Raw genomic sequence first — 288358 nt, 5'->3', positions numbered from 1 at the left:
TCATCACTTGCTACTATAATATCCAGTGATGACTCACTCACATTTGGTGAATGAATGGTCCCACATAAGTAGTCACAATTGACACACACAAAAGAGGAAATACATCATAAAAAGGACACCGATTTGCATAAAATTTGCAATGCTGGTTAATAAGTATAGTTGAACATTTAGAAATCATTACTGTGGTTTAAATGGATACATGCCCTGACTCCTGCCCCCAAACATGCAAGCAGAGGCTCTTACTTGTAAATAAGAAAGAGATTTTTTTCAGGCAAATATAGTTAACAGGCTTAGCAGCAGATGCAAACTTTAGGAGTGGTGATTGAGGATTTCAAGAGCAGGGCAAGAGGTTCAGAACCAGGTGGAAGCAATGAAGATGTCCCAACAAGTTTCCCTGCCCCTCCTGCCAACTTCTATGGACAAGGCATGCTGCACTCACTCACAATACTTTCATGCCTTGTGGGAATGTCACGATTGGAAGCATGTGGTCCTTCAGGTGGGTGGGTGGGTCTGTTCCTATCTGCAAAGATAGCACCTGGTTCCAAATGACAAAGCTGCATCCTTCTGTTCAGGCTCTTGTTGAGTCATGTTTAGCTTCCCACCTTGGGTGATCAAAGCCCCCTCCAGCTCCAATGAGGCCCTCTGTCCCACAGGAAGGGGAGAGGGGAGAGCCAGCATCCCTGCTTCCCTTCCCAAAGTGACTGGAAGGGAGAGATCCCCTCCCCATCTTCAATCCAGCCATCCATCACCCACGCCCTCTCCCCTCCTCCTCTTCCTCCTTCCTCTTCCTCCTGCTTTTGGAGCCCCTACTGAGAGCTAGTGTGGTGTAATGGTTAGATTGCTGGACTAGACCAGGATTCAAATCCCCACTCAAGTCACGAAACCCACTCGGGTGACCTTGGGTGACCTTGGGCCAGTCACGCCCTCTCAGCCTAACCACCCTCACAGGGTGGTTGTCAGGATAAAAATGGAGGGGGGGAGTGTGTACCACCTTGGACTCCTTGGAGAAAAGGCAGGGTGTGACTGTAAGAAGTAAAAGGTTTCTTCAAAGCTAGTTTGGGGGGGGGTTGGGTCACAGGTGTGGCACCAAGGGTTAGCCCTGCCCATGTGCTGCAACCCTGAGTCAAAAATGGGAAAAAGTGGAAGAAATACTGCCTATGGGAGAGGCTGACGAAAGAAGAAATGATCACCAAAAATCAGGTAGAAGAACTACTACCAACAGTGGTTAAAGGTAAAGGGACCCCTGACCATTAGGTCCAGTCGTGACCGACTCTGGGGTTGCGGCGCTCATGTTGCATTATTGGCCAAGGGAGCCGGTGGACAGCTTCCAGGTCATGTGGCCAGCATGACAAAGCCGCTTCTGGTGAACCAGAGCAGCACACGGAAACGCCGTTTACCTTCCCGCTGTAGCGGTACCTATTTATCTACTTGCACTTTGATGTGCTTTCGAACTGCTAGGTGGGCAGGAGCAGGGACTGAGCAACGGGAGCTCACCCCATCACCGCAGGGATTCGAACCGCCGACCTTCTGATTGGCAAGCCCTAGGTTCTGTGGTTTAACCCACAACGCCACCCGCCACAGTGTTTGCTTCTGCTGAATTTCCTAGATTCCTCCCAATCAGCTCCCCATGCCACATTCATACAGCCACCTCATACAGCAAGGCCCATCAGTCCTCAGGGGAACCTTTTGGGAGAGGTTGTTGGGGCTCCCAGTAGATGAGGGAATGGGAAATTCAGTTCCAGATTGTCCTGTGACACTCGCATTTCCCTGGATCCATCCCATTTAAAATATACATTAAGTAGTAGCAATTGTAATGTTAGTTTCAGCAGCAGGAATAAATCACGGCCCTTTCCTAACTGAGATCTATTCCACTCATTCATCCTTGTTGATTTCTCCCCTTAGGAAGGGGTGGTGGGAATACTTAGTACTTTCTAAAACAAACTAGCGCAGAGGGTGAGAGGAAGCTGTCGTTTAAACCTCTAATTTATAGGCAGGCAACACCTCCCCTAAATATTAGCTGGATTTTGCATCTGAACATGTGCAATCTATTAAAAGAGAAGACCTTGGCCTGTGTATTCTTCTCACATGGACAGGAAATGGAAAGAAAATTTTTCTACATACTCTATTGGTTATAATACTTTTATTAGATTCCAAGATAAATGTATATATACAAAATCTATGGTGCCTGCTTTATCCCATGAAGAGGTTATTGTAAGCCGTGCAATTCTTATAAAACAGTGAAGGGAGCAGACTTGAGACACAAATGGTTTTATCGGAGGAGCGTTGTTGTTTTTTTAAAAAAAGAATTTGTACTTTTCGTATTTTGTTTCATCTGTGCATTATCTTATTGTGCACTTCTTTGGTGGCTTCAGACTGTAGAGGGGTTTATAAATTAATAAAATAAATAAATAATGCTCAGCTTTCCTGCATCAGAAAAGGCATCGGTTCTTAATGTATCCAAAAGCCTCAGCGTGAAGAACAACAATTTCAATAAAACAACCAATATCAGTATCCACAAAATCAGAAAAATAATATAAAAACAGTTGAACATCACGAGTCTACCAGCTGAATACCACTGGGAACTTCCGAAAACCTGCACGAAAAGCCATTTTGAGCGAGTGACAAAATGGCAACAGTCACAATGCCAACTAAAGCTCAAGGGGCAAGGAGTTCCAAAGCCAAATATAGAGCCTCTTTCTGTGCTTACATGTGTTGGGTCACTGAGAAGTTGAGAAGGCCCCATGGTTGTCATGTCAAAGCATGCTATTAATTATGTGTTTTTGCCCTTTTCTGTAGCGTGAAGTATGTTGGTTGACAGACATGCAAATAGATATGAGGTGAGAAGGGATGTCAGGGAGGAAGAGGACACCGACATGGGTCTTTTATTTTATTATTTATTTATTGAATTTAATATACCGCCCTATATCCGGGGGTCTCAGAATGAAATAAAGACATAAAATCACAAAACACCCAACAAAAATAAAACAACAACCCAATAGCCCCCTCCCCCCAGGTGAAAGGGTTCAGGTTTTCCAAATACGGTCTATCACCTCTCCACCCTTTTCAGCTTTCTGATGATATTTCTCCCACCTGCAATGGATGAGAAGTTAAGGGGGGAAAAGACAGGCCAACTTGCTAAGGCCCATGCTATAGGAAATACCTTATTGCATGGGCAGGCAAACTAAGGCCCAGGGGCCGGATGCGGCCCGATCGCCTTCTAAATCCGGCCCATGGAAAGTCTGGGAATCAGCGTGTTTTTACATGAGTAGAAAGTGTCCTTTTATTTAAAATGCATCTCTGGGTTATTTGTGGGGCATAGGAATTCGTTCACTCCCCCCCTCCCCAATATCTTATTCCCTCATAACAAGGTCTGAGGGACAGTGGACTGGCTCCCTGCTGAAAAAGTTTGCTGACTCCTGCCTTATTCCCTCATATAAACCTGCCCAGTTTTTGAGTCGATCTTCGGAGAAGGCCCTTCTTTCGTTCCCACCCGCCTCACAAACATGTTTGGTGGAGACATAGGAGAAGACCTTCTTGGTAGCTGCTCCCAGACTTTGGGACTCCTTCCCAAGAGAAGCTAGACTGGTTTGCTCCTTGTCCTTCCACTGGTAGGTGAAGACTTTCTTGTTCCAACAGGCTTTGGGGAACTGACTGCTGGTGCCATGCTGTTTTTTATTTGTATGATTTTGATGGATTGGATAGATAGATATCGTTTTAATTCTATCAATATTTAACTGGGTTTTTTTTTAATGATTTCCCCTTTATGTCTTTAGCTGTTCTTATTTTTATCTGTAAGCCACCTTCAGTACCTATAAAGCAAAAGGTCACGTCTAAAACAACAGCAACATTAACAACAACTTGCATAGGTTTGGAATGTTAATATATAAAACAATACTATACTTCCAGACCTAATTGGCCATGAACTGTCAAAATGGAAACCTCTTTGAAATACATTCCATTTACCAGGTTTCCAGACTTTGTTATAGTAAGCATTCTCAAGGCAAAAAAAACAACCATTCTTAAGTTGCATGATATAAGATACGCTTTATTTTTATCCCACTAGAAAAGAATAGAGGAATGTGCTGAAGATTCAGTTCAATTGGCCCTCATTCAATTGGCTCTGAATATTAGAATCTTGACTCGCAACCCTACTATTCCTGTGACACTGGTCGTTCCCAAACTTAGCAACACCTACTTAGCAATTTCCCTTTTCCCTTTCTCTTCTCTAAGCATTTCTGGGCAAGGTTCTTGAGAGGGTAGCTGCCAACTAGATCTAGCTACTTTTGGAAGAGACAGATCTTCTAGATCCTTATCGGTCAGAATTCAGGTCTGGTTTGGGTACAGAAACTGTCTTAGTCACCCTGTATAATGACTTGTGTTGTGAAGAAGAGAGAGGGGGTATGAATCAGTTGGTGCTCACTGTTCTCTTGGTAGTTTTCAGTATACCATTAACTATGGTACCCTTGGGAGAAACTGTTTTAGTTGGGTACGAGAGACACTGCATTGTGGCAGTTCCATTCTTACTTAGATGACCGATTCCATAAGGTGGTTGGAAATCTTGTCCCACTGTTGGATAATATGTTTTAGGAATATCTTTTTTTCCCAATCCTAATGAACCAATAAATTCTAATACACTTATAATTACCAGTTTGGTCCAGAGTCTAGTATTTTGGTCCCATCATGTACCCCAGAGTTTGGCACTGAATACCATTTTTTCCAGACTTAATGTGTAACATTAAACATTTTTTTCAAATCAACATCACATCTGGACATCATTGCTAAGAATTTGGTAACTTCCAGAAATCCTTTTGTTGCATTGTTCCCTTGGAATGGTTGTTAGCATTTTTGTTATATGTCTCCTAACAGCTAAATGTTCTTGGTTATTTTATTACTTATTGAATTTTAAATTCAAATTTGTAATATTTTTACTTTCTTATTGAAAGGAACAGAAGAGTAATGTGATTCACTTTAATGGATTGTGACCATACATTTTGCCCGCAGCTTCCTTGTGTAGAGGGAACACACTGAAGGGAAATACTTCAATGACTACCTCTTTCTACATGAGCCTACCCAGACTCTAAGATCATCCTCCGAGGTCCTTCTTCATGTGCCTCCTCCAAGAGAGGTCCAGAGTGTGGCCACATGAGAATGGGCCTTTTCTGCAGTGGTGCCCTGTTTGTCCCCAGGTAAGTTCAGCTGGCACCTTCATTATACACCTTTAGGCTCCAGGTGAAAACGTTCCTCTTTAACCAGGTCTTTGATGCCCTTTTAAATGTTCTGTGGAATGGGGGTTTGGGTTGGGTTGTCTTTATATTTTTTATTATGTATTCTGTATTTTTCATATTGTAGCTTTATGTTGTGAAGCGCCCTGAGATCTACAAGTATAAGGTCGTATACAAATTGTAATCATCATCATCATCATCATCATCATCATCATCAGGGCTGTCTTAAGCATATGTGGCACCAGGGTGCAAAGATCCGCCCGGTGCCCCCCCCCCCCCCGGTTGCCCAGGCCCAGGCGCACAGGAGGGTGGAGCCGCCCGCCCGCCTCAGGGTCTTGCTGGCTCAGTCACCCCCAAAATTGTGGTGCAGAGCCGCCTGCAGCAGAAGAGCCCGCCATGGCGCTCTGACCGACAGGCGGGCTCTTCCCCGGCATAGGTGTCAACTTCCGGATAGGAAAATAAGGGAAAATAAGGGATCAGTGGCGGCTTGGCAACAGAAGTCGCTTCTACGCATGACTGGACATGCATCAAAGCAACTTCCGATGCCGGCTCTGCCCAATTTCCGGTGCCCAGACATGGGCAGAGCGGCACCGGAAATCGGTTCTGCACACGTCCAGACATGCGCAGAAGCGACTTTTGGTGCCGGGCTGCTCGTGTCCACATGTCTGGGCACCAGAAATGCGCTTGGGCATGCGCAGAGGCAATTTCCGAAGCCAAGTGAGCGAGCAGCGAGCCGGGAGCTGGGAGATGGCTGCCGGCGCCAGCAGGAGCTACAAATCTGGGGGATTTACAGGATATTTTTCAAATTGGGAGACTAGCGGGAAACGGATTTAAATATGGGGGTTTCCTGTGAAAAACGGGAGACTTGACAGCTACGTTCCCCGGACTCAACTCTTGGGCCCTGGACTCTCGGCCTGGTGCCCCTGAGAGCCCGGCACCCAGGTGCCCCGCACCCCTAGCACCTATGGGTAAGACGGCCCTGATCATCATCATCATCATCATCATCATCATCTAGTTTCTACTCACTTACAAGCCCCTCTCTGTTCTCCATACAAGGCAAGGGGCATCATTAGAGTTTGAGGACAGATTCCAGCTGTGATCTCCCGGGATAAAATCTTTAAAAAGCATTTAACACTGTCCCTGAAAGAGGGCATTGCAACTGAGCCATGCTTTCCAGGAAATAAAACATTAAAATGATACTGGTATTTGTTTTGTTAGGTTTCCCTTCGCTTTTGACCTTTAAAGGGACACTGCTGCCACCCTCTGGGTGGGTGGAGAAGAAAACCTCAAAGCCATAATTTCCCCTCAGCTCTTCTTTTTTGTGTCCCCCCCCCCCAATGAATTGCAGGCAAGTTAGAGGGGATGTGAACTGAAACGACCCCGAAACACATTTGATTTTCATTAGGCTAAAAAGCTGTCAGTGGTTGTTAGAAGCGAAACGGTTTTGCTGTGGAAAACCTAAGAGTTGTTTACTTCTCCTTCGTTCGATAGGGTTCCCAGCTTTAAAAAGGCAAAAATTCTGATATCTGGATGTAGGCAAGGTCAGAGGTCACAAAAAACTCTCCCTATTTTATTTATTTATTTTTATGCATTATAAATCCGCTGTTATTAAGCAGTGCTATTTCATTTACTTATAACAGCTTGGAGCCAAAGCAGGTCTACATACTCCAACAGGCAGGAAGGACATTGTGAAGCAGCAGGCTGAGGTCAAACTCTGAATCATGTACACTTGATCAAGAATCGAATGAAAATAGTTTTAAATAAGAAATTTGAATAGAAATACCTCAGTAACGTATAATAGATAAACCTGGAAAAACACTGTAGCTGGATAAATAAACAACTTATAAAAACTGTACAAAACATTGATCTTCAAAGCATTTTGACTTTGAAGTCTTCTTCAGTGTTCCTAATCGCATGTATATTTATTTGTCCATTGTTTAGCACAAATACCAAATATCAAAAGGCTATTAAAAGGGGGGGCAACTAAGAAATAAGATAAGTGAGAAAAATATGTGAAGTAACATTCCCAGTCATGGCTAACAATAATGCTATCTGTCTATAAAGCACCTTGTATACATATATTCTTCAGAATAAATGCTCAGACAATTGAGGCTATAATAGGAGCCTCCGAAGATTATCCAAAATTAGACCAACTGCTTATCTAACTGTTCATTCTTATTTTTGCTGCTATTTATTAAATTTGTACACCACCATCCATAGATCTCAGGGTGGTTCAGAGCATAAAAATACAAGATAAAAGCACAAAATACATATTAAAAACAATAAAGGAAAACACAAACCAATAACCCTTGCCTGGTTTATATTGTCATTTTGCTGTCTATAGACAAGTGATTCGTTGAGCTAATTTTGGATAATCTTTAGATGTCCCTATTGGCAGTGGGGAAATCGAAAAGTAGATTAGAAGAAAAGAAAAATGGGAGATTAACTTATTTTTGAAGTGTCCCCTGAATTCTTGCCTGAGCTTTGTGTTCCGTTATTTATAATTTCTAGCAGTTACTTGGCTTTGGCACGATTTTCGTTTTTTAACAACCACCCATTCATTTCCCTAAAAACCACACATTCAGTCTGAAACTGTTCAACTCAACTCATTTGCTGGTTTTATACCTAGCTCTCAAAATCCATTGAATAAAATCTATCCCGCAGGGTTTTTAAAGGAAGCCCACTGATTGCCTCTACTTTTCACTGACAGTGAGTCATATATTAAATATCCTCAGAGACGAGAGGAACACGTGCAGAACTGTTGCTTCTCGAGGTCCTAGAAGTCTGGTCAGGAATGCGATGAAACCAAACCTTGTAACTTCCTTGAATGAATTCAGAGCGATAGAGCAATAACATTAAGTATTTCGGAGGATTACTGGATTTTGGATCCTCTGCATGTGAGATCTTAAATGGTTTCCTCACACATTTGTGGAATCCCCTCCCCCCCAATGCTACATTCAAAGAGTGTACAGTCTGTATATCTGTGTAGGCAACAGCTGAGCTGTACAACAGAACAAGTGAAACACACTTTTACACAAACACTTGGGGGGGGGGTCCTAGAGACAGACAGCGGCGGAGCTTCATGCTCCGCCACCGGGGGCGGAGAGCAGGTGCGCTGCCCCCAGTGATGTGGCGCATGTTCTGGGGGCAGGGCAGGGCATGCATTTTAGGGGCAGGGTGCACCGTGCGCAGGGGCGGGGTGGGCAGCAGCGATGGCGCTCCTGGGATCGCGCTGCTCGGGGCGGCCCGCCCCCACCGCCCCTATCTTCCTAAGCCCCTGGAGACAGCTTGAACTTAAGCTATGTGTAACATTTGGACACCCTCCGTATCTCCAAAAACGATTCTGTTATTTTCCCTCAGGGTGTTTTGGGAACAGAGTTATCCCCACGAAGAAGTGTGCATGCACACGAAAGCTCATACCAGTGACAAACTTAGTTGGTCTCTAAGGTGCTACCGGAAGGAATTCTTTTATTTTGTTTCGACCAACACAAAGTGTAATAGTTAATGGATATTATTATATTGTTGGGAGAAAGCAGAACCCTCTGAACAGTGATGAGATGAGGGACCACCTGGGACCCACATATCTGCTAAATTTGGATTCCATGATGGAAGAAAGCAGGATATAAATGTAAGAAAATAAATAGCACAATGCAATGCAATACAATTATTGCTTAGCGATCTTTTACCCAATGGAGGATCAAAAGGATGCTTAATTTATTTGAAAGTCATTGCTGGAGGTCTAATCCCAAAGAATGGATCGTTTTTATTTTGTTGTGAGCACGTCCAATTATATCACTTGGGCATTGAATACGGAGATGGATTAACAAACTGTTACAGTAATTTTGCGCTTCCATTAAATCCAGCAGGAATCTTTACAGTTTCTCATTTTCCAAGTTCTCCACATTCCCACACCACTTTGTGATAGGCTGGAGAACTGCATTGCAAAATCTGGAAAAGTACAAAATTTGTTTCACATATTTTCCCCAGAAAGTGTGAATTAGGTAGGTTTGCCTTTAAATGCAAACTGAATCAAATTTAATCCCCCTTCCCTATAAAGGAATGCCTATATTTGCCTTATAACAACTGATAAACCCAGAGTATGATCTAGCGGGCTGATGAAGTGCATAACAAATTAGACGCGGCTCACACTTTAAAGTTGAATAGCGCCATTGACATCAATGAGACTTTTCTGGAAGAGTTTGAGACTTGTAGCCCACAGCCATTTTCAGAAAGCTCTTAGCTACGAGACCACCTTCAGGAAGCTCTTTGTAATACGAAGCTCTTTGTTCCATGCAAAGCTTTGGCTTCCCAAGAGCATCTCTCCAGTGGAAGTTCAGTATTGTCAGGTGGTGTGAAAGGACATTCTACAGTCCAGTGATCTGCATCTGTTCTTACACAGCAATTCATTTGGGTATTAATATTTGCTGAACAGAGGGCAATATATTTTACCTTTTTTAAAAATAACAATAATAATTTTTAAACCTGTCCATGTTTCTCTGAGTCTGGGGTGATGGATTTATTTAATTAACACAGAGGCTGGACACATTTACTAGCGAGTAAGCGCCTCTGAACACAGAGTTGTGTTGGATATTTCATCTCATTTTTATCTAGTATTTAGCAAACCTAAAACCTGAATGTTGTTCTTTCTATTTTTTTATTGTTTTTGAGTTAACTGCTTAGATATATTTACTTTATTGAGTGGTATGTTTTTAATCAATCAATCAATGTGCATAGGATTCTGCAGTCAGAAAACTTGGTCTGGAAATGCGTTATATAAATGATATATAGCGAAATGACAGATGTTTTTAATTCAGCTTTTGAATCTCACGGGTCTTCTAAAAGTTACAGGTAGGTAGCCGTGTTGGTCTGACATAGTTGAAACAAAAAATAAAAAAATTCCTTCCAGTAGCACCTTAGAGACCAACTACGTTTGTCATTGGTATGAGCTCTCGTGTGCATGCACACTTCTTCTAAAAGAAAGAGTATAGAAAATGCCTCTGTATTTTCAGGTTACTGAACATGATCAAGGGACCTAAGGATACACATGACCTATTCATTTTTAAAGGGTAGTATCCAGTTGGTGTCGCCCTAGAGCAGATTTAGTAGGACTTGGGTGGGGTGGGGGGAAGAGGGTACACTGGAGGGGATCCCTGAAAAGTGCCTTCTCCCCAGTTCTGTTGCCAAATGCCTTCTGCTGGCAGTGTACTGTTTTTGTGGAAAACATAGTTTTCGCGAGTTTTGCATCAACAATGTTTGGGTGGGTCAAGGGCCTTTCTGTTGCCTCTGCATGAGGTGGCATTGAGCTACAGCCCGATTCGCCCCCTTCTCTTCTATTTCAGGCTGTTGCTCTCCCCTCTGATGAACACTGGGTTTTGATTCCTAGACTCACAACACAATGAGCCACATTGTTGCTTCAAAGCAAACTCGCAGGTCAGTTCGATGAACTGCTGGGGTGGAGGGTGAGGGGAGCTCTCTCTCTCTCTCTCTCTCTCTCTCTCTCTGTGTGTGTGTGTGTGTGTGTGTGTGTGTGTGTGTTTAGGGGGTAGGAAACTCCTAAACAGAGAAGCCCTTACAGAGCTGAGACGACTGAGTCACCAGCTAACCCACACAAACAACTTGCGTTTGCAAAAGTCCCATTGACTATGGTGGGATTACTCCACGAGTTGAGAGGACATAAGCTATAATGAGTCAGGAACTCAACACAGGGCTGGTGTCTCAGAAGGGTAGGCCTGCTATATTTATCCTCAGTCTCATGATTCGCAAGACTGTATTATTATTTTTATTAGTGCTGCCCACTGTTTTGCACCACGGTACACAACCAGAGGACAAGAAACTTGATTCAGCCATTGTGTGCAGAGCCTATTTTTAACATCTTTAGCACTGGACCCGCATGGGGCAGGCGGAGAGGAGGAGGCCTTAGTCAGCAGAATAAGTTGCTGTTGGCATGCAAAGACTGCTGATGCTTGCCCTGGAATTTATTTAATTTATTAAATCTTCCTCCTACCCTTCCTTCCAAAGGAGTCCAGGCCAGCAAATGACCAAATGATGCCATTTAATATTTCAGCAGTGGTGAAGGAGGAAATAAAGAAAGCAAGTTCTTGAATTAATAGGTGTGCTTTAGGAAGCTCACCTGTGCATGCCCCCCCCCAAAAAACCCTAGCATTTTTGAAAAACACATTTGTGAAGATATATAGGTGTTATTGGAGACTAAACACATTTACTAGGAAGCACAGTTTGGTCAATGGCCCTCATTCTGTTAATGGCAGCTCTGAATATAGGGAGTTAGAAACAAACAAACTAGAAATGGCCCTAACGGAGTAGGAGTAGGTCACTGGGGCAGCACTGAAATGAAACCCCCTTTTAGCTTTTAAACAATCAATAGAAAGTCATTACAGGCTTTGGGCAGCGCTCTGCGGGTTTCCCACTGGTGACTGTAGCCAACAGAGTATTTCAGCTCGCAACGCATTGTTCCATGCCTGGTGTGTGCCCTGGAAAAACTTTTGAGAGAGATTGAGTAGTTGTGAGACTCTTCTTCCTCACAACTACTTCACCCCCACCGGTGTTCTGGATGAGGCAGGGGGGTTCCACTCTTTAGGTGTGGCCACAGAGAGGGCCTCTCCTCCTGTGTCCCAACCAACCATGCATGCCACCACCATGATGCAAATAAGAGCTTTGCCAGCAGATCTTAGAGAATGAGATCCCAAGCTGCTTAGGTTTTTAAAGGTAATCACTAGGCCTCCAACTCCCATCGACCCCAGCTAGCCACATACCTTCCAATTCCCAGTTAGAAAAATCCGGGATCAGAAGCACCGGCACCGGAAGTCGCTTCCAGACATGCGTAGAAGCAACTTCCGGTGCAGGCACTGCCCGATTTCTGGTGCCCAGACATGGGCAGAGCAGCTCCGGAAGTCATTTCTACGCATGTCCAGACATGCTCAGAAGCGACTTCCGGTGCCGCTCTGCCCGATTTCCAGTGCCCAGACATGGGCAGAGCACCCGAAATCGGTTCTGCGCATGTCCGAAATCGGTTCTGCAGACATGCGCAGAACGAGCCCCCCTGGCAGGTACTGAAATCCAGGGGATTTACGGGATTTTTTCCAATCTGGGCTGCCAGCGGGAAACGGTTTAAAATACGGGGCTTTCCCGCGAAAAATGGGAGACTTGGCAGCTATGGCTAGCCAGGACAAAGGCTGAGGATTGTGGGAGTTGTAGTCCATCAACTTCTGGAGCACCAAGGGTTTTCCATTCCCATTGTTGCTGTTATTTAATGTTTTGCTCTGAAAATCTAAGACTGACGTACAGTATTCTATATGTGAACTGCCCTGAGACTTGCGGGTATAGGGCGATATATAAATTCAATAAATAAATCAATAAAATTTTATGTTTTAAAAGCAGTGCCCTAGTTCCAGTGAGGGGGCGTGCTGGCCAGGTTTTTCGCCCTGGGTGAACCCTTCAGAGGGGTGCCATTGAGGCTCCTGGCCTGTGTGGGTGTGTATACACAAATGTGTGTGTGTGTGTGTGTGGGTGGGTGGGTGTGCCAAACTGGGTTTTGACCTAGGTGAAAGAAAGCCTAGTTTCACCCCTGGCCAAAGCTCATCTCTTGATCATTTTGATGTGTCCCCTATAAAATCTCAGCTTCTCAGCTGTGAAATATTGTCAATGTCACTGCATATTTCTGCCCCTCCCCATTTCCCTTAAACACTAAAAACTAACATTTGTATACATCTAATCCTATCATACTGAAATAAAATACCAGATGTCAAACATTTGAAACTCACTGTTGGCTTGAAAACCCACAGAATCCTTGCCCAATATTTGAATATTCAGATATTTTTAAAGAATGTCACAGAGGAAAATATGTGAGAGCAAATCCCACTGGCGTTATATTTTTCACTGTGTGATCCTACCATGGATTTTACTGCTGCAATATTTTAACTCTTGTCCGATATTAAGCAAAACATTAAGTTTTAAGCAAAACAAGGCCCTTCTATCGGATCCCCCCTCCTCTGCCCCCATTCCTGGGGCAAAATATAATGCTCAGCTAGTGCTCACTTTGCCTGGGGATTGTTTTTGTGGAATCAGGATAAAATGTGGTGCTCAGTTGCTAAACTAATGGAGAACTAAGTAGAGAAAACCATTAGTTGCTGTGTGCAATATAGATTCGCTGGGACTTCCGTAGAAGAGTCATTTAGCATGACGCATGCTCACTGGAAGTGGGATTAAAGCTTCTCTTGGCATTCCTTTGCAAATACCAGCCCACGTTCTTGCATCCAGACTCATGCGCTGATGACTGGAGCATCTGTAACGAGACAAAGGATTTCCATGCCCCAAAACACTTTCATTCACTTTCAGAAACTAATGACAGGCATTTCTGGGAACGGATTGACAATTTCTGACTCAGTTATGGAAGAAATTAGATTAGAAGGTAGGCTGTCCTTCAAGGTCAGGATTGAACAATGCCATTGTTGTTAAGTGTTCAGAGACTGACTGTCAACAGCCCCATCCGTGATCAAGGAGACTTCCATGGAGTCGTGTGCTCCGGCTTAGCACTGTTGTGAACCGCAAGCCCAAGGTTTCACATCCAATTAGGTCCTGCGTTTCTCTGACTGACAAAATAAGTCTTAATCTTGGATGGGAAAACCCAGCCATTTCCCATGAAGAAGACTGGATACGTTTACAGAGATTCTGGCAAGTTGCTTCCTGTCATCAGAGGATGGTAGCTCAAGAACCACCTCTGTCCATATGAACCTACCCGGACCATGAGATAATCTTTCTGTGCCTCCTCCGTGAGAGGTCCAGAGGGAGACAACATGAGAACGGGGACATGGGGAATGCTCTTCCTGGGGTTCAGCTGGCACTTTCATCACACACCTTTAGTTCCCAGGCGATATACACATATATTCAGTTTAACCAGGCCTTTGGCTGATATACACCCAATGCCCTTTTAAATGTGCTGTGGAAGGGGGGGGGGTTATTGGTTTGTTTCTGTTCTTATTTTTATTATGAATTTTGTGTTTTTATGTTGTAATTTAGGGAAGTTTTTTATGTTTGATGTTTTATTCTGTTTAATATTCTGTTGGGAGCCTCCCAGAGTGGCTGGGGAAACCCAGCCAGATGGGCGGCGTATAAATAAATTATTATTATTATTATTATTATTATTATTATTATTATTATTATTAGTTGTTGTGAACCACCCTGAGATCTAGGCATATAGGGTAGCATACAAATTTTAAAAATAAAATAAAAAAATAATAAGGGTAGAATATGGCCACCAAACTGCGGGAGGCAGTGGAAGACAGGAGTGCCTGGCGTGCTATGGTCCATGGGGTCACGAAGAGTCAGACACGACTAAACGACTAAACAACAACAAATGGCCACCAGACTTTTTGCCACCATTCACAGCCCTCTCCTCCATGAATTTGTCTAATTATGATTTTATTATTTATTTTCTAAATCTGGACAGAGTTGGTTTTTTGGGGAAGATGTTTGGTTTTCCCGGACATTTTGCCGAATCTGTCCAGACATGTCCAGGAAAACCCGGACGTATGGCAGCCCTAATTTATTGAATATACAAGTATATATATTCTGCTGTATACCCGCAGGTTTCTGGACAGTTCACAGAATAATCCTCTTTTAAAGCCATCCAAGTGGGTGGCTGTCACTGCCTTTTGTGGGAGCGGATTCCATATTGTAACTATGTGCTGCGTCTTTTGTTTGTCCTGAACTTTCCAGCATTCATCTTCATTGGATGCCTGCTTGTTGGATTCCTTGATAGTGCATCTGTTTGGCCACTATGGAAAATTGTTGTTGTTGTTTAGTCATGTCTGACTCTTTGTGACCCCATGGACTAGAGCACACCAGGCACTCCTGTCTTCCACTGCCTCCCACAGTTTGGTCAAACTCATGTTGGTGGCTTCAAGAACACTGTTCCAAATCCATCTCATCCTCTGTCATCCCCTTCTCCTAGTGCCCTCCATCTTTCCCAACATCAGGGTCTTTTTCAGGGAGTCTTCTCTTCTCATGAGGTGGCCAAAGTATTGGAGCCTCAGCTTCAGGATCTGTCCTTCTAGTGAGCACTCAGGGCTGATTTCCTTCAGAATGGATAGGTTTGATCTTCTTGCAGTCCATAGGACTCTCAAGAGTCTCCTCCAGCACCATAATTCAAAAGCATCAATTCTTCGGCCATCAGCCTTCTTTATGGTCCAGCTCTCACTTCCATGCATTACTACTGGGAAAACCATAGCTTTAACTATACGGACCTTTGTCAGCAAGGTGATGTCTCTGCTTTTTAAGATGCTGTCTAGGTTTGTCATTGCTTTTCTCCCAAGAAGCGGGCATCTTTTAATTTCGTAACTGCTGTCCCCATCTGCAGTGATCATGGAACCCAAGAAAATAAAATCTCTCACTGCCTCCATTTCTTCCCCTTCTATTTGCCAGGAGGTGATGGGACCAGTGGCCATGATCTTAGTTTTTTTGATGCTGAGTTTCAGACCATATTTTGCACTCTCCTCTTTCACCCTCATTAAAAGGTTCTTTAATTCCTCCTCACTTTCTGCAATCAAGGTTGTGTCATCTACATATCTGAGGTTGTTGAAAATAGGGTGCTGGTTTAGAGAATATTTTGTCTGATCCAACAGGGCTGTTCTTTTCTTCTATGTTGAGAAAAAGTTCACCAGAACAAGACGGTTTGAGCATATAACACCAATCCTGGCACAATTGCACTGGTTGCCAATTAGTTTCTTTTTTTCTTATCTCTGCGGCTGTGATCTCCAGGGTGACATGAACACTGCTAGGCAGTTGAATGTGCATGCATACTCCGTTTCCCTCCCACCCCCTCCACATGGCCCCGGGAACTGGCAATCCATGCTGTGCCACCGGCTGAAGATCAGATTAGCCCAAGGTTACCAAATTAGTCCATGGCTAAGTTAGGATTTGTAACTCTTCTAACTGGATTCCAGTGCATATCAGTTAATAAACATGTCATAGAGTGTTTTGGCCAGTAACCCTGTGGAAACTTGTCTCCAAACCAAAGCCTTTCTCTAAAGCAGTGGTGGGAAATATATGGTCTTCTAAGATAATCAGCATCCCAGAACATTTGCCATGCTGGCTGGGGCTGGTGGGCAGTTGAGTCCAACAAGATCTAGAAGGCCACAAGGTTCCTCACCCCAGCTTCAAAGAAAGCTCCCACAGGAGCAAGCCAATTCCAGGATTTGGAGATGTGTATTAAGCTACCTTTCACTGTGTCAGACCATTTGTCCCAGGTATCTGATTGACAGAGACTCTTCAGGCTCTCAGCAGAAATTCATTTGCATTGCTGCTATACAGCAACCTTTCAACTGGAGATTGAACATAGCACTTTCTGCATGCAAAATAAATGCTCTAAAATGGAATTATGTCTCTCCATGATATATTTTGCTTTTACTTTCATTGCTTCGTGATGTGTAAGCATATGACACTCTATTAATTATAACACTATCTTGGAATGGCAGAGATACTTCAAAGCAAATTGAGGTATTGCCAGGAACATAACGATTTTGTACTTGAGACCAGTGTCATTTAGCAACTCTTGCTTAATTCAAGACAACAACTGGCTCCAAGCTCAGTAGATAAAGGAATTTCCATACAGTGTGAGTGTGTGTGTGTTTTTTGAGTGGGATCCAGATATCATTCCTCAAGGACACGCTGTCTTGTATGCATTTTCCAAACATTCAAAAACCAACATTTTGCACATGGAAAAATGCAATTAGGAAAACAGGAAGCTGCCTTGTTCTGTGCCAGATCATTGGTTCATCCAGTTTAGCCATGTCTGTGCTAACTGGCGGAAGCTCTCCAGGGTTCCAGACTGGAGAATTTCCCAGATGTAGGGCACTGGACCTCAAGAACTTCTGTATGCAAAGCAGATGCTTAAACTACAGCCCTTTTTTTGCTGAAGATAGTGCACATGCAATGGTATGAGTGTCACTCGTGTATATCAGATATGAAAAGAGTACAGTACACTGAGGGTGGGTGGGTTTACCTGGCTACCGGCGGGGGGGCGGCAAGGGTCAGTAAAGAGCTGATTCACTTTGGCCAGGGTCACTTTTTTCCTTGCCAGGCCAGGTTCTTCTCTGGACTTCCTCAGGTTAGTTCCTCAGCAGGGTTTGAGGCTGCAGTGCGCCCTGCTATGCCTCTTGCAGGCGGCACCTCTTCCACAACTTCAGGGGTGGAATGGGAGCCCTCTTCCCGACAGCAGAGGCCTCAGCGCTACTCTGCAGCAGGCGGGGTGAGCTCCGGCAAACCAGAGTCCTCTCCCCGGTGGCGGAGGCTCCAGCGCTGCTCCACAGCCAGCCTGCCGAGCTCCGGGCTGCTGCCAAGGCCTCTGTTCTAGAGGAAAGTTCATAATATCTAGAGGAAAGTTCATAAGTCGAAGCACCTACTGAAGGTCGAGGCTGGAATCGTACGTAAGTCGAGGTTCCACTGTAATGCAAAATGGATCAATCCGTTCCAGACTTTTAAAAACAACCCCTAAAACAGCAATTTAACATGAATTTTACTATCCAACGAAACCATTGATCCATAAAATGAAAGCAATAAACATTGTACTGCAGTTACACAATCAGTCTATCAGTAGCAGAACTGGGTTCCACACAGTCACAACAACAGAAAAAAGAAGCCACAAAAACACAAAATAAATAGCAAAAACAGACAGACCTCAGCGTAACACTCAAAATGGAAGTGTGGCACTCAAATCAGAAGCGTAACACTCAGAATGGAGGAGGTTCAGCTTCCGAAAAAAGTTTGCAAACCGGAACACTTACTTCCGGGTTTGCAGTGTTTGGGTTCCAAGTTGTTTGAGTGCCGAGGCGTTTGAGAACCAAGGTACCACTGTACACATCTACTTTAAGGGCAGCCAGCAGTAAGTTGGGAACACCCTATGGAATTTTTGATGTCCCCTTGCCCTGAATGCTACCATCCCCTTGTACCGGTACCATATTTTAAATAACGTATGAAATACCTTCGTTTCTTTCTCTTTTTTTATTAAAGGTTTTCTTGAGTTACAGAAATATATGCAATGTCTCTCATTACATGTTTACAAATCAGTTTCATTTGTTGAGACATTGGGAAGAAAGAGGGGGATGGAAGTAGATGGGGGGAGATGCGGGGGTCAGGTGACAGTGTTTCTATTTTACTTAGTATACGTGGGGGAAGTTGTCAGCGTCACTTGTGCAGGTTCTCTGTTGTTCCCTTGTGTTCCTTTGGTGGTGAGAAAGGTTGGGGTTGGCTAGGGTATGGTTATTCATTTGTGGTTGGCTGTAGTGGTTTTTGTTTCGTGTGTTGAGTGGGGTGGGTGGGTGTTTTGGATAAGGTTAGCCATCTTGATTTGTATGCTGTTGGTGGATTTTTTTGTCATTGTCCTGCTGGGCTGTGTATGTGATAAAGGGGAACCATGAAGTTGTCTTCTTCTATTTGTCCCCATGTCAGTTTCAGCTTATTGGTTAATTTTTCTAGTAGGGCTGTTTCCCATACTAAATACCTTCGTTTCAAAAGAGATTTTGCCACCGAGGGCTGCTGCTTTTTGACATGGTGGGGGAGCCCCCCCCCTTTTGTTAACTTTTGGAGAGGGAGAGGGAGGTGTTTGGCTGATATGCAGTCAGTCTTAAATATGTTTTATTGAGATGCTGCTGCTTTAAATTGTAAGGGTTATTTTTACTGTCTTCTTTGCATTTGCACTGACCTTTGTGAGCTGCTGGGGGAGGGAGTCTCTTTTTCTAAAAGTCCACAGAGAAATAAACTCTAATTAAAACTATAACATGATAGGCACTCCCCTGCCCGAAACTCTCCTGAGCCCATGAAACTAGTTGGGCAGTTCTTTGGCTCTGGGCCAGATCCTTACGCCACCATATTAGGATGATGTGATATGTCCCTTTATTACTGATTAAAAATAAGTGTTCCGTAAGCGAAAACAAAGCTGAAAACTGTGGAGCTTCCTAGCAAGTGCCTAATTAGCTCCTCTGTGAACTATAATAGGTTTACACGAGTTAAGGAGGAAATATTCAGGATTAGCGAGGTTTTCTTCTGTGTTCTGCGAGGATCATCGTTTGTGTTCTGTAAGGGGGTCACCCATATCAAAACGTGGTTATATGTACCCATCTGCCCTTGTGTCACCATTTTGACCCACCGCCCCCCCCTCCTCTCCTCTCTCTCTTTCCCCTGCCATCTCTAGAGAGGCTGGGAGAGTGCTTCGGATCGCTGGCCTGCAATGTGATTCATCCTGGGATAAGCTAAAGTCAGATGCAAGGGGATACCGTCCCGCCGCCGAGAGCTATGTTATCATGGTCTATATGCCTATAATGCTATCCCTTACAACCATCTCAATTTGATCTGGACATCCGGATTTTGTAACCTCATTTTATAACTGTTCCTCTGTCCCTAATTCCATCCTGTAGAGTTCTGAGGACATGTAACAAGAAGCCACTCCGCTACTTTCCCCCTCGCTGCTCTGGGCCAGTGTCACCTGCTGTTTTGGCATCACCACGCAGGCATGCGCTGCCGCACTCCCCGCTGGAATGTCAGCTCGACGTTTGAGATTCACACCCGCACTCGGAGTGCAGGGAGGGTTGGCTTCTGGAGCCAGGGCTGGTGTTTGGGAGCACATAAAAGCCCCGGAGTCCCCTCGCTCTTTGGCAGGACTTCAAGGGCTCTCTCAACGAAGAGGATCTTGACAGCATACTTGTAAACTCCACAGGCCCCAGGGGGGCTCAAACACCACGATATTTATGCTAGGCGGTTGGGATCGTCCAAATGCTTGGCCTGTTATGCAGACATAGGTCTCCTGGTAAGAACCAGCATTTCTGACACCTGTTAATTGGCATATAAAAGCATAAAGACTGTCAGAAGTCAATAAGGGGAAACGGAGCAGAGCGAAACAAAGGGGGAGGGGGAAATATTGTTTTAAAACTCTTTGCATAAGTGAGGGATCTGTCATAACAAACTGGAGGAAATAGGTTTCCCAATATCTTTTCTGCCAGGGTCAGAAAAAAAATGTATAGGCTGCAATCATCCTATACCCATTTAACTGGAAGCTAGCCCCTTTGAGAACAACTGGACTTTTTTGTGGATATATATGTATAAGGTTTCTTTCTCATTGGGCAATGTAATTGTTCACTTTGATAGTAAACAGATGGCGTGAAAGTACTTCCATATGAACAAAATGGTTAATCTATTAAAGGTGGGTTTTGTATGTTTGTCTTTAAAAAAATAATAATTTTCTTCACAAGCATTCTGTGAACTTACCTAGTGTTTAGTTGCCTCATTTGACAGAAGTGGACTGAGTCTGGGAGACAGTGGACTGATCACAGACACACACAGGTGAGCTGGACTTTGAATTTACATGTTTACATGTTTGAGGTCGTTCCAAGGCCAAATGAACAAGAGGCTGTGCCCATTTAGAGGGACTCTCACTCAAGCACAAAAGCTGTCCTTCTGCTAATGATGCCATTACAACAAGGCCATAGCTGGTGAGCGACAGGGGTGCAAAACTCAATAAGCCAATCATCAATAGGGTGATCAGATGGGGAAAGGACTGAGGTACAGCCCCTCTTCAGCACCCTGGGTGCCAACAGGGTGGCCAGGTGGGAAAAGGACAGGGCACAAGTTCAACATCTGGCACCTCCAGTGAAAAGGATCAGGTGGTGAGAAAGGCCTGGAGAGCTAATGCCAGCCAGCTAGAAAGGTTCTCGCTGAATATAAAGGAGCTTCATTTGAGGGTCCCAGGATGTATTCTGAACCTTGTGTGTTTTGTGCAAGACATGGCCACCACCTTCTTTTTAAAAATATGATTCTGTTATCATCCTCTATGTCCTCCACTTCCTTTTTTGTATTTTGCTTCAGCATTTTAGGTTTTCTTATTTGCAATGCATTGTTTAATTTATTGTGGTGGCAGGGGGTGGGTGGAGGCATAAAAACAGCCTGTCCACAAATCATTTTCAAGGGCTGTTCACCACCAATATATAAAATTCACATCTCTTAATACCAAAGCACATTTTCACCACCTCTAAGAAACCAGTCAGAAGGAAGAACTTTTCACATGGCACATAGTCAAACTATGGTATTCACTGCCACAATATGTGGTGATAAAGGGCAGCGGCGTAGCTAGCCGTCTGGCTGGCCAGGGTGGCAAACGCTGTTGGGGCTTGTCCTCCATGGCGGCAGCCATATCGCGTGGCAGCGGCCGTCAGAGGTGGTCAGCCCCGTGCAGCCTGCTGCCCCCTGCCCAGGCTGCTGCCCGGGGTGGCACACCCCCCTGCCCCCCTATTGCTACGCCACTGATAAAGGGAAGGCATGAATAAGATAGTGAGGTTGTATATGTAAACCCTGCCAACGTTCCTACTACTATTCTTCTTCTTCTTCATCCTTTATCCTATGGTCCCAGGACAGGTTACAACAATTATAACACAATGCTCATATCAATGTTAACGGACTTACAACCACAGAAATAAGGTAGGTTTAGTGCTTCCCCCCCCTGGCAGTACTCAGTGGTACACAGTACCGGCACCTTCCCCCTGTCCCCCCATATCTTGCGGCAGTGGAAAAGGCCTGGAGCTTTTGGTGTGTGTGTGGAAAGAGGGGGAAAGAAGAAAACTGGGATGCAGGAGTGGCTGTAGCCTGGCTGCTGTGAGGGGACGGGACAGGGCGTCTGGCTCGTCGGGCAGCGGACATTTTTTTGGAGGGGGGTGTCCTTCTATGTGCACCCTGTAAATAGGGCAACAGAAGGCAAATCACAATGGACCTGTTGAGTACGGGCATACTTTTTTCTAGAAAAACGTTACGTCCTAAAAAATCACATCACGGCTAAGGGTGGGCGGGTGGGGGACATTCAATGTTAGGTTTAATGTGGGGTCAAGGTGGCACAAACCAGACATGGGACACTGGGAGCAAGGGTAGCACACATGTCCCCATATCCCCTACATGTGTCTTTCCCCAGCCCCCACGGCCCCCGTGGTTTGCTTGAGGACCCGGAGGAAGCTATAGATGGTTTTCAAAGGGGATTAAATGGCTATCCATGGCCAGAGTCAAAAGTTAGCATGGGTGGATCTGTTGAGAGGTCAGAAACGGTGACCTCAGGGCACCAATAACGAGTCTCTCATGCCTTTTATTTTAATGTGTGCATTTTAAAGCTCACACTATCCAATTCTAAACAAGTGGTTGGTGTTAAATCGGGTCCTCCCTAACAAGAGGACACGTCTTGCGGTGGGACCTGGCAACCAGACCCTGTTGTGGGTGGGAACATTGGAGCGGCCACAACACCCTATTGGTGGTCCTTCAATCTTGGGTGCAATTGGGCCTGAGGGACGTCAGTCAAAGTGATCGAGGGACCACTATTTAACCCAGGCATCCCCAAACTGCGGCCCTCCAGATGTTTTGGCCTACAACTCCCATGATCCCTAGCTAACAGGACCAGTGGTCAGGGATGATGGGAATTGTAGTCCAAAACATCTGGAGGGCTGAAGTTTGGGGATGCCTGATTTAACCAGATGCACGTGTCCCTGAGCTTCCTCTTTCGGGCTCAGTTCATTGGAACACTCGCACCTCTCCCTATATTTAGGGTTTGTGCTTGACCTTGCTATGCAGTTGTGTGTCGCCTGTCGTTGGGACAGGGACATGGCAGGAATTTTCCCCACTTGGCTGATTGGCTGGTGCCACTTGGGTTTCGCCTGCCGTGTAGCAAATCATCACAACTTGTAAGGTTGCGGATAGGCTCTGCTTCAGGTGAATAGGGATGGCAGGATGCCTAGCCAGCCATCCCTATGCATTGGGTATTCCTATAAGAAGGAATCCACGGACTCATGGTTGGTCTTCCCTGTGTGGAGTTGTGCCCAGAGCCTAAGTCTAGGGCTCATCTGGGTGGAGGCCAAACAGACCCCCCTGCTTGCCACTGTCCGAGGTGTTCACCCAAGGCTGACTTATGGTTGGTGCCCAGAGTCAGCGGTGACTGCAGGGAGCTAGTCGAACCAGAGCCTATGCAACCACTCACTTGATTGTAATCAATAAAGTTGTGGCCTAAATTCTGCCAAAAACCAAACCAAAATTTTGAGTCCTTTCTGAATTTATTTCTGGGGTGGTTAAAAGGTCTCCACACGCAATTTTTGGCCCTGTATTTCAGCAGGGCAATTTGTACTTGGGCTTTGCGCAGCTAGGCCTGACTACTTCTTCTTCTTCTTCTTCTTCTTCTTCTTCTTCTTCTTCTTCTTCTTCTTCTTCTTCTTCTTCTTCTTCGCCCTGCCCATGGGTTTGCTCCACGCTGCACCAGTGGAAGCTATCTGCAGCTGAAGTTTTGTTTCTGCAGAAAGGAGGGAGGTGGGGTTACCCATGTTCTCCTGGCCATAGATTGGGTGAGCTGCTGATGCTGTAAGTGGAGGACAAGCTGTGGGGCTGGCCTTCAAGTAAAGGCATGTTAGTCTCTGGTTCTCCTTGAGTTACAGCTTGCTGAGCAACAGAGGCTGAATAGGTCTGCAGGAAAGTCAGGTAAGCTTATGGGTCTAGCAGGCTGTTAACCTGACCATTTGGATGGAACCATGCGAGAATCCTTAAGGGATTGGTTAGTAAAAAAACAAAATCTGCAGCAATTCTACATAGGTGGGGAAGTGAAGATTGATTTCACAATCTGGAAGTTGAGAGAGAGCAGGTGTGCAGTAGAGCAGAGCAGCTTACCAGGGGGGAGAGAAGATTGGGATGTTGGCTGGTAGGTCTTAGTTGAATAATAATAAAAAATTGCAGATGTGAATAGGAACGGTGGGGATAACAAAGCAGAAACCATTCGGCAAAGCAACCTGTTTTCGGTGGCATCGTGAGGTGGTGGTGGTGGGAAGGAAAAGATGGACACCCAAGCAAGGAGAGGCTCTAGTGCGGAACAGAGAACAAACATTGTATGAAAGGGAATCTTTATCAAGCCTTACTTTAGGGCCATTGACTTTCACATCTCCTATTGCTGTTGCCCCTCCCTGTTTTCTGTCACCTGGGTGTTAAGGTTCCCCATTCACCAGCGTGCTGTGAACTATAAAGCCATTTTAAACCGAGGCAGACAGCAAGCACATCAACTGCACCTGGATACGATTCTCCAGGGTCTCAGGAAGAGGCCTTTCACATCTTCCTGAGATTTGGTGGCCATCAAAGCTGATCAGCGTGCAGGTTTACTTCTCAGTTCTGGCCCCTCCTTAAGCCCTTGTGAATTCCCTCGGCGGCAGTGTGTGTGTTTACCTCTACCTAAAAGCTACTCGGTGGCATCTAAGTTGAAATACAGTTTGTGGTATGATGTAGCATGCAAAGTTAGTGTTTCCCTATCCCTTGGGGAGTTAGAGAGGAAAGGGGGGGGAAAGAAAAAATGGACAGTGAAAGGAGTAGAAAACAAGCAGGGAGGAAAAGACAACCTGAGCATCCCTTTTTGGCTTAAGTGGAATAGGCTAAATAATTCTCCAAACTGCATCCAGGTTGACAAAGAAGTCATTGCAACTTCAGTTGTCAGAATCAACTGTTGGAATGAACAGTGCATTTGGCCTCTCGTAAGAGATCCTGTTTCAGGCTGTGTGCAAACTTTGGAAAGCTTTCCCGCGCTGGTTTCCCATCGGCTCAAATTTTCTGGGTACGCAAAAGACTAAATATATTCTTTTGAAATGAAAGCTAGGAATTTGGAGCATGGATTTGGAACCGTCGTTCTGCAGCTAGGATAAAAAACCCCAACATCTGAATGTATGTACCACCAGCACTACTACTACAATTACACTTAACCCCACTTAGGAAAAACCAACCCAGATTCATTGAACTGATGCGCCTCTCACTACAGTGGAATTGCACTCTCGAAAAACCTGTTTGAGTGACAACGAGATGCAGAGCCTAAGTATAGTTGGGCCTCAAGCCATCTTCTCAGTCATCTAATCTCATAAAATGCATCCAAAGTATGTCTTACTATGAAAACCATCTTGTAACTTTGATCACTGAAAAACAGCTACGTGGAAGTCCCCGAGACTCCTGAAATAAATCTACCCTGTCCCAGATTTTTTTTGGCTCAGCAGGAGCATGAAACCTTTGAACAGGGAGAGTGCTATTTCTTAAAGTTACACCTGCAAACACAGTCCTATCCCAGTTATGTCCGCTCAGCAATATTGAGACTGTATTTGTGTACTGCTTTCTTTTTACTTCTGAAAACAATATGCTTCACTCAAGATGCTTCCAGTATGTCCTCGTTTTAAACTAAAGCTAAGGTTGGTCTAAACCACAGAGCCTAGGGCTTGCTGATCAGAAGGTCAGCGGTTCGAATCCCTGTGACGGGGTGAGCTCCCGTTGCTCGGTCCCTGCTCTTGCCAACCTAGAAGTTCGAAAGCACGTCAAAGTGCAAGTAGATATATAGGCATCGCTCCAGCGGGAAGGTAAACAGCGTTTCCGTGTGTTGCTCTGGTTCGCCAGAAGCGGCTTTGTCATGCTGGCCACGTGACCTGGAAGCTGTATGTCGGCTCCCTCGCCCAGTAAAGCGAGATGAGCGCCGCAACCCCAGAGTCGTCCGTGATTGGACCTAATGGTCAGGGGTTAAAATCCTAAGCATATATAATTGGAAGACATTTGCACTGTACTCTCAACTATTAAGTTATAAATTTGCATTTATACCCCACTTCTCCAAGGAACTCAAGTGGCAAGCATTTGTTTTTCTCTCTACGCCCCTCCAATAATACAGACTTTCCCCTCACAATAATCCTGTGAGGTGCATCAGACTGAGAGAGAAAACGATTGGCCCAGTGTCACTCTGTGAGCTCAATCCAATCCAATCCAAGGAAGAAATTAGAGGGCAAGTGCACTCCCTTCCGCACATAACCAAGAACTGCAAGTAGACACAGTTTTTCTACTAATAATTGCAAACATTAGTAGAATCATTAGTGTACTGCTGGGTTTGAGCCATTAAACCTTGCGGACATAGTAATAACTGATTCTTCTTGTGTGTTGCACTGTTGAGTGACCTTCCTTATCAACCGACAGTAACCTCTGAGCTTTATAAGGCTACAGTCACTCAATTGCACCTTCTGAGAAAAGGTATATAAGATTCCACTGTTGGGCTTTGATCCTGGCACACTTACCTGAGCCGAATAAGGCCTATCAAACACACTGGGATTTACAGCTAAGCGTAAATACGGATAGCATTGCACCCAAAGTTAAGTAATTTTATGAATTTTTATTTATGTAGTTTTATTTGAGCACATTAAAAATAGTTTTCGTTAGCTTCATTAATAAGATTTCTGAAGCATTACAAGATTTGCCTGTTTCTGTTCCTCTGAGGAAAATTTCTCACCTTGATTTGAAATCACCTGTCAAATCTTGAGCAGTGGACTGATAGAGTACCTTCATTGCCTAAATAACTCAATGCAGATGTAGCATGCAAAACTTGTGTCTTTGACTCAGGAACCCTTCAACACTTGCGTGAGAGACTCCGCAAGTTCTGAAGGCATAAAGAGGCATTATTCCTGATAGCTATTTCCAAAGGGAATATATATTTCAGACCCGTTGTTGTTGTTGTTGTTGTTGTTGTTGTTGTTTTATTAAAATTTGCATACTGCCCTCATCCGAAGATCCCAGGGTGGTTCACAACAGAAAAATACAAAATGAGAATCCAAAATACCTTTGTCTTTCCCTGGGGGGGAATTTTTGTAACTTGTAACTTTAAGTGCAATATAGATATAGATATATTTAATCAACTAATTAGACAACTTCCGGCTTCAATGTGATTTATGAGACAGCACACACATGGCTTGTCAGAATACAACATGTTGTTTCCCTTTGTCTTGGTCTAAATTTTTGCTTGAACCTGTAAGCATAATAAAGGTAAAGGTAAAGGCGCCCCTGACTATCAGGTCCAGTCGTGTCCGACTCTGGGGTTGTGGCGCTCATCTCCCTCTATAGGCCGAGGGAGCTGGCGTTTGTGCGCAGACAGCTTCCGGGTCATGTGGCCAGCATGACAAAGCTGCTTCTGGTGAACCAGAGCAGCGCACGGAAACGCCGTTTACCTTCCCGCCGGAGCGGTCCCTATTTATCTACTTGCTAGGTGGGCAAGTAGATAGGTGGGCAGGAGCTGGGACCGAGCAACGGGAGCTCACCCCGTTGCAGGGATTCGAACCGCCAACCTTCTGATGAGCAAGCCCTAGACTCTGTGGTTTAACCCACAGCGCCACCTGGATCCCTTGTAAGCATAATAGACACATTTATTTCCAGCTGTTCAGTCGCTGGTTGAACCAATGCTTATTATCTCATTGGATCAGTGTCCATGAAAAGAACACACTCCACATTCAGGGTTTAAGAATAGACAAGCAGGTGCAGGAAAGAACCACACAAACAACCAGAGCTTTGACTGCTCTTTTTCTTTCCAGCAATTTCTAGCCACCTTTCAAGAACGTCCCTTATCTCTTCAGCACAGGGAACCCAAGCGGCAAGTAGAGTAAGCAAAAGCCCCAGTACATTTCTGTCTGTTTGGGAGAGGAGTTTAACTCATTCTCTCACACTGCTTTCAGTGTGGATTCCTACGAAGTACAGATGACCCATTGGAGAGGCAATTTTTGCTGGAGTCATGACAAGGAGAGAAGGAGAGAGAGGGACTTAACTATTGACTCCTCAGTCCCCACATTTGGAGGACTATATACATTACAAACCAAGCATGTTAATTGTGTCCACACAATTAATGTTGTGCCTAGTTTGAACCCATCTCTCGGCTTTTAATCATGGCCTATCAATATTGATATATTGTGCCAGATGGTGGTTGGAGATGACTTTGGTGATCAGTGACCCAGCTTGCACATAACCCCACAGCTAAGTAGGAATGAGGAGGTGCATAGGGTGAAAAAATCATAGCCGCTTTGCTCCTCCCGTGAACCCGCTACTGTCACACTACCCAGAATTAAGCCATGGTTTGGCTTAGCATCAGGGACCCAGGTGGCGCTGTGGGCTAAACCACTGAGCCTAGGGCTTGCTGATCAGAAGGTCGGCGGTTCGAATCCCTGTGACGGGGTGAGCTCCCGTTGCTTGGTCCCAGCTCCTGCCAACCTAGCAGTTCGAAAGCACATAAAAATGCAAGTAGATAAATAGGAACCGCTATGGCGGGAAGGTAAACGGCGTTTCCATGTGCTGCTCTGGTTTGCCAGAAGCGGCTTTGTCATGCTGGTCACATGACCTGGAAGCTATACGCCGGCTCCCTCGGCCAATAATGCGAGATGAGCGTGCAACCCCAGAGTCGGTCATGACTGGACCTAATGGCCAGGGGTCCTTTACCTTTACCTTTACCTTGGCTTAGCATCAGGTGGTAGCCCAGACTCATTGTCCCTCTTGCAGGGCCGTCTTAAGCATATCTGGTGCCCTGGCGCGAAGATCCCCCCCGCCCCGTTTCGCAGCGCAGCTGTCTGGCAGGTGCAGCGCGGCGCCTCCCTGGTGTCCCAGTGCCCTGCACCACCCAGCCTTGCCGTAGGGCCGGCCCTGCCCTCTTGGTCCCTACAAACCACGAGTGATAATCCAAGAGCAAACCCTGGCTACAGCTTATGGCAGCGGCAGGACAAAAGAAAGGGCAAGGCAGTTCCATGGTGCTCAGTGAATAAGGAGTTGCCCCTAGGCAGTGGCCAATGAAACCCCTGGCACACAATAGCTTAGCTAACTAATATATGGCAGCTGTTGAGTATTTGTTTATCATATGTTAGATCCTTTCACCTGTTTCTGTGCCTTCCCTGTGAATCCCACTGTGGGGGCAAAAGCTGTGGCGCTGCGGAAAAGAATGGGCTTCTGAATCCACCGAGGCTTGAGACCATTCCCATGCACTGCTCATGTTTACTGTGGATAATCACTGCCCTCTAGTGAGCTGGAACAGCAAAGGCAAAGTGGTTTAGTGCCACTCGGGGAAGGTTTGCAGTTCAGTGGTAGAGCACCTGCTTTGAATACAGCAGGACTCTTTTCCCTTTGGGAAATGATTTATAACGAGCTTAAGAAAATGTTCAAATGCTCCTTCCCTAAAAAACCTGAAGCCTTCCTGCTAGGAATTATGGGAAATGAAATCCCCAAAAAGTTCAGGAGTGTCTTTATGTATGTTACAGTCGCTGCCAGAATTCTAATCGCAAAAGGCTGGAAGGGAGAGGGTATCCCATCTAAATTAGACTGGCAAAATAAAATAAGAGATTACGCTGAACTGGCGAGATTATCAGCAAGGCTAAGAGACGTTACGGATGAAAAAATTACCAGAGAGTGGGATATATACAGTCTATGTCAGGGGTCAGCAAACTTTTTCAGCAGGGGGCCGGTCTACTGTCCCTCAGACCTTGGGGGGGGGGCAGACTATATTTTGAAAATAAATATGAACAAATTCCTATGCCCCACAAATAACCCAGAGATGAATTTTAAATAAAAGCCCACATTCTACTCATGTAAAAACACCAGGCAGGCCCCACAAATAACCCAGAGATGCATTTTAAATAAAAGGACACATTCTATTCATGTAACCATGCTGATTCCCGGACCGTCCACGGGACGGATTTAGAAGGCAATTGGGCCCCATCCGGCCCCTGGGCCTTACTTTGGGGACCGCTGGTCTATGTAAAAGAACATTGTCAAAAGATCAATCCGTTGGCAGGTTTCTAATGAGGTTTGGTGTGTAAGAAGGATAATTTTATAAAATAAAATCTATAGTAAGTTAAATAACATGGAGAAAGTAAAGTTTAAGTGCGTATTTAAGGAATTTAATTTGGGAACACAAGGCGTAGATTGGAGGTCTTGTCAAATCTAATCACAAATGGATGTACAAAGCAAGTATTAGTTAAAGAATGATTTTCTTATTTCTCATTTTGCCTATAACATCTATGATACATTTCTGTTATAAAGTTTTCAACCAATAAAGTACTGTATTCAAAACGCAAAAAGGAACTCAGCAGGTCTCAGGTTCAATCCCTAGTATTCCTGTTTCCTAATGCCAATCCTGTCTCCGCCTGTGCCAGGGAAACCTGTGGCAGTTTGCAATTGCCCTTCACCCTCTACTGTTCCCCTCCCGATAATCCCAATAGCTTTATTATCATTATCATCATTTTTGCATATTATAATCATTACATTTTGCAGTAGTCACAGAAATAAATTAAATCCCAGTTCTTAGATGTTGTTGTTAGATCAGTTTTTATTCAAGGGAGGGGCGATAGGGGCCCCTCCAGATGTTGTTGGACTCCAACTTTCATCAGCTTTGACCATTGGTCATGCTGGCTGGGACGGATGGAAGTTGTCAGGTCTGCCCCATTTGGAAAGCAGCTTTACACACTCAATTTTGCACTTACTAATTCTCTGCATCATGCTTCTGCCAAGAAGAGAGGCCAGTGTGCAAATATGATCACACGCTTTGTTCACTATCACATTTCTATTGGTGTTGATAATATACATAATAAGCTGCATGGATGTTGTCACGAATTGCTTTCCTTCCTGGGCCCTCCTGTCTTTCAGTTAACTTCGCTTTGAGATTACTGTAATCTCACTGGCCATTGCTTTCTGCCAAACCATTCTGAAGAAAGCCAGAAGGGCTTTCTCTTAAACCGGGAGAGAGCTTGAGACTCTCCACCCCACCCCACCCCCACTCCTGGTGTCAGATCATGCCCTGAGCCTTTGCTGTGTCCTGAATCCTGCCCGATCTTGCAGTTTGGGTGCTCTCTGCCCTGCGTTTCTCTGTTCCTCATCCGGTCCAAACTTACATCCCTGGCTCTTGGTCCAGCTATTCGGCTTATGTCCCCATGAGCCCCTGGCACGTACATATGTGCTTCCGCAGGATGACGATGGAGGGCGAAATTAATCAGCCTGATTTAGCCTATCGTTAAGTTTCTCTGCTGTTTTTCTCTGCTGGTCTCCCTGTTTGAATCATCTTACATGATGTACTCTGTGTCGTCCTGTGGAGATTTTCAGGTGCTTTCCCTTTAGGGAACCTTCCTCTGCGAAGGAACCCCCAGTACATTGTACTGATTCTGGGACATAGTTTAAGGTGTGTGCTCACTTTACAGGAGGCAGCATTAAACTAAAGAGTCACACACATGCAAGGATTACCACTCTCGCAACAGGACTTTCCTCATCCAGTACGTGCCCTTTCCCATCCCCAAATATGCTCTGGAGGGTTGGCGGAAAACCCCAGAACAGATTTAGAGAGGGGGGGGGGAGAATGTTTTGTTTTGTAAAGATAATTCCTTGCCCTGACAGAACCAGCAATGTAGAGTTTAAATTGATGGATTAGATGACTTGAGGTCTTACGATTCTCTAGGGCTTCCTCCAGATTACCTGTTTATTGAACATTCATCCTGATTTTTTTTTTTTTGCCCAAATTTACGCAGGGGTCATCCAATGTCTGCACTTTACTGAGCATTCGTTTTGATTTGTTGGTGGGGATTCTACAGCAGTAAGCACTCACCCTGATTTGTTTGCACATTGGTTATGCATCTTCCCATCAATCATCCATTGATTCCACACTTTTTAGCGAACTGAATTTTCCCATCACTAACAACAAAAGGCCTGTGTCCGCCCCCCCAAAGTTGATAACTTGCACCCAATCACTTTAATTTATTTTAATTGCACAAATATAAATTTCCAGTATGCAACAGAATCCTTTCCATAAAATACTGACAGACTGGAGGTGATCCGGGACTGAAAAGGGAACAGGATCCAATCAGTTTTGCATACTATATGCTACTAGCAGTCCTGAAGGACATGATTCGTAACTTGAAATGAACATCCTTGAGACCTTTGTACCCACGAACTCATTTGTAGTTAGCAATAGAAATGGTCAGATCGTAAATAAAAACCTTACAGGTTGTGAAGAGAGGAAAAGGCTGTGTACTGTAGTTCAGTTCTTCACTGCAAGATGGGGCCTTTGACCACAGACTGAGCAGTGTGATCCAGAACACAGCCTTTGGAACTAAATGTGTATCAGAGCACATGCCTGAAGGCTGCGCTTCTCCAGATCTCTCATGCAAATGAGCCTACTCTCATCCTACAGAAGAAGGTGGAAAAAAATCATTTTGTCTTGGGCAACGAGAGTCATGTCCAGTCCTAAATATGGCAGTAAGCCTGAACTTGAGCAGAACCCATCCAAGATATGAAGGCATCTCAAGGCAGCCCTATTTAGGGAAGCTTTTAATGTTTGATGGATTTCTGTATTTTAATGTTTGATGGATTTCTGTATTTTAGAATTTCTGTTTTGTTGGAAGCCGCCCAGAGTGGCTGGGGGAACCCGGCCAGATGGGCGGGGTATAAATAATAAATTATTATTATTATTATTATTATTATTATTATTATTATTATTATTATTATTATTATTAGTGTTCAAGTCCAAACCAACTAGCATTATGTAGCTGTGGCTGTTTCTGAAGCCCCAGAGGAAGTAAGCACACATATACTGCAAAAGATAAGTGACATACTGTATACAGCAATGCAAGGCTAAATCTCAGTTTAATATACCAAGATACGAATGAGCATTTTGCCTGTACACTAAGCCCCTTTGCTCCTTCATTCCTGGCACAAAACAAGTGAACCAGGAAGTCTCTAATTAACCATAGGTTCTCATTTTGTTGAAGCAAGAAACAATGGTCCCCAGCTCTAACCATCTTCAAAATGTGGTTTAATATCCTGGCTAGTCTGACGCTAGAATAATAGTTTCTTGGTTTGGATGAAATAAGAAACCATGGTTAATTAGAGGCTTCCTGGTTTGATTGTTTGTGTTGCAAATGGGCTGCCTCTGCAGCCAAAAGCCTTGTTCCTATCTCAGCATCTTAAGCTGAGATGTGATTGTCCGAACTGGGCCAATGACATCGCTTTAACTCAGGAAGTTCAAGATTATCCTCCCATGGCATTTAAGGAACCAAGGCAGGCATTCCTGATTCCAGTTGCCGCATAGATGAGATACTCCCAGCAGCTGGCCCTCATACCTTTTATAGGATCGGATTCAGCCTTCCTTGCATGGCGCATAGAATGAAAGTCCGGTCTAGGATTTAACTGTACCTGGTAGGGATCCAGTCTGCAAACAATAACGTCTGTGTGAAGCTCGGCCAGCCTTCCTGGGAGCTTGCTGAACACGGTCTTGGTTGCCATTTCTGCAAGCTGTTCACTCTGCACATTGCTCTGCAAATCCCTATCCCTGATCTCAGATTGCATCCCCTAAATAACATGGTGGGGGTGGGGGCTGAGATCTAGTGGCATGTCCTGAATGCTGTTTTGCTAGAAGAAAGATGACTATCTTATCGGGTAAAGTTTCTTTTTCTCTCTGCATCCTACACTGGGCTGCTTTAAGTGCCTGGATAAATCACTCAGCCAAGCCATTAGTTCCTGGGTGGCAAGAAGACAGATATCATGTGCTTAGCTGTCAGTCTGGAGGTGAGAACATCGGACAACTGTGCGGGCAGGACATCCTCGGCTAAGGACCTTACACTGTGGAACTCACTTCCTCTGGCAGAAGATCAAAGGCAGATCTTTATCCCTCAGGGCATGGCACCGGGTTTATCTTTTGGGCCAAGTCTTTGAATTATTTTAATGTGTTGTTTATTGGTCGCTTGCAATATGTCGCAAGCCCAAAAAAGGTTTCAGATACATCTAACACATTGGGATTATAGCTGAGCCTGGGGTGGAGTTAGGATTTCGCTGAGATAATTTCTGAAAAGATTCCAAGAATGTTAGAAATTGGCCGGGCCGGGCGGGGTGTTTGGTGCATTAGAATGAGCGGTTATTTCATACCGATTTTGGAGGGGAGGGGGCGGAAGGAAGGCGGAGAGCGGAGGAACGTGCTAAAGTAAATACGGTGGGACCTCAGGCACCGGCTGCGTTGACACAAGTAGTTTTCTTCTTTAAAGTATACAGTCTCCTGTGCTCATTAACTCTTTTTTTCTGTTCTTCCTGGGAAATCACCCAAGAAACACTAATAGCATGCTGAACATTGTGACTTGATGCTATGTAGTTCTGAGCCCTGCCCACATTATAGTTTCACTACACTCCTCGAAGCATATTATGGGTTAGTACCCCACCACAGCTGAGTACTGTGCACGCTTTGCAGTAAAGCAAGAGTGGCTAGCCATTGGACCTCCAGATGTTGACTAGGGCTAATGGGCTGTAGAGTCCAACCATGCCTGGGGAGCCGTAGTCTAGCTACCCCTGCTGTATGGTGTCTGCATTCAATGTAGGGGCACAATTCAAAGTGTTGGTGCTGACCTTTAAAGCCCTAAACAGCCTCGGCCCAGTATACCTGAAGGAGCGTCTCCACCCCCATCGTTCTGCCTGGACACTGAGGTCCAGCTCCAAGGGCCTTCTGGCGGTTCCTTCGCTGAGAGAAGCAAAGCTACAGGGAACCAGGCAGAGGGCCTTCTCGGTAGTGGCGCCCACCCTGTGGAACACCCTCCCATCAGATGTCAAATAGATAAATAACTACCTGACATTTAGAAGACATCTGAAGGCAGCCCTGTTCAGGGAAGTTTTTAATGTGTGACATTTTAATGTATTTCATTTTTTTGTTGGAAGCCGCCCAGAGTGGCTGGGGAACAATCACACAGTCTCCTCATTGCATATCCACACTTCTGCCTTGTTAACATTAAGCCATGTTTGAAGATGCTTCCACTGTTTGTTTAAATCTGTCTTGTTAGTTGCTAAAAAGACGAGGCTATTGGGCTATGAAGGCAAGTGCTTGTGAATGACTGCTGACTGTCATTGAGAAGCTGGGTCCTCTGCTGTTTTATGAATGGGCAACTGCGTTTGAGGCTGTGAACAGTAGCAAGCCAGTGAGGGAAAAGATGAGACTGTAGCTAATCCATGAGACTTGTTTCTGCATTAATCTGCATTTTTTATTTTTTAAAAAATTCCAAATTTTAGTGCTTTTTTCTAAACACTCACCCTCAAAAATACACATCCCTAAATGTATTTTCTACCGATATATTCACAGTCATAAGTTGTTACAACTTATAGTTAAATTTTCTTATTCTTTAAATTATTAAATTGAGTTCATATTTCCTTGCATGAAGTCTATTTAATTAGTCTATTGATTGTTAAATTCCACTCTGATCATTTCTATCATTTTTGTAAATTGCTATGCAGAAATTCCGGTTTAAGTATGCTGGCTGTTTGGCCTTAATAATAAACATTCATTCACTTCTGAATTAATTTCGTCTTGAAATACACAATTTAAAATATGCTTTGATAATTTCCTTTTGAGTCAATAAATGTGATGGTGCATTTGGGAGTTGTAAAATCTGGTGGGTAAGTTCCAGTTTGCACATTAAGTCTGGGAGGTGTGAAATGGGTCAGTTTATGTTGGAATTTTTATCTTTTAAGCAGCTCTAGGAAAATATGAATTTTTGGGGAGCTCTTAAATGAACTTCTTTGGCTCTCAAAGGCATTTCCATATTTTTGGTATATTGAAAGCAAAAGTGCAGACAATTAATTACGTAAATGAATAGCTAAGTATAATATAGTATAATAAATAGTACACACACACACACACACACACACACTTTTCCATGTATAAGACTATAGGTAAAGGTAAAGGTAAAGGGACCCCTGACCATTAGGTCCAGTCATGACCAACTCTGGGGTTGCAGCGCTCATCTTGCGTTATTGGCCGAGGGAGCCGGCGTACAGCTTCTAGGTCATGTGGCCAGCATGACAAAGCTGCTTCTGGTGAACCAGAGCAGCACACGGAAAGGCTGTTTACCTTCCCGCTGCAGCGGTACCTATTTATCTATTTGCACTTTGACATGCTTTTGAACTGCTAGGTGGGCAGGAGCTGGGACCGAGCAATGGGAGCTCACCCCGTCGCGGGGATTCGAACCGCCGACCTTCTGATGGGCAAGCCCTAGGCTCTGTGGTTTAACCCACAGCGCCACCCGCGTCCTTAAATTTGAAATTGGAGTTCAGCTTATACACGGAATGTTTAAAATAATTATTTCTTCATTTTGGGCTCAAAAATAGGGGTTGTCTTATACATGGCGGTGTCTTATACACGGAAAAATACAGTATATATACAGTATATCTATATATATAGTATATAGTATAGTGTACATAATATATACGGTAGTATATTCAGTCTATATATATACTATACTATATATATATACCGGTATAGTATAGTATAGTATAGTATAGTATAGTATAGTATAGTATAGTATAGTATAGTATATTCAATATATAGGATAATTAGGCAATGGGTATAAATATTTTTTATAAAGCTAGACTATTTTTATAATCCAAATAAAGTAAAAGTTCACTGGTGCTGAATAAGCATTTGCTAATCCTTGTACTTTCTTATTCCAGTTAGAACAAAACTCTTTTCTATGCAATTGTTATCTTTGTCTGCCTTCTGCCAAAAGTTTGTCAGAAATTTTTGCCATCCAAGATTCTATGGATGATGTTAAAGAGCTTTTCCATTTCTTTATTTTTACATATCACCACAGCAAGAAAAGTCCATTCGCGTGTTGCCACCCTCCAGACCTCTCACAGGGGAACCACATGAAGAAGGGCCTCTGGTTGGTTCATATGGGGAGAAGTGGTCCTTGAGGTATTTGCGGTCCTGATCTGCCTTTATCACTCAAAACCAGCACTTTGAATTGAGACCAGAAACTGACACCTAGAGATCTCTGATGCCAGTGGTATAAAATGGATTGTGTTGCATATTTCTGCAGCTGTTGCTACCCTTGGTTATGAAGATGCAAGAAAAAAAATAGGATGAGGACGAAATGATATTGATAGCATTGATCACTGCCTCAAGAATGGTTCCCCAAGAATGGGGAAACCCAGCCAGATGGGCGGGGTATAAATAAAATAATAATAATAATAATAATAATAATAATAATAATAATTCCTTCCCAAATATACAGTATGGTTTTTAAAAATTAAAAATAAACATCTGATGTTGGCTAGCTTAGGTTTTTTGTAACTTCATGTATCACTTCCCACAAGAAGTCTCAAAGTGATTTACAACAAGACTACAATAACATAAACATGTTTCTCTCTCTTTCTGTTTATAATGTGCAATGCATATTAATTACGGCTGTTTCAAGTGCAGCAACACTTGATGTATTAATTGTGTATTAATCTTTGATGAGGTATTGAAGATGTTGGCTTGTGGGAGTGTGAAGTTGGTGGGGAGGCAACAAAATTTTGCAGGAGGAATTTGGTGCTGGTGTTTGGCTTGGGCAATGGGCATGTACACAAACACTGCCGAAGGCCTCTGAGGGCTGGACTCAGTCCACACCTTGCAGGTTACCCACAAGCGATTTAGCTATTCCACAGGCATTTAATCTGTTTTCCTTCTTGGGAGACACTATGAATTGCTTGTCCTGGAAGGAGGCTGGTGATTACTCATTAAAAATTCTCATTAGCTTTCCCAAACTACAGTTCCCAGGTCAGATCCTTTCAGAGAAGCTGCGGCTATTAAATTGGTATAAAGCCAAATACAGTGGTACCTCGACTTACGAACGACTCAACAAATGAATTTTTCGATTTATGAATGGGGCAAATGGCCGCACGCTTACGAATTTCTCGATATCCGAATAGAAACCACAGCGGTTTAAGATAGGGTTTTTTCGACTTACGAATTTTTAGATGGGGTTGCTTCGACTTACGAATTTTTTCGTTTCCAATGCATTCCTATGGGAAATCGTGTTTCAATGGCGTTTTCCGACTTACGAATTTTTTGATCTACGAAGGCGCCTTCGGAACGGATTAAATTCGTAAGTCGAGGCACCACTGTATATGTTTGCAGAATGGCTCTGCCCTTATTTCTCTCTCTCTCTCTCTCTCTCCACACACACACACACACACACACACACACACACTCATTTCCAGCTATATTTCTCTTACAGTGGTACCTCAGGTTACAAACTTAATTTTTTCCGGAGGTCCATTCTTAACCCCAAAGCCGTTCTTAACCTGAGCTGCGCTTTCGCTAATGGGGCCTCCCGCTGCCGCCGTGCCACTGGTGCATGATTTCCGTTCTCATCCTGGGACAAAGTTCTCAACCCGAGGTACTACTTCTGGGTTAGCGGAGTCTGCAACCTGAAGTGTTTGTAACCCGAGGTACCACTGTAATGTGGTTCTAAACAGGGGGTCAATATTGCAAATGGCTGTTGGGCTACATTTCCGTTTATTTATTAAATTTATCAGGTTTTCCTTGGAAAGGGAAAACCTGGATTGATGGGGCAAAATGTGGGCTGGCATTTGGATGGCAACATTGTGTGGATGTGGCAAAAAAAACCAAACACACACCTGTGCAAGCGTGAGGCGCATCCATGGCACAACTGACATCCTTCGGGAAGCACCCTTAGTAGCAGATCCTGCAGCTGATATTTTTCATTTCTGTCCACTAGATGTCAGACAAAGGCAGCAGATCTCTGCCATTCCCTTCCTTGCCGTAGGCTCTCCCTTCCTTCATTAGGTCCATTAATAAATCTTGCACAGTGTGTTGAGCAGAATGGCAGAAAGTAGTGTCTATATAATAATCAATTCACATGTACAGTGAACAAGTTACTGATCTTTTTTGTAGGAACTTGCTAGATATAGTTTTGCACCGAATCACTCTTGTCCTTGTGACTGAAATAAAACATTGTGTTGTTTTTTACTAAAACGGTGGAGATTGGGGGGAAGCTCTGTCAATAATAGCAATTAACACCTGTGTTCAAAATCGCTTCTTCCTGGTGTGGATTTCAGTTACTGTTCTAAGCATTTCCTTTGACAGAGCTTTCTTCCATTGGTAGACTAAACCATTTTATTAAAAAGCTATCTTGCCGTACAATCTTGACCAGCTGACTCAGAAGTAAGTCCTATTGAATTTAATGGTGCTTACTCCTAGGTAATCAGGATTAGGATTGCAGTCCCTGTTACCTGCTTCTGAATAGTAGTACAGTAGGGTGAGTGAGTTAAATTAACATCAACATCAAAAAAAACCAAGATCATGGATAATGGTCCCATCACCTCCTGACAAATAGAAGGGGAAGAAATGGAGGCAGTGAGAGATTTTACTTTCTTGGGCTCCTTGATCACTGCAGATGGTGACAGCAGTCACGAAATTAAAAGACGCCTGCTTCTTGGGAGAAAAGCAATGACAAACCTAGACAGCATCTTAAAAAGCGGAGACATCACCTTGCCGACAAAGGTCCGTATAGTTAAAGCTATGGTTTTCCCAGTAGTGATGTATGGAAGTGAGAGCTGGACCATAAAGAAGGCTGATCGCCAAAGAATTGATGCTTTTGAATTATGGTGCTGGAGGAGACTCTTGAGAGTCCCATGGACTGCAAGAAGATCAAACCTATCCATTCTGAAGGAAATCAGCCCTGAGTGCTCACTGGAAGGACAGATCGTGAAGCTGAGGCTCCAATACTTTGGCCACCTCATGAGAAGAGAAGAATCCTTGGAAAAGACCCTGATGTTGGGAAAGATTGAGGGCACTAGGAGAAGGGGACGACAGAGGACGAGATGGTTGGACAGTGTTCTCGAAGCTACGAACATGAGTTTGACCAAACTGCGGGAGGCAGTGGAAGACAGGAGTGCCTGGCGTGCTCTGGTCCATGGGGTCACGAAGAGTCGGACACGACTAAACGACTAAACAACAACAACAACAACAGGGTGAGTGAGTATAGATTCTATGCATTACATGGTTTTATGGTAAATCATGTCCTCCATCATGGAGGGCACGTGTTGTGGTGAGACCCCCTGGTTGTGGGGCGGGACCATTTGGATAGCCACAACACCCCGTTGGTTGCCCCTTGGTAGCAGGGCTGTCAGTTTGGCTTCTTGGGTCAACTATTAATTACCAAGGGGCTATTTATGCTGCCGCACGACACTGAGAGCTTTCTCTTTCTCACATCGTGCGTCGGATCACCCTCCTTCCCTTTATTTAGGGTGGTTCTATGACCTTGCTATGCCTGCCTAGGGATCGTCTGTTTTGGAGCAGGGACCCGGTAAAGCCTCTTTTTTCTTTTTCTTTTTTAGAGATGCAACTGCATCAAGCAACCTTTGACAGATAAACTTCAATATAACCCCATTGGCATTTTCCAGCCAAAGATGAGGATTTCAGTTTTCCATTGCAGCTATAGGTGTTTCATCAGGCATATGGATAATTATATAATTGCATGTTTTTCTCTGTACTCGCTGAGCTGCAAATTGTGACGAAATGTCAACTTACTCTATGCCGCATAGCCGGTCCTTAATTGGAACTATCTTGGCTGTGGTGTGGTACAGCCATTTTATGTGTTGGTATTTTTCAGTATTTTCACCTTTTCAGTTCATAGATTTAGTTTCATAAATGTAGTTGCCTCTCTCTGGTCTCTTCTCCCACACACACAGAGGATGGACTGTAGGTAGTTTAGTGCTTTGCAAAACATTCCGGATTCAAATTGAACATCTCTATGGAGGGTTGCAGAATGTTCTGGTCTGAAATGTTGAAGAATTGCTGGCCAACGACACAGGCCTGGGTTTTCCCATTGAGTGTTTACAGGGATTATTGCCCCTGAGGTAGGGATTTCTGGTTCATAAAATCTGTCGGACAACTGTATAATATTATAGGCACTTTGAAAATTTATCTCTCTCTCGTTTTATTCTTGCATTCTGTGCCTCTCTCCATTTTTATTTCCTTTTCCCTTTGAACTACAGCTCGGAATCTGGCTGACGGCAAAAATTTCAGGAGATGTTTTGTCAATCTGAGTTTGTTTGACTTAAAGGTTTATCAAAATTTACTATTGATTTTTCCCCCTTTGTCTGGATAATCTGTTACAAAAGGATGTAAAGGGAAATAATTTTTGTAATTACTTTTGTATTTTAAATTTGTATTATGTTTTTCAGTAAGAAACAATAAAGATTTTGCATATGGGGGGGAAAATGAACTACAGCTCCCATCATCTCTGACCATTGGCCATGCTGGCTGGTGCTGATGGGAGATTGAGTCCAAGAACATCTGGGTGGCACTGGCAGAGGAAGAGGAGTGCAGGGGGAGCGCACCGCCCTCGGCAGCGCAATCCCGGTGGGGTGCCATCACAGCTGCTCCCCGCCCCCACCTGCTCTCCGCCCCCCGGTGCCAGAGCATGAAGCTCCACCACTGTTGGGTGGCCACAGATTCCCCACCCCTGTTGGATCAATTGCCATTTTTCTAGGTTCAAAGTCATTACACCTCTAAATACCAGTTGCTGGAGAACAAGTGAGCAAAAGCTGTTGCCCTTGTGTCCTGCTTGTGGTCTTCTTCCCAAATGCATCAATTCCACCTTTATCAGAAGCAGGAGCTGTGGGCTAGATGTGCAGGAATCTGATCAGGCAGGGATCATTTTATCACTCCCCCCCCCCCCCAAAGAAAAGTATAATCTTTATTGGTTTTCAACAAAATAAAACGTAACAACTTTAATAACAACCCCACAGAGTATTTGAACATTTCCTATATGGCTTTATTAACTTATCTTCCCCCCCCCCCCCCAGAACTGTAGCACCAAAGATTTGCCAGAAGCACCATCCAATGGTGAGATATGAAATCAATAATAATATTTCCAAAAGCCTTTCTGTATGCTCAGAGGCCACCCAGAAATCTGGATCCCCTTTATTATTAAATTCAGAGAATAGAAACCATGTCGTTATAAAGTCATATTTTTGTTGCTTTGTTGCGTATTAACCTCTCAAATAGAACTAATTCCCAAACCAACACAACCCCTTCATTGATTGTAGGGCCCAGCTGAGATGCCCAGTGTTGTGAAATTGTAATTCGTGCTGTCAGCACAAGGAACCTCATTTGCTCCCTAGTTCTTATGGTTTTATTAAGTTGCTCCCTGGTAGCTATTTGCATGAACTTTGGTGTCCTTGAGCTCGGTTTTCTCACTCGATAGTTAACACTGGCCATCTGCCTTTGTCATTTTATCTTTTTTACTTCCATCACTTGCTTATTTGCACTTGACTTGTTTATTTGCAATAAAGCCTGCTGTTTTTGTAATTTTAACATGGCTTGCTTTACATGTTGGTTGGCCGAGCTTCTTCTGTTGTTGATGAGATCTATGCATGATTAATACTGGATGTGATGCAACGTTTGTCCTCAATTCTTGGAGCAGATTTAAATTACTTCAAATGGGAAAGCACCAAGTTTGCGGAACTCCAATATGTATTGGGAAATATATTCATAACTGGCACCCTCAGTCGGATCACTCTGTTTTTTGATCTCGCTGGGCTTTGAAGTTTTTCATTCCTTTTACACTGGCAAATCTCACTCTCTGTCCACAAAAATGAAATGCTATTATCACTGCATGGTTGATCTGCTGTAAGACAAACGAGCCTTATTTTCTTTGCTGCAGATGTCACGTTGATTTGAGAACATTACCTGCTCATGAAAACTACTGGTTTAATTGCAAACTTGATATTGTTCAGAAATTAACAAAATTAATCAACACATGCTTGGAAACCGAGTACTTAAGCATCACTAGTGCATAACCCATGATTAGCATGCAGTTCGAAAATAGAATTGGCTCCATCTTAATAGGTTAGCTGCAGGCAAAATACTATGTTTGAGCAATCATCTCCAGACGGACCGTTTTGGAAAATGGCAGCTGTTGCTAAATGAAGTCCACTGCAATTTGGTCCTATTTTGACCAGCATAACAAACATGACATTTCACCCAAAAGAAGCATTTTCTCATCAGCTGAGCTATATGGCACACCTGTTTTGCAGCCACTAGAGTTGAAAGCATATTTCGACAGTAAGGATTCTTCCATAATGTCACTATTTTTGGTTGGGATTCAATCACATACCAGCAATTTCTGATGGCACAATTTGGAGCTTTTGTGCAGCAAATATGTTTCCCCTACCCCCAGAAAAAACACACATATTTTTGTATTAAGGAAATCCCCTGGAAAGTATGGGAAGACGCTTGCTTGATGCAACAAAGCTTCCCTGCACATGAATCAGAATGAATGCTCAATAAATACCCAGCATTGTCTAACCTCCCGTTAATCTTTGTTCACACAAATCAGGGTGAATACTCAATAAGCAGGTTATAACAACTCAGCCTGCTCAGACTGTAGGCTTTGTGCATAGTCCTGCTAGCAGGTGCAAATATTTAAATATCAAAAAGCTTTCCCTGGCTATCAGCTGTACTTGCTGACCTGCAGTAATGCTGCCTTTAGTTGGCTTTGGGATTCTGTCTCCCTTTTTACTGTGCCAATTCTGTTGTGTTTAGTCAATGAACATATTTTAATATTTTTATTTTCTGCATGTCTATGAGCGTACTGTATGTAGTGTGTATTTTTGCCATCTCCATGTATATCCAAAAATTGATACCTGGATTCTGGTCGCAAAAAATTGGAAGGGAGATAAAGTCCTGACAGTGTAAAGGTAAAGGGACCCCTGAAAATTAGGTCCAGTCGTGACTGACTCTGGGGTTGCGGCGCTCATCTCGCATTATTGGCCGAGGGAGCAGGCGTACAGCTTCCAGGTCATGTGGCCAGCATGACAAAGCCACTTCTGGTGAACCAGAGCAGCACACGGAAACGCCGTTTACCTTCCCGCTGTAGCTGTACCTATTTATCTACTTGCAATTTGATGTGCCTTTGAACTGCTAGGTTGGCAGGAGCTCGGACCGAGCAACGGGCGCTCACCCCATCGCGGGGATTCGAACCGCCGACCTTCTGATCGGCAAGCCCTAGGCTCTGTGGTTTAACCCACAGCACCACCTGTGTCCCGTCCCAACAGTGGCAGAATGGGAAATAATTTTTTTTGCGAATTTATTGAATTGGCTAAAATGATGGCAGCAATTAGATCACAATGCAATCAAAACTTAAAGAAAGAATCGGAATGTGTAGATGAATATATGGTAAAAGGAGGTTCCAAAAGTAATTTATTGATATATTTAGACTGAAATCCACACAAAGTTAAGAGGAAACAGGTACAAGATCTTATGGCTAATATTAATAATATATTGATTTAACACAATTTAACGGATACTGTATTAAGATTAATGATGCCAAACATGGGTGGAGGGAGGTCACTGGGAAATATTTGGACACATCTATATAGATTATGGTTTATTCTTGATTGTATCATTGTAGCAATTAAGAATTAAATAAAATACTAGAATAAAACAAAATAAAATTGCTACCTGTCTGGATCTCATTCAGCCCAGGTACAGAAGTTTATTTTGGAGGACTGGGTTTCAAAACCTTTCCATCTGGCGATCTGCTGCCTGTACACATAATCTTTTCCATTTCATGACTAGAAAGCTGATGAAGGATATCCTTATCTTCTTCTCATGGGTGGTTATAAATTGCTATTTGTCGGGATTTTTTCCTTTCTTTGTTTTGAAAATTTACACACCTTCCAATCAAGTGATTCTCAAGCCTGCTTACAAGCGCTAGGTCATAATACAGACTCTGCAAAACTCATTCCTACTAACACAACACTCAGCAACCTAATTAGTCTCTTGATTGATAGATGCTCTGGGGGGGGGGTCCTTCCCACCTCTCCCTGGTCCTTGAATTCTCTGGTCCTTGAGCCACTGGAGGTTGCAGTGAGCATCTTTCTGGCAAGCCTGAGGGAACCAATTTCCTTGGAGCTGCTCCTTCTCTGGCCAATGAATTCCCCTTGCCTGGGAGAAGCAGAGGCCACGTTCTAGTGGTGGTGGGGCACCAGAGGCAAAATGAGCAGAGCAATCAATGCAAATGTTAACTTTGTACCGTAGGCTAGTTTCTACACATCCTCAAACGTCCGTCTCTTTTCTCCATTCAGACAAGCAGGAGACACCAGAGTTCAAGAATTCATTTGAGCCAGGCACATTTTGAAGCTAGTTTATATGTTCTGCACTTCAGGGGTAGCAAAATAATGTTGGGGGCGTGAAGTACAAATATGTGTGCAGTTGCTCTGCATTGTTACAATGTGAGGTGCTCAATACTACATAGAAAGTTAGCTGAATGTTATTGTCTAGCCAGATGGAACCCTTTGGAATAAAGAAAATAATAAAACGAGGAAAACTGTGGCAGGGGGACAATTAAACCACGATGTCTTGTATCTCTGGTGGAGAGAAGCTTTGCAATGTATAATGTACATCAGTTGCTGCAGGATTCTACCAACCTGTAATCACTACAGATGATTATCTTGGCTACAATATTGCATATTAGAGGGAGGGATGGTTGGCAGTATATATGTTGCTTTCCTCCGACTGCTGCATCCTTTTAATTTCCCTTTCCTTTTATTTATCTATGCTTAAATTGTTGTCCCTCCTTGTGCGCTGAAAAGCCCATTGAGATTTGGTTCACAGAGGAAACGCTAGAAGAAATAAATGTTTTTATCAAATAAAAAAGTGTTGTTTTTAAATGTTAGTCATATTGCCCATTGATTTGATTTTTATTGCTCTCCAAACTCACAAGCCACTTTAATAGCAAATTCTTATATCCTTAACACCAAATAAACAGGAAAGGAATGAATAATATATTTTATTCATGTTGCTTTCCACAAGTTCAGTCTGAGCCCACCGGGCGCTGATTTAATTTTCATTGCACTGTGTTGCTAGCAGTTATACATCTATAATCTCCCACGCAGTGAGATGTTTGTATTGACGCTGGTCCCCTCCCTGTCCCCCAGTTCCCCAACTCCCATCATATTCACAGATGTCGATTTGAGTTCGCCCTGACAATAAACTTCTGAGACAATGCCATATTAGACACCCATTGCCGTGTTTTCACCCGCATCTCTTGAAATACCTACACATAAATGTGGGAATGGGGTGGAGAGGCTGTCCACAGGCCCCTCAGCTCGTGTGTATATGAGAGGGAATAAAGGCTCTGTTGTTTGGCTCCAGCACCTGATCGCCAGAAGCGAGACCTGCATTAAAATAAAAAGCTGCAACGTAGAGTTCCTCAGCAGTTGTTGTTGTTTAGTCGTTTAGTCGTGTCCGACTCGACCCCATGGAACCATAGCACGCCAGGCACTCCTGTCTTGCACTGCCTCCCGCAGTTTGGTCAAACTCATGTTCGTAGCTTCGAGAACACTGTCCAACCATCTCGTCCTCTGTCGTCCCCTTCTCTTAGTGCCCTCATTCTTTCCCAACATCAGGGTCTTTTCCAGGGATTCTTCTCATGAGGTGGCCAAAGTATTGGAGCCTCAGCTTCACGATCTGTCCTTCCAGTGAGCACTCAGGGCTGATTTCCTTCAGAATGGATAGGTTTGATCTTCTTGCAGTCCATTGGACTCTCAAGAGTCTCCTCCAGCACCATAATTCAACAGCATCAATTCTTCGGCCATCAGCCTTCTTTATGGTCCAGCTCTCACTTCCATACATCACTACTGGGAAAACCATAGCTTTAACTATATGGACCTTTGTAGGCAAGGTGATGTCTCTGCTTTTTAAGATGCTGTCTAGGTTTGTCATTGCTTTTCTCCCAAGAAGCAGGCGTCTTTTAATTTCGTGACTGCTGTCACCATCTGCAGTGATCAAGGAGCCCAAGAACGAAAAATCTCTCACTGCCTCCATTTCTTCCCCTTCTATTTGCCAGGAGGTGATGGGACCAGTGGCCATGATCTTGGTTTTTTTGATGTTGAGCTTCAGACCATATTTTGCGCTCTCTTCTTTCACCCTCATTAAAAGGTTCTTTAATTCCTCCTCACTTTCTGCCATCAAGGTTGTGTCATCTGCATTTCTGAGGTTGTTGTTATTTCTTCCGGCAATCTTAATTCTGGCTTGGGATTCATCTAGTCCAGCCTTTCGCATGATGAATTCTGCATATAAGTTAGCTGAACAGTACAGCAGTACAGCCATTCAATTCCACAGCCACTGAGCATTCTCGGTTCTTATTGGGCTGCCTTTGGGAGGTTCTTCTCTTTGGCTAAGGAAGGGCCTTGGCTCATTGGCAGAACATCTGCTTTGCATGAGGAGCATTCCTGGTTCAACTGCTGGCATCTCCAGGTAAGGTGGTGAGAAACCCTGGGCTTAAAATCCCAGGGAGCCACTGTCAGCCAGTGTAGACCGTGCTGAGACTAATGGATCAAGAGATTTGTTATAAGGCAGCTCCCTATGCTCCTGTGTGATTTTTGTTTCTAAAGCCTTGTACTTCTGCAATCCTGGAGAGCTGACAGTGTTGAGGGGAGGACGGAATAGAATTGGCTGTATCTTTGAACCGGAGCTCTCTGTAGCACAATGCATGGTTCAGATCCCACTTCTGACTTCCACTCCACCAACATGACAGCTATCATGGTTTAGCTAACCTTTCCATACGGCATCCCATTCGGATGGGAAGTTGACTGACAATTTTGTACTTAAGGCAATGGCTCAGTTACTCCCCCCCCCCAGCTCCCTGTAGCCTTTTATCATATTTTCGGACAAGTTTCAGAGAAGCTGCTGCTGTAAGGTTTCGTTTCATATGCCTGCCGCTGATCAGCATAGCTGAGGGGGCTACAATTTATGAGGAGAGCTAATTGCCTTTCCCACTGTGCGGGGATGATGTTAATTTGGAAGATGCTGCTGAGACAAAGAGCTGGCTGATCAAGGAGGGAAGCTGATCGAGATACTTTAGATCCATACGGTTGGGATTTTAGTCTATCACTTGGAAGTTTAAAGTTCATCTTTGATAACATTGCCTCTCAGTCACAAGCTGTTGAATAATTATTATTTTTTTAAAAGAAAATTAAACTAAACTCGCCATATGATTGCATTATTTAAGCAGGTTAGAATCATAGAATTATAGAATCATAGGTTAGTTTCTACATAGAAATTCGTTCAGATTTTGCTTGCATATTTTGCCCCCGTGTGAAACTCCCTTTTGGAGAACAAAGTCAACTTTTGAATGACTGTTAGGACCGAAGCTGAATTTTGCAGTTAGTGGTTCTGGAATGCTACTCATCTCGGCGTATTGATGGGGTGTCGTTCTGCTGGTTCCAACATTCCACATTTCCTCCTCCAATAAGACTCTGCCCCTGTTTGAGACAAAGACATCTGTTTCAGCCTCTTCTATTTCAGTGCAGTCCTAGCCCAAATGTACCCAATGAAGCCCATTAATTTTAATGAACCAGAATGGTATCCAGGCTGTACCAGTATCTCCTTCTTCCAGTTTCTGCTGTGTTCTTTTGGGAAATGCCAAGGTGGTGTTCGTGGGTGCCAAAATGCCCGCCAGTGCCTCCTATGACACCTGTGAAAGGGTCTCAGTAAAAAAATCCACTCAAAAGTCTACAATACATAAGAGAATGCTTGCTTTTCCTGCTCAGTTTTTGCTTGCACTGGCTCAGCCTATCCTACATTCAACACACACAGAGACTTAAACAGGCCAAATTTCATTCGATGTCAGGATTGGACACCCACCTTCCCCTCCATTTTGAACTGAGGAGAGATGCAAATAACTTCAGTGAGCAAGTGTGGCATGGAAGGGGGGCGTCATTCATTTGCGCGGCCAGGCGGAGTCCCCCAAAATCCCCAGGCAGCCCCTGAGCGGAATAACGACACCAGGCAACGTTCTATGGGATTAAAATTGGCCACAACTTTCTTAAGATTCAGATGTAGGGAGACCTTGGCTCAGGCATTGGGCGTTTATCTTTCCCAGCCCCCAGTCGGGGGTCTGGGTAATTTTTGGGGTTATCCAGCATATGTGGGGGTTGGGCTAGCTCTGGAGAACATATGTTCAAGCAGATAGCCCGGCCCCCTTTTTCACCGCCGCTGGAGGGGGAGGGCAATGACGACCTCTGGGCATATGGTCAATGCCTCCCCTCTAGACCCCTTTAACGGGAACCCTGGTATCGCCACTGCAATGGGGTCGGGGGGTCACCACCCCCACGCCCCCCCCATTTTGGTAAATGACTAAAGGATTCCGCCCAAGGCCTGCAACCGCCAAAGTTGTGACGAATTGCTACGGGAAAGGTGAAACCTGCTAATGCAGGGAAATTCCTTTCCAGCCCTTCAACAGCGGCCTTGTCGTAGCAGTGCCTGCATGCGTGTTCGCCTGCGGAATAAAAAGGTTAACCTGTAATGTAAGCATTAATTTTGGGAGTGGAGGGTGGGAAAGCTCTGGAGCTGTCCGCTGCTTCCAAGGTATGTCTCTCCTTCTGCTGTGTGCACTCTATGGTTACCTCCTCCTACCTGGCCAATCCCCCCCCCCGGCAACACCTCCCTCAGCTGGATTGGATGACTGGCTGTGTGGGCGGAGACCACAGGTATCCAGCCCGGGAAGGTGGTGCCAGCCTTCAAACTGCTGAGTGCTGTCCTGGGGATCCCAGGGGGCCGCTTGCGACCGCGCAAAAGGCGCACCCCTTTTATATGGGAAACGGTCTTTGGGGATCATTTTGTGTTCTGCATGCCGCCATGGTGGGACATTTTTTTTTGACTGATGCCCTCAAAATTCCAGATGTTCCCAACTTGCTCCAAAAGGTCAGCGACCCTCTATCTTGATGTTATCTCTGTTCTTGATGAGTTGCTATCATTGTTGCCTGCCATTGTGGGGACCTGGATCAGGGCTTTTTCTGTGGTGGCACCCCAGTAGTAGAACACCCTTCATTTGGAGGCACAGTTGACCATGTCACTGATGGGCTTCCAGCACATGACTCACTTATTTCCTCAATCCTTTGGAAGTATTATTATTATTATTATTATTATTATTATTATTATTATTATTATTATTTAATTTCTGTTTGTTAGCATACCTTAACAAATGTGTTATTGCCATCTGTATTTTATTAGATATTAGGAATGCGAAAGCTTAGACAACCAATGAGTGTACCAACCAACAGTTCTACTATACATTATATTCTCCAGCGAAACAGTTTTTTTGCAAAACAATGACTCCTCTCACCACACCAAGCATGTACAGTTGCAGAGAACAATGTGGGATTGTGTTAAAAGGATGCTTAATAGAGCTGTTCTATGTATTTCATCAGCTATATGCGGAAAAGGAGGAGGGGAATGAGCTATGAAATTTATACCAAGAACAAGACATGTTTCTCAAATTCAGAAGCCGTTATTAAATAGGGATCAGGGTGCAAAACCTATTTTATTCAAGGAAATGAGCTCTTGTTGGAGGGGGGGAGGAGTAGAAAATACAGCACTATTGTGCAAAATAAGAGTTACTAAAATTGAACATATGGGAATAGCTAGCCAGCTCCTTAACTCTTTAATGGGCAGGCCTTCCATAAGCCATGCAATGTGATATTGTGGTGTGTTCAGACCTGCCTTTCTGCAATCTGCTAGAATAAAGCATATGAGAAGGGGAGAACATCCATCAGCAATCCAAGACCTCTCATTTGCTACTTCTCCTCATTGCTGCACTTCTCAGCTTTAATTTAATGAAATGTCTTTTTTTAAGTTTAAAAAATTCTTTATTTCAATTATTAAAACGTTGCACTCAAAAAAGAAACGGAAATACAACATAAAATAATCTATAAACATAAAGAATATAAAGAAATATCACAAAAAGAACATAACTTACATAAACATAAACATAACATAATATAATTTAACATAACACATCTCAAATATAACTTCAACTAACAACCAAACTTAGTTAAAACATCAATTAAGATTAAAATACTTCCAATTGACGACTAACCGCTTACTATTTTTAACATATTTACCTTCTATATCTTTTAAACCACCTAACCTAGGTGTGATTTCTTCATTTATCTAAAAAATATTCTCTCTTTATACATTTTTTTTAGTTTAGGCAGATCACCAGATTCATTCTTATCTCTTCTTTTTTAAAATAATCCTCTAATAGTTTCCATTCATTCTGAATTTTTTGTTTGGGAGTATTTCTTATTGCAGCTGTCATTTTAGCCAAATTGATATATTCTATCATTTTGAATTGCCAATCCTCTACCGTTGGTACCCCGTCTCCTTTCCATTTTTGTGCAATGAGGATTCGGGCTGCTGCTCCACCATATAATAATAGATTTTTCCTGTCCTTTGGTATCTCTTCAGGAACCATACTTAATAAAAAAACAATTCAGGTGTTTTATTAAATGTCATTTTTAACATACTTTTTAATTTTTCTTAAATTCTATTCCAAAACTCTTGCACTTTTCTGCATTGCCACAAGCAATGCATGTATGTCCCTGTTTTCTCTTTACATTTCCAACATTTGTTGGTTCCTGATTTATAAATTTTCTTCAATTTTTCGGGAGTTAAATGCCATCTGTAGGCCATTTTCATAATGTTTTCCTTAATTGACGTGCATTGCTGCACTTCTCAGCTTTAATTTAATGAAATGTCTTTTTATTCTCTCAATATTCTCTCAATATCCCCCCTTGCTTTTACATTGAGCCATAGACTTTTACTGTACTCTGTTTTTGAGATATCATTAGATTACCAAACCCAGTCAAGCCCTGTTCAGTAGGATAGGAGTCTGTTCCTATAATGTTCATCAGTCTAGGGTACAGATAGAGATCCTGTGACCTTCCAGCATCCTGACTGGGACTGAGGAACGTTGATATTCCATCTGGAAGGCTGTGGGTTCTTTATCTCTGGTGTAGTGGCATGTTTCCTACTTTGGTGCAAAAGGGCCTGGATTCAAATCCTGAGCATGCTCATGTGCCCTGCGGAAAAGCCAGTCAATCAGAGTATACAAACAACACTGTTCTTGATATGCTTCAGAATCCATGATATGGAGTAAGTGGGGAAGCTGTGGGTCAGGCATCCCCAAACTGCGGCCCTCCAGATGTTTTGGCCTACAACTCCCATAATCCCTAGCTAACAGGACCAGTGGTTGGGGAAGATGGGAATTGTAGTCCAAAACATATGGAGGGCCGAAGTTTGGGGATGCCTGCTGTGGGTGAAGTCAAGTGTTGCCGCACATTCGGTGTAATGCTGCTACTACATGGTTGTTTATTTATTTATTTTAAAAAAAATGTATTTAATTTTCCAAGAACAGGTACATATATGTATTTGTAACAATAAATAAATAAAAGTTTCAAAATAATAGAAAGAAAAAGGGTAATCGGTGGCTACCCTTGTCCAAGAAACAATATGCTGTTGCCATAAACTTTTATTCTATTCGTCATCAATCACATAGCTGCCAAGTTTTCCCTTTTCTCACGAGGAAGCCTATTCAGCATTAGGGAAAATCCCTTAAAAAAAGGGATAACTTGGCAGCTATGCAATCATAGAATCGTAGAGTTGGAAGGGAAACTGGGGGTCATCTAGTCCAACCCCTGCAATGCAGAAGTCTCGGCTGAAGCATCCATGACAGATGGCCATCCAACCTCTGCTTAAAAATCTGCCACCACTTGTCCTGAACTGGCAGGATGACAGGGAGGAGGAAGAGGACCCCAGCGAGGGTAGAAGCCAGGACTGGGACACACTGGGGTAAGCAGAGGATGGGGAAGGAAGTACAGGGTGACAGAGGGTGGTAAGGGGATCAGTGCACGGGAATCAGAGCAGGAGGACCCAGAGCCAGAGGGATCCCTAAGCCCACAAACACGACAGATGTTTTGGCCTGCAACTCCCATGATCCCTAGCTAACAGGACCAGTGGTCGGGGAAGATGGGAATTGTAGTCCAAAACTTCTGGAGGGCCGAAGTTTGGGGATGCCTGCAGGCATAGAGAGCAGCGGGAGGGGTGCTCTAGAACAGTGTTTCCCAACCTTGGGTCTCCAACAGTTTTTGGACTACAACTCCCATCATCCCTAGTTAGCAAGACCAGTGGTCAGGGATGATGGGAATTGTAGTCCGAAAACAGCTGGAGACCCAAGGTTGGGAAACACTGCTCTAGAAGGCTGAGGCAGGTAAGGGCCCACAGCCAAGCTCATTAGCTGGCCAGGTGGGGCTCGTTAGCTCTGGGAGGTGGGTAGTGATTGGCCAGCTAGAGAAGGCTTGGAACAGGTGAGGGTCATTTACCTCATCAAGCCCAGATGCTGCAATCAGGAAAGCAGAGCTGAGGTGAGGTGCCTGCTCAACTCCCCTTGTTGATGGACCTTTCTGGGACTGTGCTTTGGGTTTGACTCTCGACTGTATCCTGACTGCTAGACTTCAGACTTAGGCTTCTTGGATTGACCCTGGAGGGTGCTTCCTGACCCTTGGACTTGGAACTTGGCTTGGGCGGATTGGCCCCTGGTGTTTGAACTTTGGGATTTGGCATACAGACTTGCTGCCGGGTAGGCTGGGGGTTCAGGACATTGCCGCTTGTTGGCAGGTATCGAGTGTTCTAAATACTGGCAGATCTTGCTGGGAGAGTTTCTCCCCGCCCTCCTTGGAGATGCTGCAGGTTGAACCTGGGTCCCTCTACATGCAAAGGAAGTTGCCACCGAGCGGCAGCCCTTTCCTGGCACAACATGCCATGTTCTAGTTTCTCCCATCTATGGTGCGGCAGCAACAGGAGAAGGGGAGCAGTGGGGACTTCTAAGCACATCTCTTGCCACTTCAAGCTGCATCAAACCACGGTTAGTTCTAAACAACGGCTTTCGTTTAGTGGAGTGAGACATCATCTAAAAACTGTAGCTTCTTGTAGTCAGGCAGAGATTGAGCGTAATGAGGCACTGGGTTAAGCTTCATTTGCAAATCGTCTTCCCATGGCAACTGCAAAGCAGTCAAATTGCCGGTGTCCAACACCATTAAAACTGTAGACATCTGTGACCCTTGACCTCTGGTATTGTGGCTGTAAGAAGTAATCATATGTTCAGAAGCGATTCGACTTCAGGCAGCTTGCTTCTTAATAACTTACTTGGCTATAAAGGAGCCCACTTGATGAAGCTGTATAGCCAGCTGCCCTCCGTCCCTCCAGGATTTATTATTTCATCATTTGTGTGTTGCATTGTTGAGTTTCGGCTGGGGAAGAAACATTATAACGGGTAGGCTATTACCATCCATGATACGATGCAAGCAGCTACTACTACAGCACCTTGCTGGTACCATAGCATCGGAATGACAGTGTTTCTAACTGCAGCGTCTTTCAGAGCTTACTTCCACGGGCTCGCCCCAAAATATTTTTTTCAGCCCATTCACCAGGGACACAAGTGGAAGTATGACTTCCTTCATGTTATTAGTGCCAACATAAATGTGTAAACCCTGCTTAAATCAGCTCGTTCGCTGAGAGCAGCAGTATTAGCTTCAAGCAAACGCAATTAACGGATGGTTCTGTGTCAGAATGTATTCATGAAATAGGAGGATCCTGTTCATAATCTGCCCATATTGCTCAAGTTGTGTACTACCTGAAGCAAGGGCAATGCTGATAAAGGGGGTAGGAGTATAGCATCTAGATCAGGCACCCCCAAACTGCGGCCCTCCAGATGTTTTGGCCTACAACTCCCATGATCCCTATCTAACAGGACCAGTGGTTGGGGAAGATGGGAATTGTAGTTCAAAACATCTGGAGGGCCGAAGTTTGGGGATGCCTGATCTAGATCAAGGGAAGTAATAGTACCACTGTATTCTGCTCTGGTCAGACCTCACCTGGAGTACTGTGTCCAGTTCTGGGCACCACAGTTCAAGAAGGATACTGACAAGCTGGAACGTGTCCGGAAGAGGGCAACCAAAATGGTCAAAGGCCTGGAAACGATGCCTTATGAGGAACGGCTTAGGGAGCTGGGTATGTTTAGCCTGGAGAAGAGAAGGTTAAGGGGTGATATGATAGCCATGTTCAAATATATTAAAGGATGCCCTATAGAGGAGGGAGAAAGGTTGTTTTCTGTTGCTCCAGAGAAGCTGACACGGAGCAATGGATCCAAACTACAAGAAAGAAGATTCCACCTAAACATTAGGAAGAACTTCCTGACAGTAAGAGCTGTTCGACAGTGGAATTTCCTGCCAAGGAGTGTGGTGGAGTCTCCTTCTTTGGAGGTCTTTAAGCAGAGGCTTGACAGCCATATGTCAAGAATGCTTTGATGGTGTTTCCTGCTTAGCAGGGGGTTGGACTGGATGGCCCTTGTGGTCTCTTCCAACTCTATGATTCTATGATTCAATCCCCGGTAATGCCCCCTGCTTGAAACCCTGGAGAGCTGCTGCCAGTCAGTGTCGACAAAACACTGACCTAGATGGATCAATGGCCTGTCTCAGTACGAAGCAGCTTTGAGAGAGGGAGAGGAGATGATCTGTTGTAGGTGCGGTTACAGGTAGGTAGCCGTGTTGGTCTGGATCGAAGTAAAATAAAAAAAATTCCTTCAGTAGCACCTTAAAGACCAACTAAGTTTTTATTTTGGTATGAGCTTTCGTGTGCATGCACACTTCTTCAGGTGGACTTCCATTTCATGCGGCTCAATGTGGTGCCTTCCATAGTTCTGGTTACAGGTAGGTAGCCGTGTTGGTCTGGATCGAAGTAAAATAAAAAAAAATTCCTTCAGTAGCACCTTAAAGACCAACTAAGTTTTTATTTTGGTATGAGCACACGAAAGCTCATACCAAAATAAAAACTTAGTTGGTCTTTAAGGTGCTACTGAAGGAATTTTTTTTTTATTTTACTTCGATCCAGACCAACACGGCTACCTACCTGTAACCAGAACTATGGAAGGCACCACATTGAGCCGCATGAAATGGAAGTCCAGCTGAAGAAGTGTGCATGCACACGAAAGCTCATACCAAAATAAAAACTTAGTTGGTCTTTAAGGTGCTACTGAAGGAATTTTTTTTATTTTATTTTTTATTTTGTTGTAGGTGCATCCTTCCTAAAGCAGAAAAAAAGGGTTTCTTACACGAGCAGCAAAGGAGTTGGGGTTGGGAGACAGTAAACAATTACTATTATTTGGCAAGTTATAATTTGGCAGAGGACGAGATGGTTGGACAGTGTTCTCGAAACTACCAACATGAGTTTGACCAAACTGCGGGAGGCAGTGGAAGACAGGAGTGCCTGGCGTGCTATGGTCCATGGGGTCACGAAGAGTCGGACACGACTAAACGACTAAACAACAACAACCACTGCGAAGTTATGACCCTCTGTGACCTCCTTATGGGAAAATGAGAGTGGTTTGTTTGTTTGCTTGCTTGCTTAAGTTCCTTACAAGGGCTCCTGCAGTGGAGCGCAACATGGCTAACATTAAAAGAATAGAAAACAATTTAAAACAATAGATTAAATGCCTATAGCATAATCAACCGAACCAGCATGTTTTAAACACACAAAATCAAACAGCAACAACAAACCGCCAGGAAACTGTGTGCCTCCTTAACAAGGAAGGCCTGACTCTAAATCTACGATCTGGGAGGCGAGAGGGTTCAAATCCCCACTCAGCCAAAAAGCACACTGGCAGACCTTGAGCCAATCATAGCCTTCCCCAAAGGTGTTACAATGTAACAATAAAAAAATTAAAAATAACTGACTGAAATTTGTAAAACATTCAGCCATGCTTTCTTCTCTGGGAGTGAGTTTCAAAGGGAGGGTTCTTGGTCTACCACAGGCTTCCCCAAACTAAGGCCTGGGGGCCGGATGCGGCCCGTGAGGCTCTTTAATGTGGCCCCCGGCGATCCCCGCTGCCGCCACCCGCTCTTAACGGTGCGGCGCGGCTGCCCACTTCTGGGTCGCTGGAGCGTCAGAAATAGCTTGTGCGCATGGGTCGCTGGAGCATCGGAAATAGCTTGTGTGCATGTGCAAGCATCATTTCTGGTGCGCTTCTGGGTCAGAGGAAACCCATGTGCATGTGCACAAGTTATTTCCCGTGTTCCAGTGACTCGGAAGTGCGTCGGAAATTGCGTGTGCGCATGTGTATGGGCGCGCGCTCCCATGCGCTCTGGCCCACAGCGCAATTGGCACTGGCAGCACTGGCCCTCAGCGAGGTAAGTTTGGGGACCCCTGGTCTACCACATAGGTTTCTAGTTTAAAGTTCAAGTCTCTACTATTCCACAACTGTTGTTTGTTTGTTTGTCTATTTTTTAAAAAGTTGTTATGAAAATTCACCTGCATTTTAGTGAACATCTCTCCAGGTATACATTTTTTTAAAAGCAATTTTTCCTAATATAATATTTTTTTCTATTATATTTTCACTAAAATGCCCATTGTGAGGCTGGGACAAGAAAGGGACAAGAGATAAGATCCACTTTTGATAGATGGCTTTGTTTTCTTTTCTTTTCTTTCCACTTTCCTTTTTGTTTTGTTTTTTGTTTCCTATTTTCTTTCTTTTTATTTAGATTAGTTTGGTTTTTATTGTATGTAGAAACATTTCATTGCAAACATTTTTTAATTTTTTAAAGAGATGCTGTCCAAATGCTTGTGCACATGCCTGGAAAATATAAGGCCTCAATCGTAAACAGATTTTTAAAGGAATGATTCCTGTTGAACTCGGTGCGAATGACTTCTCAGTTTTAAGAGGCATCAGAATATTGTGTACTTCTCCAGGTTATAAGCCAATGAAGATTTAGGCTGCTGACACAAAGGGGCAAGGGAAAGAACGCCCCACCCTAACAATGACCCTTCGGAAAAGGTAAGCAAGCAAGACGCTCTTTTATGTTGCAATTTAGGCTGCGCACGGTGTGTTGGCCATTTCCAGTCTCCAGCAGGGAAGTGTGTTAGAACTCCCTCTGGCTTAACCTCCAGATGATCATATATCTGCACTGACTCTGACCTTCCACAAATCCCCTTGGGATGAAAGGGGATTAATTCTCCCTGCTAACTTCAGTCTCCGAGGCAGTTGCTAGAACGCTGTACGAGATGAGGGGCTCCACTCTGACACCAGATATCAGTTCTCATCTGTTCTGACACCAGATCACTCTGTATATTTGAAATAGCTTTGGGGGATATGACCCCAGCTTATGTGGTTTAGCAATCTGTCTCTGTGAATAATGGATTTCTTTGAAATTATAGTCCTTTAAAAGAAATTAATTGAATGTGCTTTAAGGAAGTTTTGGTGCGCTGTGTGTGTGTGTGTTTGAAATCCTGCTGTGAAAGGTTGGGGAAAGTCACTGTGCGAAGACTACGTCACCCAGTTAATTTCCCCCTACCTGCCTGGGAGCACCCTTATTTATCTTTGAATGTAGGAAAACTGGTATACCTGATCCAGTGAGAAATGGGTTACACAAGTGCACATCAGTTCTGTTCCAAAATGTAAACATCAGCTCACAATAGCCTAACAGGAGGCCAGAATGATTGGTGACAGTATTCATCAGAGTTAGAATAAAGAATATGGGGACATTAGCAGAACTGTAATCTGACGCTCATTTCTCTACACACTGCGCTCGGAAATGTGGCTAGATTACTATTCTCCTATTCCTGCCTCTTAAGTGCTGCCTTCAATCCAAGGGCAGAGCACCCCAGGTATCATTCTCTGAGGGGGATGACATTCGGCACGCCAATCCGTCTGGGGAAGGGGGGGGGGAGCTGTGGCATTCCCCCCTTCCCCCTTCATTTTGACAGCCCCGCGCTCCCGGGCTGCTGGAGGAGGCATGCAGGGAGAGGATGCGAAGGAATCAAGCAAACAAGCGGAGGGTGGAGGGAACTCTGGACCCCAACCCTGCAATCGCAAAAAAAGCTCAACAACTTTTGCCAACCCTCCCTCCCTCCCCTAAAAAAAGTTCAACAACTCCTGGCAATGACAAGGGGTAGATCACATGCAGTCTTTTAATACTGTGAATAGAGTGCAGTCTTTTGGGAGTCCAGCTGGATTTCAGTGTGGGGGGGGATGACAAGAAATTTTCTGCACCGGGTATCACCTGACCTTGCTACGCCACTGCTCCAATCCCACCTCACTTGAGTGGCAATGGAAGGGATGTTTCTTATTCCACTTTATGCATCCCAGTTCCCCTACCACAAACACACTTTTTTCCTGTTTTGGCTGCTCTTTTTCTTCCCCCTGTGCCCTCATTTGCCTGCAGTTTGTTTTTGGTAATGATTTTTTTTTTAAAAAAGAGTTTTATCACAGTTTATCATTTGTAGTGATCACTTTTATTAGTTATTATGCTAAAATGTACCATGCGCATATTGAGCTCTCTATAAAACCTCAAGGCCCTAAAATTGCTGTTGTTATTGAAGAAGCAAACCAACACACAGTGTACAAGACCCTGAAAGTGAGAAGGAGTTTATATGCGTTATATGACAACAATACTTACGGCGTAGTCCTGCAGCGCAGCCTGCAAGTCTATTCCTTAGAGGGCACGAGGGAGGTTTATAATATGTGTGCTCATTTCTGTTTTAGTGTTTTCGACAACAGGAAGGCCAAATCGAATTCCAGAATGTTTGTTATTGAGTGGGCCCCTGCAAGAGAACAAGACCATTTTAAACATGCCTTCCTATCCCTCTAAAGTTTATTGCCCAGCCTAACAAGAAGTTGCAGCTCTGTCCATATGTTAGGTCTTTGAAGGGGTAACATCCAAGTAAAGGGGCTTTGGGTCTCTCCATCTTGATGGTGCCTGGCTTGCCATGGCCCAGTCCCAGCAAACCCAACGCTTTAGCATGGACTTCTGGGTTGAGAAACCCTCTGCTGGCCAAGCCTTCCAGGACCTGGAGATGCCTATGTGCACAGGCTTGTTCTACCTCCACTTTCCACCTGTTAAGCATAATTAGCTGACACTGAGATGGAAAATGCCTGTATGTATGTTGCTTTGGTGCGTGCACAGTTCATTAATGCACAAGCAGCGTCGCTGCAATGGTACCTTTAATAGTTTATAGACGAGGGGCAGAAGCATGGGGAGGGGCTACAGCTCAATGGCAGAGCTCCTCCTTTGCATTCAGAAGGTCCCAGGTTCAGTCCTTGACATCTCCTCTTAAAATACAGGTGATGGGAATGACATCTTCCTCAAACCCCGGAGAGCCACTGCTAACCAGAGTAGATAATGCTGGTCTAGATCAGTGGTGGCCAACTCCCAAGAGATTGCGATCTACTCACAGAATTAAAAACTGGCAGTGATCTACCCCCCTTTTTGGGGTTCAGGTGAAAGTTGTTGAGCTTTCTTTTTTTAAGAAGGAAAGCCCCGTTTTTTAAAAGTTGCTTAGCTTTTTTTTAGGGAGGAGGAAACCCCTGTTTTTTTAGGGGGTTCAGGACAAATTTGTTGCCCATTTTTAAGGGAAAGGGGGAACAGCCACACACCAACAGATCACTGGGGAAACAAACAGCCTCACTGATCGTCCAACAATGGAGGGCGGCGCGAGGGGGCGGGGCCAGATTATATTTGACCAATGATAAGGAAAGGGATCCAGCGATCAACCGCGATCTACCAAATCCTCCTGGGGATCTACTAGTAGACCGTGATCGACCTGTTGGACATCCCTGGTCTAGATGGATTAATAGTCTGATTCAGCATTACAGGGCAATTTCCTATGTTCCATCTCCCTGCCGCCCTCCGTATTTTACAATCCACAGAGCTTTTCCTGTGCCCTTCAGAAATCAATAGTTTTACTAGTAAGTTCACTCTGCAAAACAGCACTTCTTGCATCTCAACAGCATCTAAATGTGTTGCCCCGAGTGCTTGATTATTAGAAACATTGCTGCATTTGTCAATGCAAAATTCTGCCAGTGGAAACTTCCACCGTGCAAGAGGCAGTACGGCCCACACTTCAGTTTCTCCCTCTGAGAATGGACAGTCGGTTTCAAAAATACACCAGGACATTTTTAACATATGCCCAGCCCCACCATGAATTGTACAAAGACCAAAAAAAATTGAGATCATGTCATCTCCTTTATGTTTAATTATAGGTGCCTTCAAGTAACCATTGTACATCTGTGACATAGCACTATGGTCCTTTCCATCTTAACGCTGGGAGCTCCTCCTGTCCAAGATTAATTTTCCCTCTCTGAAACATAAAATGAATACTGTAGAGTTAATTCCGCCTGTCTCTGGAACTCGATAAAGCCTCCAAGAAGCTTTTGAAATATCATAAAACTGAAAAGGGACCTTTTTTACTTATATAAAAAAGTAGTTTTTCATGTTTGCCTCAAAAGAGTAATAATGCCTTTTTAAAAAGAAATAGTTGGTTGCAAGATCTAATCAATACACCATTAAGTTACTGACAGAACTGAGATAAGATTACATGGTGAAGAAATTGTGAAACCTTTTACTTTTCCCATTTTCAGAAAGGAGAACCAAGGAAAGCATTTACTTTTTCTTTTTTAAAAAAAACAAAACTTCATATCAGCAACCCAAGGTAATCTCGCTTCTTTACTCGCATCAGAAGAGTCCATCTGGGGTCCAGGTGGTGCAAAAGGACGAGGATAGTAATAGTTTCAGTATATCTGATTTCCCCAACCTGGTGCCCTCCAGATAATTTGGACCACAACTCCCATCAACCCCGCTGGCCACTGTTATTTGGAATAGGTAAAATCATTTGAGCTTCCCAACTGGCTATGAATTGGTACTTTCAATTAAAAAAAAAAAGCCAGTTTCAGCCAGTTTACAATGAATTCAAATACATGTATTTTAGCAGAGTATTTTGTTTGTTTTCGTTTATATCCAACCTTTCCCCCCATCCTGAAACCAGAGGTAGAGTATATATGGTTCCCTGGTGGTCACCCATCTTGACACTGACCAGATGCAGACCTGCTTAGCTTTAACTTAGTGATGTTTGCATGTGCCTTCACACCCAATTATGCGATGTTTTATGCGTTAGTTCCTTGGCATAACAGAATGAGGTGAATATTTCATTTTGTAAACTAATACTCAAATTGCTAGAAAGAAAGCCTTCTGCTTTCACATGCATAGACCTTCAGTTGTGAGCATGTAAAATAGGAAAGGAGAGATTTAATTGGCCACTATGGGTGGGTGGTGGTAGAATGTGGCTCTTTTTTCAGAAGAAGAGAAAGGCAAACCCACTTTGCTCCTCCTCCGCCCCAAAATTCTGCGGTGGCTTTTTGCAATCTCACCCACAAAGAGGAGCAGAAAGATCACTCAGGAGCATCTCAGCTTAGGCTGCTTCCCTACTTAGGAACAGATCTGCTGGGAGAACATGCATATGCAGTGTTCCCATGGTGTAGGGATGGGGAATAAATTTGAATGTGTCCACATTTAAAGTCAAACCTATTGGAAATGTAAGGATAAAGATGGTGAAATTTATCATATGTGGTGGACATGCGAAAAAGTAAAAAGATTTTGGGAAATGATATATAATGAACTGAAAAAAGATTTTTCATAGAATCATAGAGTTGGAAGAGACCACAAGGGCCATCCAGTCCAACCCCCTGCCAAGCAGGAAACACCATCAAAGCATTCCTGACAGATGTCTGTCAAGCCTCTGCTTAAAGACCTCCAAAGAAGGAGACTCCACCACACTCCTTGGCAGAAAATTCCACTGTTGAACAGCTCTTACTGTCAGGAAGTTCTTCCTAATGTTTAGGTGGAATCTTCTTTCTTGTAGTTTGAATCCATTGCTCCGTGTCCGCCTCTCTGGAGCAGCAGAAAACAACCTTTCACCCTCCTCTATATGACATCCTTTTATATATTTGAACATGGCTATCATATCACCCCTTAACCTTCTCTTCTCCAGGCTAAACATACCCAGCTCCCTAAGCCGTTCCTCATAAGGCATTGTTTCCATTTTTAAGTATACCTTTCCCAAAAAACCTGATGCTTTTTTATTGGGACTAATAGGAGAGGAGAATGCAAAAGGAGATCAAAAATTATTTATGTATGCTACAGCCGTGGCTAGGAATCTATTAGCCCAAAAATGGAAATTATAGGAGTTACCGACGATTGAGGAGTGACAGACGAAAATGATTGACTATGCAGAGTTAGCAAAGTTGACCTGTGGGATCCGAAACCAGGGAGAGACAAAGTTCCAAAAGGAATGGAGTAAATTCGTGGACTGTATGGAGAAGAACTGTTGAATTTTAAAGACACTTTAAGACACTTTCAGGACTGAAATAAATCCTACGAATTTGTTTTATTAGATGGACTAAAAGGAACTGCGAGATAAGAGTGGGAAAGAAAACCGAATGATGGGAGGAAGGGAAGTCAAAGCTCGGCAGAGCAAAATGAACTAAAATAGGTGAATAGAAGATAAAATGTAAAAAAAAATATTGTTTTTTGTTTTTTGTTGTTTCTGTTGTTGTTTGATGTTGTTTATTTGGAAATTTAATAAAAAATATCTTAAAAATAAATAAAAACAAAGTCAAGCCTATCCAGTGCTTTGGAGGGGGGGGGTTACATATACCCCTAAACATTTTGTGAATCTTTGTACTTTTGTCCATTTACTGTATTACTTTTCCCCAATTTGGAAGTATAAAATGGTGATTTTTAGTCAAAATGAGAGTACCCCTAAACATTTTTTTTAGAAAAAAGCACCGGACCTATCTAATACAAGAACCAAAATACAATTGTCTTTCAAAATTTGCATTTCTCTGAATTTTGTAATGCATTCTCAGCTCCTGCCAAGTAATATGCTTAAAAAATGCATATGCTAGGGTAAAGTGTGCATAAAAATGCATATGGTATTGAAGATGACATACAAAAATTCATTATATTAGGGAAAATTACTTTGCAAAAAGTTGTATTTTGGCTAAAGTGCATACAAAAAATGTGCATGTTAGAAATCTGCACTAAAATGATGATGAATGTTCAAGAGGACCCTTTTTTTGGGGTGGGGGAAGAGGACATATCTCAGGAAAATACCTGCAGCATTTGCATGGCTATGATTATGAATGTAAGAAGGCAGTGATTTCTCTTCTGGCTGATATTTGTCACTGACGTTTCCATTCTGCTGCAGTTTGGCTTCCTCCCAAAGTCACATTATTTGCCTTGCTGCCTACTGTGATTTCATTAATTACATAATTCCACACCATTCATTTCATTGCAAAGGAGATTTCAGAAAAAGTGGGGGAGGGGAGTCAATACTTATGTATAATTCACAGATTATTATTATTATTAAAAAACAAACAGCTAATACAGATCGTGTTTGCTCAAATGACTTCTGTTATTGACTGCCAATCAACCAGCAAACTACAGCTTGTTTCTGCTCCTAGGTCCATTTAGAATGGAGTTTTCCTTCATCCCGAGCTGTGATATTTGTCTTGCAAATTGCCTGGCCTTTTTCGAGAAATTGGGTTTCGGGACCCTCCAACATTTTTTTTTACAACCTGCAACCATCACATATAAACTCCAGCACTACTGTGTCTACCGAATGTCCTACTGTTATGATAGTTTTAAGAGTTTTAAGCTGCTTTGAGGGTGGAACTGCATTATACCCTAGTAAAAATGTATTTCCAAATTCATAACTGCAAAGATAACATGTGCCTAACCCTTCCCCATCCACTAGCAATGGTTAGTAGCAGTGATGGGTGATTAACAGATGACTGACAGAGGCTATCAGACATGTTAAGTCTTTTTTTTAATAATCTTTATTAAAAATTATATCAACACAAATAAAGAATAAGTCTTGTGGCTGAAATAGAATACAACTGGTATAAAACCTTCAGGTCATGCTGTGATGTAGGCTGTACAATGGTGGGAACAATATTCTGAACTGAATCTGCTGTCAACTCCTAGAGCTACAGAGTCAGGAATTCTTGCTGGTACACTAGCTTCTTCTTCAGTTTGAGGAGGGGCAGTAAGAGAATGGAGAGAGAGGAAAGAGGGTTGCCCCTTGCCGTCTGTTCAGAATGGGGGAACACAGCTCTTTCACCCAGCATTCTGGGCGTAAGGGACTCCTTACACAGACATTTATTTCGGCTTTGCTTAGCTTGACCTCTGGAAAATGGAAATTGGTTTCCAAAGCAAGAAAAGTAAATAACAAAGTTAAGCTCATCGAAAAACAACAACCCCCAAACCCTCAACAACAAACACTTTGTCAGTTCTTTACAGGTTTCCGAATGCAGCTCGAGAAGAAGAAATAACAGACAGAAGCTTGCTTTTTGAGTCACATATCTGAGATACCATGCTGTGCTTTGGATGAAACTAATTTGAAGCTTATTGAACCTTCCTTTTTTCCCATTGCTGTTGGCATATCCAAGTTCAGGTCCTACAGACACAATATTCTGCATCTACCTAGGAATCGTCGTTCTTTGATTTCATTTCTCTCCTCGCCTGGTCCCAGAGGTAAATAGTGGACTTGTACCAGCAGATTTTATTAAATAAATAAAGACAAACCTTTTAATGCATGACATTAGAATTCTACAGCTTCTCAAGAGACTTACTATTATTAGGGAGCTTAAGTTCTGCAAAGACCTCCAATTGCATCTTTTGCTTTCTGCTGAGAGCATTCTTCTACTCCCCCCCCCCAATTACACTGGTGATGTAGGAAATGCTACATTGCTGATCCTTCATCACTTGGGTAACATCAGGTGTCCTGGGACACATGGGAGGACCTATTTTGCTGCATCTCCCTACACCAACATCTTTCCTCCAGGTTAATGTCGGCATGGGATGGATCTGCAGCTTAGGTTCTACCAACAGAGGCTGGGACTTCTGGCAGAGCAAGGATCAGCCCTGCCATTGTAACATGAGCCCAGTTTGTGTTGTCCTGCCTGCATAACAAGCAACAGCAGCAAGGGAATGCAGGAAGGCCTTATCTGTGGTACCTCCCGAGCTTGTCTAAGGAAACCTGGGTGTTCTCCAGAAGCACTAAAAGGTTGTTCAGTTTGGCCAAGCATTTAGTTGCAGGAGATTGGCAAGTGATACCTTTTGATGCAGTGTATTAGAATCTTAGAAATTTATGAAGCCACTATCTGCTGAATCAGACCACAAGCCCATCTAGCTCAGTACTCATAGAATCATAGAGTTGGAAAAGACCACAAGGGCCATCCAGTCTAACCCCCTGCCAAGCAGGAAACACCATCAAAGCATTCTTGACATATGCCTGTCAAGCCTCTGCTTAAAGACCTCCAAAGAAGGAGACTCCACCACACTCCTTGGTAGCACTCCTTGGTACCACTCCTTGGTAACTACTCTGCTCTGGCTGGCAGTAGTTCTCCAGGGTTTCAGGCAACCCTGCCTGGAGATGCCAGGGACTGAACCTCAGATCTTGCACCTGCAAGGCTATGCTCTAACACTAAGCTACAGCCCTTCCACTGAAACATTTTGTAACGTTTTCTCTCTTTACAATGTTCTGGCCTTCTATTATTTTTAAGTTGTTACATGACCTGATGGGACGCAGGTGGCGCTGTGGGTTAAACCACTGAGCCTTGGGCTTGCCGATCAGAAGGTCGGTGGTTCGAATCCCTGCAACGGGGTGAGCTCCCGTTTCTCAGTCCCAGCTCCTGCCCACCTAGCAGTTCGAAAGCACATCAAAGTGCAAGTAGATAAATAGGTACCACTCCAAGCGGGAAGGTACTAAACGGTGTTTCCGTGCGCTGCTCTGGTTCGCCAGAAGCGGCTTGGTCATGCTGGCCACATGACCCAGAAGCTGTACGCCGGCTCCCTCGGCCAATAATGCAAGATGAGCGCCGCAACCCCAGAGTCGTCTGTGACTGGACCTAATGCTCAGGGGTCCCTTTTACATGACCTGAACCTTTGAGTGGATTTTTTAAAAAAACTAAAATGTGTGCAGGGGAAATATTATTGCAGAGAGGTGGAGCAACTTGGTATTACTGCAGAACTCTGGAATCAAGTAATTTGTAGGACTCCCTTGTTTTGTCTGTCTCTTTGCCCGAGCCCTTTGCAGTGGTGATGGAGGCTGGCTCACATTGCAGGTTTCCCTGTATTAGTCACATTGATGTAATCGTCACCATCATGAGTCCAGGGTTTGTGACAACCCAATGAAATATGTTCATGCAATGTGCAAGTACACACATGTATTGTATCAACACAGACCATAATAGAAGATGGGGATATGGAATAGGGAGAAGCAGTTAATGAGCCTTCAACCAAACCTCTCGGTTGTGGGTATCCACCACTCCACTCCACTCCACTGTATGCTAAAGTTGTTGCCTGCTAGGGATGTAGACTGTGTCCTGGAGAATGCTGGACTTCCTCAGTAAGTAACGTTTGAGTGACTTCTCTGAAATGCAGATTGCATTGTTGTGTAGAATGCATGGTGGGGTTTCTTTTTTTGCACTTCAGGCTGAAAGGGGCTCGGTCAGGGCACGACTCAGGCTGATGTCCAGAGCCCCACTCAGGAGGAGAGCTTTCTGGCTCACAACATTATGAGGAAGTGAAGAAATACATGACCATCTGCCCTGCCTCCCCACACAGCTAGTAAGACCATTATGCGCAGACCCTAAAACCACTTGGCTCCACCACGGCACGCGATAGGCAACAGTGGAAGCCAACAAGCCTAGCCAGGGCCAGCCTAAGGCATTTTGGCAACTGAGGTGAACCACAAAATGGCACACCCCCCACACCCCCAGGGAAGAAGGGGTGAGTGAAGATCTACACCAGGAACAAGGGGACTAGGAGCACCTCCCATTTGTCAAGAGGCCACTGTAGAGGCAGCATTGGGGCAGTTATAAAAGAAGAGCAGGTAGTGTATTTGTGGGATGCCAGATCCATGGGCGTACCCAGCGAGGGGCAGGGGGGCAGCTGCCCCCCCCAGAAGCAAAAAACAATTACCATATTTTACAGACCATAACCCACACTTTTTCCTTCCGAAAACTGAAGGGGAAAAGTCGCTGCGGGTTATGGAAATCGTGCTGTTTTTGCCCCCTCCTCGGCTGCAGCCAGCGACAGGAACGTGGGAGGGGGGAGGAGCAGCCTGAGCGGGGGGGCGGTGGACGGGAGCTCCATCCTTCCTTCCTTCCATCCTTCCTTCCCCCTCTTTCTTCCTTCCTTTTTCTCCCTCCCTCCCTCCCTCCCTCCCTCCCTTCTCTCTCACCCCTTCCTTCCTTCCTTCCTTCCTTCCTTCCTTCCTTCCTTCCTTCCTTCCCTCTCTCTTCCCCTCTCCTCCCCCCAGTTTTGATCCTGGGTACGCCCCTGGCCAGATCTGCTGCCCCTGTGGATCTTGCAACCTGAGGCAGATGCCTCACCTTGCCTCATGGGTGGACTGGCCCTGAGGCTAGCCTACAGTCTGTGTAAACTTTGTGTGTGCAGTGGTAAGGAAATTCAGGCTCAGGCCTTTTTATCTGACTCTTGGGACTCTCTCTAGGAGTCTCAACTCAAGCATCCATGACAGGTGGCTATCCAACCTCTGCTTAATAACCTCCAAGGAAGGAGAGCCCACCACCTCCCAATGGAGTTCATTCCACTGTCAAACGGCTCTTACCGTCAGAAAGTTTAGTCTCCCTGATGTTTACGTGAATCAAATGTGTCTTTGAACTCTGATAACGCCTCATATCTACATGGATGGGGGATAAAGTTGTGTCGGTAGAAACTGGTACAGTATAAAAGAGGGGGGAAACTACATTCACTGCTCCACCCCTTTTTTTTCTGTGGGCCCACCCATCACTGGGTGACACACCCTGCTCTGAAGGTTGCCCAGAAGTAAATGCAATTCATGAGCTGAAAAGTGATCTCCACTCCTTCTCTGGAGCATTCCCCAGAATCCTTTGCAAAATATAGGGGATCCATGACATATACGCAGAGGATTCCCTGAAGCTAGGAAGCTCAAAAACCACTTCCCCATTTTTGTGCCTGAGCAAGAGTGACTAATTCTGTTCATCTAATAGTTTTCTTTACTCTCAGTGCTTTTGTGCAATGAATAGTGTAAGATAAACTCCACCTGTGTTTATAGCACTGACTCAGACGGTTCTTTCACCGAGCTCTTTCCCAAGACAGAGATGTGCCTGTTTTTCCATCCATCACAAAATGAAATTTCTCGTAAGCCCGCTGGACACACTGCTATTCCTTTTAAACCACAGGCTGCTCACTTAGCCACCCACAGGATAAGACTTCCTGATTTTGCCGGACTGTTTTCAACTAAATATCCTGTTGTGTGGGATTAAAAGCAAGCCCTTCCAGAGCAAACAGTTTCCAAAACGTTGAAGGATAAAACCAGGTGTACAGCGCCGAAATAAAGCAATTAATATGCAGCTGGATAACAGCTCAAGCATTTTTGTTATTTTAAAAAAATTGCTTTATGAAAAAACGTCATTGAACTCTGCAGAATGAAATGGAAATTAGGGGGTTTGGTAATTGGTATCACTCCTCCCCCAAACATACACCTCTGGCATCTTTTTTCTTTTTAAATATATTTTTGCTGTTTGCTTCTACAAATGCTGGTATTTTAATTGGCACTGTGGAAACATACTGACTTTGGGAATGGCACTAGCATTTCCATCCTGTGCAAAGATTATTGCAGCCCTAATGTAGCCAGGCAGAAGGTCGTGCGTGCATCAACTTCAGAGGCTATGAGTCAGGGCTGTGAGGCAGGGAGCCCATACCAGTAAGGCTTGGAGAAGCTTATTAACATACGTTTTGAGCTGCTGTTTTGCTGTGACTCGGTGGCAGACCACATGCTCTGCATGCAGAAGGTCCCAGGTTCAATCCCTAGCATTCCTAGGGAACACCAGCAAAGATTTCTGCCTGAAACCCTGCCAGTCAGTGTTGACTAGATCAAGGGAAGTAATAGTACCACTGTATTCTGCTCTGGTCAGACCTCGCCTGGAGTACTGTGTCCAGTTCTGGGCACCACAGTTCAAGAAGGATACTGACAAGCTGGAACGTGTCCGGAAGAGGGCAACCAAAATGGTCAAAGGCCTGGAAACGATGCCTTATGAGGAACGGCTTAGGGAGCTGGGTATGTTTAGCCTGGAGAAGAGAAGGTTAAGGGGTGATATGATAGCCATGTTCAAATATATAAAAGGATGTCATATAGAGGAGGGAGAAAGGTTGTTTTCTGCTGCTCCAGAGAAGCGGACACGGAGCAATGGATTCAAACTACAAGAAAGAAGATTCCACCTAAACATTAGGAAGAACTTCCTGACAGTAAGAGCTGTTTGGCAGTGGAATTTGCTACCAAGGAGTGTGGTGGAGTCTCCTTCTTTGGAGGTCTTTTAGCAGAGGCTTGACAGGCATATGTCAAGAATGCTTTGATGGTGTTTCCTGCTCAGCAGGGGGTTGGACTGGATGGCCCTTGTGGTCTCTTCCAACTCTACGATTCTATGATTCTATGACTAATGCTGTGATTTTTTTTCCTCCCTGCATTCCTCGCCGCTCCTTCTCCCATCAATTAATAAGGAAATAAATCACATTCAAAAATGATCAAAAGGGGGGGTCCTCACAGGCGGAGAACAGGGGTTTTGCCATATTTCTGCTGCTTTGGGGGGTGGTTGTGGCTGTCCTTTCTCTCATTCTACGGACATTTCACCATGCCTGTGGCTCAGTGGTAGAGCAACCATTTTGCAGGCCTAAGGTGCCAGGTTCATTATGGTGCTGGAGGAGACTCTCGAGAGTCCCATGGACTGCAAGGAGATCAAACCTGTCCATTCTGGGGGACGTCAGCCCTGGGTGCTCACTGGAAGGACAGATCGTGAGGCTGAGGCTCCAGTACTTTGGCCACCTCATGAGAAGAGAAGACTCCCTGGAAAAGACCCTGATGTTGGGAAAGATGGAGGGCACTAGGAGAAGGGGACGACAGAGGACGAGATGGTTGGACAGTGTTCTCGAAGCTACGAACATGAGTTTGACCAAAGTACGGGAGGCAGTGGAAGACAGGAGTGCCTGGCGTGCTATGATCCATGGGGTCACGAAGAGTCGGACCTGACTAAACAACAAGGTGCCAGGTTCAGTCCCAGGCTGGAAATGTCCCTTGCCTTAAACCTCTTGCCTGAAACTGTCCCTTGCCCACTACAGCCTGCAAGATGGGACTAGCTTTTTAACCGTAAATTGATTTACCTACTTTTGTATTTCATTTTAGCCTGACTCAGTTTTGTGTACCAAAGTGTCTGTCCTACAGTTTAACCTGCTTTTGGAGGTTCCACTCTAAATATGTGTAGCGTAGCTTAATGTTTCCCCCATCAATTGTTTATGCAGTAATTTTCTTTATGATGTCAACAAAAAGGGGGAACTTTTAAAAAGTTGTGATTAAGGAGCTGTGGTAGAGATGGGTTAGTGACATCACAGGTAGTAGCCAACAGGTACCCACTTCAGCAGTTTCCCTCAAGCTGTTGGAAACAGGCCAAATCAGGTTTGTTTCTTTGTTTTTCCATTCAACTTGGAGCAGGAAAATATATATCCATTTGCAGAGCAGTAAAATGATCACCACGTTTACAGCTATACATCTTAAAAGTGAGAGGGGAAGACGGTTAGCTGTTTACTTTGTGGAAAAGGAATAGCAGGAGACTTCCGCTCCGACACAGCTTTCTGTGCAGTGCAATCACTTGTACGTTTGCATCTGGCTGCCAGCTGGATCCCCGCTGGAGCAATGCTGTGAAGATTCCCTAGGAGCCTTGCAAAGTAGCTCTGTGTGCAGCCACCTAGGGAAATCGTGCTTTTCAAACACCGGGAGTGCATTCCCACAGGAACCTCTGCAGCGAAATATTTCACCTCTTGTACCGTTTAAAAATCGCCACTATGGTAGCGATCAGATGGCTGCTGCCCCTTTCAGCATTTTGCCTACATGCTGAGATGAAAGGCAGCTCTGGTCCTATTGTGAGTGGTGACTGGTGCCTACAGGACCTGGTAGAGCCTGCTAGAAGGTAATGGTGTGTTTGTGGCCAATGAGGTCATGGACTGTGTTCAGGTTGTTCAGTCCTGTCCCTGCACCCCCCCCCCCCAACATTCTTCCTTGCAAAGATACTCTGGGCACTCAATTTTAACTGGCTTGCAGGGGTGTTTTTAGGAGATGGTTTGGAGGCCCAGACCCTAGCTCTTTCGTTGTTGTTGTTGTTGTTTAGTCTTTTCTGACTCTTCGTGAGCCCATGGACCATAGAACCATAGCTCCCAAGTTCTCCCTTTTTTAAAGGGAAATTCCCTTATGCTGAATAGGCTTCCTCGTGAGAAAAGGGAAAACTTGGCAGCTATGGATAGAACGCCAGGCACTCCTGTCTTCCACTGCCTCCCGCAGTTTGATGAAACTCATGTTAGTAGCTTCGAGAACACTGTCCAGCCATCTCATCCTCTGTCGTCCCCTTCTCCTTGTGCCCTCCATCTTTCCCAACATCAGGGTCTTTACCAGGGAGTCTCATGAGGTGGCCAAAGTATTGGAGCCTCAGCTTCAGGATCTGTCCTTCAATGAGCACTCAGGGCTGATTTCCTTCAGAATGGATAGGTTTGATCTTCTTGCAGTCCATGGAACTCTGAAGAGTCTCCTCCAGCACCATAATTCAAAAGCATCCATTCTTCGGCGATCAGCCTTCTTTATGGTCCAGCTCTCACTTCCATACAATTCATCATGCGAAAGGCTGGACTAGATGAATCCCAAACCGGAATTAAGATTGCCGGAAGAAATATCAACAACCTCAGATATGCAGATGACACAACCTTGATGGCAGAAAGTGAGGAGGAATTAAAGAACCTTTTAATGAGGGTGAAAAAGAAGAGCGCAAAATATGGTGTGAAGCTCAACATCAAAAAAACCAAGATCATGGCCAATGGTCCCATCACCTCCTGGCAAATAGAAGGGGAAGAAATGGAGGCAGTGGGAGATTTTACTTTCTTGGGCTCCTTGATCACTGCAGATGGTGATAGCAGTCACGAAATTAAAAGACGCCTGCTTCTTGGGAAAAAAGCAATGACAAACCTAGACAGCATTTTAAAAAGCAGAGACATCACCTTGCCGACAAAGGTCCGTATAGTTAAAGCTCTTTCGTACCAGACCCCAGATCTCTTGCTCCTCATTCCCTCTTCAAACTTATTTTTACAACTCTGCTGAGAACAAAGCACTTGACTATTCCCCATCTCCCTTCCTTTCTGCTACATACACCTGAAATTTGAGCAGGATTTGCTAGCGCAACTGATGGCATAATTCCACTGGTAGCTTACATTAATTAGCAGAAGGTTGGGAACTGAAAATCCACAGGTCTTGTCTACTTGATCATCACTTCTGAGGGATGTCAATTTACAAGCATGAGATGTAAAGGTATTATATGAGGATAATGCATCCTCTTAAGGCATTGGATTGAGGTAAGCTTCCTCCTTAAAGGGACACCCCCCTACTCATGTTTTAGTCCGCACAAACAGCAGATGAAGTAGTTCCTGAGCTGACTGACCACTTCAGAAGGCCCTTGGCAGATCATATTATTGAATTCTGCTCTCATTGTGCTGTCTAAGGGGGATTAACAAATGGCACCTGCTACCTCAAGTCAAGGTAAATTTATTTTGGCACCTGAGACACAAAATCCTACAAGCAACTCCCTCTTCCTGGCAATAGAAATATAGTAATAATACATCAAATAACCAACAATTTGTTCCCTTTTCCTGACACCCCAAATCTGCAGCCACTTCACTTTACCTAATAGTAGGGCTGGTCTAGTCTCCTTTTGATACAAACACTCCCTGTATAGAAAATTAAATGTCAGGAATGAGTATGTTAATTTTGTATAAACAAAATAAACCTGCAACTTGAAATCATTCCGCTAATGTACAGTGTTACCACATCTCCAGTTGCACATGTGAGCTTGGTTTGTCTTGCCAACTTTCATTTCTCCCTTGCCTCTTCCCCATCTTGTTCATGCAACATAGGGTCCATTCCTGAATGGCATTCAATTAGGTTCTAATCATAGCAGACCTACTGAAATTAATGGACATAACTTAAGCCGTGAACCCACTCCTGCTTATTCTGCATCCAGTGTGCTCTTACCACTGGATTGAGAAGTGGTGTACGCATATGGCTAGCCACAATCCATATCTATTCTGTATCTATCCTGTTGTTTCCCATACTATTTTGATGTCTCTCCCTGCCTCCCCTGCCCCGAAATCAGCTTCAAACTGAACTGAAGAACAACCCACCTGTCTTTTAAACTGGTAATGTGTACACAGCCATAGTCAATGGGTCTGCTCTGAGTTAAAGCTTAATTGAATACCACTCCTGGTTCCCTATGGATTCATGTAACCATCCCCCATTCCTATTCCCCAGCTTGTCCTCGTCCTCCTCCTCCTTGCTACTAATCTGCATGGAAGTTACTATATTAGTCTGAGTGGCCAAAGTGGATTCAGCTTCCATCTGGAAAGATTAAACCTCGTTTATCTGCTTAACTCAGTATCTGCTAGGACACTTAACAACTCAATTCCCTAACCATATTTACTTGGGCATCAGCCCCATTCATTTCAGTGGGACTTACTTGCAAGTATTTGAGCTTATGGTTGCAACCCTAGCCTTCTGTCACTCATATATCCCTGTGCCAAAAGTTAGTAGAATCTCAAATCCAAGATAAACTCAGTGGTGAAAATTCGCTATTAAAAATCCCAGTGGGTTCAGGTCTAGAGCAGAGGTGAGGAACTTCTGGCACATGGGCTGGATGCAACCCTTGGGGGATTCGCACCTGACCTACACGGCCTCTCCTGCTTTACCCTGTTCCTCATCCTCAGCATCAATTTCTTCTCAGTCAGCCAGAAAACAACAAATTACAGGTTTCTGGAAAGGATCTGAGAAATAGAGGAACCATTGAGACAACTTAAAAATGTAATCCCTCCCTCCCCCTCCCACGTGAAGTGATATAGCCCACTCTGCCATCACAAGACTCCACCACTTTCTTCAGCTGCATGCTCAGAACAGACTTCAAATTAAGCCCAGGAGAGATGGGAGCTGTTTGTGCATTCTCTATTTTGTAGGAAGTATTTTATATCAGGTCTTCTGCAGAGAAGGTGGAGGAGGGCAGTGGAAGCCAGAGTATGTTACGGATTGAGTGGCAGGTTCACAATTCTAATAATGCCCTTTGGGAAGTGATCTGAGCTTTTTCTGAAGGAGTGGCATTGCAGAGCTTCTTGGCAGAAAAAAAAAAGGTACCGGTAATTTCATTTCAAACAGTGACGGGCTGATACTTCCACAATTAGTAAGTGTCCCTTATTGTGTGGGGAAGTTTCTAAAGCGCAATCTGGCTCATTGTCCACAAGATTTAGAGTACAATCCTATTCATGTCTACTTACAAGTAGGTCCCACTGAGTTCAATTTCAATTTCCTATATAAATGGGTAATGGACTGCAACCTTAAAAGTGCTATAATTTCAGCACAATATTTTTCACTTAGGAAGTTTATTTTGTGTTGCCTGCAACATGAATACTTTATTTTTATTTTTTAAGGCTCGTTTCTGCTTTCTGTCCCAGGCTTGCAGTTATGCAGAAATAGTGCAAGAGAAACTAAAAAGCATGTTTTAAAATCATGTGTGATGTGGAAAATGACTATTTCCCCTAGGGGGTAGACTATTATGAAAGCCTCTCTGAGAAGTTTGGTTTGGCTCTGGGAGGCTGTGGTTTTAAAAAACTAGGCGCATAAATCCACTTCTGCCACTAGATTCCACATGCAGCCTTGGGCAAGTCTCATTACCTTTCCGAGTTGCAAGCTGGAAAGAAAGACTTGATTTCCTTTAAAAAATATTCTGAAGGTTAATGTCATTTGGTCCTAAAAATCTTTAGCCACCTTGGATTTCTTTATTTTCCCAAGTGGGGGATACATATTAAAATAAAAATAGTGAATTAAAATAACCCCATGGGTGTAGCCAAGTGGGGAGGCAGGGAGGGGCAGGTCCTCCCAATCAATAAAAACACGTAGCAAACAGATTCTGCCCCCTAACAAAAAGCCTGCCCCCCCAAAAGCCTGGCTACGCCCATGAATAACCCTTTGAAACTGGAACGTTTCAAATGAAGAGTAGGGAGGGCGCATTAATCTTGCAACTGTTCTATGAGGAAACTGACGAGCCGACTCCCCAGTAGGAGGAACAGAGAAGAAATCTAAGGGAACGTTTGAGGAGAGGCAGCGTGTTTTTGGAGAAGAGACCCTGCCACGGAAAAGTGAGGGGCTCGGGGAAAGAGCCGGGTGTGGTGGTGGAAGAGGCAGCCCACGGCTCTGGAGTCTGCTCTTACTTCGAGAGGGAACCGACTGTTTTGTGCGGTGAGCGTTTGGAAATGCGCGCTGCGCTGCGGCGCGCAGGGAGCCACGGATCATCTTCCGCAGGGGGGCGTCGCTGGATCGCTCCTCAGGGGGAGGTGGGCGTCTTGTTGGATCCATCCTCTCAGAGGCGATCCCGGGGGCGGAGTGGGGCGCAAGTGTGTGTGGAGAGGCAGTTAAGAGGCGCCTCATCCATTCGCTATAGTCGCTGTGCGCCCTCGCATTACTGGGGATTCTTCTAATCCCATCAAAAGGCAGGTCCCCGCCCTGTTGCGTGCGTAAAAACCGTGCTGTTTGCTCCGTGCCAGTCCCACTTAAACCGGTCTGGCTTTCACAGACGCCGGACTTGCGACTGGTCTTCCTCGGCCCCCGCTTCCAACCCAGCACAAAGCTCCTCCCCGATTACCATAATCTCTAGGATCTTTTGGAGCGCCGTTACCACGGATTCTGCAAAGCCAGCCCTTCAACGCGCTCTGCTCAACTTGCTCAAACTTTGCTTAAAATAATAATCATCCCCCCCACATCGCAGCCGGTGTGTTTTGTTGGAAACAGGCCAATCCGATTTGAGCCCAAATGGATTTACACTGCCGGTCTCGCTGCAGCTCCCGCCGCCTGCTTTGGGTCTTGCTGGCTTGTTGCATCGGACCCTTAACCGCAAACAGAAGAAACATTCCAAGGAGGCAAGGTAAGAAAGAAAGAAAGAGGGGCGCGCCAAACTCTCGCCGACTCCGGTGCCCTGTCTCGTTGCTGAGTCCCTGGGCATCTTTGGGGGAAGATCAAAAAAGTGCGAAGGAATCGCAGACACGCGCCCGCTTGCCCCCCCCCCCCCTACGTGGTGCACATAGGTGGGTGGACGGGGAAAAGTTAATAATAAAAACAAATAGAAATAAAGGGCTCCCCCCGCCCTCCCAAGTAACGCGCGCGCTCTTAAGAGACGCACTTAAGCTCATTCGATCCCGTATCCTCGCACACCTACTCGCCACCACCAGCTCCTGCTGCGTAAATCTCAGCGGTCTGGGGAAGCCACTGTTTTGGGTTTCGTTTTCATTTTAGCCCCTCGAAGAACGGCTGAGAGTTCAGACAGAGTCCATGTGATCTCAATTACAGTATTAGGCATTGGCGAAGGAGAGAGCAAAGGGTGGGGCGGGGGTTCCATGCCTTTAAAAGAACCATTATTTAATCCATATTGTCAAAACAGCTTCTCCATTTCCTGTTGGGAAAAGAACAATCGGACGAGTCATCTCTTTTCCCCCATCCACCCCACAAATTCCATCCCCCCCCCGGTTTATTACGCGTAAAACAAATGAAAAAGGACCCGAGGCAAATTGCAGGAAAGAACATCCATTTGTTTTAGGTCATCCCCCCCCAACAAAATTCCTGAGTTCATCAGCGACTCCCGGGGGAAGAGTATGTTTATGGTTTTAACTAAAATTCATTAAAAAGAAAAGACATTAGCAGATGTGTCTTATGGTATTAATGGTCTATGCGAACACTGGGAAAATATGCTGCTAGTTCAGAGTTTACATTAAGCTTTGAGACAGACAGACAGACGGACAAGTCAGGCTTACTCCAATGTGATGTTTTACTAGAAAGAAAAGTTGAAGGGATTTGTAATCTTCCTGTCCTCTGTCTCCCAATGGTGCTCCTTTGCCTTTAAAAAACAACAACAGCTGAGTATCTGTAAGGCAGAAATTCAACCAGATAAGTTTCTCCCCATCAACACCCCTCTTGTGGAAAAAGTTGAACCTGTTGAATTTCTGCCTGACATCAGTTGCTAAAGGAGCAGAAACCCCGCTCTGGTCTGGTCTGTTTTACTCCAGGTGATTTCTTTCTAGTTAGCAAGTTCTGCTTTAAAAGTACCTAAGTGGCCTTTTGTCAGTCAAAAGTTATTTGTCATTTTCTCCTTTAATTGGAAGCAAGAATGCTCTGGGTGTTAGAAGCGTGAGTCCCTTATTTCTTATGGCTTATTAATATTTTAGTGGTTCATGATACTCCATTTAAAAATTAACTTTTTCTCCTGCCCTCTCATTAAAGACAGGCTCATTATACCACTTGCTTTTCCTGTTACTTGCTTCCATGTTAAACGGAGTCTGTGTAACACAAGCTCTTGGGAGAGATGCCCCTTATTCTGTTTCATTCATTTCAAAAGTGATAGCTGATGTGAATGCATGCATGCCTAGTATTAGGTTCTCTGTCATCTTATTGTACAAAATGTCAGTGTGTTAATTGGATAGGGCTTCTGTACTCGTCTTCTGTACAATCAGTGTTTCCTTTTGCAGATAGCAATAGAAAGACTGGGCTGCATCAATAGGAGTATAGCATCTAGATCAGGCTTCCCCAAACTAAGGCCCGGGGGCCAGATGCGGCCCGCAAGGCTCTTTAATGTGGCCCCCGGCGATCCCCGCTGCCGCCACCCACTCTTAACGGCTGGCCACTTCTGGGTCGCTGGAGCGTCGGAAATAGCTTGACAGCCATCTGTCAGGAATGCTTTGATGGTGTTTCCTGCTTGGCAGGGGGTTGGACTGGATGGCCCTTGTGGTCTCTTCCAACTCTATGATTCTATGATTCTATGATTCTATGAGCTTGTGCGCATGGGTCGCTGGAGCATCGGAAATAGCTAGTGCGCATGCGCAATCATCACTTCCGGCGCGCTTCTGGGTCAGAGGAAACCCACGTGCATGTGCACAAGCTATTTCCGGTGTTCCAGTGACCCGGAAGTGTGCCAGAAATTGCGTGTGCGCACGTGTATGGGCGCACACTCCCATGCGCTCTGGCCCACAGCGCAATTGGCACTGGCAGCACTGGCCCTCAGTTTGGTAAGTTTGGGGACCCCTGATCTAGATCAAGGGAAGTAATAGTACCACTGTATTCTGCTCTGGTCAGACCTCACCTGGAGTACTGTGTCCAGTTCTGGGCACCACAGTTCAAGAAGGATACTGACAAGCTGGAACGTGTCCAGAAGAGGGCAACCAAAATGGTCAAAGGCCTGCAAACGATGCCTTATGGGGAACGGCTTAGGGAGCTGGGTATGTTTAGCCTGGAGAAGAGAAGGTTAAGGGGTGATATGATAGCCATGTTCAAATATATAAAAGGATGTCATATAGAGGAGGGAGAAAGGTTGTTTTCTGCTGCTCCAGAGAAGCGGACATGGAGCAATGGATTCAAACTACAAGAAAGAAGATTCCACCTAAACATTAGGAAGAACTTCCTGACAGTAAGAGCTGTTCAGCAGTGGAATTTGCTGCCAAGGAGTGTGGTGGAGTCTCCTTCTTTGGAGGTCTTTAAGCAGAGGCTTGACAGCCATATGTCAGGAATGCTTTGATGGTGTTTCCTGCTTGGCAGGGGGTTGGACTGGATGGCCCTTGTGGTCTCTTCCAACTCTATGATTCTATGATTAGGCAAATAGGAAATATCAACAGACATAGTAGGACTTCATAAATGTAGATGTTCCAAGTATCTTTGGAGTTATGCAAATGTTCTACATAGAGGTTTCAGGTTCAACCCCTGAAATCTGCAGGTAGGTCTAGGAACCCAGCATGGAGAACTACTGCCTGTCACTGAAAACCCTTTTCGGGGGACCTTTTGGACCTGGCAGACCAAACCACTGCCATGGCTCAACTTCGACAGGTGGGTGGGGCAACCTTCCTGCCAATCACCTGGTGCCATTCTTGTTCCGTCAGCTGGGTTTTCCCATCCACCTGTCTGTGTGACTTGTGCAATGCATCCCAAGTGCCCTATAGCCAGCTAGTTGCCAGGTGCTTGGGACAAGGGACTTTGCTAGCCCTAAGGAAGCCGTGAATATAGGGTCACGCACAACTAATCCAGCAGGGTTAACTGCCCAGCAGTTGATGGGTGCTGCTTTTTGCAGGGATGGGCTGTGCAGTCAAATTTCCCATGGCAAACTCAGTTGCTCAGCCTGTCAGATGTGATTTCGGATGTAGGGCAGATGGGCATGGTTTGGAGTAAACAGCTTTGTGGGCCAAATTGTGTAGTGGCAAATTTGGCCCATGGGCCAGATATTCCCCACCCTGGGTGTAGACCAGGCATCCCCAAACTGCGGCCCTCCAGATGTTTTGGCCTACAACTCCCATGATCCCTAGCTAACAGGAACAGTGGTCGGGGAAGATGGGAATTGTAGTCCAAAACATCTGGAGGGCCGAAGTTTGGTGGTGCCTTGTTGGCTAGCCAACCTAGTGCCTTCTAGATGTTGTTGGCCAACTCTCCCTTCATCCCTCACCATAGGCATGGGAGCTGTAGTTTTGTTGAACAACATCTGGAGCCTAGCTATATTGTGCTGGATGGACCAGTAGTCTGACTTAAACTATACCTGGGAAATGTTGAGCTCAGATGAGCTCACAAAGCAGTCTTGTGGATGGCACCAGTATATGCTTATTCTGAAGTGCAGTATTGTTGTTGCTTATTCAGACAGTACCTCCACTTTGGACTCAAATGTGGAGAATTAGGACATCTGTGCTTATAGACCTCCCCCTTGAGGGAGGACCCTAACCAGATCAGGGGCTCAATGCATTCGTGTTGGCATACAGATAGACACCCTTCTTACATGTGCAAAATGGATGGGGTGTTTATTTGGCCATTTAGGTACATAGTTGGGTACAAAGTTAAGCTGCATGACCTTCATGTATCCTTTAAACATCTGAGGGATCATCTGAAATCCCTTCATCATGGACAGGAATTCTACCACTTGTTCCATTGTTTACCTGTTCTTATATTTAAGAACTGTTTCCTGTTATGCAACTTAAAAGCATGCTATGTTGCAACTTGAGATTCACACATTCTTGCTTTTCCATCAGCTGCTTTCAGTAAATAGAATGCAACTTCCCCATTTTCTTTATGGAGACATTTTCAACATTTGAAAACTACTGTACTCGTTTGGATACTTGTAAGCAGCTGCGAAGGGAGGGGCACGTAATAACTTCTGCACATTTGTTAAGTGATTCAGTACCCCTCTTTCAAAAAAAATGGTGGTTGATTCCTGTTCATGGAGTTGGACTTATCGATGATCCTTGGGTCCCTTCCAGCACTACAGTTCTGTGATTCTCTGGAGCCAAACTCTTGTTTGGGGAGGGGGGGGTCATACTTAACCCAAGGATAGCTCAGTTGGCAGAGCATGAGGCTCCGGATCTCAGGGTCGTAAGTTCAAGCCCCATGCTGGGCAGAAGATTCCTGTGTTGCAGGCGGTTGGACTATACATAACCCTTGTGGTCCCTTTCAACACTACAATTCTATGATTCATTGGTAGAGCACATGTTTTGCATGCAGAAGGTCCTATGCTCAATCTTGAGTATCCCCTGTTAAAAGGATCAAGTAGCCAATGATGGGAAAGTCCTCTTCCTGAGACCTCAGAAGGCTGTTTAAGTAATGGTCTAACTCAGTACAGTGATACCTCCGGTTGCGCATGGGATCTGTTTCGGAGCTCTGGTCAGATCCCGAGGAATTTGCAACTGGAGGTGCCTGTTCTGCGCATGTGTGCTGTGCAGTAGTGCGCTTCTGTGCATGCGCGTAGAATGCTTCTGTGCATGTACGCGGGGCGAAACTTGGAAAAATACTTCCGGGTTTGCCGCGTGCATAACCTGAAGAATACGCAACCAGAGGTATGTGTATCCAGAGGTACCACTGTATAATGCTTTCCTTACTGTATGGGCTCACATTACAGCCTACGAGGCTTCTAGGCTTCTGCGTCCAGTCCAAACTTTACTATAATTTCTCTAGAGACCCATCAGTTAGTACATCCCATCATGCAGCTGCAATATTGGTATTATTGCTGGTGAAACGCCCACCAGATAACATAAGGAAAGTTTATGTTTTAAAGATGGAGAATGTCTCTTGAATAACAAGTAGACTTTGCTGTTTTTCCAAAACTGTGGCAATTAATAAGCCTACACACTCAACCCCTTCCCAGGGAATCAGTACTGTACTTATCTACCTTGATTGTTGCCCATTTCTGAAGGACTATGTTCTATCAACCCCAGAGTTGGTCACGACTGGACCTAATGGTCAGGGGTCCCTTTACCTTTTATGTTCTATCTTAGCCATTTGATTACAGGCCTGTTCAGCGGGGCAGTCATTTCCCCCCACTTTTTTTTTTTAAAGAGTGAACTGTTTTGGGTGTTAGACATGCAAATAGGTACAGTGGTTACCTTGGTTTACAAGGTCAGATCCCGAGGTTTACAACCATAATCCGTTCCGGAGGTCGGTTTGTAAACCAAAACAGGTTGCAACCCAAGACGCACTTTCACCAATGGGGCCTCCCAAAAAAATTGGTTCGTAATCTCCCCTCCCCAAAAGGGTTGTAATAAAAAAAAAAGTGTGGGACATGCACTTCCGGGTTTGATGTGTTTGTAATCCAAAACGTATGCAAACCAAGACATATGCAAACCAAGACACCACTGTAGTGAGAAGAGGACAAAGATTGGGATAGTGGCTGTTGATGCCCTGATGGCTGCCCTAAATCAGCTACATGCTGTGAATGTAATGCTTTTATGTGAAGTTCCTAAAAAGGGCATAGGGGTTTCAAATGACTCTCATGCGTTGGCAAATAGTTGAGCAGGGAGAGGATTCATGCCTGCTGGCCATGCTCCTGCTGGCTGCTTGTTTGACAGAAGTGTGGAGGCGCCAAATGCGCTTCTCCACCTGAGCAGAACCTTGGATCACTTAAGCCCTTTCCTGTTCTTACTGTTTCACAGCTGGTCTTCAGTAGCATGCTGGATTTGCAATCCATTTAGGAAGACTGAGGGGACCACTTGCATGGGCTTATTCAGAAGTGCTTAATTTCTTTTCTTTTTAAGTGCTTGGCTTGGAAGTCAGGTCATACCTCCTGGTCCCAGACGTGTGCAGTCTAGCAACAGCCACCTATTGGAATGGAAGAAAGTGTACATTTGTATATGCAGTGGCCCCTCGACTTGCAAATTTAATCTGTTCCGAACGGACCTTACGAAAAAATCGTAAGTCGAAGCCAATGGGGGGGGGAATCGTTAGTCAAAAAAATCCTATCTAAAAATTCGAAGTCGAAAAATCCTATCTAAACCGCATCCAAAATGGTGGATGGAACTCTCTTTGTAACTTGAAACATTCATACGTCGGGTCATTCGTAAGTCGAGGTACCACTGTACTCAGAAACATTTTATTTTGCCTTGTTGCTTCCCTCGAATAACGTCTTTTTGAACCCAAGTCCCACAGGACTGAGCTGTGTTGATCCCTGGCACAAATCAAGCCCTCCTTTTAAGCCTCAATTACTTGCACATAACACACACATAATCATATTGATCATTAGAGGCTCCAGACTGGATGACATGATGCGTACACTCTGGTTTTAAGTGGCCTGTGCTTTGGTGACTGCAGGATTGAACCCTCGAGCATCTGGGATGCTAAACAATGAGGATTTTCATGTCCATGTACAGCAGCTCCTTTAAAGCATAAAGATGGGGCTTTCATGGACGGGCAGTTTTTGTAAACTTCGTTGGGGCTCTTGAAAGAGACTCTTAAGGATACATAAAAGGCCTTCAGAATCTAATGCTACTTTTGATCTGTAGCAGAATCCCTACTGACGTCAGTGGGTCTTTTGCATAGGGATCAAGGGCACAGGGTTTGGTCCTTGATGTTGAAATAGAAGAGGGCCAGATTAAACTGATCTTTGCACTCTGAATGAATAGATCTGGAGGCAAAATGCATGCTCTGATAGAAATGCTCATTGCATTAGGTCACTGCCATAGTAGGGGGCCGACTGCACTGGGCACATCTTTGCAAGCTCAAGTTAAATGCATGAGAGCTGCATAAGAGCACGGTGGTTTAAAGAAATATATACATTAGTTAGTTAGGAAGTATAGGGAAGTTTTTAAAAAAATGTTTTATTGTGTTTTTATATATGTTGGAAGCCGCCCAGAGTGTCTGGGGCAACCACCCAGTCAGATGGGTTTTTGGGTTTTTTTTTACAAATAATAAAATGATGATGATGATGATGATGATGAACATTTAAAGCTTTGCTTCATGCAGGGATGTCACAGGCTCAGTACACACAAACTGTGACTTAGTGTGACTGCACCAGCTCTTATATGAAAGATTGAGGCTGCTTCACTCATCCAGTTCTTCTGCTGTGCCGCTGTGAGATAAGCCATGGCTTAGTAGTAGTAGCAGTAATAATAATAATAATAATTTATTATTTATACCCCGCCCATCTGGCTGGGTTTCCCCAGCCACTCTGGGCAGCTTCCAACAGAAAAATAAAATAATCGATTCAACATTAAAAGCCTCCCTAAACAGGGCTGCCTTCAGATCTCTTCTAAAAATCTGGTAGCTGTTTTTTCTCTTTGACATCTGATGGGAGGGCATTCCACAGGGCGGGCGCCACCACCGAGAAGGCCCTCTGCCTGGTTCCCTACAACTTGGCTTCTCGCAATGAGGGAACCGCCAGAAGGCCCTCGGCGCTGGACCTCAGTGTCCAGGCAGAACGATGGGGGTGGAGATGCTCCTTCAGGTATACTGGAGCAAGTCCATTTAGGGCTTTAAAGGTCAGCACCAACACTTTGAATTGTGCTCAGAAACGTACTGGGAGCCAATGTAGATCTTTCAAGACCGGTGTTATGTGGTCTCGGCGGCTGCTCCCAGTCACCAGTCTAGCTGCCGCATTCTGGATTAGTCAGCTTGTTGCCTGAACCCAGCCTCCTGTTTCCTCTAGATAGACCATGAATCCAGGTTTGGATGACATGCTAACCCAAACCATGCATTAGTTTATAGCAGCAGCAGGACTAGAAGGGGAGTAAAGTGGCTTCTACAGTGGTACCTCTACTTACGAATAACTCTACTTACGGATGGAGCTCCGTCCGCCATCTTGGATGCGGTTTAGATAGGATTTTTTCTACTTACGAATTTTTAGATAGGGTTGCTTCTACTTAGGATTTTTCTCTCCCAATGGGATTCGACTTACAAATTTTTCGACTTACGAATGTGCGTTCGGAACACATTAAATTTGTAAGTAGAGGTACCACTGTACCTCCATTTCCGGGAACCCACATACTCACATGTTCATGTTAACCCTTGAGTTTTTTCCCTTTATGCTTCCTTCCAGCTGAAGTTACATTTCATGCAGAGGGCTTTAGTCCACAAAAGGCAGTGCTGCAATAAATTGGTTTGTCTTTAAGGTGCTGCAAGATGATTATTTTTCTGTTATACCATCCCTCTGAAATTTAAAAATTATGGCATTCTGGTGTGCTGTTTGCTTGTGACTTCTGCTAGTTTCAAATCCTAGGCTCCGTGAAGTGAGCCAAAAGTTTTAATGGATCAGTCAGCATAATTAATTGGGTCATTCGTTAATTTGCAGGATAAAATATACCTTTCAGTCGGATTCTATTTGGAGATGCAGCTGTTGTGAAGGGATGCTGAGATAACCTATATTCATCTTCCTGAATCGACTGAAGGGATAAGAGTGGGCCATGTTCAAATCGACGATACTTTGAATTGAAAGATTATATCTTAATGTCTTTAGGATGATTTCCCACATAGAAAGCATTTTGTTTGGGATATTAAGAGAAACTTTGAGGATTTTTTTAAAAAAATAAAATACTTGACTTTCCTTGAAATAGTTTAATTTTTACTTGGAATAACTAAGTGGTTGATTGAAAAGAAGACAGTTAACCAGTCCATCATCAGTAGCTGTGATAGCATTGCAATGGGAAAGGAAAGGCTCACCTGTTGCATGAAAACAGCAATTTTTTAAAAATAGGCTGATGTAACCGAGTGATTATCTAGTTTATTGCTACACAAGAACTCTGCAGAAATCTCCTGCAATATAGTACTATCACACATTATGCTTTTATACATAAGTTTAAAACTTCAGTATGAAAAAGTGTGAATTAAACAAACACATATTTGCAAACAGGCGTATTAAACAGGATTTCTCGGCAGAGAGCCAGGATTGATGGCAGCTCACGGTTGATACACAGCCTTGTATTTTTCCTCTTAATCTTAAATGCACCAGAGGATTAGATCAAAACTTCCACTTCCACTTTTAAATAAGGCACAGTTCCTTGTGATGGGTGAACTCAGACAACTGTGTTTTGCTTAAATTATGTGTTAAGTTGTGGGTAAGCAGCAGATGACACAGCGATTCTCCAAAGCAGCTCTTTATCTGAGTCAGGTCAGGACAGAACTGAACTGAAGTGCTGAGCCAGCAAAACATTCAAAATTCCCTCCTAAAGTTCCCTCCTAAAACAACTGCCTCGGACCTGAGGGAAAACTATATACAGTGACTTCAGTACATAACATTATGAGTGCCCAAAAGCCAAGGGTTTAAGCCACAGCTTGATTATGGCCTGTTTTATTAACCATAGCATAAGCAAACCATAGCTCTCCAAGTTGTGAAACCACAGGGAACGATAGTTAGTTTAAAACCAGACGTGGATGCTTCCAGTGCTCTCGTTTGGTGTATCAAAGAGGTGAGGGAAGGAGGGTTTACTGTGGAAACCATGGAATCTCATAAACATCTAAACTGTGGCAACAGGTAAAATGGCCCTAAGTTAACATGAAATGCTGGTGCAAGGACTTAAGGCAGGCACCCTCCAGATGTTTTGGCCTACAACTCCCATGATCCCTAGCTAACAGGACCAGTGGTCAGGGATGATGGGGATTGTAGTCCAAAACATCTGGAGGGCCGAAGTCTGGGGATGCCTGACTTAAGGGCTCAATGGGACAAGGGTGCAGGGAAGTTTTATTGGTAAAGGTAAAAAGGTAAAGGACCCCTGGACGGTTAAGTCCAGTCAAAGGCAACTAAGGGGTTGTGGTGCTCATCTCGCTTTCAGACTGAGGGAGCCGGTGTTTGTCTGCAGACAGCTTTCCGGGTCATGTGGCCAGCATGACTAAACTGCTTTTGGCACGATGGAACACCGTGACGGAAACCAGAGCACATGCAAACACCGTTTACCTTCCCGCCACAGCGGTACCTATTTATCTACTTGCCCTGGCATGCTTTCGAACTGCTAGCTTGGCAGGAGCTGGGACAGAGCAACGGGAGCTCACCCCGTTGTGGGGATTCAAACTGCCGACCTTCTGATTGTCAAGCCCCAGAGGCTCAGTGGTTTAGACCACAGTGCCACCTACACCACAAGTTGTATTACCAGGCAAGGATCCATGCAAGGAGATTGGAGTTAGGGTGTTAATAATGTGTAGCAAAGAAACAGCAAACTCCTAATTGCTGGAGAGCAAAGTTGCTCCATTATGCATTGTCTGTGAGTTTCTCAAAGCACATAGTTGGTGATTACTGAATGCCCCAGAGGGGTCCTTGGTCTGATGTTGAAATGCATGGTTCTGAATTAGAGTTCTCTTCTTCAACCCAGCCACAATGCTTTGCAAATGTGTACACCTTTTTCAGAGGTCTCAGAATGGTATTAGCTCCACAATGACAGGTCCTTCTCAGTTGTTTTCCCAACAACCTCCTCTCCTCCCAACTGCCACACACCTTGCCCAATGTAAGGTTGGAATGAGCTGCTACTTATTCTTTTTTTTCTGACACCTCCTCGCTGTCTGCACCAAGGAAAATAATGGCAGTTAAAATTGCTTATCCTAAGTTTGAGTAGTCACTCTGAATTCCATTCTGTGAGATTACTCCAGAACAAGAGGTTTACAGATTGACAGTTCTATTTCGGTGGAAATTTGTATTAGTTGAGCTCATCATAATTTGGCTTATCCAGAGTACCAAGCCTTATTCCCAGTCTGGTACATTTGGCCCATTTTGTTCCATAGGGCATAACTTGCTTGCAAAGTTCAGGTCATTTCAAAAAAACGTTTTGGTCAAACAATAGTGTAAAGGGAGAAACAAAATTATAAGCTGAGTCATATCGTTGGTCATTTGCTGTTGTGCAAACAGCACAGTTGGAGGAATAATGCTTTAGAGCAGGCTGGGCTTAAAGCTTTTATTGGACAGATGGCTAATTTTACTGGCCTGACCTCAAGGATCTGGCTCTGTGATCCCTGGTTAGCTCAATAGATGCCAGTAAATACTAGGATAATTGAGATGGACAGTGTTTGTGAATTAAATGGCCATCAGTTGCAGAGACAGGCAGGAAAATAAAAGGACAAATGAGAAACTGCTTTTAACATTTCTTTAGCTTCTGATATATTAAAAATACACTTTGGGGAGGAGGGGAAAGGCCCATATTTGAGCATTTTCCACTAAAAAAAAGATATGTTAGCTGGTTGATGCCAAAGTGTAGCTGTAGTCAGAGAGATGGTTTGGGGTTGTAACGCAGGCTTGCCTACGGCCACCTGTCAGTTTAAGATGCCCCTGTATCTCTTTTTCCCCTCCATTCTATCTTAGCAGAGAAGTCATTTTGCTGTCAATCACAAGAATGGGTCCCATCTGGCAGGGAGGTGGAGGAATCCAAAGGTAGTTAACACTGCGATAACCCACCTCCCAACTTCCAAAAGGTGTCAAACCATCAAAATTGCTGTATTACACATGAGGAGACCACTACCCTGTTTGTAAGTAACTGAAATTCTTAGAATCGTACAATTGGAAGGGACTCCAGGGGACATCTAGTCCAGCCCTTTTGCAATGCAGGAATTCTGCCCATAGCTGTCCCTGTGTGGGCTTGAACCACTAACCTTCTGGTTAACAGCCAGATGCACTGACCCACTGCACCACAGTAGGATTAAACTGAATGTGTGTGTTTTAAAGCACCATTCTGGTTGTACATTTCTCCTGCCTTTTCTATTCTAAATAATCTTCGTAGAATTGGCTGGTGGGGCCTTCAATTCATTTCTGCCAGACTCAAAGGGATACTGCCAGACTCATGGGTCTAGATAGTCATGATTCCTGCTACGTCATGGGCATATGAGTGGGGTTGGGCAGAGAAAATCCAGCTACCTTGGGCTCTGGAGATGCCCTCCCTGCTTCCCCCTTTAAGATTCCTGGAAAGTTCTCCTGTCCAGGGACAGAGGGAACTTAAAAAGGAGTGGCAACCTACTAGAAAGCACACAACTGGCCTATGCAGACTGGCTGTCATGGAAAGAAGTGAGGAGAAAAGGTCTTCCCTGCCCTGCCACTACTAGAAGATGGACATACTGTACAGTGTGACCTGACCTAGGGCGGCATTCATTGTTCTTAGGGGTGGTCTGATATTTAAGAGAAGGGGCTTTCCAGACGTCCTTTTTGTGGCCCATTCATGATTATTCGTGCTCACAGTGCGATCAGAGCTCTCTGACACAATCCCACTGTCCACACTGTAAGTTAAATGGTACCTCGACATCCGAATGACTTGACTTCCAAAGGTTTCGACTTCTGAAGTTGACAAACCCGGAAGTCTTTTCACCGCGCGCGTGTTCTGCGCAGAAGTGGGGCATGCGGTCGGCGCATGCGCAGAACCGCAAAAGCAAAATGGACGCTTCGGCAACCGAAGAATTTGACTTATGAAGAGCGCCGCGGAACGGATCGCCTTCGTAAGTTGAGGTACCACTGTATATTCAACTAAGTCATAAGAACAGAAGAAGAGCCTACTGGATCAGGCCAGTGACCCACTTAGTCCAACGTCCTGTTCTCACAGCGGCCATCCAGGTGTCTGTGGGTACGCTTGCAAGCTGCCATGAGTGCGACAACACTCTGCTCACCTCCAGTTACCAGCAACATTGGCAGAACATAGCTGTCATGGTTAGTAGCCATTGACAGTCTTGCCCACCATGAATTTGTCTAATCCTCTTTGAAAATCATCCAGGTTGGTGGCCATCCTTAGTTTAATTGTGTTTCAGCCTTACTCAGAGTAGACCCATTGAAACGAATGGATCAAAGTTAGGCTCTCCTCTGAGCAGTGTTCACATTGGATGTGACCCTGTTTGTGCCTACAGATGTTTGGGGAGCAGTCTTAACTCATAGCTGTCAACCCTCCCGTTTTTGGCGGGAAACCCCCAAATTTAAATCCGTTTCCCACTGCAACCCCAGATTATAAAATACCCTGTAAATGTCCCAGCTCCCGGCTGGCTCCTCGCTGACTTGCCGAGTGCTGCCGGAAATCGCCTCTGCGCATGCCCGGGCATGTGCAGAAGCGATTTCTGGTGCCCAGACATGTGAACACGGGCAGCCCGGCACTGGAAGTCGCTTCTGCGCATGTCTAGACATGCGCAGAACCGATTTCCAGTGCACCTCTGCCCATGTCTGGGCACCAGAAATCAGGCAGAGCCGGCACCGGAAGTCACTTCTGCACATGTCTGGACATGCGCAGAAACGACTTCTGGTGCCGTGCCGTTGCTGATCCCTTATTTTCCAATCCGGAAGTTGACAGCTATGGTCTAACTGCTTCATTTCCAATTAGTGTGTATCCCATAACAACCTGCTGGAATCCCATAACTTTTCTTACTAGAAATGTTCTGCTTTCATTGCATTGTAGTCCCACTGGACAACCATACCATGACAGCATTGGGAAACATTGCAGCACAAACTAAAGCAGAATAAATCCACCACCAAGGCTCTATTCTTGTGTCAAAAACACATAGCAGAAAAGACCCGCAATAAAACACTAGTCTGGAGGAGCCCATAAAGCAGCTTCTTATAAAGATTCTCGCCTTGGAGGGGGTTGGACTAGCTAACCCTCATGGTCTCTTCCCACTGTACAATTGTATGGTTCTGCTATCCATTTCTCCTCATGCCAGCTTCAATCCAAATTTAGGAAAAGCTGAAACTGAAACTGGTCATGTGTACAGAGCCAAAGTGTGTGTGTGTGTGTGTGTGTGTGTGTGTGTGTGTGTGTGTTCCTTCTTTGCAGAGGTTTGCTTCATTGCATACTCTGTATATAATGCCACAGCACTTACCTGTTGGTGCCATTATCCCTTAAGATACCTGCTTTCTCCTATTTGCCTTTAATTTTGTTTCTGCTTTGTTTACCTTCTCGGCGCCGCTTCCAGTGAAGTCCTTATGAGTGACAGAAAAACATTTAGAAGACTCTTTGCAGATGGGGGCTGCAACCTGCCCTCGTCTCCCCCATTTGCAGCTCAATTTAGGGAAGGCTAAACCCCAGGAGAGAAACTGCAGCCGTATGCAATTTAAATCCCACCTACACTATTCCAAAGGCTATTGGAATTGTGGGGTTTTCTGAGAAGGCTTCGATTGAGTCCATGCTGTGAAATATCGTTTTCAATAAGCTGAGTACAGAGATCGTTCAGGTCTCTGTTTCAGTCCTGCTGTTTATCATATGATGAATGGTTAAAAAAAAAAAGAAAGGCACCTATCATTTACCTGGAGGAGAGGCAGCCCCAGAAAACGAGAACGCATCAACAAGTGAAGAGGTTGTACCTAATTCTGAAAAAGTAATAATTGTTGAATGTAAATTCCCCAATGCATTTTATTTCTTCCTCACAAACAGCAAATAGGAAGGCGAAAGAAATGTTGAAGTGAGTGCAGGTATTTGCTTCAGGGTGGGGTGTTTTTTTTTTGCATTAGTTTTAAAATCTGCATATTATTTGTGAGCCTCGGTTTGAGATTCTGCCTCCCCTTTCTTTTAAACAAAAAGAAAATATCTCACGTACAGAGACATCAAAAAGAAGTGGGCGGACGACAGACAAGACAGTAAGGACGGTTTCTTCCCTGGTTTGCTCTTTTAATACTGATAGACAAAGTGAGTTAATGCAGGAATTGCGTCTGGAAAAGGTCAAATTGAGAGTGGCAATAAAACTAGTCCCTTTTCCAGTAATGAGGTTTGACCTTGAAAGGGCTTGATGGAGTAAAAGGAGTAACCAAGCTCACCTTGTAGTTTTTCTCTCGCTCACTGCTCCCGCCCCCCCCCCCCAAAACCCAAGTTCTTCTGCTCAGAATCTTGCTGGCGTACACAGATCAATTTTGTAACCCCCAAGAAACAAGGGACTGAGTGAGAAATCTATTTCTGAAGCTGGGGGGGGAGGGGGGAAATCAGCTGTAAAAATAAATGCCACAAATGCAGCTTGCTAAAATTAAACTCCAAGATCAAAAACCCTTGTGGGTCCGATTCGAAACCTCTTGATGACTGCCGGACTCATTCTGAACATTTATTTATAGGCATATTTGAAATGCATTATGGATGAGGAAAAAGGAAGTCAAGCACAATTTTAAAAAGGGCAAAATGAAACTGTAGCTGTCAGGAATCTGGCTATATCAATAAGTGAGATAGACTTAAGTTCCCCAAAGACTTGAATATTTCTATCGTTATTTCCACCGTGTTTCCATATAATTGCCAGTGGTGTTCATTGCTTAATATTCATGCTGTTCCTTCACTTCAGCTTTGCGCTCAGCCGCCGTTTTGCACATTCTTTCCAAATCTCATTGGATTGTTTGTTGAAGTAGTTGAAAAACACAGCATTCACCATGTGTAATAATAATCACAATAATCATAATAATGAGGCTTAATAGTGCTGTAATTGTGTGCAGGCAGTGAGAGAACAGTTCCCTTAGGATACCACTTAAACTGTACACTGTTCACATTCTAGCTCATTGCAGCTTCCTCCATAACAAAATATTCTAATGTTAAAACCACAGCAGGGCAGGGTAAAGAAAATGCAAACCATACTAAGGTACCCAAGAGCAACTGCGTATTAGAGATAATGGACACACAGCAAAGCCTCAAAATTAACTTCCAAGCATCTCAGGAATGAATCCCAGTAGCTAAGAAGGAATTGCGATGCACCAAGGGAGGATGCTCGCAGTCCAGATATGCCCTGATTGTACACCCCTTTATTTGGGGTGACCGGTACCCAAATCAACAACTAGGTTTGTCTGTGCAGGTGCTGTGCAATCCCATGTTGCTGTTTTAGCTCCTGTGCAACTTACTGTTGCTCCTACCAACGCACAGTAGTTGCTCCTTTCTAGTGATGCTTGAGGAATTCAAGTTCTGTGAATTTCATCATGAATTGACCTGATCTGCACTTCCCAGACTGGTAGGCAGATTGTAAGATACCAGTCCTTCAGATCTCACACTTTTCTGAATCATTGTGGTGAAAAAGAAAAAAAAGTACCAAAATGTCTTTTAAAAATGTGCAATTCAGGACAACCCATGTTTAGAAACGTTTGCATTGGTATTTAAATGTGCATTTTCTGATATTTAAGTATTATTTTTAATGCAGATTTCTTTGGGGTTTTGTTTTTTTTTATACTCACGGTTAAACGGGACAGAACAGGCTTAGGAATCAACACTTGTGAAATTGACAGGGCCTGGAAATAGATGGATGAGCCTAGCTCCATAGGCTAGTTCTCCCCTCTTGTGGGAGCGCAGGTGGCGCTGTGGTCTAAACCACCGAGCCTCTTGGGCTTGCCAATCGGAAGGTTGGCGGTTTGAATCCCCGCAACAGAGTGAGCTCCTGTTGCTCTGTCCCAGCTCCTGCCAACCTAGCAGTTCGAAGCATCCCAGTGCAAGTAGATAAATTGGTACTGCTGTGGCAGGAAGGTAAACGGTGTTTCTATGTGTTCTGGCTTCCGTCACGGTGTCCCGTTGTGCCAGAAGCAGTTTAGTCCTGCTGGCCACATGACCCGGAAAGCTGTCTGCGGACAAAACGCCGGCTCCCTTGGCCTGAAAGCGAGATGAACGCCGCATCCCCATAGTCGCCTTTGACTGGACTTAACCGTCCAGGGGTCCTTTACCTTTACCTTCCCTCTCCCCTCTTGTGGTTTCCAGCAACTGGTATTCAGAAGCAGCGTTGCCTCTGCCGCAGGTACCCACTTGAATAAAATAGCACGGGCAGGTAAGCCCCGCCCCACAAAATCGATCAGATGTATACCATTTGAATGGCAATGCCCATCATTGTTGGGGTCCCCAGTCTCCTCAATTTGGGGGGGGGGTTGCAGGGACCTCAACCCCTAGGAATTAGCTCCTGTGCCTCTGACTGTGGAAGCAGAGTGTGACCATCATGGTTTTTAGCCACTAATAGTCTCACCTTCTGCTGCTTTGCTGCGTCAGGTGGGTTATTGGGTGTTGTAATCCAAGACTCCCAGAGGAAAACCCAGTTGGGGAAGGCTCCTGTAAGTGGTACAGACCTAGTTCAAACTGTTCCTGTACTGCAGGGATGTCCAACCGGTCGATTGTGATCTACCGGTCGATCGCGGGTCGTCCCTGGTCGATCTCGTGATCCTGATCGATATCCCAAAAACAACAACAAAACAACTGACCAAAAAAGCTCAACAACTTTGGTCAATACAATGGGTAGATCACTGCCAGGTTGTTGTTGTTTTTTAGTGGGAATAGATCGCAGTCTCTTGGAAGTTGGATATCCCTGCTGTACTGTATCACTTCACACTACAGGTGAAGGGAGGATAATATGATTTCACGCGCCTCCACATAAAAACGCCTTGCACACACACAAAGAGCAGCTAGGACAAGGGTTTATAGCCCTTTTGTCCACCTGGCACACTAGTATTCTATGGCCAATGATTTGCTTGAATGGGGAAGTCTTCCAATTTAATGGGAGAATGGCCTCACCACCTGCAATTCAAAGCGGTGCTACCAAGGACACTTGATTCACGCACGGGGAGGAGGCTTTTAGCAAACTATGCCGACACACTCAAGTCACAGCTTCTACTCTTAAAAATTACATTCACTTTCTATTCCTTAGGTTTGTAAGTTTCCACCCGCTGTCCTCCTAGTTGACATCTTGAGAGATCTTGAGTAGCAGAGCTGGGAAAGGCCTCTGTGCCTGATTCCCCAGGGGGAGAATAAGTTTCACGATGTGCTGCCAATTAGAGCTGACCGTCGTGTCTTAGCTGGAGTCTTGGTCTAACTTTGCTTATGTCACAAATGGCCTTCGTTCCAAAGAGAGTGGGTGACGGGTGGAAGCCACAGCGTTTGGACTTTAAAGCACCCAGTAATATTTCATGGTTAGAACCGTTCTCTGATAAGTGGCAGGAAATGCACGCTCATTACGTGGTGAGTGTGAAAAAATGCCACATTGGAGGTGGGCGAGAAAATGGCCTCTGCTGCAGAAATGCTCAAGAACATCTTCTAGAGATTGTGATGTTTGCTTGGGAGCGTCGCTCCTCTGTATACCAGCTCAGACTTTGGTTCTGAGGTGAATGCCTGTCAAAGAACAAACAAGACAGAGAAATGTCATTCCAGCATTGACTTTGGCATTCAGGTCTGATCCTTTTGGAGTTCTACAACTTATTCTAGTGAGGTTGCAGATTGGTTCTTGTTGCTGTGTGAATAGAATAGAATAGAATAGAATATCTTTATTGTCATTGTCCCCTTGCGGGAACAACGAAATTTCTCGGTTGCTATATCAACTCAAATAAGACACTCCACAGAAATTAAAATACTAATAAGCGCAATACAATACAGAACAATATAACAGATAAATAAGATGACTTCAGAGTCCAGAGTTTCCATTTAAGGTCAAAATTGCCCTAGGAAAGAAACTGTTCTTTATTGATTCTGCATGCTGACTTTGCTTCTTATCATGTCACATACATGCTACCTATCTGTATACAGATTCAGGTAGGTAGCCGTAGACGCAGTCGAAATAAATTAAAATTGTCCAGTAGCACCTTAGAGACCAACTAAGTTGTTCTAACCCAGGTGCTACTGGACATTTTTTTTAATTTATCTGTATACAGTTTGTGGGAAATTTTTGTTTTGTTTCTGGCTTGGGCTTCAATTCCAATTTTCACTGTTACAATTTTTTCACATTCACACTCACCTGAGGCATAACAGGAATGTGCTCCCCCCACTGCGCCCCCTCCCACTGCAGCCTGAAATTGGCAAGAGGAGGGTGTTCAGGCAGAAGCGGCAGGACAGGTGGGGCTCTGCCTGAGGCAGCCACTTAACCCCACCTCATGGGAGGGCTGGTGCTCTTCTACACACACACACACACACACACACACACACACACACACACACACACCTCTGCCTCCAGGCAAGCAAGAAGAATGACCAGAGTTCATGGAAATATTGCACCCAGATAAAAACACTCGAGGATGCCAACCAGGCGTGTGACTTTGGGAGAGTCCTGAGGTTTATATAGAGAAGCCTGGGAGAGCTGCGCTTGGTTCCTAGGGTTGCCAGACTCAATAGAGGACAGGACTTCTGTGCCTTTAATTGCCCTGCTCTCTTTTGAGTCTGGAAACCTTAAAGAGAAACCAGCAGACCCTTTGTTTAATTTCCAAGCAAGGGGTCTGCTGGTTTCTCTTTAAGGTTTCCAGACTCAAAAGAGAGCAGGACAATAAAAAGGCACAGAAGTCCTGTCCACTACAGTGGTACCTCGGTTTATGAACACAATTGGTTCCAGAAGTCTGTTCATAAACTGAAGCGTTCATAAACTGAAGCGAACTTTCCCATTGAAAGTAATGGAAAGTGGATTAATCCGTTCCAGACGGGTCCGCGGAGTACTCAACCTGAAGCGTACTTAACCTGAAGCATGGGTGTAATTGGTTCCGGAAGTCTGTTCATAAACTGAAGCGTTCATAAACTGAAGCAAACTTTCCTATTGAAAGTAATGGAAAGTGAATTAATCCATTCCAGATGGGTCCGCAGTGTTCGTAAACCAAAAATTCGTAAACCGAGGTGTTCATAAACCGAGGTTCCACTGTATTGAGTCTGGCAATCCAGATTCAGAGGAAGATGGAGAGAAAAGCCCATAAACTTGATAGCAAATGTCAACGTGCGAGGAACTTAATAAGAACATTTATGAAATGACTTGCAGGTTCATCCATAACCCAAGATAGCCGATTTCTGTATTTACTCATGGGTAGTTCTGAGCTTCAGTCAGTGTTCAGGAAGTCGTAATTATGTTTCGCAGCGCAACCTCCCTCCCTCATAGGAAGGCAGGCTTTGTAATAAAATCAGCACCTCAAGCAGTGAGGGCTTTGGGGCTGTGGAGTTTTGGCACGACAGGAAGCCTTTTCCAAAAAGAGATGTAACATTTTTAAAGCGTGGACTTTCTATATCTCTCATCTTTTTTTATTTTAAAAAAAGTAATTTTCTTTTCATATAGTGAAACCGTGGGCAATATTTTTTATGACAACTTAATTAGAGTTTGGCTGAGCCTCTGAGACTAGATGAAATTGCTTTGTAGGCCTGATTTGGCCTTTGGACTGCAAATTAACCATCCCTAGTGTAAAGATTTATTATTATTATTTCTTATGTATTGTAGCGGATTAATTATTTAGCACTTCAGTATATAATATGACATGCTTTACATCCCTTTTCTCAGTCAGGCTGCAACGCTATGTCCACCTATCCGGGAATAGGCACCATTAAACTCAATAGGGCTTGTTTGTTTAGTCGTTTAGTCGTGTCCGACTCTTTGTGACCCCATGGACCAGAGCAGGCCAGGCACTCCTGTCTTCCACTGCCTCCCGCAGTTTGGGCTTACTTTTGAGTATATACACATATGACTCGAAAGGGCTGTTGCTCAGTGGTAGAAATCTGCAGAAGGTTGCAGGTTCAATCCCTGACACCTCCCAGGTAGGGCTGAGAATGTTCCCTGTCTGATAACCCAGAGAACGACTGCTTGCCAACGTAGGCAGCACTGAACTAGGCAGATCTGTTTAAGACGGCTCTCTAGGTTGCTTGTGACTGCACTACAAGTATCTTTCTTTAAGGTTAGGAGTCTAGTTCACCAACAGTTAAATCATAACAATTGTTTGCTGATTGGCTATTTGGAAATATTTGACCATGGTCAAATATTCCATGGAACTAAGACAGGGCTTGCAAGTGATGCAAGTCTGTTTTGTTACCATTAGAAATGCATGGCTTGCACTTGTTGGCTACTTTTCTACTTTAGAAATGTACAATGCTGAAGGAAATGGCAGCAGGGAAGCCTGGGATTTGTAAGCTACTCTGCCTCCTTATTCAGGTTGGGAAACATTTTTTGTTTTAATAATAATGATAATGATAATGATAATAATAATAATTTATTATTTATACCCCGCCCATCTGGCTGGGTTTCCCCAGCCACTCTGGGCGGCTTACAACAGAAAAATGAAATAAAATAATCTATTAAACATTAAAAGCCTCCCTAAACAATTTATTTTCATTTCGCTTTTAATTTGCATACCGCCTTTCTATATTACTAGACACAAGGCGATTTACAAGCTGAAGAAACAACGAAGATCACACACCTTATAACAAATCTGATGCAATACAAATAAGGTCATAATAAAAACGTTACTTTGAAATAAACAACTCACATCAAATAAAGTATTATTCAATAATTCATTAGAATAAAACAGTACACAATAAAATTAAATATCAGAAAATAATCGAACAAATTCACTCTCAGCAGTTGCAATAAATAATTATGAAACTATAACCAACAAAAATAGCAAGTCACAATGCATAAAATACCACAATACATACAAAACCATGTAGAAGGATCAGATTGAGAAACAAACACACACACACATTTATCAAAACAGGAAATTGCAGGTGGCTCATTAGCAAATGACTCTGGGCAGAGCTTTCCAAACTTTTCCTGCTGGTGGCACACTTTTTAGACATGTATCATTTCACAACACAGTAGGGAGTGGTCGCACAACACACCTACACACTGCAGCCGACACACTAACGTGTCGCGATACAGTTTGGAAAGCTCTGCTCTAGTGAGTAAAGTGAGTAAAGGAGTAAGAAAACACTAATTTCCTTTCTGCCTGGCATTTGTTGCATGCAGTGCTGTTTCCATTTTGCTGCAGTTTGGCTTCTTCTGACAAAAACTGCATTACGCATCCTGCTTTCCCCGATGGTGAAATTTTACGTAATTGATTGCACAGTTAGTTTTGTTTTTCATTACATTATTCCACACTATTCATTTTAATGTGAAGGAAATGCAATGCAAATTGGTAAAAATAATAATCATCAGTCACATATTGTTATGTATTGCTTGCAGACTGAAAACAGCAGCAGCGATTACTGATCCTATTTGCTTGGTTGATTTCCATTCTGAACATGGGAGGAATAAGCAAATGCTGGCAATTTCCACAGCTGTTTTCATCAAAATTCTCCAGCATTGCTATTAGTGAACATCCCCTATTGTTGTTGTTGTTGTTGTTGTTTGTTGTTGTAAAGGGGTTGAGACTAGCAGGAAGGACAATGTAGCACCAGAGGCTTTTAAAGCTGGAACTGATTCCAGGGTGGTCTGGTTCCAGTTTGCAATGGGTATGTTCAAATTTTAATGGCAAAGCATTGCATTTGAGGTGAGAGACTGCATCTTCCGTTAGGACCGCTTTGTATGTGCGATTAACCACTTGATGTTGCAGTAGCCAAGGGAAGAACATTCATGTGCGAACCAGTCCTAAAAAGTCAGCTCACCAAAGCACCTCCTTAGTTGCTTTCTTCCTCTGTTGAGCTCCCTGTAGCTGCATTCATGTGGAAAAGGGTTTACAGAACTGGAGGCACTGAATGAAGAAATGCGTTTTCTGTGATGAAATTCATTTCAGTAAAATACTGCTCCGTGGAGCCCTGTGTTGCTACTTGCCATGCCTGTGAAGAACAGTTTCTGTCAGCTGGTAATCTTATCTGAGCCCTTTCAGAAACTGGGAGCTTAAAAGATGCATGCACAAAACAGACTCCAATGTTATCATTGCCAGAGGCAACTCTTTCTAGATTTGAAAATCCAGTACCAACTAAGTCAGATACCAGTATGTACCTCAGAAACAGAGTCTAGGACTTGCTGATCAGAAGGTCGGCGGTTCGAATCCCTGCAACGGGGTGAGCTCCCGTTGCTCGGTCCCAGCTCCTGCCCACCTAGCAGTTCGAAAGCACATCAAAGTGCAAGTAGATAAATAGGGACTGCTCCAGCGGGAAGGTAAACGGCGTTTGCGTGCGCTGCTCTGGTTCACCAGAAGCAGCTTTGTCATGCTGGCCACATGACCCAGAAGCTGTCTGCGGACAAACGCCGAGATGAGCGCCGCAACCCCAGAGTCGGACACGACTGGACCTGATGGTCAGGGGCCCCTTTACCTTTACCTTTTACCCAACCCTTCCCATAAAACAGTTTAAGAGATTAGCTTTTCTAAAGAGCAATGGGCAATTAAAGGGATAGAAATTGGTGTTGTTCCTTTCCTCCATTGTTTTCGTTTTTTTTAGCAGTGCCCTGTAGTGGCTAGAGGGTTAAATTTGGATTTGGGACTGAATTCAAATCCCTATTCAACCACAAAGCTTGTTTGTTGACCTTGGGCAGAGAGGATTGCCAATGCTACACCTGCGGGTGCCCGGGTGCCCACCACTACTTCCAGTGGCATGTGCAAAAGAGCTTAGCAAATACCCCCTCAGAAATTCACAATGCATGGCAGGCGGTTGGCTCTTCCTGTTCCTTTCCTGTTTGCACTGGTTTGGCGTCTCTTACACTGAAACCAGCACCTGCTTCCATATGCCCACATTAAATCTAGCAGAGGGTGGCCGACTAGTTGGGTCCAGAGCATGGTTATATTATTAAATTGAGCCCATAACAACTTGGGGGGGGGTGTCATCAGTTTACCTGTGAGAGCACCTTACCCCATATATGCCCACTTGACCACTTTGATCCGCAAAACTGGCACTGTTGCAGGTGCCACATAATACCCCATCCATGTTTGTAAGAAATCGCTCCTTTAGTGGGGCAGCAACTACACTTTGGAACTCCCTTGCCTACAGACATCCTGCTAAAAAGGTGTTTCCGTCTACCTAGTCTGAGCCTACCCAGACATGTGGAGAGTGTTTTCTGTTTATTGCTGATCTTAATCTTTTGTATGTTCTACATAGTTGTTTTTAACTGTTTTTACCTGCAATTTTATTGCTTCACTCATTTGTAAACTGCTTGGAGGGTATTTTTTGTTTTTGTTTTTACAGTCAAGCAGTGTATAAATTTCATGAAATGTATACGTAAATAATTTCGTTGGATGCCAAGATTGAACACCAACCCTCCCTTCTATGTTCTGAACAGAGGAGAGGCACAAGGAGCTTCACTCTGCCTTTCCAACCCACCCAAGTGATGGAGTTCCTGCTGGAGAGGTGCACGCCTTCACTGTCTCTCTCTCTCTCTGCCCCTTTAGGTGTGGTGGTAATAATAATAATAATAAATAATAATAAACAAATTTATTTATACCCTGCCTGTCTGGCTGGGTTTCCCCAGCCACTCTGGGTGGCTTCCAACAAAATATTAAAAATACAATAAAACATCAGACATTAAAAACTTCCCTAAACAGGGCTGCCTTCAGATGTCTTCTAAAAGTCAGATAGTTGTTTACATTTCCTTGACATCTGGTGGGAGGGCATTCCACAGTACGGACGCCACTACTGAAAAGGTCCTGTGCCTGGTTCCCTGCAACCTACCTTCTTGCAGGGAGGGAACCGCCAGAAGGCCCACGGAGCTGGACCTCAGTGTCTGGGCTGGACAATGGGGGTGGAGATGCTCATTCAGGTATACTGGTAGGCTTCTTGTGTTACGCCACACACCCAAAGCAGCCATTTTGTATCATGGACCATCGGCCTGACTTGGTATAAGGCACCTTCTCATATTCCTGCTGGTACTACGAAGAGTAGGCATTGTTCCAAGGGGAAAAAAGCTCAGCTTATCATAGAATCATAGAGTTGGAAATGACCGCGAGGGTCATTTAGTCCAGCCCCCTGAAATGCAGGAATCTTTTGCCCAACATGGGGCTCGAACCCACAACCTTGAGATCCAGAGCTCTACCAATTAAACTAGCCAAACAACAACAACAACAAAACACCTAGACAAACTTGTGGAAACTGCAAACTTTACATATCTCATGAAGATACACAACTTCTGAAATGAGTTTCAAGTTTTAATTATACCCTATGCTGTTTGAACAAGAAAAATAGGCACTTAAAATTGCTAGCACCTGTTTGTGAGAAATCTCCTGCTACCTAATGTGCATTAGGAACATTAGGGAATTTTGTAGATTGGTGAATATTTTCTCAAAATAGAAGAGGCAACTGCGAGTGTTGTTTTCAAATTCACGAGATGATGGCATGCCAAAAACATTAGTTTAAGTATCTTCTGGTAAAAAAGCAGAGCTAGCTTCAATCAATCTCCCAAAACTCACTGGAGATTTTCTTAGAACTTATACAGCTATATATGATCATTAACTGGAAAAGGTTTCAAGTATAGCAGAACTCTGAACTTCAGTAGCGCAACAGAGATAATTTCAAGCCACGGAGTTTAGATACTTGAAGAGATTCTCTGTTGCTGGTTGACTGACCAAACCCAAAGAGACCCACCAACCCGAACTCACTCATGGTTCCTCATCATCCTAGGAAATATGGAAAGTGAGGGGCTGCAGGGTTCTGTCCGGGTCTTGTTGCTGTTCAACATCTTTATAAACGACTTGGATAAAGGTATTAAGGAGATGCTCATCCAATTTGCAGAAGACACCAAACTGGGAGGGGTAGCTAATGCCGCAGAAGACAGAGTCAGGATTCAAGATGACCTTAACAGATTGGAGAACTGGACCACAGCTAACGAAATAAATTTCAGTAGGGGAAAATGTCACATTCTGCTCTTAGGCGGGAAGAACCAGCTGCACGAATTGAAGATGGGGAACACCTGACTTGCCAGTAGTACATGTGAAAAGAATCTGGAGGCTTAGTAGACCACAAGCTTTGCATGAGTCAACAGTGTAATGCAGCAGCAAAAAAAAGCTAATGCTATTCTAGGCTGCATCATCAGAAGTATAGTATTCAGATCAAGGAGAGTCATAATACTGCTCTATTCTGTCTTGGTGAGACCACACTTGAAGTACTATGTCCAGGTTCTGGGTGCCACAATCTAAGAAGGACGTCGACAAGCTGGAAAGTGTGTAGAGGAGGGCTACCAAGATGGTGAAGGGTCTGGAAGCCAAGCATGAGGAATGGTTGAGGGAGTTGGGTATGTTTAGCCTGGACAAGAGGACACCAAGAAGTAATATGATAGCCATCTTCAAATACCTAAAGGGCTGCCACATGGAAGATGGAGCAAGCTTGTTAGATCCTGCTCCAGACCAATGGATTCAAGGTACAAGAAAGGAGATTCCAACTGAACATCAGGTAGAACTTTATGATGGTAATTGCTGTTCGGCAGTGGAATGGTCTCCCTTGGGAGGATGTGGACTCTACGTCATTGAAGGTTTTCAAGCAGAGGTTGTATGACCATCTGTCATGGATGCTTTAGTTGATATTCCTGCATTGCAGGGGGTTGGACTAGATGCTCCTTGGGGTCCCTTCCAACTCTGTGATTCTAGGAATTTGAAGGTTTGATGCAGCTTCATTCGTTAAGCACTCAACTCCCTACTGCAACCATTAAAACTAGTCACTTTCTGGATTTAAAATGGAGGTTGCCCAGCCTTACGACATTTCAAGTCTTCCATTAAACAAGCTTTCAAATTATTACAATATGATTAAAGGGGATGGCAGTCATGTAAAAGGTTAAAGCATGTGCTGCCTATTTTCAAATTGCTCATTTCCTAGCTAAGAATGGAATTATGCAATCATGTTTTTTAAGTTGGTCTATTACAGCTGTCTGGCTGCCATCAACTTGCTTTGCAGCAGCAGTAGTGTCTGAGAAATCTTTGGGATTTTCTTCTTACTCATTACGGCTGAGCTGTGGTCATTCGAACACACACAGGAGAAAAGAACATTTCACATCCCCTACTCCATTTTTGATTTCTTGGCCTTAATTTCTGCCCCACCCCTCAATTTTGCCTTGGAATCTCCATCTTTGTTTCTTTAACCCAGCCCGATGTGTTTTTACTTTTACATTTTATTGAAATGCTTTCGTCTCCTTTCCATCTCCCCTCCCTCTTTACTTCTATTTTCTACTGTTGTTGTTGAAAACTCCTGTGCTGCAGCGGAAGGGCGAGGTGGAAGTTTAACAAGCACAACAAAGAAATAAATAAACTGCTGTAGCTGTTCATAGTTTTAGGAAGCCACTTTCCGCACAGATCAAGCAGATTCCACGGAGACACGTTTTACGAAACTTACCCACTGCCAGAAGTGTTGTAATACTGGTATGTGGACCAGTGTGGATATTTTTTTTTATTAGAAAATTCCTTCCACAGAACTCTAAATGAGGGTTGGATAACCTTTTTCAACCCAAATTCTCCATTTCCTTGGGCGCAACCTTTGAGGAGGAGGTGATATGCCAGCGATGGGCAGGTCCAGAGTCAGAAAATGGATGTAACTGTTAACTTTACCTGTGCAATAGGTAGTTTTTTCTATATACAGTCACTCACCTCTCCCTCTCCTTAGGATTGCCAGGTCAGGAGCATCCCAGACCTTGACTTTTCAGAACCCAAACCTGAGATCTAGGGACGGACCCCGGTGATGTCAAAGGAGCGAGTCCCCGTGATGCCATTAAGCATGGCACTTAAAAAATGGACCACAGTCTCTGAGAGCATGTCATTCAAATGTAAAATGCAAAGTCTAACAAATAAACAAATGTATCACGGGTTGGAAATTAAAATAGAAGCCTTACCGAAAGGGGTCAAACAACAACAACAACAACAACAACAACAACAACAACAACAGCAACAACAACTTGTATACCTCCCTATTCCCCCATGTCTCAGGGTGGTTCTCAACATCAAATCACAATATAAAAATCACAAAATAAATAATAAGAACAAGAACAACCCAATAATCCCCCCCTTAAATTGAAGACACACACACCCCCGGCCCCATTGGCCTGTGAACAAATTTGGGAAAGTTTGAGAAAGCTCGTACTGCATTTGAGACAGGCACAGCAATCGTGTTTCTCCTTGATCCCCTGCTGCAGATCACTTCCATCCCTATAAGCTCCCTTCCCACAAATTCTCCCATAGCAGTAAACAATCAGATAAATTATTTAAAAGTCCCAAATGTCATCTCTCTGCTTGCTTTCCCTCCCCATCTCTGAACATCTTGTTGCTGATCAATACCGGTGAGTATTTGTATGGTGTTAAGTTTTGTGTTTAGCTGAAGATCAAATGTTTGTGGAAATGACAAGAGCAAACCTGATGGAAGCCTCATCTCACGTTTTCCAAAGTGACCTTTAAGATAACTTCATTTCACCTGGCATTTTTGTTAGAATTGGTTGAAAAGCCCTCTCTTCGCAGCTTTCCACCTCTGTCACAACAGATAAGGTCGGCAGTATCATTAGCTTGCAGAAAATAAAAGTGGTGTTTGTATACCTATAAAGATCTTTTGCCAAGAAAATTGTTATCTAAGAGGTCTCTATAGAATGTGCTTTTGGTTCCAAGATCATATTCTTTGACCACTTTAAGTCCTTTTAAAGAAATGTAAGCCTTTCATTTTGGTTTCAGGGCCTATTAAATCAAAACCTCCAATTCTAGGGATAAATATTGAAATATTTAAAGAGCAGAGGAGACTAGCCTTGACTCTTTAGTTACAGTACTTGGTATCCATATCAATCTGCTCACTCTCTAAGATCAGCATATGAGGTGGTGGTCAATATGAGGAAGGTGGGGGCTTTTCAGTGGTGGCTCCTTGCATGTGGAATTCTCTCTGAGGGGCATCTGGCTCCATCTCTTTATAGTTTTAGGCAGCTAGTTAAGATTTGTTTGCTCCTGGCAGGCATTTGAAGGCAAAGAAACCCCTGCTGTTCTCAATAATTGTTCTTTACTGATGTGTTTTTAAGCATTGTGGTTTTTCTATAATCTCTATTCCTGCTGTAAACTGCCCTTATGGAAATAAATCCCCACCCTCTACAGCCATCAGTCCCACTGCGTATGAGCGACTTGCGTGATCTGTGTGATACTGTGCTGATTTTCATAAAAGGAATAATAATGTTGTTGTTTTTCACTCATATACAGGAGGAAACACTAACATAACAAAGTGTGCAAGTTCTGTAACAGAAATAATAATGGACTGGGGAGTAGGGAAAATAGTTCAGGTTACACTGAAGTACTGGAGTAGCTGTATGAGTGGCTCGGTCAACCCAGCCAGATGGGCAGGGAATAAATAATAAAAATATTATTATCATTTATAGGAGGTTAGAGCATCCAACCAGAGCCACACATGAAGTCTTGCAATATGTCAACAGGTTGAGAGAGTGTTTGCATATGCTATACAGTGGTACCTCGCAAGACGAATGCCTCGCGTCTAGTGATTCTTTGTTGCCTCGCAAGACAAAGCTTTCTATGGCCGCTTCTCGCAAGACGAATTTTTTTTGCTGCTTTTTTTCTGCCGTCTGCTGTTTGTTTCCGCAAGACGGAAATTTTCGTAAGACGGCACGACCCACGGAACGGATTATTTTCATCTTGCGAGGTACCACTGTATAAGGATACTAGCTTTCGGTGAAATTGTCACTATGCAATTACCAAGTGAAGACTTAGAATTTGCATTTCATAAACAAAGCTAACATCCGCCAGCCTTGCCCAATATTTGCAGTTGACACCCATTCATTGTTCCTAATGAACTAATGCAATAGAAGATTTTCCACCAAAAAAATTGCTGGAAATTTTTCTGCTTTACATCACAGGGGCGCGCTACTGTTGGTTGCTGTGCTATTAAGCTTGATGGGACAATTGTCTTAATTGGTATAAGGCAGCTTCCTTTGTCTTAGACAATGCCCTCCCACTAGAGGTCAAAGAGAACAACAATTACCAGACCTTTAGAAGGCATCTCAAGGCAGCCCTGTTTAGGGAAGCTTTTAATGTTTGATGGATTTCTGTATTTTAGTGTTTTGTTGGAAGCCGCCCAGAGTGGCTGGGGGAACCCAGCCAGATGGGCGGGGTATAAATAATAAATTATTATTATTATTATTATTATTATTATTATTATTATTATTATTATTATATAGCATTAGTTTCCCGTATTTTAACTTGGTATTACAACTATACATGTTCACCCACCAAATGCACAAGGACATGTCTCCTAACCCTGGCATGCTGCTGCTGTGTTGGAAGAAGAGGCAGTTGATAGTGCTGTTGTAAATAGCACCATTTGTACTTTCAGATTGGTCCAAAAGAGATACATTTTAAACTAAAGTAAGTAAAACATGCCTGTACCTGTGACCTGCTGGTCACCTGTGGCGAGTAAGAATTGTGCCCTGGCAATCAGGCAGAGAACAGTTTGTGTATCGGAAAACAGCTATCAAATAATGGGGATTAGTTTGAGGTCTCATCAATTTACTTCATTGCTGAAGTTATTTTGATGAGAACTGTCCATGTGCTGGATAGATTCCCTGCCTTAAACCTTTTTTTAAATTACCGTATTAGCTGCTAAAATCGGACTAATCTGGCATAGCAGTAATTCCAGCAATCAAGGAGGGGGCAAAATGGTCAAATTGATAGATGAGGTTGACCACAGAAGCAGATCTAATCTCTTGCTGAACCAAGAGAAAATTGGACTAATTTATTTTATACCAGAAGCACACATTGGATTGGATACCTGTCCCCTGATCCCGCTTGTTATGTGAAGGGAAATAGGTATACACACACACATCTGTGCAGGGGTGGAAAGTCTGAATAGAGCCTACACAGGTAGACTAAGCTTCTGCAATCAGCCTGAAAGGTGAGGGTGGAACATCCATTAAAAAGCCACCCAGTTTTGCTCCAAGCATTTTGGATGCTATATGTGTAGACTGTATGCTCCATGCATAGGTACAATGGGGGGTATGCAGGTAGCACTGTGGTCTAAACCACTGAGCCTTTTGGACTTGCTGATCAAAAGGTTGGCGGTTCGAATCCCCGCAATGAAGTGAGCTCTCGTTGCTCTGTCCCAGCTCCTGCCAATCTAGCAGTTCGAAAGTGCACCAGTACGAGTAGATAAATAGGTACCACTGCGGTGGGAAGGTAAGCAGCATTTCCGTGTGCTCTGGCTTCTGTCATGGTATCTCGTTGCACCAGAAGCGGTTTAGTCATGCTGGCCACATGACTCGGAAAGCTGTCTGTGGACAAACACCAGCTCCCTCGGCCTGAAAGCGAGATGAGCGCTGCAACCCCATAGTTGCCTTTGACTGGACTTAACTACCCAGGGGTCCTTTATCTTTTTTTACCTATATCAAATGGGTGAGCAGGACAAGCATATTATTATTATTATATTAATGTATAGTGCTCTCTCTCTCTATATATATATATTTATATACACACAATAATCTTAATAATAAATGATATACAGTTTAATACCATGTACAATATGGATAGAGCACACATTATAAAAGCAGTTCAGATGAACCCTAACATCATAAAAAGATTCCAGTGTGGTGGGCAGGATCACCCAACCCAACCCATGATTATATAAAGATCAGAATCTCTCTTGATAATATAAATCTTTATGATTGATTTTTTAAAAAAGAATTAATATCTGTTCTCCTTTTACTTGCCTAATATAGACATGTGTGTTGACTAGCAATGGTTTTAATGGGCTACTAATGTTTGAGTGTTTTATTTCCAAGACAGGAAAATAAATACCGTAAATGTGGGAGTAGATGGAACTTGTGATATGAACAGCTTTAAGCTTTCTTCTAGCCGGAAAATAACTGGACAAGCTCTACTGATTCTTTACTAGCTGAGGACGTGTGTGTGTGTGTGTGTGTGTGTGTGTTGCCTAATCTCTCCCTCACCCCCAATATTCATTATTTCTTTGATGGTCTTGCCAAGGATAACCAGCAATTAACCAGGAAGGTCTGTTAGCTTCAGCAACAAAGGGGTCCTGTGATAAAAATCATAAAGGATCCATAGCAATGATGAAATGAGCATCCACGGCAAACCTGTGAAGAGTAACTTGAAACACTGGGCAAGCTGTTCCTATAATTGCAATTGATGTGGATCAGGGATAGCCAATCTGGTGCCCTCCAGATGTTAAGATTACAGCTCCCATAGCCACTGACCATTGGCTAAGTTGGCAGCGGCTGATGGGATCTGGAGTCCAACAAAATCTGAAGGGCACCATGTTGGTTAAGCCTGATGTAGAGGGTAGAGTGGCTACATTCTGGAAACCTGATGGGATATGTGGATGTCTGAGTTTGAACAATCTATCTCTCTTCCCAGGGATTTGTAGCTCTGTGAAAGAAATAGGAGCCTCCTAACATCTCTCAGTATCCTTGACAAACTGCAGCTTGGAGGAAGCCGTGGCTGTTTAAAGTGGTATCATAGGGCTTTAAATGTATGGTGTGAACGTGGCCTTTGGCTGTGTACAGATTCCCGGCTTGAAACACAGTGAGGTCGCTTTTTCACACGGCATTTCAAGTTGAATTTGCTTGTCACTGTGTGCATCAGAGTGGTATTCAGTGGAGCCTGAATGAGGATATCGTGCTCAAGTTGGGATTGCAGCTGACTTGGGGTGGGGGGTGGGGAACTGCATCAAAACGCAGCATTTTGCCAGAGACTACAGGATAGCTCTGTGTCCCTGGGTAACGCCATGTGTTCGCAGATTCAAAAACAAACAGTGGGAGCGGAGGACTGGAGCCAGAGTAACGGGTAATGTGTACACAGCTTTGGGATTACTAGGAAAGTGGCAATTCTGCGCCATATGGTTCTAAAACAAGAACTGAGCATTTTAGAATTCTAAGTACAGTACAGTTAGCAGAATAATTCAAATATGGCTCGGGGATATTGGATGGATTCGGTTCATATGATCACTTTGCATCCACTGTGAGATGACTATTATTCGATCAAATCTCAAAACCTCATGTAAGCTAAATAGATATCACAGCAAGTCCGTTATGTCTTCATGCTTCTGTGCGTAAGAAAAGGTAATACCCACTGAGTGAGTCCAATATGGTCCTTAGGCAAGGACGATTATTAAATGTAGGGGCCAGATTGAGACTACCAGCCCAGCTGTCCTAGATGCATGTTTCTGCTCTGCTTGTCTTTTTCCATTGACATGTCTCACATGGTGGTTTGGGGTGTGCACGAAAATAAAACCCAATTCAGGTTGTTGTCTATTGCACCCCTTGGTGCAATACTTCCAGTGTAAAGAAGCACTACCACTGTGCAAGTCTAGGAACACAGGAAGCAGGCTTATGCTGAGTCTCAGGCTATTGGTCCATCTAGTTCAGTATTGTCTACCTGGAGTGGCAGTGTCTCTCTGGAGTTTTAAGACAGGACATTCCCAGCCCCTTCCTGGAGATGCTTTGGGTTGAACCTGGGACCTTCTATATGCAGAGCAGATGCTCTACCACCAAGCTTTGACCTAGTTAGTGCTCTATCCCCAGCTACTGCTCTATCCCTGAGCTACAGTCCAGTCTATCCCATTGATTTTAGTGGTCCTCCAAGGTAGGTTTAAGGATGCAGCCTGCCGTATCTGCAGCTCCACCGCTTGAAACATGAAGGATGGAGTGGGGTGGTTCTTGGGTTTTTTTTTGGCTACAGTAGCTCTCAGACTGGTGCAACAACAGGCCTAGATGAGGCTCCTTGCTCACATTTGCCAGAATCCAGCAACTTTAACCTCTCACAACACCCCCCAAATGCCCCATTTGGGTGGTTTACTCTAGATTTCACCCATCCACAGTTTGGGCAGGTGCCTCAAGGAGTTCCAGGGTGGCAAAGACCTTACACTAGCTAGGCTGGATGGAGCAGCGTTGCCACCTTGTCGAAATGCCCCCCAGTACAGCAGTTCTGGGGTCTGGGTTGCTTTGCCCGCATTTTTTTTAAAAAAAAGTTGCAGGAGGGCTTTCCTAAAAATAGAGAATATTCAGCTGTTCTCTCTCTCTGCCCCCCCCCCCGGTGCACTTTTTGTCCTCAGTATACAAATAATATTTTTATATCCTGCAGCTTCTTGTGCTTTGCCATTTCTTTGCCACAGATAGGCTGGGGCCACCTCTGGATATAACCCTGGATTCACTGAACTGCACAGCGTTTAGTATACAGTGGAGGATGCCTCGGCAGCATGCAAGTTCCATCACCGGTTATACTGTGAGTACCTTTCTATTTTGGCCATGCAAGAAGGTATTCCTATGTCCAATGTCTCCAGGGCCGGATTTAGGTTTGATGAGGCCCTAAGCTACTGAAGGGAATGGGGCCCTTTATATGTCCAGCTGTCCTTTGTCAACAACAAATTGTCACTGTTTTTTGTGTTGAATATATGCTATATGGTAATTTATGGACCTAATAGGTATCTAAAGCCATTTGCACATAGCAAAATATGTACATCATAGGAGCCTACACAACACAAAACACTGTTGCTGTATGTAGGTTTTATTTTATTTGTTTTTATCTTATATTTTGGAAATGTACATTCAGTTTTTTTGCCCTTTAAATTTTTTGGGGGCCCCCAAGAGAGTGGGGCGCTAAGCTATAGCTTGTTTAGCTTATATGTAAATGCAGCACTGAGCGTCTCAATAGCTTGTGGTGTCATGTTTATGTGAATACAAAATTCTAAATACTAGTGATACACATTCAGGGAGGAATTCAGAGCCATGCTCTTGTGATCATTCTTTTGGCACAGGTTGCACATACCTTGAACCCTGAGCTTATTGTGGATGTGCATCCAGCTTCTTTTAGATGAATGAGCCCAGGAGCAACCCCTTCTTCCTCTTTCCAGTAAAATCTGGCTGTGCCGAGTTCTGATTGGCTGGACCTTGTAACCAATGAGAAAACCTCTTCTGTGCAGACTACAAATTGGCTGGCACTCAGAGGAATCACAAAGCTCCTTTCCTCACCAGAGCAATGTTTCCAGTTTGGCCAGTGATCAAGGACAGTAGGAACTGTATTCCAACAACATCTGGAAGGCTGCAGGCTCTCCACCCCTGATTTAAACTATAAAAGGAAAAAGAGTCTTGTTCCTTGCAGAATTTGGTGCTCCAATTGAAGAACTGACTCCGTGCATACTTTTAAATAATTACGATATTATGGGCATGATGTTATTCCTAAAGCGCTCTCCAATAAATAAGAAACAAGACAAACCCTGCCCTCCAGGTTTGCAGTAAACATATGGACACACAGGCAAGGTCATGCCACCTCCAGTTCTGCCTAAAGATCCTGTCCCTTTAAAATCTGTACGGCGAAGAAAAAGCCCGGCAGGTCTGAGTTTCTTTGCTGCTGTATATGCAGCCCGAAGACTTTGGTGGTCCAGCTGTCCAAACTCTCCTGTGCATGTTTAAGCTGGGTTGGATTTCAAGCAGATGGGATGTAGCAGACAGCAGGCAGCATTAATCTGAAAATCTAAGGGCAGGGGAATCCAAAACTACCATGCGTTTTGCCTTTCAAAGGATTATGGTGCAGTAGTCTAGGAAAGGGTGTGAGAACCCTGATCTTGTTTTGTTAAGTATGGTTTGGTTTCCTGTTCGCTTTCATATTTTATCTGTCTGATAGTTCTTACAGAGCCAGGCAACCATACACCTCGGTATCTTTAGGCTTAGGCATCCCCCTTTCCCCTCTGACCCTTTCAAAACTAGCATCTCCCCTATATTTTGATGAAATGAGAGAGTTAACCCTTCCCTCTCCCAACTGCAGATTTTCCTCTGGAAAGGGCCCTCCAGGATCACAGTTTGGCTTGAAACAATGTTGCTGTGATATAAACTCAAATCAGTGCTACTTTTCTAGAGAAAAAAGGTGTTGAAGCTAACCATGAACTCCTTGCCTGCTCTAGAATACCCACACGAGACGTAGCCGGCTGTACTCTTGCATAAATAAAGTACATTATTCACTGTATCATATTATAGATTTCAACAGAAATAAGTCATAATTCAACGGAAAAAGCAGAAGAGTCAGTAGATCAGTTCACAGTCTAATCAGTTCATGGATCAGGTCCAAACATGTGCTAGTGTCTATTCTACCTGCATCCGTTCATCAGGTCCACGCAATCCACATGAAGAGTTATTATTGCTCCAAAGAATCCTTTCACAAAGACTAAGATAAAGATTATTAATAATAATAATAATAATAATTTATTATTTATACCCCGCCCATCTGGCCGGGTTCCCCCAGCCACTCTGGGTGGCTTCCAACAAAATATAAAAATACAGAAATCCATCAAACATTTTCGGAATATTAACCTTGTTTCGCCATCCTGGGCTTCATCAGTAGTACAAGTCCATATGTGATGTACCAAGATAGTGGATCTATGGCATGGTAGTAGCAGCTCTCTTAGAAAGGCAGTGGTGCCCACCTGAGAGGTGTCGGAGCTGAGCTCCTGTGAGCTCCGGCTGAAAAAAAGCCCTTGCCCAAATCCTACCAACAACCGTATCTTTCAGGTAGAATGACCATGCACCAAACAGGACTAGACCTCTGTAACTTTAACACTGGAGAAGAAGCAGCAATGTTAGGTAGCACATCTTTTCTCATTTGCATAGGACGAGAGGCGCTTGCTACAATTTCAGCTTCTATGCAACCATCCAAGCTAAAGGAAGTCCTCTTTTTCTTTTTTCTTTTGCACTTGGGGAGAGGGGGGCATTCCTTGGCTTGCGGTCCACATTCCCTCTTGACCAAGCCCCTCCAGTGGAGGGCGTGGTCAAGACAAATGTGCCCATCACCACATACACGCATAGTCACTTACTACAGCACCCACAAATATGCATACATATTCCCAAAGACAAAAAGAACATATTCCTCTACAGGACAGTAGCGGCGAGACTAGTAGTGGGGGAAAAATGGGAAAACAGGAAAAACACCAGAAGTATCAGAATGGAGAACCAAGATTTGTGAATTTATGGCAATGGCAAAATTAACGGCTTCAATTAGAGGCAGCTCCAAGCAAAAAGTTACGGGAGAGTGGGAGTGTGTAGAGACATATATGGAAAAATATGGAAATGGAAATACATTTTGATATAAACATAAGAGGAAATACTCGCAAGGATACAAGATAATAGTACAAAGGATAGAATCATTAAGTACAAACAATTGTTAACACAACAAGAAACAATAATATAAATGCCAATAAGATCGCACATGGGTGAGGGGAAGTTTGGAGGGAGGGAAGTAGAAGGTGGTATCTGAAGAATTATTAAGAACCTTTAAGAATGTGATATAAAAGCAAAATGATATATGTAATTGGAAACATGTTGATTGATTGTGGCTGCAAGCTTTTTATTTTCAAATAAAAATGAAGAAAAAGAAGGAAAAAGCTCAAAAAATATTTAAAAATATGCATACATGCATTTGCTGGAAGTGAGTGATTTTTATGGAGATTGCAGCTGGGGTTAACCCACTCCACTCCTCCACTGCACTCGCACCAATAATAGTAAGGTAAAGGTAAAGGGACCCCTGACCATTAGGTCCAGTCGCAGACCACTCTGGGTTGCGGCGCTCATCTTGCTTTACTGGCCGAGGGAGCCGGCGTTTGTCCACAGACAGCTTCCGGGTCATGTGGCCAACATGACTAAGCTGCTTCTGGCAAACCAGAGCAGCGCCCGGAAATGCCATTTACCTTCCCGCTGTAGCAGTACCTATTAATCTACTTGCACTTTGATGTGCTTTCGAACTGCAAGGTTGGCATCCCACCCCAACTGGACATGTGTGTGTGTGTGGGGGGGTACTCCTATCAGAGCCAATCAAAGACTCCTTTCAAGCCTAATCGCCTTGGGGGTAAAAGCTGAGTAGGGGAGGAATGGCCCCGGAAATGGACCTACAGAACAGAATTAGGCTGGGGGGGGGGGGAGAGACCTCTTGGCTACATTTTCAATTTGAAGTGGGACAGGAGCAGAGAGAGGAGGGGATGCTACTGAGTGCACAGTGAGATAGGGGCCACATCCAGCCATTCTATGCCCCTAAGTGGTTATAGGATTGCAGCCTAAATGTGTTTGGAAGGTTTGTGTCTGCATGTTATGTGCACATGTCGATGCCTGCTGGAGTGTGGATCATTTCGGTTGCTGCCACTGTGAACGTCGATATTGCTTATACTCGCAATGTGTCATTTCACTGTCATTCTTATTAGTTTACCTAACCTAACCAATGTATTTTAAAGGTCTATTACACCGAGTTCAAGGCAGATAAACCAATTAAACAGAAGTCCCATGATGTGCCTCTTAGCCTGGACATGCTCAGTATGGTGAGTATTTGATATTAAGCATATGCGAATGCTTGGGGGTTCTTGTAGGTCAGTTTATCTGATCAATGGAATTTTATCAACACATGGGCTCTACTTAGATCAATAAAGCCTGGAGCAGTGTCTCTCAAACTTGGGTCCCCAGCAGTTGCTGGACTACAACAGCCATCGTCCCTAGCCAGCAGGACCAGTAGTGAGGGATGATGGGAGTTGTAGTCCAAAACATCTGGAACAACACCACTTTGTTCCCGTAGACTTGAGTATCATGGCTAAATGACAGCTTTCCATTTGCTCCGGAAGGTCAGTCCATGGCCTGGCTCACCCATCACATTAAACCATAGTTTAAAATAAACTGTGTGGCATGCTAGTGCACCCCCCCCCCGAAAGGTTCCTGCTCCTCCACTCCTGCTGCTACTGCTCCACAAGGAAACAAGCCAATGTTTGGCCCTGCTGTGATATCAAAAACCTCCGGAGGAAGAGAGGGGAACCTGCCCTGTTGTATATCGGGGCTGGGGCTGGGTGGAGAAAGTCTCCTCCTTTAAATTCCTGGGAGTTTACCTTAGTGAGGACCTCACTTGGAAAATCAACATAACTCAGGTGGTCAGAAAGGCCCAACAGAGACTCCATTTCCTCAGGGTCTTGCGAAAGAATGATGTTAAACAACAACTGATGAACTCCTTTTACTGGTCCACAATAGAAAGTGTCCTTTCATAGTGTATCACGGTGTGGTATGCTGGCCTGATAGGCACGGACAGAAAGTTTCTACAGAGGGTGATGAATACAGTGCTTGATATCATGGGCTGTCCCTTGAGTCTGCTAGATGACATCGCAAGGGATCGTTGCCTTAGGAGAGCGAGAAAAATTCCCAGGTATGACTCACACCCCGGCCATCACCTCTTTAATCTTCTACCCTCGGGCAGGAGATATAGAAGTATAATAAGCCATACCAACAGGCTAAAAAATAGCTTCTAGCCGTGGGCTGTTAGGCTGTTGAACGAAAAATAACATAGCGAAATTGACTTGCGAGGTGGTGTGTTGTTTGATAAGTGTTTGGGGGAGGGGGGGAGGCTCGTTTAATTTCATTGTACACAGGTTGTATAATGACAATAGAGGTATTATTATTATTATTATTATTATTATTATTATTATTATTATTTATTAGGTCCTGGTTTGTTTCTCTCCAAACAAACCAAGAGTGGTGACCAAGGTTTCTTCTTGGCTTAGTCCTCTTGCTTTTTTCAGGGAAACGAAACCACAAGCCCAGGTATTTCACAGCAAGAGAGATGTCTCTGTGAAAACTTTTAAACAGCATACACAAGCACTCCACTTGTTCACTTAAACCATGGTTTAATGTGCCAGGTAAAGTGGGTTTGTTTGCCACTCTAGCCTGTTTCCGTCTCTGTGACAGTACCTGCAAAGTTAGGGTGGCCAGGTGCAAAACAGGGTGCCTGCATCTTTTAATAGATGTGCAAAACAGCATATTCTAGCTCTCATGACAAGCAATACTTGCTGAATTTCCCTTTCGAGGGAACAACTCTCGAAGGTACTGGTGTCTTGTCCTCTTTTGCACCCTATTCAAGGTAGAGTTTCCATCTGCATCTACTCCAGTCTTATGGCATTTGTTGTTGCATAATATGCAGAAATCCAGCAGGTTTCTCTCTCTGCATCCCTCTCTGTTTTGGGAGGAGCTGCATCGATTGCATCTCTCGGTGCCATACAACTGTTAAAAAGTCCCAGCAGCCTCTCTGAAAACAGACTTGGCGTTACTAGGCCTAGTTGTGTGTTCTGTAAGAAAACCAACGTCTGACTTTACTATTATCTTCCATTCCCCCCTATTTTCTAAAAAAATATAGTTTCAGAAATTGTAATCCAGGGAACATGGCTGTCTAAATTAAAAACATGTGGTAGCCTTGTTACAAATTGACTTTAAGTATGGCATTTTAATTAAGGAGACATCTGCATGCGTGTGGAAAAATATACAAGTAAGTGAACAGCTCTGTTGGTCCTTCCCAGTGAACTGTGCCATGTGGGACCGATCAGAGCTCTTCCATGCACAAATGTCTGGCTAGGGTGTGTGCTCAGGCCCATTTTTATGCAGCAGGAATGAAACGGTAAGTGGGTGAACAAAAGCAAGCTATAAACTGCAATCCTGCTTGCTTTGTGTGCTAATAGGACTTGATCCTTGTGGGTGGAAATTTAAAATAGCAGGCACCGATGCTCCTGTTTGCTAGTGTATAATCCCTGGCTTAGAAGTTTATTATTTGAAGAGAAATTCTCACTCCCCCAAGAGGTAGTGATGCCTTTAAAAGAGGATTAGACAAATTCATTCAGGGTAAGTTTGTGTTCTGCATCGGCTGTCCCCGAATACCAGTTGCTGAGAACCACAAGTGAGAAGAGTGTTGTTGCAGTTGGGTATTGCTTTGGGGCTTCCCATAGGCATCTAGCTGGCCGCAATGAGAACAGTATTCTGGGCTAGATCCCTTATTCTTAGAGATGCCAAGCCTTGCATGAGCATGTGTTGCAAAATGGCAAGTGATGGAAATACATTAGGGAAGACCAGGGCCCAAATTTCTGCATTTCCGCCTCTTGGCACCTTCTTTACTTTCCATCGTGTTTGCTTGTGTCTTTTTCAGCATCCTGCTCCCTTCTCAGGGTCCCAGTTCAGAAGGAAAGGGGGTTTGCATCAGTCTTGTCTGCTGCCTCCTCTTGCTCTTGTGCATTCACTATGCAAAAATCAGTGGCTGACACTTCAGTGGCGTGGAGTTAAATATTGCCACTTGCCAGGGAATTTGGTTCAGCTCACATTTAAAAGTGAGCTTATCTAATATTCACTTTCAGGAACCTTCAGTGTTCATTCTTTTCCAACTTTTACGATGCAGTGCTCCAGCCAAGTAACGTGTACAAAAATAATTGCATATGTTTTTTGAAAATAGCATACAGTATATACCGGTAACATGTATTACATTAGGGAATATTGCTTTGGAAAAACGTGCGTATTGCAGCCCATATGTTTAATCCGATATGTTTATTTAATTATGGTGCTTCATTAAGAAGTTCTTTTCCTTTTCCTTCTACCAGGGTCAAATGGATGGGCAAGCCATTTTTGTAAGTATTATATTTCTGGAGTTTTTTTAAAAAAAGACACACAAACTCACTGGTGCATAAACTCAGTGCAGTTCCCTTGTGCAAGACTTTCCAGGGGCTGCAAGCTAGAATTAATAGTGTAAATGACAAGCTATCCCGCTCAAAGCCTGTTTTCTACATAGCAATTAATGCTGCTGGAGCCATTTAGTTACGGGACTAAAATGTCATAGTGCAGGTATTAAAACACCAAAGCTGCTGTCGGTGCTCCTGTGAGTGTTTGGGAAGACCGCTCCCCCCTGCAACCCAATTCCATTGGGCCCAAGAGGTGGGGCCCACACTCTCACATACTCTGAGCAGCTCTCTGCAGCAAGTGGCAAAAATGGTTTTAAATGTTTTAAGTGTTCTTAATCTGCTGCACCTCTAATGGTGGTTTTTTAAAAATAATATAATATTATATTATTTTATTATTTTCTTTCTGTTTGGGGTGGGACAAATGTTTAGTCGGGGAGGGGAGTAGTTTAATTTTAGCATAATTGTTTCATGCTTTGTTTTTACTTTTCATTATTTTGTTATTGCATAGTTTGTATTTTGCTTTTTAAGGGGAAAGGGTCAGGGCTGCCAGGACTCCCAGGACTAATGCATTTCTGGGCAAGGTGGCCAATTTCCACTTACCTTTTCCAAACCCAGGCACAGCATTTATGCCCAGTATTCTCCAGCTCTGGTAAATGACTAGCAGGCAAAATAGAACGCCTCTGTTATTCTTCCTTCTTCCTCCCTCGAGAGAGATGGGTGGTTGTTGCTGGTGAAAAAAACAAGTGATCTTTCAGTAGCCAGAACATGTGTGCCTGAGAGCTTGGACTCTGGAGTCCGAATCCCGACTTTAGTAGAGAAAGCCCTTTTCTTTTCTCTCCACCCCTCATTGACCAGGAAGAAGCCATGGCAAGGTCTTCGTGTGAATCTTTCTGACAAATGCAAAGAGAGGGAGTTAAAAGAAGGGGGTGGGGAGAAGAACACAATGAGATTTGGCAGACAAATCATTAGTTTTCTGCACCTGGAAATACAATTTCAAGCTGTTCTGAAGTTTTCTGTAATTTTCCATGTAGTGTGAGTAAGGTTTTAAGTATCTGCAAATGAGGGGTAGGGAAGGAAGAGCACTGGAAAAGTTTGCAGAAATGATTCTGACGTGTCATAACTGAATTTTCCAAGTGCTTTTACTTCAAGTCATTTGGGCCATCCATATGCATCCATTAGACTAGTCCTAGACTGTGATTTACCACTGACAGATCCTGGGGCACAGGGACTCTCCCTGGCAAGTAGGGGTAGTCGGAGCATATGACATTCGCCTCAGTTTTAGCAGTGCTGAGCTCTGTTATCAAAAGGACAGACTAAAACATACAACTTGGTTCTGTTTGGTAAAAATGTCAGCACATCTGTTTCCATTGTGTCCTTGTGGGCGTCAGCGAGGTTAGAATTTCTCTCTGCACTGCTGTGGGTTTAAAATTAAACTAGATCGTGCACTTAGTTGCCTTTGATGCTGTAGGAGGATGTGGCGTAACTTTGCTTTCGACAGCAAACCTCTGTCAGCGGCAAATTTACTTCCAGCACAGACGTCTGCACTGTGCTGAGAGATGGGTGTAGGTCAAACAGATAGGACTCCCTCAGGAGAGCTTTTCAGGGGAAATGCTTGGCCGTACTTGTAGTTGTTTACATGCTCAAAAAAGAAGAAAAGGCGCACTCTAATTGGAACCCGGAACTGGATGAAGTGCTGATCATGGGCTTGCTACCAACAACACCAGTCCTTTATTGAGTTTCTCTTTCCTTCCCTAACCTGGTACCCTCCTGATGTTTTGGATTACAACTCTCATATTTCCCTAGCTGGGGCTTGTAGAGTGAGAGGGGTGGGCAGGGGAAGCAGAAGCAGTAGGCACAGAGGGGCGCCCCAAGGCTGGAAGGACACCGGAACCAGAGCCGCAACCTAGTAGGCCGGTGGCGCCAGACCAGACAGCCCCGGCACAGCCAGCAGCCTTGGAACATGAGCCAGAACCAGAACCCCTGACCAAGGAACACCCCAGACCACAACGCACACGTGGGCGGCCAGCATACCTTGGGGACTACGAATGCAACCTCCCGGGCAGGACTGGAACTTAGAGGGGAGGGGTGTTATGTACTGAGCTGAATCATAGAACAATAGGATCCAGAATCAGCAGTCTGATTGGTCCGCAGGAGCCACCCAATCCAACTCCAGGTGGAAGTGAATCCGCAACCTGATTGGCCTGCAGGAGCAGCCAATCAGCTGCTGGCAGAAGTCAATCCACAAACTGATTGGCCCACAGGTGTAGCCCTGAAGTAGCCAATCACGCAAAGCCCATTGTGTAAATAATGTATATAAGCAGATGGTTTTGGGAAAAGGGCATTCTTCTCTTCTTCTCCTTGATGACTAAGAGCTGAATAAAGAGCATGAAATTCACTCTCGACTCCGAGTATATTTCAGGCTTATGGGAGTTGTAGTGGAAAACAGCAAGAAGGTGCCAGATTGGGGAAGGTTGCACTAGCCATTGCATAGTTAAGGAAATAATAATAATAACAATTTATTATTTTTACCCCACCCACCTGGCTGGGTTTCCCCAGCTACTCTGGGTGGCTCCCAACAAAATATTAAAAACACGATAAAAGATCAAACATTAAAAGCTTCCCTAAACAGGGCTGGCTTCAGGTTTCTTCTAAAAGTCTGGTAGTTGTTTATTTCCTTGATATCTGATGGGAGGGTGTTTCACAAAGCGGGCGCCACTACCGAGAAGGCCCTCTGCCTGAAATCTAGGATGTGACCTCATCACACACATTTTGGCACTCTGGTCCATATTATTGGCTGCCACTTGCATTGGGAAGGGAACTGCAGAAACTCACAATGTGATGATATCATTTCCTCTACTACCCATTATGGGGAGAAGGTGAGGACCTAAAGGACTTGGGGCCTGGTGATCTAAAGGACTGCCTTCTTCCACATGAGCCTTCTTGAACCTTGCAATGGATATTTAAGTCCTTCTTCCAGGCCCACTGCCATTTTAGAGAGGCCTTCTTGGTTGTGGCCCTTTACTTTTGGAATGCCCTCTCCTGAGAAGCTGAGTTTTTTTAAAAAAAAGCTTTGCTCAGACATTTCCTCAAGTCAGATAGTTACAATTTTTATTGCTGTTTTAGCCTGGGTTGATTCTTGGTTGGTGCTGCTCCTGTACTTTAATGCTGTTTTGTTGTGGAAGACTTCTTATTGGATAGTTTTGTTCTTTTAAGTGTGGAAGTTTTAATTGCATAATGTTATTCTTTTAACTGTGTGCTGCCTTGGTAGCTGAAGGGTGGCTTAAACATTCCCTTAATAAGAAAATGAACAAATTCAGCCTGAAGTTGCCATTTCTAGCAGAAAGAGGATTTGTCTAACCCTGCTGGACCACACAAGATTTTACTTAAAATTAAACAGTTATTTGTATTTTTTTAAAAAATACATACATAGATACATACACACATATATATTTTCCCCAATTTATATTTCAAACAGGAAGTTGTCATTGGAGATTTGAAGCCAGGCACTTTCCACCGTGTAAGTGTAGGAGCTTACGGCTGGGCAGGAAAAGGCAGACCCAGCATGCCCAGAAATGTAACGACTTTATCGCAAGGTAAAAGCTGTGTGAATAGCTTGCTATTGTGGAAGCCGGTTGGGGCAGAGATAATCCCAGGCATTGTGTTTTGCTGGCAGGTGAATGCATGCTGACAGCGAGAGGGTACAGCGTGCAGATTGCAGAGGGGGGTGGAGATTTCAGAAGCACTGCTGGTGAGAGGGCAAGATGTAGATGTATTGGCAAAAGAGCCAGGAGTGCTATTAAAGATTTAAAAGGATAAATGCAGCCTGATGTGGTTTCTTGGCATCTTCGTAAACTTCCTTGAAATGACAAGGGCATCTGAGCATTTGCTTTGCTTCATACAGTTTCTGGTCTGCAAGGCTGCCTCCTTGCCATAGCCAGGCACTTCGTTTACCTGGAGATGTCAGGAGTTGGACCTGGGACATTTGGAATGAAAAAAAAATGCACTCTATAACTGTCCTGTGGTACTAACTACAACCACTAGGTCTAAGGCAGGCCAAACTGCGGCCCTCCAGATGTTTTGGCCTACAACTCCCATGATCCCTAGCTAACAGGACCAATGGTTGGGGAAGATGGGAATTGTAGTCCAAAACATCTGGAGGGCCGAAGTTTGGGGATGCCTGGTCTAGGGGAAAGAAAGTGGGTTGCAGGAGCTGGAGGTAACAGTGAACTAAGGAAGCCAACAAAAGATTCTGATGAGATGCCTAGTTCCTTTAAAAATATAGTTGTGTAGATGTGTTTGCCACAGCAAGAAGTACTTTCTGGGTTTCTCCAAAGTGACCGATGACATCCATATGGTACGATTGGCAGACACATGCTCTTCTTTTGTTTTAGATAAATGCATGGCTCCAGATCCACCATACCAGCCTCAAGTGCTGGTCGTTTCTGACTCAGAAGTTGCTCTGTCGTGGAAACCAGGACCCAGCGAAGGAAGTTCCCCAATTCAGTACTACACCGTGGAATTCATAAGGTGATTTTGCTTATAGGATTCGCATTTGCGTACACTCTTGGTTGACATGGGTTGAAATCCATTTCAGACTGGTATCCTTATTCTAGGTGGAAGTTGGTTCTCATTTATTCATTCATTCAAATGGCTTGGGCCCAAAGAATGGTCCTTCCCTTCTTATGTCCTATTGATGCTTTTCATGTGCTCCTCTTTGGACAGCGAGAGCATACAGAGGACATAATCAGAGTCCTGCTGGATCAGACCAAAGGCTCATCTAGTCCAGCCTTCTGTTCCCTGCATACTGCCTCTGATAATGAAGGTAACCTATAGCCATCAGGACCAGCAGCCATTTCTGTTGCTCTCTACAACTCCTTTTCCTCTGGAGACTCACAAAAAACTCAGCACCTTTCCAAAGCTTTGCAAAACCATGTTATTTCTCCCATCTTTCAGTGGCTGTGAGTTTAGGGATATAGGAGTCCATTTTCTAGTTGTTTGAAATAGGCGTTTCATATTATTGCATTCACCTGTGAGCATCAGCAAGCTCACCTGTTTAGATGTCATGCTGGAAATGAGCAGGAAGTGGAGTCACAGCCCCTTGGCTGCCAAATCTTCTGAGGTCTCAGTTGTCCTTGGCAGCCTTATGCCAGGCAGGTGAGTGGGAACTTAGAAAAGAGTGAATGGGTACATTTTGTTAAGTTCAATATGCAGATGATTGCCTTGACACCTTGTTTATGCAAGTCATTTGAGCAGGTGTGGAGCCTTTTGGTGAACACAGGTGGACAACAGCTGTGGTTATCATGAATGTGATTTATTTTGTGTATTGTTAGCCACCTTCAGGATAGCCATTTTATGTTTGTTTGCAAATCGTTGTCTGGGTCACGGTGATCTTTCATTTCCAGGAAAATGTGAAATGCTCAAAGCCATCATAATAACATTTTGCTTTGAAAGGCGACCTAACACATTTCATTACATGATTTACCTGGATGCATATGGTGCTAAATACTAGTCAAGGCAGCTTGCCTTCTGCAAGACATATATTTGTGGTCACTGCTAGAGATGTTTCTTCTCCCGTTATGATGATTGTTAAAGGTGTAATGGCCATCGGCTACAAAAAGTAAAAAAATCTGTTAGACCGATTCTTGAAGGTGTTTGGTGAAAGGCACTCCTACGCACTTCCATTATATCTTATGTAAGACTATCTTGTTTCCGACCCATGTTCCTGGCTGCCACTGCAGATCACCTCCCAGTCTGAAGCATCAATCAGCTGTGTGAAACAGGGAACTCCCCCACATACGCACCTGTATTCCATTGTATATCTATATTGCCTTGTTCCCTACTAAAGTGCTGGCTGTTATTGTGCATTTGACTATTAGATGCAAAATTATCCGAGGTTCAGACTTACATAGTAATTAGGTTACCTTGGACAAATTTCAGCTTTCTATCCAGTTTGGAAATGTCCTAACCATTTTGCTATATCCATGAGCCATTCATGCTGAAAATATCTATCTATCTCTATCTCTATGTATTTCATTCTTGGTTTATATGTGTACAACATTTGCCATCTTAAAGCAAGTTAAATATTCTCCATTTGAATTAAGATATTTCGTTCTGACTTGTTTTTTATTTTTTAAAAAATTATGTTTATTATCTGTACCACGCAGAACGCTAGTAAATCACTTCTAAATGCTTGTCCCCGTTCTGTTCCTAAGAGGGGTTTTAGGGCTTTTGTGCAGTTTTCTCTGCTATCAATTTAGATATATTCAAGTCAGCTTAATACATTTTAGTTCTGCAAATGACTTTACCTAAGTGGTTTCCAAATTATCCCTGTGTGTATGTAACCCCATTCTGAAACTTGTGTTTTCCCATGACCCAAGACTGCATCCTGATTTGGAAGCCAAGAAACTGTAAATTAAACGTGTTTTACTGCACTGACATAATTCCGTTGTGCAACTCATGGCTTTTGGTGGTCTGTAGGGATTAGACTGGGTTTCATGTGGATCCTGTATCTTTGACCCCCCAAAATTGTTACCCTGCCATCCAGAAATTCATTGTGCACTGTAGCATTAAATCAGTTGTCCTGAAACCCCCCTTTTAAAAACACAAGGCACATAATGGCTGAGACAAAGAGACAGTTAAGTACCCATAGAATGGGATATGAACAGGATGGTGGGAGATGAAGGGTTGCGTGGATGTGTGTGTGTGTGTGTGTGAGAGAGAGAGAGAGAGAGAGGGAGGGAGGTTCTGAAATTTTCTCTATTAGAATAAGGTCTGGAAACATTTGCATCTTCTGCAGTTTCATGTCCATTCTGATGTACATATGAAACTCCTAAGCATGCAAGTGCTTCATGTCCATTGATAGGGAGCATATGCAAACAGATCCTTAAGCAGAGCTGCATGATTTGTAATTTATTTTTATTTCACAAGATTTGTATACAGCTTAGTTGTAATGTAGACACGTTTGAGGATCGGGACATTCGCAGGGAAACCAAAATGCTTGTTTACAAAGCTATTGTACTACCAACCTTACTGTACGCTTGTGAAACATGGACCACTTACAAACGCCATCTGCAGCTCCTCGAAAGATTCCATCAACAGTGTCTCCGAAAAAATTTACACATCACTTGGGAGGACAGGCAAGCTAATGCCAGTGTACTGGAAGAAGCAAAGTTCACCAGTGTTGAAGCAATGATTGTTCAACATCAACTTGGTTGGACTGGTCATGATGTGCAGATGTCTGATTATTGTCTTCCAAAGCAACTACTCTATTCCGAACTTAAAAATGGAAAGTGTAATGCTGGTGGTCAACAAAAGAGGTTTAAGGACTCTCTCAAGGCAAAAAGAAAAAAGAAAAAAAGCAAGCAGCATAAACACTGACAACTGGGAAACACTGGCCTGCGAGTGCTTCAGTTGGAGAACACCTTTACCAAAGGTGCCATGGTCTTTGAAGATACTCGAACTCAGGACGAAAAGGAGAAACATGCTAAGAGGAAGACACACTTGGCAAATCCACACCGTGATCAACTCCTGCCCAGAAACCTATGACCCCCACTGTGGAACGACGTGTGGATCCAGAATTGGCCTCCACAGTCACTTACAGACTCACTTTTAAAACTGTGTTTATGGAAGACAATTTTACCCAGCTACGAGTGATCGCCAAAGAAGAAGAGACGTGGTAGACACATGTGCATTCATGACTGTGATAGCATATGTGCTTTTTTGCTACATATGAATTTTAGATTTCTTTTATGTGTAGTGCAACCTGCTACAACCTTACACATGTCTACTGAAGCAAGTCCTGCTGAACTTAATTGGACTTCTAGGTTTAGAACTGTACCCTAGTAAAGCAGCAGAGACAGGTTATCAGAATTAGGCTTGGGAAGTCTGGGCTCACACCCTGTAAAGCCATGATTCTCCCCCCCCCACTTTGGGTCTTTGTTCAGAAAATACTATACCCTACTGACATTCTGGGAAGACAAATAGGATGAGGGCTGAAATGTACATATGTACTCTTTAAGCTATATGAAGATTGATGGAAATGAAAGGAAACTGTAAGATGAGATGGATGCTGACATTGTTAGCATAATTTCCATCTTCTTTGCCCAACTTTGGAGAAACAGGCCTAATAAAACATGGGAATGTGTAATTTGTAACATTCTGTGAATTGCACCATAGAGTATTTTTCATAATTGTGAATTCACCGTTACTGGCATCTAGCTAATTACCAGGATTCAAAGAGGTGCAAGAACACAGCCCTCCCCAAGCTGGGCTTGTTGGTTCAGCTAAGCGTAAGCCCTGCATTATGGACTTGAGAATTATATATTTCAGATTGCTAGCAGATGTTTTTACAGGAAAGTTATTCTCCCACATTTCCAAAAGGAGGAAGAAAGAAGTCTAAACATTGCACTTTTGCATCGGGGGGGGGGGAGAACCTCTTTCCAAATTCGGTTGGACATTAATCAGAAGGAATGGTTGCAAAGGGGAAAAGCAGATGGTACGTGTAAGATAAAATGGTACAATATACAATTCTCCTCTCAGATACACTTGCAGGTGCTTGGTATGTAGTGGTTCATATATTTGTAGTTGGCGCTTCAACACTGTTACAGAATTTCTATCAAGGCCATTGAGAGCTGAAATTGTTCCTCAAAGCCTTCTGGATGATTTGTTCACTGGGGCTTCTTAAGATGCTGTATTATAGTGTTTTGGCCTTAAAGCTTTATAGGCTGTTTGGTGCATATATATATATATATATATATATATATATATATATATATATATAGAGAGAGAGAGAGAGAGAGAGAGAGAGAGAGAGAGAGAGAGAGAGAAATCAAACAGCAGCTTAAAATGAGACTGCATTCACACATTTTATTCTAGAATCAAAGTAAACCACATACAGTGGTACCTTGGTTTACAAACTTAATCCGTTCCGGAAGTCCGTTCTAACACCAAAGCGTTCTTAAACCAAGGCGTGCTTTCCCATAGCAGTGAGGGACTCGATTTAGAAATGGAACACACTCAACAGGAAGCGGAACATGTTCTCATTCCAAGGCAAAGTTTACAAACCAAAACACCTGCTCCCGGGTTTGCAGCATTTTTAATCCAAGTTGTTCATAAAATAAGCTGTTCTTAAACCAAGGTACCACTGCACTTGTGTTTTCTACGTAGCCCACAGACTATCTAGATCAACTGCATAGCTTTTGCCCCTGAAAAGCACCTTATGAGAAACTGGCTTCATTCCGAAAGCAAAAGCTGATGGGAGATTGATTTGCATTATTTCGCAGTGTGCCCTTTTGAAAACAGATGAAAAATGATTTGGTGCTCCCAGCAATGTGAGTTGTATCCACATCTGCCCAGTGACATGGGGGGGGGCATATACCAAGATCGCCATCACCGCTTCCTCTTTCGTGCAGCTGGGGCATGTGCAAGGAGAAATAGGCATGGATCACCTAATCAAGGGGAGAGTGTTCAAACGTGTATCAAGTAACCAGGCCCACCCTTGTGGACAGCAGGATCTAGAGTCAATCTAGATTGGAATCAGCACATTGAGGACATGCATGAAGGAATCTGGATTGAGAAGAACTGCATTTTTGTGCCCCCCAATCTGTGACCACAGATTGCCTTCAGTTATCTGTTTCCTTCCTGTCCCATGAGCAGTTGGCGTTGTATGTAGAATGCCATTTTAAGAAGAAACTGTATTAAAGAGTGGGGGGGGGAAACATCCACCTATAAAAACGAACACTGCTGTTAAACAAAGAAAAGTGAACAGATGCTCTTAATTAGTAGACATTGTGGAGGCCCTCAGTTTGTATAAAAAGTTGAGTGTTCAGGTAGGTGCACATCATTAGGCCATCTTTTTCTTCTTAGATGGGGGAAGCAACATGTCTGGAGAAAATTTATTTTCTTATAACCGGCACAGAGGTTTAAGACAAGACAATATTTTAGAGTTGAGTCATTCTTCCTTGGGCTGTTGTGTAGAGGGTTTTTTTCTTTTTTGGTCTCCTGTGACCAGAGAATTTGGTTTCTCCAGTTCACAGCGTACTGACCAAGTTCCAAATTGTTCTGTCTTTATCGCTGTGTCCACCCTTCTTGCTCAGCTGAAGTGACCCTCGAGTGATACTGGCCGATAAAAGAATTTTGGCAGCCCCTGCTAGGCTCCAAATAAATAAGGAATACACAGACTGCTTGCCTTGGACTGTTGTTTTCATTAGAATACTGCCAGAGTTGTTTGCAGCTTGTTCTGCATATAAACAATAGTAGATCTTAACCTTGGAGGTTGTTTCCTGCCATAAATATTACAAGGATATGGGATGCACTGCAGCTTTATTTTTCCTTTAGATGTCATTTCAGTCCTTGTTATTTTCAGGCACTTCAACTGGAAAGACTTCAGTGGGATGATGTGGGATGCTCTCCTGCTTGCCTCCCCACCCCATAATGACTGCTCCACACATCAATGGGGGGGGCGACTTTTGTGTGGATGTGCGCAGCCCCCTGATCCTAGAGGGTGACTCCCTGGTAGTTTGGGGCTGGCATCGCCTTCCCAGGTAGGATGCCAGGGGTCTCCGCCTACCCAAGCCCAGCGTCCAATCCTGCCTGGGGAGGTGTTGCCAGGGGATGGCCAGGTAAGGGGAGGGACTGTCCGGCTCACCCAAGAGAATTTGAATCTTGCCTCCAAGCACCAGTCGGTTCCAGAGCTTCTCCCACCCTCCACCCCCTTCATTCATGTTCTTTTGCAGGTTAACCGTTTCTCTACAGGTTCACAGGCGCTGCTACGTCAAGGCCGCTGTTGAAGGGCCGGAAATGAATTTTCCTGCATTGGCAGGTTTTGCCTTTCCCGTAGCAATACGTCACAACTTTGGCGGTGTCAGGCCTTGGGCGGAATTCTTTGGCGATTTTCCTAGAGGGAGGGGCGTGAGGTGGAGACCTCACCCCCTTTGTGGCAACAAGAGCGGGGTATTGGGGGAAGCCTTGACCATGCCAATAGGCGTCATCACTACCCCCTTCCAGCGGCGGCGAATGGGGGCGGGCGGGCTCTCTCTGCTTGAACATATGTTCTCCAGAGCCAGCCCCAACCCCCATACATGTAGATAACCCTGAAGCCTCCCAGAACCCTGGCTGGGGACTGGGAAGGATAACGCCCAATGCCTGAGCCAAGGTCTCCCTACATCTGAATCTTAATAAAGTTGTGGCCAATTTGAATCCCATAGCACGTTGTCCTGCGTCTTTATTCCGCTCAGCGGGTCGCCGGGGGGTTGGGGGACTCCGCCTGTCCACGCAAAACAGCATGCGAGATGCCCCATAGAAGACAGTATAGCCCCTCCTGCTGGGCTGCCCTTGCAATGCCAAGTGTTCAGCATTGCAGCTGGGTTCCTGATATGCCACTCCCCCCTGCATTTCCCCCCATTAACATCTCCCAACTGCTGCTGCTTTTTTAAATAAAATTTTATTAAAGCTTTTTCATGATACAATAAAAGAAAAGAAACTGATCTAAATATAAACAAAAGCAAGGAGAGAAAGAAAATAAGCCGCCAAAGGAAAATAAAAATATTCAAATCCAAAAGAAAAGTGAAGATCAGAAGGAAAACAAAAAGGGACTTCTAATTTTCCGTCTGTTTGTTGCATAAAAGAAATGATTCAAAATATTCACTCTAGAACAGGGGTTGGCAAGGTTTACCTTGCTTGGGCCAGTTCACTTCCGTGGAGATCGCTCCGTGGGCCAGATCACAATTTTCGGCATCTGCGCATGTGCAGACGCGATTTCCGGCACCTTGTAAGTGAGTCCCCGCTCCGTGCTGCGCTGGTTTAGCACAGCACGCAGGGACTTGCCGACTGGGCAGCTTGGGTCGGGGGGCCCTTTAAACAACCCCCATTGGCCACTTGTGGCAGAACCCTGCTCTAGAATGACACCTAGCTGATCTACTTTCTGTTAGGCCAGGGGTTCCCAAACTAAGGCCCGGGGGCCGGATGCGGCCCAATCACCTTCTAAATCCGGCCTGCAGACGGTCTGGGAATCTGCGTGTTTTTACATGAGTAGAATGTGTCCTTTTATTTAAAATGCATCTCTGGGTTATTTGTGGGGCATAGGAATTCGTTCATATTTTTTTCCAAAATATAGTCCGGCCACCCCCCCCCCAAGGTCTGAGGGACAGTGGACCGGCCCCCTGCTGAAAAAGTTTGCTGACCCCTGTGTTAGGCAATATTTTCCCAGTCTTCAACCTAAATTGATTAATTCATTTTCCTTTTTAAACAAAAAGTCCATGAGAGCTTCTCTAATTATTATTAATAAATGTCAGCAATAATTTTGTCTAATCAATCAACTTTCTCTCCAATAACTTCAACAATCATTCCTCCATATTAAACAATAATAAGTCTTTCCGTCTTTGTCTCTCTGCTGTGATCCTATATTAAAATAATGTTCCACCGTTCTTTGTTGTTGTTTAGTCGTTTAGTCGTGTCCGACTCTTCGTGACCCCATGGACCATAGCACGCCAGGCACTCCTGTCTTGCACTGCCTCCCGCAATTTGGTCAAACTCATGTTCGTAGCTTCGAGAACACTGTCCAACCATCTTGTCCTCTGTCGTCCCCTTCTCCTAGTGCCCTCCACCGTTCTTTACTTAGTATGTATTCGTTAGTTCACACCCAGTTCTGTATCTTCCATTCCCATTTCTAATTACACAATTTCTCTGTGTGGTTTCGCTTCTGTCTCTTCCTGGGAATACCCCACATAGCCTGGTTGGTATTGACCCATGGCAGGGCCTTCTTAGTGATGGCTCCCCATTAGTGGCATGGCCTCCTTGGCAAGGTGTGTGTATCCCTCTTTTGCACACTACTGACATTCAGGAGAAAGTTAAAAGCGTTCCTGTTCACCCAGGCATGTGGGGGATGAAAGAGACTCTTCCTGGCAACCTCAGCATTCTTAGTTCTAAGGTTATGTGACTGTGAGCTGCCACAACTTTGCAACATGGCATCCCTTGGAGGTTGTGCTTAATCTTTTTGCCTCCATGGTAGGAATTTGTTCATTTTTAGAGTTCTCTTATTTTGACACTTCTCGTTGGAATGAAGGGTCTGGGAGTTGAGGAGAGAGGTCTCTCCCTCCTCTGCACACAGCAGCTGGAGGCTGTTTCCAAGACCCAAGGACCCTAATCCCCATGCTAGCTATCCTCCTTTCTTTGAGAAGAACAGACGTTCACTGGCAAATACAACATTTCTGTTCTGGTAGGCAGAATGGATCAAAGTACATATTTCTGTAGATACAGAACTGTACACGCCTGTATCATAAGTCACAGCAGATCATTTTTACACTTTGAACCTGGGTACAAAAAATATCCAATGAGGTTTGATTTCAGTATTTCATACTTGGCAATAGGTGGCATGCAATGGTATGCAGTATTTTACCATCATATTTGGTAGCTTATAGGAAATGTTCACTGTCTGGGTTTTTTTCTATTTTGACATGAAATGGCAATGGAATTGCTCGTGGGATTTAATGTGTGATGTTTACTTAAAATCAGAACATCCAGGAGACACCAGTACATCTACAGCAGTCAGATTTCATAACTGTAATTCCACTTAGAATGACAAGTTCGGTAAATTTATTAACATTTGCAAATATTGTATTTGGCGTCAGCTGATTGACTTGGCTGATTTGAATTATACCTTGTGTCTTCTTTGCTCATCTTAATCAGACCTGATCTCGACGCCAATTGGACAGTAATTAGAGAGCAGATCCAAATGGACTCCATGGTTCTGAAGGGCCTCACTCCAAACAACAAGTACCAGTTTGCAGTCCGAGCGGCCAATTCATATGGATCCAGCCTGCCTAGTACTCCCAGTGACACTATCAGAATGTTCAGTGAGTAGAATATCCTTCTTTGATTGTTTGGCACTTAAAATATTCACGGTGGCGGAGAACTCTCTTTAGCCACTGACGGTATTTTTTTAAAGGCAGCCCCTTCTTCCCTGTTCCTTTGCTCCTTCAGTCTGGCCTCACCGACTACCTGGAGGTTGGCAGCTTCCAGAATTCTGTAAAAGTCAAGCCATGGGTGCAATTAAAGGAAGCCCCAGGCTAAAAAACAGCCTCACTCTGCTCCCTTGCAACCACAGAATTCTCATTTTTTTTGTTTTATAGAAGCTACATACAGAATTGATAAGCAAGCATCTTAGGGAGAAGAAACACAAACAGCCCTGTTACTCACTTTCTCCTGCAGTTCTTTAAAATAGAATTGTATATATTGCATGCACAATTTAAAAACGACTACAGAAAAAGACCAAAGTAAATCTGTAATGCTGCGCTAGAAGGTTGGCGGTGCTTGCACAACTTTGAGCACTGACTGAGGGATGAGCCAGTTTGCATCCGTTTTTTGATCAGATGTTGTAGAGTGAACATTGGACTCTTTTATTGTTGTTGTTGTTGTGTGTGTGTGTGCGCGCGAGGGTTGTCGTCTCTTCAGCCTTTAGCTATCCTGCCTCCATGCCTTGAATCTTGAAAAACCCCACACTCTTTGAGGATGCAAGAGCAGAAATAAAAGCTATGTGAAGTATAGCTAGGTAAAGGGACCCCTGACCATTAGGTTCAGTCGCGGACCACTCTGGGGTTGTGGCGTTCATCTCGCTTTACTGGCCGAGGGAGTCGGCGTACAGTGTCCAGGTCATGTGGCCAGCATGACTAAGCCGCTTCTGGCAAACCAGAGCAGCACACAGAAATGCTGTTTACCTTCCCGCCGGACTGGTACCTATTTATCTACTTGCACTTTGACGTGCTTTCGAACTGCTAGGTTGGCAGGAGCAGGGACCGAGCAATGGGAGCTCACCCTGTCATGAGGAATCGAACCGTCGACCTTCTGATCAGCAAGCCCTAGGCTCTGTGGTGTAACCCACAGTGCCACCTGTGTCCCTTGAAGTATAGCTACCTGCTACCAAAACCAGCAGTCCATTCTTATACAGCTTACCCCGGGTCCCTCTGGTGACTCTATTCTGGTTGTTTCCCTACCCCACTTCACGTCACTGGGTGTCTTTGTTTGGTGTGAGGAAAGTCACCTGTAGTGCATGGCCAGCCCTACCATTAGACAGAGGGACACAGGCTCTTCAAAGTGGCAGATTCTTCAGGCAGGGAGAAGGGTTGGAGAACTGAATGGTGTGTGTCATTTGGCTCACCCTCTGCACCGTCAGCTGGTATGCAATGAAAGATGCTGTCCCATCACCTGTGTAGGAAGTGAGGTCAAATCTGTACTATAGAGTTGTACCTCGGTTCTCGAACGAAATCCTTTCTGGAAGCCTGTCTGGAAGCCTTTCTGGAGCTTCTTGTACTCAGCGGAAGCTGCGTTGCATGTTTGGGTTCCGAAAAACATTCGAAAATGGAAGCATTTACTTCCCGGTTTTTGGTGTTCGAGAACTGAAATGTACGAATGAGGCGTTCGCAAACCGAGATTCCACTGTACACTTTAACAGTCATGGAGAAACCTGGGAACTGCAGTTTGTTGAGGGTGCTGAGAAGTACAGAGGTCATCACCCTTAGCTCCCAGGACTCTTTGGGGGGAAAGCCATGGCTGTTAAAGTGGTGTCAGAGTGCTTTAAATGGTATACGGACATGGAACCAAGGGAGCCGTCATCTTGTCCTTCATTGCAGCCAGGAAATAGCTAGGGCCAGCCCTGACGTAATGGCATCAAAACACAGAGAAGTTCATGGAGGAGTGGGGAGTTTTGACGGGGGTGCCATTTCTTGTTTGTCTGTGTGGACAAAAAATGAGAGAACTGGCAGCAGGTTCAGGGTGAAGCTGAGCAGAAGGATTCATTAAAAACCATGGTAGGTTTGGGGAAGAGAGCAGTATTCTGAATTATCAGACTTGCAAGGTTAAACCTGAATTCTGTTGGGGTGGGTTTTGTTAGCAGTGCTATTTTTTAATCCAAACTTCCTTTTCATGCCAGCCTCTTTCATCTCCTGTGGTCTTGGCCTTCATTCCTTGGTCCCAGTGGGACAGCTTCGTTGCAAGTTGTGCAGAATCTTTAGAATTATGGTACTCGTTGAAGTTTCTTGGGTTTAAATTTAACTTCCTAACAGAATGTTTATGGAAACCTCTTCCAGGTACAATCTGCTCCATGGAATTTGTAGTCTGGAGTTCCTCACGGAAGGTCATCTGTCTTTGTTGCTGGACACACGCTCTTCCCACATCCTGTTTATCTTTAGACATAAATTTTCCAAATCCTTCTGTATCCAAAGATAGATGTCTTTTCCTCTGCTGCTTTGGGAATGATTGGCTCCTCTTAACACAGAAGCTCAGTTATAGCTTATCACAATAACAATAATAATTGTGCTTAACAACAATGATATTGATATGTATGATATATAAAAAGTCACTTTCCGTTAGGTGCTTGTATAGTGGCGGCCCATGAACTAGAGCAGGCATCCCCAAACTCGGCCCTCCAGATGTTTTGGGACTACAATTCCCATCATCCCTGACCACTGGTCCTGTTAGCGAGGGATGATGGGAGTTGTAGAGGGATGATCTGGAGGGCCGAGTTTGGGGGTGCCTGAACTAGAGGGAACCTGCCAGATCTCTCCCATCAGTCTGCTGCAATCTGGGCCCAGAGCTATCTTGAACCATGCAATCTGACTATGCTGCCTGAATAACTAGATTGCTTTGTTGTGTGTGTGGCGGGGGAGAGAAATGGAGTGTTGTGGTGTTCTTCACAGGACCACAACCTATGAGTAGTTCTCAGTTCCCTCCCATGTTAAGAAACAGGGCTTGTAGCCACTCTTGGTCTCTGCTCTTGAATCTAAGCCCCCTGATTCATCATGGATTGAGGACAAGCTATCGTTCCTATCCTTTTCTAAAAGCCAACTAACAATTATTACAATCTTCTTTTTCCAGTTTTTCTTTTCTTTTTTTGTTCCTCCTCTTGCACCCAGGCTGTTTCTCTTCGTTTGGACCATCCTCAGCTTCTTCTGTTGCTTATGAAGCAGAATCCGCCCCAGTCATTCCTCTGCTTCTCTAGACTCACATTCTTTCATCACACCTGAGCTTAATTTTAGGCAGCTGCTGTCGGTGGGGAGCCAACATGCATTGGCATCTCTTGGATATGTTTATTCATATATTTATTTCTTCTGTTAGGTATTTATTATTTTCTCCCCAGTTGGGATTCAGGGTGGCTTCCAACATTTAAAAATAGCATTCTAAGCACAAAGTAATGAAAGCAAACTAGCTCAGAACAATAGCTAAAGTACACCAAAGCCTAAAATTAAAATACTTTTTTGCCCTGACAGCAGCCCAGTGATCGACATGGTCTGCTCCTTCGTTTTCAAAGACCTGAACAGGATAGCGAAAGGATAGCAAAGAGGGAGCCAATCTTATTTCTCCTGGGAGAAAATTCTATAATATGAAAGCAGTCCCGCTCTCAACTGAGGATCTTAGCACCCGGGCAGGTTTGAAGAGGGAGAGGCAATCTCTCAGGTAGCCTGGGCCCAAGTGTTTGAGTGTGCCTTGTGTGTGGGGTATGTGTTTTGCTACTTCTGACCATTTCCCCCTTGCTCGTGTAACTTAGAAATAAGCCACTTGGGGCTATGGAGAAACAGGTTTTATTCTCAAAGGCTGGAATCACAAAGTCACTGTGTGCAAGAGGGGCATTTAACTCATTCTGAGTTGTATCTCCATGTTCATCCATACATTTACTTTCTAGAGAGAAGCATAGTTGCCGTTCACTCCTGTAGGGAATAGTAACAAGCAGCTCATGGAAACTTGATTATAAGGAAGGAAGAAGCTGTCTTCCGTCACTGATTCTAGATAGCTGGGTTTCGGGGACTATGTGTGTGTTTGTGCAACATATCTCTGAACGTTGCATTTGCCCAGAGGTCTTTGCAATGTAGAAGCCCCTAGCCTCTGCTTTTGTTTTGGTGGGGTAAGCAGTATTTGGTGATGGTTGTTTGGTTTTTTGACGTTTAAGTTAATCATTACCAGATAGCTCAGTTGGTTAGAGCATGCTGCTGATAATGCCAAGGTTGCAGGTTTGATCCCCGTATGGGACAGCTGCATTGCAGTGCGTTGGACTACTAGGTGGTCCCTTCCAACCCCTTCCAACAAGTCTGTGATTCTATGTCCTCTGAAAGCAAAGCAGAACATCTGGCTTCTTCCCCCTGTCAAGGCCAGTAAATGAACCATCAACGAGTAGAAGAGGCTGGTCTTTCTGCTTAGTTTTAGCCATTAAGCAAAGCTACCTTGTGTAGACTTAAAACGCAATGATTTCCCAGATGTAAGTGGTGTAAGCTTGTGACATTGGCCGCTTCATGAAAAGGCATTGTAAGCTGTTGATCAATACTCAGTTGCCACCTAATTACCGTAGCATTAGCCCGAGGTTTTTTCAGCTTCCTATTTATTTTAACAGGGTTGATTTGCTATAACCTAATCCTTCATTATTTGGAGAGAGGCTTCCTTTCTCGATGTCTCCCCTGCAGGGTTTTCAATTAATTACGGGCGCAGGATTACAAAGATGGTAGGACATCTTAAGTTGGTGTCAGGTCATTGCAAGATCAAGACTTTGTAAATGAAATACTGCATGCCCTTAACAGCTGTCGCCCACTTTTTTTGGATTTCTAGAAACACCATTACTTTAACAGTTAATTGATCAGTTGCCTGTTATGATCTGGAGAGCACTTCATCAGTTGCATAAAACTTCATCTCATTCTCGCTCCGGGAATAATAGTAGAGCCTTTTACAAATATCCCTGCTTGCTTAGAGAGACAGTGCTATTTTATGACACTGTTGCGTTACATGACATGATCCGACGGAGGAAATGAAAGAACACAAAGGGCTGAAAACACTGCAGGGGGTTAGATAGCTTCATCTTCATGTGTGAAGACACCAAAATAGGAGGAGACTGTAAAAACACATGGCCATGACACTTACCAGCTGCATCATTGCTTGCCTTTAATAAAAAAACTCTTCAGCTAACAACATAAAGAGTCGATGTATTCTTTGCAGCTGAAACTTTTCCCAGAGGCTTGGAGAAGTAAGATGAAAACCTTTTCTGACTGTGGGTCCATGTTTTCCAACTTATCATCATTGTAATTAAATTGAATACAGTGGTACCTCCGGTTATGAACTTAATTCGTACCGGAGGTCCATTCTTAAGCCGAAACCATTCTTAACATGGGGCCTCCCGCTGTTGCTGCGCCGCTGGCGCGCGACTTCCACTCGCATCCCAGGGCAAAGTTCGCAAGTAGGGGCATCTACTTGCAGGTTAGCGGAGCTCGTTACCCAAAGCATTCACAAGGAGGACAGTACTTAACCCGAGGTTCCACTGTACCAACCCTTCACCAGCAAGTCTAGACATCATCTCCTCTTAACCCTGATCATATGGGATTATGAGATTTTGGAGTTGATCAAAATTTGGAGAGCTACCTACCTTGCTAGCTACCCCTGGTTGTAACAGGTTCTGCAAGGATCTGAAGCACTGCAAAACCGTTTTTGACCAGTGGAGACCATAGGAGGGTAGGGGAATAATAAGAACAACAATGTTGGTAGTGTGGTGATTATGTCCTGTCTCCTTCATGACATTCTCACAAGTGACCTATTCCGTGTCATGTGACACGGCAATGGATTCAAACTACAAGAAAGAAGATTCCACCTAAACATTAGTAGAAAGAACTTCCTGACAGTAAGAGCTGTTCGGCAATGGAATTTGCTACCAAGGAGTGTGGTGGAGTCTCCTTCTTTGGAGGTCTTTAAGCAGAGGCTTGACAGGCGTATGTCAAGATTGCTTTGATGGTGTTTCCTGCTCGGCAGGGGGTTGGACTGGATGGCCCTTGTGGTCTCTTCCAGCTCTAGGATTCTTTTTTTAAAAAATTAAAACAAACTTTATTTTATGTCACAACAAATACAATCAGTCAAAATCAATAATAAAAAAAACAAATTACAACCATAACAATGTTGCAGTTATCTTGTTTTTCCCCTCATCACCCCCCCGCCCATCCTCCCACCCCCCCTCCCCTGCGACTTCACAACCTGGTCTGAACTAATCCCATTTATCTTCCTTTTCGTTCTTAATATACATACCTTACTTTAATATTTACAATAAATTCATATCATTCTTCTCATCCATCAAGTTTCCTAGCTCAATCTCTCTTATCCTACTACAATTGATACTTTATATTTCTTTAAAAAAAGATAGAACCTTTAGACATTGGAGATAGGGTTTAGGTTCTCTACCTTAGTTTGCATATAATCTATAAATGCTTTCCAATTATTTTTTGAATCGTCCTCTTTTATTCCTTTAATTTCTTCATATTTTATGGCCAGATTATAATAATTATAGAGTTTCTTTTGCCAATCTTCTTTTGTTGGGACGGAAGCGGTTTTCCAATTTTTTGCAATTAACACTCTTGCGGCAGTTACGGCATAGCTTATACAGCATCTATCTCTGGGGTTGACATCTTCAGGCAACATTCCTAAAAGGAGCAATTTGGGGCACTTCTTGATCGGATATCTCAGAATTTTCTTTAATTCCCTATAAATTGTTTCCCAAAACACCTTAATTTGTTTACAATTCCACCACATATGTATGTGGGTTCCGATTTCCTGGTTACACCTCCAACAGATGTTGCTCAATTCTTCCAGCTCTAGGATTCTATGACTCTATGATTCTAGAGTGGAGCTGTGGTCGCGGTCCCATCGTCTCTGCCAGTCTCTCTTCAGCAGAGATGGCTCTGTTGCTGCTGAGCAACTCTTAAGACATCAGCGACTGATAATGCGGCCCTCTGCACTGGTGGCAAGAAAGATCAGGAAGAGGGAATTAGGGAAAAAATTGCCGTAAATTCCAAGGGAGATTCGGAGGTCTAACTAGAAATACATTGTATGTAGTTGTGGAGGCACCCCATTTACAGTCTCTCTTAAAATATATGGTTCTGATGGCGTATGCAGAGGCTTTGTTTTGATATACAGTGGTACCTCGGTTTAAGAACAGCCCTGTTTATGAACTATTCAGTATAAGAACTCCACAAAACCAGAAGTAGTGTCCCCAGCGGCGTAGCTAGCCGCCTGGCTGCCTGGGGCAGCAAACGTGAAGGCACCCCGCCGGGTGCATGCGCCATGCGTCACGATGCATGAGGCATGACACACGGCGCATGACACATGCATCATGACGCGCAGCGCTTGCGCGCACAGGAGGCATGCGCCGCGGTGCCGCGACAAACCCTGCGAGCAAGACGCGGAGTGAGGCAGCCTCGGTTGCGTCGGGGCTTCTCCTCCATGGTGGCATCGCACGCCGTCGGCCGTCGGAGGTCGTCAACCCTGTCCAGCCTGCTGCCCCCCACCCAGCCTGGTGTCTGGTGCCCCCCCGCCCCCATATTACTACGCCACTGAGTGTCCCGGTTAGCGAACTTTACCTCAGTCTACGAACGGAAGCCAAACGGTGGAAGGACACCGGTGGTGGGAGGCCTCATTAGGGAAAGTGTGCCTCGGTTTAAGAATGGCTTTGGTTTAAGAACGGACTTCCGGAATGGATTAATTTTGTAAACCGAGGTACCACTATACAGGCAGCGACCATTTTGTGCACAACCCCATTGCATCAAACCCAGAAGGGACCCAGAAATGTCACAGAAATACCACAAAACAGGGTGGGAGGCTTTTTCAATGGTGTTTCATATATGTATGATTTCACTTAAATGTGCGATGCCTTGGAACGTCACCTCCGTGAAAATTGGGAGTTGCCTTTGGGTAGTACAATAAAATCTTAATTACTTTACTTATCACATCTCTGCCAGCTGCACCCCCATCACTGCCTTCCATGCATCGGAGAGGAAAGGTCTTAAGGTGAGCCTGCTCTTTGCCTGCAGTCTCCCCGTGTGAATTACTACCCTGCCTGATCAGGGATCTAAATTACACTGGGAGCACTGAGGCAACAGGTACGTGACAGAAGGGGTGGAGCAAAAAAGTGTGGCTCTTCTCTCCCCTCTCATGTGAATGGAATTGCATAAGGAGGAATGCCCAGATAGGACTACTGACACGGAATAGTAGTAGGTCTACTGACACGGAATAGGGCTGTGATATGTGTGTGTGTGTGTGCGCAAATGCAAGTGGGGTGTGTGTGCCAAACTGGGTCTTTGACCCGGGTGAAATAAAGCCTAGTTTCGCCCCGCCTTCAGGACCCTTTAACCACATTGTTCTATTTTACGTAGCCTGGCGTGCTCTGGTCCATTGGGTCACGAAGAGTCAGACGCGACCAAAGGGCTAAACGACAAAATGTGACTGAAACAATATGTGTGTGTGGCTATACCAACTTTGTCTTTGCAGGCCCGGAAGAGTTAGGGAGTGGAAGCTATGGTCATCGTTACATTACAGAATCTGGACTTGGAGACGACGAAGGAGCTGACATCGATGATTCAGACTACGATATTTACATTGACGAGGTAAAGCTAAAAGTGCCACTCTGGTGTTTAGGTACCTCAAAATATTTTGCGGGGAGGTTAAAGTGTTTAGGTCTGAAAAATATAGGGTAAAAATGTTTAAGCTCATGGATATTCTGATGATGTAATAGGTCTTTCTCTGTATGTTGGGGGTCAGGAACATTTTTTGTCCCGAGGGCCGCATTTCCCCAAGGGACAACCTTCTGTGGGCCACATGCCACTGGTGGGCATGGCCGGAGGCAAAAGTGGGTGGGCCAAAGATTCTTATCTTTGTTCCATCATTCTTTCCATGCAAAAGCACTCGAGAAGGGTGCTGTTTAGGGCTGTTAAGGGATGGAGCAACAGTTCCAAGAGACAGATAACTCCTAGCCTGAGTTTTCCCACCCCGCTGTATGTCTTCATTTGCTTTGGTCTCACTGACTCCTTTTGCTTCCTCCTGTGATCACATGAAGCCATAACCTTTTTCAGACACAATGTGTGTTCACTGGATGTGTGGAGAAGAGCCTGTTTGAGTGCAGCAGAAGGACTGTGAAGACCCTACTCTGTACATGCAGGCTCTGTGCATGCAGTTGGGGAGCCTGCTTTTTGCAGGACATGTAGAGCTGCCTGGCCATGGGTCTTTGTCACAAAATGTAGAGAAAGGGGGGAAGTCTGAGGAAGATGAATGCAGGATCCAGTGTACGTATAGGATTTGGAGTGGTCCAATTAGTTCTGGTGAAAATAGAGGGGAAAGGTTTTGAAAACTGGAATAGTGACGTCTTAGCCTCGCAGGGGAATGCAGAAAACAAAGGGGAAAGGGTTTTTAAAGATAATCAAAGCCTATGTAACTGTATCTAGCCAAAACTGTTCGTGGGACCAGTCTTCTGGCTCAAAAAAGCAGGCTCAAAATAAAAGAAAGAAAGAGAGAGAGAGGAAAGTCAGGAACAGCTTCAAAAACTGGAGGTGAAGCATGCTCAAAGCAAGACATTGCTTCTTCTCGCAAAGAGAAGGCAAACAGCCAAGCTGAGCTCTAGGAATCCCCAGGACAAAAAGAAACCTGCCAGCAAAATCAGAGTGAAGCAATAATAAGTGGAAGAAGAAGGGGGCTCAAATGCTGAAGGGTAGCCTCATTTTGATCTCTCCAACACATCCAAATGTTATACTGGTTTGCTTCATCTTGCCCCTTCTTTTTCTCACAGAAGTTCAGTTTTTCTCTGTTAGATTCAGGGGGGAGACACCTGCAGAAACAGTTTTCCATTATTTTGGGGTATCATGGTATTTTTGAGGCTAATCAGGGTGCATGGAGACTCACGAAACTGGCTGAGAGCCGCTAGCCATAATTCTTGTACAGTGGTACCTCGGGTTACCATCCTCGGGTTACCATCCTACTTAGGAACGCTTCGGATTACGAACTCCACAAATCTGAAAGTAGGTGCCCCGGGTTGCGAACTTTGCCCCGGGATACAAATGCAATCCGCTTCCAGGGCCGCGGGAGGCTATGTAGAGAATGGGTGCCTCAGGTTAAGAATGCTACGGGTTAAGAACGGACTTCCAGAACGAATTAAGTTCGTAACCCGAGGTACCACTGTATCTTCTTCACACTGGTAAGTAATCTCAGCTCAACTAAGGCTGGGCCAGACTTTTTGCTTTCCACACTCTAGAAAGGCCACCCCAGCGCAGCCAGCCATACAACGTGAATAATCTTCACACTGGCCCATGATCTCAGTTTGACTAAATCCTGGCCAGCTTTTCTGCTTCTCATGCATCAATGGGGCAGCAGATGCAATTCTGCCCTAAAACTTGCTTTAAAAAGGGTTCTTGAGAAAACACTGCTCCCATTCCACTCCATGGCTCTCTGGGGCTCTTGACTTCATCTTGCATGCAAAAAACAGCAGCAGCAGCAGCAGCAGCAGCAGCAACAACAACAACAACAACGTTTTTCAAAAGGATCCTTCCAATCTGGATGACTGGGCATTAAAATGGTCATTGCGGTTCTGTGTCAGTCAGTGGAAAGTGATGAGCTCTGGGGCAAAATATTTTACTTTTACATGTAAACAAATGAGGTCTCAACTTCCCTGATCCCTTTTTGTTTATATCAACTGAAATAATTTTGTGTTTTTTGCCTGCTGTATGGCAGCTGTGAGTGGTCGGGAAACAACAGATTTCATGCCAGGTATAATTAGGCAACAGATCAAAATAAAGATGCCAGTATCACAAGGCCTGTGCACAAGTCTGTGGCATGACCACACTTGGAATCCTGTGTATCGTTTTTGTTTGTTGCATCTCAAAAAGGATGCTGTAGAGCTGAGACAAGTGCAGAAAAGGTAATGTAATCAAGTCTCTGGAGCGACTTCCCCTACAAGGAAAGGTTATGACATTTGGAGTTATTTAGTTTAGAAGAAGGTGAGTAAGAAAGGGCATTATAATGCTGTATAAAATTATGCACAGTTTGTAGGAAGTGGATATAGAGGGGTAGGAGAGCTGGGGGGGGGATCCAGATAGTACATGGGTAGACGAGTCTAAAAAGCCTAGGACACAAATTTTCATGGCCCTCTAGTGGCTATGGTGGCTCATTTACCAGAAGTAATGTATTTAGTATACAGTACCCTGGAAGTGTATACAGTGGTACCTGGGTTTTCAAGCGTCTCAGAAGCCAAACATTTCAGTTTTCAAATGCCGAAAATCCGGAAGTAAATGCTTCCATTTTTTAATGCACCTAGGAAGTCAAACAGCTTTTGCTGTGTGATTTTCAATTTTTCTCAGTTGAACTTGCGCCTTGGTTTTTGAACGTTTCGGAAGTCGAGCGGTCTTCCAGAACGGATTACGTTCGAGAACCGAGGTACCACTGTACTTGATTCTACCCAAACTAAACCAAAATCTGCAGTTAATTATGCTAAACTTACTTTTACCTTTCTGTCTTCCATCAGCTCAAACCACTTCCTGCTATCAAAGGTGGCAACAGGAAGTTTTTGGTTGAAACCAAGCTCACGCAGGAGACTAATGCAAGGCTTCTTTCTAGACTGCTTTCATCGGCTTCCTCTCCTATTAGTTCCCCTACAACAACAACTCTGCCGCCACGTACCACCACAGCAACCAGCATTACTGCCAAGGCCACCAGGTGGAACAATGGAGCTTCGGTGGTGCGGCAATCTGACCTGTCCTGCGATGAAACCATCTGCTCTACTGACAGCTTCTGTGTCAATGATTACGAGCGGAGTGGTTCTCGTTGCCACTGCAACCTTGGCAAAGGAGGAGAGGGTTGCTCAGAAGGTTGGTTTACTTTAGCATTTGCGGTGTATGCTCTGCAAGTTGTTTTTACCAGGGGAGATTTGCAAAGGAGCATCCTGTTTGTTTGGTTTAGCACTAGTGGACATACAGGGAACAGTTGGAAAGGGGTTATGGGCAGGTGGTGAGCTATAGAAAAATCTATGGAGAGAGCACACATTTACTCTTTGGGGCGTTAGCTGGTGTGGGTTCTTCAAAACCTAAGGCTGTGAAAGGCTAAAGGGAAGGCAGAGCCAGACTGTCAGATGTGGCTGAGAAAGAAAATTTCAATAGAAAATGCCTTTTCTAATTCTTAAATGTGTCAATTTTATTTGGAGGTGAACTGCTAAGCAATGTGTTCTTATTGCTGTCTTCCAGATGTTAGTATTCAGTATCCTCAGTTCTTTGGCTACTCATACATGACCTTTGAACCTCTGAAAAATTCCTACCAGATTTTCCAAATTACTCTCGAATTTCGGGTAAGTGTGTATGACCTTGAATCCACAAAGCCCTTTTAAATAATGGGTTACATTTTGACTCCTGCGAAGAATAGTCAACAGGAAAGTTTTGCAAAGCACCCCTTCTCCTGAAGCAGCAAGGTTTTTGATCTTTTTAAAGAATGAAATATAGGAGAGCTGTGAAACAGTGGCTTGGCGCTCCTCGTGCTTCTTGAGAAAGAAAGAAATTTCTGAAGCTGAATGGAGAAATTGTATCAAACTAGAACAGGTAGAATATTGTGCTGGAAGCCATTTTTTTAAAAAATAAAAATAAACTTTATTTCTCGTCTTAAAAGAACAACAAATCAAAAAACAAACAATACAAACCTATAAGCAAAAAAAGACAAACAAACAAACAACAAATACAAATCTACAATTCTACAATAAAACCATCAATACACTCCAATTAAAATTCTCCTATTACTTGCTTTACCCTTTTGTTATTCCTCTGCTAAATCTAACTTTATCCATCCTTATAATTCCCCTACAAAATATCAATATAAATATAAGTATATCCCCGTGTGGCTCTAATCCCAACAAATCGCTAACTCAGTTTTATATTCTTTTTCCTAAAATAAACTTCTACACATTCCCATTCCATTAGAGATTTCTGTTTAGATATGTTTCTGATTATTGCAGTCATTCTTGCCAGATTAATGAATTCTATTAGTTTCACCTGCCATTCTTGAACCGTGGGTACCTCCTCTTTTTTCCATTTTTGACCAATTAAAAGTCTTGCCGCTGCGCATGCATAAAGAAAAACATTTTTCCTATTTTCAGGTATATTCTCGGGTAACAAGCTTAATAAAAAATACTCTGGTTTTTTTCTGAAGGTGATTTTTAACAGTCTTTTCATCTCCTCATATATTTCTCTCCAAAATTTATTAATTTTTTTACATCCCCACCAGCAATGAAAATAATCGCCCACCTCATTATTACATTTCCAACAATTCTTTGATTCATTTTTATAAAATTTTGCTAATTTATTTGTGCTGGAAGCCATTTGAGGCCATGTTAGCATTCTCTCAAGGAGACTCAAAACATGAGTGAAATAGGAAAGCAACCTCCACTGGACTTTCCCAACAGTTTTTGCACAAGAAGCCGCCTTGGTGATGTGATTCCACATAGAGGGAGTCAAGCAAAGAAAAGTTCAGGTTCCACTAAGGGAAAATCAGGTAGCAACCTGAATAGCTTCTCCAGAAGCTCAGGCTGGAGAGTTGTATGACCTAGCACAATTGTTAGTTCAGCAATAGGCAAACCAAGACTGGGTTTTAAAGAAACCTAGTGAACAAAGCCTCTTCAGTTAAAGTTAAACCCAGGTGGCGCTGTGGGTTAAACCACAGAGTCTAGGGCTTGCTGATCAGAAGGTCGGCGGTTCGAATCCCTGCGACGGGGTGAGCTCCCGTTGCTCGGTCCCAGCTCCTGCCCACCTAGCAGTTCGAAAGCACGTCAAAGTGCAAGTAGATACAGTAAATAGGTACCGCTCCGGCGGGAAGGTAAACGCCATTTCTGTGCACTGCTCTGGTTCACCAGAAGCGGCTTTGTCATGCTGGCCACATGACCCGGAAGCTGTCTGCGGACAAACGCCGGCTCCCTTGGCCTATAGAGCGAGATGAGCGCCACAACCCCAGAGTCGGACACGACGGACCCTGATGGTCAGGGGCCACTTTACCTTTAATCTGCTCCACTTGTTGTTGACTTCGATGCCACAGAAGAGACCGTGATTCTGCTGGAGCATCTAGGCTGGGGTGTGATTGTCCAATTGCTATGATACAATGATGATGATGATGATGATGATGATTTAATCAGCTTCTTATTTGCCCTTTACCATGGGGTCTCAGGGCAGGTTATAACAATATTAAAATACTGTACTGAAAACAGTTAAAGCATATTGCCGTAAAAATAACAAGAGTGAGTTCTCAAATATTTATCACAAGCATCAAATGCTAGGGGGAAAGAGGTGAGTGCTCAGAATCTGACAAAAACTACTTAATGAAAGGGCCAGGTGTGTCTCTGCGGAGAGGGAATTCCACTGCTTAGAGACTGGGACATCTTATTTGCATTCGTGGGGAGTTAATGGAAGCAAAACTGAGCTCCCGGTGCAAATATGAGATGTGACTGAGCTGTCACTATGCTGTGGTGGCTAGAAGAACTGGGCTTGTGACCAAGCTCAAATCCTTTCTCGGCTGTGGAATTCCCTTTGGTGTTGCCTAACCTACCTCAAGTGGCAGTTGCTCAGATCAATTTAGATGAGCAATTTAGAAGAGTTTTGGAATAAACAACAAATGAATAGAACAACTTGGGCTGACCTCACTTATATTTTTGCGTGCTTCTATATTCCCAGGCTGAAGCGGAAGATGGTTTGCTTCTGTACTGCGGAGAGAATGAACATGGGCGTGGGGACTTCATGTCCGTGGCAGTCATCAGACGAAGCGTTCAGTTCAGGTAAGAACTACAGAACGATGCCAGTGGGACTTTGGTAGTTTGGCTCCATGTCTGTACAACAAACATTGTTATATATCCTTAGTGAAGCTTTGGAGAGAACTCCTCAGGTGATGCCTTGGCCAAGCTCCTATTTAGCTACTCTCCTGGCTGCCCCTGGTTGGGTACACATTGCCTGGAGGCAACCAAGCAGAGATGTTTTTAATAACTGAGAGGGGGGAAGAGAAAACAGGCTCCCACTCCCTTTTCGGACTTCCAGAGTGCCACAAAGGAGTTGCAATTGGCATGGGCAATGTTGCTGATGTTGCCTGTTTTGAGCATATACAGGCTAGATTCTTTTCAGGAGGACATCTCTGCGAATGAGATATGTTGCAAGGATAAGGGTGCAGGCAGTGATCTCTCAGAAACCTACTTCTTATTTTCTTTTAATCACACCCAAGTGATGGATGCCAAGCAAAGGGGGAAAGAGAACATTTCCTTGTCAGTCAGCTCACCAGCAGCTTGAGTTTCATATAAAGAAAACCAGCATTAATAGTACAGGCCTACCTCTCACCAGGGAGCCAGGAGAATTCCCAAGATAAATTATTGTGATAGCAGTAAGTCAGATTCTAAACCCGTGCATCTCCAAAGCCATTTTTGAAATGTGTTGGTTTCTTGTTTATATATGTGATATATTTTCCTGTCTGTAGCCAGAGGATGTGAAAAGCTCAAGGTCCTCTCTATGGGGAAAGGAAAGAGATTAAAGAAAACTCTTTCTTTCTCCCTCTCTATCCATAATAAAAGAAAGAAGGTTAGATATAAGCGTCCAGTGAACAGCCTTGGGGTACGAGAGAAGATTGCATCATCAAAGCTAAATAGGTGTGAACCTGGTTACTAATTTGGATGGGAGACCACTTAGTGTGTTGTTTTAAAATATATACTTAGTTGTTATGAAGAGATAAATGTGAGCCATGTGTTTGGCTCTCATACACTGCTTTTGAATGTTAAAAAGAAGCGGGGCGCTGTCTTGAGGGAAGATCCTTTAGGGTGAGTTAAGTTCGGTCATTTCCTGAGAGGTTGTCCTGTTGTCCTGTTGTCAGGTTCAACTGTGGTTCTGGAATTGCAGTAATTACAAGCGAGAACAAAGTGAAGCTGGGTAACTGGCACAGTGTGACTGTGTTCAGAGATGGAGTAGATGGATGGCTTAGGCTGGATAACAGCCGTCCAGTTTCTGGTAAATCCCAGGTGAGTCATATACCGCTTATGAAAGGGAATGCTCTTTTTAAAGCATTTCGGCAGTGGGAGGGCACTGGAGTGTCAGGGATTCCCCAGAGCTGGGAATGGCCAACTTCTGTATCCTCACCCCATATTCTGGGAGCCAGAGCATACCAATGTAGTTGTGTCTTGTGACTCTTCTGGGGACATTAGGGAGCCCTTAGTGCTCTCTCCGTCTCCCATCTTCCCACATGTCACTACGTACACCTGTTGCTTCACTTTTACCTCTATGATTAAATCACTCTAAAATATCCCAAAATCAACAGCTGCCGCCACCTACCGAATTGGAGAGTCTGTCAAATATTATAAATGGTGAAATGTATGCAAGGTACCACCTTATAGGTCTGCTGGCTTCCAGTGTCTAAATCAGCCGATGACCCTAGAGGGTTAAAAAGGCTGTTTTTAATCGAGATGTTAATGTAAGGGTGATATAAGCCCAGTTTGAGTTTGTTTAACAAAAAATAATTAATGGTTTATTAACCAATGCAGAGAATTGCAATCAGGGAGCTAAATTGTGAAAACCTGTTTGGTTCAAGCTTTGAATGCCTTTCCTAGCTGATATTATAGTCAGCCTATTTTATTTAATTCTATTTTATTTTAATTTCCATTTCACTTCACTATTTTTACTTCACTTCACTTTACATGGCTATGAAGAATCCATAGCAAAAGGCTCAGGAGTTGGACATGTGGCTCTCCAGCTGCTGTTGGACTTTAACTTCCATCCACGCCAGCCACCATGTGCAACAGTCAAGGCTAGTGGAAGTTGCAGTCCAGCAGCATCTGCAGCCTATAGGTTCCCCAGCTGTGCATTAGCTGAAACCGGGATCAAAGCCCTTCTCTCTGGCTTCCTGGCAGAAGAGGCAGTGTCTCATCCAGAGAGCACACCTTCTCTTTACCCCAACTGAAAACATTTTAACACACTTCATTGTATACGTATAGGGTCTTGCTTCTAGAACTAATGCAATGTTTTGGACCTGCGTGTTTCTTTTCCTTAGAAACTAAACCTTGAGCCATTAAAACGACCAAATATCTGGATAACAATTTGCTGGGGCATCTGAGAACCAGATAAAATTGCTGGGAAGTATTTCTGTAGTTTGCCATCTCTGCCCCGGACTTGTGACTAGTAAATTGCCTCCCTTCCTCAAATCCTGGAGGTGGGCATGTTTTGAAGCTGTTTCTTATCACAAGGTGCCGAATTCTCTAGTTATGATGTTGCCCAAGGCATGGACTGAAGGCCGATGATACAGCATAATTGCTAACGCTAAAGAAATCTGACTCTGGTCAGGCTAAGAACATAAGACAAGCTCTGCTGGATCAGACCAAAGGCCCATCTGGCCAGCATTCTGTATTCAGAGTGGCCAACGAGAGACACAACTGGGGCCAGAGAACTATCCCACTCTCCTGTCCATGATCTCCACCCAGGAAGTGGTATTCACTATTAGTCATTGATGGAAGCCCTATCTGTATCACAGACAGGGCTAGCCCTATCGTTTGAGAGAGTGATGCAGCTGCGGCACATAGTGATGGAGGGAGAGCGGACAGAAGAGTGTGAGCCATGCAGCCTGTCCTGTGCCACCTAAGTTTGGCCTCCTGTTCTCAGGTGTAACTCTTGCCTCCAGTGTTGAAATAAGAGCTATTCTGGTCAATTTCTGCACGTGGAATGGGGAGTCTCCATCTTGGTTTTCACCTTAGGAAGCACAACGTCTTGGGCCAGCCCTGGAAGAAAAGTGAGATCTCCAAAAGCTCTAAATAAATTAATTATCCTCCTTCAGCCAAATTTCCTATCAGTGTTTCCACCCCACTTTCTAGGGTCAATACAGCAAAATTACTTTCCGGACTCCCTTCTATCTTGGAGGTGCTCCTACCGCCTACTGGCTAGTGAGGTCTGCAGGCATCAATCGTGGCTTTCAAGGCTGTGTCCAGGCACTCACCATCAATGGGAAGATCATGGACATGCGGCCCTGGCCTCTGGGGAAAGCTCTTAGTGGGGCAGATGTCGGTAAGTGCGATCTTATTCTCATCCTTGTCCATGAGAGAGAGAGAAATGAGTTGCTTCCTTCCATATAGAAATAACCAGCTCTGTCCAGTCATGGTTTAAATTTAACCTTGCCCTGCCTTAGAGCTACGTTTTTGTTTGCTTTCATAAACTTTAAAATGGGCACAACAGGAACCCAACAAGAGCCTTGACAAAATGGGGTCTTTCTTAGAAAGGGGGCTGGCTGTTGCGGATAACTAATAATATTTGTATTTTATTTTATTTTTCTGAGTGCACAAGCTAAAACCAAAAATCCTATAAACATTTCATGATTGTTATTGCAGCTTAAACTTAACCTAATATTGCATTTATAAAAATGAATTCTAAATACCATTCAATTTGTCTGTGGCGAGTCTACTTTTGTACGCAACTTGTTCGTGTGTTGCAAGGTTGTACATACCTTCTATCCGTTCGTTGAAGGGAGCTGCATTTTTATTTTTCCAGTTCATCAATGCCTGTCTTTTTGCTGTTGTAAGGGCGAAGAGAGTCCCTTTGTTAGGTTCCATGGATTGGATATATACAGTGGTACCTCTACCTACAAATAATTACTTACGAATTTTTCTACTTACAAATGGAGCTCCATCCGCCATCTTGGATGCGGTTTAGATAGGATTTTTTCTACTTACGAATTTTTAGATAGGGTTGCTTCGACTAACGAATTTTTTTTCTCCCAATGCATTCCTATGGGATTCGACTTACAAATTTTTTCGACTTACAAATGTGTGTTCGGCATTACGCATTAAATTCGTAAGTAGAGGTACCACTGTAATTCAGATAACTAATAATCTTGACCGAGATAGGCCAGCTATGCACACAACATCCCAAACTCACTTGCTCTCAGGTTCTTTGTGTCCAGTCTGACTTGTACCCCACTCTGTGGTAAACCTCACTAGCCTAGACTCCTGCTGACATTTGCCAGCACCTTTTGTGGGCTCTAGCCTGGAAAGGAATAGAGAGCCTTTTTCAAGTCCTTGGTGAACCACAAGTTCCTGTATGTGCTATTCAGGCCTGGTCTGCCCATGAGGCAGACTGAAGCATCTGCCTCAGGCTGCAGAATCCCATGGGCTGATACTCCGGCAGGCACCCTGCCCTTTTCACCACTGGGATCACATGATCACATGATCCCATCCTCCCGTTTCTCCTCAGCCTGCAGAACGGGGTGGTGTTCTAGTCAGGCCAAATGTCTTTCATCTTAACCTGCCTCATGAAACCCTGACCGGAGCCATTGGGTCAAGGCAACCAAGAAATATAAGTGAACAAAATCCTCACCTTGCTCACCTGACTGAAAGGTTTGTCCAAGTGACTGCACCTTGTTGGTGGTAGAAGTGGCCGTAAATCCTGGTTTCAAGTCTAATGTTTCTTAGGTAACAACCTCAACCTCCCCCCCCCTTCTGTATTTTTACAGCTGGTATCAAAAAGAGGCCACAGGCCTGCATCAGACATAATTGCGGTTGCTGCACTACCTTCTGGATAAAAACACCAGAGATCTATGAGATATAAAAATAAAGCTAATAGATTGGCCTGGAAAGTGAAGGAAATAAGGCCTTGGAGAAGCACAAAGGGTCAATTTCATGGTAGAGTGAGAATCTGTGGAAGACATGCAGAGATTGAAACATATCAAAAGTTCCCTCTGATCTGTATTAGTTCCTGGATGTCAGCTATTGCAGCCCCCAGTACCACAGTTACCTCAGCAGCTGATTTCACTTCAAACAAACAACTCTCTTGGGGTGTTTTTTATGTGTGGCCATTGGTGACCTGATGCTGAATAACGAAAACGAATAGTGTGAACGCCACTTGCAGCAGCAATGGCACCCCATGTGGTGGGGAAGCCCATTAGGCTGGCCTTGGTACTTCCCAATGGATGATGCTGAATGTCTCTTTAAAAAGATGCTGAGCACCAATGGTGGCCTCGCCTCCTTCACAGCCATGGCTGCCAAAGGCAATGGCACACTCTTCAGTCATGTGGCCTTCACTGAGCTATCAATGGCTACTAGTCATGATGGCTATCCTCTGCCTCCCTGGTTGGAATACCAGTTGCTGGAAGCCACGTGACAAGAGAGTGCTCTTGTGCTCAGGTTCTGCTTGAGGGTTTCCCACGGGCATCTGGTTGGCCACTGTGAGAACAGGATGCTGGACTAGATGGGCCTTTCGCCCAATCCAGAAGATCCCTCTTTTGAGCTACTGGTGCTGGATGCACAGCTGTGTGAAAGACTGGCCCTGCTGGGGTCACCGCCACCAAACTCTCCTTTGCCAGGCTCAGCATGTGCCACAGCAGTATCCGCAGCAACCTCCATCTCTCACTTCAGTGCTGTGGAAGGTGTTCCATTGCTGATAAGGGCAGTTTCCTAATCCGTTCTCCCAACCCCATTTTCCCTGGGAGACACCGTTATACGTAGGGCTGCCTCTGAAGACGGTTCGGAAACTTCAGCTAGTGCAGAATTCAGCGGCCAGGTCACTCACCGGAACAAGGCGGTTTGAGCATATTACACCGATCCTGGTCCGACTGCACTGGCTGCCAATTAGTTTCTGGCCCCAATTCAAAGTGCTGGTTTTGGCCTATAAAGCCTTAAATGGCTCAGGACCGCAATATCTCAAGGACCCTGATATCGTCTTCTGAGGCCCTCCTTCGTGTGCCTCCTCCTCGAGAGGTCCGGAGGGTGACAACACGAGAATGGGCTTTCTCTGCAGTGGCAGAGAGAACTTCTCCCTAGGGAAGTTCGGCTGGCACCTTCATTATACACCTTTGGGAGCCAGGCAAAAACATTCCTCTTTAACCAGGCCTTTGGTTGACCTGATTGACATCCTATACCCTTTTAAAATGTGGCTCTTTTTTTGGGTGGGGGAGTGTTATTGGGTTACTGTTTTGATTTTGATTTTATATATTGTGATCTTTTCTGTGAACCTCCCCAAGACCTCCAGGCATAGGGGCGGTATATAAACTAACTAAATAATCCCATTGACCCCTGGGAGGACCTCCATATTGTTGTTGTTGTTTAGTCGTGTCCGACTCTTCGTGACCCCATGGACCATAGCACGCCAGGCACTCCTGTCTTCCACTGCCTCCCGCAGTTTGGTCAAACTCATGTTCGTAGCTTCGAGAACACTGTCCAACCATCTCATCCTCTGTCGTCCCCTTCTCCTTGTGCCCTCAATCTTTCCCAACATCAGGGTCTTTTCCAGGGAGTCTTCTCTTCTCATGAGGTGGCCAAAGTATTGGAGCCTCAGCTTCACAATCTGTCCTTCCAGGGAGCACTCAGGGCTGATTTCCTTAAGAATGGATAGGTTTGATCTTCTTGCAGTCCATGGGACTCTCAAGAGTCTCCTCCAGCACCATAATTCAAAAGCATCAATTCTTCGGCGATCAGCCTTCTTTATGGACCAGCTCTCACTTCCATACATCACTACTGGGAAAACCAGAGCTTTAACTATACGGACCTTTGTCGGCAAGGTGATGTCTCTGCTTTTTAAGATGCTGTCTAGGTTTGTCATTGCTTTTCTCCCAAGAAGCAGGCGTCTTTTAATTTCGTGACTGCTGTCACTATCTGCAGTGATCATGGAACCCAAGAAAGTAAAATCTCTCACTGCCTCCATTTCTTCCCCTTCTATTTGCCAGGAGGTGATGGGACCAGTGGACATGATCTTGGTTTTTTTGATGCTGAGCTTCAGACCATATTTTGCACTCTCTTTCACCTCCATATTGGAGGACCTCCATATTGGCAGTCAAAGCACTGCACTGGAGTTTCATCAGGTGGGAGCCTAGCTAGGGAGAGGAGGTGTGGCCTACAGAGACCTCCATGGTCCAGAATCTGAGACCTGGCAGTCCAGATTTGGACTGTGGTCCCAAAGTTCCCCAGTCACAGGCTAGCTGAGGGGTGGCAAACATAGCGCGCTCGAGATGTTGTTGACCTCCAACTCCCATCAGCCCCAGCCAGTGTGCTCAGTGCTCAGTAGTCCAGCAGCATCAGTAGTCCAGCAGCATCAAGAAGACACCGCATTGGCTAGCCCTGGACTAGATGGGTCAAAAGTCTTGACTCATTCAGTGCATATCAGACCCTCACAGCCCAAAGATATTCACAAGATCTCTCTTCATCATCATCAGTATTAATTAGAAATAAACTGGTGTGTCTTCTAGGGCCAGATCTGATCCTCCAAGGAGTATCCAGTTGTCAGTCTCAAAAGTTCTTGCAGAAGGAGTCAAGGGCTTTTGCTATGGGTCTTTGGAAGTGGGGCTGAAGCCAGTGATCCATTCACATCCTTCCCATAGGCCCTCCCATGAAACTAGTTTTATTTAGTTAATTATTAAAAGGGGTATATACATTTTTTCCCCCAGTTCTCTTGGAGTTCGGGGAGGGGATATTCTTAGGCTGGGCACTTTAGTTAAAACAGTAAGATCTGAGAAACCCGTCTCTTCAAAGCCACAGTTTTCTTAGATTTGGAAGAATTTCATTCTTTATAGAAAACACGTAAGGCTGCGAAGGTTGTCTTTCAAAATTCAGACAGACGTTCAGTTTAGCTGCTTGCAGCATTCATTAAATTAAGAATGAGATTGTATACAGCTCATGTTTTGCATTGTCCAAGAAGTCCTGAATGCCCAGGTTTGAAGATTAAAGTGATAATGTTGATTTGAGTGAACAGATGGGAAGAGAAGAGGTGATCAATTGATGGCATGTGTCTCGAAAAGGTCTTTGATTGGATTAATGGGCTTTTATTCGTAAACCTTGATAACTCAATTCAGTCCCCTCAACGCTTCCTTTTCAGCAAGTTGTCAAGGCTGTCTTTCAGTCTTTAGAATTTCTTGCTAGTGGCATTCATATCAGCGCATTCATCAATCTTTAGGGAAGAAAGAGATGAGTTGGGATTTTATTAGCATAGAAGTCAAGACAGATTGGTTGACAGCCTCTGCACACTTACCTGGGTGTAAGCCACACTGGAACTCAGTGGAGCTTACTTCTGATGAGATGGGCCTGGGGTTTCACTGTCAAGTCATTTAGTGTTGCCTGAAATGGGTGGGGATCGCCAAAAACAGTTTTTTTAATAGAGCCCCAGACTGTATTTTGGAGATATTCAAATTCTCTGGCAATGGTAATAGCTACAGATAGACCTTGGAACCAAACTCATGGGCTTCTCAGCCCAAGAAGCATCAAAATGATCACTCAGAGAACAGCAGTGGATGGGGCCTGTGACAAACACCCCCACCTGGCTGCAAGACCTCATGCTGGGTGCCTGGGGTCCAAGACCATGCCAGGGGCCACAAAGTGTTACGTTGGTCATTACAAAATTCTTCCTTTCTTCTTCTTTAAAATATAGTATAGTCGGAGTGGCCAGCTAAGCATCTAGAGAGGCTCATTTGTTTTGTTTTATTTTAAATAATATATTCTTAGGCTCTTCTGCAATGGAATAGTGTTTATTCCCAAGTAAATGCATTCAGCACAAGGGAGGAGGAAGCAAACTCTGCAGGATGGTGAAAATCCGGATTGACAAACTTTATTGATTGATTCTCTCTGATATAGGGATGCGGGTGGCGCTGTGGGTTAAACCCCAGAGCCTAGGGCTTGCCAATCAGAAGGTCGGCGATTCAAATCCCTGCGACAGAGTGAGCTCCCGTTGCTCGGTCCCAGCTCCTGCCAACCTAACAGTTTGAAAGCATGTCAAAGTGCAAGTAGATAAATAGGTGGGAAGGTAAAAGGCGTTTCCGTGTGCTGCTCTGGTTCGCCAGAAGTGGCTTTGTCATGCTGGCCACATGACCTGGAAGCTGTACGCCAGCTCCCTCGGCCAATAATGTGAGATGAGCACAGTCGGTCATGACTGGACCTAATGGTCAGGGGTCCCTTTACCTTTACCTGATAAAGCAGGAATGTAGAAGCAATGAAAAAGCACGGGATGTTGGAGCAGGTGGGAGAAGAGAAGTGTTAATTGTGTGCTGTTTTAAGACACAGCTCTCTGACATTATGCAGTGAGGACCTTTCTATGCCACAGCAGAGAGAGAGAGAGAGGGAGAGAGAGAGAGAGAGAGAGAGCCTTCATCTCTTCCGATGCCCACTATCACTGCCGCCCATGCCAACCCTTGGATGCCCAGTGACTGTGTTGGTTCCTGGAAGGGCAGGCTGGGTGACCAGACCAGATGGAGAACCCGCTTCATTTTGTCTATGCCTGTCCTATAAAGCTCAGCAGGGACTGTGGTTCAGCTCATTCTGCTCACTGTCTGCTGGTGTCACACTATGGCATCCACCTTAGCTTAGCAGCTGCCACAAACCCTGATACTGCTCCATCCCATAGAGTTGCGGTGATTTCCAACTCATGCCTGGACTTCAGGTGTGGGATGGGAGTCTCCTGAACCACATGCCAGGATTCATGTTGGCCCCAAAGGGCTCTGTCTCACTAGTAAGGCCCCAAAGTCCAGGGTCTATGTTTACCTAACTGCACTGCTGTCCTATGGGAATCATCTGAGGAGACATTGCCAAGACTGCTTGTCCTTCCCGCTTTTGGGGAGAGAGGCACTGCAAAAATCCTTCTTCCTATCCTGAGAGGAGCTCTTCTTCTTCAAAGGTTAAATTGCAGACTCTGCCTCTTGAGAAATCCAGGCAGTGGCTTAGCTTTAAAGTTACTAGCAACTCCCATAGGTGACAAGCCCCAATCCACTTGTGATATAATTATGGAATATCCTCCGGGTTGGGGGTGGGGAGAGAATTTTCATTGCCAAGAACAGAGTAGCTTCTCTAAGGAATTCAGCCTTGCTTCAGGTTTGTGATTGATCCTGGAAATCAGTTAGGGGAGAGCATCAGTTCTATTGTTGCTGCCACATGTGTGCAAAAGCAATTCAAAAGGGATTCAAGTCTAGTCCTGATAGTTGCCAGAGCTGGGGCTTAACTCCTGCGGTGGAGAAGCAAACCCTCTCTGCATTTTATTTCTCCCATTTTTTAAATGTTCCCATTCAAGTTATGTCCGTGGGTCGTCTATAGCTGGACATAGGCTTCTAATAGATTTTGAGAGCCAGTGTGGCGTAATGGTTAGAGTGTTGCACTAGGAGCTGGGAGAGCAGGGTTCGAATCCCCACTCAGCCATGAAGCTTACTGGGTGAGCTTGGGCCAGTCACCATCTCTGAGCCTAACCTATCTCACAGGGTTGTTGTGAGGATGAAATGGGGAGCAGGAGAACCTAGGAGATTCTAGGAAGATAAAGGTGACATACTACTACTACTACTACTACTACTAATAATAATAATAATAATGATAATGATAATGCCAAGGCGGGGTTGTATAGATACAGGCAGTTCTTCAAATAACCTGGTCCTACCATTGGGATACTGGCAAGTCTTAAGATCCTAGCTGCACATGACAAGGGTGGTCCATAATTAGATTGCCTGATAACTTCTACATTCACTAAAAGCAGCCGTTATTGCTCCACAAACTATTTGGTCTGGGGCCATGGTGCAAGCCAAATTGTTGCAGATTCCCATGACAAAAGTAACTTCCCCTGCACAGAGAGAACTGGGTCAGGGAGAAGGATTCTAGCCTAGACCTGTGCCAAGTTAAGGCTAACTTGAGCTCTTATGGCACCAAGTCTGGTTGTTAAAGATGTAACATACTCCTCCTGGTGTCTCCAGTACTAACTACGGTAATACCCTGTTTCTCATATTTTAAGACATACCCATAAAATAAGCCATAGCAGGATTTATAAGCATTCAAGGAATATAAGCCATACCCCGAAAATAAGACATAGTGATAGGCGCAGCAGCAATGCTGCCCGCGGCAGGAGGAGGAGGAAAAAAATAAGACATCCCTTGAAAATAAGCCATAGTGTGTGTTTTTTGAGGAAAAAATAAATATAAGACGTGTCTTATAATATGAGAAACATGGTAGACATACATACATTACTGCAGCTAAATACTTTGTGATGCTAATTATTCTTTCGGAATTGAAATAATGCAGATTTGCGGCAATGGGCTTGAACTATACCTATGTTTTTTTCAAGTGATACCAGGAGTTTGGGCCTCTTCCTTCAATTGGCTTGATATTCTAGGTTAGATATCATCTGAGCCAATGCATTCAGTCATGTTACACTGACTCTTGGAAGATGCCACTTGCAAGCTATTCAGGTGGCACCTTTCAAGTTTTTCATTTAAGCAGCCTAAATATAGAGACTTAAAAATGAATGGGCTGTAGAAATGCTGCTGTTCTGTTTGTGCAGATTTCCGCTTGCACAACAGATATTCCCCTTCCTGACCTCTCCCCTGCAGCCCCCAGCAAGCCCTCAAAATCTGCTCCAGAGCATTGAGGGACTCTCTGGAGCAGATTTGCAGGGCATACAGGGAGAAGAGAGGAATGAGAAGTCTTGTTGTGCAAGCAGAACTCCACTCACAACCCAGTGGTCAACTGGGCGAGCATAAATTGCATCAGATTATGAGGGGCCACAGGTGGCGCTGTGGTTAAACCACTGAGCCTAGGGCTTGCCGATCAGAAGGTTGGCGGTTCGAATCCCTGTGACGGGGTGAGCTCCCATTGCTTGGTCCCAGCTCCTGCAAACCTAGCAGTTCGAAAGCACGTCAAAATGCAAGTAGATAAATAGGTACCGCTACAGCGGGAAGGTAAACAGCATTTCCATGTGCTGCTCTGGTTTGCCAGAAGCGGCTTTGTCATGCTGGCCACATGACCTGGAAGCTATACGCCGGCTCCCTCGGCCAATAATGCGAGATGAGCACGCAACCCCAGAGTCGGTCATGACTGGACCTAATGGTCAGGGGTCCCTTTACCTTTACCTTATTGTTGGACTTGTGTTCCTCCTTGACTATATATAATGCTCCCTGTGTGGCTTTGTGCCAGTCACTCTCTGCAGCTGGCATTCAACTTTTCACCTTCTCAAGAGTTTTAGGGAAATTATTTGGTTATTATGTTTTAATTCCTACCTTTTAAAACCCCTTTGAGGCATTATTTATCATAAGGAAACAAATTGCTTATTCATATTTCCTTTGCTAGAATGTTTATCTGGATCTGTGTCTTCTTTAACTCTGCTTTTGGTTACTATGCTGTGGGGAAGAGCAGTGTGAATTACTACTGCATATTTATTTTATTTTATTTTTTTAAGAGAAATACCTTAACTGCACATTTCACAAGATGATGCGTGCTGAAATATTTAAATGCTCCTCAGAAGTATCTTTGAGGCAATCTCATCTGTCAGTCTTCTGACAGTTTCTGTGCTGTTACCTCCAGCCATCTTCCTGTTAGATGGCAAGATGATAGAGATGTTGATTATAAAAGCCCGTATGTTGACAATATGGATTACCTGCCACGCAGATGGAACTGTTAACAGAAAACCGTGTAGCAGCAGCTAATAAGCTTAGACCCTGCTGCTTAACACCTCCAGCTCTTACTACAGCTTCCCTCAAATGCAGAAGGAACAAAACAGCACTTAAGATAATTGAGGTTAAACAACAGCGAGAGAGAGAGAGAGAGAGAGAGAGAGAGAGAGAGAGAGAGAGAGAGAGAGAGAGAGAGAGAGAGAGAGAGAGAGAGAGAGAGGGAGATGGAGATGGTACTTGCGATGTAAACAGTCTGGCAGTGTGTGGAGATTTGAGCAACCTGTCCAAGAAAAAAACCACTAAGTAAAATTGGGAGACACCAGCAGTCTGTCTGGCAAGTGATCACTTCTGGAAAGTCAATGCAATTAATTCCCATTGCCTCTGTGGCCTGCAGCTCAGCCACTTAATCTGGTGCTTAGACTTAACGCGTCGCCCAGGAAAAGATGCGTTTACGTGGCAGATCTGGCGCAGATCTCTTTGTGCGTAAGTGATCGAAAACGAAGCTAAATTAAACCATCCCTTCGGGTACCTTGAATGACAAATCAGTGTGTGTGTTGTTTTCTACTTTTAGGTGAATGCAGCAGTGGAATTTGCGATGAGGCTTCCTGCATAAACGGTGGCACTTGCACAGCGAGCAAGGCGGACAGGTACATCTGCCTGTGCCCGCTTGGATTTAAAGGGCGCCACTGCGAAGAAGGTGAGAGGAGGACCTGCTGTTGATCTCTGCAGTTGGATGCCAGCATTTGGTATGGCAGTGGTGTCTTAAGTGATGCATCCAGATGTTGTTGGACTACAAATCCCATCACCCACCACCGTTGACCCTTTACGCTTTGGCTGATCAGAGTTGGAGTTCAACAATGTCTGGAGGTCTTTTCACTGGCTACCCCTGTTACTGCAGGCTGTGTCTGCACCCAGTTTAATGAGGAACTGCTCAACTCACTTGCACCACTAACATCCCATAGCTGGTTGGCTATACACTGGTTTAATGCTGCTGCGTACCTCACCACTGTGATTTGCTTGCAGTTTAGAATCTCTTACATTATTTCTGCTTTCTGAGGTCCTGCTTTCTTTCCTCTTCCTGCCTTCTCCTTTGTTATTCAAGTGTGGAATGCTACGCACACAAACTTCCCTACATTGACGGCATCCCTGTCCGAAACAACGTCATACACGAGTGATCATACTGACCTGGTAGTTTACTGTTTTCAGGTCTAAGCAAGTGATTTCTCGTCTACATTTTCACATCATTTGGTTCTGTATCAATTGGGGGAATGTTCATAAATGCCTGTTTATAACCCATTGCCTCCCAGTTCCGATTGAAATGGAGCTTGCTTCACTTGTGGTTAAGGAAAAACAATCTACGGAAACCATATTGACCATAAATGGGTAAGGTGGAGTATCTGATGTCAGTGTGGACAAACCCCTGTTTCCTACATAATGGGTACCAAAGTGCTATAAGTGACATGACCTTCTCTGGCCTGAGATATTTTGGACTACAACTCCCATCATCCCTGACGTGCTGTCTGAGACTGTTGGAATTGTAAACATCTGGAGGACCCTAGTTTGTGGAAAGCTGGACTCCACAGATGTGTGCTGTTAAAAATTATTATTAGTTATATAACGAACAATCTCATTTGTGGATTTCTGAAACAGCTTTTGGCTGTTTTGTAAGTTATTTATCACTATTTGTGATAGTGTTTCAACTAATAATAATAATAATAATAATAATAATAATAATAATAATTTATTCTTTATACCCTGCCCATCTGGCTGGGTTTCCCCACTCTGGGCGGCTTCCAACAGAAAAATAAAACACAATAATCTATTAAAAATTAAAAGCCTCCCTGAACAGGGCTGCCTTCAGATGTCTTCTAAAAGTCTAGTAGTTGTTTTCCTCTTTGACATCTGTTGGGAGAGCGTTCCACAGGGCAGGCGCCACCACCGAGAAGGCCCTCTGCCTAGTTCCCTGCAACTTGGCTTCTCGCAACGAGGGAACTGCCAGAAGGCCCTCGGTGCTGGACCTCAGTGTCCGGGCAGAATGATGGAGGTGGAGACGCTCCTTCAGGTATACTGGACCGAGGCCATTTTGGGCTTTAAAGGTCAGCACCAACACTTTGAATTGTGCTCGGAAACGTACTGGGAGCCAATGTAGATCTTTCAAGACCAGTGTTATGTGGTCTCGGCGGCCACTCCCAGTCACCAGTCTAGCTGCCGCATTCTGGATTAGTTGTAGTTTCCGAGTCACCTTCAAGGGTAGCCCCACGTAGAGCGCATTGCAGTAGTCCAAGCGGGAGATAACTAGTCTGCAGGCAGGTAGGGTCTGAGCCTGCGTACCAGATGGAGCTGATAGACAGCTGCCCTGGACACAGAATTGACATGTGCTTCCATGGACAGCTGTGAGTCCAAAATGACTCCCAGGCTGCGCACCTGGTCCTTCAGGGGCACAGTTACCCCATTCAGAACTAGGGAATCCTCCATTCTGCCCGCCTCCTGTCCCCCACGAACAGTACTTCTGTCTTGTCAGGATTCAACCTCAATCTGTTAGCCGCTATCCATCCTCCAACTGCCTCCAGGCAGTTATATGTTGTATGGTTTCTAGTACTGCTTTCTACAATGAAGTTGAAGTAGACTTTGTTTTCTTGAGGGCTTTTAAGTAATGGTGTTTGCTTGCCCTGGTCTTTCAGCTTTCATTCTCATCATACCTCAGTTCAACGAGACTTTGAAATCCTTTGCCACCATCCCCTGGCCTTTGGAACCACAGAACTACCTTTCCTTCATGGAGTTTGAGGTCACCTTTCGCCCCGATTCGGCCGACGGTGCCCTTTTGTACAGCTATGACACAGGCAGCAAAGACTTCCTGTCCATTAGCATGGCAGACGGCTATGTGGAGTTCAGGTTTGACTGTGGTTCAGGGACTGCTGTAATCAGGTAAATGCAATTTACTAATTATTTCTAGAATTAATTAACGATATTTTTTTTTTGCTGTAAAAAGTATCTGCAATTCTATACTTAAAATAAAAATACGATGGGTGGGATCCAAAGTACCGCACTGATTTCTCCCTGCACAAGGGAAGACCCTCTCCCTCTCCTCCGCCCGCATGCCCCTGGAATTTTTTATTTGGGTTACCACAACCCTTTGGAGCAAATTTGGGGAGGAGAGGGGCACAGGTCCAAATTGCACAAATGGAAATACTTGTGCTGATGGGGTGGGCTAGACTAATGCCTCCCCTGGAATGCAGGTTGTCCAACAATGTCATAAACTGTCATTATTTTCATGGGAAGAAGCTTCCTCTGGTTTCATGTGCTCCTTCCTCTTCCAGCACAGCAATGATAAGTAGATCAGGAGCTTTCACTTCCCGTGTTAGTTAACTGCAGTGCAGCATTCTGTTCAAACCCTAGACCATGGTTAGTCAAAGGGTTAAGGGCTTCCCCTGCATGCAAAGACAGGCTGAGCTGATGAGCCCAAGAGTGGACCCAGTGGTCAGGAAGGCGGTTTCTGGACAAACTGTAGAGGGACGTGAGGGGCATATGGGGCTCATCAACCTGGGAAGGTGGCCCATCTAGGAGAAGGGAGATTCTGATCCTAAACCTCCGCTGCCTTGCAGGAGGTTCAGGAAAAGAAAAGGCTACGCAGCAAACCCTACACAAATCCGGAGTGGAGTTTTTAAGGCGGTTGGATGTCTTGTACGCCTCCTTCCGTCAACTCCTGCAGCCAAGCTGGTGCCAAACGTATTGCTCTGCTTTCCTTTGGGCCACATCAGCGAGGCCAAGAGAGGGGCCCTGACGCCTGGGCAGCCCAGGACCTCCGTGCACCCTTCCCAGACTTGTGTCCTGGAGAGCTCACTTCATTGCTGCTAACGTGGCCGTTTAACTTCACCCCCCAGAGGCACTCTCCGTTGTCTCTCAAGACAGAGGGACGCCGACAACAGCAGCTGAGTTTAACCGCCATTTGTTAGGCTCTGACTACACGGCAAGCTGTAGTTAATCGGAAGCGGAAGCTTCTGAACTCCTCCTGACTACGCCAGCAGGGGGCAGCCCAGGGTGTAATGCTGCTGTAGGCAAAATGCCCTGCCACCCCCCCCCCCAACACCGCCATCCCCGCAGATCCACGCCCCTTCCCTGCCCCTGACGTTGTGCCTGCATTGCTGCCACACTGGAACTGGAGTGCACTCTCACCCGAGGCTGCACTTCCACTGCCACCACGATGTAGCGATGAGTGTGCAGTGTTAGCAGTGAGGGAAAAGGCACGGCGGTGTCACTGTTGGCAGCATGGACTGGCAGCAGTGCAGTGGAGGGGAAGGAGCAGGGCAGGGGTCCAATCTGCCACCAGGGACCAATTGCTTTACCTTGCCTCATTGAAGGGGAACCTTGTGCACCTGAGTAATCGGGGCGTGGGGATTGGCTTGTTTCCTCCATGAGAAACCAGGTTATCATAAACCACGGATATTCGTGGCACCCGCAAAGCACCCAGTTGATTGTGAAGTGGCCTGCCCCTCTTCCTTTGTGCTAGCAAATATGAAATATGATTAAGAGTTCGTAACCTGAATTTTCAGCACACACACAAACATCCGCTAGTGCACTTGACAGAGGACCAATGGTCCATATGACTCTTCAACTCGTAGAACTTCCTACAGAACATTTCGTCTAGTCATTATGTAACCACTAGGTACCCACGTTTTCTTCTCTTCCCTCCTTGTTTCTTTTTGTTTTGTGTCGTAACTGCTAGTCTTTATTTCGAACTGTAAACTGCCTTGTCAGCAAGGCAGTATATAAATAAAGATGCAGATTGCCATAGTGTCATGGCCTGCACAAGTTTTCAACATATTTCACGACACCTGCACCTTTTAACTTGGGGATGTCAAGGACTGAACACGGGATCTTTTGCATACAAAACATGGTGTGTGGTCCTCACCCCCCCCCCCCCCGTCTTAGCTATGGCCCTGGATAATTGAAACACTAATTGCTGAAAGCAGGACGCCTTCCATGTCAGAGATCTGTGCTGGGAAGAGGACATAATGTGCGTATTGCTCATTATTAAGTAGTCAGCCCCATCTGGCTTTTTAATTGCATATTGATCTGAGGTGATTATTACCCTATTATGTATCGATTTATCCTAGGTAATTAAAGCCTAATTGTTATTAAATGTAGACCGTGAATGGAAAGGCTGGATGACATTGGCAGATGATGTTTATCACTTTTTTTTTCAAGAAAAAGAGATGGCAGGAGGATTATTTAGTAAAATGTTTTTCTACCATTTCCGAGTAGATATTTACTTGAAGAAATGTTAAGAGCTCATCAGTGACAAGGTGTAAAATGTGACATGCACTTGAAATCCAAATTTGTGCACTGTTAAAATTGATATGACATTTCAGCTTCTTCCATAAGTCTTTACTGAAAGTAACATGTCTGGCGGGAATTTAATTTGCATCTATCCATTATAGATCAGCTGTTTTTCTGTTTTCTCAGATTAGTGACAGTTTGTAAGGATTACTGAAGTGCTTTTCAAATTTTTCCTTTGGAAAACTCTGCATGGAAACGCACTTACAAATTACGATTCTTTCTCGTGGTCTCTTTTCATAATTAGGCTTATGGTTACAATTGTGCATCCTCAGAGAACGCCTAATGTATGAAAAACATTGCTTGAAATTTAACCGTAACAGGTTGTGTAAAACATACAGCACGATTCATACACACCCGCAGATCTCCATGGAATGTTCTTGGGTCTTTCAACTCATTCTGCTTCCAGCCCACTTGTTGCCAGCCCTCAGCTGGTTCTTCCATGAGTTGCATAATTTTTTCCATCTACCCTGCTCTCTGGGCCGACCCACCCAAGGGGCAAGGGGAGGTGACTGCCTTGGGCGGCAGGATCCACAGGGGCATCAAATCCCGATATAGATAATTATTTCTCCTCTTGTTCCTGATGTAGATCTTCACGCACTCCTTCCTTGTTGGGGGGATTGCCATTTTGTGGTTAGATTTGGGTGCCAAAATGTATTGGATCATCCCTGCCTACTCCTTTCTATGGCTTTTATACATTCACAAAGGGATTTTTATTATTATTAACATTTCTATCCTTCTCTTCCCCACAAAGGATCCTAGAAGGGCCAGCAGGAAAACAATAAAAAAAATTTTAAAAGACCATTAGGAACATCTAAATGCACTTGAAAATATTAAGAGCATCTAAACGATTAAGCATAATTACATACTTTTGGTTTATTCTATACTGATTTGGTGAGTGAGTTGTACAGTAGCTTAGATCTCCTTAGAAGTCATGGCTTTGGGGTAAAATGCTAGCCATTACATCTGCTATGCACTGCAGACACAGTACAGTTGGCATGCTAAACATCTGAGCAGCTGAACTTTGGAGAACGACAGTGTCTGCAAAGCAAGCCACCTTCATAGCCCTCTAGATTGTAGAGATGCACGGAGCTGGGATGGGAACATATTTTAAAGTTTGGCTTGGCTAACTAGGAGCCCATGAGCCACATTTGGTGCATGAAGCATTTTCAGCCGGGTCCCAATTGCAACACCAAGTTGTAATTGTGGCGTGGTAAAGAGTTTACCTGCAATTTCACGGCAAATTTATTTTCAGAAGTGACAACATACTCCACATGTTAGCATTAACTTCTCTCTTGGTGGTGATGGAAGGGGCTCAATAACTGTGAAATGTGGCTCATGGGCGAACTGTTATAGAGCCTGAGCATCTGTGAAGCAGCAAAAAACATTTCTGGCACCTAAATCAGGTAAAGTCCTTGTAGTCCTACTTTTGCTAAGTATCGCCAAGAGAGAAAGTACAGGCAACTCTCAGCTTACATGGGGACACACTCTGGATATAGAATGTAAAGCCAAATATACTCAAAACATATTGGGTTCAATAGTGGGTGGGATTGCCAAAGACTTTTCCCCTGGATACCCTCCTCCTTTCCTGCTCTATGGGTGTCAGTCACCCATGGGGTCAAGGTAGGCTGGTGGTTCCAGCACCCTGGATAGCTCCACGGCTTGGAGGTGAACTGAAACCTTCTGGGTCTCTCCCTCCAGTCCACCTTTCCTAAGCTCCACCCTTTGGCCTGTGGAATGGGTTCTTAAAGGGCTGACCCACTGGCCTGAATATGAGTTCTTCATCTTTCTGTGGGCTTCTTCCTGGTGTCCTCCTTGTGCCATTGGGTAGGCATAATAGGTTAGGAAGCACTTGGTTCCTTTGCTGCCTCGGAGTCAGAAGACAGCATCTGTGAGGGTCGTCTCAGGCTCTGGACCACCAGCCTCAGATTGTGTGGGCTTGGCCAGTTCTTCCTCCTCCCAATTCCAAGCTTTCCATGGAAGAGTGTTACTGTTGGATTCAAATGTAGGAAGATACAAACATATTTGGGCCTCTGGCCTATGTGTTCCGTTTCCTTTTTTAAATAGGAGTGAAGAACCCATCAGTTTGAACCAGTGGCATGAGCTCAAAGTGTCTCGCACTGCAAAAAATGGCATATTGCAGGTTGATCAGCAGAGACCAGTTGAAGGAATGGCAGAGGTAACAAAATGTTTTATTTATATATTTATATGTACAGGGAATGGCTTGCTTTAAAATATTGGGTTTATTCGGGTTTGGGATGTTTGGTTTACTTATTTTCTTGTTCACTGTCCAAAAACAAAATAAGTGGTTGAACAGAAATTCAGCTATGTTGTAGCAAAACAAAGCCAGTGGCACGGTCTACCATGTAGATACAAAATACTTGGGAGGTATAAAAAAATGTTTGGGAACATAACCTAAAGCAATCAGCAGGCCCGTCCTAGCCATAGAGGCTAGTGGCACAGAGAACCACGGCGCCGGGCGCTGGAGGGTGCTGGAAGGGCGCCAAGTGAGCGCAGGGTTCCGGCGATCTGGCCAGGACTGCGCTCCACTAGCTGAGAGGCTTCGCCGTGTCTCTCCTTCTCCGAGGACTCCGCGCTGCGCCTCCTTCTCATTTCCCCAGCGCTGGGTTCTGCTCAGTCGAGCTTCACCACCAGCGTGCGCACAGCGCCCAAGCAACTCTTGCTGGTTCCATGGTGCGCGCACTGGTGGCGAAGCTTGACTGAGTGGAACCCAGCGCTGGGGAAACGAGAAGGAGGCGCAGCGCGGAGTCCTCGGAGGTGGCCTCCTGCTGCTGCCGCGGTCTGCTTGGCGCTCCCGGGCCCTTGGAGAGGCTCTGGAGGGGGGCTCTGGAGGGACCTTAGCACCAGGGCGCTGGATGGGCTTAAGACGGCCCTGGCAATCAGTCCCCCTGATTAATTCTGATGCATTTTTTTCCTGATAGGGAGCTTTCACACAGATTAAGTGCAACCCTGACATATTCGTTGGTGGAGTACCAAGTTATGACAGTGTAAAGAAGAACTCTGGTGTCCTGAAACCTTTCTCTGGAAGTATTCAAAAGGCATGTGTGTGTTTGTCTATATATTTATATAGTCTGCCCTTCCTGCAAAAAAAAAAAATCAGATCTATCCTTCAGAGAAGGGGTAGTAGAGCATTCCTCAGTTGTCTCCCATCCACAGGTACTCAGCTAGTCCAAGATTGGATTAACTTCAGAGATGGACCGATAAGAGGTGCCTTCAGATCTTTCTGTGCTATCCGCACACTCTGTGTGCAAGTACATTCTGGCTGTTGCTCAAGTTGCCTCGGAACATTTATTTTTGGCGCTTGAAATTCTAGCACCCTGACAGAGCAATCCAAAGCCCTTTGAGGCTGAGCTGAGCTTGAATGGAGCAGGAATGTCTCTCCACTTACCTCTGCTGGTTGAACTACTGCTGGCAGTCAATGGCACTCGGTGGGTGGTGACTTTCTTCTTCCACCTGATGAACGTACAGGCAGGAGGGAAGCCCTCTAGCCGTACTCCCACTGACTGGGGCCAGCAGAAAGCCCTGAAACAGGGTGTTCGGAGGAAGGGGCTGAGCTGAGCAGCTACTGGATCCCCTGTGTCAGCACTGAACCCGATTCAGATATAAGCTAGCACGGGCATAAGGCCCAGTCATTCCGCCCCTGCCTTCCACCATGACTTCCATGAGCAGCCAAGGTCTAGGTGAGGCAGTAGCTAAGCCTCTCTGGAAAGTCCCATTGTGGAGTGGAGGATTGGACTGCACCTGAAAGTATCTTCTCGATACATTCTTTTAGGATTCAGAAAAACAAGTGAACTAATGATGGTGGTAGGTTTTATCAGGTTTTAGGTTTATTTTGCTTTTTCCAAAGTGCCTGGAGATAATCCGTATGAAGTGGCTGCAATATTCTGTTTGATGGCAAGTGCCTCTCGAAATGGGGAGTTAAGCACTTGCTTTATGTGAAATTCTGAGCTGCCCGTAGGAGCTAAGCTACTTGGAGCACTCCCTTGGGCTTGTAAATTGCCAAATGTTTGATCATCTGGAAGCTTTAGAAAACAGTGAGAGGTTCTATGGTGGTTGTTTTTCCTTTCAGGCCATCAGATATTGTGATCTCTATACAGCTGAGTGGCGTAACTGCTTTAGAAGGACAAGTATCCCGCATAAAAATGGGATACACAGAGCAGCCTTTTTTGCATACACCCAATAATAGGTCCATAGGGACCCAGGTGGCGCTGTGGGTTAAACCACAGAGCCTAGGGCTTGCTGATCAGAAGGACAGCGGTTCGAATCCCTGCCATAGGGTGAGCTCCCGTTGCTCGGTCCCAGCTCCTGCTAACCTAGCAGTTCGAAAGCACGTCAAAGTGCAGCTAGATAAATAGGTACCGCTACAGCGGAAAGGTAAACAGCGTTTCCGTGTGCTGCTCTGGTTCGCCAGAAGCGGCTTTGTCATGCTGGCCACATGACCTGGAAGCTGTACGCCGGCTCCCTCAGCCAATAACGCGAGATGAGCCCGTAACCCCAGAGTCGGTCACGACTGGACCTAATGGTCAGGGGTCCCTTTACCTTTACCTTTAATAATAGGTCCGTGCCTATTCTTCCTTTCTTTCTTTCACAGATTTTAATCCCCCCTCAACACTCACATTTACAGTTCACAGAGTTTTCCCTAAAGTGCACATTTTGTACAGTCTTTTCCTCAAATACTCGTTTTTGTATGCATTTTCCCTAAAACAACGTTTTGTGTGAATGTTTTAAACTAGAATTTGCATTGCTGAATATGGAGAAGTGCGTAATCTGATTGAAAGCTGTGTTCCAGTCCAGGTGTATAAATCAGGGAGTGGAGAATTGGGTCAGTTCGCTTTAAAACAGACTGAACAAAGTTCTCCTTCCTCCTTAATATAAAGCTAACTCAGGAGGAATTCTCCTATTTTAAGATGAAATTGGTTTCTGCCAAGAAACTTCTTTTATATCTCAGATTTGGCTCAGAGCAGAGCCATAAAATGTGCTCTAAAGTTCAGGCACAGTGTTAATAAATCTGACTCAATTTTTTTTTAAAAAAAGTTAGAGGTTAGATAGTTTGGGGCTACATGGCTCAAAGGAACTCATCCTACTTCCCTTTGAGGATAAACAACGGAATCCTCTGGAAGGCTGTTCTCAGGAAACATACTGTTGAAAATAAACAGATGTTAGAGCGATCTCTTCAAATAAAATTTACCTCATCCAATTTTGGTCTTCTTTTTTTTTAACAGAAAACAGTTATAGGTTATGATACTGAGTAATTAAAATAAAGTATTGAAAAACTCTTAAACGTTTCACCTTGTCTCTTACACAAAGATTGTTCTGAATGACCGGACAATAGATGTGAGGCAGGATTTGGCATCTGGAGTCAACCTGGAGAATACTGTCCATTCCTGTGTGAATTCCCCCTGTGCCAATGGGGGCACCTGCGTGCCTAAAAAAGATGGCTATGAATGCGATTGCCCTTTGGGATTTGATGGGCAGCACTGCCAAAAAGGTAAAGCTTTTATTTTGTGTTGGAACTGCAAAATCTCCTTGATTGTAGAGAGTAGTCCTGCTCAGATGATGAACTTGCGGCAGCAAAGCCGACAGGGAAATGTCAGTACAAGGTGATTGTTTCCTGGTTATTTGTGATTATTTCTTGGTTGTTATTGCTGTAATTATTTTTTTGGTTACCGTGTTTCCCCTATTTTAAGACGTAGTCATTATATAAGCCATAGCAGGATTTTAAGCGTTTAGGAAATAAAAGCCATACCCTGAAAATAAGCCATACCTCCGAGGAGCGAGACCGCTGAGTGCCCCAGCCAGCCAGCGGGACCCAGCACGCTGGCCGCGGCAAGAGTATAGAAAAGCAGTGCCCCGAGCCTCTGGGAGCCGGCAAGAGCAGGAGGCGGCTTGCCAGGTCGGCATCCAGCAGTGCGCGCGGAGCACCCCGAGCCTCTGCGAGCAAGCAGGACGAGGAGGAGGCTTGCCGGGTCGTCGCCCAGCAGCGCGCGCAGAGCGCCCCGAGCCTCTGGGATTGTTGTTGCTGCTGCTGGCTGCCGGAGGCTCGGGGCGCTCCGCGCGCGCTGCTGGGCAACGACCCGGCAAGCCTCCTCCTTGTCCTGCTGGCTCTCAGAGGCTCGGGGTGCTCTGCGCGCCCGAGCCAGCAGCTTGGCCTCTCTTTTTTTGCCTGCCCGAGAGAGGAGCGCTCCGCAGCGCCGAGGGCTCGGAGCGCCCTGCAGCGCTGGGCGGAGCGCAGCGGCCTGGCCTCTGTGGTTTGGGTTTTTTTGCCTGCCGCCCTGCCACGGGAACCGGCAGCTGCAGAGAGGAGCGCTCCGCAGCGCCGGACGAAGCACTGAGCTAGCGGCCTGCTGCCTTGGTGCCTGGACCCAGCTGCTGCTGCAGCGCCACACAGAGCGCCCAGCAGCACCCCAGCCAGCTGCCTGGCCCCTCCGAGGAGGCCTTAAGGTACAAGACATCCCCAGAAAATAAGACACCGTGTGGTTTTTTGAGTAAAAAAAAGAATAAGACGGTGTCTTAAAAAGGGGAAACACGGTGTTTGCTCTCATAAATGTGCTCTTCTGTAGCAGAGCAAAGAGAGGAGGCAGAGTTGGCACTAATAACAATGGAAAGACACAGTTTGCTTCTGTCTTTATTATCTTACATCCCACCTTTCCTAAGCAGTTCAGGTGGTGTATATGGTTCTTCCCCCTCACAACAACCCTGTGAGGTAGGTTAAGGTAAGAGGCAGCGCCTGACCCAAGCTCACTCATTGAGTTTCATGACTGAGTCAAAAGTTGAACCTTGTCTCCCAGGTCCTTTGGCTGGTGCTCTAACTTCACATAATTAATTCTTGAACTCTTTAAACTGGTTTCCATCCCCACATTCTGTAGTAATGCGTTTTAAAATTCTGTTATCCTGATTGTGATCAAGTATCTTCTTTTCTCACAGTTAGCTGAATAGGGTTGACCACAATTTCTAAAATTAAGAGGGAGGAAGAAACATTTCCACTACACCATTATTTTATAAAGCTCTATGATTTGCCATGCCCCTTTCTGGTGGTGTGCCAGGACTGGCCTGAGAAGCTTTCTTTCTTCTTTCATACATAATAATAATCCCGACCCCACTCTGGGCGGCTTCCAACAAAAGATAAAAAAAGCATTAAAACATCAGTCATTAAAAACTTCCCTAAACAGGGCTGCCTTCAGATGTCTTCTAAATGTCATATAGTTGTTTCTTTCTTTGACATCTGATGGGAGCGTGCCACTACCGAGAAGGCCCTCTGCCTGGTTCCCTGTAACTTCGCTTCTCGCAGTGAGGGAACCACCAGAAAGCCCTCAGCGCTGGACCTCAGTGTCCAGGCTGAATGATGGGGGTGGTGATACTCCTTCAGGTATACTGGGCCAAGGCCATTTAGGGCTTTAAAGGTCAGCACCAACACTTTGAATTGTGTTCGGAAATGTACTGAGAGCCAATGTAGGTCTTTCAAGACTGGTGTTATGTGGCCCCGGCGGCCACTCCCAGTCATCAGTCTAGCGGCCGCATTCTGGATTAGTTGTAGTTTCCGGGTCACCTTCAAAGGTAGCCCCACGCAGAGTGCATTGCAGTAGTCCAAGCGGGAGATAACCAGAGCATGCACTACTCTTGCGAGAGAGTCTGCAGGCAGGTAGGTCTCAGCCTTTTAAAAGGTTTCTATCCTCTGTCCTCTCAGATCATGTTGGACTCCAACTCCCATCAGCCCCAGCCAGGATAGCCAACAGTCAGGCATGATGCGATGGGAGTTGGAGTCCAACATTTCCAGTATACCACGCTAAGTCCCTGACTTGCTCTCTTCTGCAATGATAGTGGTAGTGGTGGGTTGTGTTGAGGTTTGAGTACAGTCATACTTTGGGTTACAGATGCTTGAGGTTGCGTCTTTTCAGCTTGCGTCCTGCGCCAAACCCGGAAGTACCCGAACGGGTTACTTCTGGGTTTCGGTCTGCGCGCATGAGCAGAAGCACTAAATCGCACTTTGCGCATGTGCAGAAACACCGAACCGTGACCCGCGTGTGCGCAGATGCGGGTTGCGAACGCTGCGGGTTGTGAGCGCGCCTCCCGCACGGCTCACGTTCGTAACCCGAGCGTCCACTGTGCAAGTGAAGCGATCGTACAATGACTTGATCACATGCTTAACTTAATAACAAATAAACTGATTCAGCACCCCAGTTTGCATTGTGTGAACTGGCCTTTCGGGGAGGAAATTGCTGTTAACAATGATGAAATACAAATCCTGAACACAAGATTCCAGTGTCAAGGGATTTGTTTGCTTGTTTGCTGCTGCTGTTGGGTTTTTTTTCCTGTTTGCTGTCTCCACAGAACTTGAATTTTGCCATTGGGATTACACACACACACACACACACACACACACACACACATTTGTTTCTTTTCTGGGACTTGCAAAACTTTGGTTTTGATGGGCACAACTTAACAACAACAAAAAGATGCATGTGATTCCTGCACTGCAGGGGGTTGGACTAGATGACCCCTGGGGTCCCTTCCAACTCTACAATTCTACATACAAGATAGCCCTTTGACACTTGATCATTACAAATCCCCATGATTAAATGGTTACAGCTCCCTATATACACCAGTGAAGTGCCTGCACACTTTCATAGCAGTTTGGAGTCTAAAAAGCTTCCATTGCTAGAATTTAAAATCTCTGTTGCATCACACAAGAGACGGAAGCTCCATCTTGTCCTATTCAGTGGGACTTAGCTCATGCCCTTAAGCAAGGGGATTTATAGGCCTTGTAACTTTATTCTCATTTGTGTTTACCACCAGTGCTGCAATGCAGCCTCTAATCCTCGACTACACTTTGGCTCCCTTGTAATTTGACAGCAAGAACAAATCCCTCAGTCAGGCATCAGAGACCACCAAAGAATTCTTTACAAAAGTAAACGGTCTCCCTTTTGTTGTTGTTCCTCTGTACTCAGAGGAGCTAAGAACTGATATACTTCAATCCAGTGGGTTTCTTAAACTGGCTGAAATTCTCAGTGACTTAAATCGCATGCAGATTTATTCCACTAGGTGGTAGCATCCTTCTTCCATAGCTGCCTGGCTCCGCTGAACAGGAGCAAAATATATGTTGCTCTTCAAGTGGTGTCTGAGTCTAGGGGCACCTGCGAGCGTGAGTTTACTGTGGACTCTGTTTCCATGCGTGCAGGTTTTTCACAACGTTTATATGACATTGTTCTTATCCAAGTTGGCTGAACTATGGCACTTTGGCCATGGGCCTCACAGTCCAGTGACAACCCCAATGACTACCCAGAGAGCACCAGGTGACGAGGTCAGTGGCTAACAGGTCTCATCCTGACACCTAGGCTGGTTTCTGCCTTCCGCTGATGCTGCCCAGCACAGCATCTTTTACAGTAACTGCAACAAAACGGTGCTTATTCCTCAGTAATGGATTTAGCATCAGGGCAGAAGAAATAATAATAATAATAATAATAATAATAATAATAATAATAATAATAATAATAAATACTTTTTTATTTATACCCCGCCCTCCCCAGTCAAAACCGGGCTCAGGGTGGCTAACACCAATAAAATTACAATAGGACATAAAAGAAAAGAAAACAATTAATTAAAATACAGATTAAAATACAATATTAAAATTTAAAATGCAGCCTCATTGTAAGTAGCCCATAAATCAAAACCATGAGGGAGGAAAACACAGGGGTCAGACTGAATCCAACCCAAAGGCCAGGCGGAACAGCTCTGTCTTGCAGGCCCCGCGGTAAGATGACAAATCCCGCAGGGCCCTGGTCTGCTGTGAAAGAGCGTTCCACCAGGTCGGGGCCAGTACTGAAAAGGCCCTGGCCCTAGTCGAGAGCAATCGAACCACCTTATGGCTCGGAATCTCCAGAACGTTGTTATTTGTGGACCTTAAGGCCCTCCGCAGGGCATACCAGGAGAGGCGGTCCTGTAGGTACGAGTGAAGCCAAGCTCCACTATTTTCTTGCAGTCACAAGAAGCACTTAATTGAATGCTGCTTTTTAAAATTTGAGCCAGACCCATCCCTTTTCGTCAACTTACTCAATAGCTAATGCCATGTTCAATAATTACGAAAGCAAAAAACGCTGAGATTTTGCATAGTTAAAGCTGGGTGCTCCTTTTCAAAGATGGGGTGAGGGGTTATTTTGCTGCCGAAAAGTAAAATCTGAATGTTCCTTCCGTTTTATGCTGCTGCACTGCAGAATGTGGAAATTACTGCTTGAACAGTAAGTAACAACTCTCAGACATGTTCTGTAACTGTGAGTGTATGATCTGTGTACGTTCCTACCTCCATCAAGCTAATGGTGTGATTTAGGCTGCTTTTTGCAAATGTCTGTAGATAACGGCATAATCTGTAGTCATTTCCTGGATTGCACTGCAATGCTACAGCACTATTATGATGAAGCTCATAAAGTAGTCTCCTTCCTTGCAGACTGTGACTAGTGAGAATTGCCTCCAGGTCAATATGAGTATATGTGACACCAAGTGGTTTTATAAACATTGATGGAAGTGGTGATTTTGTGGGGTTACTTGCATGGCTGATTTAAAACAAGAACTACAACAACAAGATTGTGAGAGAGAAGAAGAGAGAGACAGCTAGTTGGACAACCAAGCAGAAATCCATTGGATTGCATTGCAAACATGGGAAAACTTTTAATTTGCAAAGGGTGGAAGAAAGCTTGAAACTATGCGTCTCCTATTTCCCAAATTTAATTCCTGCCATTTTCTTCCCAAAGAATTCAAATCATGTGGGGGCAGGAGGCAGAAGGAAGAGTCCCTAATTTGTGTTTCAGAGCCTAGTTGCAGCATTTAAAGCGGATAGAATTTGTCTTTGGCAGAATGGGGAGCTCACTAATTTCTAAAAACGTCCTGCCATAATTAATTTTAAAGTCCCCTTTGTTTTAGAGGGACAGCTTTAAAAGAATGTATCAATTTCTCCATTGAAATCAATGGAATGTGCCTGTTGATTCAAGACCAATCCTCACTGCATTCAATGCAACTCTGTAGTCCAGCAAGTATGTTTATGAGAATGCATTATGTTTGGCTGGACTGTGCTCAGAGAGAACGAAAGTTTCCTATTCCTCTCTGCTGAATCGCTCTCTTGTATCCCTACCGTGATAAGTTGATTGAGAAATAGTATCTGAGCTGTGTTTTGCCCCTTGGTCCTGAACCAAGCTTCAGATAATTTCCTGCCTTCATTGCCTTGTCCATATCATCTGTGACAGGGATGGGCAAGCTGTACCTCCCTACAACTCCCTTCATCCTTGACCATTGGTCATATTACCTGAAGCTGATGGGGGTTGGAGATGAATGCCACTAGTTCTACAACAGAGGCATCTTTGTGCTGCATTGGGCTGAAATGGATTGTGGGGTTTATATCTAGGGAGCGTAGCATCCTCCATCCTTAGCTCACATTCTTGCTAGTAAACACCATTAAATTCAATGGTGTGTGGTTCCAAGAATATGGATGATGTTCATAATTGCATAACTGCAGCAGGATTGAATCCAGCAGGTGAAAAGTAGACAAACCTAAGGGTTTTGTCTCCATGTTATGCTCACTGACCCAGCTCATATGTAGTGCTAAGGCAAAGCATGGAAATTGGAGCATGTGGATGCTCACAGTAAAAATGTGGGCCTGAGTCACTCCTCCTTCAGTCAACCTGCTGCCATTCTACTACCTATAGCTACCGGTAAGGCATGCTTTGGATTAGCATTACATCTGAACCCAGGCTTGTGTTTTGGAGAGAAACAAACCATGAACCCAGGTTTGTACATAATGCTAATCCAAACCACGTCTTAGCTGCAGGTATCACAGCAGCTGACTGACTGTGGGAGGTGTCAGGCAGCTGCAATTTTTACTGTGAGTGCCTTTGCATTTACAATTTCATTTAGCCATGATTTGGTCTGGGTTACATGCAATCCGGATTGCTGTGTAGAAGCCTCTCGAGTCCAGTCCTCACACAGTCCGAAATAGGTTATAGGGTTTGTCTCTGAGGCACGCCTAATTTTCACTGGATTGCATCCAAGGTGTTCATTTCCAGGAACTAGCAGGGTGATGCTGGGAAATCCTGGTGAGGAATCAAATCAATGTATAAGAGAAACCACTTGGGTGCTTCCCCATGCCTGCCCATGCCAGACCATAGCCTAACAGAGTTTGGCATGCTTAAAGCCAATCATTTCAGTGGGTTTATATGTGCCAAGTGTATTGCTGGGTGGTTCGAGGGGAAGGGGAGCATAGGATGTCTTTAGCACATCTAGTGCAAGGCACACCTGGGAAGGTCGGAAAGTGCTTGGCCCAGAGCGTTGCTCTAGATGTAGAAAATGGCTGGCTCCATACAGCCCAGGCCTTCCTTTGAAGCCTGCAAAGAGTGACGCATAGCATTGCTTGTGTCGTGGGTTGCATTGCATTGTGAGCGGCAGGGTGCAAGACTCGGGTTCCTGCTTCAGCCACACTGGACATTTTCCCTAATTTCATTGCAGATGAAACAACCATTTGCCTACCAGGTATTTTTCATATTTTGTTACCGTGCCTTTTCTCCCCTGCTTTTCTTCCATAGCTATTCAGGGAACGGCAGTATACTCTGTCAAGAGAAAACCAGGAACAGCTGCGGGAACAGGCAAAAGCCAAAATCCGTGACCACTGAGGGCCAAAACCATACATGATGCAGGATTTCAATTCTGGGTCTCCTGTATATTTTTGGGATTTTTAAAAAAATAAAAAATACAAGTGTATGGGTGGGTTCTAAATTGGGCCTCATATGCACTATAGATTTGAAGCGGTATCAGCCCGCTGTAAACATTCATGGTCTCCCTCAAAGAATCCTGGGAACTGTAGATTGTAAGGGGTGCTGAGAGCAGTTAGGAGACTTCCTGTTCCTCTTACAGAACTACAAGTCTCAGAATGGGTTAACAGCCAATCCCTTTTATCAGGGAACTGTCAGAATTCTAGCTCCATAAGGGAAATCCGGGCCTCCTAACAGTGGTGCCAAGGATTGAACCTGTGTCCAGGATGTGTGCTTTGCTGCTGAGCTGCACAAGCACCACTTCCAGGTCTGTCTTCTGCTCCCACTACCCAGGGGGGACTATCAGCAGCTCTGTGGGCATCAGGGAAGGGGTTGGAGAGGTTTAGATTGGGGAAATAGCATGGGGATAGGGGAGGCTTCATATCCACGCACCCTGCTGTTGCCCAAGCAGATTTGGATCACCTTGCATTAACAGCCCTCCCACAAAAATGAGGGGAAGCTGTCCTTGAAATATTGAACGGGTCTCATTTTTGGTTCTCCTCCTCTTTACTCGTAACTGAGCCTTGCTCAAAGGGCACTATAAGAAATGTATAGGAAATGTTCGCCATGAATTGTGTTAGCTGTCTCGTTGAGAAGCCGGAGGTAAAAAACCAGCAGCTCATTCTCAGTGTATTGCTAATGACAGTTACAGGTAGGTAGCCGTGTTGGTCTGACGTAGTCGAAACAAAAAATAAAAATAAATCCTTCCAGTAGCACCTTAGAGACCAACTAAGTTTGTCATAGGTATGAGCTTTTGTGTGCATGCACACTTCTTCAGATACACTGAAACAGGGTCTGGTGACTTCTGTTTCAGTGTATCTGAAGAAGTGTGCATGCACACGAAAGCTCATACCTATGACAAACTTAGTTGGTCTCAAAGGTGCTACTGGAAGGATTTGTTTTTTATTTTTTGTTTTGCTAATGACAGTCAGCCTTGATAGACTGAGGTGGACAAACCCCAATGAGCCACGATAAATACCGGTCTCACTTCAGAGGAAGATTGCGTTGGCACTGCATGTTGTTGGATTTCTTTAATGCTGTTGAAGGGAACGTTTTTACATGCAAATCCCGCCATCTTAACATTGCGTTTTCCTTCATTTCCCAGCTGTTATGGAAGCCATCGAAATACCGCAGTTCATCGGCCGCAGCTACCTCACCTACGATAGCCCAGATATTCTGAAAAGGTAAATAAAGTTAAAGGTGGGGTAGCGCTTGTTTTATAGAGATACGATCTGAGGAACCCTTTGTGTGGGTACCTGGTTGTAGAAAGAAAGCACTGCCGCTTTGTGTCATGTAGACAAATGGCAGATGCTAAAATGGGGACCTTTGGCAAAAGGGCAGATTATAAATGGTCATAATGAACAAAAATGAAATAATACGCAAATAAAATAAGGCTGCTTACAAGGATGTGGCGGATACAGAACATGCCTTATGGGATCAGAGTAAGGTCCATCTAGTACAGCTTTCCTCAACCTGGTTGCCCTCCAGACGTTGTTGGACTACAACTCCCATCAGCCTCTGGCAGCATGACCAATGACTGTGTAATTTTACCCCACCAACCTGATTTGGGAAGATAGCATAAGTAAGAACACTGCTGCTACCTACAGCTACATGCTTGTACAGTGGTACCTTGGTTTAAGTACACAATTGGTTCCGGAAGTCTGTACTTAACCTGAAGCGTACTTAACCTGAAGCAAACTTTCCCATTGAAAGTAATGGAAAGTGGATTAATCCGTTCCAGACGGGTCCACTGAGTACTTAAACTGAAAGTACTTAAACCGAGGTATGACTGTATATTTAGCAGGGGTGCTGGTTATTTCTGCTGTATTTCTGTACTTTGGTCAGCTACCAGTTAATATGGTCCCTTTATGTTAGTTGTTTTCCTTTATATTGGTGTTTAAGAGGATCTTATCTGAGAGGGGCTTACCCAACTGTTCTGTGCCACTCAAATCGTGAATTTCTATTGCATTTTCGTGATGTTTTTAAAACATTGCAAACCACTTGGAGACATCTTCGAAGTTTGAAGCAGAATATAAATTACCCAAATAAACCTCATGAATAAATAGATGGTGGCAAGGGCTGTACCCAGTCAGATGGGCGAGGTACAAATAATAAATTTAGTACTATTCGAAATCCAGATATTTGGCACTTTTCAAATCAAGTGTCCTGGGAGCTAAACTGATAAATGTGGATTCATAGGGAGAGTCGATTCAGCTAGAATTGTATCAAAAATATACATTTATGAGTTAGAGTTGGTATGTTCAACTATGCGTGGGGGTGGGGGGAGAGGTTATTGATCACAGAGCTTCAGAGGTGCATTATTTTCACTGCACCATCCAGATGTTGTTTTGTACAATGTGGCTCTCCCCTAAACAGAGTAGCGGGATCAAGAACAAATGTCTTCATGAGGTTTAAGACTACCCTGTCGGATGGCCTCTTGCTTTGGAGGGGAGACAGCCCCATGAGACCAAACAGTGACTTCATCTCTCTAGGTCTTCAAGATGGTGCCTTGGTCTTCAGGTAAGCTGCCTGCATCCTCTTCCCCACTCCTACCCTTTGCTTCAGCAGGGGACTTCTGACTAGGAACAGGATATAAATTCGGTCCAGTTTGCAAACCTCTCTGAATTTTGCAGATGCAGTGCTCCAACCGTGTTCACTAAAAAGCATGCATTGCAGGGGAACGTGTATAAAACTGAATGCGTGAGCGAAATTTACGTACAAAAATGGATCATATTGGAAGAAATTGCTCGTGAAAATATGTACAGTTGGCAAAACTGCCTATGAAAATGTGCTTCTTGAGACTAAAATGTTGCAGAAATGTGGGGAACTGAATTTGAGATTAGAACGATGAGAAACAGAGAGAAAACCAAAATAGACAGGTCCTCCCATCTCTGCTTCTGACTCAAGCACACTTGCAGTTCTGCTACTGGTACTTATTTGCTACTCTGTTTACTTCATTAGAGAGGAGAAGCTCCATGTGCATAAATTCCTTTGCATATATTGAAGCAAATGTGAGCAAGTGTCTTGTGAGGACACTTTGCTTAAAGAAGGCTTAACTTCACCAGATCAGAGATCACCCAGCATTTGAATAAACCTGGGCATTTAAGATTTGGTTGCTCACTTACTGCAGTGAGAGAAGGGAAGGACATGATTGACATGCAAGGTTAGGAAAGTGAGCAAACCCCGTTTCTCCCTGGGTACAATCTTAGGGGAAGATAATATGGGAACGGGAGCACAAGAACAAGAATGATTACTTTTAATAGGACAAGAATATACAATTTTGTTTAGTCCCATGGGAAAGCGGAGGCGAGATCTACCTTGCTCTTTGGGTTTTCTCTTTAATCCACTCACTGTCTCCATAATGTAGTGGAGCATTTTCCGACTTGTTATCCTCAAAAGCAAATGTTCCGTCTGCCAAAAATGAAATGTAAACCCAGGGAATGATAGACAAGAAAACTAGCTGTTTTGTCATCTTGGGATTACTCCCCTGTTCTTCAGTGCCTTGGGAAGTTTTTAAATGTACTTCTTCCTCCTCCCCCCACCCCCCTCCCCGGTCAAATTACGAGTTTGTCAAAGAGCCTGCTGTTTCTTTTTATTACTTTCCTTTCTTCAGATTAAGTAACCACAGAGCCTTTTGAGAAAGCAGTTGTCACTCCTGGCATGATTGTACATGGATACAATGCAGTAAAGTGCTATTTTCAAAGTGCAGCAGAACACACAATAGGCAACATATAAAGACATACTATGTATGAGCAGTTGGTATTCTGAACGAGGGTAATTATATTCAAATAGTGTTGGCTACCCAACGAAAGCTTCTTCATAACAAACCAAGGACACCCTTTTGAAATCTGCCTGATGTTTGCTTCCATTTTGGCAATCACAGTTTGCCCTTCTCACTTTTATCGAGAACTCTTTTGCCCAAAACATTCACACGGTATCCCTTTCTTCAATCCCCGCAGTTAGCTTCCAGCACAAACCCTGTGCCCTTACCTTTATTACCCCTTGGCGTCCTTGTCTGCCCCCTCTCCCCACCCCCCATTATATATGGACGGGCTGCAGCTCAGTTCTAGAGCAGGTATTTTATGCAGAAAGTCCTGGGTTAATCCCCAACATCTCCAGTTAGAGCAAGGAAAGTCACTTTACAACTCTCAGAATGGGTTAACAGTCAATCCCTTTTACAACTCCCCAACGGCCCTAGCCAGGAGTCGAGGGTGATGGGAGCTGTAGTACAACATCTGGAAAGCGCCATGTTGGCTACCCCAAACTTTTTGTCCAGTTACAGTTGACTAATAAAAATGACTCAGGTGAATCATGATCATGAACTCTCCAGAACATCATGAACTTCTCTCATTTGGTTTCAGCTATAATCTGGGCAGCGGCATTGCTGCCATAACGGTGAATGGTTCCTTCAACGATGGCAGGTGGCATAGAGTAAAGGCAGTTCGGTAAGTTGTTTGTTGTTATCGTCAACTTCCTATGTGGTGCTTTGAGGAATATTGGCAAGAAGTCAGGTTCCTTTTCTAAGGGATGGGTAATCTAAATGTTAGTTGCGTAAATACAAGGCAAGGCATGGGATGAGAGGGACAAGGAAGACACAAGGTGAAAATGAGTAAATACAACTCTTAACAATTGGTACAGCATGAGACTCTTAATCTCAGGGCCGTGGGTTAGAGTTTCACCATCTGAAATGAGCCACAGGAGAACATGCCACAGCATCTTTTTCACTGCCACATGCAGGCTCCTCAAGGGGATTGTGTGACTCGTTGTCTCAAGACCTTTTTGCTGCAGGAGGCATTGGGGAGTGAGACAAATCACGTTGTGTTCCCTGTGAAACTGATGCTGCGATTGTTTTTGTTTTGTTCCTCTATGCTAGCTCTGAAGACTCAATGTTTTTTGTTTATTGCTCATTTTTTATTACAGTTGGAAATGATCTATTTTATTATCTACTTTTTTTTAATTGCCTTGAGTGCTGGTAAAACAGAAGGCAGGATATTAAATGTTCTAAATGAATAAATCAATCTGGCATCATATTGACTGGGGCATGTGAACCAAGTGACTGTGCCAAAGCCTTTGCAGAAAAAAATGGGTTTTGAGCGGAAAGATGCCAGGGTGGCCAGGTTTCTTGAGAGAGCATCTTATCCCCTGTATATGCTCAGTAGGTCACTACATTATACTAGAGTGTTTCTCCTTCAACCCCCACCCCCCAAAAAAAATCAGAAGCCTGCTGCACTGTGACACAGAGCAAGGCTTTTGGTGTGGCTGCCCATTCTGTGGAAGAACATCTCTGTTGAGATACAACAGGCACCCACAATCTCTACTTTCCAGAACCAACTGAAGTCATTTTTGTTTCCACAAGCTTTTCCAGCTGGACACCTTAGGTGGTACATTTTGTATTGTTTTAAAAGCTATCTTCAGTTGTTGTTTTAATACTGAATTACTTTTTATGCCATATTTTTATGGCATGTCTGTAAGTTCCCTTGAGACATGAGGCAATTCATAAATTTAACAACAGCAACTACAAAAACATGAACAAACAAACAATATGAACCCCATGAATGTTATCTCCAGCTCAGATTAGAATCCAAGCTGGAGAATCCACATTTTACCCATCCATTTCTCAAACACCCCAACTCTCACCCAGTCTCCCACAATCTCTGACCTCCCAACCACCCCAAATTAAAGGCCACCAGGTATTGGAATGATCAACTTCTATTTAGGCTGTATACACACCCTACATTGAAAGCCTATTATTTCTCCCCAATATCCCGGGAACTGTCATTTGTTAATGATACTGGAAATAGTAGCTCTGTGAGGGGTAAACCACAGTTCGGAGGATCATTGTGGGGAAATGATGTGCTTTCAAGGTGCTTTAAATCAAGGACATCTGCTAGCACAACAGAGCTTTCCCCCCACATGCCCCCAGAAGAGTTCACGGGCGGAAGAGAGGAAGAACGCTTGCACCGATGGGAGTGTTGGTAACAGTGTGACATGGAATTCCTCCTTTGGAGCTGCACGACTCGTTTGATACTACTACTGTTCCACGTTAAGATAGTGACAATGTGGGTCATGTGAAAATGTGCATGTATTTAAGGGATGGGCAGTCCGGGAAAGTAACGGTGGACGACTATGGTGCTAGAACTGGCAAATCACCAGGAATGATGAGACAGTTGAATATCAATGGGGACCTCTTCGTTGGTAAGTTCCTCCTAAATTCTGTTACCTACCTGTGGAGAGGCTGGTTCATGCACACAAGCCATTAAAGACAATTGTTTACTGTAGGATGAGTAGTGCTCATGCATGCAGTTGTGGTTTTTCAATGTCCACACAGCACTGTTGGGGTCAACATGCTAGTCTGCACCATATTCCCCGCCCCGCCCAAAAATAATAGGGATTTTTACTTTCTGGGTGAAATCTAATTATCATCTACCTATCAAAAACAACCTGTGGCCAATGTCCTATTTACAATGATTGGTTGGCCGCCATGGGAAAGACATGCAAGACAAGGTAGGTCTTTGGCCTGATGGAGAAGGGCTACCCTTAAGTTATTGTGAGCTGCTGTGAGGACCTTTTAGTAAAAAGGAAAAGGGACCCCTGACCATTAGGTCCAGTCACGGACAACTCTGGGGTTGTAGCGCTCATCTCGCTTTACTGGCTGAGGGAGCTGGCGTACAGCTTCCAGATCATGTGGCCAGCATGACCAAGCCACTTCTGGCGAACCAGAGCAGTGCACGGAAACGGCGTTTACCTTCCTGCTGGAGCGGTACCTATTTATCTACTTGCACTTTGACGTGCCTTCGAACTGCTAGGTTGGCAGGAGCAGGGACTGCGCAACGGGAGCTCACCCCGTCGCGGGGATTCGAACTGTGACCTTCTGATCTGCAAGCCCTAGGCTCTGTGGTTTAACCCCCAAAAGAAGCATATAAACCTTTTTAAATAAGCACATTCTTACTTAGTTTCTCCATCTTTCTCTCTCTGGCAGGTGGAATGAAAGAGATAGCTCTGCATACAAACAGACAGTATATGAGAGGCCTGGTGGGTTGCATTTCCCACTTCACGCTTTCTACGGATTACCATATTTCACTGGTTGAAGATGCGGCTGATGGGAAGAACATCAACACTTGCGGGGCAAAGTAACAGGTGGGAAATATTCAGAGGGAAGAGCCTTCCACCACTGTTCTTGCACACGGAGGACTTGCCTTCTGAGCGAGGCCTGGAAGCAAGAAACAACCTGAAGCAAAAATCACAGAAGGGGACCATTTGCCACCCTCCTTTCCTTTGGATAACATGCTCTCTCTGTCATGCCGAATGCTTCGGGGCAGTGCAGGAGCGCCACCCTTAAAACTGCAAATAGTTGTAGACTCCCGTGCAGCAGAGCACCTATGCTGTTGTCTACGGCTGCTCCCCACCCATTAATGTGCATCGTCCGCAGCAGGGCTGGCTTCAAGCCCACTTGCCCTTGTAGTAGCCTCCTCATGTAATGAGCAAAAGCTGGGCAGTTTGGGTAGCAACATGCCCCATTTTGCTGGCAGTGGAGCTTTTTGCTTTTGTGAATGGGAACAAGAGCTCCGCTTCATTGCAGAGAGAGAAAGATTGGAAGCCTCCATCTTGGTTCCTGCTGTGCACCCCAAGTCCCTTCCCCGTAGTAAGAACACGGCCTGTGCAGAATTAGAGGGTGGAAATGGTAGCAGTGCTTGTTGTGACCACCTCATCGTTTCAGCCACAGAATGTCTACTAGCATCCGTGGCTGGAGAATAGTATAGTCTGCTTTCTTGTGCTTTGAAGAACAGATCCGCCTGCCTCTGAATATGCCGTCGCACAACATGTCGTATCAACCACTATTCTAGTCTCATTAATAGGCTGGGCCAGGAGAGACAAACAGCAGATCACAGCATCAGATTTGTACTGCTCATCTTCAGGCTGCAGACAGAAAGGCTTTGTTTGCTTGAATCCCCAGAATCTCTGCACCTAGAAAACTAGCATGGTAAGGATTATAGCTTTCCATCTGCAGGGACTTTTTTAAAAAAACATAGAAAGAATGATCATTTATGCAATATCCTGCTGAAGTGGTACAATCCAGGAAGAGTTTTAACCATGCAATATGCTGGTTTTGTACACAAAAGGTTCTTGCATTACTCTCATTTTCTCTCTGCCTGGGGAGCAGCAACAGAGCAGGGAATTCCCTTAGGTCTTTAAGCCTAGTGCCCTGCTACAAATCTGCTGACAGAGAAGGAATGGTATTCGGCATTGGTGTTGACGCTTACAAGGACTGTGTTGCTGGCCAACAGTGAAGGTTCTGCACCAGTCCAGCTTAACAAGCAAACAAAAAGAAGAGGGGCGGGGAGGATGTAATGAGTTACAGACCATACCCTTGGCTCACGCAGCGTGTCTTTATAACCTATGGATCAGTTCTGAAATTGTGGTAACTTATGCAGCCTTAATGGCACAGCAACTGTATCATCCACACCACTTAGTGGCATATTTTGAAAGTGCTGTATTTATGCATTCCTTTATCCTATTCCAGCCTCAACTCAGTTGCAGGTCCAGTCTACCCAGTGTAAATACTCACAAGAAGTTATACTCCTTTCCAGATTTATGTTGTTTCCCAAAGAGAATCCTCCTTACTATTTTGAAAACTCTACTTTTTTATTACAAGCAATTGGGGGGGGACCAACAACCACATTTTATAGCAGTAATTTTGCACCTGTATTTTTATATAGCAGAGGCGGCAGCAGTGATTGGCTAGTTTTGTAAAAGGATTAGGTGTCTCACACAGTGTTTAGCATGCTGCAGATAGTTTCCCAAAAGGAATAAGGAGTGCTAAGATTCTTAGGTTTGGGGTGGGCAAGGATGTTTTTGCTTGTGCTTATTCTACAGTTTTAGTGGGAAATATTTGTGAAATGTAACTGGTTTTACAATCATCTTCTTTGTTTTTGTAAATTTAGACTGCTGAAAATGTACATTAATGAAGCTTTTCTGGCTTGAAGTATTGAAAAGATGTTAAAAGTTCTGTTCTACTATGATATTTTGCCATCAAGTATCTCTTTTTTTAAAAAATTGAGCACCATACGCTTAGGTACAAGTTAAGATTCATGGGGTAACTTCAGAAGCTGCTTATGATGTGTCATGAACACATAGTACAAGAAAAAAAGGACACGGGTGGCGCTGTGGTCTAAACCACCGAGCCTTGGGGGGCTTGCTGATCAGGTCGGTGGTTTGAGGTCGCCCTGTCCCAGCTCCTGCCAACCTAGCAGTTCAAAAGCATGCCAGTGCAAGGACATAAATGGGTACCTCTGTGGTGGGAAAGTAAAAGGCGTTCCCATGCGCTCTGGCACTTGTCACAGAGTCCCCATTGTGCCAAAAGCAGTTTAGTCATGCTGGCCACATGACCTAGAAAGCAGTCTGTGGAAAAACGCCAGCTCCCTTGGCCTGAAAGCGAGGTGAGCGCCACAACCCCATAGTCACCTTTGACTGGACTTAACCATCCAGGGGACCATAGTACAAGAAAGGGGGGACAATGTCAGGATAAGAGTTATAGATACACATAGTGCCAAGTCATAGTCCCTAAAACAGTCTCCAGTTTATCACAAACTTGCTGCTTGTTTGAATTGAGAAGATTCTATGTGCAAAATAATGAAATAAAACAGGTTTGCAAGGGGAAAGTAGTACAAACTTCTGAAGAGTAAGAAAATACACATTTATTTAACTCCATGACAGTATTCTGCCAAATTCTTAATACATGCATATTACAGGCATAAGCAGTACATTGCCATTTATGTTCATGCTAAAGTCAGTATATCAATACTATATCACTTATTCTTTGCCACTCCCTCCTCCCCAGTTGTGTTCCACAATATTATCCTCCACGAAAGTTGCCTACTTGGGAAATTTTTACCAAGACTAAATATTTAGCTGCTAAAGTACGGTTTCTATCACTTGGATGCTTAGGGGAGGAAACATTGCCCCTTCCCAGGCTTGCTTTGCACGAATACTCAAGATGTTCATTACTACGAAGTCCCCCTAACCCCAAGGTGGTTATTGGGATGGGTGCACTTTTATCAGAGGATGGCTGGGTTTTCACTCATCCACTTCAAATTTTGCAGGTCCCCCAAAGTAAGCATGTTCTCCTTTCGCTGGGGGCGCAACGTTTATAAATTCCAAGGGCACTGTGTGAGATTGAAAGTAGTCTCAAAAAGACATCCCCGAGATTTAAATATGCCCAACGTAAGTACATTCATTTGCATACATCACATAGGTTTGCTTAAGAGACACAACAATACCTGAGCTGTTTTGGCTTCAAATCACCAAATTCAGCAATCCAAAGTACAGAGATACGGTAGGAAGCAAGGCTAAGTTAGGGCAAATTGCTTGCATAGGAATTAAAATAGGCAATGGTTCAGTCTTCCAGTCAGTTCAATATCATAATGCTCATTTAATATTTTAAAAAGCATGGAGATTAGCTTCACATCTATTACACATTATCCATTTAATATGCTATGTACACTTTTAATAAAAAAACATCATAATGTACTGAACTATAAAAACACAGCATATATCATACAAGTAACGGCTTTACTTACAAAGTCCCTCCCCTAACCCCATTTATGCTCCCTCCCAACACAACTCCCCATCCTTTCTTCCTTCGAGTCTATGCTTCATCTCACTGCAGGAGATTTCACATTCACAGTGAAGGCTAAAGGAGACACACAGCCACGTGGAAAGTTCTCCCAGCCACAGTGGTGTGGTTCTGTCAAAAATCGGTGCAAGTCAGTGGTTTGCAAGCATCCTACCCATTAACAAACACACTCCACGCCAAAAGGTCTGCTGAGCAATCCTGCTGAGCCTGACAAGAGGATCTTGCAGCTCATTTTAATGCACGGATGTGCGCTTGGACCATCCAGCGCACAGCACCTGTTTGGCATCGCCCCATGTGAACTAAGAGTGCCCCCTAAAATAACAAAACACCTCCGCATATGCACATCACCTCTAAGATCAGTAGTGGATCTTCAGTTAAGACGGGCTGTCACTGCTGATCTTTGAACTGTGGTTTGAACACCACTGCTCCCTCTTCAGACAGTTCTTTTCCAGATCCCTACATCTTAACACGCCAATGACCTGCAGCCTGGCTAACCCACACCACAACCACAATCTAAACAGCAAGTGTGGGGGTCTCTCAGTGCACAGCACAGCTGAAATCTGTGCATACAACCTAAGGCCGTTCCCTCCTTTAAATTTGGGATTTAAAGGGGGGGAAGGTCCGAGACAACACTGCGATAGGGAGGACAGGTGGGTGCAACATTTTGCTCTGGTTGGGCCAGACCCCTAGATCACAAGGAGCCCATTAACCTTTAGTGGCTTGAAGTGCTAGAGGCACATTCCTCTTTAAGTACAATTGCACAAGCCCTACTGAAATAAACGGAGGCTGCCGAGCAGAGTCCTTTAGGAGAAAAGCAGGGCTTTTCCAAAACAGCAGGCAGCCCCAACCTCCTGCCCATTTCCCTTCCATACGAGAAAAAGCTTTTCAGAGACAAGACACGTGGGTGTTCCTCTACAGCATCTTCCACATACTTTGTTTTGCACTTCAGCAGTCATGCTGGGTTACAGGAAGCATTCTGGAGCAGCAAGACATAAATGACTTCCCCCTTCAGATGCTCCCTCCTAGCCAGCGAATATCTAGCTGTCTGCCATGCAAATTGATGGCTCGTGCTAGTCACCCACAGTGCCCCATGCTACTGACAGGCAGGGAATAGCAGCAGGCTGGAGTGCCCAAGCTTTTTGACATCAGGCATCAGAAACACTCTCTTTGGGCAGTGTACTCTGAAAGACAATAATGGACACCCAAATGGGAGGTATAAATACACACTGGTGTTGTCCCTGCTGCGTCCCCTGACAAGAGTTGCCCAACACCTTTGCAAGCATTTTTAGGGAAGAGGACTCCTCTTGCATAGTCACCACTGGAGGGAACTGCCACACAGCAAAATTATTCCAATATCTTCACATAAAAGGGAAGAAAGTGATTCAGAGGGTGAAAAGAAACCACTACTATGTTTTCAGCATTATAGCTTACTCTTATTTGCTAAATCAGGCTTCCTCAACCTGGTGGCCTCCTGAAGGCCTGGCATACAACTCCCATCAACCACTAGGGCTGACGGTAATTGTTGTGGTGCAAAGCAGCTGGAAAGGAGCAGGTTGAGGAAGCCGGCGATAAATCACATTTATGAGGTATATTGTACGCAAAAGTTCTGTTAAAAAATTGTATATCCTACAACACTTCAAAAGTGCCATCTCTCTCTCACACACAACACACACACAGGATTCACAGTCCCTTTCTTCCCATTCAGTCAGCACAAAACAACAAATATGACTTAAATGCCATGATGCCCTTCAAAAATTCTGCTCTTAAAAACAAAATTACAAAAAAAAACCTTACTAAAAACATATGGCTCAAATTAAAAGGAAAAAGAAGGAACCCTCCAGAATAAAATGAACATTACATACTAAACAGGATGAAAAGGTTAACATGTTAAAACAAAAAGGGTGATCAGACTCTTAATTTCCCCCACCTTCTGAAATAGGTGCCATACCTCCGCCTCAGAAATACTTCTCAGAACTGCTCTAGAAGAGATGGTTTAACATTTCAGTTGAACCTATATGAAACATACTCCAGACATTAGAAAACCACTCAAGCTTTCACTTTTAAGGACAGAAAGCACCACAGGAGGTAGGGGGCCTTGTTGGGATTGTGGCAGGGAGAGGAAGCGCTATACTTCCCTTTCCCAACCGCTTGTTCTTAGACAGCTCAGGTTTCCCCCAGGGCTGCTTGTTACATAACAAAATCCATGCACATTAATGGCATTCACACGACGTGTCACATCTAGTTGAAAGCACCATCAGGGTGCAGCTTGGGAAAAGGATGCGAGTGAGCAAGGGCAATGCTGCTTGTTTGCTCTAGTGGCAACGCCACCTAATAAAACACATCCAATTGGCTCTGTAGTGTCTAAACCCTGATAGGCTAGCCCATATGTAGCATGCTGCCATTCCAGCTTGCTATCTAAACCCTAATAGACTAGAATGGCATCGTAAGGGGAAACCAAAATGTTTCTGGAGAAGCACCAGAATGGGGAAACAGAGTAGCTTTGCAGATGAAAGTTCAGTGCAAAATTCAGGGACGGTGATTTAAAAGAAAGAAAGAAAACACCACATGCATTATTTACCCAACAATATGTTGTTCCAAAAAGCTTTAGTTCAATTTGTGGTTTTGCAGTCACTACATGCTACAGGGCATTTTTCTCATGTGTTTCTAGATCTCTGACATGCTGCAATGGACTATTTCTTGATATGAGGAAATTACAAAATTGAGGGTGGGACAGGATGAAAGGGGGGTGGGGTGGGAATACTACCATGATATTCAGCTGGAAAGAAGTCACTCCTATCTGCTTAACGGACAAAACAAATTCCACATGGTAATCTCACACTGGTGGATAACAGGCTGCCATTGCACCACATGTTTTACCACAGAAATGCAGCAAATGTGTGGTCAAAATTATCTTGTAACACTTTGCAGGATGATACAAACAACCTCATACAAGACATATTGTTTTACTACACGGCAGGGATCAGAAGCAACCAAATCTAATTCCTGAGGGGAAAGCCTTGAAAAAGCAGCTTAAGAAAATAAAAGGCACTCTGCTAATTAAAAAAAACCCATCAGCACCACACATACACCCATCTAGATTTTAAGGAATGTTTGGTGTAAACACGTGAACAAAAAAAGGGATAGTGATTAATACTAGAAACACCTTTGTGTTTTGTGTGTGTATATGTGTCGGGGGGGGGGGGAGAGGTCCCAGTTACCAAAAGTAATAAAGGAAGACTCCTCCATATTGAAAGGCACTCTCTACAAGTGTGACTTCCTTCTGACAACAGTGAATCAAACCTATAAAGCTTCTGTTCACCTCCACCAAATTTTGCACTTAAAACGGACGTTCGAAATATAATAGACCTGAATAGAGAGAGGATAATTATTTCAAAGCAGCTGGAAAACTCAGGGCCATTCCATGAAAAACGCCCATCGCAGTCGAGCTAACATGTAGGCTTCAGTAGCTCAGAGCAGGCCCCATTACATTGGTCCCTTGGAAATAAGTTTATATACCACAAGGGGAACTCAATTTAGATAGCCATGCATAAAATCAATTGTATTCATGCATGAAATGTATTGCATGGAAATGTGTATTCATTGCAATACACATGCAAATGTATTCACAGGTGGCCACTCCCCCATGAGTAAGAGTTTCCCACAGATATGATGGACGGGTTAGCCCTGATTATGGTTTTGGTGCTCAAGCAGGGAAAGAGCTTTGGAAGACTAATCCTAAAGACTAAAGACCCAGGATGGCAAATCTGCCTCTGCGCAAATGGTGCCTTCACCTTGCACTTCAGGTTGCAGGTGGTAGATGACATGACTGGATGATCCTCAAGAAAGAAACCAAAAAAATCCCCCCACAGGGAAAAAAAAAGGTAGCATGTCAGAGAGGTGTATTCCTGCCTAGCATGACTACCGGTACTTGAGGTCAAGATGATTTTTATATTAAAAAAACATTGCTTAAAAAGTTGGAAGCTTCACACATTTATCTATTCCTGACTGAGATTTTAAAATCAGTGTTACACTTTTGTTTTTGCACCCCTGAGTCATCTATTGCAAATTCGTTTATACAGTAGGTACAGGAACTCGTGTGCAGGCTTGTCAAACTCACCCACCCCACAGATCAGCTGTAGCCATGGCTGATCAGCTGTTTGAAGATGGAGCTTTCCCACACAAACCGGCTTAAGTCCCATAGAAGTCAAAGGGAATTGCTGTGCCTGAAGCAGTAAGGTGCTTCTACAGAGCAGGCTGAGGAATGGAGCCTTCAAACCGTCAGCAACTGCAAAATGGTAGTGTTTGGGTACTGTAGTGTTTGGTTGCTCAGAATCATAGAAAAACGGATTTAAAAAGAAATATAGATATATATACCTTTGACAAAGCAGCAAGGCCTCAATCCTGCACATACCTGACGTGCGTCAATGCCTTTAAAAGCCTAACGATCCAAGTGCGTGATCTTTATAATAATTTCTCCCTGCTATTCAAAATGGAAAACCAGAAAAAAATAGTCGCAAAAGGAGAGCGCTATGCTCTATTGACAAGGCAGATTTGAGGAGGGGGCTGCCCCTCCCCCAACAGACACAGACCTCCTGCCACTCTTTGGTTTCATAAAGGGTTACCTCAGAGCACCTGTTTCCCCCATTGGGGCACAATAAATTAGCATCTCTTGTCGCCCGAAACGAATATTGCCACATCCACTGCTAACTTAAAACAAGGCCAGCGTTCAGTTTCAGCGAATGACATCATAAACCCTTCAGTATAGTCTCTCTCCAAGGCTGATATGCAATTTCTGCAGCAATTTCCGCTTTTCAGAGCAACTGTTGCCACCTCCAAAGCTGCTAAGCATTTGGTTTGTTGTGAAAGAAGTTAGCAAAGGACCACCCTGTGTTAGTGGCTTTGGGAGAGTCTTCGTCCTCTTTGGGCGGGATCAAAAACTGCCGAGAATTAATGGAACAAGGGCTCCCAAAGGAGGTGTTTTCATTGTTGCTACCAGTGGATTCAGGAGAATCTGGGCAGTCTGTATTCCAGGAGGAAGCATTCACTTGAGGTCTGTAGCCTGCAGCCTTGTCCAAGTCCTCTTCGATGGACGGCGAGTCCTCCATTTTTATCAAGCTATTCACCGGCAGCTGCATTTGAGGTTTATAGCCTGCCGCTGCCACACAGTCAACTTCTGGTTCTTCCTTCAGCTTCCCTGGAGCTGGGTACATAGTCTGGATGTCAATGTAGACAACTTGGGAAGACCCCGCCGATTCGTCGATTGGTGGGTTAGAGATCTCCTCCTCGATGATTGGCGGGCAGTAGGAGACGACAATGTGGCTCTCTGTGTCAGAGTCTACGCCATCTTCCGGAAGCTCTTCTGCTACGGGCGATGTAATGGCTGTATCTTCAATCTTCAGGCAAGGGGATTGTGTTTCAACTACTTCAATGTTGTTGGGGGTACAGGGGTTCATCTCCAGGGTTTTGGAATTGAGGTTTCCCTATAAATCAGAAAACAAAGCAAAGAACGTTTAGCATTTGCAAGTTTAAAGGAACTGGATTCTTCTGGGTTAGGGAGGAAAATCACAGAACCTAATTTTGAAAGCTTTCTACTTTGTTATTCAAATAACCTGTTCATATATAGATTGTTCCTATGAATATTTCTACTTCATAGCCATCAGCATTAAGAACATAAGCAGAGCTTGCTGGATCAGGCCAATGGCCCATTTAATCCAGCATCCTGTCACCCCCAGTGGCCAACCAGTGAGAACCAGTGAGCATTCAGTCCCCTCCCTGCCTTCCCTTGATTTCAGTCTTGCAGAAAACCTAACTAAATACGGTGAATCTCACATCACCAATTACCAGCCCTATTCCTTTCTCTCCAAAGGTTGATGGCAGATAACAAAAATAAAAATAAAAAATGCTGCTAAAAACTCTTAAAAAGAACAAGAAAGTAAGGTACTTTTAATGTAACCCATACAGTTATAAACTCTGCCAAGTCCTACTCCCTAAAAACAAGCTGCCTAGGCTGTAAATCGAAGGTGTTGCTTCACAAGATCTCATAAAAATGAAAGAGACCTTAAAAACAATACAACTTTCTCCAACAGTCCCTGCCTTTCTATATTTCACACAGGGCAGCCCTAGGCTGGGAGAATCTGGATCCAAACCAGGGATGAATGAAATCTGTCTATTTTGGTTTCAATTTAGCACTTTACCAGCCTTCAATTCAAGTTTCTGGGTTGTTGTTTTTTAAAGTCCTCGTGAAAATTCATCCAACATTTGGGCGAGAATTTCCAGTAACTCATCCTTTTGTTAGAACTGGACCCATCTTTTCCAGGTGGGGAGGGAGTCCCTCAGAAGGTGGTGGACTCTCCTTCCTTGGAGGTTTTTAAGCAGAGGTTGGATGACCATCAGCCATGGATGCTCTAGTTGAGATTCCTGCATTGCAGGTGGTTGGACTAGCTGACTCTCAGGTTCCCTTCCAACTCAACCATTCTATGACTCTACGCGCCAAACATATAATCAGTCAATGGTAAAATGTGTAAGGTTACCTCTGGATCCTTCGGGAATTCTAAAGCTTTGCAGTTTTCTGGGTTCGGAATGTCGGGATAGAAGGTTTCTTTAATCCTTTGGAAAGAGGGACACAGATGTTAATGTCAGGAATCGCCGAGAAGCTGCTGGGGGAGAGGATGCTTTTCAGCTTGAGGGCCACATTCCCACAGGGTAACCATTCTGGGGGCCGTATGCTAGTGCGGGGCCGGGGCATAGAAACAAAAAGGGGAAGAGTCGAGACACCTGCCTTTTGTACAACAGGCTATATTCTAATCTTGCTGAAATCAGGGGTTCACACACACACAAAAACTGCACAAATCTAGGCAAGCAAGAGGAATCGTCTTCATCAGAGCACGGCCAGTCAAGAACATGGAGATCCGCATTTGCTGCACAAGCCAGAGGTTTTACAGCCCTGTTCTACAGTATTGTGTGGGTCATTCAAGCAGCATCTTGGCTTTTTTATGCTGTAGCATCCAACACCACATTTCAAAAGGAAATAGAAAAAAAATCCAGCATATATATAATTCAGTTACACATGAGGAGTTTCCTCTACTCCCACGAACATGGGCTTCAATGTGTGTAGACCAGTGTTTCCCAACCAGTGTGCCTCCAGATGTTTTGGGACTACAACTCCCATCATTCCTGACCACTGGTCTTGCTAGCTAGGGATGATGGGAGTTGTAGTCCCAAAACATCTGGAGGCACACTGGTTGGGAAACACTGGTGTAGACAGCCACACACACCCTTACATTTTCCTAATTTACTTCAGAGTAGGATGCGGATTATGCACCCCTCTCTATAGACCGTGTCCCTCAATCGGCCCTCTTTTGCCTCAATCTCTTTTTCCTTTCTTTTTTTGCCTCTTGTTCTGTACATCACTGAAACAACACCTCTGGAATAAGGCCCTCAGGCTAAAAATGCCCTCCTGGTTAGCAGTTTAGCATTAAGGGCTAACAGATCACAGGGCCGTTTACAGTATTTACAGACTAATATTCCACTTATTAAAAAAACCTTTAATTTGAAACTCACTCCCCCAAAATTTGAGGTTTATTAATAGTGTGGAACAGATAGCGCCACCCAAACAAAAAAGCAGAACTGCTGCCTATCCTTGTTTGACAAGGAAATAAAGTTTGCTGAATACCAAATATTCATTATTGTAACACATTACCCACACTTCAATCTAAGGGCCCAGGGCAGGTCACAAACCATTTAAAATTACAACATTAAAAACCATTACAAAGCTTACAATTAAAAAGACATGATCACACAAAAAATAATAATAGTTACCATTCTCTCTTCCTGTAGCAAAGGATGCTGGTCACCACTCCCAACACAATAACAATAATTACTGGGACAAGGATGGCAATGATTAATCCCACAGCTGAAAAATTAAGAGAGAGAGGAAAGCTAGTACAGTCAACTAACAGCCCTGCTGCACCTGAAATACTTATAATAATACAGCAAAGTTTTCATGGGCTGCACTTAGGGTGGAGGAAACTAGCAAGCAGAAATAATTCAGGTAACCAGCAGTGGTTCTGAGTGACCCAGGATCAAGTTACAGGCTTCCGACAGTGGGTGGCTTGCAACAGTACAGCAGGTTTCCAGGAAATGGCTGGTCTCCCATCAGACATTGCTTATTGGAAATAGAAGTGATTGATGGGAAGCTGCACAATTTCGCTCCTGCTACCTATGCACTAAAAACACCAACAACACTAAACTACTGCATTATTCTCAAGGCTCAGCCCCACTTCCGTTTGCCCTGCTGATTTCCCCCGGGGAAACCCATGGCATAGAGCTGAATCGGAACAAACAGCCATCAGGTTTCCCACAGATTGCTGTTTGTTCTGATTTACTACCAAAGAGCGGGTTTTCTAGGAGAAAGTTGGCAGGACAAAGGTAAAACTGCTCAGACCTGTACATTGAAAGCATGGGAGGAGCAGAAAACCACTCAGACCTGTGCTTTCCAGGCACAAGACAAGCAGAAGTGTGGGCAACCCCGGAGTCAGGGTTGCGAGACCTTGGCTAATACCAATTTAAACATGTTTGCCTTTACACCTGTCATTCTATTCTGAATTGCAAATTTATTGTGCATGTGGTGGTGGTGTTTTTTTTGCACACCACCTTAAAAAAATCCCCCTCAAGAACCTCCTGTTCTGCAGGATTTGGGCTCGATCTTCACCCCCATATGCTGCAGCCAATCATATGCACACTCTGATCTCTACCCACCCTTCCCTTGCTGACTATAAACTCAGTAAGGTCCATGGGGCAGGGACCCTGAAATCCTGCAAAGTGTTATCTATTCTACACCAGTGGTGCCTGAACGCCACCACCGATAATCTTTGAGGGTTATTCAGGAATTTGAGGTGTGCTCATTGTGCATTACGCCATTATCCGGCTAGAATTAAACGTGCCACCCCAAAACAACCCTCCCCCACAAAACCCCCAACAAAATACACCCTCCTTCACCCCCCAAAAAAACTTACAATTCTCCTTTGTGACCACAGACAAGCTGCTTGGCGGGCCAATTCCACCAGCTGTGTAGGCTCTTAAGCTCAGGTGGTAGTTTGTTTTCCCTTGAAGGCTTGATATTTTTAAGGTGTTTTGCTTTAAGTCAGTAATATTCATGTAGGTCTCTGAGTGGCCTGGTGTTGGGGGGGGGGGAAGAGAAGACGAATTAGGGTGGAGGAGAATTTTTAGAAAAACGCCAGATATCACAGGGCAGATTCACACATACTGTTTTGCAAAATGAACTTTCAAAGGGGAAGGGAGTAAATGCACATAGATGCCCTATCACCTCACATATATATTTATTCAAATACTACTACCTTGCCCTGATTTTTCACATTACTCAGAGTGGCTCACAGCAGTTAATATACCACAGTTCATAACAAATCCATGTGAAAAACTAGTGCTGTCCCCAAATTTTACACTTTACTTGGTTCCCCCCCCCAACAACCATTATCCATCAAATATCCATTAAAAGGAGGTTGGGGGGGGAATTACATTTGAAAATTATCAAAAGGAAGAGAGATTTTGCCACAACTTTTAATTCCTTCATATTCTCTCTCTCCTCTACTTTACTTATGCATATATAAAGTTGTATAAAGATGCCTTTTCAGTGGGGTTTTAAGCGAACCTTTATGAATTCATAGGTATGTTCTCAGAGACAGCACATGTTTGCACTGATTAACTTATTAGAGATTTTGTAACCTGTCTTTCTCCCAAAGGTCCCAAGGCGGAGAATAAAGGTAAAGGGATCCCTGACCATTAGGTCCAGTCATGACCAACTCTGGGGTTGCGGCGCTCATCTCGTGTTATTTATTGGCCGAGGGAGCTGGCATACAGCTTCCAGGTCATGTGGCCAGCATGACAAAGGCACTTCTGGCGAACCAGAGCAGTACACGGAAATGCAGTTTACCTTCCCACTGGAGCGGTACCTATTCATCTACTTGCACTTTGACGTGCTTTCGAACTGCTAGGTTGGCAGGAGCTGGGACCGAGCAACGGGAGCTCACCCCGTCGTGGGGATTCGAACTGCCAGCCTTCTGATTGGCAAGCCCTAGGCTCTGTGGTTTAACCCACAGCACCACCCGCGTCCCAAAGGCAGAGAATACATACTTCTTAAAAGTAACCAACTCATACATACTAGTTGTGGAAGTAGGTGGGGTCATAGAATTGTAGAGTTGGAAGGGACCACAAGGATGATCTAGTCCAGCTCCCTGCAGTGCAGGAATCTTTTGCCCAATATGTGGCTCGAACCCACAACCTTGAGATTAAGGGTCTCTTGCTCTACCAACTGAGCTAATCTCAGCAGACCTCATGTTTTTAACGTATTGTTTTCTCTCTGGTTTATCGTATCTATGTGGATTTGTTTGTTTCTAAGTCACTTTGGGTTGCTTGCCCTGGGCATGATAAAGAGACTAACAAATTTAATAATAAAAATCATAGTACAATGGTAACATGAAGAATACAAAAAAGATGCAGAGGTTGCATGTGTTTTAGTCTGGGAATTAATAAAAAGAAGTGGGACCCAAAAGCGAAAAATGCAGAGTTCTATAGAGCCAGCTATGCCCCTTTTCACAATATTCCATTCTATCCCCCCACCCCCTAAAAAAAAACCCCAACCTCCACATTCCATGGTCACTGAGCATGCTCAGACTTCATTAGGCTGCTTTGGGTGTTCCTCCAGCCACAAACAAAGAAATCTCTTCCCTGCACTCCTCTTGCTGAAACCTGTATAGTTTGAAGCCAAACTTATTCTACCCTCCATTCAGAGGATAGATACCCCTTTTCTTGTGAAAGGGCAGCAAGACAAAGCCCCATTGTTGTGTTAGGGAACCATACAGTGGTACCTCTGGTTGTGAACAGGATCCGTTCCAGAGGCCCGTTCGCAACATGAAAAGGCCGCATCCTGAAGCGCCGCATCTACGCGCGCGCATGACGCAATGCGGCGCTTCTGCGCAAAGCGCGATTTAGCACTTCTGCGCATGCTCGCAGGTTACGGACACGCCAAACCCGGAAGTAACCCGTTCCGGGACTTCTGGGTACGGCCATTCACAACATGAAAAGACGTATCCCGCAGCGAAGGTAACATGGGGTATGACTGTAATTGACTTTGAGGATAGATTGGCAAAGACCATGACTGTGGCTCTGCATTGCAAGTACTTGAACGTTCCCCCCTAGAAAATTCTAAGTAAAGTGGCATGTTAAACAGTTAGTTGGGAGCTGCTGCGCATCCAGATTCAGGATTTCTGAGCACTTCTACCAACCCCAATGAAAAATGACATAGGGACTAAATACTAACAGGAAAATAATCCCCGCCCCCCCCAAAAAAGAACCCACCACCAGACACTTCCTGTGCAAAATAGGTTGACCTTGAATTGTGCTGTCAAACTGCTGTTATCTAGCTCTGCGGGAAATGATTCCTCCCAGCTGTATTTTCCAAAACAGAAATAAGTTTATTTCCCATAAGACACCCAGTCAAAGCAGGACTAAACAGAATCCCAAAGGTGGCTCTTTCTTGTTCCCAGGCTCATCCTGCTCTACAGGATCTGGGACGGTAGTGGTTGCTTTTCTGTACTTGCACACCAGAGATGCTTCATTTATCGCATTGGTGGGAATAATTGGGGACGATCATCGATCAAGTATTCAGGGCATCAGCAACACACTCCCAACTGAGTTGCCTTTTCAAGTGGTGTTGGCTATTGTGTGGCTAGAGGCCCATAGAAAACTCAAAAATCTGAATGCTGGAAGATTCAGGACAGACAAAAGAGAACACTTCTTCACACAGAGCATTCTTTAAAAAATGCAATCTGCTCTCGCAAGAGGTAGTGATGGTGAGCAACGCAGTGTGGTTTAAAAAGAGGATTCAACAAATTAATGGAGAATATAGCTTTCAATGGATCCTAGCCCTAACGGCTATGTTTGACCCCCCCCACACACACACACACCAAGATCCAGGATCACGTTTTGGTCAGGAAAGTGCTACAGGCGGCTGAGCCAAGAGACTGACTTTCCCAGTAACATAAAATAACTTACAAGTGTGAAGATCAAAGATCAGTATTGTGCACATCCTTTCAAGGTCTCTGCGATATTGTGTCAGTTGGTGGGGGGAGGGGGCATGTTGCCAAGAGCAAAGCTGTGCTTTCAACAAGTATTCCTGGAAAGATGCAATTAATCTGTCCTGGGGTCCCTTTAAATATTACTCCCGTTGCAAGGCTGCTACTGAGCTATGCAGGCAGACAAGATTATCAGTGAGTGGGAAGTTGGGGGCGGGGTGGCTGTTTCCAGGCAGAATGAGGACAGAGAGCAAGTTCTGGGGGAAATGACAGAGAGACCAGCAGGTTTTATTTTCTATTAACTCTGTAGCTGAGTGCAACATACCACAAGAAGCTAGGATTAAGACAGGAAAGAAATTTGGGGTGTAATGGCAAACCTGGGTTGACACAAGAAAATACTCACTAGCTAATGTCACACCATAGCATCAGAGCATGGTTTGTTGCCCCAAAACAAACCATAGCTAGTTGGCCAGGGCAGGTTCAGATGTATTAAACCAACCAAACCATGGCTTAGCGTTGCATCTGAACACTGCCAACAGGAATACAGATTTATCGGTGTTTTGCTCACACTCGTGAGTTTTCTCTTCCCTCTGCTAATTTATTGTTAGATTTAAAAACTTTGCTTTTGGTTTGTGAGTGGCATGTTATAATCACACTGGAGTTTGATCAGAGCATGGGGAGCTACCTTGGTCAGAGTGTTGATCCACCAAGCTAGCCCAGTATTATATACTTTGATGGGCAGTGGCTTTCTAGGGTCTCAGGCAAGTGTCTTTCATTTCATCTACTACTTGATCTTCTGACCTGATATACACTGTATCCCTAAGCTACAGGGTGCATTCAAAAACTGGTGATTTATTGCCACCTGAACTAGAACACAAAGACCAGAGTACAAGTTACGAGGATCATCTAGTCCAACCAAATCTTAACTAGAACATATATGACAGATGGCCATCCAACCTCCGCTTAAAAACCTCCAAGGAAGGAGAGTCCACTTTCTCCTGAGGGAGACTATTTCACTGTCGAACAGCTCTTACTGTCAGAAAGTTCTTCCTCCGAATCTCCTTTCTTGTAACTTGAACCATGAAAGGGTTTCTTGACAGCCGAGCTATTAACCTGTCCCCTCCTCTCTCTTTTTTGCATTTTTCTGCGTCTTTATTTTGCCAATGAATGCCACCAAACTTTGCTCCTTTGCCTGAAATGAGATTTCTAACGAAGCAAATCTGGCCAGTGGTGAGAGACCGTCAAAAGCGCATCATTTACCTGGCTCAAAAGCTTTCGGCTTTGTGGTGCTTTCGTCACCTTTCCCAAAGTGAAGCAGATAACCTTTTAAAAAGCCCCGGCAATCTTCGTCAGAAATGTCCTCCCATCTTATGACAATGGAATCTGAGGTGGCACGCTCCACTTTGAAAACTGGCGCAGCGCTAGGTTCTAGATGGAGAACAAGAAGGGAAAACATTTTTTTAACAAACCCAAGATACGGTAGGTGTGTTTTGACAAAAAGATATGTTACGTGCAAACATTGTAGAGGCTTTGTTGAAGCTAGGGGTCTACAACCTCTCTGTCAGGGACTGGCTGGATGACATTGAATGGTGGGAGATGCCAGCCCAAGAACCCAAGGGATGGCACAGAGGAAGACGACCCAGGACAGTGGTAGTGGGACACTGAGGACCAGTCTGCAGAAGGGACAAGCTGGGAGGTGATAGAAGCAGGAGGTTTGAGTGAACACAGGGGGTCAAGAAGAAGAAACCCTTTCCAGGCTAGGTGTCAAGGGGTCGTGCTGCCTCTGACACTCAGATCACGGAGAGACTTGCACGTGCAACGAGCCAGACAGGCCCAGAGGGGGATCCCTCCATCTTGCCATAGTTTAGGTCTGCTTAGGAGGAGGAGGAGGAGGAGGAGGAGGAGGAGGAGGGGAGAGAGAGAGAGAGAGAGAGAGAGAGAGAGAGAGAGAGAGAGAGAGAGAGAGAGAGAGAGAGGAGAGAGAGAGAGAGGAGAGAGAGAGAGGAGAGAGAGAGGAGAGAGAGGGGGGAGAGAGAGAGAGAGAGAGAGACTACTGAAAAGGAAAGAAGGGGCCAGATTCCAGCCCCAGCAACTAGGGCAGATTAGCCTAGATCAGGGTGGCCAACTCCCAAGAGACTGTGATCTACTTACAGAGTTAAAAACTGGCGGTGATCTACCCCCTTTTCGGAGGTTCAGGTCAAAATTGTTGAGCTTTTTTTAGGAAGGATGAAGGCCCATTTTTTAGGGGTTCAGGTCAAAGTTGTAGGGCCTTTTCTTTGGGGTGCAGGGCAAAAATGTTGAGCTTTTTTTAGGGGAGTCAAAGTTGTTGAGCTTCTTTGAGGGGAGCCAGTGGTCTACCAGTAGATCTCGATCTACCTGTTGGACGTGCCTGGCCTAGATGAACTCTGTTGTGTTTTTACTTTTGTGAATAAAAACCGATTCCACTTTGTGTCTCGAGTCCATTTCCTGACCTGAGGATGAACCTGTATTCCTGACAGCCCCTTGACTATCATCCTTCATCACTGGCCATCCAGGCTGGGGCTGACGAGAGCCTGCAGGCCATCACACTGGCTACCCCTGACGTAAATGCAAGAACTTTAAGTTCAGACTGCTAGATCCCATGTTATCCAGCATCTTGTTCTCACAGTGGCTAACCAGATGCCAATGGGAAGCCTGAAATTAGGGCCTGGGGTGCAACAGCACTCTTCCTACTTGTGCTCCCCAGCAAACTGGCATCTAGACAGGAAGACATGCCATACAGAAAATGTCCTCCATTGAACCATCTTCAGCAGGAGAATCTATCATGAAAATAACAAAGGGAACTGGAATGCAATCCGGAAACAATTGGCATGGTAATGCATATCCAAGGTTATTTAAGGAACAGTTGAACCTTGCACATTTTAGCAGGAAATGTTCATAGAACTGCATATATTGGAGAAAAATGCATACATATTAGGGAAATTTGACTGCAAGATGTGGATAGTAGTTCAAACGGATTACAGAAAGGAGCTGATTAACAGAAATGTGTACAGATTTTTGTTACGTTTGTTTAATGCAAATTGTTGCAGAAATGTGGAAAGTTGCAGAAATTTAGGACTGGGGAAAAATTAGAAATGGAGAGAGACTGATAAGTGACAGTTGCAATCCTGCTGGTGCAGCCCACCTTAGGATATATTTACACAATTGACTAACTCACCTCATTGGTCTTGATCCAAAACTGGGCTATGAACCTTCCTAAGATAATTGCAAAGATAATGCACTTTCAGTCTGTCCCTATTTCCCTCTTTTCTTTTGGTTCAATAAACCCTAGAAATATTAACACACTTTTTCCTTGCATCTGAATAACCTTTAGCAAAATGAAAGGCACTTACGCAGCTCTTGTGTGTAGCCATTTATATACTTCAGTAGTTGATATCCATTGTCTTTGCAGCCATGGACAGAAAATTTGTATCTGATTCCTGGCTGAAAGAGATCTGTGGGACAGAATAATCATTAAATATCTTATTTTACAGTACTCTACATTCCGAGAAGAAATACATGTAGAGACATTCAGTCATCTACAAGCAGGGAGTTGCTCCTTTTATGGCTAAATCTGGCCACAATTCATCTCTACAAAACCATGAAGATAACATGTCTCAGTTTCCCCAAATCAAATCTGAGAGTTGCTTCCTGTATTATTTGTATTATTTTTTCAGGTACTGGCAAGTAAATTATAATTCATTTGCAACAACCCTACTACTACTACTCTAATGTTTTGATACATTGCAAAATGTGTCCATTTCTCAATAAAGCAATTTTCCACCAAGGGATTCAAAGGTAAATTACCAACCCATCATATTCGTCATCCTATCAAGATTCATGCTCCCAAAGATTCTAACCTTGGGGCAGTTGTAATAAATATGATCAATATCCACTTCTATGCAACAAGCCTTTAAGTGACTCCAATATTTCCTGGCTGGCCAACTCTATCCAATGTGTCATTTATTTAATGCCTGGGTATCCATCACCATCGTAACACCAATTTCACTCACCTAAAGCCTAAAAAGCAAGCCACAAGTGAATGGATGGCAGCATGATGATAAAATGCTTATTTACAAACTGATCTTGACCTTCAGATACAGGCTCTTGAGGTCTCCACCGACAACACACTAAAGTTCAGAAGCCACTCTAAAGACACACAGACTATTTGCAAATGCAAAGCTAAACCACATTTTTTAGAATTACATGCATGAGACTTGCACACACTCAACCTCAGCCTCTGTAGCAGTCACAAGGAGACTGGAAGCTTTGACGTCTGCATTCAAGCTCCACAGAGTTGCCTGTGATATTTAAACAAACCAGAGTTCCCCCCACCCAAGTTTGAACTATGATTAGATTGATCCTGGATTGCTTGAGTTTAAACTAACCAGAGAACCCAAGCTTTGAACAGGGTGTGGCAGGCCGTGTTCTGTGGAACTGCTTGCTTCCAGAAGTTTGGCAGGAATCATCCCTAATCATTTCTACATCTCTTCTAAAAACTGTGCTGTTCAGAGAGGGCTTTCAAACCTAACATGCTTTTGCCAACCAGATTCTACAGATATATCTGGCATTTTTAATTTCTTTTTACCGTGTTTCTTTGATTGCATACCATATGCTGGTGTTTTACATGAAAGCGCGGTTTATCTATATTTTACATAAATGAGCAATTTTTAAAGAAAAGATAAGAATTGCAGCCAAGGAATAAACTCCATTTGGAGAACAAAAATGCTCTCCTGCGACAAATGTGGGTAAGTACCCAAACTTTACAAGCGAGCTACCATTAAAAGGACAATTTTTATCTCAACATAAAGGTAAAGATACCCCTGACCATTAGGTCGAGTTGCGGACGACTCTGGGGTTGCGGTGCTCATCTCGCTCTATAGGCTGAGGGAGCCGGTGTTTGTCTGCAGACAGCTTCTGGGTCATGTGGCCAGCATGACTAAGCTGCTTCTGGCGAACCAGAGCAGGGCCGGCCCTATGGCCAAGCTGGGTGGTGCAGGGCACCACGGCGCCAGCCCGCCAGGGGGGGCGCCGCGAGCTGCGCCTGCCTGCTGGCCGGCCGGCCGGCCCGCCACACAGCTGCGCCCACGCAACCCCACCGTGCCTGCCCGCCCGCCTGCCCGCCGCGCTGGGAAACGGGGCGGGGGGCGCCGAAGGGATCCGTCGCACCACGGCCCCAGGGGCGCTTAAGACGGCCCTGAACCAGAGCAGTGCATGGAAACACCATTTACCTTCCCGCCGGAGTGGTACCTATTTATCTGCTTGCACTTCGACATGCTTTCGAACTGCTAGGTGGGCAGGAGCTGGGACCGAGCAACAGGAGCTCACCCCGTCGTGGGGATTCGAACCGCCAACCTGATCGGCCAGCCCTAGGCTCAGTGGTTTAGACCACAGCGCCACCCACATAGGAATACATAAAATAGAAAATCATTGGGTGGGGGGGTGGGGTCAGGAAGAAGCTTTAGCTATGGCAGCTTGAAATGCAAACTCTCCTGCTCAAAAACAGTGGAGTCCCAAACACATGCCCTGTCCCTAAATCATGATGATTCTCACTTTTGCATGCAAGCACAGTTCTTTGCAGAAACAAATGTTAAGCAGTTATTTCCTACCAGATTTGATCACAGCATCTGACACGCCTGATGGAAACGTTTCCCAACCCACAGCAGCGCTGGGCTCAAGCCCCTGAGGCCACCTCACGGTATAGCCACAGGTGACATTGGGGTCAGGCTCCCAAGCGATGTAAATGCCATCTCCTTTGGCAACTCCGATCTCTGTTGGAGCATCGCCTGCAACATTGATAATGTCAAAGGTTAGTTCCTGGGGCCTTCTTGATGCATTTCATAATGCCTTCTCAATTTCCCCCCATTTGTTCTAAGACACGTACAATAAAACTACACACATAAAAATGCAAAAGAACCTAATTGGTCCAACTGCTGTCGTTAAAGAGAAACAAAATCCAAACAATGCTTAACTCGGATCCTCATCCTTATAAAGATTACTTTTATTTCCTTCTCCCAGTTAAACCATTAATAGTAATAATTTTATTATTCGTACCCTGCCCATCTTGATTGGTGTGCCCCAGGCACTCTGGACAGCTTCCAACAAATATAAAGCATAATAAAACATCAAACATTGAAAACTTCTCTATACAGGGCTGCCCTTCAGATGTCTGCTAAAAGTTGTATAGTTATTTATCTCCTTGACAACTGATGGGAGGCTGTTCCACAGGGTGGGTGCCACTACCAAGGAGGCCTTTTGTCTTTTTAGACAACCACAGAAGGGAAGCTGGACCCAGATGGCAGTAATGGGAGGTGCAGCATTCATGCCCTCTTGAAGACAACCAGAATTTAAGAGAGACCAGCGCCTGGGGTCAATGTAATCTCAGTCTAAACTTTGCTGTTCAGGTTGGAACACCTCTAGAAATCTTGGTCAATGGGCTGATTGACTTGACCAGGAGCCCCAGTTTTCATGCCAGCACACAGGGGAGTACCCAGGATCAAAACTAGGGGGTGGGGCGAGAGAGGGAAGGAGGGAGGGAGGGAGGGAAGAGAGAGAGGGAAGGAAGGAAGGGGTGGGTGAGAGAGAGAGGGAAGGAAGGAAGGAAAGAAAGAAGGTGTGTGTGAGAGAGAGAGGGGGGGGGGAGGGAGGGAGGGAGAAAAAGGAAGAAAGAAAGAGGGGGGAAGGAAGGATGGAGCTCCCGTCCACCCACCCCCCAGCTCAGGCTGCTCCTTCCCCCTCCCACAATCCTGTCACTGGCTGCAGCCGCGGAGAGGGCAGAAACAGCCCAATTTCCATAACCCGCAGCGGCTTTTCCCCTTCAGTTTTTGGAGGGAAAAGTGCAGGTTATGGTCCATAAATTACGGTAATTTATTTATTTTTTGCTTCTGGGGGGGACAGCTGCCCCCCCCCGCCCATGCCCATGCCAGCACACCTTAGAAAGATTTAAGCTTTATCTTTCCTCACAAAATACCTAAGGAAATCTTATGGGAATATCGTATTGATCTTTGAGTGACGGTGTAAGAGAGTGTGTGAGAGATAACCAAGACACTGTTTTTGAGTCTTGAGAGCACCCTTAATACGCCAGATTGGTAATACATGTCTGTCTAAAATCTGCTTACATTGGAGGACCTGCTGATAATTGGATTAAGTTCTGTGAGAAGTTCAATGGGATACAGCAGCTTAAAAGCAGGTTCTCCAAATCAGCATGACAAATCAGCCTGAATGAACTGGACTGTGGCTCTCACGATACAAGCGCATGAAACGGAAATCAGGTCTCACAAAATCAATAGATCTTCCATGAAAAACACCTCCGGGTTACGTTAACTGTATAATTACATTTTCTCCCCCTATGGCTTGGGCTAGTAGTGAACGACTGCCAAGTCACGAGCTGCTGAACTTGGAACAGCATCAAATACCAAATATAGAACTGAGCTGGCTTATTACAGAGAAAAGGAGGGGGCGGCAGAGGAGAAATACTGCTGAGTGAGAAAGGCAATGCACCAATGTTTTACTTTGGCGACAAGCTGCCTATTGCAGGTGCACAATTGCAGGTGGAAGCTAACAAATCTCCCAAGGACAGAAACTCCCAAAAATGTATAGAACAAGGAGGAGGAAACACGTATGGAAGCAAACAATTTCACCTTCCTCATAAAAATGGCCTACGATTGGAATGTTGCCATCTGCAACCTATTGCAATATCAGAGGGTGATGAATGGTAAGAGCCTGCACTGAAATGATTTCTGCGGCCTGGATCCCTGGCTTTCTTTACGCAGGTGTGCCACAACTACCATCAACTGGCAGATCAACCTGGAGCTGTATGCCTCCTATGTGTATCTCAACTCATCCTACTATTTTGACTGCGATGATATGGCCCTGGATAACTTTGCCAAATACTTCCTATTCGGCAAAGCATCAGGAGTTTTATTGCGTTTTTATATGCATTGGAAGTTGCTCAGAGTAACTGAGGCAACCCAGCCAGATGGGTGGGGTATAAACAACAACAACAACAATTTTATATTACAATTATTATTATTAGTAGTAGTAGTAGTAGTAGTAGTACACTTTTTTCTGTCTTGAATCTTCCAACATTCAGCTTCATTTTATGTCCACGAGGGAGAAAAACTTTTCTCTATTCACTTTCTACATGCTATATACATAATTTTATAAACCTCTATCATGCCACCTCTTTCTTGACTGTTCTCTAAACTAAGAAGTCCCGAATGCTGCATTATTTCTCCTCAGAGGGGGTTGCTACACACACACACACACAAACACACACACCGCCCTCCCACCCTAATAATTTTGGCTGCCCTTTTCTGAACCTTTTCCAACTCTACAATATCCTTTTCCGAGGTGAGGAACACACAAATACACTATTATCTCTTCCAGGCATCCAAAGCATTTGCAGAATGTAATGAGCCCAGGCTGAAAGGACCTGCTTATTATTCCTCGTGCTGCTTTCCGGATGAGTCACCCTCCATGACTACGACCAGTGACTCACAATGCCTCAGAACTTGAGTTGTGCTGCGGGTAACGCAAAGCAAGGCATCCAGCCATTCAAAAAGTTCTTTTCTAAGAAGAGTCTGAGGAGGCGTAAGAACTGCCAGCTGCTCGCTTCAGTCAGAGACACAGAAGTGCTTGACCCAGAGCAGCCTGCATTACTCACCAAGAGTGCTTACATAACTCCGTAAAAGTTGCATCAACTTGTTCAGCCAATGAGCGTGAACAAAAAAAAGTAACCCTGAAATCTTGAACAGCATGTAGACTGCGTATGTTGAATCATATTCAGTTACACCAGCGAGTCCAAACCATTTCACCCCTACCCTAGAACCAATAAACAAATACAACTAAGGCCCCACCTACACTATAAATTTAAAGCAGTATTATACCACTTTAAACAGCCATGGCTTTCCCCAAAGACTCCTGGGAACTGTAGTTCAAGAGTGCCGAAAGTTGTCTGGAGACCAGTATCTCCCCCACGAAGCTGCAGATTTCAGAATTGACTGTTAAAAACCACTTTGGGAATTGTAGTTCTGAGAAGGGACTGGGGGGGAGCGCCTAGCAACTTAGCATCCTTAAACTACAGTTCCTAGGCTTCTTCATTGCTTTAAATGTATAGTTCAGATGGGGTCTAAGGGGCTACGTATAAATTTCAACCACATATTCTTCTCCGGCGTATTACCCCATCCCAATTGGCGGCTTCCAACACATATTCAAACACAATAAAAACATGAAACAGTAACAGTTTGATCCAATACAAAAAGTCACAATAACTTTATAACTATATCAAACAAAGCATCATTCAACAATCCGCCATACATATTAGGAGACAGGTACACAGAGTACACACATTTCATGCATCCCCCCCCCCAAAAAATGGGGCGTACAGATAGAAACTACAATTGACAAGACTTTTATCTCATACTTACTGACTGGAATATCTGCACTGTTTATCTGAGAAGGAGGAGAGCGGCCACCCTTGTTTTTCGCCACCACCGAGATTGCACAATCATTTCCCCCAAGCTTTATCGAGGTGTTGCTGGCAGGTGCAGAAACCGACTTGTTGTAAGTGGACCCCTCTGGTAGGGACCAAGACACCTCGTAAGCCTCTATCAACCCATTTGTGTCGGAAACGGGTAGTGGCTGTTGCAAAAAGAGAGAAAGAGATAGCAGGTTCAAGGGAAATAGAAAAAGAAGTACAGTATGCAAGAAAAGCGCGCTTTCACAAAGTCACTTTCAGAAAGGTACTTAAAACCCCTATAAGCTGGGCCTCATTGCAGTTTACTCGCTGACCACTGGGCAACCCATTTATATATTTCTAGCAAACCAAGGCTCGTAGGAACCTGCCTCCTACAGAGCCAGATCATTGGTCCATCCAGTTTTGTCCGCCCTGGCTGGCAGAGGCTTTCCAGGGTTTCAGACAGGAGGCATGCCCTGGAGATGTCAGATTGAATCTGGACCTTCTGCATGGAAAGCAGATGCTCTAACACTGACCTGTGACCCTTCTCTAAATACAGTAGCAAGAAGACATGACCAAGAAGGCATTTATCCTGAGGCCTTGCTTACAGAGGCAAACGTGATTCCTACGGGTGGCTCCCAAGCAATATGCTCAGACATTTGCTGGGGATGGAAGCAATATAAGGTGCTGCTATTTTCATGCGCTATATATGGAAGGCAAGAGCAGGTAATTTCCAGGCTTGGTCACTCTACCTCCTAGAGGTTAAGAGGATGCCTTGCTTAACTTTTCCCCACAGGGCGAGTTGGCATTAACTGATATGGGAGTAGCTAAAAGGGGCACACTTAGAAATGCCACCACAAGTGGCAACCACAAACTTGCCAAAGCTTGAGAATCAAGTCTGCCCATTTTGCCTGCATAGTCCCTCCCAAGAGACACTTTCTTAGTCATGCAAAAGTGTGGCAGATCGTTGGGAGGAGAGCGGAGCAAAACTTTTGTTTTGCACATAATCTGTCAAATCCAATGAAAGTGACCGGTCTGTACTGCAGCAGTGGCCTGCGGACCTCAAAATGCTGGACACATGCTGTTGGACTCCCAATTCCCAGAAGCCCCTGCCAGAAGGGCCAAGGTTAAAGGATGATGGGAGCTGTAGTCTAAGAGCTGTAGGGTCACAGGTTGGCCACCAAACCAGAAGCAAGACAGGAGGCAAAACACTCCAGGCAATGCTGCAATTGGAACTGTGCACATGAGTAAGAATGCTGTATTGGGGTGGGGGGTGGCCTTCCAGCATGGCCAACAGACAGGGATGATGGGATTTGTAGTCCCAAAAGCATCTAGAAGGCCACGGGTTCCCTACTCCCGGGCTGCATGAATACACAGAAAAGGGGCAAGCAAGACAGTTAGTCCCGTACTAAATTATTATCCAAAGCTGTCAGACAGTTCACAAAACAAGTAGAATAAAACTGCTCTTGCAGAAGACACCCCACCACCTTCCAAAAGGTGTGCATTATCACAGGATGATGCTTTCCCCCTCAGTGATCACCACTACCAACACTATATTTGTGTGTCCACAAAAAAAAACCTAGGCTCAAATCAACAATACAACTCAAAAATCAACAACTGCGAGAATTATTTCATAACAGCAGCAATAATTTAAAAAAACCAGCAACATATAACAAACGCAAGAGCATACAGATAACAATATTTCAGCACTATAAATGTAGCAACAATGATACCATAACTTTCCATCTTAGGGACGCAGGTGGTGCTGTGGGTTAAACCACAGAGCCTAGGCCTTGCCGATCAGAAGGTCGGCGGTTTGAATCCCCGCGACGGAGTGAGCTCCCATTGCTCGGCCCCAGCTCCTTCCCACCTAGCAGTTCAAAAGCACGTCAAAGTGCAAGTAGATAAATAGGTACCGCTACAACAGGAAGGTAAACGACGTTTCTGTGTGCTGCTCTGGTTCGCTAGAAGCGGCTTTGTCATTCTGGCCACATGACCTGGAAGCTGTATGCCTGCTCCCTTGGCCAATAACACGAGATGAGCGCCGCAACCCCAGAGTCGGTCACGACTGGACCTAATGGTCAGGGGTCCCTTTACCTTTACCTTTCCATTTTACCACGTGGATTAGGGGTTTGTTTGTTTTTACAAAACCATTTTTCGTGTGGTTGGAAGGAGAAAGTTCAGCTTATGGCCAGTATTGCACTGCAAAAAGAGTTGTGTGAATTGGCTCAGAAGGAGCAAAGTTTGCAAGCAACAAGCAGTATTGTCTGAGAGCCAGTAATTTAAGGACAAATTAAAAGCAAAAGCAGCTGAACACATACCTTCCAAAAGAGGGTTACAGTCTCACCATCAAGATTTTTCTCTCTCCAGAGATCTAGACTTCTCGTTGGAGCTGGAAGAGGAGGGTTTCGATTATACTCGAGAAAATATCCATTGCTATCAGCTGACATATACAGAATTGCCAAATTGTAACAATGATCGAGAGAGAGAGCTGCTTAAGAAGACGGCTCACAATTTCCAGCACTCTTACATTGAGGAAACATCTCAAACAGCTGATACTTCTTTATCTCAAAACCTATCCAAGCCTGCACAATGTCTTATTGACTCTTGTGATTATTATAAAGCGCATAGTGGGGCTTTTTCATCATGGCAAAAAACCTCTCCTCCCCTCCTCATCCAAACTGGGAAAAAAGAATTATCACTATATATTTTTTAAACGTTTTTTTTTAAAACAATGTTAGGTTAGGAAGAAAAGGGGGAAGAGGGGAGGGGGCAGTTGTGAGTGGGGTTGGGTTACAATGCTTCTATTCTTCAACTTAGTGTATGTGTGAGGTTTTGTGTCAGCGTCACTTGTGTGGGTTCTCTTTATTATTCGCTTGCAATTCTTTGGTGGTGAGAGAGGTTGGGCGTGGCCAGGCCCTAGAGTGTGGTTGGTTGTCTTTGATTGGCTTAAGTCATGGATAGGCAAACTAAGGCCCGGGGGTTGGATCTGGCCCAACTGCCTTCTAAATCTGGCCTGCGGACGATCGGGAATCAGCATGTTTTTACACGAGTAGAATGTGTCCTTTTATTTAAAATGCATCTCTGGGTTCTTTGTGGGGCCTGCCTGGTGTTTTTACATGAGTAGAATGTGTGCTTTTATTTAAAATGCATCTCTGGGTTCTTTGTGAGGCATAGGAATGTGTTCATTTTCTTTCTTCAAAATATAGTCCGGCCCCCAACAAGGTCTGAGGGACAGTGGACCGGCCCCCTGCTGAAAAAGTTTGCTGACCCCTGGCTTAAATGAAATTTGTTTTTGTGTGCGAGTGGAGTATGTGTGCGTTTTTGGATCAGGTTAGCCATATTGATTCGAATGCTGTTGGTGGGTCCTTGTTGTGGTCTTGTTGGGCTATGATGTGATAAACGGGAAACATGGCGGGGTGAAGGAGTCTTCTTCTATTTGTCCCCATGTCAGTTTCTGTTTATTGGTTAGTTTTTCTAATAAGGCTGTTTCCCATGCTATTTGATACCATTGGTCCATGCTTACTCCTGACAAATCTCTCCAGTGCCTGACTATGATGCTTCTGGCTGCTGAGAGTATGTGGGTTATGAGCTCTTTATGATGTGAGTGGGAATGATTACCTCCAGAGATGTTTAGTAGAGCCAGTTCTGGGGTGACGCCTAATAGTTATTTTGCATAGTTCTTGTATAATTGATGTCCAGAAGAGTTGGATTTTAGGACATTCCCACCACATGTGGAGGTATGTGCCTGTGGAGGTGCATCCCCTCCAGCATTTTGGTGAGGTTCCTGGGCATATTAGCATTAGTTTCCGTGGTGTTAGGTATCACCTGTGAGTTTCAGAGCGAGTTCTTTTCTTTTCGCTGATATGGATTTAAAGTGAGGTTTAGACCACATTCTGGTCTATTGGGTAGGGTTAATCTCATAGCCTATTGTCATTCTCCCGTTGCTTTTTTGATTTGGTCGAGGGGATTTGTGGGATTTTGGAGTAGTTTGTATATTGAGTATTGTGTTTGTATACTGTGGATATTGCTGTGTCCCCTTGTTAGGTGGTTGTCAAAGGTCTAGTTGCTGCTGATTTTACTACTGGGTTTTTTAAAGAGGGCGTGTAATTGGTGGTGTGTTAGCCAGGACATTTGGGTGTCCCCATTTCTTGTGTTGATATGGGTTTGTTATTTTTGTAGAAGTCTGCTAGGCGGTATAAGCCTTTGGCTTACCAGGTTTTTATCTGGAGGTTTTGTGCTGCGTGGTGAAATAGTGGGTGGTGTGCCAGGGGAATGAGTGGGGTTGGGGACAGTTTACCTACTTCTTCTTTCCATGCTTTAAGCATGGTCTGTGTGAAGTGTTGTGGGGGTTTTCCTTAGTTTGTTTGGGAGGAATGGGTATGCAATGGTGCGGGTATTTTCAATTGTGTCTCTCTCCAGGTGTACCCATTTTTTCGTCTCGTCTTCTAGGATATATGGGATTATGTGGCGTACTTGGATGGTGATGTAGTATGCTTTTATGTTGGGGATTCCCCATCCTCCTTCTGAAGAGAGGAGGTGCAGGTATTTGGGGCTTATTCTAGGGTTTATGTGTGTGAAAAGAAGAGTGTAGTTTTTTCTGCCATTTGCGAAGTTGGGCTGGGGGAATCCAGATTGGGAGGGTGATCATTTTGATCATGGCTATTTTGTCAAAGAGTTGTGGTATTGTTCCATTTCCTCAAGTCTTTGTTGATTTCAGGGCCGTCTTAAGCATATCAGGCGCCGTGGTGCGACAATCCCTCCGGCGCCCCCCCCCCAGTTTCGCAGCGCGGCTGCCATGGGCGCATTGCGCCACCCAGCCTTGCCTTAGGGCCAGCCCTCATTGATTTGTCGTCACAAGGGGTTGTAGTTGTGGAGGTATAATTTGTTGGTTATTTGTACCCCTAGGTATCTGAACTTGGTGCAGCAAAGTTTTATCTTGGTGAAGTTGGTGAATTCTTTTTGGGTATTGGGGGGGGGGGTTGAAGCACATAGCCTCAGATTTTGCAAAATTTACCTGTAGGCCCAACACCATTGCAAACGTGTTGAGTTCTCTGATTGGGGAGGCTGCTGTGTTTATGGGGTCTGTTATGGCCATTACGTTGTCTGCAAAGAGCCCTAATTTATAGGTTCTGCCTTTTATTTCCACTCCCTTGATGTCTGTGGCTGCTCAGATTCGGATTGCTAGAGGTTTCCGGAGCCAGGAAGAATAGGAAGGGAGACAGTGGGCATCCTTGTTTTGTGCCTCTTTGGATTGCTATGGTATTAGAGTCTATACTGTTAGCCCTGCATTTTGCTGAGGCTCAGGAGTATATTTGTTTGCGGGTTTGTAAGAAGTTGGGACCAAATTTCATGTTAGTACTGCTAATAAGTATTTCCACTCTAAGCAATCAAAAGCTTTGAGGATGTCTAGGGACATAATTGTCAGTGGGAGCTTAGTTGCCATGCTGTGTTCAATCAGATTCAGTAATTTCCTGATGGGGTCTGTTATATTGTGACCAAGGACAAAGTCAGTCTGGTCTGGGGCTATAAACTTGGGTAGGAATTTTTTTAGGCAGTTGGCCAAGATTAATGTGAATATCTTGTAGTCTTGGTTTTTTAATGAGATTGGGCGGTATGATTCTACGTTGAGGCTCTCTTTGAGTGGTTTGGGGATGGAGACTATCTTGGAGGTGGGTCCAGGTTTTAGGAATGGGGGCCCCTTTTATGATGTCATTGAACAGGTGGTTCATGTAGGGCATCAGAGGTTCTTTGAATTTCTTATAGCATTCTGCTGTAAAGCCATCAGGGCCTGGGGCTTTGTGTGGCTTCAGGTTTTTGAGGATCATATCTATTTCCTCTGGGCTTATAGGACTGTCTAATCTGCTTTAAAATGCTATCTAATCTGGACACTGTGCCATGGTGCCCAGACAGGACTGTGTGGCTGATGTCTCCCGGGTTTTCTTCATCCCAAATGTCATAGAGACCCATGCTTTTTAGCATTTTTAGCAACTTGTAAGAGTCCCTAATTGTTTGGGAAGGTTGCCCATGGGGTTGTAGGGTGGGTGTAGAAAAAAAGAGTTACGGTGAACTCAAAGGCTTGCTCACTGCTTTGTAACATTTTAATTGGTTCCACTGAGTTTATTACGCAACTGTTAGTTTTGTAATTCTTAGAATGGACCAATGAAGATAGCTTGCAATTTTAGTTTGCACTGGAGGTATGGTTTCAATCTCAGAATTTTATAAGCTATAAAATGTACACAACGAAGAAAAAATGAAGCTCTGGGGGCAGATATTTGTAATCTGAAAATTCACACTTGTATATTCCAGATGTATTTTCATTAAGGAATACATTTTGAACGGTCTTCCCAAAGCTTCTTGCTCACTTTCCCCGACACATTAAGAGGACTGATGAAGCCTATACTTCAGAATGTTCCATTACTCCAGGGATCCAGATGTTGTTGGACTCCAGCTCCCTCCATCCCTGATGGGACATGTCACTTCCGCAACATCTGGAGGGCCACGGATTCTCCCATTATGCAATAAACTTACGGGCTTGCAGAGTGGTGTGCCGTGTTTCCTCGACCCAGCTGCTCCACTTCCAGAAGAGGGGCGGAGCAACTGAACAGCGAACTTTGAAAGCGTATGTTGTGTAGGGACGCAACTTGCTCACGGAGGTTGTGTAAAAGGAGTTGTCTGCACCATCCAGCAACACATTCAGGGTCTTTTTCTTCTTAAACAAACAAACAAATGAAATTTCTTCATGACAAAAAGTACTGGGCTGCTATAAATCACTAACATTACTGTTACAAGTACAGTTATCATCTCTATACATCGTGCTTTAGATTGAACAAAAAGGTGGAAGGAGGGAGGTTGCAGCAAGACGAGTTCAGAATAGATTCTGGACCCATGAAGCTTATAGGCTTATTTCTTATATAATGCAGCAATGTGGTAACTGCCTTCCCTCTAGCATTCAATCCCACAATTGTGGGATTTCTGATGAATGCTATCACATGGGCATGGATCCTACATGGGTTTTTCCCAGCAGTAAGAGGCAACACTGGAACAGGCAGGCCTCTAGGTTTTGATTGATTTTAGACTTTGTACTTTATCTTACATTTCATATTGCTGCACACTGCTTTGACTTGTGTTAGGCTGCGAAGTGGCTTACAAATTTGTAAAAAACACACACACACCAATACCCCCCCCCAGTTATTATAAAACATATTACGCCATTGATGTACAAGGCAAACCAGAAAACACCTACCTGTCCTTCCCCGCGAATAACTTGAACCTGGCACTGCAGCTTGATTTGCTTAAAATTGCCATCCATGTGCCATGACAAAGTAACATTAGTTGGGCTTTCGTTCCTCACAGTGAACCGAGAAGGTGGTCTTGGATGAACTGGCGGTAAAAAGAAGCAAAGTGTTAAAAACAAACCCTTGCTTTTATTTATTTTGTGCCAAACATGTGCTAGATGAAATATGGAAAGGTGGGCTAAAGGAGGGCCAGTGTGGTATAATGGTTTAGAGTTTTTGAAGATGACTTGGGACGCTAGGTTCAAATCAAGGTGGTTAAAAATCAATGATATTTCTTTAAAAGTAAAAAAAAAATCAGATTTTATTTTAATCAGATTTTTTTTATTTAAATTTTCTATTTAAGTTACATTAAAGTCCAAAGGCTATTCATCAGGAAATAAGGATTTGTTTAAAGTTTTTCATGTGTGCTAAAACTCAGTCTAAGGTGTGTGTTTTTTTATTTAAAAAAAATGGTTTAACCACATCAGTTAACAAACATGGATACATATGCTATAATGATATTGTTTTAGTTAAATAGGTGTCAACATTAAGATTGTATTAGCAAGAATGAGTCTTTCTATAAAAAATTGATTTAAATCAAATCTTGCTGACTAGTGATTTAAATCATGATTTAAATCAGGCATCCCCAAACTTTGGCCCTCCAGATGTTTTGGACTACAATTCCCACCATCCCTGACCACTGGTCCTGTTAGCTAGGGATCCTGGGAGTTGTAGGCAAAAACATCTGGAGGGCCGCAGTTTGGGGATGCCTGATTTAAATCGTGATGTAAGTCGATTTGATTTGATTTAAATCAAATCCACCCTTGTTCAAATCCCCACTGAGTCATGAAACTTGCTGGCTGACCTCGAGTCATTCGGTCTCTCAGCCCAGCCTAACGCACAGGGCAGTATCGCTTGCCTGACCTCTCTCTGTCTTAGCCACTGCTGGACACCAGGACACAGAAGGGTAGTAGAAAGGGAGCAATGAGGTCAGCAGGATGCAAACATCCTGGCAGAAACACCAGATAGGTTCTGCTGGTGTGTTTGCCCTGCACTCAACTTGCTCCTCTCCATTCCAGTATTCAGCAGTATGCTCCCAAGGGCAGAACAACCTAAGGCCGAGTAAAAAAAAAAAATAAGATCCATGGAAAACATCTGGCTTAGAGTTGGGAGTGTGGGGGAAAGGAGCCACAAATTGCCTGGCCAATATAAAGGCATATAAGGACATAATTTGTGGGACAGGACACTGCTGCCACCAGTGGGTGGGTGTCATTATAGTGAAATGATACTTTGCAATGAGGTCGTTTCACTAATAGCATCTACCAACTGAATTTCACCTCTGATGGTGCCGGAAAGGCCCTGATTTTCTGGTCTGCAAATTAGGCTACCCAGTTAGAAGGGCCATTTCAAGGCAGTCTTACAGAATATATGAATAAGGTAAAAGGTAAAGGACCCCTGGACGGTTAAATCCAGTCAAAGGAGACTATGGGGTTGCGGAACTCATCTCGCTTTCAGGCCAAGGGAGCCAGCATTTGTCCACAGACAGTTTTCCGGTTCATGAGGCCAGCATGACTAACTAAACCACTACTGGCGCACGAAGGACCATGGCGAGTGCCAGAGCGCATGGAAACACCGTTTACCTTCCTGCCACAGTGGTACCTATTTATCTACTTGCATTGGCATGCTTTCGAACTGCTAGGTTGGCAGGAGCTGAGACAGAGCAACGGGAGCTCACCCCGTTACGGGGATTTGAATTGCCGACCTTATGATTGGCAAGCCCAAGAGGCTCAGTGGTTTAGACCACAGCGCCACCCGCATCCTGAATATATGAACAGGATGCCCCTATCTGATTAAACCCAGCGATTAAAACAAGCAGTTGAAAAAGCTTCCGTTCTGACTGAGACAGAGAAGAACTACATAATGAACCTTAAATACATACATGGGATATGTCTGTTTTTTTGTAAAATGATCATTATAGGGGTGCACACTTATTACTGAATGGTAACTTCTGAAATACAGTATGCCCAAGATTACATTATGTTCCGGTGATCGCACCTAAAGCCAAAATCACGTATAGTCAAAACACACAGGGTTCTATGGCAGGTAGGATTGCCCACCGTTTAAAATTTAAATTCCCCTTTTAAAAACCTTTTGCCAAGCATACAAAGCTGAACGCACGCAAGTTAAATGTACGCAAGTTGCTGTCTTGCTGTAATTGTTTCTAGTTGCTCGTTACTGTAAAAGAAACAGATTCTTACCTTTACGATACATATCAAATATGAGAGAGGTTGCTGACCGACCAAGTGGATTGGAAGCTTGGACTGTGAAATTATAGACTGTCTGGTTGTTCCGAACTTGAAACTTATGGTAATATTCATCGCTGGTTTTTATATGGAAAAGTGTAACATTAATCCCAGATACACTGCAAATTTAAAATTTAAGGGGGGGGGAGGTCAATATCCAAGCAATATTTTTGATTAAAAGTTAATTCAAAGCCTTTTGTTATTTGCTGAAGATGTATATAGTTAGATTGCATCAGATCAACTTTAAGAAAATTGGGGCACGTTCATGAAAAGATGTTGAATTTAAGTGTGAAAGAACCTAGAAGTCCTGGACTCCTCTCAACTAAACCCCCAATTGTAAAAAATTACCACATTTTTTACTTTCATTTTAAAGGATGCAGAGTAATTATCTTGGCTCAGCTTATGTACTCACAAAATATTTTTAATTTTTACTTCCTCTTCAAAGTAAACCCAAATTAAAAACTTAGCTGAGCTCCAGGGACTATCAATGAGCCTTTTTAGCGGTGGCTAGATTTTGAGCACAAAAGGTTTTGTAGAATTCTTCCCAGCATTGCCAAGAGGGCCTTATCTTTTAAACCATTTTTTGGCACAACAATTTTGTTGTTGTTTATATTGTCCTAAGTGCTGTTACCGCACAGCAAAGTTTGACTGACTAGATGTCATCAGGGCATACTTCTGTTCTCCGATGGAGTAGGATCACTCAAGTGAACAAGGCCAGGAAAAAACAGCAGCTGGGATTGGGGTGGAGGTGTCAACGCAGCCAGAAAAGCAGCAGCTGTGGAAACATAGGAAGCTGCCTTATGCACACCTAAGAGGTGACCTAATGTGCCTCGTAGGAGCCAACTCCCAGGGGCTGAGGTCACTTTGCCCCCTTCCAATAAATTAAGTTGATGGAAACTGCCTTTCAAATGATTATGCAGGGTAGGGTTCCTCTGGCCGCCCCAATATTTTATTCAAGATGGCACCCCTGATGAGCCTTATTCAGGTATGGGAAGACGGTCCTTCATTCCCCATAGCATTAGTTCAGAAAAGACGGAATAAAATAATAAAATAAAATAAAATAATTCATTACTTATACCCCGCCCATTTGGCCGGGTGTCCCCAGCCACCCTGGGTGGCTTCCAACAGAATATTAAAAACACGATAAATCATCAAACATTAACCACTTCGCTAAACAGGGCTGCCTTCAGATGTCTTCTAAAAGTCAGGTCGTTGTTTATTTCCTTTACATCTGATGGGAGGGCGTTCCACAGGGCGGGTGCCGCCACCAAGAAGGCCCTCTGCCTGGTTCCCTGTCACCTCACTTCCTGCAGTGAGCGAACCTCCAGAAGGCCCTTGGCGCTAGACCTTGGTGTCCAGGCTGAACAATGGGGGTGGAGACGCTCCTTTAGGTACACTGAGCCAAGGCCATTTAGGGCTTTAAAGGTCAGCAGTAACACTTTGAATTGTGCTCGGAAACATACTGGGAGCCAGTGTAGGTCTTTCAGGACCGGTGTTATATGGTCTTGGCGGCCACTTCCATTCATTCCTTTGAAAATCTACTTTGTGGTGGGAGATGGGGAATGGTGGTAGCTAAAATCTAACCCCCATGGGTGATTCTTATTCCAAGGAGGGGAGGGTGTGTGTGTTTTTTTTTTTTGAGAGAGAGAGCTTCTGTGTTGGTTTGTGAGGATGACTGTTTGAATAGCCATCTGCAAGGAAAACATGGACCAGAGGGCAAACATCTTCTTGTCTGTGGAGAATTCTTGGGCTAACTGGGTCTCCTTTAGGGGTGGCCATTGGTTCCAACCAATCAATTCTCCTGTGAGTCCCTCCTTAGGTCTTCAAGACGACAACTTCATCTGAGCTACAGAAGAATTCAGAGGCCTCTGATGCTCAACTCTCCTCTTAAGGTGAGCATTATTAACTCCCTTAGATTTGTTTCTGATCCTGAGCCTAGCAAAAAAAAAATTCAGCACCAATAATTTCCACCCATCGTAGTTCAGATATGTGGAACATACAGCACTATGAACTGCGCAAGCAAACACTACTGCTGGGATTTTAGATTTCTTGTTTTTAGACAAGCCCCATTCTGTAGACTTAAAAAGCAGTTTAAAACAAATGGCACTTTTTACCCATAAAAGGGTACCTCACAAGACATGCCTGCAAATTGTACCATGTTTAAGGAGACCATTAACACCCACCTTTCAGAAAAGCTGTAATATGTTCCTCTTTGTGAGCCATATAACCAAGTGGACCTTCCTCGTTTCCAAGCGCAGGTTATTTCTTTCAAGTCCCAAGTTTCACAGCTAAAATTCTGAGGAACATCGGGAGGGTCTATAAGAAAAGAAGAAGAGGAGGAGGAGGGGGTTAGTAGTTAAAATATACATGCACAAACTTGCTGAACCCTTTTCAACATACATCTTCAGAAGTTAATATTTAAGTCAGAAGGGCCCTTCTAGGATATCACAGAAATCTGAAATTTGCTTATTTATTTATATACGACTATTCATAAAAGAAATCAGAGCAGTTTACAACAACTGCACATAAAATCATGCAATAAAAACATATGAAGAAATCAGATATCATGGAAATATGTAATAGTAATAATAATAATTGATGCCCCACCCATCTGGCTGGGTTGCCCCAGCCACTCTGGGCAGCTTCCAACACATATAAAAACATATTAAAATGTCCTGATACAGGGCTGCCTTCAGATGTGTAGTTCTATAAAGCAGAAAGATTTTCATTGGGCATTTAAAAGTTGAAACAGAAGGTGCTTGTTGAATCTCTATTGGCAAAGTATTCCAGAAAATAAAGACTCTAAAGGCCCTGTCTCTTGTTTTTGTTAAATTTGAGCCTTGTCAGCTCAGGGAATGGCCCACAGTGCTCCTGCAGATGATCTCAATGATCAAGCTGGAATATCAGGATTCAGGCAGTTCCTGAAGTACCTATGACCAAGGTTGTTTAGAGCTTTGTAAAATAAAACAAGGCCCTTGGAACCTGGCTCAGTAGCAGATGGGCAGCCAGTGAGAATGTTTTAGCAATGGTGTCCAATGTTGCCAGCCAGATGCCCACACCGGCGATATGTCCGCCGCATTCTGCACCAGCTGGAGCTTCTAAACCAAGCCAAAGGCAGCACATTACAGTGATCTAGCCTAAAGGTTGCCAGCGCATGGACTAGAGCAGCTAGTCTATCCCCATCTAAGGTGGGGAACCAAACAATGCTGGTAAAAGGGCACTCCTAGCCACATGGGACACTTGGGTCTCTAGTCACACAGGAGGATCACCAAGTTATCCCCATGCTCCTTCGGAGGGAGTGAAACCCAGTCCAGAACAGTTAAGCTTGCCCATCTCCCAGACACAGGAACCACCCACCCAAAGAGTCTCCAGGATCCAAGCGGTTTATTGGCCCTTCTCCAATTCAACCACCAATCCAGAGCTTCCACAGCCTCTCCCGGTTCAGACATTACTTGCAGCTGTCACTAGAGAAGCGGCCATTCCAAAAGCTTATATACTTACAGCCGGCAAAGAGAACGGTCCCTGCATATTCACTCTCATCCAGTAAACAATAGACGTTTTTGCCAGAACCCGCAGGTATGGCGTTTTGGACGTGGCCTGACACGCTCCAGTTGGACAGTCGAGTGTAATTCAAGACCTGAGTGTCATACTTCAGGTAGTTCAGGTGTTCGCCTTCCTTCCACACACAACAGAACGTCATATTGGAACCTACTGGCACCACTCTGTCGACAGGAAACACTGCTCTGGAAGAGCCCGTATCATTCCCTAAAAACAAAGGAACAGGGGTCACCACATCCTCTAGGTAATTTAAGTTCCGTTCAGGAGCAGCAGAACAGTGACATTTGCAGCCACAATCTCTCAGGAATTGTTCTGAGGTAAGCAGCAGGGACGAGAAGAAAGTGCGCCAGAAGACAGAGGAAGGAATTGTTTCCAATCAGCAGTTTTCAAACAACTGCATTCTTTGTGCTCCTTTTCTCCAGACTGCGTGTTTGAGAAGTCGTATCATTTCATCCCAGGCAAAAGGAATGGGTCCTTTGTCAATCAATACAGTAGCAAAAATATGGAGGACACCCTCCCCCCAGCAAGACATTCCTAAATACCCAGGCAGGCAAAGAAATATTGCTTACTGATTTACATTGTGAAAAAGGAGGGCAATACATTCTCAAATCTTTAAGAAGGGGTCACCAGTCCACACCTCGGGGATGCTTGAGGGTTTTCACAGAATCATAGAAACATATGAACTTATTTTGCAGTGCCCTTCGTTCATTCAACACAGCGTTCATCCCGTGCTTTGGGATCGGGGACTCACAATTTTCATTCCCATTTTGAGCATCTTACCGGGAATATTTGCAAGCTGGCTCCATTCACTCCACTTCTTGTCCCCAGGATATAGGTCCTCGTGAAAAAAACAGCGGATCTTGACATAGTGTGTGGTGCACTGAAAAGCCAGGTCTGATTTCCAGCTCCACCGGAGGAGGCTGTCCTCACGATTTAAGTTGGAGTGATAGGTCTCCTAAAAATGTAAAAGAAATGTCACCGTGTGCCTGTGCGTATAGAAAACCTGCGCGTTTCTGCTTCCTATTGGTATTTTTAGGTTAGGTTTAAGATTCTGGCTAATAAGCTGCATTCATTCATTCATTCATCAATCAATCAATCAATCAATCAATGTGTATACTCAGTTTAATTACAATAACTTCTAAGCAGTGTATGAAAAAAGCTCTCAATTCAATGAAGCTGAATTGAGCATGAATCTGACATGCTGTATGGTGTGTTACTCCACCCATATAAAGTAGGTTAGGCTGATAGGCCACAATTGTACCAAGATCACCTAGTGAGTTTCGTGTGTGTGTGTGTGTGTGTGGAGAGAGAGAGAGATATTAAATCCAGGTCTTCCTAGCCAAAGTCTGACATTAACCACAATCTCTACATATACAAGGAATGAATTCAAGCAATACAATTGGCACTTTATTTTTCAGAAAGCATTGGAATAGAAAGTTGAGAGAAGAAAAAGAGACAGGCCATCAGACACACACACACACACACACACACAGAGAGAGAGAGAGAGAGAGAGAGAGAGAGAGATGGACCACATACTAGTGCAACTTCTTCCATGGGATCTTTACGCAGGATCTGAATTTGCCAAGTAGCTTCCATCTCCATTGGAAAGGCTGAGCCGCCATCGTACCACTCCAGAGTCAATGTGTCAGTTGAGAAGTTGGCAGTCAGGTTGTGAATCAGTGGGGTGGGAGGGACAAAGGCTGTGTGGGGAAGAGAAAGGGACAGGAATCCAACTCATAACTAATTCAGTGTCAATAACAGTTGCAAGAACACCACATCGTTCCTGCTTCTCCTCCCCAATCTGATTTTTTTAAAAAAGAAAAATATTTAGATGAAACCTTTGTGCTTATTCATAAGGATGGGTGCCCTCAGCTGTTTTTCTACCACAAGGAAAGTTCCACTTATTGTCTAGTGCGGAAAAACATGAATTCCCCCCAAACTGTTTTTTTAAAGGTTTCCCCAATATGTATTTTTTCACAGTGTGCCTGACCCTTTACATGAGCCAGCTTGGTGCAACTCCCAAAAGGCATGTATCAGCTGATGAGAGCAACAGAGGACAAACTTTTAAAAAAAACATGCACCAGGTGGATCTTCTGGTATAGAAATAAAGTAGATCTCACTAGTCTGAAGTTGGCCCATAGCTTCCTTACAGTAAGTTTCCTATTAAAAAGGGGGCACAACCCAGGAGAAGTTTAAGCACAGGTAAGTTCCACTGATTCCAACAGAAGAGAGTTAAGCACATGGTTGGCGACTATGGAATTTGCAAGTGCTCAGCTTTGGCCAGATTGGACCCAAAGAGCACAATAGCCTCTTTCAACTTAGATCTGCTATAAGTACCTCAAGGCAGGCAGCAGGGTCCAAGCCATGCTCTTATATAGCAAGACCCTGAAAAACCTGTACTGTTGAACATTACGGCATTGTCAAACATTACTGTTTCAAGAGAGAGAGAGTGCTTTATGCTCACACAATATTGGGCTACTTCCAAACATATAATTAGAGGCCAAATTATTATGAAAGATGAGGTGCTTTTGTGGAAGATTACTGCCTGGCTGAATTCCAAGACAGAAAATCACTTCTAGTTAATCCCACAACCTCTGCATTCTCAACATGGAGAGCTCTCCCTTTCCATTCTTAAACAGAAATTGCAATATGGTTTTATGCACAGCAAAGCCCCAAAGTAGACTATACTTCTGAGGATATGGTGATTACATGTACAAACACACTCACACACTTTGTGCTACACACTGAAATCCGAGACCATCAAATTTTAAAACCCCAACAAATAACTTTTTATGCAACACCCTGGATCCTGAGTGACAGTGAGAGATTGAGAAAAGGCATGGCTGCACATTAATTTTTTATTTATTCATCAGATGTGTGTACCTGCCCATCAATAAACATTCCCCGGGTTGTAACATAACAAGCTTTGTAGCTTACAAACAAAATATTACATCCACATCATTAAAAACCAATCAGAAGAAGGTTTTCTGCCATCTGCGTCAGACACAGCATAAAATAATTGTAGAGACTGGATGAATAAAAAGGTTGTCAACTGGTGCCAAAAATATCACAGAGAAGACACACAGGAGAGCCTATCTGGGGAGGCTGTTCCAAAGCCGAGGCGCCACCACCAATGAGGCCCTCTCTGCTTGTTAGCCACCCTGCTTCAGTTCACATGTGTATGAGCTAGAAGACCAGGAACAGTCACCTTCCAAATGGATAGAGAGGTCCAAACTGGCCTGGCTTAGAGTTCTGTACCCACATGAAAAGGCCCACAGGGAGGGAATTGTGTAGGGAACTCTGTATAACGTCTACAGTTCATGGGACCCTAACCCATGCAACTATCTTAAATGTGGTTGCTACATTTTTATATAGGCTCATGCCTGGTTCACACGTCACAGTGAGCCGAAATATGGCTCTCACAGCCATAACATTATTCATCATGTTAACTAGGCATGATAGAAAATGGGGACTCAAGCAACCTATGAATGGCCATAGGTCCCCTATCCAAATACTAGGCCTTTAGGAGAAATATAGCCTTGACGGCATTTATGTTCCCCTGGTTGTTTGACCCACAGGGTGTATTGTGGATTTTCTGTTTAAAGGAAAACAGGTTCTCCAATCATGGAGAGCACACGTTGCGGGAGGGGAATCAGGATGACCCTGGGTTGCTAGGCAGATTAGGCAAGATGGCCACGGGATGACTGGGCATTTTGGTGCTGTTGCTGGGTAGAAAAGATTGTTGCAGGTTGGTGTAAGGGTCGGCCCCTAGCCTATAAAAACCCACTGTGTGCCAGTGTGGTGTAGTGGTTAAGAGCGGTAGACTTGTAATCTGGGGAACCAGGTTCGTGTCTCCGCTCCTCCACATGCAGCTGCTGGGTGACCTTGGGCTAGTCACACTTCTCTGAAGTCTCCCAGTTCCACCCACCTCACAGGGTGTCTGTTGTGGGGGAGGAGGGGAAAGGAGATTGTTAGCTGCTTTGAAGCTCCTTCGGGTAGTGATAAAGCGGGATATCAAATCCAAACTCTTCTTCTTCTTCTATATTGCTTTCACTTTTGCCAAGTGCTTCGGATCTCCCGCCCGCCCACCTCCTTTTTTAAGGGTGTTTTGCGAATTGACATTGCTGTGCCTGTCATGGGATCGCCTGTCTTGGGACAGGGGCCCAGTAGGATTTTTGCCATCTGGCTGATTGGCTGTTGCCATTTGGCTTTTGCCTACTGCATAGCAAATCGTCACAACTTGTAAGGTTGGCGGTTAGGCATTGGTTAAAATTGGCTGGTAAGAGGAGTATGGAAAGGCTGGAAAGTTACGCTAAATTGCTGCTGCTTATAGAGGTATTCCGTTAAAGGAATCCTGGGGCTCGAAGGGCTCTCGTCAGTACCCCCATTAGGGGATTGGGCCTAACACAGAGCAAATTGAGCCTCGGGGAACATTCGAGGGAGGACAAAAGAAGGGCCTGAGGTATCCGGCTCCGTCCTCCCTCAGGGAAGGTTTACCTACTGACTTCCACAAAATGCCTAGAGGAAGTCAATGCAGAATCTGTCCCAGGGCAGGGGACAGATGGGTTAACCTAGGCATCCCCAAACTTCGGCCCTCCAGATGTTTTAGACTACAATTCCCATCTTCCCCGACCACTGGTCCTGTTAGCTAGGGATCATGGGAGTTGTAGGCCAAAACATTTGGAGGGCTGCAGTTTGGGGATGCCTGGGTTAACCAATGCCTAAGCAACCACTCACATTTGATTGTAATTAAATAAAGTTGTGGCCACAATAATGCCAAAACCTTAAACTTAATTAATGTGTGTGTGTGAATTTATTGGGGGAGGATCCGGTGACCTCGACACGCAAACATGGTTTAAAGGAAAGTTCTGTGTTCTAACTTCTTATAGGAGCTCAGAGTAAAGAGGAGGAATGAAAGGCTTGTATGTATATTGGCTTAATGATGAACTGAGATGTCATCAGCTGAGCCAGCTTGTTAACAGGGTAGAAGAAAGGCCAGACTTTGTATAAAGACAGCATAAGCTTACCAATATCTTTATCAGTCAGCTCAAATGTGTTTTCGGCTATCACTTTTCCAGACTGACTCACGGTGGATATCTTTATTTGATTAGAGGCAAATGAGATCAGTTTATCAATCTGCGCTGTTTTCTCCTTTGTTGTTAAGCAGGAAGTCCTGGAGGGGTGGGGGAAATGAAGATTAAATTAGTCATGTCACAACTTAGGTAGGGAAGGGCAGCAATCAAGCATTTTAAAAACAGTTCATGGAAGAACAGCAAAATCAACAACAACAAATAATAGTATGCAGGGCACCATCTTGCCTGTCTTGGTATTTCCTATCAAGGCCTGCCAAAATGATAAAATAAAATAAAAATTATTTATTTATTATTTATACCCCACCCATCTGGTTGGGTTTCCCCAGCCACTCTGGGTGGCTCCCAACAAGAATCTTGACCAGAATAAAACATCAAACATGTTGCAACGATTTATAACTCAAAATTGAAACTTACTGTGTATGAGCAAACACCTTCACCACCCAAATTATGCAGTTAGCAGTGTTAAAGTGAAAGTTTAAAATGTATATGTGTGTTGTTCAAAATGCATGAAATTGTATTTACGTGGCAAAATGTTCCAGCTGTCTCCTTCGTTGGTTTTGTTTTTAAATCAGAGCAACTAACGAGGGAAGAAGCCAGAAAATTTTGCCACAGGAATAAAATCTATGTTTATTTCATCACGGGGATTAACCGAATCCCAAGAGAGATCCAGGGAAAACTCGTGCAAAATGCTGGGTGTGTGCACGTGTGAGTATTAGGACCCACTGATCCAAAGTTATTCTTTTTCCTGTCATTGATATCCCCATACTAACATCTGGGGACGGAAGCCATTGTTCAGGGCGCACAGCAAGGGATGGCCAAATCTAGCCCAGTCTGTACTGCCTTGCTTCCACTTGTGGATGTCTCGAAGCAGGCCTTCTTGTGCAGATTTTTTAAGGATAACTCCAGAGACATCCTTAAGAAATCTGCAGGGGGGGGGACACTAAAAAAAACAAATTGAGGTATATGTACAGCAACTTGTTCTCTTTTACGTGCTTGAACACTGCAGCCCTGACACACAATGTAAAAAAAAAAAACATTTTAAAAAATACTTTGGAAAAAAGCGCAGAAAGCCATTTCACGGTTTCTTATGTAATTGTACATACAAAGGAGTCTATTGTAGGTATAAAATGTTGTGCTGCTGATGTGGTAGTGGCCCAAAGGGCCATAATGAATGTGATAATGTGAACCCCTATAAATCCTAGAATATGCTTCTAAAGTTATGGTAACCTGTTGCTTTATGAAACTGAGGATTTGGCAAGATGCCACCCTCCACTGGGACAGAAGGACAGCCAATACGTCAATCACAAAGATACAGCTCATAAGCTAGAACAGGCATCCCCAAACTGCAGCCCTCTGGGTGTTTTGGCCTACAACTCCCATGATCCATAGCTAACAGGACCAGTGGTCGGGGAAGATGGGGATTGTAGTCCAAAACATCTGCTGGAGGGCCGAAGTTTGGGGATGCCTGAGCTAGAACATAAGTTGATACGTGGTACAAATGGCTACATGTAACACAGGTTCCCAACATGCATACTAACACAATGTAACAGATCGCAGTGAGAATCAAAGTTTAGTTAGCAATGCTTATTGTGCATGCGTATTCAACATAAAATGATGTACATGATTGGTTAAAATTGAAATCCTTTGTTTGAAATGTTATAAATACCCCTGCCTGGACCTTTTGGGGGGGGGGTTGAAGTTTTGCAAAAAGATTCAACTGTAACCTACTGCTTTGCAATAAACAACAATGGACTCCTAACTCCTCTTGTCTCTTGAGTTTTATACTCCCACACAGAGACATATATTTTTTTGTACCGGTGGGCCTTTTTTTAAAAAAAAAACATACAATTGCCCTTCATATATGTACAATTACACAGGAAACTACGTGAAAACGCTTCCTGTGCATTTTTTTCTTTCCCTACAAAAATTTTAAAAGAATTTTTTGAAAAACACTGCAGGTGCTGTACTTTCGAGCTGCTCTTCAAGCAGTTTTACAGTGTCCCAGGAAGAAAGAGTGAGCGAGCAATCCCTCAGTAAATATTTCACCTTGTTCAGCTAGTAAATATTGCACTCAAAAAGTCCTCAGAAAGGGTTTATGGATCCTTTGGACTGAATTGCACACCCTTCCCATGGACTGGTTTGATCGCGTGGATAAAAATCAATGATTTAAAAAACTTAAAATTTTAAAAATAAAAAATTATTTAAATTGTTATTTTTTTGTTTAAATCAGATTTTAAAAATAAAATGCTTTTGGAGGAAAAATATTTCTAAAGATACTTTTCTATTTAAGTTACATTATAGTCCAAAGGCTATTCATCAGGAAATAATTATTTGTTTTAAGTTTTTCGTGTGTGCTAAAACTCAGTCTAAGTTTTTTTTAACTCTTTAACCACATCAGTGAAAACGTGAAATCACATGGATACATATGCTATAATGTTATTGTTTTAGTTAGATACATTGTTTAAATTGTTATTAAGGAAATGATTGTTTTTCTCCTTCCAATAAAGTACAGCAGAAAAGTTGTCCAAATATAAACAGTTAACTTATTAAAACTCACAATAATTTCATAATTATCTGTCTATATATTTCTAATAGTATAACCAAATCAGAAATTTTTGATATGACTGTAAAAGCTACTCTGAAAATTTATTATTCCTAAAATGAAACCTTCATCTGGTTGTAAATATTAAGATTATACCAGCAAGAATGAGTCTTTCTGTGAAAAAATGATTTAAATCAAGTCTTACTGACTAGTGATTTAAATCAAGTCTTACTGACTAGATATTTAAATCAATTTGATTTAAATCAAATCCACCGTTTCATAGGACAAATGAGATGGGGTTTGCAGCAGACTCTGGCCTAGATTAATCTTTTCTTGCCATATCTAGATAAGAGCCTATACACGTGAATGTAAAAAAGTCCCTGATTCACCCCTCACATGGGCTGCATATAGCCATTCAGCTCTCTTTTAGTTATTTATGGCTGTAGTCCAGGCATCCCCAAACTGCGGCCCTCCAGATGTTTTGGCCTACAACTCCCATGATCCCTAGCTAACAGGGCCAGTTGTTGGGGAAGATGGGAATTGTAGTCCAAAACATCTGGAGGGCCGAAGTTTGGGGATGCCTGCTGTAGTCCCAAAAGGTTCTGAGAACAGCTTACAAAAGATGCTGACAATAAGACCTATTAAAACATAGGAATGGAAATAACTTGGTGTCCATATGATGCCAGGAGTACTTAGACAGTATTCCCTACACTTCACACTAAGGTTTCTCTACAGCTGCTGTGATTGCTCTTCACCGCCATTCCCACCTGCTCAGTGTCATAGAATCATAGAGTTGGAAGAGACCACAAGGGCCATCCAGTCCAACCCCCTGCCAAGCAGGAAACACCATCAAGGCATTCTTGACATATGCCTGTCAAGCCTCTGCTTAAAGACCTCCAAAGGAGGAGACTCCACCACACTCTTTGGCAGCAAATTCCACTGCCGAACAGCTCTTACTGTCAGGAAGTTCTTCCTATTGTTTAGGTGGAATCTTCTTTCTTGTAGCTTGAATCCATTGCTCCGTGGCATGAGATTTAATTAAAACTAAACCCTTATCTGACAAAGTCGGGCTGCTCGGCAACCGTGCTATGGCTTGTTTGCTAAACACACTTGACCTCACACTTGACTTGTCTCGACTTGGCCAGTTTGTTGATAAGGCAGAGGTATCCTCAGATTGCTTGATTGCTGTCGCTTGGGTGAGTTTAGCCAGTGGATGGGGATGAAAGTTCTGGGAAAGGGCAAATGGATCTGTTCCAATGATCTTTATCTTTGGAAGTTTGCAGGGTTGTTTTTCTAGAAAAAGAGGTGCCAGAACTCACCATGAACACCTCCCTCGTTCTCAGAATGGCAATGGTGCTCACCTGAGAGATGCCAGAACTGAGGGGGGGGGAGCCCTGGATGTCTGTTCATCTTGGTTGGCGCTTGGCCGGTTTTGAGTACGTTTCCCAAGAAAATGAATGGTTAAAACAGGTATGGGGAAACCCTACCCCATAGGTCAAACTTGACCCGGCAGTCTATTCCTCACAAGCCATGCTCAGCTGTTCCACAACTAACATTGTTAGAATCAAGTTGTGGATCTATAGTTCGGCTCTTCTCTACTCCAGCTTAGGAACACTGGAAGCTGCCTTATATTGAGTCAGACCATTGGGTCCATCTAGCGCAGGACTGTCTACACTGACTGGCAGCAGCTCTCCAAAATATCAGGGAAGAGTCTGTTCCAGGCCTACCTGAAGATTCCGGGGATTGAACCGGAGACCTTCTGCTCACAAGGCAGGTGTTCCTCCACTGAGCTATGGCTCTTTCACCCTCCAGCTTACTAAACAATGGCTACAAATTTCACCCAGTAACATAGCTTATAAGGCATCATGCCCAAGAAAGAAAGAAAGAAAGAAAGAAAGAAAGAAAGAAAGAAAGAAAGAAAGAAAGAAAGAAAGAAAGAAAGAAAGAAAATCAGTGTTACCTGCCACTGTGACAGAAAGAATATTCCACTCCAAGACTAGCTGTGGAGGCAGTTGTCCACGTGCAGATAACCGTTTCAAAGTCGTGTGTTATACATGTCAAATTCTGAGGCGTGTGTGACGGATCTGGAATTACAACACAAATGAGGTTGAACATGAATGTTACTGAACAGTAAAATTATTATTTTCCCCTATAGGTTATTGAACATTAATGGAACAACAGTTGAAATCCATGCTCTGAAATCTGAAATAAAAATCAAACTCAATCCGACATTCCTGTTTTCAAACACATTTTCCAACAGGACAGTCTGAAACTTTACAAAACACTTGCAGCTGTTTAGCAGTCTAGCCAGGATGCTCAAATATTCCAAACACATTTGAAGCATATTTACATCATCGACAAGCTGCTTGGATAGTCATTCCCTGTCCGGGGGGAACCCTACGAGTTGCAACTGTGAGGGGGTGCTAGTGATCCCTAAGCGATAATACTCAGCCCTCTTGCCATATTGTTTTAGCTTCCAGGATTCTTTGGAGAAAGCCATAATAAAAAACAATTATTGAACAAGTAAACACAGTTCTAATTATTTTAGTGTCTAAAGTCATATAGCGCTTTAAAGGAATTCGACTTGGGGGAAATGGCCACACAAGTACAGAATTTTTCCATGCAGGTTTGGGCAACATTATATGGGTCTGTTATAAGAATTTTGAGGTCACACATATAAATAAATGTTCATAAATGTACCAAGCAAACAGTACAGGAAGACAGGCCTGAAAACCATTCTGACTCTCCCAAACTGACCAGAATTAAAGTGATATCCATCTTCTTGTAGGAATTTTCCCCACCCCACTGAATCACACACACACACACATTTTCACATGACTAGCAACTTGGGAGCCATAATCCTGTAAGCCGGAGGCTCTGCCAACTGGACATTTCCCCATCAATGGTGCCACACTGCTAGCCATCTCGTTCACAATGGAAGACTCCTCCGAACAAAAAGACAGTGATCATCTCTTATTACGAAAATGTTAATTTCTCTTTGTGTTTAGGAATTCACACCTGGGAGGGGTGAGAGGAGGACTAGGAGAGGTGTCAAAAGTGCTCAGATTTCTACCTTGAACCCTCCTTTTTTGTGAGGTACCGGTATTGATTACATAGCTGTGATGTAGGAATGATGTATTGGGGTGTTTCTTGGTGATGGGAAAACTGATAAAAGTGGAGGTTCTCTTTTGTTCGGGGTTCCTTCCTTGTTCTCCTGTGTGAGGGGAAGGACCCTGTTGCAACAGCAAAAATAAAGGCTTTGCTTCTCAAAATTCTCTGGTTGGCCTCTGTTATATTCTCCGACTGATGGAGAACCCAATAAGGGCTCTTGTGTACCCCATAAAGGGAATAAGGGCAGATTTTTGCTTATATCAGGTCCCACCCTAATTTCCAGCAGCAACTGTGACTGGCTGTGTTCCAGACCTGGCTTCCTAACACCCAGTGTCACTGCCATTTACTGAGAAGGAGAGGGGCAAGGCAGAGAGGGGCAAGCCAATGGGGAACTTGGTGCAGTGCAGGTGCAGAGCCTGAGCCAATCCAATCCTCCGGATGCTACATCCACAGCATCTCAAGCTCCATTTCCCCTCCCCTTTTCGGTAACTGGCAGCAACATGCACCACAGGGAAGCTTGGAAAGCAACCCAACCCGAACCATCCCTGCTGCTAAATTCAAGTGGATGGGAGGTTGGGGGGGGGCAGGACCAGGGAAATAGGTAGCAAGAAAAGAGGGGAAGGGGGTGCTCCCATGCTACAAAGCACCCCTGAGAAGATACCTCTGTTTTGGCCTGGAGAAGAGAAGAGAAGAGACTCCATCACATTCCTAGCCAGCTGATTTGTAACACCTGGTAGGCCCAGGCAGATTGTCTCCTTCCAGTGGAAATCTCTGATCATCCTCCCTTATGTGTACATGGGCGTACCCAGCGAGGGGCAGGGGGGCAGCTGCCCCCCCAGAAGCAAAAAAAATAACCGTATTTTAAAGACCATAACCTGCACTTTTTCCCTCCGAAAACTGAAGGGGGAAAGTCGCTACGGGTTATGGAAATCGGGCTGTTTCCGCACCCTCTGCAGCTGCAGCCAACGACAGGAATGTGGGGAGGGCGAGAAGCAGCCTGAGCTGGGGGCAGATGGCGGACGGGAGCTCCATCCTTCCTTCCCCCCTCTTTCTTCCTTCCTTCCTTTCTCTCTCTCTCTCCCCCCTCCTCCCTCCTCTCTCTCTCACCCCTTCTTTCCTTCTTTCTTTCCTTCCTTCCTTCCTTCCCTCCCTCCTTCCCTCTCTCTTCCCCTCTCTTGCCCCCCCCCCAGTTTTGATCCTGGGTACGCCCCTGTATGTGTAAATTTGAAGTAAACAAAAGAACACTGGACTTCTTCTAGAGGTGTTAAGGCATGGTATGAGAACCCTAAATAGCACTTTTTACTTTTTCTCCTCCTCTTAATTACTAAGCAAGCAGTTCCAGTGGGCCTGAGGCTCCCATCAGAAGAGTTCAAGAGATAGGTTGATTGCTTTCCCCCTTACTCACCTGGAAAGATGCATTTTTTTAAAGCCATAATTCAGGGGGCTGACAATGCCAAGGTTGCAGGTTCAATCCCCACAAGGGACAGCTGCATATTCCTGCATTGCAGGAGGTTGGACTAGATGATCCTCACAGTCCCTTCCAACTCTACGATTCTATGAGATTTCTCAGTTTAGCCTTTGCTTTTATTTAAATTTTCAATGAAAACTTGAGCGTTAAAAGGTGGCACTCTTTTAAAGAGGCCACCATTTCTTGTCGAATCCCACCCCAATCTATTTCTTCCATCCTTTGCTTTCTTTTACTCTGGCCCTGAACGATCTCCATTCTACCACCAATAGTTTTGTAAGACTTCCAAATGGGTCTCCGGAGCTGAAAAGGGTTGGAATTTGCTGCTTGGACTCTAAATACCAACCAACACTGGTAGCTAATAGGGGGAAAAACACGTTGCTATATTGTAGCAGAAGCCACAAACCACCAAGCCACAAACCGCAACCACATATCTGCTTTATGTGAAATCTCATCTGTGTGCGCCAAAAGTTCCTTTAAGTTTATCTAGAACTGAAACTTTCTTCAATTAAAGGAACCAATTGATTCTTTGTACCTTGTTTAAGAAAAAGTGCAGTGGTTAATGGAGCAGCTCTCAGCTCCCATCCTACATATAGCCCCACCCCAAATTAGTTCAATATGGTTTTAATTGTTTTTAGAGTTTGTAGAAACGGTATTGTTTCTAGAATTTGTTTGTGTCTGTATATAGGGATAGATATCATTTTAAGATTCTTGCTGCATACCACTGTGATGGCCTCAGGCTTTGAAGTGGTTTGAAGTGGTGTAATAATAATAATAATAATAATAATAATAATAATAATAATAATTTATTATTTATACCCCACCCATCTGGCTGGGTTCCCCCAGCCGCTCTGGGCGGCTTCCAACAAAACATTAAAATACAGAAATCCATCAAACATTAAAAGCTTCCCTAAACAGGGCTGCCTTACGATGCCTTCTAAAGTCTTTCTGGTTTCCTGTAACTTGGCTTCTCATAGCGAGGGAACCGCCAGAAGGCCCTCGGCGCTGGACCTCAGTGTCCAGGTAGAACAATGGGGGTGGAGACGCTCCTTCAAGTATACTGGACCAAGGCCATTTAGGGCTTTAAAGGTCAGCACCAACACTTTGAATTGTGCTCGGAAACATACTGGGAGCCAATATAGGTCTTTCAGGACTGGTGTTATGTGGTCTCGGCGGCCGCTCCCAGTCACCAGTCTAGCTGCCACATTCTGGATTAATTGTAGTTTTGGGGTCACCTTTAAAGGTAGCCCCACATAGAGTGCATTGCAGTAGTCCAAGTGAGAGATAACTAGTGCATGCACCACTCTGGCAAGACAGTCCGCGGGCAGGTAGGGTCTCAGCCTGCGTACCAGATGGAGCTGATAAATGGCTGCCCTGGACACAGAATTGACCTGTGCCTCCATGGACAGCTGTGAGTCCAGAATGACTCCCAGGCTGCGCACCTGGTCCTTCAGGGGCACAGTTACCCCATTCAGGACCAGGGAGTTCTCCACACCTGCACGCCTCCTGTCCCCCACAAACAGTACTTCTGTCTTGTCAGGATTCAATCTCAATCTGTTAGCCGCCATCCACTTCACCAGCTTAAAACACAGCTGGGTGTGGCATGATAAAAGTCTGTAAAATTATCAGAACAAGTTATTTATTGTTTACTGTTGTAATAATTGTTTTCTCAGAATTTATCTTCTGTACCATGAAAATAAATAACATTATAATAAATAAATAAATAAATAAATAAATAAATAAATAAAAACAAAACGTAGCTGGACTGTTCTTTTTCTCCATAGGGATTGAATCTGATTTAGGGGGGGGGGAACCTCATCAAAACACAGTATTCCATATGGATTGTGGCTAACATTGTGTGCCCACTGCTTCCCAAACCAGAAACTGAAGCACACTGGATGCAAAGTAAACAGAAGTATATTTACAGCCAATCAATGGACCCTTGACTCTTCCTCCATAAATATGGCTATTTATATTTAAGCCAGACCTGGACCAGTTAGCCCTTCAAATATAGGATGCCTTCAAATAGAGAACTGCCTTCTGTAAACTAGGCCACATGGAGACTTCTGACATGGAGCCAGGAAAACCATTTTGTTCAGTTTTGTTTAAGTGCTAAAAAAAAGAGAGTGTGTCCTTTATACCCATGAGGACAGCTGCCTGATCTTTTCAATATGTTGCTACAGAATGCATTCACCAAGCATCTCAACCCAGGGAAACGGCTGGACAGGAATGTGTTTTGGCTTCTAGCGCCTTGTAAAATGCCTCATTCCTTTTAAACACAGCTAGAAGCTTGACTACAATCCAAGGGGTCAATCTTCAGCTGCACTGAATAAGGTTTCATGGTTTGAGGGGGGCAGGCTGGGAGTAAAACAACTGAGGATGTACTGAAAGTTCACCCTGCTCCCCACGTAACTCAAAGGCTCTTCTCTTGCAGCTTTTAGTTTTCTTAGAACTACAAAATAGATATAAGATATAAAAAAAACACTGTAATAGTTGGTTTCCTTTTTCTTCCTTGTTTTCTAATGTTGATTATATTTTTAATTCATTACCCAGGTTTTCTTCATCTTCTATTGTACTTAATAGAAATCTATAAACTAAGTAAAGGTAAAGGGACCCCTGACCATTAGGTCCAGTCGTGACCGACTCTGGGGTTGTGTGCTCATCTCGCATTATTGGCCGAGGGAGCCGGCGTATAGCTTCCAGGTCATGTGGCCAGCATGACAAAGCCGCTTCTGGCAAACCAGAGCAGCACACGGAAATGCCGTTTACCTTCCCGCTGTAGCGGTTCCTATTTATCTACTTGCATTTTGACGTGCTTTCAAACTGCTAGGTTGGCAGGAGCTGGGACCAAGCAACGGGAGCTCACCCCATCACAGGGATTCGAACCGCCGACCTTCTGATCAGCAAGCCCTAGGCTCAGTGGTTTAACCCACAGCGCCACCTGGTCCCTTAAACTAGCCAGGCCTAAATCTATAAACTAGCCATGGCATCCTGAGGTGCCTTATTGATTGTCAGGAGTGCCACAGGCAACAATGGCCTCTGTCCCTCTTCCCTCCCCTCCCTTCTCTGATGCCCTCTTGCGTCTCTGCCTCTCAAAGGCTTGCACAGCTGTTTGATGCAGCAGCCCTGGCTACAAACTCCATGGTAAACGGTGCCTCTGGGGCTGGCCAGGGTGTGCTGGTTACCAGGATCTGAGTCGGCCTCAGAGTAAGCAAGCAATCAGGAGAGGGAGCCCAGCCAGCCAGCCTGCAGCTCTTGCTGTTGGGAATGGACAGACAAGATCAGCCACCTGTGGGGCAGTGTGAGGAGACACCTGTCTTTCGGGCAGGTGGAACAGCTCAGAGACTCAGAGACCGAAGCAGAGCAGATAGGAGAGGAGGCTGAGGGAACACTCCACAAGGGAGGGTGTTCGAAAAAGGGTGAGAAGCTGCCAGCTCTGCAGGCAAGGGGTGACATAACTGGGCTCCTGAGCCCCAAAGGAGTGCTGCAGAAAGAAGGAAATTGGTCAAAGGAGCCGTGGACTCAATAAGGTTGAAAACCTCTGAGCTAAAGTATCTCCAAGCTCAGGAGGAGCACATCTCCAGACTTCGGATGCTGGAGAAAAATAGGGGAGGTTAGAGCTGGGCAGTATCAGCTTTTCACCATCGCAATGTACATTTTACATAAAAGGAAAACATGCATATTCCCCAAAATGTAGGCTTTTCTTGCTCTCTTAAAAAGTCTTCAGAGCTCAAAAGCAAGCTGGCAAGGGGAAGCAAAGCGTTACCTCTAATGTACAACTGACCGCATCATTAGGTCTTAAAAATAATCCGAGGCACCACAATGAGTCACTACCAATTACATGGCTTCCCCGCACTGACTTTTGATGTGCGCCGTGCAATCCAAGTAAGGCAATGAACTCGGCTGAACTCCTTCTCCTCCTGGCATTCAGATGCTGTTGGTGCCACGAGGGGCACAACAACCCTGGCAGCTGCCCTCCACTAAACCAGACACACAGAACATGCACACATGGGCCAAAAACCATTCAAGATAGAACTGGGCTTTCTGTAAGGGAAACTACACAAGCCACATGAGAAGCCACAGGAGGGGAGAGTTGATCTTGTGCTGGAACCATGCTTGCTGGTTTCCCACAAGTATCTGGTCTGCCAGGATGCTGTCCTAGATGGGCCTTTAGCCCAATCCAGCAGGCTTTTCTTACAAGCAGATTTGGGGGACGGCAGATTTCATCTCAGGAGCTGCTGACTTGGCTGCCCCATTTTCTCCTCATTTTAGGGGGGGGGGGAAGAGGAGAGAGGAGACAAGGTGGTGGATAAAAAACCAACATGTCAGGGGAGCCATGTACCTTTTTATCTTTCTGTAACAACTGTACTTCATCTACATTTCATTACAAGGTCATTGCAAATCTGCACTTAAAAAAAAACAATACCTGGGCAAAGTATATCCAAAAGGTCTATATCCAAAAAAGCTTACATGGAACTTGAAAATTAAGTGGCTTTACATCGATTTCCTTATGCATTTATTTATTCAGCTGGTGATCCAGATCAAAAAGCTATTGAGACTATACTGAATCTCTGCCCACTTAAAAGCCTCTCAACCACCTTCCCCACAATTCCTATTAAACTCCTGGCTCGCAGCATTATCCACCTTCTTTCAATATCATCTTTACAGTCTTTTTTCTTTTTAAAGATAATCTTTATAGTCTTATGGCCTAGAACCTTGACTTTTGAAAACAAACAAGGAAAACCGAGATTCCTTCAGAACTGCAAACCCTACGTTGCAATGCATGTACAAAACGTAATGAGAGAGCGAGAGATATCAAATTATACCAACCTGTTTCCTGACTGTGGGCCAATTGGTTCAGGACACACAAGTGCACTACTGCCAATAGACAGCAGGGAATTTGGTTAATCCACATTCTTCTACAATTCACTGTGGAGAACCGGTCACTTCAAGCAGCAAAGAGCATCCTCTTCACACAGACAGGCTCTAAAAATTGTTAAGAGAGAGAATGAATTGTAGATATTCAGACGTCACTAGTTTATATACTTGAAATATACACACTGCCAATGGATCACAATGCCTGTACAATTCTGGACAGCAGCCTGTGGGGACAAAAATGTTTAAAAGTAGGTATTGGAGCCTATTTCTGGCTGGAAGCCGCCTCATAGGGAGAAACAACTTTAGACAAAAATCTGTTCCTTATTGTCTGCTCAGGAATTGTTTCTGCAGAAGCAGGAAGGCAAATCAGCACCAATTTAGCACAGGACGATGCTGTGCCATGGTTATGGAGGTAGCTTTTTTAAAAAGTGTTTTCATTTTAATCTTCTGTGGTGCCTGATAATTTGATACAAAAAAAAAAAGCTGAACTGAACAAAAATCTCCTAACATTACCAGAAGAAGTTTCCCATTACAAACCAAAAGCCAACGCGGGCATAGATCTGGTTACAAGACAGAAGTGCTGCTAAATTGGTTCAAAGAGTTAGCGATTGTATTGAAAAGGGATGACACTGAAGGAGTCCATTTATTAGACTAGGGGAAGCTGGGAACCACAGGGAGGCAGAGCGCTTCTGTGCTGGGGTCCTGCTTGCAGGTTCCCTACAGGTACGGTACCTGGCTGGCCACTGTGAGAAATGGATGCTGGAACAAATGGGCCGGATTCATATGGAATCATAGTGTCACAGAATTGTACAATGGGAAGGGACCCCGAGGGCCATCAAATTCAATCTAGGCCAACCTGCTGCAATGCAGGAATCTCAGCTAAAGCATCCATACCAGATGGCCATCCAAGTTCTGCTTAAAATCCTCCAAAACACACGGGGGGGGGGGAGCGGCACCATTACAGACCAGGGCATAGGTCTGTAAGCCTGGCCCTATCTACTCTGACTGGTTTCCTCTTTCCAGATTCTCAAGCGGGATCTTTTCCAAGGCTTTTCCCCACAGAGCCTCTGGCCTGGTTCAGATGAGGCAAGATCCTCACAAGTATTGTGTGCTCTCCCCGCCTCTCTCTCCCCACATCACACACACACACCATACAACAATTAACCCAGGAAAATTGTCACGCAACCATCCAAACTGGAAACTGGGATTGGCGAGATCAGAACAAGTCGGGATTTAAAAACAAGTTCAAACTGTCTAAGCCAGGCACCTCACAGAAGAGACCAGGGACTTTCCTCCAGTGTAGGAAGATGTCTTATACGGATTCCGACAACTGGTCTATCTGTATCCTAGGACTAGTCTAGTCTAACTAGCAGCACCGTAAGGAAAAACAACAGAAGTAAAAGCATTCATGACAAGCATTGGTTGAAGTGGAGTGGTAGCTGGCTCCATCGTAGTTGCTCCACTATGTTTACTGTATTTTATTTTATAGTCGTACCTTGGATCTCAAACGCCTTGGGCTTCCAAACAAGTCGGCTCCCGAATGATCAAAACCCAGAAGTGAGTTTTCAAACATTATTTTGGAAGCCGAACATCCGATGGGGCTTCTGTGGCTTCCGACTGGCTGCAGGAAGCTCCTGCAGCCAGTCAGAAGTCGCACTTTGGTTTCCAAATGTTTTGGAAGTTGAACGGACTTCCGGAACAGATTCCGTTAAGACTTCCAAGGTACGACTGTATTTTAATTTTAACTGAACAACACTTCTAAACCAGTGTTGAAAGAGAGCTACGGCAAGTCAGCCTTTTGACATATTCAAACACCTCGCGAAGCTGTGCCCCTTTTCACAAACACAAACATAGAGACATGTCTTATTCAGAGCCAGGTCCAGCAAGCTCAGTATTTGTCGACACAAGCTGGTACCATCTTTCCAGAGTTTCAGGCTGGAAGCCTCTCCCAGTGTTTTCTGGAGATTCCAAGGATTAAATCTGGGACATTCTGCATGCAAGCTGTACCACTGAGCTACACCCTTCGCCAGAGACACAACAGTTGGAAGCGGGGCGCAAAGAAGAAACCCAGCACAGGACTGTGGCAGCTCCCTGGACCCACATGGGAACAGGCAATTTCGCCAGACAAATTCCTCATGATCCTCCTATTAACACCAAGAAGCAGGAAGGAAAACAGACACAACATAATTCTGAGGGTGGAAGGATAAACATGTGTTCCATGCCACCCCACGGCCTCAGTCTAAATTCTCCCATGCTCTTGGTGGCAGTTTAAAAAAAGAAAACTAAATGCATCAGGAGATCCAATCCAGTACTTTCCACATCACATCTGTTCTGACCATCCTTGCTAAGACTGCACTACAGTGCATTATAAAATTTTATGCGCAGGGTATGTGTTTACTTTTTAACACCATTGCCAGCAAAGCAAGTGCACTGTGGTTGGGTCGTCTGGGCCAAAGCATTTCTTTGCAATTAGTTGAATCAGGCTTTGGCTTCCAAGAGAGTCATCTGAGCAGAGGAATGAACATTATGCTATTTTTAAAAGGAACCACAGCTTCATAAAATTCAATTATTTGGCAGCCCCTCCCATTTGACCACACTCATTTTAACCCAATGTCCCCTGCAAATTTTCCAAAAGCAAAAAAAAAAAAAAAACACCTCTGGACCTCCTGTTGCTCCTCATAAGAAAACAAGAGTCTTTCTAATTGGAAAAGGGCTGGGGAATATTTTGTCTTGCAGAGGAAAAAAATTGGTTATCAATATTTTTTACAAAGACTGCAGAAGGCAGCAGAAAGCAGCATTCAGCTATGCAATTACATATTGCAAGAATGCAACACTCAGACCCATTTTTAGATCAACTTTAGAAAGTTCAGATAAATTTCACTCCTGTTCAAAGTCCTTTGGGTATCATCAGCATGAACAAACACACAGCAGATCAGTTATACCTTTAGGTGCCCTGTTGTTCAAAACAAGATGCCTAAGGCCTGATGCATGTTTGACATGACCTGGAGAATTCTCCCCTAAATTATGGAGAACTTGGGCTGTGAACACCCAATACCTTTAAAGCACTTTTGAAGCAAATTCTTTCCCTCCAGGAATTCTGGGCACTGTGGTTTACCATCATATCACGCTTCCTCTACATCACGGGTGTCACACACAAGGCCCGGGGGCCAAATACGGCCCGCCAGACCTCGTCATGTGGCCCGCTGAGCGCCCCAGCCAGCGGGACCCAACAGCGGGACCTTGCTGCTGAAGCGCCGCGCCGACAAACAGCTGGGGCGGGGGGGGTAGAAAGGCGGCCGGAGCAGCGCTGCGTGGAGCGCCCCGAGCCACAGCAGGAGAAGGAGGAGGCAGCTTTGAATCCTCCTCCTCCTGCCACGGCTCGGCACCTGGAAACGGCTGCTGCTGCTGTTGCTGCTGCTGCTGCAGCACAGACAAAGCACCAAGCAGCGCCGCGTGGAGGAGGAGGAGGATTCAAAGTGCTACAGAGCACTGCTGCGTCCCAGAGGCTCGGGACTCTCCGCCCGGCGCTGCCGGGCACTGACCCGGCAAGCCTCCTCCTCCTCCTCTTGCCTCACCACCTCCTCCTCCTGCCGCGGCTCAGCCTCATGAACGTGAGCTCAGCAGCGGCTCAGCCTCTCGAACGTGCAACTCTGAGGCTTTACGCACTTCTCCTAAAACAGACACCCGCTGCCTCACGTTGCACGGGAAATGCTTTTTGCCCCTGGGTCCCTTCGCGCTCTTTTCTGGCGCTGAATCAAAGCGGCGACCCCCCCCCCTTCCCTTTCTTTCTTCCTCTCTCTCATTCTTATTCTTTCTTTCCCTCTCCTTCCTTCCTTCTTTATCTCTGTCTTCTCTCCCTCTTTCTCTTTCCTTCTTTATTCCTTCTTTCCTACTCTTCTTTCTCTCGCCTCTTTCCTTCCTCTCTCCCTCCTGCTCCCTCTTTTCTTCCTTTCTTCCTTTCTTCCTTCCTTCCTTCCGTCCTTCCCATCTTTCTTCCCCTCCCACATTCTTATTCTTTCTTTCCCTCTACTTCCTTCCTTCTTTCTCCCTTTCCGTCTTCTCTCCCTCTTTCTTTTTCTTTCCTTCTTTATTCCCTTCCTTATTTTCTACTCTTCTTTCTCTCCCCTCTTTCCTTCCTTCCTCCCTCCCTCCCCTCCCTCTCCTCAGAAACATAGGATGCTGCTTTATACTTCTGGCCCTTAAACCCCGGAACCAGGAGAGCAGCTCCAGTGAGTCAACCTCAGCCAGTCCCTTTGGTGAAAGGTGGTGGCTCACTGGCAGAACATCTGTCCTGCATGCAGAAGGACCCCAGCATCTCCAGGTACCAGTAGCTCTGCAAAGCTCCTGCATGAAACCCTAGTGAGCCTCCACCACCCAGTGCAGTTACCAAAAATCATTTTTCAATAAATTGTACAATAATTGTACATTTGAATATCTACTTGCCATTATTCTGACTATGTTTCTGCTTTCAGAGCTAGTTATTACTTACATTATTACAAAAAACAGTAATAATTGAATGCAGTGACAATAATTTATGATAATAAAGAGTGGACACATAGTCCTACAGATACAACCGGCCCTTTGAGGGTGACCAAACTGCTGATGCGGCCCCCGATGAATTTGAGTTTGACACCCCTGCTCTACATAGTGTTAGTTCTTGCAATGGGAAGCAACTCTCCAACCTATGAAGCAGAGATCCCCCCCCCCCGCCCTTCTACCTGGAGAAATTGGACATAGAGAAACTGGAACCATCTGCATTTTTTTCAACACATGAAGCCGCCAGAGCAAGTCAAACCACTGGACCATGTAGTCTAGAGCTGTATTATCCCAGCTGAGGGTTGACCTTCCAGTTCTTGGGACCAAAAAGCCCTTCCCAGCCCCCAAATTGAAAACTGTTAATGGGAGGTGCTGGGGACTGGACTTTGGACATTTTGCAAAGCGTGCGCTCCGCCTGTGAGCTACGGCAAGCACTGGCCAGCTACAGCCCTGAAAACAGTGTCAACAAACACACCACATTGTAAAATACACCCTTTCAAGCTGGAAGCAATGCACATGCTCTTACCTTAAGGCAGATCTTTGACCACACCCACACAATGCATCCAAAGCACTAAGAACGCAGCTTAAATAGTCATGGCTTCCCCCAAAGAATTCTGGGAGTTGCAGCTTGTTAAGGGTGCTGAGAGTTGTTAGGAAACCCTTAATCCTCTTAATCAGCTACATTTGCCAGAGTTCCCTGTGAATAAATTATTTGGGGGAAGCCATGGCTGTTTAAAGTGGTATCGTGGTGCTTTAAATGTAAGGTGCGGATGTGGAGTTAGAAGGGGAAATGCTAAGTTGCCACAGGGTGGTGATGGGGCTACCTCCTCAGCAGAGGAAGTAGCAAAAAACAGCCTCTCCCAATTCACTGTAAAACAGCCAGAATGGGATGCAGCTGTGATGGAGGGAGAAGGTGCAAGCAAGGAGGAGGGAACCTTCTGTAAAAGGAGGGGGATGTGTAGTTTCAAACTCAGCTACCTTCTTGGGGGGGGGGGAACTATGCATAGCTGCCAAGTTTTCCATTTTCTCGCGAGGAAGCCTATTCAGCATAAGGGAATTTCCCTTAAAAAAAGGGAGAACTTGGCAGCTATGAACTATAGATACATACCCCCCCACACACTTCTCACTCACACATGTAGCACAGCTGATCTGTTATCAGGAATGGATAGGTGCCAATAATATTTTCAGAAGCCAGGACCAAACTTTAAGGCACCCGTCACATGGGGCTTTCCAGATCTGTTTCCTGAGCCTTTTGGCTGTGGAATTGGTTTGGGAAGGCAGAGCTTGAGCAAGCTGGAAACCTGGATGGTGTGGGCACTTAAAAAGTTACATCATGTCATTTGTATTTTATTTTATTTTAATAGCTGATGGCTCCTGCCAAGCCAAATCCCTTCCTACTAAGAGCACATAGCTGCAATACAAGATACTTCAAGCAGGACATTTTTCTGTTTGCCAAAGCACAGACAAGATGAGGCAAGAGTGAAATAACTCATCAGGTGTGTGTTGTCACTCAATGGAGCGGGTAGGCTTTGAATATATGCTTTTGAATATATATATTTGGCCTCAGCACAGCATGTTTGAACAAGAGCAGTTAGAAGGAGAAATTCAGCAAACCCATAATGAACTTGTGTTGCTATTTACTTGCCTTTTTTAAGTGCTTGCCTACACAAAACCTTAGCATTGGATACAGGGAGCCTGCTTTTTAGCTTGACATGTGATGTGACAAATGCAGGCTTGATTACAAGTGAGGCGATGCGATTAGCAGTCATAGAAACATGAGAAAGTGCTTTATAATGAGTCAGACCAGAGTGCTCTCCCAGTCCTACCTGGAAATGCCAGGGAATGGTTCAGGCACCTTCTCCCTGCAAAGCAAGATCGTCTGCCATGCAGCTACTGGGCTTTCTTGTCTTGGGACAGTGGGTGGAAAAGACGACTGTTCAATTTTGCCTCAAACTCACAGATGGATTATACCCCTCAGGCCAAGATTGGCTAAATTTCTATGGTCCACGTTTACAACTATGGGGTGGGGGTGGGGTTGCATGTTGCTGGGGAGGAGAGGGTGCAAGGCCAAATCGAAAGTGAATGGGGCCAAATGGACAGGACCACCCCATAAACACCCACACTGTTCCCACATCACCTGCTTGACTGATGAGCAAGGCTGAGACCTGCACCCTCACTGTTGCACTTGTCTGGGCAAGAGGCTATCAATACTGTCAACAGCCAAGGTCTGGTCTTTACCTCCTTTCCTTGGCTCATATCCTTCTTCCCATTCTTTCCCTCTTCTTGTCACACGGGAGCTAGACCATCGCCATTAGGATGATGCGCACCACTGCTGTTCGAGAACCACAGCTGGAATTCAAGCAACCATTTGCACGCCTTGGTTTCACATGCAGTTTAGTGCCAACCATGGTTAGTGAAAATGGTGGTGCCCAACTGTTGCAACAACACTGTAGTAGGGGAACCGCTGCATGACAGCACATGGGAACCCATGAGGCCACTGGGAGCTCCCATTTCCTTAAGCATACTTCAGCCACCAAGAAACATTACAGTGGTGCCTCGCAAGACGAATTTAATTCATTCCGCAAGTCAATTCATTTTGTGAAAAATTTGTCTTGCGAATCGTGGTTTCCCATAGGAATGCATTGAAATTCCGTTTTTTGCCCATAGGAATGCATTAATTAAATTTCAATGCATTCCTGTGGAAAAAAGGCGATTCACAAGACGAATTTTTTGCAAAACAAATTAGTCTTGCGAGTCACCATCAGATCGCAAGACACATTCGTCTTGCGAAAAAATTGTCTTGCAGGGCATTCGTCTTGCGAGGTACCACTGTACATTTTTACTGGGCTCTTGCGTCTAGTTGAGAGGCAGGCTGCAAAAGGCCTGATTCTCTAAACTGTTGGAAACCCAACTCAGTACAGTTTCTGAAATTTCAGGTGACATGGCTCCTCAACTTTCCTCATGGACTCAGAAGGCATGATGTGGTAGTTAAGTTGAACAAGAGCTGGCAAAAATAGGGTTCAAATCCTGCATAGCTATGAAGCTCACTGCGTGATTGTTCTCCAACTGAGACTACCTCAGTGGGTTATTGCAAGAAAATGGGAGACACATTCCTAAGGAGTCCTGCTTTGTGGGGAGGGCAGGATAACAGCTACACAACCTCTATTTTCACTGCTATAAGGCAGAGGGGGTTGATTTTTCTTTAAGAATCCCTACACACACCCACACACCCCAAAAAAACCAGCCTCTCTTTTTCGTAATTCAGCCCACACTTACAACCTTTACTGAGGAGTTGGAAAAACAGATAAATAGAATGCGTAAGCTGTAATGAGCATATGGCGCTGCTATCACCACATTACTACCGCCCAACTCAACACCGACAAGCACCACATTTATCACAACGGTTCCTGTGCAAAAACAGCCCATGACAGCAAGATGCCGGCTGAATACACATAGCAGTTTCCCACGCAGCTCTGACTCACAAAAGCTGTTGAAGGCTAGCAAGACAGAGATGTGTAAACTATAGAGGAAAGGGATAATGAGCAGCCAGGGCCACCAACATACACACAATGCAAGATACAGAGACACAGATCGATGATGGATTGTAATAGGTGGGCAACCCATCCTCGTGGCTCCCTTTGGTCCTGACTCAGAAATAAGCCAAATAAAGCTACTGCCAAGACACACACACCCCAAACCAAAGAATATTTCAGCTTATTTCTAAGCCAAAGTCACACACCCCTCAAAAAAGCCAGGCCTACTTAACCCCTTCCTCTCTTCCCTCTAAGCATCACTTAATGCCCCTGCAGTGGCAGCAACACTCCAACCACAGGGGAAAGGGAGATCTTTCTAACAGAGGGGTCCCCAAACTAAGGCCCGGGGGCCGGATGTGGCCCAATCATCTTCTAAATCCAGCCCGCGGACGGTCCGGGAATCAGCATGTTTTTACATGAGTAGAATGTGTCCTTGTATTCAAAATACATCTCTGGGTTATTTGTGGGGCCTGCCTGGTGTTTTTACATGAGTAGAATGTGTCCTTTTATTTAAAATGCATCTCTGGGTTATTTGTGGGGCATAAGAATTCGTTCATTTTCTTCTTCTTCAAAATATAGTCCGGCCTCCCACAAAGTCTGAGGGACAGTGGACCGGCCCCCTGCTGAAAAAGTTTGCTGACCCCTGCTCTAACACACCTCTATGGTTTCTGGTAAATTGTGCAGTAGTGTGGCACGGCAAAAGGCCGTGGTTGCCTTGAAAAATGTCATTTTCCTCAAAGAGCTGCTGACATTACACTAGATCTTGGGGAAACTGTTTCCTCAAGGCTACTGGACGCCTTTCATCCTGGCCCCAGAAAGGGGATACAAAGGAAACTCTTCCTCTCCACACGACTGGGATATTGTTTCTTTGGCCACCTCTAAGCTGGCCAGTAAGTGGAGTTATAGCGGGGCGGAGTTTGGGGTTGGGGGTTCAACTTGGGATAAGCCAGGAATTCTTCTCTGGCTCAGGTTTAAAATCCAAGCTGAAAAATTTAAGGCCTCTGGAGCGTATATTGGAGCCCTGGGTTAATGAGTTTTCCCTGCCATCTCTCATTTCTGCTAAGCCTTTTAAAGAACTGTGCAGAGTTGGATAAGAAAGTTTACATTTTTGTTGTCTCTGTGTTATCTGTTTGGGATTACTAAAAGCAGTACATTCCACAGGCGGATAATTAGGGAGTTGCATACAATAATATTTATCTAAGACTGCGTTGGAAGCAGAGCATTTCTGAGGGAACAGGGCAAATTCACAAGGGAGGGGAGCTCAGACCAAGTGCACATAAACGTCTCTCCCCACAGGGATTTATCCCCCCCCCCCAGCAAACCTGCTGCCTGACCTATAATCAGAACCTGCCCTCCAAGTGTGCCAGAATGAGCCAGAAGACTTGTAGGGAGCCCCAGGAGAGAAGAAGCTGGTGTGCTTCTATCTTTAAAATTACATGCTTGGAAAAATCACCCTCTTCCTTCCCTTTTCCAAGCAGATCAGCTCAGGGCTGCCAAGTCGACCCCACTTGCAAAAACGCGTGCCAGGAAGCCATGTCCCATCACAGAGGAACTACTGCTGCCTTCCCTGGAGGAACTGGTGAGAGATAGACTTGAGACTGAAACAAGGGATGGTCAGGGAAAGAGTTGGGGCCCATAAAGATTTGCTTGCTGAGAATGCCTCAGTCCGATTCCTGGATACACCATAGACAGGACATGGGAAACTGATTCTCCAGTCAGTATGGCACAGAGTCAGACCACTGGCATCTAGCTCAGTATTGCTTCCAGCACTGTTTCTTTTAACTTGGGTCCCCAGCTGTCGTTGGACTACAACTCCCATCATCCCTGGCCACTGGTCCTGCTAGCTAGGGATGATGGGAGTTGTAGTCCAACAATATGAAGACTACTGATCTATAAACACACACACATTTGTCCAACCTGAGCAAGTTCTGAAAAGACACAGCTCAGTGATAAAATGTATCCATGCTCCCATATTCCTGTAACAGTTTTGCAATTGTTTTTGAAATGTTTCTGGATTTATTACATTTTGTGATTGCAAAACCCAGAACCGTTTCTCACATTCCTGAAAGGATCTGAGCTGGCACCCGATATAGGAAAAGGAAAAATAGGTGCTAAGACCAGAGATGCTATCAAACCCTTTCAGAAATGTCTCCCATACGAAAGAGGGTATAATAGAATTGTATCCATGCGTATGCATCGAGTAGACATTGTTTCAGCAGGAAAAGGAAGGCACTCAAGAGATACAAGTATCATATTACACATCCTGTTATTATTGCCAGCATAAAAAGCTTCCAAAATTTCCCCCTAATTAGACGTCCACGCCAGAAGTAGCGCACATTTCTGGGAAACTAAAGCAAATTGCCAATTTGGCTGACAGCAACAATAACGATACAGAAATAGAAGAGGAACTTGTTTTCTTAAGAGCAAACTGTGCTGACCTACAGCTTTCAGCCCCTGACTTCCATCACATCAAACTTGGTTTTGTGCTCTAAGTTGTCAGGACAATGCCTTCCTCTTATCTTTTATAACTAAGAGATTGCACTACTTCAAAACAAGTCCCCTGGGTTAAAAAAGGAAAAGGAAATTCTACTTTCCCATCTACATCATTTTCTTCCTTTCTTCTGCAACATAGTTTAGTCATTTGAGACAGAATAAAAGTTAGTCAATTAAAAAATCTGAAATAGAAATAATTGCTCCACTAATGTACTGACTCTCAAAGAGGCTCATTGAAAGAGGTTTTAAAAGAAGCTTTGAGTGTGCAATGAAAGTACAATATGATCATGCTTATCATGTATCATCTAGTTTGGTCTTAAGGCTAAAGAGAATCCGGGTCACGCCCCTGTTACTGAGCCTGTTACAAGCCCCTGCAACTTACTGAGCAACCTTTAGCCAATCATTGATTGCATTCAGACAATAATCTCTCTGCTCCATAAGCCAAGATACTGTATATGTGTGAGCCCCCCACCTAAAGTCTCTTTATAGTGCAAGCAATCAAACCAGAGAGATGCTAACCATAGTTTCTCTAACCAGGAAACTATGGCTTGTTTCAGACTTTCTGGGAGGACCCAAAAGGCAGAGATATGATGATCTGAACCAGAATACTATCCCATATCACCCCCAGTAATACACTTTGCAGTGGTGTTAAAAGAGCAAGACCACATACGATGCTGTTACCGTAGCTACTTGGAGGAAGGATAAAGAGAAAGAGAGATTGGTTAGTCCAGAACTTATTTAACAGGGTAAGCTATCAGGCCCCATGAAAAAAGTGTGTGAATTTGGCTTGTTCTGTTACCATACTACAAGCCAGATATAAGACAAACTGGCATACTGCTTACCTCTGTCACAACAACAACAACAACAACAACAACAACAATTTCTTAGCAACCATGCAGCAAAAGAATCCAAGGGCACATTTTTGGCATTCACTCATTTTATAAACTTGAGGCCACCGAAGCAGACTTGGCCAAAGCAATTCGCTTATGACACAAACTCCAAAATGTAGCCAGGACAATAAAGCAGCCAGAGTTAGGCAACCGCTTAATATTTTACTCAGCATTTTCTCGCTTTCCTGATTTCCCCCCTTTCCTTCCCCAGAGTTTCCTGTGAGTTAAGATAAACTAATCTGTCACAGGGCTCGTCTCTGACAGAGGATCGATAAGAGCTAATTATAGCCATGATAAGACAATCTGCCTCGGGTCCCCCAGGGAAGGCTGAGTGACATGCAAACACACATTTGCTAAGACCAGATGTGGAGGGGGGGCAGGGGAATGAGAGCAGATGGCCCTAAACCTAGTACCTGGCTTACTTCAATAAGACACCCATGATAGCAGGGCAATAGTGGGCTCTTGTTTTATCTTTAAAACCAAATGGGTAAGAGAAATGAAAGGAATTCAAGGATTTGGCAAGGTGGGAGCCTTTTGTGAGTAGCCTGAGGACACATAGCACACTCCTGTGGTCTCCTTTCCCCAGACTCCTCAATGGACAGGGCATGCCAGGCAATTTCTCTCCTCTAAAGATTGCAAACTGCATAGCATGCCAGAGGTGTCCCCAGACTGATTTTTCGAGAATGCACAAAAACACTCCAGAATAGGTCCGTTAATAATCACATGAAAGTAATGACAGCCTCATCTGAGAGATTGATTTCCAAGCTGAAAAGGCAAAGATCATAGAATCATAGAGTTGGAAGAGACCACAAGGGCCATCCAGTCCAACCCCCTGCCAAGCAGGAAACACCATCAAAGCATTCTTGACATATGGCTGTCAAGCCTCTGCTTAAAGACCTCCAAAGAAGGAGACTCCACCACACTCCTTGGCAGCAAATTCCACTGTCGAACAGCTCTTACTGTCAGGAAGTTCTTCCTAATGTTTAGGTGGAAGTTTCTTTCTTGTAGTTTGAATCCATTGCTCCGTGCCCGCTTCTCTGGAGCAGCAGAAAACAACCTTTCACCCTCCTCTATAGGACATCCTTTTATATATTTGAACATGGCTATCATATCACCCTTTAACCTTCTCTTCTCCAGGCTAAACATACCCAGCTCCCTAAGCCGTTCCTCATAAGGCATTGTTTCCAAGCCTTTGAGCTGATGAAACAAACCAGATGGCAGAGATAGCGAACCTTCGGCTGGCAGGGAGCACTGGGGGAGGAATGTGACCCTGCAGATGTCTCTGTTGGCCCTGGGAGTTGGGACTCTTCCCAGGTCATACTGCCCTTCCTCAGCCCACCAATTCCTTGAGTGCTTTCCGCTGGATGGAATGTGTCTTTGAATGGTGACCATGCCTCTTGCTTGCCTGGAGAAGCGTGTTTGCATACATACAAACCTCCGAACTCTACATGGCTGGAATGTGTAGAAATGGTAAGAGTCATATCCATTCGCGCTGAGCATTTTGGCATCTGGCCCCAACCACCACGGATATGTGCCCCCCCCCCAGAAGGCTGTCAATGAGGGAATGTGTGGTCCTCAGGGTGAAAAGGGTTTCCCCACACCCCTGCCATGTTAGAAGTCCAACAAACCATGGGACATTTTCTTCAATGTATACCTGAAGAAGCGTCTCTCCCCCCCCCCGCATCATTCAGCCCAGATACTGAGATCCAGCACTGAGGACCTTCTGGCGGTTCCCTCGCTGCAAGAAGCCAAGTTACAGGGAAGCAGGCAGAGGGCCTTCTCGGTAGTGGCACCTGCCCTGTGGAACGCCCTTCCAACAGATGTCAAGGAAATAAGCAGCCATCCTATTTTTAAAAGACATCTGAAGGCAGCCCTGTTTAGGGAAGCTTTTTAATATTTAATGCTGTATTGTTTTAATATTTGATTGGGAGCCGCCCAGAGTGGCTGGGGAGACTCAGCCAGATGGGCAGGGTATAAATAATATAATATAATATAATATAATATAATATAATATAATATAATATAATATAATATAATATAATATAATATTTATTATTATTATTATTATTATTATTATTATTATTATTATTATTATTATTATTATATAGAGTCCCACATTAACTCATGCCAACCATTTTGACGGCTATGAAAGCTATCCCAAAAGAACAGAGACAAGCAAAGGTACTAAGAATAATATGTGCCAAGCTAAAATATCACCTTGGCAGAACTTCAAAGCAACATGTTGGTTTCTTAAAGGACCTTGCAGATTTGTCAAAGGAAAAAAAAGGGGTGGGGCGGACAGTGTGTCTGCTCTCCCAAGACTCATTCTCAAAACTAAATTTCTGTATGGTTTTAGTAAGATATTAAAACACAAGCTGTTTTGTTGCAGCAGGCTATACCTCAGAACTATGGTTATTTCCATATTTCCACAATGTGTTTCAAGCATTTATTATACTTCTGAGTTTTCCGGGAAAGCAGGATTGAGCAGCTCACAAATCTCCCTGTGTCTCCCATCCAAGCAGTGATGAGGTTTCAACAATGCTAAGCAGGGTTAGAACTTATGAAAACAATATTGTCATTCCAGTCACTCTCATCCCACTTACTCCAATTTAGATTAACTTCTTCAACAGTTTTCCAAAAATTAAGGGAATGGAAAAAAGGAGAGAGAAATAAAGAGTGTATTCTATTCAAACATGCAGATTATAAAAGAAATGGCTTTCCCCAAGCTTGGCTAACTTAAATAGATCCTAGCCAAGCCTGGAGAGAGTATGTTTTACAGTCCATAAATACTACATCTTTTTACAACTGCGAAACTGTTGAATGTGTTCCATCTACACTGCAGTAAACTAGAGGAGATTCAGATTTGATCAAAATATTGTTCTCATGAAGTAACTGCAAAGTGATTTCCTCCAAGGAGGTACATATATGTTCAAAACATGTCAGGATCACCTTGATAAGAATCTCACGTGTATCCGCTGTCTTTTTCATCATCCTATTGAATGATGGGACTTTCTTGGTTGTTTTGTTCATTTAAAACATTTTTATCCCAACTTTTCTGCCTCAATGTGGAAGCAGCTCAAGGCAGCTGAAAAGATTTAATCAAAGACACAAAAATTACAAACTAACTCACAAGATTAATCAAATATACAAAAATTACAAACTTTAAGAGATGTAGGCGAATACAATAAAATAAAACCAAAATACAAAAAGAGATCAAGGCAAACAGAATTGGACCATTCCACCAGCAAAAAGGCTGGTGGGACAAAAAGTCTTAAATTTTGTCCAGAACATCAACAGGGAAGGAACCAAAAGGGTGGTTGCTATCTACAGATAAGGAGTAAGAGAAAAATTGTACAGGGTTGGAAGTGAACCAAGACTTACATCTACAGCAAGACGAGTCCTTTCCATTAGTTGCTTCCAACCACCTGCACAGATAAAAAGCCATCCTAGCATAAAATGATGTGTGCCCTCAAAAATAGTTTGAAGGCTGGCTGTTAGAGGTGAGTCAGGTAAGAACTAAATGGGCCACTTCTCTTCCTCTGAAATTAATAAATGAACAGTGAAATGAGAAGCTATTGAAAACTAAAAAAAGAGCTATTATTCAACTTCAGGCAAGAACTGGAAGTTCGCAATTTTTATTACTGCTAGGTGAAGCAGATGGGGGAAAAGGGAAAGCGTAGAATAATACAAAACAATAAAGATTGATAAGAGAATACTTCCATAAATCAATCAACAATGAGGTGCTTATGCCCAGTTCAGGACTTCCTCAAACTTCTTTTGAACCCTAGTCTCCTTCTGGGCTTCCCAGCCACTGCCTCTTTCGCAGACAAATATTTAAAATTTTTGTGCATTGTGTACAATACATAGATATATCAGAGTGGGGAACATGTGACCCTCTAGACATTCGATCTCCTATCAGTAATTTATTTTCTCCTTTTTTTGTAGTGCATACATTTTTTGTTGCTCTGTTTTATTTTTTACATGGGTATTATTTCTTTTCTTCCTTTCTCTGTGCACTTGCAATTATGTGCAATTAATCTTAAGTATATATGCAAAAATGCAAACACACATGGACTTCTGGAGGGCCTCAAACTCCTGAGGCCTGAAATTAAAGCAAGGGTGTGTTTTCTGGGACACTAAGCCAACTCTCAAGCTTTAGAAGAGAAGTAGGACAGGGTATCTCAGCTTGGCTCCTGAAACCAACCAGAAATGGGAGTCGTGAGAGGGAGGAGCTACTGCAGCCAGAAATTCCAGAACACTCCCTGCTTTTCCCCAGCTTCCAGATTTAGCAGCACAATACTATCATAACACGGGTGGCGCTGTGGGTTAAACCACTGAGCCTAGGGCTTGCTGATCAGAAGGTTGGTGGTTCGAATCCCCATGACAGCGTGAGCTCCTGTTGCTCGGTCCCTCCTCCTGCCAACCTAGCAGTTCGAACGCACGTCAAAGTGCAAGTAGATAAATAGGGACTGCTACAGCGAGAAGGTAAACTGCATTTCCGTGCGCTGCTCTGGTTCGCCAGAAGTGGCTTTGTCATGCTGGTCACATGACCTGGAAGCTTATCTGAGTGGATGTAGCAACCGAGTAATTTCGTTGTTCCCGCAAGGGGACAATGACAATAAAGATATCTTATACGCCGGCTCCCTTGGCCTATAGAGCGAGATGAGCGCCCCAACCCCAGAGTCATCAGCGACTGGACCTAACGGTCAGGGGTCCCTTTACCTTTACTATCATAACAATGCATTGTATTTCATGTCATCCACTTCAGGCGAAAGCCTTGGGGAATGACGTATAGTAAGCGATGGAACAATCAAAGCATTCAACAAACAGTCCGTAAGAAAGCTAAGCTGGTTCCACTTCAGTTCTGGCACAACCTTATAAAACTTAGAAGAAGAGGAAGCAAAAACAATAATGAGAATACTGAGCCAAGCCTTTGGTCCCTCTTGACAGAAGCTCCAGGGTTCCAGACAGGGTTCCAGACAACCCTACCTGGAGATGCCACGGAATTGAACCCAAGAATTCCTGCATGCAAAGGACATGCTCAACCACCATGCCCATCCCTTTCCCTAGCACCATCAGCTTAAGGAGAGGATGAAATGTTAGTGTTGAAACTAAGGTTAAAATGAAGTTAAAAACCTGAGACTGAAACATGATCAAAGGTACCAGGAGAGCCTCTATAGGGAGAGCAAGGGACACCTGCTTTCAGAATGCCGTCATGCTAAAACTTTGCTTCTGGGAAGAAAGTATTCCAGCTCTGCCTCATTCAGGAACCTCTCCTTTTCCTAGAAGTCACACTTACCTTTCCGCCTACTTTAGAAAAAAGGGTGTGGCAAAGGTGTCTAAATTGTGTGTTGTATGGAGGATGTGGAAAGAGGTTTTATCCTTGTATTAGACTAATCGAAAACCAGTAAAGCTGAATGTTGGGAGATTCAGAAGAGACAAAAGGAAGTTCTTCTTCAATGATACAAAACCCTTCTCTGCATTCCACCTCCAAGGTACCGTATATCCAAAGGGTGGTGATGAGAATCAGAGAAATGGAGAGTTGGAAGGGACCACATGAATCATCTCATCCTACCCCCTGTAATGCAGTGTTTTTTTGCCCAAGGTGGGGCTTGAACCCACGACCCCGAGATTAAGAGTCTCATGATCTACCAACTGAGCTATCCCACAGAATGGGCTTTCTCTGTAGTAGCTACTCATTTATTGAATGCTGTACCCAAAGAGGCCCATGTCTTGTCATCATTTCAGAGCCAAGCAAAGGTGTTTTGTTTTCCTGGACATTTGGGCAGCACTAATGATACATTGTACTGCTAGATCTGTTTTTATTATGTTGTATGAAATATTATTGGGTTTTTTGTTTTTTTTACTTGCATTGTAAATTGTTTCAGGACTTTCTTTTTTTACTGTAAAGTGACATGTACATTTAATAAACTATGTTAAACTATGGAATTCACTGCCACAAGATACAGTCACCAGTTCAAAGACAGCTTTAAAAGAGGGAATGTGACAAATTCAAGGAGAATGGGGCATGGCGGCTCCAAGAGGCGCTATACTTCTGAATACAGTGGTGCCTCGCTAGACGAATTTAATTCGTTCCATGGGTCTTTTCTTATAACGAAAAATTCGTCTAGCGAATCCCATAGGAATGCATTGAATTTTTTTGATTTTTTTTTGCCATAGGAATGCATTAATTGAATTTCAATGCACTCCTATGCGAAATCGCGATTCGCTAGATGGATTTTTCATAAAACGAATTCATCTAGCGAGGCAACCTCCGCTCGAAAAATCCTTTCGTTAAGCGGAAATTTCGTTAAGCAGGGCATTCGTTAAGCGAGGCACCACTGTACCAGTTTACTGGGAATCACGAACAAAAGAGTGCTATTGCCCTGTTTATCTCTTCGTATGGTTGACCATGGTGGGATCCAGCAGGGCTCTCCCTCTGTTACTAACATAAATCAATAGCCATAAAAGCATGGTGGTAAAGAAACACGATTGATTTTGTCTAACGTAAACTCCGCTCCTTCAAAACATGACAGCAGGTAAGCATAACTTTCAACCTCTGGGAGGAAACTGCGGGGGGGTGGGGGGTGGAATCCAACAATATATTAAGCCAGCAGCGATTTACCAGAAAGCAGAGACCTATGCTTTCAGGAATCGTAGAATATTAAGAAATCAATTTAAATTACTGTAAATGGCTCTCGTTTCTACTAATAAAACTCTAAAAACCACTTTCAGCTAGAAGGATATTCCATGACCACAATGCCCCGTACACAATAAATTACTTAGAATTTAAAGCCTTGCACAAGTTGGGAGTTATCTGTACTGTACACTGGCCGTGCCAAGATGCCTTTAAAGGAAGGGACTGGCATATTGTTTTAAAGTAGACAAATTCCAAACTGGTATTAAAGTCAGCAGGTGCCCACCAAATTGACCCTATACTACATCTGCTTAAGCTAAGAATCTCATCTGCCGCACATTCCCATATGACTGTTGTTCTGCGAATGCACATTTGTGCTCTTTACCACTGGGCTTATCCAGTTACCCCTACTGGTGCGGAGTCTGCAGCTGACAAGTGGTTGCTTGGTGTTAAGGGCTCGGCTATGTGTTCTGTAGAACCAGGTAAAAAGTAAAGGACCTCTGGGTGGTTAAGTCCAGTCAAAGGCAACTATGGGGTTACAGCACTCATCTCACTTTAAGGCTGAGAGAGCTGGTGTTTGTCCACAGACAGCTTTCCGGGTCATGTGACCAGCATGACTAAACTGCTTCTGGCGCAACGGAACAAGCATGACTAAACTGCTTCTGGCGCAACGGAACACCGTGACAGAAACCAGAGTGCGCGAAAATGCCGTTTACCTTCCTGCCACAGCGGTACCTATTTATCTGCTTGCACTGGCGTGCTTTCGAACTGCTAGGTTGGCAGGAGCTGGGACAATGGGAGCTCACTCCACCGCGAGGATTCGAACCGCCGACCTTCCGATCAGCAAGCCCAGGAGGCTCAGTGGTTTAGACCACAGTAGTCATGCTGGCCACATGACCCAGAAAGCTGTCTCTGGACAAACGCCGGCTCCCTCGGCCTGAAAGCAAGAGGAGCGCTACAACCCCATAGTTGCCTTTGACTGGACTTAACCGTCCAGGGGTCCTTTACCTCTGTAGGACCTCTTTCCTGGGACCACACCACTTTAGAATACAAGGCTGAGCATCAGAATGGATGCTCTTGCACAGGGGTAGGCAAACTAAGGCCCATGGCCCGGATGCAGCCAATTGCCTTCTCAATCCGGCCCGCGGACGGTCTGGGAATCAATGTGTTTTTACATGAGTAGAATGTGTACTTTTATTTAAAATGCATCTCTGGGTTATTTGTGGGGCCTGCCTGGTGTTTCTACATGAATAGAATGTGTCCTTTTATTTAAAATTGATCTCTGGGTTATTTGTGGGGCATAGGAATTCATTCATTCCCCCCGCCAAATATAGTCCGGCCCACCACATGGTCTGAGGGATGGTGGACCGCCCATGGCTGAAAAAGGTTGCTGACCCATGCTCTTGCACATACACAAACTAGCACATCAAAAAAGGCATTATGTAGCTTAATCATTGCCTTCATAGGCTGCTTTTCAAAGATTAGGAACTTCTGGTTTATTTTTTATGTTAAATACGCCCTTGTATACAATTTAACCATGCTATCCGTCCATTGAAATAATGAAGCAATATAATCTGAGGAGAGTGTTGCTATGAGAGGTAGCAAAATGGTCATTGGTACACCAGGTTAACGCACTAGGGAAAGGCTTCTAAAACAGAAGAACTAAACCAGGCATCCCCAAACTGTGGCCCTCCAGATATTTTGGCCTACAACTCCCATGATCCTTAGCTAACAGGACCAGTGGTCAGGGAAGATGGGAATTGTAGTCCAAAACATCTGGAGGGCCGAAGTTTGGGGATGCCTGAACTAAACCAACAAGGGAGGCTGTAGAAGATGTGAAAGCTCGTTTACTGGAGGTTTCCAAATACAGTAAACAACATTATTTATTACACATATTTAGTAAGGGAGAAATTTCAAGTGTAAAAATATTCTTATTTAACAAAATGCATGCACCAGTTACTAAAAGAAAAAAGACCTCTACCCATTTTTCACCAGGCAGTCTAAAATAGTCATTTAAAATATGGAGTTAGAGTGTCGGACCTGGGAGACTGGGGTTCACATCCCCAGTAGGTGACCTTTGGGTCAGCTACTCAATCCCAGCCTAACCTACCTCACAGGGTTGTTGTGAGGATAAAACGGTGAGGAGGAGAACTATGCATGCCACCTCAAGCTCCTCGGAGGAATGGTGGAATATAAATGGAAATGATACCTACTAGAATTGTGTGTTATGATGGTATCACCAGACCCATGGTTTCAATTTATCTCCTTTATGGAAGCATATCAAAGCTTCTGAACATATTCCAGTAAAATACAGACGCATACATCACACACCCCGTCTGTGATTTGCCTTCATAAACTTTACACATCCAAATTCTCTCTCAACAGTTAGTGAGATTTCCTTAGTCTGCTTTTTGTTTTTTGTTTGCTCTCAACTCTCCCACGAGCTCAGCTATAAGAGACTGTGAAGTGCAATTAGTGACTTTCCTTTTCCATCCAAATTAATGGCAGAGTTGCATTGTGCCCTATTCCTCCTTTCGTTGCAAGCATTGAACTTTACTTCAAGTGTGTGTGTGTGTGTGTGTGTGTGTGTGTGCACGCACGCACACGTAAACATTTTGAGCAAGCCTTAATTGCAAATACTTTCGGTATAGAATTAAAGAACATACAGAATCATATTTAGGGTGAATACAAATGCAATACTTAAAAAGAGACTCCCCCCCCCCCTCTGCATGCAAAGACAGGCTCTGAAGGATTGAGCAGATGAGACCAACAGTGAGTCGAATGATCAAGGCGGCAGTCACTTCATGTGTTGTGGAGGGGAGTGAGGGGCAAATGGAGCTCATCAACCTGGGAAGGTGGCGCATCCAGAAGAAGGAAAACTCTGATCCTAAACCTCTGCTGCTTTGCAGGACATTTTAAGGAAAAGAAAAGGCTAAGGGGTAAACCCACACAAGTCCACTGAGGAGTCCCTAAGATGGTTGGGTGGCGCCTCGTACGCCTCCTTCCGACATCTCCTGCAGCCAAGCTGGTGCCAAACATATGGCTATGCTTTCCTTTGGACCACATCAGTGCCCAGTAGGGTGATGACTTTTTCATTTTTTCCCCCTCAAAAATTATTTCCTGTAGCACAAATGGATGAACTTTTGCCTATCGATGACTAAAACGAGGTATATTCCATTGAAATATTAAAAAAAGGTCACACACAAACCGTTTTTATTTTTTGTGTGCCGTTTTACCATTTCATAAAATTGTATTAACAATTTTCTATATATTTCGTATCAAATTTGGACACAACACCACATTCCACAATGGGGAGTGTTCTTAGCAACATAGGGTATACAAATGTCACACAAGCGCAAGGTAAAAGCCCCTTTTTAGGACCTCAAAACTCAGCCAGCAGACCCTGCCGGGCATGCTGGGAAAAGAACCTACAGGAGAGGTAGCAAAACATTGTCCTCTAGCGGAGTCTATACTGTTACTGCAGCTGAAAAAAGCTTCCTTGTGTGTTTGACGACCCTATATAATGTTGTATATATGTGACTCTAAAGCTTGGGTTCAATTTTATATCTGCTTACAGTGACTTCAAAAATGGTCAAAAAACTGATAAATATTTTTTTAAAAAAATCATTTTGTGCGTGAGGTTTTTTTTAATAAAATCTCTTTGAAAGTAAGATTTTATCTAATCTTAAATGAAAGCTCATCAAATTATGATACAGGGAAATGAGGTTGTAAAAAAGTCATCACCCTAGTGCCCAGGCTTGTGATGCTAATACAGTGGTTTGACTTCACCAATGGAAGTGGGTGCACTCCATTGTCTCTTGAGGCAGACAGACGCCAACAACTTCAAAGAGAAGTTCCAATGGGCTCATTCCCCAGCATCACAATTTGAATGACAGAGGAAGCTGCCTTAATGACTACATCAGATCCATGGATTGAATAGCTCAGTATTGTCTATTGCAGTGTTCCTCAACCTTGGGCCTCCAGCTGTTTTGGGACTACAACTCCCATCATCCTGAGCTAGCAGGGCCAGTGGCTGGGGATGATGGGAGTTGTAGTCCCCAAACAGCTGGAGGCCCAAGGTTGAGGAACACTGGTCTATTGCACTGACTGGCAGCAGCCCTCCAGAGTTTCAGACAGGAATTCCTCCCAGCCATACCTGGAGACACCAGGGTCTCGAACCTGGGACTTTCTGCATGCAAGGCAGAGCTTCTACCACTGCACTACGGCCCTTCCCCCCAAAACAGGCATTCTACCAAATCAAATGATAATCAACTAACCTACCTCGCACTGAGCTGTTGTGTGGATTAAATGGAAAGGGGGGGGGAGAGCCATGTGTGCTACCTTGAGCCCTTGGGCGAAAAAGGCAGGATACAAATGCAATAAATAAATAAATATCCGTCCATCTATCTTGCTCCTCCATGCAACAGATGGAAAGGCTAGCCTACCTCTTTTTTCTTCTTAAGAAAAATAGTTTTTGTGTGTGTTGAACAATCTTAAATGATCCACCTGTAGTTTACTGAAGAAAACCAGGAAAAAGTTACACAACAGCTTGGATTTTCCAGAGCTTGACCCTGCAGGTCGTGTGGTATATTTGTACCAAATCAGGGGGGCAATGAGTCCACAGAAGCAGCACTGACCAGCAAGTGTTGCTATATTAGTTTCCTCCTTGATGAAAAGATCTGTGGACTGTGACATGGCAATAACATGGACCCTAAGGCGGGATTTAACTACAAACCACTTGATCGGCTAGGATTTCTGTTTGCCAGGCTTTGCCATTTTAGCACTAGGTGGCAATATTTTGACATCTCAGGTACACATTAACTAACTGATACTCAAAAACTTTAACCCCCTTCTCTTTGCTGACTAGCTGACTTGCAAGGTGAATTCAACCTTGGGTCACACCAAGTCTAACAGGATTAAAGAGTTCGTTTCCATAGCATGAAGGCCTGCAATTATTTTCTTCTTTAAAGCTGAATTTCATGTGGCGATTTTGCAAAAAAGGAAAAAGGTGAAAGAAAGCTGGAATAAAATAAAAAAAATTCCTTCCAGTAGCACCTTAGAGACCAACTAAGTTTCTCATTGGTATGAGCTTTCGTGTGCATGCATACTTCTTCAGATACACTGAAACAGAAGTCACCAGATCCCCACATATACCGTGTTTCTCATATTATAAGACACGTCTTATATTTATTTTTTCCTGAAAAAAACACACCATGGCTTATTTTCAAGGGATGTCTTATTTTTTAATTAAGTACCGGTACCTGTACAGACCACAGACCTGCTCCCACCGGGTCTTCACGCGCGGCAGGCAAAGGCTGCAGCCGGGTCCTGGGGCTGCGCGCGCGGCAGGCAAAGGCTGTAGCCAGGTCCTGGGGCTGCGCGCGCGGCAGGCAAAGACTGCAGCCGGGTCCTGGGGCTGCACGCGCGGCAGGCAAAGGCTGCAGCCAGGTCCTGGGGCTGCGCACGCGGCAGGCAATGGCTGCAGCCGGGTTCTGGGGCTGCGCGCTGAGGCTGCAGCCAGGTCCCGGGTGTCCGCACGCTGAGGCTGCAGCCGGGTCCCGGGTGTCCACGTGTGGTGCACAAAGGCTGCAGCCGGGTTTTGGGGCTGCGCACTGAGGCTACAGCCGGGTTTGGGGGCTGCGCGCGCTGCGCGCTGAGGCTACAGCCAGGTCCCGGGTATCCGCGCGCGGTGCGCAAAAGCTGCAGCCAGGTTCTGGGGCTGCGCGCTCCGCGCTGAGGCTGCAGCCAGGTCCCGGAGGTTAATGCGGCAGCAGCAACCCTTCTTTGCCACAGACCTGCTCCCACCACCCGGTACGGCTTATTTTCGAGGTATGCCTTATATTTTTCCACCCCAGGAAAATCCTGCCATGCCTTATTTTGTAGGGATGCCTTAAAATATGAGAAACACGGTAGTGAGAGGAATGTAACAGCCAGCTGGAAAAGAATGCAGGTTAACAAATGTAGTTTGGACAAACCTAAGACTTTGAGGTGCATCCAAATATATCAGGACTTGTCCATTGATTTCAGTGAGTCTGCTGACTAAGTTAGATACAGTGGTACTTCTACTTATGAATTTAATGCGTTCCCAACGCACATTTGTAAGTAGAAAAAATTTGTAAGTCAAATCCCATAGGAATGCATTGGGAGAAAAAATTCGTAAGTCGAAGCAACCCTATCTAAAAATTCGTAAGTAGAAAAAATCCTATCTAAACTGCATCCAAGATGGCGGACAGAGCTCTATTCGTAAGTAGAAACATTCATAAGTAGAGTTATTCGTAAGTAGAGGTACCACTGTATAACCATTCATCATTACCTCCAGATTTCAGAAGGCAGTACTATGCTATTAATTTTATTCTAGCCATAATACACTAAAAGACTTCATTTATTTCTTCCCGGTTGAAACAGCCAGTGTTGCTCAGGAAATCAGTGTGAAATATTATTTCACATACGGAACAACCAAACGAAAAGTGATATACCAGCTTTGTATCTTTGGAGATTTAAAAATAAAACAAGGGTAACTGTTCAAATCTAACTGCTCAGGAAAATGATTAAAATTGATGCAAGTCTGAACTGTTATAATCTACATCAAAACAGGATTAAGAACATTACTGTCCAGTTGACTATAAACCTGATTCCAGTGGCCATATTTCAAGATGTAGTGAATGATACAATACAACAAATATGGAGATAAAAGGGCAACAGTAGTAAAAAGGAACAGTCCTTCTAATGAAACCTCATAAAATGGAGGTTCCCTAATAATTATTCCATTTATGAAAATATTTGACTGTTTTAGAGCATTCCGCCATTTATTTGACAGGTTTTTCCTCTGAAATCTATCCTAAGGGGGTGTCTACACCAACTGTTTTTCTCAGAATACATATATAGTGCATTGCGGAGGCTGTTGGTGTAATCACAATCTTAGAGCTGGTGGCAAGAAATGCCTGCATTCACATAATCCAAAATCCCATTTTAGCAAACCCGGGTATGCACAAACTGTGTACACAAATGCAGGCCTTCACATGAGTGGCAATAGAAAAAACCAGGAAGCCATAACTGGCCATAATTCTTCATTCATATGTAACAGAAAACCATGCTTAACAGCTTCGAAATAAGCCAGGATTCAGAAGCCACATGATGCACCCTCCAACCACCCTAATAGTTTATTTTTTTTATTTAAGCAGACTGCTCATGGTTATGGCAAATCTAAAAAAGGCCTAATTTTTGCAAATAATAAGGCACGGTATTAAGAAATGCATCAAATAGTATACATAGCTCCTCACCCATCGCACTGCTTCTAAATAACTTTTGCAAGACAGAGTCGTTCAATACCCAAAAGCGTTCCTTTGCAATCTCCGCACAAGTCAGAAGAAGAAGAAAGTTAAGAACTACAGTTAGTCCATCAGAAAGAGTTTCAAAAGTAACAGTCAAATTTTATCAAGTTGCTAATGCTAAAATAAAAGTGAGTACTGTAAGCTTTTCAAAGTTTGCTTACCTTTCTGACCTTTTTTGTGGGCTCTAACAAATCAATTACCTTGTTACTTATTATTCAAAGTTGACATTCTGGGAGGATACATCAGTTTAAGGCTTGATTAAAATCTTTACCAAAGAAAGAAAGAAAGAAAGAAAGAAAGAAAGAAAGAAAGAAAGAAAGAAAGAAAGAAAGAAAGAAAGAAAGAAAGAAAGATGCAACAGTTGATACAGTCCCAAATTTATGTACAGTATATATCTCACAAGTTTGAATCTGTAGGCGATCAATACCATGTAATACTAACACTTTAGATGTCATACAAAACTTTCAGGACATAAAGGTTGAATGCACAAACAAGAAAACTTACAAGGGGCAGTTCTATGTGTACTTACTTAGAAGAAAACCACGTTGAATTCACAGCAGATTAGTTCCAGGTAAAATGTATAAAAAGGACCCAAGGAAGCTGCACAGATCTGAATATATTCACTGGTGTTAGGTACAAAATCAGTACACAAGGTACACAAAGTCCAGTTACATGAATCAGCACCTTCAACTGACTGTTTGTGTACCTTATTCCAAGCCAGATATGCAGGGATGAAAAACGAGAGCGCTGTGTCTATTAAGACAGACGCTTTACAAAATACACTGTACGGTTCAGTAAGATTAACATTGTTGGCTCGGTTGCCTTTTGAGCATCAGCCGGATTGCAAGCTTTGCTACAGAAGAAGAAGAAAAACGCCGTCCTTCATGGGAAGGGCGCTGCTTTCATAATGGGCAGAGCCACATTGCTACAGCAACCCTGTACTCCATGTACCCAAAAATTCTAGGCAGCAAAAATAACAAAGCACTGGAGGCCAAGAGAAAATATTCCCAGGCTCGCAAAAGACTACAGTCTTCATGACATGCTACTCTGTATTTTCCGTAGCTTAGAACTGCCTGCAGACCTCAGAAGGGTGGCTAAGCTTCTTTTCACCATAATTACCATGGCCATTCTTAAATGTACTGTATTATATATAAATATATATGGTATGCACAAATCCACTTTTGGCTTTATACCAACTCTGAAAATAATTCTTCTGAGTTTCCTGTATAGAATGCAGCTCATTTTAATGACCACTGCCTATAAGATTGGGCACCCCCTCCCAAACAAATGATTCTCTCCAACCAGCAATGCACATTTCCCTAGTTTCTGCACTCCAGTAACCAACATCGGTGATCTTTCAACTCCATCTTAAAGTAGGATCACCGAGGTTAATGAGGCCCACAGAAAAGGTCAAGGGACCCCTGACCGGTAGGTCCAGTCGTGGACAACTCTGGGGTTGAGGCGCTCATCTTGCTTTACTGGCCAAGGGAGCCAGCGTTTGTCCACAGACAGCTTCCGGGTCATGTGGCCAGCATGACTAAGCCGCTTTTGGCGAACCAGAGCAGCACATGAAAACGCCATTTACCTTCCCACCGGAGCAGTACCTATTTATCTACTTGCACTTTGAAGTGTTTTTGAACTGCTAGGTTGGCAGGAGCAGGGACCGAGCAACAGGAGCTCACCCCGTCACCAAAAAACAGCACTCCTGGCTGTGAAAACATAAGAAAGCTGAAGCTCTGTGCTATAAAGCAGTGGTCCTCAACCTTGGGCCTCCAGATGTTTTTGGCCTACAACTCCCATGATCCCTAGCTAGCAGGACCAGTGGTCAGGGATGATGGGAATTGTAGTCTCAAAACATCTGGAGGCCCAACGTTGAGGACCACTGCTATAAAGTATCGAATGTATAGATAGCCATGAAGCAAATAAACACGGCTCCTCCTGAACTGGCTTTCTGGGGTGGGGTGAGGAGACTTAACTCACCTTGCTGGGACTTATTTCTGAGTAGACATGAGTACGGCTGCACTGAAATTCTCTAGAAATTAAGAGGACAGAGTTGTCGCAGTCCTACAACATCCTCTCGACAGCAGGGAAAATGAAAGGGCCACACACATACCCATGTCCTGTGAGATAGGACTGGCTGCGGTGTTATTTACCATCTCACACATTTTTGAATCATTAACTAGTCGTCTTTGTCAGGCCTGCAGTATCATTGCAAACTGAGGGAGAAATGCTTTTCTGGACTCCCACCTTGCTTACCAGCAGGGAGAGTACAATAAGCCATTCTCAGTTTTTTGCCTTGAAAGTTTGGAGAAGGAACGGGGAACTTGTGACCCCACTCTGATGTTGTTGGGACTCCCAAACCCTCTGGGTCAGGAATGATGGCAGCTGGAGTCCAGCAGCATTCAGGTTCCCATGATCCCTAACTAGCAGGACCAGTGGTCAGGGACGATGGGAATTGTCGTCTCAAAACATCTAGAGGGCCGGGTTTGAGGAAGTCTGGTCCAGAGCACAGACTGACTGGTTAGGCAATGCAAGACCCCACCAGATCCCACCTCCAGTGTTCTTTGTTTTTTAGCAAAAAAATTCTTATCAGTATGAGAGAGAGGAAGAAAACAGTGAGCTGCTTTAAGAGAAAGAAAGCATGTCTAAGGAAGACCTAGTAACTTACAAAACCTCTTCAGCCAACAGAGGAGCATGAGTCTATGAAGCATTGATGGAAGATATCGAGAAGATGGAAAGCTTAATCCTTTTATCTCAGAGGGTCGGGAAATGACCATGTGTGAAGGAGATCCACCAATCAGGGGAAGCCAGCTCTACTTGGAATCTCTGACCACTAGCCAACAGCCCAATCAGGTGGGACAAGAGGTGCAAATGGCACCAACGTCCTCTTGATGTGTGTGTGTAGGGAGAGAGACATCCCCTATGAGGAAGGAGGCGATGCTTTGAGCATAGCATGGAGCACCAATAGGAACCCAAAGGTTCTCCTAAAAGGACAGAAAGGGTGGGTGCTGCCTTTTTGTTACTGGACCTCATTCATTATAAAAAGCAATTGCAGGATAAGGAGATGTTCAAAGCACACATTTGATGGCTGGGTTCACTCTGAGCCACTTTATCTTTATGGCCTTACACTGTGCACAGATTAGCAACTTCCAAGAATAGGTCCTCAACCTTGCCAGATTCTTACTACCTCCAGAACTGCCAGATAAGAAAAGAAAAAGAACACTTTGAAATAGCACAGGATGAGGAACTTATGGCCTGTCAGATGTTGATGGCTGCCCTGGCTGAGGCAGATGGGAGTTGTAGTTCATCTGGAGGGGGTGGAGGCAAAGGTTAGCTGCCTACTCACTCATTATTGGCCACTAGCTTGGGAAAGGGGGACTACTGGTGTCTTATCTAAGTCCTCCCTAAATACGGAGCTGAAACAGACTCAAATTTGCATGAACACGCTATCTGGACTTAGACAAGTCCCTTTCTCTTAACCCACTTCTCTGCAGTATGGAGATAAAATTACTGACCTGTTTTACGGGGCTCTTGCAAGGATTACAAATGATACAAAGTTAAGTGCTTTGAACACTTGCAAGAGCTGCTATATAAATGCCGTGGCCAATTCTCATCACCGAAAGTTGTCGTGAAACTATCGTATTTTTTTCCATGTGTTTATGGAATTCATGCTAGAGCCACACACACACACACAAAAAATATATTGCCCCTACAACCTTTTTTCCCCAATCAAAATGGGAAAGGCGGAGAGAAATTTCAGAAAATTTTGAAGACTGGGAGTACCTTAGTTTTAATTTTTCAAGACAATGTGCAAAAATGGGGGGGGCAGGTGTGTGGGGGTGTGTGTGTGTGTTGTACTCATGCACACACACTTTGTAAACTTTAAAAACCCTTACAAACTTTAAAAGCATTGCCCCCCTCCTACTTTCTCTAAAAACTCCTGAAATTCTCCGAACATTCTCCTGCACCCCTCAGTCTTTGGGGTGCTCTCTTTTCACCTGTCCTCCTGCTAATTTCTAAATAGGCTGATATTTCTGGTCCCGCTCTGTCTCTCATTATCAGCCCGGCTTCAATTCCTTCCATCAGATATTTGCCTGCTTCAAGAGTTTGATTTGTTTAGACAAGCAGTTAAGCCTTTCCTATTCAAGCAGACATTTGGCCTTTCCTAAACGCTGGAGTGTTTCTCTGGTTTTTTGGAATTTCCCTGCAAATGTTTGCTTTTAGATCACATTGTTTCCTTTAAAATCTTAATTTTCTTGGAGGGTTACATTTTACATTAGTTTCTGATCATTTCCCCCTTTGAGAAACAGTATAAACAGAAAAGAAAGCTTTATACATTTCTAAACAAAAACAATAAAGACTAACAAATTGAGTGCAGCAGTCTTAAATAGCTCATCTGATGCAAAACAAAACAGCAACATACAACCCAGTTGGACAAATAGTATTTTGCACAATTCTTGTTAGTTTTTGTTTGTTTTTAAAACTAAACAAATTATTCCACCATTCATTTTTACAGTACAATACAAGTGGCAATTTGAACGAACGAAAACGAAACAAATTCATTCTTAACCGCTTTGCACGGCAGGCATTGTTTTGTGTTTTAGAAATAGGCTAGAATGCTATGTACAGTTCACAGAAAGGTCATATAGAGAGTAGAGAGGAAAAAGAAGAGATACGTGGAACTGACAGAACAGAGATCTCTACTGTATTTCAGTTTAGGTCGGGGTGACCAAACTTTGAGGGCTCAGTAGCCCTTTTGCAAACAAGAAAAACTGCTGTAGGCATTGCACACAAACCACGTCCTAATGTTATTGGCTACAGTAGACAGCTTTTTTCAAGTCTAATTTCAGCATTGGGGGGGGGACACTTTTAGGCACCACAAAATGCCACTTCAAGCCCAATATCATTAAATGCCCTTCACTTTGCCATACACAGAACGGCAACCATCAGTTGCTTCACACATCCTTATTTTGTGCATGCTTTTCCTGACCCATAAGATCAGATTCAAGACCCTGTTTTGTGTCTCAGAATCCCCCAAATTCTTATTCTATATGCTTTTAACATTGCTGTTTTATTGGTTTAAGGCTTCATTTTTAACTACATTGTGTGGTTTTTTTTTAAATAAGGTACACTGTCGAGTGGTTTATATCAGGCATCCTCAAACTTCGGCCCTCCAGATGTTTTGGACTACAATTCCCATCTTCCCCACCCACATGTCCTGGTAGCTAGGGATCATGGGAGTTGTAGGCCAAAACAGCTGGAGAGCCGCAGTTTGGGGATGCCTGGTTTATATAAATGCTTTTAAATAAATAAAATTTGATTTATTTACGTAATTAAGTCCACCATGTTGACAACCCCTGGCTTAGACAGCTGTTAAGCTGCATTTGTGCCCTATAAAATTGGGACCTCTGGTCCAATCCATCTGAGATTTAGGAAGTCTGATGTTCAGGGGTGAATCTGATTGGACTGAACATACCAGAGTTAGCTACGGCAGAAGGATGGCCAAATCTTTCACTGAAATCAATGGGAAAACAAAGTGATATTTGCACACTCTCATTAATTCCCATAAAACCACATAAAACCCCAATAAAACTGCATAAAACCACATAAAATAGTGGTGTTGGTTGCCACCCAGTTCACTGAAGAAATATACTTGTTAAAAGATTTATACCAGAAGATTAGAAAATGGCTATAGTAGTGAAGTGAACAGACATTTTGCATGCAGAAGATTCCAACCAGGAAGGGCTAGGAAGACTTGCCCGAGACCCCATCCAGTGTAGACATGTACTGAGCTAGGTGGACAAAAGCAGAGTCCTCTGTTCCTCAGATTCAAGTACACACACGGTTAGAAAACAGACCTGGCTTGTGCTGCAACCATTACATGTGCTGCATGCCATTAACATTTCTACTGCAGCAGTCTCTGCTGAGAAGTATCACTGACTTTGGTTCACAGAGGTCTGCCTAATGTGCAGGCATATGGTATTAAAAATGACTGGAGGAACGCATCATGACAGACAAAGGTGCTGAAGAACTTCATAATTCGAAGGAGAAATGTTCCATCTGCATATGCTCTTGGAAAAATATGCTCCCCAAACACCAGCATTTCTGTTGCATCCACTGCTTTTACCAATGCACTGGAGTTTTCAGTTACATGTTTAGGAAGCTGAGAAAAATGACTAAACTGTGATTCCATCATCGTACCTTTTTTTTTTATAAACAGTCTCATTGCTAAATCCACGTCAGCCCAACCCAAACAGTGTTTCTCTCCAGACACAGAGGCAATTGCACCAGAAAGGGAATGTGGCAACATGGCAGGTTGAGGAAAATGATCACAATTAAGACCCTTGCAACTGCCCTAGACTACTAGAATGTTTCATCTCCTTGAGAAAGTCATAGAATCGGAGAATTGTAGATTTGGAACAAACCAATTGGGTCTCATCTAGTCCAACTCCCTGCAGTGCAGGAATTTTCTGCACAATTTCATACGGGAGGGAATGTTCAATACGGAATTGGGACACACACAAAGCTTTATTCCTTTTCCTCTTTCCTCCAGTACAATGCAAGAGGCATTTAATTTCCGAAGTTCATTTCTGCTGTTGCAAGGTAACAATATCAGGCTTCTGAGATATTATCAGTAACTGAGAGAAGTATACGTAGGGTCCCCTCTGGCACTGGGACCCAAAGTCACCCAGAGAGGCTCAAGGCACAGGGGAAAAAACCCTGAATCCAATCCATACCTAACATTCTGTCCATTTCAACACCACAGCAACTTCCCTGGAAAAAGGACTAAGCTCCGAGGCAAATTTCAGCCCTATATTTAGAGAGCCATGGCTTAATGCAAAGCCAACATCCAAACCAACAACCAGCCAGAATCATGTTTCACTTGTTTGCATAGAAACATCTCCAGTCACTATACAGTTACACCCTTTTATAACGTTCTTTTCTTTCTCTCTTTTTCCCACAATCCAGACACAGAGCATCCCAGAACCAAAGAATCAACACAGGGTTTGAAGAGAACAAGAACAATTTCATTTCGGGCACAGTTCTAAGTGCCAGCTTTCATCTCCAAAGCTCTAAGACTCTGGCCCTCCAGATGTTACAGGTGTACTACAACTCCCCATCACCCCTGGCCATTGGTCATACATGTTGGGAATGATTATAGTTGGAAGCCAGAGGTTCCCCATCCCGGCCTTCAATTTGCTGAGTTTTCTCAGGAATTACCTAATCCTGCATGAATCAGCCTGGAAACTCCACTCGGCTTCTGGAAGTCCTTCTTGCAGCTCCGGAACTGGCATGAATGGATGCTTTAGTTGAGTTGCTGCTACAATTTACTTTAAACAGATATTAACAACCAAGGCTATTTCCATAAGCCAGATCTCATTGTCCACATTTCCTTCCTCCTAAAATCAAATCTAATACATTTGTTGGCCGAAAGTGCATACGGTTTCAAAGCCCTTCACTTCTTCAATACCCTACTCTGAATTCTAAACATTCAATACAAGTTCTTAAGGGTTTTCTGTTCCATTTTGTGACAGGTGAGTGGGGGGGGGGAGAGAACCTTCCAGAAATTCAAAACACCTCTGCAGTTCCACGCCAATTGCTCACACCTCTACACTAGCATTTTGAGCCAAATAAACCTTGTTGCATTTATCTAAGCAAGCCGTAAACAGGAAAAAAGGCGGAATGACTAATCGTTCTGAATTTCACCTGCAATCAAAACATATCTACAAATATTTCAACTTAAGGTGTATTCTGTATTCAGAGAGGGAGAAACTCCCCACAGTAAGACCACACAGATCATGAAACGACCACACGACCAGCTAAATCATTTCCACTTTCAATGGCCTCTTCCCACATGCAAACCTCAATTTGGTTTCATATTTGCTTATTACGTACATACATATCCTGCCTTTCATCCATACAACTCAGGCAGCAAAGAGACCCAAACATGCCCTGATTCAGCAAACCTGTTGCATCATGTACCTTCAGGTATGTGTTAGTACAACGGATGTGAGCTGATCAACATAAACTCAATCAATACAAGGTGGGAGACCCTGTTGCTGGGTGGTTCATCTCACCCAGGTTAGTGACAGTCAATGGAAATGTGAAGGTCTCCAAATTTTTGGAAACAATTTGTTTTGGTTTTTCTTCCAGGCCTTCACATCTGTAATGGTCATCCCAGCACTGGAGAGGATTGCACACAGCCCTGAAGAAAGACGTTCCCAGTCTGGGGGTGCTCTGCTCATTGATCCGCCTTTGTCATTGGAGGTGCAGGTTACTGCCATAGACCACTAGACCATTTCCTACCAGGTTATGCTGGCATTCCAGCTTCCGCTGATACACCAGCCAAGGCCATTCCCAACAGGCTGGCCTCATTATCCAGATTGTTGTTGTTTAGTCGTTTAGTCGTGTCCGACTCTTCGTGACCCCATGGACCATAGCACGCCAGGCACTCCTGTCTTGCACTGCCTCCCGCAGTTTGGTCAAACTCATGTTCGTAGCTTCGAGAACACTGTCCAACCATCTTGTCCTCTGTCGTCCCCTTCTCCTAGTGCCCTCAATCTTTCCCAACATCAGGGTCTTTTCCAAGGATTCTTCTCTTCTCATGAGGTGGCCAAAGTATTGGAGCCTCAGCTTCACGATCTGTCCTTCCAGGGAGCACTCAGGGCTGATTTCCTTAAGAATAGATAGGTTTGATCTTCTAGCAGTCCATGGGACTCTCAAGAGTCTCCTCCAGCACCATAATTCAAAAGCATCAATTCTTCGACGATCAGCCTTCTTTATGGTCCAGCTCTCACTTCCATACATCACTACTGGGAAAACCATAGCTTTAACTATACGGACCTTTGTCGGCAAAGTGATGTCTCTGCTTTTTAAGATGCTGTCTAGGTTTGTCATTGCTTTTCTCCCAAGAAGCAGGCGTCTTTTAATTTCGTGACTGCTGTCACCATCTGCAGTGATCAAGGAGCCCAAGAAAGTAAAATCTCTCACTGCCTCCATTTCTTCCCCTTCTATTTGCCAGGAGGTGATGGGACCAGTGGCCATGATCTTGGTTTTTTTGATGTTGAGCTTCAGACCATATTTTGCGCTCTCCTCTTTCACCCTCATTAAAAGGTTCTTTAATTCCTCCTCGCTTTCTGCCATCAAGGTTGTGTCATCTGCATATCTGAGGTTGTTGATATTTCTTCCGGCAATCTTAATTCCGGCTTGGGATTCATCTAGTCCAGCCTTTCGCATGATGAATTCTGCATATAAGTTAAATAAGCAGGGAGACAATATACAACCTTGTCGTACTCCTTTCCCAATTTTGAACCAATCAGTTGTTCCATATCCAGTTCTAACTGTAGCTTCTTGTCCCACATAGAGATTTCTCAGGAGACATATGAGGTGATCAGGCACTCCCATTTCTTTAAGAACTTGCCATAGTTTGCTGTGGTCGACACAGTCAAAGGCTTTTGCATAGTCAATGAAGCAGAAGTAGACGTTTTTCTGGAACTCTCTAGCTTTCTCCATAATCCAGCGCATGTTTGCTATTTGGTCTCTGGTTCCTCTGCCCTTTCGAAATCCAGCTTGCACTTCTGGGAGTTCTCGGTCCACATACTGCCTAAGCCTGCCTTGTAGAATTTTAAGCATAACCTTGCTAGCGTGTGAAATGAGCGCAATTGTGCGGTAGTTGGAGCATTCTTTGGCACTGCCCTTCTTTGGAATTGGGATGTAGACTGATCTTCTCCAATCCTCTGGCCATTGCTGAGTTTTCCAAACTTGCTGGCATATTGGGTGTAGCACCTTAACAGCATCATCTTTTAAAATTTTAAATAGTTCAGCTGGAATATCATCACTTCCACTGGCCTTGTTATTAGCAATGCTTTCTAAGGCCCATTTGACTTCACTCTCCAAGATGTCTGGCTCAAGGTCAGCAACCACACTACCTGGGGTGTATGAGACCTCCATATCTTTCTGGTATAATTCCTCTGTGTATTCTTGCCACCTCTTCTTGATGTCTTCTGCTTCTGTTAGGTCCTTACCACTTTTGTCCTTGATTATGGTAATCTTTGTACGAAATGTTCCTTTCATATCTCCAATTTTCTTGAACAGATCTCTGGTTTTCCCCATTCTATTGTTTTCCTCTATTTCTTTGCATTGCTCATTTAAGAAGACCCTCTTGTCTCTCCTTGCTCTTTTTTGGAAATCTGCATTCAGTTTCCTGTATCTTTCCCTGTCTCCCTTGCATTTTGCTTGCCTCCTCTCCTCCGCTATTTGTAAGGCCTCGTTGGATAGCCATTTTGCTTTCTTGCATTTCCTTTTCCTTGGGATGGTTTTCGTTGCTGCCTCCTGTATAATGTTACGAGCCTCCATCCATAGTTCTTCAGGCACTCTGTCCACCAAATCTAAATCCTTAAACCTGTTCCTCACTTCCACTGTGTATTCATAAGGGATTTGATTCAGATTGTATCTTACTGGCCCAGTGGTTTTTCCTACTTTCTTCAGTTTAAGCTGGAATTTTGCTATAAGAAGCTGATGATCTGAGTTACAGTCAGCTCCAGGTCTTGTTTTTGCTGACTGTATAGAGCTTCTCCATCTTTGGCTGCAGAGAATATAATCAATCTGATTTCGATGCTGCCCATTTGGTGATATCCATGTGTAGAGTCGTCTCTTGTGTTGTTGGAAGAGAGTGTTTGTGATGACCAGCTTGTTCTCTTGACAGAACTCTATTAGCCTTTGCCCTGCTTCATTTTGAACTCCAAGGCCAAACTTGCCAGTTGTTCCTTTTATCTCTTGATTCCCTACTTTAGCATTCCAATCCCCTGTAATGAGAAGAACATCCTTCTTTGGTGTCATTTCTAGAAGTTGTTGTAGGTCTTCATAGAATTGGTCAATTTCACTTTCTTCAGCACTGGTAGTTGGTGCATAAACTTGGATTACTGTGATGTTAAAAGGTCTGCCTTGGATTCGTATCGAGATCATTCTGTCATTTTTGAGATTGCATCCCATTACAGCTTTTGCCACTCTTTTGTTGACTATGAGGGCCACTCCATTTCTGCTACAGGATTCTTGCCCACAGTAGTAGATATGATAGTCACCCGAACTGAATTCGCCCATTCCCTTCCATTTTAGTTCACTGATGCCCAGGATGTCGATATTTATTCTTGTCATCTCATTTTTGACCACATCCAGCTTACCTCCACTCATGGTTCTTACATTCCAGGTTCCTATGCAATATTTTTCTTTACAGCATCAGACTTTCCTTTCGCTTCCAGGCATATCCGCAACTGAGCGTCCTTTCGGCTTTGGCCCAGCCGCTTCATCAGCTCTGAATCTACTTGTACTTGTCCTCCGCTCTTCCTCAGTAGCATGTTGGACGCCTTCCGACCTGAGGGGCTCATCTTCCAGCGTCATAACTTTTATATGCCTGTTGTCTTTGTCCATGGAGTTTTCTTGGCAGGGATACTGGAGTGGCTTGCCAGTTCCTTCTCCAGGTGGATCACGTTTAGTCAAAACTCTCCACTATGACCTGTCCATCTTGGGTGGCCCTGCATGGCATAGCTCATAGCTTCTCTGAGTTATTCAAGCCCCTTCGCCACGACAAGGCATTGATCCATGAAGGGGCATTATCCAGATTAGACTGCTGCAATTCATTACACATGAGGCTGCCTTCACAGATGGCCTGGAAGCTTCAATCAATGCAAAATGCAGCTGCTAGGGTCTTAAATGCAACTACATGTTACAATCGTATTACACCTGGGCTTTGCCAGCTGTACTGGCTCCCAGTTAAGATATCCACACTCAACTGAAAGTGCTGTTTTGACCTTAAAAGTACTTCATGGCTTGCAATGAGGGCACCTAATGGACTTTTCTTCTCCACATGTGCCTGCCCATATACCAAGGTCTTTCTTCAGATGCCCCTCCATTTAAGATATGACTACAGGGTCCACTTCGTGATGGCACCTCTTCCCTGGCTGCCTACCTTAATGCAATTTCGGTACCTAGCAAACCCTTCGTAACCTCTGTGCATCGCCATAATGCTGTTCCCTGCTTTGTTTTTAAATCCTCTCAACTGCCACTCCTGGTATTGTGCGTTTAATGTTGCTTAATGTTCTTGTTTTAAAATGGCAAAACATTAAAGCTGCGATTGAACCAAATTGCCCTGGGAATGCACTTGAAAGTTGAAGTACAAATGAAAGTGCAAATATAAAACTTATACTGGCAAGACCACACGTTCGGTTCTCCCTTCATGAACATTATTTACATGTGCTCAATGGGCTCAGTATGCTTTTTTTTACAGCCTGATCCTACACATGCTTACTTTAAGAGTAAGCCCATTTAAGGGGCAGGGTCCCAGAATTTCCCCACAAAACTTTATTGCTACCTAGTGAACTGTATTAAAAATTAGCAAAACGGAGAGAAACTTTTCACAAAGTACTCAGTGGTGGGGTGCAGGGGTTTGATGCAAAGCAATATGTTTTGAGGGAGCTTGCAAGTCTCATTTCTTTCATTCAACAAGCCACCTCTCCCCAGGGGTCTAAATTCTGTAGGCTTGGGGGGGGGGGCTGCACTTCCTGAAAAGCCCATGAAGTCCCAGGATGGGCTTTCCTGTAGGTGTGGGAGTATGGGGAAGTTACATTTTGTGCACTTGGCAGCCAGCTGTTGTTGCTTTTAAGTTAAGACTTTATTCAAAAAGAAATCACTATGGAATTTTTTTAAAAGGTATATAAAACAACTTGGCCTTAAATAGAAAATAAGCTCATCCACTGCTTTCAGGCCCTCTGTACCAACTTCCCCAAGGTTTCCAAGCTTCAGTTAAAGCCCAGAGGAAGAGGTAGCTCATCCCATGGGGCTTTATCAGATGAGAATTCTGCAGCCTTCCCAGGGGACCGTGCTTCCTGAAAGGCACATGAACTCCGAAGCTAGGGAGGCTATGGGGCACCGGAGAAGCCTTTTCTTAGAAAGAAAACATGTCCCATCTGCAGCCCTCTCACAATGGAAGGTGTGCTCAAGACTGTACACACAGTAGGCTATGCAAAGTTCAAAACTGCCCTGAGAATGCTGTTTGGCAAATCTGCCCATTTCAGCTTCTCATTCCCCCACTTTTAGGTTCAGTTCTCTGCAGTTCCGTTCTCTGTTTTCAATTTTTTGTTTAGGTCCTCGTGGAAATCCACCGGCATTCTAGTGCTACTCTCCTTTGCTATTAACGGATGGGTGCAACGTTGCTCAGTATACCCATCTCCACAGAGCAAAGCAAATGCATATTTGTAATTTCATTTAATAGCTGCATTTTTACACCCACTACTCGGCTGGGGAGGTGCACTGCAGAATTCAGAAAAGTGTTGATTTCGAAGAATGCCTTTTGGTTTCAAAAGTTCACCTGTTGTTTTGAAAGGTGAGAATTAGGTTGGTTTGCCTTTAAATCCAAAGTGAATTGAATCCCCCCCCCCCCGCCAAAAAAAAATCTCTAGAAAACCCCAACACCTCTTTTGCAGGGATGGAATTGAGATGACTTTTTTGGGCACAGGACTTAACTGCCTTTTTCTCTTACCTGAAACCCTTCCTGGGCAATTAAAACAAACAGGGATCGTGGAAATGGCCAAACACTGCTTTCAAGCAACTCTGTTGGAGTCAAGATACTCCTGGCAATGACCTTGGATTACTTTCACTGGATGTTCTGCCAATACCACCTCCAGATCATCTCTCCAGAGAGGAAAAGGAATAGCTGTGAGTCACGCTTTGCCCTCTCACTCTCTCCAATGTATCACAGGCCATCTGCAATCCGCAACCGTGATAAATCAACAAAATCCAATATTCCCAAAGGCTTAACTTGGGAAAGAAAGGGGGGAGATGGGGGGGGGGGAAACCAGGCAAGGGTCTTCAGCAGCCTTTTCCAACTTCGGGTCTCTGTATTTTTTTGGACTACAACTCCCATCATATCCAAACTAGGAGGTTAGGGATTGATGGGAGTTGTAGCCCAACAATATCTGGGGACCCGAGGTTGAGAAAGGCTGGTCTACAGGTACAGACAAGGGAGAACGCAAATATCTTTCTCTGCGTTCGCTGCCATTACATTGAGAACAACTAATCAGAACCGAAACCAACATACTATATTCGCAAATTGGAGTGTTTATTTGCTCTCCCACGGTCCTAAGCGCTTTCTGAATAAATACAAATTTAAAAGCAACTCTCAGTGGGATCGAGAGTGCTTAGGGAACCGCCGATTGGCGGATCCCGGAATTCAAACGGAGAAATCGATTATCCAGCTGCGGCTGCCAATTCTAGACCGCGTCTCTGAGCAGCGTCTCGACCTTTAGGAGAGCGCAGCTTAGACCGGGTCGTCTCTCCCGCTTCCCCTCCAGAGGCTTTGATCCAACAGCCGGGGTGGGCGGAAAATGGGAATCGGTTTCCCTTCTGGGAAAATAATCACAGATGGGGGCGGGGAAAGGAGGGGAGGGGAGAAGTCGCTGTTAAGAAAAAAGAGGCAGAAAGGACTCGGCTATGAGCAAGCAACTTTGGGAATAGCGTCCCAAATAGGGAGAGATGTTGGGGGTGCAATGAAAGAGAGAGATGTGGGGAGGGGGGAGTGTCAAGCTGCGTCTCTAAGCATTCCTCCCGCCCCAAAAGTGGAATCCGAATCAATGGAAGTCGCTGCCCAATAATTTCGGGTTAAAGTGTCCTTCCCCACGAACCCAGGTCTCACCAAGCTTCCCTGGACGCAAATCCCATAGGAGTCCTGGGCACTTACTCCCGAGTAAGCCGCTTCGGGACCGAAAGCTGTACCAGCGCCGGCGAGACCGAGATCGCCCTGCCATTCCCACGGCTTTCCAAGCCCGACACCCCCTTTGAAACACACCCACCCACCCACCCCAAAGAACTCTCCCGGTTGCGCCCCTCACCTTTCTCACGCCGCCTATCCTCCGCCCCGCCGGCGCGCTTCTCCATAACCCGCGGTGCCAGGCGTGCTGGGCCGGCCCGGCCCCACCTCCGCTGGGCTCGGCTCCTGCGCAGCCCCAACAGGAAGCCGGAGACTGGCGGGGAGGCAGCGGGAGCAGCCCGGCGCCCTCCGAGCGGGATGGGCACGCGGGGACCGAGGAGACGGTCTGTGCGCTTTGGCGCCGGGCCTCGTGCGCCCTGGAGCTGGGGAGCCTTTTGGAGAGGTGGTGGCGCCGGGGGTCCGTCGCTGGAGACGGCGGATGGGTCCGAGCGAGAGGCTCCGAGGCCTGGCAGGCGGCGAGCGCAGTTTAGAAGAGCAGCAGCAGCAGCCTATGGAAAAGGTTCGGCTTGTGGCTCCAGTGGCGGGGGGAGGAGCTGGAGCTGGAGAGGGACAAGCAACAAGCGTCTTCTGTGCGGCTGCCTGCGAGCTGCCAAGTGTCGCGCTGCCCCTGGCCGCCGCTTGATCCCAGTGGTGGGGTCTTTAGGGGCAGGACTTGGAGGGCAGGACTATTTTGGGGTCCGCTCAGCAGAAGGGGCAGTAGGACCCCCAAACTCAGCTGGGCACGTTTTGAAGTACAACTAAAGGCTCCCCACCCCCGCTGTCAGACCAAGCAGTGCAAAGTCTAAAATTACCACTTAAGCTGCGCGACTGTGGAATAACGCCACAGGGCTAACTAATCCAGTATTTCATATCGGATCATCTTTTTCCGCCGAAGCGCCCACGTGTCTGGATACCTAGGCACGAGCGGCAAGAAAAGCTGCGTTCTTATCACAGTTGTATTGGGAGTAAAACCCCTTGCATTTATTTTCTGGACTTCTGAGTTAGGGGGGGGGGACTTGTTGATCATAGTGCACGTGCGTGTGAAAAGCAGAAAACGCCTTACAGTGAACTGGAAACGTTATTCATACAGTATCTTCCATGTTCACGTGGTGCCCTGCAGTTAAATAGGCAAATTAGGTAGGTCTCTGCCCTCAATGAGTCTACAGACTAAAATAAGGGACAAAAGAGGAATCAATGTGCTCAAATGCTTTTACCTGTACCTACTTAGAAAGTTCCACTGCAACTTTCCAGAGCAGTTACATTCAATGGGTCTTACTCCCAGTTACGGTAACTCACTCTCCTGAATTGAATGGGTGTTGCAAGCAAGCAAGCAAGCAAGCAAGCAAGCATAAAGATCGCTCCCCGGCTTTATCCCCTCACACTTTTGTCTCATGTTATTTTGTGACATTTTGGTTGTCCAAATAAAGGTACTGCCTGACTCTGGATTTTGCCCCTCTGGACTGGCGTGCTTTCTTTTGTATTTGTACAATTTCATCATTTATGGTGATATAAAGGGGGAAAGCAGATAATCACAACACAGATCCACAGTTGGAACTTGGAGGATCTTCTCGCTCCATGCTGAAATCTCTTGGCCTGGTTACTCAGAAGTAAGCTCTACCGAGTTCAATGGGACTTAATCCTGGGTATGTGGGTGTGTCCCATAGCTGCCAAGTTATCCCTTTTTTAAAGGGATTTTCCCTTATGCTGAATAGGCTTCCTCGCGAGAAAAGGAAAAACTTGGCAGCTATGGTGTGTCCACGAGTGGAGAGTTGTTGTTGCAAAGTAGCTGAACAGCAGAATATGGGAGGTCTTTAGTTCAAAGGGGTTAACCGGGAACTCCATAGGCAAGTTCCTGAACAAGTGATTCTTCTCCCAGGATTCGCACTGCAAATATGGGGGGGATGATCAGAACAGTGGCCTGCCTTGCAAGGTTATTGTAAATATTGCTGGGATAAGGTACATCATGCATGGGAAGGGTTGTAGCTCATTAGCTGAGCACAAGCTTTGCATGTCACAGATATGAAGGTTCGGTTCCCAAAGCAGTCTAACAAAAAACACCTGGACAGTCACTGCCAGCCAGTGTCATGTAATACTGAGCTAGATGGACCCATGGTCTGACTTGATGAAAGACAGCTTCCCGTGGGGTTTTCTTGCAGGAGAGTAAGGGATACAGCTCAGTGGTACATGCATGCAGAAGGTACCGGGTTCAATTTCTGGCATCTCCGGGCAGGGCTGGGAAAGTCTTCCCTCTCTGAGAAACCCTAGATAATCGTTGCCGATGTTATATGGATCAATGTCTAAGGCTGGGAATGATTCAATCACATAATCAAAACTGTAGGTTTGGGGCAATTAAAATATATTACAGCTCTGCGTCGTCCCACTTTTTAAATACTTTATGTGGTTTGGAAAAGCAATGGGGAGAGCATTGAAAAGTGAGATGAATGAATGACTAATGCGAAGATGAGTAAATACTGCCCCCTCCGCAGACCGGGGTGGCTGCTCATTGTCATCCAAGAGCCCCATAAAGAAATCAGAAGAAATGCTCAATAAAGATTGGGTGTAATCTAAACTCCACATAAACCTTGTGCAAGCAAATCAGGATGTATGTTCAATAAATAGCTCATCCAGAGGGTCCCCTAGGCAGCTTCATATATTCCTGTTAGGAATACTTGAAATGTGCTATTTATTTAAATGTGCTCTGTGTTTTTCTTAGAGCTGAAATGTTCAGTCAGTCGGTCAGTTAGCTTAATCAGTTAAATAAGAGTAAGCTCTGTTGAACGCAGTGGGGATTACTTCCCAGTAGATATGCACAGGATAGCACTGTTGGTCATTAGAAGACAAAAGAATGCCCTGGTTAATCAGGCAGCAGATTTTTTAAAAATAAGAAATATAATTTCAGTACATGACCTAATCAAAACTGCATGTGGTGGGACCCATCCTGTAGCCTGCAATGGCACATGTTTTGCATTAGCTAAGAACAATAAAAATATTTTTGAGAAATAAGATTTTAACCAGGTGAAATTTTAAACATTCAATCCATTATACCTCTTACGACGAATTGATTAAAATGTATTGACTCGGTTGCAACCCTTGTATTTCTTCTTATTTTTGAACTTTCATAGGTTTCAAGAAAATTAAACAGGACCTGAAACTTTAAAATCGAATCCCCACGCAGCTTATCTCTGGGTGACCATGAGCCAGCTACTATCACTCAGCTTAATCTGCCTCACAGGGTCATTTTTAAGGATAAAAATGGAGAAGGGTGCAGGGAGAACCACCTATGTTGCCTTGAGCTCCTTGGAAGATAGGTGGGATAGAATTGTAATAGGGTAAGTACAATAAAACCCTCAGACTGTGACTGAATTAGCCAAGGGTAAATAGATTTGCCATGTGATAGAAGTGTCCCTTCTCATTGTATCAGAAGTCTGGCTTGCAACACACATTGCTGCGATAATGGTATTAATGGGCTTCTGGTGCCAAAGCAAGACAGGGCAAATAAAAGGGTTTCTTCTTATCCCTTACGTCCTGCTCTTCCTGATCTGCAACAAATAAGCTCTCCCTTTATTCTCCCCTTTGCATCCTCTCTTATCGTCCAAGCTCTCCCATCACTACTGCCGCACTTCCTGCCAAGATGATGTACCATACTGTCGATGTTAGATGAAAAGAGCCAAAATAATATATTTGCTGTTTATTACATTGATATGCCACCTTTTCCTCCAATGATCAATATGGCATTGCGTAGCTCCCCCCCCCCCATTTTATCCTCTTAACAACCCTCTGAGGTAGGTTATGCTGGGGAAGAATCACTGATCTAAGGTCATCCACTCATGTGGCCTCATGGCTGAGTGGGGATTTGAACCCTGGTCTCCTAGCATCAGAGTCCAACACTCTAACCATTGCACCACACTGGCTCTTGAACAAAGAAAGACAGACATGCTGGGCCGCTGCTAAAGGTAAAGGTAAACCCTGACTGTTGGGTCCAGTCGCGGATGACTCTAGGGTTGTGGTGCTCATTTCGCTTTAATGGCTGCGGGAGCCGGTTTTTGTCTGAAGACAGTTTCCAGGTCATGTGGCCAGCATGACTAAGCCGCTTCTGGCGAACCAGAGCAGTGCACGGAAACACCATTTACCTTCCCGCCGGAGCAGTACCTATTTATCTACTTGCACTTTGACGTGCTTTTGAACTGCTACGGTAGGTGGGCTGGAGCTGGGGCCGAACAACAGAAAGACAGACATGCTGGGCCGCTGCTACTGCAGAACAAAGCGATACACTGCACAGCAAAGAAGTTGGGGGGCTTTTTTCTTAGTCATGCGAATGTGTGTGCATATCTGTCTCAGCCAATGATCCTTAGGGTGAGAACAGGGCTGGTCCTGTCCATAGAAGAGAAGCAAATTCTGGGCTCTGCCAAATGCAAGAAGGCTATGGCATTTAGTTGGTCACTGCGAGAACAGGATTCTGGACTAGATGGGTCATTGGCCTGGTCCAGCAGACTGTTCTTACGTTCTTATGTTAAGGATCCCTGGGAGCTTGTACCTCCCGGGAAGAACATCATGGCAAAGGGAGGTCCAGCCTGGCCATCAGCCAGAGAAGGAGCAGCTGCAAATAATATGCTTTCCTCTCTCTGCTAGAAAGATCACTCAGTTCCTGGAGAGCAGAAAAGGAGAGCAGAAAATAAGTTCATCCTCCCCCACTACCCATCATCAGAAGACTAAGGACTGAGCTTTGTCGTATTAGGTAAAAAAGGTAAAGGTAAAGGACCCCCGGATGGTTAAGTCCAGTCAAAGGTGACTATGGGGTTGCAGCGCTCATCTCGCTTTCATGCCAAGGGAGCTGGCGTTTGTCCACAGGCAGCTTTCCGGGTCATGTGGCCAGCAGGACTAAACTGCTTCTGGTGCAACAGGACACTGCGACGGAAGCCAGAGCGCACAGAAATGCCATTCACCTTTCCGCCACTGGCGTACCTATTTATCTACTTGCATGGTGCGCTTTCAAGCTGCTAGGTTGACAGAAGCTGGGACAGAGCAATGGGAGCTCACCCCATCAAGCAGATTCAAACTGCCAACCTTCTGATCGGCAAGCCCAAGAGGCTCAGTGGTTTAGACCGCAGCGCGACCCACATCCTTTGTCGATACACACACACACACACACACACACACACACACACACTTTGGAGTACTGTATACTTATTCTTGTCTGTGATGTATTTCACTATACAGTGGTACCTCGGTTTATGAACACAATTGGTTCCGGAAGTCTGTTCATAAACTGAAGCGTTCATAAACTGAAGCGAACTTTCTCATTGAAAGTAATGGAAAGTGAATTAATCTGTTCCAGACGGTCCGTGGAGCACTTAAACTGAAGCGTGCTTAACCTGAAGTGAACTTTTCCATTGAAAGTAATGGAAAGTGGATTAATCCATTCCAGACGGGTCCGCGGAGTACTCAACCTGAAGCGTACTTAACCCGAAGCATGGGTGTAATTGGTACCGGAAGTCTGTTCATAAACTGAAGCGAACTTTCCCATTGAAAGTAATGGAAAGTGAATTAATCCGTTCCAGATGGGTCCGCGGCGTTCATAAACCGAAAATTCGTAAACCGAGGTGTTCATAAACCGAGGTTCCACTGTACAATACTATAATACAACTATTTATTTTATTTTATTTTTAAACCTGAACTGTGGTTAATCAAAAAATGGAAAGAAATGCCCAGGGTGAGGGAAGGGAGCTTTCCTAGGCTCATTACCAAATTGAGCCATAGTGACATCCAAAGAAAGCAGTGAGATCAAAGCATTAAAATGGCTTAAAGACCATTGTTAAAGGTGGGTCCTCCTGGGCCAGAAAATAACGTATGGACGGCCTGCTGGAGCCTGCCGTCTAGCCCATCATCCTGTCCTCACAGTGGCTATAACCAGACTCTCATGAGAATCCCAAAAGCAGGACCCGAGCTCAACAGCACTCTCCCACGTGCGATTCCCAGAAACTGGCAGTCAGAGGCATGCTTCCTTAGATAGTGGAAGCAGAACATAGCTAGTAGCCTTCAATAGCCTCCATGATTTTGTCTAGTCCACTTTTAAGGCCACTCAAATCGGTGGCCATCAATACTTCTTGCTGGCTGAAGATTGGTTGCTCTGCTACAGGGGTGGGGAAACATGTTGTCCTCCGCATATGCCTGGACTACAACTCCCATCATTGCAAACCACTGGCCATGCTAGCTGGGGCTGATGGGAGGCCCCAACCAGGGCCGGCTCTAAGGCAAGGCTGGGTGGCGCAATGCGCCAGGGTGCCGGGCCACCAGGGGGCGCCACGCCGCTGCGCCCGCGGCAGCCGTGCTGCACACTGCACCCGCCAGACAGCCGTGCTGGGAAACTGGGTGGGGTGGGGGGGCGCCGGAAGGATCTTCGCGTCAGGGCGCCAGATATGCTTAAGACGGCCCTGGCCCCAACGAGATCTGGAGGGTCCGAACTCTGCTGTGGTAAGTCAGAGGAACCTTCTCCATTGTACAGTCATTTCAAAGGAAAGCGAGAAACACAGGATATTTGGCCTTGCGAGAACTCCTCGGAGACATTTTGTCCTGATTTTTAAAGGCATGTGGATTTCAAGATTTATTTAAAGAGGGGAATGGGGGGGGGAAGCGGATGCCTTCACAGAGTGTGGGACTCCCCGCCTCCCCTCGGTAAGTAATTGTTTCCCATTTCCTCAATTTTTACTTGGTGCCTCCTTTCCGCGCGATAACGAATGATATGGGAAGCCTATTCTTCAACAACACTCCTGTCACAAGCCCACTTCTGTGTTTCCTGTTAGCGTTTTCAAGGCACAAAGGGCCTGGTTTGCTCAAAAGTCTTTCTGCTCAAGACCCAGATAAATGACTAGGAGATGCAAAACCACACGAATATTTCCATTTCCATAGGGCTTTCACAGGAGAAAGTTCTGGTGGGATGTCATTGGGCTCGGGGTGGGAGTCATAAAACGGTTAAACCTGGAACATCTTGAGCTGGTCAGAACCCTTTCTCAAAATCTTAATCTTCCCCCCAAAAAGGGGGGGAAAGAGTTGCATGGTGGGTTTTTTTTAAAAAAAACAAAACCTATGGCCTTGTTCTTTCTCGCTTCTTGTCTGTGTTTTAGCTTTTTGAGACATGAAGAGCTGCAATCAAGTTAGAGCCTTATGTGATTTCATTTTTCCTGGGTGCTCTAGTTGAAATTCTGGGGGTTGGACTAAATGACCCTCGGGGTCCCTTCCAACTCCACAGTTCTATGATTCTATGAATCTGTGCTGGAAAAAGACAGGGAAATAGTAAATTTAAGAGGGAGATTCGCAAAATCCTATATCCCCTGGAACATCATCCCAAACACTTTAGAAGTGTCTCCTTTATTAGGATTGCAGTCTAATCCCTGGAAAAACCAAAGCAGTGGCTAGAGTTTCCTCAAATTCTTTTTCACTTTAATATTTTATCATCCATTTAAATGTTAAAACTCAAGCATCAGTTTTCAACCTTAAACGCTTCCTAATGACTGGCAGTAACGAAAGAAGATTCACGAGTGATGTTGAAAACATATATTGCGGAGTCTACATCTGAACAGCTCTGCAAGTAACAAAATTTTTCAAAGTTATATTCTAATGCAACTAGGACATCCCACACAGAAGAAAAATGTATGGTGAAGAAATCCTGGCAATGAGACATCAAAATGAATTCTTCACAATGTTATTGGCGGTTGAAGGACAATTCGAAGTGAGACTTACGATTCTGGAGGTTTACAGCTCAGCAAATCCTGCACTGGATGGACTGCATGTGTTGTGTTTCATTCACAAGGATACAGCTTTTGCCCAAGGGGATGCAGAAGTATTGGAAACAACAAGGGTTGTCAGGCTGGGCCCAGAAGGAACCTCTGCAAGATTGCTCTTACCTCCAGGGGATTCTAGCACTGAAGTGAACATTTTTTTTAAAGGACCGGGAACAAACTGTACATCAGATGTCACCTTATTCTGCCAAAGATTGTGATACGATTGCCCAGTGAGATTAAAAAAAGCATTCCAATTCCCTGCCCCACCCCCCCATAATTTCCTTCCTTACTAAGTAAAACCATTTCCTTTGGAAATAAATGTGCATGTTCAAGGAAACAGCAACAAGTTCCTTAATTAGAAACCATGTGGAGTTGGGGGAGCAGAGAAGAACTTCCCATTCTTGTTTTGTTTGAAGTTTTATTTTATTTTTTAAAAAATAAATTTACTTATTTGGTTTTTCAAATTAGAATTTTACATTCACATATCCAACCTACAACATAGAAACAAGATTCCCAAGAATCTCCTGGACTTCCCTCCTCCCCTTTGTGGGTCCTATTATTAATCATTTCCTCCTGCATCTTTTATGATAATCCAAATCTTTTACATCTCCATTATATCCAAAACCCACCATTAAACTACAAGCGTTATTCCAATCCTACTCACGATTTTAACTCTTTACAATGTTTTTAAGGTACAGTAATTTATAAATTTTCCCTGTTCCTTATTAATTTTCCCTGTTCCCTATTCCTTATTGAAATTTCTGATTTCTGATTCTTCTGGTCATTTTTTCCATTTCAGC

The 288358-nt window shown here is 44.4% G+C and overlaps 2 protein-coding genes across 7 annotated transcripts; one reads left to right on the top strand and one right to left on the bottom strand.

Annotated features, from left to right (window-relative positions):
* Positions 1-75708: 75708 nt before the first annotated feature.
* On the top strand, positions 75709-186235 carry EGFLAM (EGF like, fibronectin type III and laminin G domains). Of its 3 annotated transcripts, XM_060280316.1 has the most exons (24): positions 75709-75894; positions 76421-76576; positions 110562-110671; positions 114660-114743; positions 117819-117845; positions 121372-121489; positions 122288-122423; positions 131580-131746; positions 140175-140290; positions 143194-143536; positions 143909-144009; positions 146372-146472; positions 147549-147693; positions 149533-149722; positions 159625-159750; positions 161735-161978; positions 166455-166566; positions 167330-167446; positions 169716-169896; positions 178302-178380; positions 179573-179716; positions 181558-181641; positions 183288-183391; positions 184176-186235. In XM_060280316.1, exons 2-24 carry the CDS (start codon positions 76465-76467, stop codon positions 184328-184330), a joined length of 3096 nt encoding a protein of 1031 aa, XP_060136299.1. In that variant the 5' UTR covers positions 75709-75894; positions 76421-76464; the 3' UTR covers positions 184331-186235. The 3 variants fall into 3 exon arrangements, with proteins under 3 accessions (XP_060136299.1, XP_034956664.1, XP_060136300.1); XM_035100773.2 differs by lacking the exon at positions 75709-75894 and having other exon boundaries at positions 75903-76576; XM_060280317.1 differs by lacking the exons at positions 75709-75894; positions 76421-76576; positions 110562-110671; ... (14 more) ...; positions 167330-167446; positions 169716-169896 and adding an exon at positions 174623-174640.
* Positions 186236-186875: 640 nt separating this feature from the next.
* LIFR (LIF receptor subunit alpha) lies at positions 186876-287687 on the bottom strand. 4 transcript variants are annotated; one of them, XM_035100347.2, is made up of 20 exons: positions 287518-287687; positions 239573-239728; positions 232127-232250; positions 227559-227704; positions 224068-224231; positions 223312-223486; positions 222475-222738; positions 221157-221289; positions 218929-219092; positions 216640-216776; positions 215925-216105; positions 211715-211785; positions 209365-209578; positions 205546-205722; positions 203290-203391; positions 201179-201346; positions 196844-197002; positions 195648-195741; positions 194360-194435; positions 186876-193309 (listed from the first exon to the last, which is right to left on the bottom strand). In XM_035100347.2, exons 2-20 carry the CDS (start codon positions 239655-239657, stop codon positions 192671-192673), a joined length of 3273 nt encoding a protein of 1090 aa, XP_034956238.1. In that variant the 5' UTR covers positions 239658-239728; positions 287518-287687; the 3' UTR covers positions 186876-192670. The 4 variants fall into 4 exon arrangements, with proteins under 4 accessions (XP_034956238.1, XP_034956237.1, XP_034956242.1 ...); XM_035100346.2 differs by lacking the exon at positions 287518-287687 and adding an exon at positions 279923-280240; XM_035100351.2 differs by lacking the exon at positions 287518-287687 and adding an exon at positions 279923-280240 and having other exon boundaries at positions 215925-216102.
* Positions 287688-288358: the final 671 nt, after the last annotated feature.

Source organism: Zootoca vivipara, chromosome 11 (genome assembly GCF_963506605.1).
Source record: "Zootoca vivipara chromosome 11, rZooViv1.1, whole genome shotgun sequence".
NCBI lineage: Eukaryota > Metazoa > Chordata > Lepidosauria > Squamata > Lacertidae > Zootoca > Zootoca vivipara.
Note: the sequence above shows the minus strand (reverse complement) of the source record. Positions and strands in the feature narration are given on the sequence as shown.

Coding starts and splice junctions, on each gene's coding strand:
- EGFLAM (XM_060280316.1), top strand. CDS start 76,465: ATGGATTTACACTGCCGGTCTCGCTGCAGCTCCCGCCGCCTGCTTTGG. Junction 149,723..159,624: donor TCTTAGTGGGGCAGATGTCG/GTAAGTGCGATC, acceptor TTCTACTTTTAG/GTGAATGCAGCAGTGGAATT. Junction 178,381..179,572: donor AGCCCAGATATTCTGAAAAG/GTAAATAAAGTT, acceptor TCCCCTAAACAG/AGTAGCGGGATCAAGAACAA.
- LIFR (XM_035100347.2), bottom strand. CDS start 239,657: ATGTGGATTAACCAAATTCCCTGCTGTCTATTGGCAGTAGTGCACTTG. Junction 216,106..216,639: donor TTATTCGCGGGGAAGGACAG/GTAGGTGTTTTC, acceptor TGTTTGTTTAAG/AAGAAAAAGACCCTGAATGT. Junction 211,786..215,924: donor GCACACCACTCTGCAAGCCC/GTAAGTTTATTG, acceptor CTCCTCTTCCAG/CTCCAACGAGAAGTCTAGAT.